This window comes from Larus michahellis, chromosome 5 (genome assembly GCF_964199755.1).
Source record: "Larus michahellis chromosome 5, bLarMic1.1, whole genome shotgun sequence".
Classification (NCBI taxonomy): domain Eukaryota; kingdom Metazoa; phylum Chordata; class Aves; order Charadriiformes; family Laridae; genus Larus; species Larus michahellis.
Window position 1 is genome coordinate 47,914,894 of NC_133900.1, and position 234,067 is coordinate 48,148,960.

The window sequence follows — 234,067 nt, forward strand, 5'->3', positions numbered from 1 at the left end:
AGTGGCACGTGGAGCCACCCATGCTGAGATGCCACCGCGTAACATGGGTGGGAATAACTGGGGGTGCCTGGAGCTGCACCATCCCACAGGGCACAGGAGGAGGGGAGATGGAGGAGGAGGAGGGAGGGTGGCGGTTCATGCCAGCCGGGGAGACTTCTGTTCATGCCACAAACATCTGTGAGTTATTTTTGGAAACTTAAAAAAAAAAAAAAAAAAAAAAAAAAAAAAGAAGAGACCACAGGAAAATTGACTAGAGGCAAATTGAATGTTTTCTTGCCAATTTTGGGTGGGAAAAAGTTTCTAGAAAACAAATGTATATAAAATTTATATAAAAATACCAAGTGACATTCAAGTCGGTTCCTAAACACGAAGTGAGTTCAAGGTCAAACCCAGAAATGTTGCACCTTTTCTTCCCGAAAATCGTGTTTGTCTTCATGCATGCACGAAGCAGCCGAGGATGCAGAGAGGGAGCAAAGCCTGAGGGTTAGGGCCAGGCTCAGGGCTCTCTTCAAAGCCATTTCCTTCCCCGCAACCTGCGGGCTGTTTTGGCACCTGGGCTTTTGCCGACACAAAGAAAAATTCCTGGGAAAGTTCCAGCTGGTTGAATGTGGAAGGGGCTGTGATAACGTTGCAGGTCTGATGTATTTTCCCTGCTTCTTGGCAGGCGGCCGCTCGACCAAGGTCAGCACCCGAAAAGCTGGTGGGGGACGGTCCAGGGCCAGGCGGTGATGGGGGATGCCAGCAGCTGCTGGGCTTCAGGGGGGGACCTGGTCTTGAAGGAGACCTCAGGACTCCCTGGTCACAGGGTCTGTCCTCGCTCCTGCGGGATACGCACTGGGGCAGCGTGTGCTGGTTTGATTGACACAGGGTGAGGGGCTGGTTAGGACATCCCTGCTCTGGGTCATAGCAACTGGCACCAGGCAAACCCGTAAATCACCCTACATTTAGGGTGACGAGATTTTGGAGCAGGAGCACCACTAATAGCTAGAGGGGATGCTTTGCCTGAGCCTCACTTCTGTCACACGCCTGGATGTGTTTTTCGGGGGCGCTGGCTGTGCCCACAACAAAACTGAGCCCCGCTCCCTCCTCCAGCCGGGGACGTCAGCCGGGGACGTCAGACAGGGACGAGTGCTGGAGCAAGAGCAGGTGAAGTGATTTTCCCCGATTCCCAGAGAAAAAGTCCTACACCCGTGTAGCCCCCAGGGCAGAGATGAGCCTGGGACATCTCTGCTGTGTTCATCTCTGGAGAGACCCGCAGACAGGACCCGATGGAGACCAACGATCCCCCACCACGCTGCGACTGCAGACGCAGCACAAGCGAAACCCTGCCGCTGATGTACAACCGCTGCGAGGGGACGTCTAAAGCAGAAACAACAATTTACCATCCGTTATCTCCACGCAAACGGTGCTAATGCGCTGACAGGGGTGGATGCATCTCGCTTCGGTTATTAAAATGTTGTCTCTTTCCGTGCTGAGTGCGGAGACGGCGGATGTTAGCCAAAGGGAAGCGCTGCAGAATTAGCTCTGACATGAAAAACGTTCAAAGCGCTTTTTTTTTTTTTTTTTCCTAAGGAGAAATGGAAACAATTTCTGGTGAGAGCAGGGATCCCAGGGAACGTGTCAAGGAAATACTGCCAGTCACGCTGTCGGAGGCACATTGTGGCTGCAGACTGGAAAGCAGAGCTGATAAACCAGTCAGCAAACTGCCGGTGGGATGGATGGAGAAACACGGACACCAGAGTTATCTCCGTGCTCTGCTCCAGTTCCCCATCACGATGATGCTTCGTGAGCAGCTGTCACAATCCAGACCTCCCCACTAAATCTCTGCTTCCACACTAAATTCAGGGATCAGTGTGAGGACCAGGAAAGATTAAATCCCACCCTCCTGCGGCATTGGTGGTCACCTCCGGTGGGGTGAGATCGGAAACAGCCCGTGTCCTGCAGGCTGTGTGCGTGCAGAGCTGGACCCCGGGCTTCTTGCCAGCGTCAGGGCAATAAAGGGGAGCAAACTGTTATCCTTGCTGTTAGAGTCAGAGTGGCCAGAGGCACTTTTGGCAGTGTTTTTTGGCTAAATTCCCTGCAGCTATGGCTTCTGGGAGATGCACAAGAAGGTCTGAGTGGGGACCTAGGAATACAGGGAAGCAGAGGGGGAAGGAAGGATCCCATCGAGCATCTCAAGGTGGTTTGAACTGTTTGTGGGCAGATCTTACTTTTTCTAAGACATCTCTAGTGCAGATCCCTAAACCCAAGTTTGTCACTGAGTCTCAAGTCGCCGGGGACAAAACAGCCCTCCAAGGACATCATGGACCTGACCTCAGTGTTGGTCACAGAGCGATGATCAGTGTCCCAGAATCGTGTGACTGGGCGTGTTGGGGCTACCTGCATTGCAGACAGTCTGGGGAGGTGTTCCTGTTCCCAGACACCCCTGCAATGGGGAATGCTGGGAGCTCAGCCCACCTTTAACTGATGGTGACACCTGGGTCCTGAAACACCACCACCAGCCCGTAAACTCATCAGCAGGTCCCATCAGTCATCATATTAAAAGATCCCCCGCCTACCTTACCTTATGCCTCTGAAAACGTGTCCCAGTTTTCATTTTGTCACTCAATCCCCTCCCTGCTTTGTTGCTACTTGATTAGTTCAGAAACCAAAGCCCTCAAGGAGAAACACAAAAACTTTGTGGTTTTTTGTGCTTTTTTTCCAAAATGGTAAGCTGTGCCGGCTGTGGAGCTCTGGCTCATTTGTACACCTCTTTCCCCCTGGCTCCCCACCCCTCCCTTCCCATTAATGGGGAAGAAGAGCAAGTGTTTGTGCTTCCACCATACCAGCAGATGATTTTCCTACCAACTAGTGATGTGTAACCCATCCGAGAGATGCCCCAAACCCCACCTTTTACATGGGTAAGGAGAAACAACACCCCATCCACCCCAAAGTCCAGACTTTCTGTGGGGTTGGTCGAGTTAAATTGGTTGCTTTGTAAAAAGACTTAGAATTGCTTCCCCTCTCCCTGTAGATGATTGATATTTAAGTCTTGTGGAAAGAACGCTTGCATGGCAAATACCTCTCTGGCTCCTTACCCAGCTGCATTCATTAATGACAGCAAAGAGCATCGTCCTGGACTTATTGCAGAGCCTTGGAGAGCATCCACGCTTTCTTCCATTCCTTCCCTGCAAGAACACAAGAAGAAAAATCAGAGCAGGGATGAAACGCGGCCCCATACCTCTACATTTTGTCCTGCTGTCCAAAGTGAGCTTAAACTAGCTTTAAAACCCCTACCCCCTGCCCACTTCATTTCAAGTCTGGACACACCATGCTGTGCTTTCAGACTGGCATGCTCCACTCAGCTCAGCAGCAATTTCTGAGAATTGGGCTTCTGCATCCAAGTTTAATGCCATGGGACGAAGCAGCACAACGGTCTTTGGAGATGGCGGTGACTGAAACCTTCATGGCTCATAAATGTCAGGTTCAACTCTGCTTCATCTCAGCAGTGCTTAATTTCAAAGCTGAAGAGCGACATAAAAATAAATGGAGAACAACGGATTGCGTCTCAGCAGGAATCTGTTTCTGGATGCCGGGTGTGCCGCACGTGGGCTTCCAAGGGGTGGGAGAGGAGAGGTCACCTCCGACTTTGCTCTCCCCGCATTTGTGTGCATCTGAAACACCAGCTGATGCCAACATTTGATAAGGTTACAAAATTATTAGCTAAACTCTTTGGATGATACAGTCTCCAGGGACGTCAGGTTTTCCACTTCTGATTCAAAGGAAGGAACGGTTTAGTGGAAAAATTAGCAGTAAGAAAGGGAAGAGGCTGAGATTTTCCATTTCTGTTGGGCTTATTTAAACCCCAAATGCAGAAGCCCTGGGCTTTGGGACAGTAGACCCGCTCTATCACGACCAGCAAGGACTCATGACCCTGGCGCCGAGGAGGTTGGAGCAAATAAATTCTCTCTTCAGCCTTGACCATCCCAGGTGATCTGCATGGAGGATGAGCCCCTTTTTCTCTACAGTGCAGACTGACGTCTCTTTAGGATGCTACTCCCTCCCACCACCCTTCAGTGACAGCCGTGGAGAAGATCAGGGACAAGAGCTTCCCTAAGGCGCCTTAGGGAAGGTATAAGGTGAGGGTGATGGTTTTGGGGGATGGCAAGGCAGTGTGCGGACGCAGCAGCCCACCCCCGTGCTTTGGAGGAGGACACGTCCCTCATTCCTCCTCCCAAATTCGGTATCTGGCACAGGGCGAACGCAGCCTGCTCAGGGAGACGTGAGCACCTTGAGATCCACCACCACCGTGGTAGAAACTCACCTTCACCCCAGTCAGGCGTTATTTCTTCTCCCTATTTTAAGAAAAGAGGGAAAAAAAGGAAGAAGAAAAAACGGGGGAAAGATTTTTTTAACCAGATCATCTACTTTTTATTTCAGAGGAAAGATTTGCATTATTTACTTTTATTTATATACATGTACTTCACATTTGTATTTAAAATGCACAGATCTCCCAATAATTTTCTCGTTCCTGCTTTAAATTAGCTGTTATTTTACAATACAAAAAATTATACCAAAAACTGCAGTCCTATGTATGTATAACACCCACAATCCCCAGCCATGAAATAGTTTACAATACTTGCTCGTATTTACATATGAATGCAATAAATGCTAAATTATACATATTAACAAACTAAGCTCAAGTCTGAACACAGATAAGAATCGTAAATAATTACAGAACAAAGAAAAAAAATCCAGAATACAATTAATTCAAGGATCCTAGTGTAAAGAACATTTATTGTGCACAAATTTCAGAGTAATATAAAACTCCTTTTTTTTTTTTTTTCTTTTTTTTTTTTTTAAAAAAAAAATGGACTGACGTATGTTACACTCCTCCACAACTATTTTTTTCTTCTGTATTCTGGTGAGGTTTGTGGAGTCAATGATAAACGTAGAAGAAATGTCTAAAGAACTATAGTACCTGGAAGACACACAAAAATAGTCCATGTGTAGTGTTAGAACAAAGTGATAAACTGAGCAAGAACTGCCCTGACGCAGAAGCAGAAAAAACCAGCATATACACATTACTGAAGTATTCCTAGCATGGGAAACTCATCTAATTTAAGCAGCCATCAACAGAAAAAGCATGAATTGGACTAAAATTGCCAACACATCTGAAAATGAGAAACGCACACCTACCCCTCCCTTCCCATCGCTCCCACGTCCCCAGACGCTCGGGCGCGCATCTTCCAGTCGCACCCTTCCGTTTAAAACACGCACAACTCACTCCCTCTCCCAACCCGCACTTGCAGCTTAGCTCAGGAGGCTCCGAAGACCCAAACTCCCTCCCCCCGCTTCCCCTGGAGTATTCACAAATGAAGATAAAAAGGAAACGGGACAAGAAGTGGCGCCCGCAGCTTACTGTGAGTTGGATGGATGGATGAATTTAGAAGTCGCTCCCGGCACGTAGGATCCGTTCTTTGCGTTCTCACAAGCTCAGGGCCAGCAAATCCCCGTTTGCAGGGAGAAGGGTTTTACGGGTTCAGAGATGCAGCTGATGCCCTGTCCCTAACTCGGGGTCTCACGGAAAAGGAAAGGCAGCTGCTAACATCGGGAGCAGTCAAGGATGGAGAATCAGCCTCATCTTTGTGGTGCTGCCCTTGCAGCGGGTTATGGGAAAAGCCTCAAGTTTTATTTCAGGCTCTTGAGCGAGGAGGGTTATTTCACCAAAAGTTCATTTCAGATAACTTAGGGCCAAACAAGCTGAGCTGCCATTTTAAAACTATACTATAAACCCAGTGACTATGTGGTATTTTAGTAAACTTTTACCGCAGAGAAAATGATGTTTCTGAGCAATATATAGTATAGAAACTACCCCTAAGGAAGCCTGTATCTGCCAACAGGGGCTGTCATGCTTTTAGGATACCATACCATTACATTTTGGTATGTTATATGCTATGACTTTATGCGAATCACAGGCATTACCCCCTCGTGTATAGCTTTTTGGCGATTTCAATACAGCGCATTTTAAGCCCAGGGAGAGTGGCAATAACTCAAAGTTGTATCCCATAAATCTTCTTGTATCCAACATATCGACCCATAGCATGGCAGGGTCTCCCTTCACTCATGCTACAACAGCAGCCCAGGGAAAATCCTGGGCTAAAAAGAATGGAAAATGGTGAACCAAAAAAAAAGTAGGTTATTTGGAGATCCAATGGCACTGGTGCTTTCTAGAATAAAAGGGCTACATTTCTGATTTTTGATTAAATTCTTTTAAAGGCTACTCTCAAAGAATAAAAAGGTTATGAGGGTTGAGATCTTGAATGCTGAATTTCAGCCAGTTATAAACGCTTGAAAATAGTGATTTTGAATGGAAATCACTGCCACAATCTTAATGGTAGAGGCTTAAACTGCTGACTTAATCCTCCAAGTAATGACTACTTTAAGTACATTTATTACCTGTCTTCAAGTGTTGGTTTTTTCCCTTTTCAAATGGAAGAGCCGTATTTTACTTCACTTACACGTTTAAGTGAAAAGCATTTGAATACATAAAAGTCAAGTTATGCCTCCCTGCTTTATATTGCAAGATATCACGAAGATAATTTGATGTTTCTTTAAAGCTCTGGAAAGTTATCTACTACTCATCATATGAAGAAGTTATTAAGACAAAACTCATACATCATTTAAAATGCATCAAAAATACATTCAATATTTTTTCTGGTTTATATACACTTTAAATCTTTCAATGTTCTGCACGCTACTGTATAGTTTATGTACAAGTGCAAAATCAGTGTGTTATTTTTCATTTATTTACAGATTCTCCCATGAAATAAGGTTGCTCTTTACACCCACCCCCCCACCTCCAAAAGAAATAAACCCACAAATCCTTCACTTTTGATATTGGCCTGGCGATAAACCACCAGCAACTCTTCGTCCCCCCATCCATTCCCACCTTTGTCTCTATTTTACCTTTAAGTCGGGATGAAACTGTTTGCAGCAGAAATATGTATGAGAGTTCTCTCTTTCCCTCATCAGTATGGAGATAAGATGCAGAGCAGAGCTACATCCTACAGGAGCTGTTTCATTTTATTTATATAAATAAGTCTTGTTCCTCTATTTACATTTTTTGGTTCTGCTAACCCTCAAAGTTTGATCATTTTTGCTCGTCTTTCCAATATCTGACACCTAACTTTGTGGCTATGCTTCCAGGCACGCTCCACCATAAACTTCTGAGATCAGACAACCAAGCTCTCCGGGGGCGGAGGGGAAAACAAAACATATTTATGTCTTTTTGTTAATGTAAAAATATATCACCCTCCAGGCCTATTGTTCTGAAAGCAGTTTCTGTTCAGGAAACCTAAGCAACGACTGTAAGCACCGGCTTAAGTGCTGTCCTGAATACGCAGCCTTAAGCACAAGAGCTTTCTCGATTTGGGTTGGCAGTTCTCCTCCCAAAGAAGTGTCGGAGAAGCAAGACGACGACATCTCTGAACATGAGGATGCGCATCATGACTGAAAAGACATGAAGTAATAACAGGGGAGGGATTTTAGTCCAGTATTATTTCTCTAGTTCAGGTTATCCCTATACACGTAGGAAGTTAGAAAGTATTTTCAGGAGATGAATCTGTCTGAGGTAATCTGTGCATCAGTTAAAACTTAAATTGCCTAAACCCCTTCATTCTAAAAGACAAAGCTCACCCCTTTCCCTCCCATAACTTCTTTTCCCCAGAAGGCATTTAAATTTCTAGTTTAGAAAAATATGCTTTTTTTATATATATACACACACACATATATATACATAAAAACGCATTTTTTCCAGAACATTTTTTCTGTAGTCCTGTTGTATTTGTTAAATGACACATTAAATCAGAATTATCATACACCACGGCCTTTAAACCAGCAGGCTGGCCCCCATCATTGCTGTCTGGACACGCACAGCAATTCACGTCTTTATTGCGATACTGCCGCACTCCAAAGAGCTTCTTCAAAATACATGGTTTAGAAAAAAAACAACCAATAAAACCCTCCAAAATGAGTGCTGATATGCGATGGATCACCAAAACGTGCACAAAAGAAGATGCAGTGACTTGGGTTTCATTTTAGAAAAGGGTACCATCTGGCCAGAAGATTCAAGAGCACTTTCTTTCACTCCCCTCAATTTGTTACTTCTCCGTTTCATACATACTAGGTGTCCTCATCAGAAACCAGCGACTCAGCAACCTGAATGAAACCACACTTACTGTGATGATTAAGCAACAATTACACGCCTCGTTTGGCACCTTCACGTAACGTCTTCCTACCAGCTTCAACATCGCAACTTTGCCTGGCCCCGGCACTGCGCCACATTCCAGAATCAAGGGAGACACTGGGCACCAGCATGCACAGACTGATGGGTTAAATCCAACCTTGAACCTCAAAACATAATCCCAACTAGTCGGAGTACTTCAGATGGTTTGATACATCCCCCACAAGCCAAGCCTTCTCGTTGCTGTTTGCAAGTCCCTTCCTTTCACCAACAAGCCACCTTCTTCCACATCTAAGAGAGTTCAACTCCAATAGAAAATATCAGTAACTGATCACGTAGAACTAAAACCTATGGCCAAACGAAGCTGCTCTGCTTGCTTTTTATTTAAAGTTCTTTTTTATTTCATCCTGAAATGATCTGGCACCTGGAGTGTTGCTTTTTACATCCTGTAAGGAGATGGAGCAAATCTTACTGCTGAGGAGTGATGTCTCTGAGCCCTGGCACAGCTCAGCTCTCGTCCAGAAGAATGGCAGGAGGGAAGGGGGAGGGAAAGAGGCCAAACGGGCAGCGAAAATCAGAACTGTAATGTATCTGACTTGGAACACAAACCGCTTCTACTAAAAGCGCTGGTGAAACCAGGAGTTTTCTTATAAGATACTGAAACTTTGCTTTCCCTCCAGATATTTCCATCTAGTTGAGTAGTTTGTTGGTCAGGAAAATGCCGTTTTCCCCTGACTGCACGTGATGTATTACAAAGAACACAGATTGCCTTGAGTGACTATATATATGTGCGTGTATACACATATTTAAAAGGAATATAATTATGCTAACAAGAAATGTGTGTAGCAGTCTCCTCACTCCCTAGATCTGTTCAAGTCTAGGCACTTGTGTGTGGTGTACTCCAAGCAGGTTAAGACTATGTAAACAGTGTGTCCTTCAAAAGCAACATTCAGATTCTCCAAGTATTGCATGTGGTTTGAGCAACACGCGACATCAGCCTTTAAACCATCCCAGCTTTTGCGTTCCTGGTGCTCTGGAACACGATGACCACAAAAACACTGTATCTGGAAGAGAGTTCCACTTAAATAACAAGGGAATAAACATATAATATTAAATGAAAACAAAGGATGAAGATGCTTTCAAGATTAATAGTAGTGTTTATGTGTTGAGAGCTGACACCTGTAAACACTGCATCTTTTTCTTTTTGTACAGTTTGATAAATACATGAACTACAAAGCACTTTCCATGTATAAACCTGAGTGTCATTCATATTGGACTACAGTTCTATTTACACTGACCATGAATGGTGGCGATTGGATGTTACTGGACCTGCAATAAAATTATTTTACTTTAAACTTGAAGAAAACAAAGGAGCAATCTGAAGTCACGTGTCAGTAAAACTTAAGTGGAGCAGTTGTCAAATAAAGCCAACTATCACGTAGATGAGAGAAAAAGTTGGGTTCAAGGAAGTTGTGTTTTTCTGAGTGCTTCTAGTCTCTTGTGACACAACTTGGAAATCCTTCTCCTCCTCCTCGGTATTACTTTTCCGTTTTGTTTAAAACCCTATACAGTTTCTGATGTCCATGCATCAAATACAGGTTCCTGGCTGTGCAGGGGGCTGCTGTTTCCGATTCCGTATTGCACCCGATTTCTCTTTGTAGGCAATTGGCATCTGTTGTGAAATGTCCACCAGTGCACTGGCCACTGCAAGACCTGAGGCAACGAAACAAAACAGTCATGGAACAAAACAGCCACAGAAAAAATCCTTCCACCACTGCTGAGAAAAACCCTTCGAGCCACAAAATGAATATCATTTTTTGAGTTCTTCTTAAAAAAGGCAAACTAGAAAAGCGTTTTGGCTTAAGAGATTAAACTCTAGCTGCTATTCTGAAATAAGCTTTTAAATACTGCATGTTTTATTGAAAGCAACTGCAGTAGAAAAAGCTGGCAATAAGAAGTGTGGGTATTAATGGATGTGAAACCCCTAATATTGAAGGGAGGTGTCTTTCCCTGCACCAGTAGACGTGCTAGAATAAATCCTCAAAGCACCCGCGCATGGATGTTTCACAGCACTTCTTGGACATCCATCATCTCTGCAACCTACTCCCGGCAAATCCACAGACAAAGCACTGTTGGCCACCTGGGATTTAGCTCAATACAGCTCACAACCAACCCACCCCATCTCACACCCACCTAATACTCTATTAAGATCCCCTGCTTCACCATGTTCACTAGGCACTGGAGAAATCCCAGTTAAATCACAAACCGACCAGCAGCTTATGCCTCAGTGCCCTGCACGCAGGTTTAAGTGAGAAGAGGCTGGGAACCTTAAGCCGGATGGAGAAAACTTCTCTGCGCAGAGCTGCTAAGAGGAGGGCATGCACTTGATGTCTCTCTTCAAACGAAGTTGGGAATGAAGGGGGGAACAGGCTGGGAGGCAAGTTAGTCTCACAAGTAACTACTGCAAACCTGTCTGTGCCAGATCCGCCTTTTTCTCCAGCCATAAATTAAAGTGTAAGCCAAATATCAAATGTTCATCCATCAACTGATCCAAGAAATTGAATCAAACCTCAGGTTGGAAGCTAGGAGGGACCTAGCTAAAAATAACCCAAGCACATCCTCAGCTGCGGTGTGGGTACAGCAATTACTGCGGGATCAAGTCTGAAACTGTAAGGTGAAACCGTAAGGTTGAGGAAGGAGCACAGAGTTAATCCCAAACCAGCAGAGACAATGATACTCCTCACCTGACTGGCCTGGTGGTGGTATACCCCCAAGTCCTCGAGGCAACCTCACAAATACAGAGAGAACGGCTGCTTTGTTCCCAAAACAGGGCTCCAGCGCTATTGGCTTTGGTACAGTCTGCAGCGAGGGAAGGAAGAGGAGAAAACAAATGTTATACAGTGTGTTACACCCGCTCTCTTCCCCCAGCGTCGTCTTTTTCAGATTGTACAAGCTTCAGGGCATGAACCATGTTTCTGTGCTTGGCAAATTTCCGGAACGTAGCTAGCAAAGCTAAAATCAATGTTAGTAACAATCAAAACCCTAGTCATTGCAAAAAAACCACAATTACTTAATAAAAATCTAGTTATTAAAAAGGAAAGCACTGCACAAGACAGGTATTCCTCCCCAAATTCAGTAACGAAGGAGCAGCTTACACTAAACAACAGGATTGAGGTTTTATTTCCTTTGAACCCATCAGCAGCGTATCACAAACATCGGCACGTCTGACCACTGCAATTTGGCGGTTCAACTTCTGTTTCCAGCGTTTAACTCCACGTAAGACCTTCACAGCGCTGTACGCATTAACACGGCAAAGAACATTTACTCCCGAACCACGCTCTATTTCACTGTTGTTTACTTTAAGCTGTGTTCCCCCAATTTTGTCTTTCGTTTCTGTTCTTTCCCAAGGGGTCATGTTCATTTTCCAGCAGTCTTCTAGACCACTCTGGACTATGTTCTTAGGTAGCCTGTTGCTCTGGGAGCTGAAAGTGCCTTAGAAAGTCTTCTGGATTGTACTGTCCTTTTTTAAACTGAAAAGCAAAGAATTCAGAGGAATGGTTTGTGATCCTGGCTCTGAATCTGGTTTCAGTGACCTGCCGTACCCTATGATGGACTACTCTTAACGTGCTTTACTCAAGCTTGTTTACTTTCAATACGAATATTTTACACTCACATTACAAACATGGACATGAAATGAAGTTTTCAGATAAAATGTGAATTGATAACTATGCAGATATAACGGTCAGCCAGCCTTCTCCCACCCTAGAGAAGCAGGGGACCGGATCCCTTGCTCACCCTCAGCATCTTTGAACATCACTCTCCCACTGTTCTCCTGTAAAGGTTTTATTTGAATGATCAACAGCCAATTTCAATATGTCACTAGGAAGACAAAATGCAACAGCACAGCCCAGAAACTAAAATACGTTCATACCTAAGCTGGGCCCTGATGCCACACACAATTACACACAATCAGTGTTACTGTGGGATGGCGCAACAGTAAGATGAGGACGCAAGTCTACAAGAGAATGCCTTCTTTTGTCCCACATAAGCAAAAAAAAGCTGAGAAACCCCATTTTACCTCAAACACTCAGTGCTTTCTGATTTCTGGTTTAGTATGGACGAATTCTACCCTGGTATTAATGAAATAATTATTGCTTTTTCCATTAGGCATAAAATTGTACTACTGTACTTAAATGTTCAACAGAAACTCAATACAATGCAAGACAATGAAAAAAACGAACAGGAGTCAAACAATGCTATTAAATTACTGCTGCTCAATAAAAAAGAAAAAAGAGACGACAGCAAGCAAAATGAAACTTAAAACTGTTTTCATATCTCATATTTACTGTAATGATTGCAACAACAATTTGTTAGTCTGTGCGAGGTAGATAAATACGTGTTCTACAGGCTTTAACGACGTAAGCTGCCGTCTGCCCGGTTTATGACTGCAGATTTCTTCATCTTCTCCCCACCCCCAACAAAGGGATCAAACTCAAAATAACGCTTTTCCCACAAAGCAACCAAGCATACCCTGGTGCTATACCCCATGGGCGACTCAATTACCAGAGGCAATGGAGAGCGCCCAGAGAGAAGGCAACTGCAGAAATACAGCCCACGGACTTCTGGCGTACGGGTGGAACATGCACTGAGCACAAAGTTCATTTTCTTTTGCAGAGAGCCAAGTACCCTACTTATTCCACTGTTAATAATACAGTCCTGCTGAATCCCAGAGGTTGGAGCACGGTGCCTGGGTGTTACAGAGAGCACTCACACTCAGCGCTGAGCAGAGTGAGCAGCAAAGACCAAGCAGAGAAGAAGTAGTGGGGAAAAGAGAACGATGAAGGAGTCAAGAAGAGACTATCTTTTCTAATACCTTTTTAATGTATTGGCTTTTAAATCCCACTGGATTAACGGCCACAAAAATTATCTGAGGGTTGGAACACCTCTGCTGAGGAAGAGGTGAGGGAAGGCTGAGAGAGTTGGGGTTGTTCAGCCTGGAGAAGAGAAGGCTCAGGGAGACCTTATTGTGGCCTTTCAGTACTTAAAAGGGGCTTATAAGAAAGATGGGCACAGACTTTTTAGCAGGGCCTGTAGTAATAGGACAAGGAGTAATGGCTTTAAAATAAAAGAGGGTGAAATTCAGACTAGATAAAAGGAAGAAATTTTTTTACAATGAGGGTGCTGAGATACCGGACCGGGTTGCCCAGAGTCTGTAGATGCCCCATCCCTGGGAAACATTCAAAGTCAGGTTGGACGGGGCTCTGAGCAACTTGATGTAGTTGAAGATGTCCCTGCCCATGGCAGGGGGGTTGGACTAGATGGCCTTTAAAGGTCCCTTTCCAACCCATGCTATGATTCTATGATTCTAATCAAAATGCTCTGCAACTCTGTTTTGTCCCCAACATAAATTGTTCAGTGCAACTCTACTCCAATATGCTTTGTAACGTCATGGAGATGTTCAGCAGCACGCTCATCATCCTCCAGCCAATATGCAGGAGGCTGGAAAATACTTCTCACGGTCACCGAATCCTGCCCTTCACTAATGCAGGTGACTGCACATAAAAGCCCAATGCTCTGCTTTAAAAGCAGCCACACTTTCAGCCTGTGCCATCAACTCTGTGAGACCTTTCCAGAGGCTCCCCGCTCCTGGATCCCACTGGTCTGACAGCAGAAACTTTCTTTTAACCTCAATTCTTTCCCACATAAATTTATTCATCCATCTGATGTTCTTCTGTGACTTGACTCACTCCCAGGCTTTACCCTAGTGTACATCTCAGCCTTCGTTTGGCTAATATGAACATCAACACTCTGAATTTCTTCTTTGAATGCAAAAACTCCCCTCTCCAGCACTCCCAACAGTCCCTTCTCCGCACTTCGTCTGCTGCTGTGGACCTTGGGTGACCTGAGAGGCATTTCAGGATTTGACAGGACCCCTGTTAATGCTATCAAAACCACCTTGATTCTCCCACACATCCTAAAAAGGTAAGGAAGAGAAAAAGTTCATTATAGAGCTCTCAGTGACAGAGCTGAAGGGACTTTGAGTGTAATTTAGCTCATCTCTCAGCCCCAAGCAGGACCCTTTCTCCTCCTCTGCCCTTTCCAACTAATGAACCCTGAGCGTGCAGCAGAAACTCTCATTATGAGTCCCTGTGGGCACAATCTTTCCCTTTCCATGGGATTTTTATTTCTTTCCTGAACATCACACATCTTCCTCCTCTCTGCTCTCCTGATCCCACTCTAAACCGTAAGAAGCCCCCACACGGGTGTCACTGGTGCTGAAAGAGCCCCAAACAGGAGCCAGCACTGTCCCCCGGCGAGTGACAGCAGACTCCAGGCATGCAGGTACCTAAAATTCAGTGTTATTTCACAGGCATGAGTCTGACCCTCATGCTGCAGTGAATTTTTTTAATCTATCTGATGTACCACAGATAGTTGAGGAGCAGAGGACATACCTCTGAGCCTCCTTCCTTCCCTTTTCAACCTGCTCAGAAAAGCTGAGCATTATTAAACAATTGTTAATATTTCACCACATGTGGAACTTTGTTTCTATTAACCATGCAAAGCAAGGAAGTATACTTTCTACAACGATGCATCCAAAATCTGTCAGGCAGTCGCAAGCTAATTTGGAAGGAACAAACCAAGCACAAGATCATCTTGCTGCAGCTAATCCCGATCTTACATCTAAAAGGGGAAAAAATGGTCTAGTGTCCATCAAAACCAGCCGTTTTCCTGACACAAGCTGCAGTTAATAACAGCAAAAAAACAGCACAAAGAACCAAGTCCTGCAAATTTATTTTTGACAGCACCAGTTCAGGCACCTGCTTTTTGAACTGTGACTCATACCACATCCCATCTCCAAGCGTGCACTCGCCAGACCAAGAGACAAAGCGCAGCCTGATGAAATGACTCACATGCCGAGTGACGGGAATGATGAATTTGATGCAAGCAAGAGGTCAGCCGGGAGTGAAGGGCATACTGTGCCCTCTGCGAGATATAGAGACAACCCAGCGGTGGAGCCCGGAGACCATATTCTGCAGACACGGAGGAAAAAACGTGGGTAATTCAACCAGCAACTTAACGGCTATCTTGACTGTGGATCTCACCCACAGTCGGTCTTGCCATGAGCCTGCTCAAGTTTTGACATGACCTGTGTAGGTGCTACCACGGCGCAAAGCAGCTAAGGAAAAGCCGGCTGGTTTCATCAAGTTGAATTTTTGTGGGGAGACCTAAGAAGAGTTCACTTCTCCTTTCCTTCCCCACCTCTGCAGCACATCTGCCTCCTGCGTGGTTTTTGAATGCTCTTGCTGCAGATCCAAGCCACTTTTCTGCAAGAAGGTTTGGAGTGGACTTGGGAACTAGAGACCAGGTCATTATAAATGCTTGTGCTTCAGTCTGACAGGTGGTTTTTAATGGCCCACTTAAAAAAAAATAAAAAATATGTAGATCTCCAAACTTCGTAACACCTTTCATCAGATGGTTAAAACCAGCCTCTGCCAAAGACTTTCATTTAGAGTGTTTTGATAAACCCACTGCTGAATTATAGAAGCAATTCTTTTTTATTGAAGGCTTAATAGCACAATAAAGTAGACATTATTCAAATCTATGCAAATAAGGTGCATCCCTCAGACACTTGGCACATGGTGACTGCTTTGTGCAGTGCCTGAACAGCAGAGTCCCACACCAGGAGGGGGGCACAGAGCGGGGAGCGGAGCCCAGCTGCTGGAGCGGGTGGGCAAAGACCACAATTAATAGAGTAAGAGGATCTGACCTTTGGTGGACTGGTTCAACCCCTACGAGCCAACCAGCGGCTCATTAAAAAGGAGCTGTGCCCCTGAGTCATGAAACACGGAGCACGCTTGCACCCAGCCAACACGCACAGCAGCAGTAAGAAAACCAGAAGACTATCTCCCTCTGGTTGCAACCAAGGGTGGAGGTCAGTGAAGGGGATGCTGTGCTGTATCTGTGCTACAAACAGACAACTGCAGCTGGTCTACCCGTCAGGCATCCTTCCCTAAAGCTACTCCGTGTCCTCAAAGAAACGTTGTGAGAGAGCCGGAGCGACAATTTCATGCAGCTGATAGCACAAGCCTTTCTTCTGCAATGGTCTTTGACTGCTCATCCACACCGGCAAAGCTACGACCAGTGGAAATGGTGGGGAAAAAAAACCCCACAATCAGGAATCAGAGTAGTGCAAACGTTAAGCAAAGACCAACAAACCAGCAAAGACCTCTCAGCCTGGCACACAGATTTAACACGCTTTACTGGGCAAGGTGCGCTGTCGGGAAAGTGCTATCATGCATTTTGTGTTAGGCAGTGCTTGGAAACAGAGATGGCCCTTTTTTGGATGAAAATATGATGTTAATGGCATTTTACTAAGTGGTGACGTGGCCCCATTGTTCCTAGAGGCAGAGAAATCTGTTCTCAGCTATTTTCCATAGATGGTTCTACTGGCAAAACCAGCACTAAAAAGCCAAGCAATTTCAGTTGTTTATGAGTTTTGATATGTACTTAATATGTGTAAAGCTTAAACAATTATAGTAGTTAAAAGCAGTAAGAGACCTATTAGGTCATCTAATTAGTCTGGCTTCCCCAGCAGGATTTTCTACACAAAACAGGGCATTTCCCGGGACTTCGGCTGGACTATTTCTAGGTGACCCAGGTGCAGAGCACACCACCAGTTCCCTTGGGAGGCAATTTCACAGCCAAATGCTTTCCACAATCCAGTTGCATGGCATGATGTTCAACATAAACATTTCTTTTTTATTTTGTCTCATTATTTCTATTTACGCTGCTTATATTCGACAAATTCTAAAGGTTAATAACGTGTCACATAAAACTAATGGCTAGAACAATAAATATTCTGTGTAATTTAAAAAAATACATCATCAATTTTATTTAGGTTCTGTAATACACTGCCAGCATACTGCTTTTCAAAATGTATAAAAAAATACTGTTGAGATTTTTTTTTTCCTTAACAAGAAAACTTATTTCTATGGTTTGATCAAATAACTCTTACATGGTTTTCAATTTCCAGTAAGGAAATTAAAATAAAGGAAAAATCTTATGGTGGGGGAAGAGCAGAGGAACATTACTGAAACAGTTCAACTTCATTATTTGATTCCACTTCTTCAGATGATTTCACTCTGTAGAAAAAGGGTCAAATTCCATTTGCAAGTTTTTAAATTGTGCCATTAAAAGCTGACTGAACGTTTGTAAAATAAGTTACAAGCAATTTTCTATAAAAAATAGAGTATTAAGTTTTAAAAATCATATTCTCAGGGTAATATGTATGTCCTCCAAGATAGAGATGAATGAAATTCCAGCAATAATTTGCAGTAAATGAGTCTAGATTAAAATTTTACATTTACCTTGTCCCTGATATCTACCTTGGAAGCGCCACAGGCACTGGGGAATGAATTGCTCGCAACTCAGCCCCAACACTGGGTTCCTGCATATGAGGAGCTAAATAAAAAACATATTCAAACCCTCAGAAGAATGCTAACAGTCTAAATTGAAAATACAGATCTGAGCACCCCGAGTTACCAATAACTGGGAGCAAACCAGCCTCGTGGGGCACCAAGTTCGCTCCCACTGCATTTAACAACTGCTTTCTATTTTAAAGCGCACATTGTCAATCCAGCAAAACACAGACACAAGCTCTCAGTGAAGGAAACGAAATCGCTAGGCAAGTTTGTATTTCAAAAGCAGTCACCCTGAAATGACAAAATCTCATGTCACAGCTTTGAGCGTTGCCACTCACGTAAGCCAACACTCACCCTTCTTTTTCAGTTCGCTGCTGACACCCCGGGGAGGGGACGGGATGGACAAGGCCGTGGGTAACAAATCTGGGCAAAATACATACGGCCAACGGTGGATATTTATTTCGATTTTGTACGGGCGAAGAGGCAGGATTTTTCTGGTTCTTTTTGACCACTTGGCTGGTTTTTGCATTTGAGAAAGTGTAAGTGAAAAACCCAACGAAATAGGACAGTTGGATGAAGAATGCAAACACAAGACACACAAAATAACTACTTGGCATAAAGGAATGCAAATAGGTCCCCAATAATGTTTTTGAGAAGCTGCTGGCGTTATTAGTACTTCAATCAGAAGAGACGCTCGTTTGCACTAAAGGGAAAAAAGAGCTTAGAAAAACCTCTCCTGTGGGAAGCTTCGTGCTCCTTCCTCTCCCTCCAGCAAATTCCTCTTTATCAGCTAAAATCAGGGTCCGTCCTGCTGAAAAATTTACAGTCTTCAAATCTCAAACTAGTTAAATCCCAATTATCAGCCAAGTTTTCCCTAAATACAAGGCAGACTTAACAGATGTCTCTGTTGATCTCATGATAGCTCTCTTCCAAATATTTATATTCCATATTGCACAATGGAAGTGGCAAAAGTTTCCCCCCAAGTCTCTTAATTTTGCAACAGAAATCAAAACAAGATACCCGGCACTAGTTAACTGGAAATAATTCATTAGGTGAAGGTTTTATCAGGTATTTTTGTTGTTGCTTTTGCAGTACAAATCACAGCCAGACTATACGCAATTCTAGTGCAGCTAATCCGTTTTACACACCTCAGCTGCCCAGATAACGCTCCCTTCTTACCACTGGCAACTCCATCTAGCACGGCACTCCTTCAAAGGGGATCATACACTTTTCCATGAATTAGAAAGTGGGCCAGCTTAAGCAGAATTAACAGCAAATATGAAGTATGAGCTGGGATGTTGCTTCTTGTTTCATGTCCCTCACTACCCTGATGCACCAGGAGGGCTCCTGCCATCTGCTCCCGCACACGGACCGAGTCTAATGGGTGGAAGAAGTGGTTTTGCTAAAGACAAGGAGACGGCTACACACTGACATGCTTTGAATGCCTTAGCATTAATGCAAGGAAAAGCTCCTAGAACCAGCAAATGCTAGAAACCCCAGAAATAATACATTAGAAATTAAATTGCATTTCAAAAGGCAAGCTAACAAGCCCGAGCAGCCTGCATTAGACAGGTCAGGCGAAATAAAACCAGCCTCTCCGGCCTCGAAGGCTGCGCAAGAACCATGTCGAGTAACTGCCACATCAGATTAAGATTATTCAGTTTATTATCCCCCCACAATTTCATCCCCTTCCTCCAACCTTCCTCTGTTCTTTTGAGAATAATGAATGACTCGTCCTTTCAGCTTATTTATACCACCTCTGAAAAACCTGCTTTGTCCCCCTCCAGTGCAGCTTGATAGCCTGGTCATTTCAACTTAAGACTACTTTTGTACATCACAGCTCATGCCTGCTGCCCTTCCAGATCTGCCTGCTTGCACGAGGACCCCCCGGTCTCAGCTTGGTGGCACGGCGAAGCGGGAGACTTTGTGCTCACCGTGCTTGTGCTAAACCCGGCTCATTTTAAGTGAAGTGGGTTGGGAGGGGATCACAGAAGCTGGTCCATCAGCAAATTTGACAGACAAATAATAGGTCAGCAAAATGAACTAAAGGGGCAATGAGTCACCAAGAGTGACAACCACAGCAGGATAACAGCTCTAAAAACAATCAGTTCCTTGGCCCTTAGCTATTCTTCACTGAACTTATTTCATTGCACGGAACAGCCCAGCACAGCAGGGCTCAGAGCTACATGTAAAAATTAAGATGTAGAAGTGCTGGAGCTTCATTTCAAATCATTTCTCACCGCAGTGGTATCCATGCAGCTTCTCCAAACCCATCGCTCTGGAGCACAGGACTTCCAACTTCTCACTTCTCTGCTCATTACTGGTGGTTGCAACTTCATCGCGGTGTAAAAGGAATTTCACAAGGGCACCACTCAGATGCGAAATACAAGTAGACTGAAAATATAAATCTATGGTATCCCTGACCCACTCCTAAATCAGCCCACCACTTCATCTCTGTACTTCTTGAACAGATGGAACCTTCTGGCAGCCTTTAAACCACTCAATGGCACTTTCTCCCATAGCAAAGCAAACTAATTACTAGAGTAAGATGCTATTTTTCCATCAGTTTTTCTGCTATTTTTAAGGAATCAGCCAGCTTGGTGAGCTGATCTCTGATTAAGGATTTGCAGTGCAGCTATTTTGCCCTCAGAAGCTTAACGCAGCACAATTAAATGCACGTCGGCATGAAGGTACAGAACATGCTAAATGAACTTCAGACGGATTTTGCTCACCAAATACTTCTCTCACTCCATTTAGGCAACTATAGATATGGACAGCCTGTTGATCACGGATGCAAAAATAATCACTTCTTAGCACTGGCTTTGCACATTGGATCCCTAAACAGAGCACAGCAAAGGCTGCTCTACAGACCAGCTCCACCAGGCAAATGCTCCAGTTTACAAGAGCGTTTTTCAAATCCTCTAAAAGCTTCCAAGACAATTTTTTTTCCAGCTGAAGGATAATTTTTTCTAATGCAACAATTTTCTTGTTGATGCTGTAAGTGTTCTGCTCAAGCTAAGCATTTGCTTGATATGCTGTGTATGTGTTTTTCCCAAGAATCAACAAGCCTTAGCTTCATGCCTTTACCAACTTCAAGATACTTGGAAATCAATGTCAAAATTCCAAATTCTTTCAGGAAAGCTTCTTATAAAAATCATTGCAGAGGACTACAAGACTTAGATTAATTAGGTAACAAGATCTAAAAAAGCCTCAGTTACAGTAATCCCAGTTCAGGCACTTGGACGAATCCTAGATATCCAGGGATGTTAAATACTCTTAGAAAAAAAACTGCGATAGGCAGCACCTCAGAACACACAAAAAGCCGCAGAGAAAAGCCAATGGATTTGTAATAACTAAGCAAATTTAGTGGTAGACTTGCGATCCACTGGGTATCTCTTGAGTGGGAAATAAACCAAAGCAGCTAGTTACGTGTTGCCTAGCTGCAGACTGTTATATGAATAGTTTCCCTGCAGGTAAATCACTTCCTATTACTTCTAAGTACCCCAGGAAAAATACTAATTGAAAACACGGCTCTAATACTGTCCAGCTGGAAAACATTAGCTTAGGATGGAACTAGCTTGACGCTGACTGCCAATTGGCTTTGCACAATGGAAAAGGAAATTAATCTCTTGCAGACAAGACGTCCCATTTTCCACTTCTCCTTTGTAACCTTCAAATAAACTCGTTATTAACCAAAGGCTTTGATTCACATGGGGAAAGAAAAACATCAATGCATTTATGATAACGCAAGTCTGGAATTCTTGCATTAAAACGAAGGCTCTCAAATTTTGACACAGTGAAAAGCAGTGCAACTGAAGAATGGCTCACAGTCCAACAATGTGTCAACATTTCTCTTCACTCTTTTCTTGGCTCATAATTAAAGAACAGACAAAACACAAAAGACAAATGCAGTTCTACAATCCTGTGTCATCCCAGCCTACATTCCTGCAGCTCCTTCCTGCTAAGAGCTTTTTCCCCATTGCAGGTGCAAAAGGGATGAGGAGAAAAACCAAAGTTGAGCCCATTGAGACTGCTTTTTCACTTCTATTTAAATTCATTTATATGCAGTATCCAACAGCCCAGACTATGTCAGAAGCGTCATTCCTCAGGTTTCTCACAACCCACAAGCTTCCTGAGCCTCCTCTCTGTATGATTTCAACTTTGCCGAAACATTCCAGACTTTTAGACATACTTTTGTCCCCCACTCTCAACTTCTCCAAGATGATAAAAAACTACACGAAATCCTCCAAAATTTAGTGACTCTCCTTGTCACGGACAAGCATCCTTGTTCTGCACCCAGATCTCTCAGCAGATGAAGTTACCTGCTGGCACAACAGCCCATGTCCATGTTCCCTACTTGGCTTGAGGTCACTGTAGAAGGTTTGTGCTGTTTGCCTGAATCAGACCATCTCATTTATGCTTGAAGTGGATTTAGAAACATTTGTGTGAGTTATCAGCATGGAGTGCAATTAGCAGTTGGTAACAATTTCTGGGTCCGAAAAAGGACATCTGTCCACAGTCTTACTTATCATGCTTAAAATCGGCTTCTCCATCCGTTCTTGACTAACCCAAGGAGGTCAGACAAGTGAGATATGGAAGGTGACGGCAGACATGGGAAAGCAAGGAGGCGTAGCTGCAAGTGAGACAAAGATGAAATCCTGTCTGCAGTGCTGTCCATGGAAGCACTTCCAAAGAGAACTCGAGTTCAACATTCCTATAATCCAAGAAGAAACTCAGAAGAGGACAAAAAAGCAGAAAGGTATGGAGGAGAAAGTGAACAACAAAGCCCAAATGAAAAATGTAAAAGCACTGCCAGCTGAACAAGAGGAGAAATAACACACTAATCAGAACATAAGAGATCCAAAATTTACTATCATCTTCTCCGTAGCTCTTGAGCGCAGACAAACTTGTCAGAGATCAAAAAGTTTGGGGCAGCTTTGTTCTAGCCTGATCCTAAAGGAGAGGTGCTTTTAGCTAGCTTATTTCCAGAAAACGGGAAGAGGGGAAGGGAATTGCCCCCAGACAGATGGGACAGATGCCCCCAAAACCATCAGCAGCCAGCCTACAGCCTCACAAATCGTGCTCAGCCCAATGGGAACATTCATACACATGCCACGGCTTCTTCGTTGAAGCAATGAAAAAAAGGCTCATTCTAATTTGTTGAGTGACAATCGGATTTTACAAGCATGTAATTCAGAGTCTTGGTGAGCTATTAGCTATTAATGACTTCCAATGCCTACCGTCCTCATAACACAAGTACAGAAATTGTAAAAACTCAGAAAAACTGAATGATCTGGAGTCAAATGAAAGTTAATGGGGAGCAGAACCACTCACAGCCTCCAAGGAGAGGTCCCAGAGACAGGTCAGCTTAGCTGCCCAGTCACTCAATTACCCCAAATTACTGAGTGCTTTTGCAAATTTTACTTTATTTTCACTACACTCCAAGGTTCATCTCTGCAAAACAGGGATGACAATCCCTGAATTCAGAGAAAGGTAACGATTAATTCATGAAGAACTCAAAGGTGGGGCAATCATAGAAATCATTCAAGCTTGGGACCAAATGCCTGGATGGAACACAGTAAATAACCCGAACAAATCATCAGACTAAGACAATACATTGAAAAGTTTCTTCTACACAGTGTCCACCCAGAACATGCCGCAAGACACCAATCAGTGGAAAACAGTGCTACCATTTGCCATAAAAGACTATATTCGCATGGAAATAAGGAAGAGCTAAAGCTATACAGGCAACCTTAATTGTGGCCAAGACCTAAATATTATTACTGACCAAACCAAAGTTCTTGGGTTAGATTGTTTTCAGGTGCTTTACAATAAATAAAATACACACATTTTTAATAGAAAAGCAGAACCTGCTTTCTTGTCACAGTAATAGAATGTGAGAAACTTTGTGCCTGGACTAATGAGGCAGATTTCCAAAAAACTGAAGTCTAAATAAAGTAAAACAGCCACCTTAGACAGGAAAGGAAAATACTCAATGTTCTTAGGTTCTTAATTTTTCTTTTTGTATACAGGTCTGCTAGTCAAAGCATCACATTAAAAAGATCTTGCAATTTATTAGTCTCCTTTAAAATATGATTTTCCTAAAAATACAATGTGTTGTGCCTAAGAACATGCTAGCTTGGTGCCAGCCTTTCTCCATGCTCCTATTTGAGCATCACAAGATGTATTTGAACATATATTTATAATCAGAAATATGTTAACACTATTACAGCACACAGACATTACTGTATTCCTGTTTGCTTTGAGATATCGCAGGAAAATGATTTCTATTTGCAGCACCTATAGCTATTTCTAGCCAAATGTTCTACTGTGTAAAGCTGCATTCTTCTCTATTACAAGGCATAAAAACTAACAAGGCAAACACAAAATCTCATACCCTCCAAATAGCATAAGTTTTATCTAAACCAGCCCAAAAGTTGTAAATGCATACCTGAAGGGATAAAAGCAAATAAAACCAGTATCTGTGCTGGACCTCCCAGACTGACAGTTTCTCGGAGGTATATAACAAATAGAGGATTTGGGATTATTGCATTAACCACAGCTTCAAACAAACATCCATGATTAATTATGGTGAGGACCATCCTAAAGCACCAGCTCTCACCTTTATGCTCCCCCCAATGAGATCTGGCGGCTCTTCATCTGTTTCTAAGGCAACGTTGATGGAGGCGAAGGGGCGACTTGCCATCTGTTGCATCTCACGGAGTAGTTGCTAATTTAATAAACAGAAAAATATTATTATCACATTGTTCCAATACAAAAATGAAGAAAACATGTATCTAGGAGGTTTTACCCAATATGAAGGGATATCAATGAATACAGAGAAATAACCTCCCGGTGTTTTAACGCGCTTAAGGGTACAGACAGATAATTGTAAGTATTCAGATTACTACAACTTAACAGGTTATTGCAAGTAAAGCTACGTGCACAGTCTCAGCCTGACTCGTTTGTGAGGGGAAACACATCTGCTTCAGTCTGCATAAAGCAGTTATTTAATTTTTAAGCTGTGATATCCTAGTTGTTTGTCATCACCTGTCTGGGACATGAGAGGACTCCATAGGATTTGTGGTAACCATTTTAAAATTAAACTAGCAGCAGTATGTAACTACTGTAAGAAAGAATTTGATATTTTTTACAACAGCACTAGCAAAATGCTGTCAGGCGTCTACTGAATAATCATCTTTTTTTATTGTTTGTTTCCTTTCTGAATGCAGCAAATGTATCAAACAGCAAGCATGTCCTTGTTGCAATATGTTTTATTAAAATAGAAAACCTTTTCCCAAGTAAATCTCTGCAAGCCTTCATGACACAAGACATCTTTTTATTGTACTCTTAAGCACTTATAAGCATTACAATGCAGCTCCCTTTTTTTAGCACAAAAAAAAGACATTTCCTATATGGCTGGGCTGGAAACAGCATTTCAATTTTAGCTGAGCTGTGGACATGCTTCTTTTTGGGTTCAGTGGCTAATCTCAAATACTAACAGCAAGCTAGACAACCTGTAAGTGGATGCAGAAGCCATAACCCTAATTCCCAGAAGCAATGGGTCTGATGTGACTTGCTGCCCCTATTTAATAAGGGAAGAGGCACACGCTTTGTATAGCACGTAAAAAAACAGCAGTCTTGCCTTTAAGCGCTGCAACTGCCTAAACCACTTGTACATGGCTTTATACATTCAGCATTATTACTTAGCTGCAGCAATAGTAGTTATACTCTACTTTTAAACTAGACTGAGGCACCACCAAATGCCCTCTATACTTCCCACCACCAACAACCTCCGCATTTCCCCATTAATTCCGGGCAATTTGACAAGCCCAAGCCCTAACTGATCATTCACAGCACTCAAAAAGCGCTAAAGGAAACACCACAAAACGCATCGTGCCTTGAAAAACCCCCATCCAGCACAGCAGTGGGGGACACAGCACACAGGCGAAAGGAAGATGCTGCTATCCAGCGTGCAGTTCGTTTGGACAAAACTAATTACATTACCATTTTCTTGAACTCATAAACTTTCTATGGGCTTCTCTTTGCCATGGTATCTTTTAGTTTTGGGTGGGGTTTTTTTGTGCAGAAAACTGGAAGGCTGTCTCTGTAAGATTGGGGCTCAGGCAAGGTGGCAGGAAGGCATCATGGGCGATGCAACTAAGCTTGGGGGGGTATATAAGCTTGTATGGTTCTCAGTCTCATTAAAAAAAAAAATACAAAATTTCACTGCCATAGAAGGCAAGTGGCAAAATTTTGCTTACCTCCTGAAAGAAAAAAAAAAAAAGGTTAAAAAAAAATAGGCATTTCGGAGCAGATTGTAGATACTGTCACAAAGCAAAAAAACCCAACAAATTCACACAAATGGAGCTGTACTAAGCATTTGCAAGCAAACTTGTGTGTAACTCACACTTGGGTAAAAGAACACGAGGAGTTTTCGAATATTTAAAGCACACCAGCAGATTGCAGACTAAAGCAAGTGTGAAACAGATTGCTGGGTTGTTGTTCCTGCAATTGTCCCCTTCAGCTATCATAAAGCGCTTTGTTTAATGGCTATAAAATCAAAGAACAAGCTGTCCTGATGAAGATGTCCAAGAGACTTACAAACTAAAAGCTATTAGCTCTTTGAAGGAAGTTTAGTTTACTCCAGAAAATGTGCAATTTGACAACACGACTCCTACTGAAGTCAATAGTAGCTTCAAGAAATAAACCCCTGAGCAGCGCTGTGAAGGCAGAGATGCCTCTTGAGTGCTACAACACGAGCAATGGGAAAAGCAATGCCGACAGCAGTATTACTGCCTTCATTTGCTGAACTGGCCAAGGAAAGCCATCGCTTCTGGGGTTGTCCCAAAGCCATCTGACTCTCCGCATAACTGTGGCCAAACCAGGTAAAACCAAAAGTCCAAGCTGCAACCAAAGCAGGAAAGGCCTTAGGCAGAACATCCTTTTCCTAACACCAGCTTCTGGTGTAGCACAAGTCACACTATAAAACCAATTCTCACCTCAAATTAAGAATACATTTGAGAAATAATTGCTCTGTAACCAGAACGTCACTCTTTCCCCCAAGGCATGCACTGCGCATGTTTAACCTGTGCACGTATATATCCTTCGATATTTGTTTGGTGTGTCAAAATTTTAATTAAAAGATTGTATTATGTTGTAAGGGTGAAATTGTGGCATTTCCCTAGCCAAGATGTTGAGCATGTAATTAGAAATCAACAGCAGTTAATATCAGGATACCCCAGAACTTGGCTTACCCTCACTCCCTGTGATTGGCTTTCTGAGATTTAAAATAATGAACCTCAGTACTCTTTCAAGTAAAGCTTTGGTTTCTAGATCACACAATTAATAGGACAACCTGGGAATATTTTAAATCACTTAGGTCTGAAGAGGATTTTAAAGGCAAAATGTTTGACAGGCTTACAATAAAAACACATCAAAAAGTGTGTGTTGGAACACACCATTGGCCTTTAATATTTAAGTAACTGCAAACTGTGAGAACCTGCACAACTTTCATTTGCATTGGTTTGGGGTTTCTTTCCACTACCAGTTGAAAAACTCCAAAACAAAAAAAAAAAAAAAAAAAAGTTAAAGCAATTGCAGAATGGGCAGGGTTGAAACAATGCCTGAAGGTTTTGGTGCAACGAGGCACTAAGAGAACCCGACAATAAACAAGCTCGACAGAAGGTCTGCGGTGGAGGAGAAAAACAGCAGGGAGGACGGGGGACCACCGAGGTTGCTCATCTCATAGTGCCCAGGACTAGAGGTGCAGATCCAGGAGCGAATGGTGCACAAATGTAGTGTTTTATACCAGTGATTCTTTAAAGTCAAACACGTTGAGTAATGGATAATCCAAAATGAAGAGTGTGTTACTGATGGGAGAAAAACTGCCAGAGGAACGGAGGAAAACCTTTTCATACAGTAGCACAGGCTCTCACACGGAAGAAAAACAGCTATTCGGGTTACCAGGTTAATTGACTAATATAACCTATGCTGTGTTTTCTGACAAGAAAAGCCTGAACATTTTATTCACGATAATAAAGCAGTCACCGGTCTCTGTATAACCATCCTGCTACCATCCATCTCAGCAATTGCCCCCTGCAGAGTCTCTTTTATGAGCACAGGGCTACAGTACCTTTTGGGACGGGACTCTGATATTTTCAGCCATGAAAGGATGTCAGTTTTGCCAGAAGAAAGCCACACGTTTTGGATCTTATTTGCTCCTTATAAAGAATGGCTTTAAAAAAAAAGCTAAGCAAAAAGAGCTATCTGGAACTTGTAATAAACTCAAGTTTTTACATGAGTATTTCATCGCCATTTTCAACAGAGACGAAAAGGAAAAAAGTAGAAACTCGAGGAAAAAAAACATGGCTATGCTAAGTGAACAACAGGCACGGATGAGCTTTCATTTTAAGGTAGAGTAAAAGAGAAGCAAGCAGGAAAGGGAGCAAAGTTATTTCCAGCAGACTGGACGTATTCAGGGAGGGTATCAGCAGGAATGTCTGGTACCATTACACCAGTCTACGGTTGAACAAGGTGAACTTTAAAAAGGGGAGCCAGAAAAGAGCAATAGTCTTATCAACAGTTGTTGTTTTTTTTTTCTAGGAAATCTGTAAACCTAATCCCTCAAAGTATTTCTGAAATTCAGATCCTTCTGGACCTATAGCTTGTTGTTTTATCCTCAGGAGATAACATTTTGGTTTTAGAGGAACTTTTACTGAAGATACTTCAACAGAACAAGCTACATGTTCCTTTACTTTGATGAGAAAAGTACAATTAAAGGTCATCCTTTGAGGATTCATATTACAACCTTTGAGTCTGCAATGACTTTGGGATGGTGCTCTAAAGCTGAGGCTACAATAAGGCTCCTGCTTCTGAACCGGGTCTCTACTGCCATGTTTCTGTACCACCACAAAAAAAATCAAGCTCCACTCTGTTACAAACAAGGAAAATCAGCAGCTGTGCTGTGTTCTCCATGCCGTCCACCAACTTTAAAAAACAAAATACACTGAAATCAGTTGTGTGTTTTGAACCACTACCCTGCCTGTATTGCAAAGATTAACTGGTCCGATGGGCCAAACCCCAGAGACCTCACAAACAGCAGCGAGTCTAAAGAAAGTAGTAGTTCCAGCGTCACAGAAAGAGAAGAAAGATAAAGAAGATAAGGGAACAAACTGATTCGTACTCTTCTTAAGACATTTAGGAAAAAAAAAAAAAAAGATTTGGGGACAGAATAGAATATTTGGAATTTTCCTGTATGGAGCTGAAGTTTGCAGTTCTACCACGCAGAGTGTAAAGATGCTATTCTCCAATGTGGATTCAGAAACCCCAGTCACCCCCTTCGGACCAAGGCTAAACAGAAGGTGATAAGGAAACAGAACAAAGTTGTCGTCTTCTGCCTGACCAGTCTTTTAAACAGCATCAGTTCTGCAAAGTTATTAAAGCGTGTCAGTCCTCTTACGTGTTCCCCCCAAGGCTCCGCACAACATATAAACCACACAATCTAATCAAATATCTAAAGGTCTTGCTGCAAAGGGTAAGAAAATTCCCCCAGCAAGTCTTATTAGCTCCAACTTGATCACTTGCTAACTGAAGTCACAGTGATTTTGTTGAGGTCAGAGGATGAAGAGCACTCCTGTCCTTCTAAAACATACTGGGTAGAGTGGCTGCACTGGTAGACAGGCATTTGGAGCTTATTCCTGCACATCTTGAATTGCTGTAAGAGCTTCACGTGAATTCAGAAGGCGGCTCGTCCCATTTGTGCACAGACACATATTTGCTTATGCACATAAACTATCAACCACCTATTTCCAGGCACCCCTGTACGACTAACTTAGAAAACCTTGTCTTGGGTACTCGTCCCAGAGCTCTCCCGTAATGACATCTGCCAAAACTGCAACTCGCAGGTTGCTGCCAGCCAGCATGGGAAGGGGACACCAACCTCCTGGGGTTCCCAAGGGCCTTTGGAAAAGGTGTCCTTCCCAGAGGTGGTGGCAACAGCAGCTAGATGGAGCTGCATGTCTACATGGCCAGCAATGACGCGTGCTCAGACAGCACTATGCGTTACTTTGACGTAACATATATATCTTGGTGTGGGAACCTTTGCTTTACCTTATAGTTACTTGTTGACCTTGGGGGAAAGGGGAGAAGTCAATGGAATTACCTACTCCAAAATAAAAAGGAGCATCAGCAAAGAAGCAAACATATAAGATATAAATATTCCACGAACATGAGCCACATTGTCTCAGAAATAAGTGATTTAAAGCATTTAGCTACAATTACATTAACTACCACGTAAGTCAACAAACAAACAATTTTCTCTGACACTTCCATCATCACTGAAAATTAAGTTTTTAAGCCCCTAGAGCAGTGCACATATTCATGTTAGCTAATTAGTTTTGTAACTGACTTTGCAGGCTATGTTGAAAGAGAGAGGAGGAGAGAATTAATGTTCAAATGCTTCTCAACAGGCATTTCCACACTTCAAAACTATAACAAACCAGAAAGCAAAGCTGCTGGGAAGTTGCCTCATGCTGAAATGACAGAAGATATTTAATTCAGGGCTGATTAAGATAAGTTATTCATCATAATCATGCCCCGTAGGAGGGCACAGAAAACCTGACCTTTAATAAGAAGAATAAGATATCATTTCTTTTTAAAAGACCAGAAGTATATAGTCCATGCAGACTAAAATATATACCAATACCAGATAATTACACAATAGCAGAGTGCACCTTTGATTGACTAGAGCTCTTCTAGCATAATTACACAATACTGCTTCTCTCCCTGATTTTTCCAAATAACTAAATTAGATACCTGTACCACTGATTCCTATCATCAGAGAGAGAGCCGGGAGTCTGAAATGACAACAGCTTCAATATACCTGCAGTTGTGGGTTTGTTTTTTTTAAACAAGACTGACTCGATAGTCTAGCTTCATCATTGCAAATACTGGCCAACATTTCTTTTTTGGGATATTCTAAAACCAATTAAATTCTCCAGTGGAAACACCACTAAAGACTACACGAGAAGAGCTCGGTTGGATACCAACACCTGGTATGATGGTGTCCTACATGGACATATTAAAGCTACAAATGGTCAGCTGTAACTGGCCATCTGCAAGTTCAACCAGCGACGAGCTCAATTAGGCACAGAAGTGACAGTAGCATGTTTAAACAAAAGCAGACCATCAGTTTCCCCCGATCTGGAATCTCTTGTCAACATTAATATTTTGGGATGTTTTTCCTCTTCAGGGCATCTCATTTCTGCTATAATTTCCTTCAGTTGGTGACCAAAGCCACATAGATCACTGCAGAGAGCACACAGCATTTGTATTTTGGAAAAAGCCTACAGGCACTATGAGGTGGTTCCCATTCATAGATTTTAAATTTAGGGGTAGCGGAAAAAGTTACAGTTATTTGATCTGACCTCCTGCATAGTACGAGCCACCGAACCGCACCATGTGATTTCCACAAGGATGTGACTCAGATTGACCTAGAAAAGATCCTTCCAAAAGCATTCAAATTCTGATCCGAGAGCCATATTTCTAAAAAAAAATAAATAAAATTTTTGGCATTGCTACTCTCACCATTAAAAAGAGGAGAAAAGCAAAACAGCTTTTGACTTTTTTTACCCCCAGATGCAGACACTGGGTGTTATGCCTTTGGCTGATTGTTTAGAAGACCCTCATCTCATCATGAATCTTCTATGATTCCTTTTCACAGACAGACTCACAGCATCAAATCTCAGTATGTTCTTCCTTGGATAAAATGAGTAATTTGTGATGCTTTAGTCTCTCGCTTATCTTCCAGATAACAAATTCATCTTGCAGCATTGCTCTGTGCCATCTGCAACACCCAAGACATTGCGGAGATCAGAGTGGACACAGTATTCCAATAACCGGTTAAACACAATACTAACACTATGCTCTTATTTCATCACTCCACTTATAAACATAGGAACTGGGAGTTCATGTACAGTTAATTCACCACGGCCACCAACATTTCAGTCTATTTTCCAGGGAACAGGCATTCTGGGAAGTAAACCTACCTAACTGTTTAAAAAAATACATACACAGGTTTACATTTCACCCTGACGAGACAACTGACCACGTTTTGGTTACGTGTTGACCACGTTATCTAGACCTCCGTAGAAGTTACCTGCTTGCCATGATTTCTCACTCCTTCAATTTGTGTTTCCTCTAAAAACTAAACCAACTACAAGTTAATATTTTCTTCTCAGCCGACAGAGACTGAATAGCACGGATGGTGCTATCAAACAAGAAGGTCCACATGCCAAACGACTGCTGGGAGCTTGGAGAATACAGCAGCAAAATTTCTTACAAGCCCTCCAAAGGACCCGTGACTGCCCAAATTTAGCAACATTTGCAGCCTGACCTTTTACTATTCTTGTATAAGGCCAATACCAGATCCTTCCAAGACACCACCGGAGACTCTACACAGCAATGAAGATTCTGATCTACAGTTACAGTTTGAAAACACTCCAGTCCTGAATCCCTTTCTTTGACAAAGGATACCCTAAATCACAGTCTAAGAGAGAAGATATAAGAGATAAATGAAATACTAACAGGCGAGAGCGGGAAGGGGAAGAAAATGAAGGCAGGGCAATAAATAACACACGGCACACATCCCTTGGACAGTCTTTGCTGTAAAAGTGAATACAGAAATCCACCTGCCTAAACGGTATTCAGTGCTCACGGATGTTACAGTGGAAGGTGCCAGTGAAAAAAGCAGCACTGCTACATTCTGAATACACTTGGGAGGGGAAAGAGGTTTCAGCAACGAGGTCAGGAAGGAAAAGGATAATCCCCGCAGTAAATCAACACACAAAACCCACCCTGAGTAAATTGGGCAGTGCACACAGAGTTCAGTCCTGGACAGTCTTGGCAAGAAAGGAGGTGAAATGTAGACAATTTTATGTATGTTAAGGGTTTAACTGGGCTCTAGACACGCAAATTTAGTTATCTCCGTATGTACTTGGTGCTGATGCTCCCAACACATCCCAACGGGGCATGGAGAGTGATCCAGCTGACCCTCACGCAGACAGTTATTCTGGGTCGGCCAAATCACTATCCACGCTCCATTTGCTGGAAATGTTAAGAGGAGCTATTTCTTGCTCAAAGTGGAGGAGAAGCAGCAGACTGAGGGTGAAGAGAATAGGATCTGGATGCTAAAATGAAACAATAGGACAGAAAATTCATGACAGCAGATGGGCATATTAAATTTCTAATGCCACTCTCGTATTTTGTGCATTATTCTCTATTACCAGCTTGATACATTTAACGTGTCATTTTCTAGAGACAAGATAGAAAGGTTTCCTATCCCTGTTTCCTAATGTCATTCACCTCATCCTAAGCCTCCTATAAAAGCCTCCTTTTTATTTCCATTTTCCCTCTTTAAGATGTCTGAAGATACTTAAACTTGCTGCTCACTGGAGAGGGAATAAACACACAATTTACAATCCCATCTCCTCCATGCCTGATATGACACAAATCGTTCCCATTTTTACTTCAGGTCAAGTTTTATACTCTGCAAGGCCTGAACTTTTGCTCAGTGCTCCAAACTCATTTTCCAACAACTATACATTTGATACGCCATGTTTGCACACCCAAAAGACCCTTTAGTCAGAAGGCTGAAGAACATGAGCACCGACATGTGCAAGCAGCTGCTCAAAGAGGATTAGCTGCAGAAAAGGGAAAAAAGAAGTCAGGAGAATCCTATATATTTTACAAGATCCTGATGTAGATTTTGGATTTGTGGTACACTGCTTTCTCAGTATGGAGTAATGCAAATTTAGTTTAGCAAATGATGCTTCTCTGTTCCATTAACCTGATACACCAAGCACAGCCGCGCAACTTCTCCCAGCACATTTTCCAAGCAATATTGTCTAAATAATTTTGACTACTAGACCTTTCAACACACTCCTTTTCCTGCCCTATACATATCTCAGATTAAGCTTCAGCTATCTGCTTTTCACTCTGCACTGTGATAAGTTAGGCACTTGCAATGCTTATATTGGAAGCAGAAGTGATTGATAGCTGGGAATTACCTGCAGATTGCATTATATTTTACTTACTTTTTGGTTAAGATTAGAGAACGAGCACAGAATTAACCACAGCACAACCCATGGGAGACAGGCGACTGTAACTTGACTACTTCTACGAACATAGCCCAAACCAGACAAATATATTCCTCCAGGGCTGCAGCATGTATTAACTTAAAGCTTACAATATGCTGTCTGAATTGGGTGTCCTGCCACTGCTGCTTAATCACCTCTCCTTTCAACTAGCCTCTAAATCGTAATATGGGGGAAGGAGGTAGAGGAGGTGGTCTCCATCAACTGTGTCAGCAGTTTATAGAGAGAAAAAAACTGGTAAAATGAAATCTGTTTTTCCCAGTCCAGCCTGCAAACTCTGTGATCCAAGACTCCTGTTAAGGGTAATGGAGAAAACCAAAGAGAATGGCCACCTCCAAAAGAAAGGAAGAATGGCAAATCTAAAAATCACACGCTTCAGAAACATCCTCAGAACAGAGGGGTAGGCTTGTGTACACTTAAAACTTCCAGTATAGCAAATTGCTATTAATCATTATTTTAACTACTAATGTTTAAAGAGAGCCTTGCTAGGATTTATTGAGAGTCCATATAAAAAAATCCTGGCAAGCTATAAAATCACCTTAGATAATACTAGAAAGTCAAGAGAATTTTTGGGCAGCCTTTTGTTTCTGGAGACAGTCTTTATTAATATATTAATAATAATATAAATATAATATATTTATAATATATTAATGTAATGCCATTTAATAACGGCACGGTGAAGATTTAAAAGAGTTTCCTCAAGTTCTACAAGTATTTCTAAGAAAAGAGGAATGGAATAGCAGAGATCTATGAACTGCAAGATAGAGTCACTAGATGTAAAGAAGGAGCAAGACAAATAACAGCAAAAGACAGGAATCTGCCACGAAACAAACACACTGATGAACTGCCCGTCAAATAGCCACATATGTAAACTGAATTTAAGACTAAAACACGCCAATACGTTGCTAGTAGTCCAGCTGTTTTCCTTAAAACATGCATCAGCCTGAAAAGTAATTTATAGAGACATTTTTCGTCTAGGCCACTGCTAAAATATTTTAACTGAGCTCCAAAGCGCAGTATTTACTTCTCAGTCTATATTCCTTATACATTCCTAGATAACATTTAACCTCAGGAGCCAACAGGGAATGTTATGCTGACTCCAGCTTACCTTCTTGCCAAGAAAGTGAGAAGGAAAAAACCAGCCACCCTAGTCAAAATTTACCTACCTTCGGAGAATACAGAAAAGCTCAAAGATTTAAATTATTTCAAAGATTAAGGGTTATCTGTTTGAAAACCACTGATTATATTATGCATTTGAGTTCACTAGTAAGAGCAAAAACATCTGAAGCAGAAAGAGGAAGAAGAGGAAAAGAGTTAACAGACATCATCCCGCTTTATTATAAGGAGACCCTCAGATTGAATAAATTTCTACTATTCCCACTACTGCACTGCAAAGTACAACTAGATACAGATTGCTTCGAAGACATGCAAGAAATGGGCACTAGCACAGAATTTCATCACTGTAAAAATTAATCCCCAGAATACTCTTGATCAACTACTCCGTATGAATAAAACACTTTTGAATAGAACAGTTACATGGCTGGGTGCCTACAGCTGCCAAGAGCTTCATACCAGCAGGACAGCTGAGAGGAAAATCTATAGGAACGGGCAGATTTAACCCTAAAATCCAAAAGCAGAAGAGAAACACACCTCACTCCTCTAGGAAAGGATATCTGGTCTGGGGTGACAATGTACAGACACCTACATACAGAAAGCACACAGGGACTCACTTGAATAAAGTCTGGCTTCTCTCATTTTGCACACAAGTAAACAGATTGCACAAGAAAAAGCTCCTACAAATAATCCCAGGCACAGCCTGGACTAACCTCTGACAGGGCTCTGCCTTCCACAGTTTTAGTGCTTACCACAGCAAGAAAACCCCAGGAACCTGCAGTCGTCTGCCCTGCAGCACACAGAACTTGCTCCTCTACACAGCTCTACTACACGCTTCTGCATTTATGCTTAAAAATTAGAAATAAGTACACATTCTTTATGCTATTGAGTGAGAACATGTTGGCGATCCTACCTCAGCTACCCTGCGTGCTTAGGGTGTAACGTGACATTATAGCTTCATTTGAGAAGCGGGAAAAAAGGGTGGTGGAAAAAAAAAGTAAACACAGGCATCAGGGATAAACAAGGAGGAATGGTATTTGGAGGGGTTTACAGCACAATTTTTTTATATGCTGCAAACAAGAATAAGTTGGGAAGCTAGTATGGTCCATGTCTAGGTGAAGAAGAGAAAGCTCTAGCACTAAAAGTTCCTTTTTTAAGTAGTACACTACAGCTTTCAAATAGTGGGTGGCTTCTCTCACCTTTCTCTTATGTTACTATGTTCCAGGAAAAAAAAAGCCAGAACAACCCCAAACCATTCAGATAAGCTTTTGTTTTGAAAATGGGGATTAGCCTTTTTTTTTAACAGATTAAAGTGGGAGGTAATGTGGTTCAGAGCTTCAGTGCAGAAACTTCCTCTTTCAAAACAGATGTAAAGAACATCCTAATTTGCGGGGTTTTTGTACCTATGCTGTCTAGAACCCGAGTTCTGGCAACATAGGACATTCACCCCTATTTTTTTGTGCTTCACGGAAACTGCAGCATCAGGATACTAAAATAGCACCATTTGTCACTGAAACTGTAGTCGAAAGTACACTATTATAAATCCCCAAACAGAAGCATTTATAGATTAGTGGAGCTTATCCTTAACTGAAGGTTAATGCTATGCATATGTGAATAAATACAAATGGGAACAACTATAAAAAAGTCATTTAAGAGATAGAATTCAATTTTGTCATTTTAACCTCTCTTCGTCGCGATGCCCAGCAACTTTGTTTAATCTTCCAAACCACAGCTGCCACCAGGAGCAAAGACAGGAAACAACTGTAAAGGAAAAAAAATAAAAGTATCTTATTGTCCTTGTTCATAACATAACGGCAGCTGAAAAACTCTAGCAAATCAAAAAAACTAGACTAAAAGTTCATATAATACTTAGGGGTACTTTGATGAAAGATAATACAGCAGTGCAAAGTATTTTGCACAGTTCAGTGCTCACGACACCTGGTGAGGAATGATGTACGTCTATTTTCAGAGAAAACTGTTGTTCCAAAGTTACCTATTTGACCTCCTTATACGACACGCACCAATTTTGACCGGGAAATCAGAACAGTAAGGCAAAAAGATTTAATCGAATTGGAAAGGCCAGTATTGACTACATTTGGAGATACTTAAAAGTGAGAGGATGAACCAAAAAAGAAAAGCCTTGAAAGAAGCAGAGAAAATGGATTATTTTTTCTTTTCCAAATTACAAAAAATAAGATAAAGTGTACAGTAGTTGGATTCTTTTTAACTGGCTATTGCAGAACTATAGGCATTTCTTGATTTCCCCAAATCTACATTGCTTTTCTTAAACCTAAAGAGGAGAAAAGGATGAACAGATTTATCAACTTCTAGGGAAAATGCAAAGAAGCAGATATAATAAAAAGCAGTTATAATAATAAAAGCCAACTTTATTGACAGTTATGATCTTATCACTCTGAATACTTAATGAGCAACTTCAAGGCACATAAGCTTTCTAACATTGAATTTTTTCCTTTTGTATAGCTGAACCCCAGTAAATGCCTCTCAAGTACTGCACTGATGGGTAAGAGAAAGTACCTTCAAACCTCCTTCCCCATGCTCTAGTGTGTGTTTAAAGTGTGCTTAAAGGAAAATTAGCCACAATAGATGAGTTATTTCCTAAAGCGCACTATTTATACCAACTGCTGTGCTCTGTGTGTTTGAGTGGGGATTTCTGCTGAATGGGGGAACTGGTGTGCCCATCTCCCTGCCTCTGGGCACGGCTCGGTTCTTGCCGTTCTGGGCCTCCCAGTGGAGACCCACAGCCATGCAGGAAAGGCTGTGGTGGCAGAAAGACCACCACTGCTCAATACTCCCTGCCTTTGAATATAAACTCAGCTCTGCTTTCAAAAATCAATCCTTTTTGCAGAACCCCAAACCTCCCATTTCCAGACAACGCTGTGGTTTGCACTGTGCTCTCCCCCCCTACTCATACAAATGTACGTGACCCCGATGATGATAATGATGACAGCTTCTACTTGGAGATGAAGTCATGGTTGCACTGCTGACCAAAAAAACGCAGCTTATGATGATGGATGGCATCTCATCGCACCCATTCCCTATTCTCCCCTCTCTTCATAAACGCCATGCTGTTTGCCTTATGTGAGCTGCAAGGGACCGCACGTTTTGTCCTTCAAGCCCCACTTCAGCAACTGGGAGTCCTGCTTTACAACAGCAAATTCTTTAGTAGAGAGTAATGCAAAGGCGTGGAAACATTTATCATTAAAAAAAGGATAGACAGCAGGAACTATTCTCTGAGACAGAAGGAGGAGGGCCTGTTCCTGATTACACATCACTATCCATAGCCTATGTATTATGAAAACTATGTATGATCAGGCACCAAACACTCAAGAAGCGGCCAGCAGCCAACGTGATTATATTTTTCAGGCTTAGATATGCACAGAAGTATGTTTTACTATCATATAGTATATGATATTAAAAAATTGGCACTTGTGTGACTTCAGCATTAAAATGTCTGTATGGCTTTTAACGACTCCTACAGTGCCTATTTCTTTATAAATTTAAGCAGGATTATGTAGAGATTTGTTTGGCCTTTTTCACTTTAAGAGGTATGTATTCCAAATTACTTCCCCCACATTTTCTCTAAATATTAAAATCTGACATTATTTCACTGTAAAAGCCTGCCCATTTTTCTGCGCACACACAGAGTTTAGACAAGCACTTTTAATGGCTATTTTATTTCCCTTTTTGAGAGGTACTGGATTATTACTGACTTTTGCAGTAAAAAACAATGTGCCCCCATTAACTAGTAAAACATATACATTAAATCTTTAATTGCTATTTTGGTAAAGAAGCTAACATGCATTATTGATGACTGAGGATTTCATACCTTCAGCTTTCCCTCTCTTTCCCGAAGCTCCCTGTCAGTATATTAAGTGCTATACCCAACTGTCCATACCACCTGGAAACAGTACTTCTCTCCTGAACACGGTCATGTTTGGACTACATGGATTTTCACTTTTGCCACACCTGAACAGGCACAAGTGAATGATGGACTAGCAACATTTTTGAGTGCCCACAGTTGTCTTGGGACTCCTGTTAGCTCCCCACGGCATGAACGCCATCACACTTTCTCAGTGGCTTGGGTATGCTTTTTTCTTCTTTCGAGCTCCCTTTTCCTCAAAGAAACCTAAAGTTTTCCTAAGGTGCAACATTTGCTTCATCTCCGAGGTCCAAAGAGGACAGTGCTCCCTGAAGAGCAAAAATCCAAAATGTATCCAGACAAAGCCAGCACAGCTGAGACCATGAGCTAAATCTTTGGTCTGCTTTGTTTTCAGTAACATTTTAACATCAATGTACAAATGGAGGGTGGAAATAAAACAAAATCTTCAAGGCAGCGGGGGAAAGTGTTCCTGGCTCCACACTTAATTTGACCATGAAAACAACAATATTCAAAACATCTGCAGGAGTCCTCAGGACAGGCTGCCAAAGCACAAACCCCTGCCAGATGATCCCATTCACGTCATGGCTCCAGTGAGAGGTTTCATCTCTGGATAAAGCATTTTAGATGCAGCTTATGGGCAACAGCCACTGCCATGGCTTATCTGAGTCTACCTCCTCAATATCCCTTTTTTTCTGGGGAAAGGAGGTGGAAGTTCTAAGGGCAGAAGAAAAAGGCCAGATGCTGCATCAATCTCTAGCACCTCTGCGTTATAAAGACCCATTTCAGAGAGATTTACCTTCAGGAGGAGTTTCTTGAGAGGTCAAGCATAAAGATGCTGCTGCTTTGTGCTGTGCACAACCAGCGAGGTGAATGAAATTTCCACCTTTCTGTAGGTGACCCTTAAAAGACACGTGCGCTCCATTCACAAGCATCATTCAGACAGCACCAGGAACGTTACACACCAAACTGAAGATACACATCAAAACATGCTGACCTATGAGGATGGCTACTTTTTAGGAAAAATGTGACCTCAGTGAGTTGCAAGTGTCAGGTATGGACTTCTTATTTTTGTTTGATTTGAACACGGCATCTCCTTACATATTCATTTACTCCCTTGGAGAAGAAAGCTAGAGAGGAGAACCCAGAGGATCACCTTTATCCTTATATTAAAATCCCCTTTCCAAAATGCAACATTGCACAAGATGGTTCATGCCAGAGTCTTTCACAGGTTTCTCTTTCCTGACTCACTTCTGGCACCACAGCCAAGACTTTCTGAAGAAAAGCACAGCGAGGAACTAACAATTAAAGACTAATAAAAACTCCTTCAGCACCACAGTAGCCTGTATTTCAGAGGAACAGCACCATACATCTTTGTACCGTCACAAGGAGGCAGCAAATACCCACAAAAGCTATACAGTCACTAAGGAAATATATTTTCCCCCTTGCACTACCCTCCCTCCCTTTGGCAGCACTGGGGGAGGAATAAAAGGCAGCGCCTGCTTGCTGGGCTGCAGTCCATCACCTGCTGGAAAACCCCGGGGGAAGAGAGCAGTCAAGATCTATCTGCTGGGTTTATTCAGCCTGAAGCATCCTGAAATAAGTTTAAAAGGCCTGTCTTCACGTCAGTAGCTTAAAAAAAATTTTTTTCCATACCTTCTCTTGGAAAGCAAGTGTGTAAATATGGAAGCAGCGGAAAGAAACAGCTGCGTGGAACAAGAGCCGTGTTGGAAAATGATTTGGAGTGAAAGTCTATGGTTGGCAGAGTCCTAGTCAAACACTGTGCTCTGCCCTGCTTTCTCCTGAACAGCCTCAGTGATCTCTCTGCCAGCTACAAATATCCACCCATTTCCAAATGGCTTTAAAAATAAACCTTTGCTGCAGTACTTGCTTTACCTTCTCCTTCTGTTTCTCTCTCCTCCAAAAATAATAGTCTACCAAGAGCCTCCTTCATCCCTGAAATCCAGCGTTCATTCAAGCCTTCTCTCTACACCTCCCATCTCAAACAACGCTCCTCACTCATCTCTCTGAAAAGAAGGTAAAGGGGACAGAAATGCTCTTGGGCTTGTAATGTCCCAGTGCGGTTTGTATGCGGTCCTGCAAATATCACGTACAGGTGACGCAGCACATCCAGTAGCTGTACCTGAACCAGCAGCTCTTAGATTTCCATTTTTCTAAGGCCAGTGATTAGTCCAGTTTGAGAACAGTTCAATTGTTCCAACAGAAAAAGAGGAAACCAGAAAACTCAGATGTGAAACCAGGTTGGAAGGAAAGAGAGCAATTTAGAAACATCTAATACCCCTGGAGACTTTTTCATCCCAGGGAAATCTGAACACGACTCCTCATTTGGGTCAGGTTCTACCAAATGCAGCTTTCATTAGCCCACACAAGTTACAAAAGCTTATGCTTATGCAGCACAAATATTGCAATACAGGGAGAAATTACATTTACATTTTATGGACAATATTCTATTTCATAAATAGCTTAATTAAGTAATTCTTAATTATTTATTAGATTATTTAAATACAATAAATGAGGAACATGGTTGTAAGTAATCTCCCCTCAGTTGGCCTCAACACATGCGTTAATCATTAGTTGATAAGCCTTCAGCGCTCTTTATACCACAGGGTATTCCCACCCTGACACACCAATCTGAACCCAAACACCCCGTCTGGTGGCACTTCTCTGTAGCCTAAACTCCTTTTCATAGCAGAGAGGGTATTCTCTCCACTCCAGGTATCCTTAAAGCTCTTCAAACAAGTACACTTTCATCTTTAAATGGCTGGAAAACTTCATCGGCACTTTGATACGATGCATTCTCACGACGAAAGAAGAAAATCCATCTGGCAGATTAGGGCTCAACTATTAAACCCTTCTACAACGTTTATCAGCATCAGAATTGCTAGTAAAAAACGGCAGTTCTAAATGCCAAAATATACAGCAGCTTCAATACTACTGCACTTTAATATATATAGGTCACTTAATTTCAGAAAACACTGCAATGATTACTAGAAACACACCCCAAATTATTTTGATGACTTGGAAGCTATTTAAGTGCTATTTACAAGTAAACTTTAATATGCTGGTGAGTTATAGGACACATTGTTAAGTCCTTGATACATTAAGCCTCAAAATAATCGGAACACATACGTAGCGCAGAAGGAGCGCACACGGTTTGCACAGTTGGCCTTTGCCAAACAGCTGTCTGCAGCCAACAGCAAACCAACAGATCTGGTCTACAGATTAATGACCTTATCTTTCTACTGAAGACGGCACCAAGGTTTAACAAGGTATAACCAACCTTATTTGTGGCAGGTGGTACTATTTTTCTTCTGTATCTGTTTTAAAAATCTACTTATTCACTAGCACAACCAATCTGATGCCCTATATAATTGGAGCAGCTTCCATAAACACAAGATTAGTCTAACTAGCAGTTTGAGATCTTTTGGGAAAGCAGGTATTAATATATTTGTCTGGTTGTTTATTTGGGGTTTTTTGTTTGGTTTTGGTTTGCTTTTTAGGGTTTAGATTTGCAAGTCCTTCTGTGCTATCACAAAGGGCATAGCATCAAATAAAGAGAAAAGTCACCTTGCAGGTCTAGAAGATGGAGCTTTAAGTAAATACATGAAAAATCACAGGGCACATGATGAAACTGGAATGGAAATCAGTGTTATTTTGACATGTGTTTTGAAGGCTTTTCCCTCATACTATTTTCTGGCATCCAACAAGCTACTCCGAAGGCAGGGATGTCTGAGCAGGCTGTAGCTACGAGTGGGACTGGGGACCTAGCACGGCATTAGCCCTGTAGATTCCTTCCATTCTCAGTTCTCCTCTTCCGTAGTCTCTGCACTAATTCGGTCATCTTGTCAACTCAACTCATGAGAAATACCCAAATGAATTACAGTCAGCTATCTGTGGGGAGCTCTGTGGCTCACCCTAAAGTGGACACCTATGTCTGGTAACTGAACTGCTCTCCGGTGTCCATAACCTGCACTGACTAGATGAGCTTTGACACAACACACAAAGAAACCTAAATTAAGGTGTCAAAGCTATAAACTAAATCCCCCTCAATAAAGGTTTAGAACCCCAAAGTGCTTATGTCACATGCAAAACCACTGTGTTGTCACAGGAGACTTTAGTGGCCTAAAGCATAAATGGGTACAGATAACAATGGGACTAAGAGACCAAATGGCCTCATTGCTCTGGTCCACATGTGACCATTGTGGAGGACAAAGTAAAGAGTGAAGAAGACAACGTGGAAGTCATAGGTGCTGAACTGTTATTTCTAACAAGATGAAGAAGATAGGTCTTCCTTTTCATAAAAAAAAAAAAAAAAAAAGTGATTCAGACTGTATTTTAGGCAATTATTTAGTAATGCCATTTCTGCTGCAGTAAGAAGTTATTTAATAAGCAAAAAGAGTAAATAAAATATCTGCATCACAACTCCACATTTGGTTTATTGCCAAGAGGCCATTCCCACTTCTTGAAAACACTGGGCAAATGTCTACAGACAGGAAAAACAATATACAGCACATTAAAACAACTGCCTGACTATTATACAGAGACAAATACTGCTCCCTCTGAAGTTTTTCTGAGGAACCAGGCGGGGTCCAAAGTGGCAACGCTCACGCCATTGCAACCAACTGGGGAACAAACCAGGCGAGCAACCAATGTTCTTTAGCTGCCTCCCGAGATGAGAACCAGAAGACCAACCATCTCAAGTGCAGGTATATCAATGCATGCAGCTTAGGGAACAAACAGAAGGAACAGAAGGGCAGAGTTTCATGCCCAGTCAGAAAGTTACGATATCAAAGGAATAACTGAAACATGGTGGGACAACTTACATGACCGGAGGATCACGATGGATGGCCATAGGCTGTTTCGTAAGACAGGCAGGGAAGAAGAGGAGCAGTCGTCACACTCTATGTTAAGGAGAATCTTGATTGTGTAGATTTCAACTTCAGCAATTGTGGAAGCCCTATCAAATGCCTCTGTGTCAAGATCAGAGGGCTCATCTTCAAGTAGCGTTTGCTACTGACCTCCAAACCAAGATAAAAAGGCCAATGAATCAATATTCGGGTGACTTAAGCAAGCTTCGGGTCAACAGACCCTGGTTCTTATGGGTGACTTCAGCTACCCATTTGTTGGAAGAACAATACAGCAGCTCACACATCATCCATCAAGTTCCTGAAATGCATAGAGGACTGCTTCCTCATACAAATGTTAGATGTGCCAACCAGTAACAAGGCACTGCTGGACTTACTACGTACAAGCCTAGAAAACCTGCTTTGCAACTTCTCAGTTAGCGACAGCCTTGGCTGCAGTAATCACAATATTGTGGAGTTTGGGATCCTGCTGAGCATGCCGAAGGTTAGTACTAGGACAAAGGTTTTAGATTTTAGAAGAGCAAACTTCAGCTCGCTCAGAGCTCAACTGGGAGAGATTCCATGGGAAGCTTCCATGGAGAATAAAGGAGCTAGCGAGTGCTGGGAGTTTTTCAAGAATGCTCTCCCAGAAGCACAAAAACAGTTCATCCCCTTTAATGATAAGGGAAGTAGGTGGTACAAGAGACCACCTTGGCTTAACTGCTAGCGTACCAGAGCTGGAAAAGCAGACAAATACCTGTTGAGAACTACAAGGGCATTACCAGGGCGTGCAAAGATGCAGTTGGAAAAGCAAAAGCTCCGCTCAAATTGAAATTGGCCAGCGATGCCAAAAAAATACAAGAAAGGGTTCTTCAGGTACATAAACAAGCAGAAACAGAAGGAAAATACTGACCTGCTGTTAAACAGGAGAGGTGAATTAGTCATCAACACCGCTGAAGAGGCAGAGGTTCTCAACACTTTCTTCACCTCTGTCTTTACCAGCACTGTTGGCCCCAGGCCTTGGGAACAACAATCCACATTGATGCAAACACAGACCCGCTGCCAGTGAGGGAAGAGTTCGTACGTGAACTGTTACAGGAGCTTGACCCCTACAAATCGATGGGCTCTGACAGTATACACCTGAGAGTGTTCAGAGAGCTGGCTGATTTCATTGCCAGCTCTCCATAATCTTTGAGAAGTTGTGGAGATTGGGGGATGTCCCAGAAGAGTGAAGAAGGCTAATGTCACTGCCATCCACAAGAAAGGCTTAAAGGAGGATCCAGGAAATTAGAGGCACATCAGTCCCTGGGAAAGTTATGGAATGAATCCTCCTGGGGGCTATCATAAGCCCAATGAAGGACATGATTGGGAAAAGCCAGCATGGATTCTCCAAGGGCAAATTGTGCTTGACAAACCTGATCACCTTCTATGACAAAGTAACCTACTCGGTTGATGTGGGGTAAGTGGTGGACACTGTCTACCTGGGTTTCTCCAAGGCTTTTGATAAAGTTCCCGCCAGGCTCCTCCTAGAGAAAATGATGCATTATGGTCTAGACAAGCGATCTGTGCGGTGGGTGGGAACTGGCTGACAGGTTGCACTTAGAGGGTGGTGGCAAATAGCTCCTTTTCCAACTGTCAACCTGTCACAAGTTGGGTCCCCCAAGGATAGATACTGGACCCAACACTGTTTAATATCTTCATAAGTGATTTGGATGATGGGATCAAGTGTACCCTGATGAAGTTTTCTGACAATACCAAACTGAGTGGAGAAGTGGACACTTGGGAATGGAGAGCCACCCTGCAGGAAGACCTGGACAGTCTGGAAGAGCAGGCTAACAAGAACCTTATGAAGTTCAACAAGGACAAGCATAAGGTCTTGCACCTGGGAAAACATAATTCAGGAGTGCTGCACAGGCTGTGATCTACCTGGCTGGGGAGCAGCTCTGTGGAAAGGGACCGGGGTGTCCTGGTGGACAAAAAACCTCAATGTGAGTAAGCAGTGTGCTGCTGTGGCAAGGAAGTCAACAGGATGGTGGGTTGCATCAATAAGGGCATCACCACCAGAGAGAATGAAGTCTTTATCCCACTCTACCTGTGGCTTTGTCAGGCCACACCTGGAATACTGTGTTCAGTTTTGGCCCCCGCTATATGAAAAAAAAAAATGTGGGCAGGCTGAAGAGGGTCCAGAGAAGGGCCACCAAGATGATCAAAGGACTGGAAAGCCTGCCCTGTGAGAAAAGGCTGAGAGGACTGTGTTTGTTCAGCCTTGAGAAAGGAAGGCTTAGGGGAGACCTTATCACCAGGTGCCAGTATTTAAAGGGTGGCTACAAAGAAGGTGGAGACCCCCTTTTTACAAGAAGTCTGTTGTGGTTTAGCCTCAGAAGGCAACAAGGAACCATGTGGCCACTCTCTCAACCCCCCATCCCCACAGACATGGAGGGAGAATCAGAAGAAAAAGGCAAAACTCGTGGGTTGACACAAAGGCAGTTTAACAGAACAGCAAAGGGAACAAGAAAATAACAATAGCATGGATGTACAAACACGATTGTGGGATGCCCCAGCCCACTCCCAAGCAACCACTTCCTGCTCCCCCTTCCTGCTTCCCCCGGCAGCTCCTGGCTACAGACTGGGCATGGCTCACATGGGATGGAATACCTGTGTCCCTGCCAGAGCCTGGGGAAAATTAACCCTATTGCCACCAGAACCAGGACATTATCCACACCTTATTCCATACCATCTACATCATGCCCAGATTTTACCATTTCCAATTAATTGCCACCATTTTCCCCTGTCTTATTTTTTTAATATATATAATATATATATTTATATGTGTGTATATATATGCCCGTTGAGTTCATCTGATCCATGACTTTTGGCTCCATCTGTTAGAACAGTCTCTCAGGGCAGGTGACATGCTGTGTGGTGCTGGACTGTTGCATGCTGTATTTTCGGAGCTTGCGGCTGATGTATCTGGTGTGGCTCATGCCCACAGACCAGGGGTTGAAGATGTCCATCTTGATGGAAGTTGCTGGGCACCAGCTGCTGAGGTCAGTTCTGATCCCATCACTGATGCACTTTACTTGGTTTTTCATCAAAGTCCATCTGTCACTAGTTTGTGTGATTCTTACTGTAGTGCAACCAATAGCAATTATAGTAACGAGGACATAGAGTGACAGGGTTACTTAGCAATTAACATCATACCATTTGATTCATTGGTTGTTCTCGCCCAAAATCACATCCCCGTGAGGTACACATCGGACCTCCCCATCCTTCCACATCAGCTGCCAAGTGCACCCAGGTCCTTGAGCAAAAGCAATCCCACGGATGGGTTTGCCTTTGCCTGAGGCAGGATTAACCCAGACTGTCTTCCCTAACATATTCTTCATGTGCGCCACAGGGACTTTATCCCCTTCTACAGTACATGGAAGTTTTGATTGGGCAGGGCCAGCTCAATTGTTACATCCCCTGGTATTAACTAACAAGGTGTCTTTTGCTAAATGTGTATCCCAATGTTGTAAAGTCCCACCACCCGTTGCTCTCAGTGTAGTTTTTAACAGTCCATTGGATCGTTGTATCTTCCCAGAGACTGGTGCACGATAGGAGATGTGATATACCCACTCAGTATCATGCCCTTTTGGCCCAGGTGTCTATGAGGCTGTTTCGGAAATGAGTCCTATTGTCCGACTCAGTTCTCACTGGGGTGCCATGTCACCATAAGACTTGCTTTTCAAGGCCCAGGATAGTGTTCCGGGCGGTGGCATGGGGCACAGGGCATATTTCCAGCCATCCAGTGGTTGCTTCCACCACTGTGAGCACACGGTGCTTGCTTTGGCAGGTTTGTGGGAGAGTGATATAATCAATCTGCCAGGCCTCCCCATATTTATATTTCAGCCATGGTCCTCCACACCAAGGAGGCTTTAACTACTCGGCTTGTTTGATTGCAGCACGTCTCACATTCACGGATAATCTGTGCAACAGCGTCCATGGTCAAATCCACCCCTCAGTCATGAGCCCATCGAGCTATGAATAATTCACCCTTATGTTGCCAGTCCAGATCTACCTGAGCCACTCCAATCTTAGCAGCCTGATCCACCTGCTGGTTGTTTCGATGTTCCTCAGTGGCCTGGCTCTTGGGCACATGGGCATCTACATGATGCACTTTCACAACCAGATTCTCTATCCGGGCAGCAGTATCTTCCCACAGTTCAGCAGCCCAGATGGGTTTGCCTCTGCGCTGCCAGTTGCCCTGCTTCCACTGCCGTAACCACCCCCAGAGAGCATTTGCCACCATCCATGAGTCAGTGTAGAGATAAAGTACTGGCCATTTTTCTCGCTCAGCAATGTCTAAAGCCAGCTGAATGGCTTTCACCTCTGCAAATGGGCTCGATTCACCTTGTCCTTCAGTGGCTTCTGCAACTTGTTCTGTAGGACTCCACATAGCAGCCTTCCACTTTCAATGCTTTCCCATAATCTGGCAGGATCCATCAGTGAACAGGGCATATTTCTTCTCATTTTCTGGTAGTTTATTATACAGTGGGGCCCCCTCCACACACGTTACCTCCTCCTCTGGTGACATTCTGAAATCCTTGCCTTCTGGCCAGTCCATGATCACGTCCAGAATTCCTGGGCGACTGGGGAATTCCTGGGTGACTGGGGTTTCCCATTCAAGCTCGCTGTGTGACCAGTGCAATCCACTTACTCCATGTAGCATCAGTTGCATGATGTGTAGCAAGGACCCTTTCTTTGAACAACCAGCCCAGCACCAGCAGTCTAAGGTGCTAAGAGGAGCTGTGCTTCTGTACGAACCACTTCCAAAGCAGCTCAAACCTCTTCATAAGCTGCCAATATCTCCTTTTCTGTTGGGGATTTCTCCTTTCTGTGGACTTCAGATCCTCTGTATCCCCAGACTCCAAAACCGGAGGGGTCGACCTTGAGTCTCCCCTCTTGCTTTCAGCCAGAGGCTCCAGGTAGGGCCATTCTCCCTGGCTGCAGTATAGAGCACATTTTTAACATCTTGTGCTGCCCGGACTGGCCCCAGGGCCACTGCATGGACTATTTCCTGTTTAATTTGTTCAAAGGCTTGTCATTGCTCAGGACCCCATTTAAAATTGTTGTTCTTCCAGGTCACTTGATACAGAGGGCTTACAATCAGACTGTGATATACATCCTCCAAAAACCCACAACGCCTAAGAAAACTTCTGTTACCTTTTTACTAGTTGGTGGAGACATAGCTGCTATTTTGTTGATCACATCCATTGGGATCTGACGGCGTCCATCTTGCCATTTTATTCCTAAAAACTGGATCTCCTGCGCAGGTCTCTTGACCTTACTTCATGTTATGGCAAAACCAGCTTTTAGAAGGATTCGAAATATTTTATTCCTTTTCTCAAAAACTTCTTCTGCTGTGTTGCCCCATACAATAATGTTGTCAATATATTACAGATGTTCCGGCGCTTCACCCTGTTCCAGTGCAGTCTGGATCAGTCCATGCCAAATGGTGGGGCTGTGCTTCCATGCCTGGGGCAGTCGATTCCAGGTGTATTGGATGCCCCTCCAAGTGGAAGCAAACTGTGACCTGCACTTTGCTGCTAAAGGGATTGAGAAGAATGCATTACCTCTATCAGTTGTGGCACACCACTTGGCTGCCTTGGACTCCAGTTCACATTGAAGTTCTAGCATGTCCAGCACTCAGGAGCAGCATGACTTCATTCAGGCCATAAGAGTCCACTGTTAGCCTCCACTCTGCATTAGATTTTCGCACCGGCCATATGAGACTGTTAAAGGGTGAACGAGTCCTGCTGATCCCTCCTTGAACCTCTAGTTGACGAACCAGCTTATGGATGGGAATCAGAGAGTCTCGGTTAGTGCGATATTGCTGCCGATGCACCATTGTAGTAGCAATCGGCACCTGCTGTTCTTCGACTCTCAACAACCCCACAACAGACGGACCCTCCAAGAGACCAGGCAAGGTAGACAACTGTTTAACTTCCTCCGTCTCCAAGGCAGCTACGCCAAAAGCCCACCAGTACCCTTTTTGGGTCCTTAAAATACCCCCTTCTGAGGTAATCTACACCAAGGATGCATGGAGCCTCTGTGCCAGCCACAATGGGATGTTTTTGTCACTCACTCCCAGCTAAGCTCATTTCAGCTTCCAGTACAGTCAACTGTTTGGATCCCCCTGTTACTCCAGAAACACAAATGGGTTCTGCTCCTCTATAGCTTGATGGTATTAGGGTGCACTGTGCACCCGTGTCCACTAGAGCCTTATACTCCTGTGGGTCTGATGTGCCAGGCCATCGAATCCACACCATCCAATAAACCCAGTTGTCCCTTTCCCCTACCTGGCTGGAGGCAGGGCCTCTCTAATCCTGGTCACAGTATCCATTACTCACTTCTTGCATAAATGACTTGGAAGTTCCTTCAAGAGGATCAGAAGTAAGATCAGGCCTTCTCCTCTGTCTAGGGAACAGCCCACTGGAAACCAGGGAGGCACTCTTCCTGGAGAGATCCCCTTTTGTGGTTCTTCTTCCTTGCAACTCATGTACCCGTAGGATCGAAGTAGGTTGTCCATCCCACTTCCTCATGTCCTCTCCGTGGTCACGCAGGTAGAACTACAGGGTGCCTTGTGGTGTATACCCTCTGTAGTCTCTCTCTTGAGTGGGGAAACGCCTGCTCCTAATAGCTGAAATTCTGGCCCATACGTGTGGGGAGTAGGACATATTCTCTTCAAGTTGCTGGACCTTCTGGGACAGTTTCTCCACACCTGAGATGAGGGGGTAAGAGAGACTTTCTTCATATCATTGGAGCCGGCCAGCCACCTCATCCACCATTGGTCCCTCTTCACCTTTCCATTCCATTACTGCCAGTGAGCTGGCATACGATGATGGTGCACTCCGTACAAACTTCTGCCACACGGGCCTTGTGCACTGCACCTCATCAGGGTCTGTGGGTAACTGTGCATTGTCTGGGTCAGAATAAATCATCTCCCGCACGGCTAATTCTCTCAGGTACTTGACACTTCTTTCCGTGGTGGTCCACCTGCTTGGGTGACATACAACATCTTCACTGAAGGGGTACCTTTCCCTCACACCTTACAGGAGTCGCCTTCAGCGGCTGAGGGCTTGGGTCTTTTTCCCAATTGCTTTGTCAATGCCGCCTTCCCTAGACAGGGATCCCAGCTGCCTGGCTTCCCTATGCTCTTAATTCCAGGCTACTGGCCTCATTATTCCAGCACCAGAGCAGCCAGGTGACAACATGCTTGCCTGGAAGTCGGCTGAAATCTTTTCACTTATCCCGCAACTCGCCCAGGGATAGGGATCAAGTGATTACCTCTGGTTCTGCCTCTTCCTGCTTTCTCGTGATGGCCGTGGTTCACCGTCATCCCTTTGTAAGCAAACTGATTTCTTCGTGTATTTCTCCTGTACAGGGGCAACTGATACTGGCATGGGTTGGATTTCTGGTTCACCTGCAATGCCTGTCACCGGGGTTGGAGTAGCCGCAGTGTCTGTCACAGGGGTTGGGGCAGCCGCAGTGTCTGTCAGCCTGGTTTCCCTCTCTTTCCCCTAAGGGTGCTGCATAATATCGAGCAGTGTTTGGTAGATGTTGGCCAGGGCCCAGCACAGCGATTTGTGCCTCTCTGGAATAGCCACAGCATTTTCCTTTCAAATATTCTATCACTTTACCAGGGTCCTGTAGTTGTTCATGGGTGAAGTCCCAGACCACTGGAGGTGAGAAGCTCTCTAGATACCTGCCCATATTCTCCCACATGCCATGCCACCCATGACCATCCAGCCTCACGGCAGACCTCTGGGTGGTAGTTTTAAATAGTTGCTTAACCCTGAACAAGAACTGAAACACATTCAGGAGACACAGCAATAGGACCATACTGGTTTGAATGTCCCAAGAGTATTCAAAATTCTCAAAAGCTGTCATACGTGTCACGAAGGAGGAAAGGGAGGTGAAAGAGCTAGGGAAAGTATCCCCCCATTTCCCCCATAGATTGGGTGTGTTATTAATAAATTTCGAGAGGTGGTGCCCAAGGTACGGCCAGGACAGCTGTAACATAAACATCCCAAAATAACCATCTGAACAGTGATGCTATCATATCATAAGTTGATATTACACAGGACGGCAAAATAATAATAATCCTGATCCCTCTCCCAGAGCTGATAAAAAGCATCGTAGTAAGTACATAAACCATATAGGAATCTACATAACACAGCCACGAGTACAAACAAAGCAACATGGTGACCAGTGACTATTTAACTAATATAATAAATGCACACAACAAATTCGTTTTAACAAGCTCTAGTCGGATTTGTCATTATCTCAACCCATCTAGCCCCAGGTTGGGCACCAAAAAGGACTGTTGTGGTTTAGCCTCAGACAAGGAACCATGTGGCCACTGTCGCAGATGCCACCCTATGGGGAAGAATCAGAAGAAAAAGGCAAAACTCGTGGGTTGAGACAAAGGCAGTTTAACAGAACAGCAAAAGGAACAAAAAAACCCAAATCCAACAATAACATGGATAGAGGAATGTACAAACACAATTATGGTACCACCTGGGATGCCCCAGCCCACTCCCAAGTGGTGCCCTTCCTGTCCCCTTCCCCAGCAGCTCCCAGCTACAGACTGGGCATGGCTCACATGGGATGGAATACCTGTGTCCCTGCCAGAGCCTGGGGAAAATTAACCCTATCCCCGCTGGAACCAGGACAGAGTCACATGGAAAAGATGAGGGGTAATGGGTAAAGTTACTCCTGGAGAGATTCCAGTTGGACACAAGAGGAAAATTTTTCACAATGAGAACAATCAATCATTGGAATAATCTCCACAGGGAAGTGGTGGATTCCCTATCATTGGACACTTCTAAGATTCAGCTGGACAGGGTGCTGGGTCGTCTTGTCTAGCCAGATAATCCTTGAGTTCCTTTCCAACCTGGTATTCTATGATTGAATTATTTACACCAAAATAAAACTACATTATTTGATATTCAGACCAGAGTAGAGGCACATGGGGTTTCCTGTGCAACCATGAGAACAGAAAACTTGAAACTTCTGTTCCATTCTTGAAATACACCCATTTCTCTAATAATCATTGTAAGACTGCTATGGGACTAGAGAAAGTCAGCACTGAACATCCCTAGAAGGACGTTTCAAGGGCAGATATGAAAGACGAGACATAGAGCAGCCAAGAAATGGGGTGAACTGTGCACGTGAGGACACAGAACAGAAGTGCAGTAGAAGACAAGAGGTCTGCAGTAAATCAATGTAACAAAGCTCAGGATGAGATAATAGAATACAATCATAGAATAGTTTCAGTTGGAAGTGACCTTTAAAGGTCATCTAGTTCAACCTCCCCTGCAATGAGCAGGGACATCTTAGACGACATCAGGTTGCTCAGAGCCCCATCCAACCTGACCTGGAATGTTTCCAGGGATGGGGCATCTACCACCTCTCCGGGGAACCTGTGCCAGTGTTTCACCACCCTCATCTTGAAAAAAAAAGTCTTCCTTATATCTAATCTGAATCTACTCTCTTTTAGTTTAAAACCATTAACCCTTGTCCTGTCGCAACAGGCCCTGCTAAAAAGTCTGTCCCTCTCTTTCTTATAAGCCTCCTTTAAGTATTGAAAAACTGCAGTAAGGTCTCCCTGGAGCCTTCTCCTCTCCAGGCTGAAGGTGATTATATTTAACAAAACCTTAGGTAAAAATTGACTATACCCATTAACATTCTCACAGCCACAAGTGCCAAATGTATTGGCCAGCTGGGCTGGCCAACATCACTTGTCTCCCACACAGAGGGCAAGGGATGCGGGCTGTCAGGTCCTCACCACTTCTCCTGGTTTCTTTCCTGGAGACAGCAAGCTGGTTTAATAGGGTTTATAGGTCTTTTATACCCAATACAGCTTAACAGCTTCTTTGGCAGGACACTTTGGCTTCAGCTTTGTTCACTTCACACTTCTGATCTTTTAGGCAAGTCTGTTGGTCAATACCTCCGTCTCCTCATTTTGAGTTGCTTAGGGCTGCTACACTAGGAAAAGGAATGGCAGCGGTGATGTGCTGTGACCTTGCTGCCACCCTCCTCGTTTTGGAGCAAGAGGTCTCCTCCTGACAAGTTGCAGGGTTATCAGCATGACCCTTGATTCCTTTACAGCCAACTGTATCACCAGTTAGAATACAAGCCATGCTTTCAACCCTTGTTCTGCTGTTTCTTCTTGCGCTTACATATCCTTATTTCCTTCAAACCATTCTTAATACTCCTCTTATAAATCTCTACAGAACTGGGCAGTAAAGCAGAGAAGCACAGAAGAAACACAGATACACCTTTAAAAAAAAATAAAGGAAGAAAAAGGATCATTGGTGATCAGTTTGAGTTTAGAAGGCCAAAGATTCAAAATAATAAATATTTTCACATCTTCTGTTTGCAAAAGTACACTGGTGAGAAACACATATTACAGATAAATGTGGTGGCATACACAGATTTTTTGGAAGATAAGGAAGCACAGATACTAATAAAAATGTTTACCAGACACTGTGAAAATAGCTCAAACTATCTGCTGAAAGACAACACAAGATTTGTAAATTAAAGAGCTATGTTATGAAAAGCAGAGGAAACAGAAAAAACACAGTTTGCTTGCAACACATGCAAGATTTGTAAATTAAAGAGCTATGTTATAAAAAGCAGAGGAAACAGAAAAAACAGTTTGCTTGCAACTCATTTAGCTTTGCAAAGGATAAAAGTTAGGCTATCATTTCTCCTGTGCCTCCAATTACAATACAATATTAAAGACCCCGTAACTTCACCGTCCTACCCAACCTTCATCCACTGATACTTTCTTAGCTTATAAAATGTTAACGTGTTGCAAAATAAAATAATGATAACATACAGCCACACAACTGACTTTGTGCTGAACATCGACTCCAGAAGGAGCTCCAAGAGTCTAACGGCACCCCTCAATGCGGGGCACACCCCGCCTCTCACCCACAGTAGCCCAGCTCTTACATGAAATGGATATCAAATCCAGCAGTCACCTTTTGTCCTGCTCCGCGCCGCCCGATGTTGTTTAAATGCATGGCCAGGTTCCTGGCTTCTCTGCAATTTTGTGTACCTCACAGAGCCAGTTCAGCCAGGGCCTGTGATACTCCATAAATTAAGCAGCACTGGAGTCTGGCAATGCAGCTTCCACTCCAGCGCCCGCTGGAGGGACTGACTAGACCTAAATCATCACAAATGTCAGCAATAAAACTGAGAATCTAACCCCCCCTCCCCCGTTTCCCTGTATGGTTCCCCACGCAGCTTGAGGTACAGCTGTTTCTTCCAGTAGCATGGCAGAAAAGCACGTTTAGGATGGGGTTACAACAAAGTGGAGAGGGTGGCTTCTAGAAGATGGCAATGTGCTACAACATCACCAGCATAGAAAAATTTCCAAAATTACCTACAGAATGGCAAAATGAAACAAGACCCTTGAACATGATAACAGAAAGTCATTCTAAACATCCATTTTCCAGAACAAAGTCTCTTTTTGTATCTGTCCTTGGAGAGAGAGGTGGGAGAGAGAATCTGTAGTTCATTTCAGTGGTCAGTCGGGCCCAAACCATGACAATTACACTCAAAGAATTAAGACATATCTCAGTTTTTGAGTTAGAGGTGGCTCGTATCTAAGGCGCTTTTATCAACTGTCTTCAGGCTTTGCAGACACGTATTTTCATTGCCTCTACTTAGCGTGCTAATTTTTAACGAACTCCATCTCATTAACATCACAGGGGGCTATCAGATATTACTTATTTATGGTCTAACTTGGATTCAACCGCAATTATGAAACGTGCCCTAGAACATTAAAAATGCAAGCGTTTCAATAGTTTCCCCTACAAACAGCAGAGATGAATCATGCTGTTCTAATACACTGGTTATTTAGCAAGTTATAGTGACTGTAAAATAAAATACTGGGAGAGCAACTTAGCAGTAGTTAAAGAATCGAAGAATTTTTAATGCATTATAAATGGTTGGTTGGAAAACACCAATAAACTGTCTTCTCCCAAATACACCCATTCTTATTCCTCTGCCACGTTAGGATGTTAAATAATATCACTTCTCCAGGAGATCCATGTGATAGCAGTGACAGAGGGAAGGAAAAATCAGTGTTGACTATCTTCAATCTACCTAACTTTTGGACATGTATTTTCAGCTGCATGTGCTCATTGAGATATGTAATGCACGTTATCTTCTGCTTCAAAGTGTGAGTCTCTTCCAGTAATGGAACTGGAGGAATCACTTATATTAAAGAGTTTCAGACTGTCATATGCAGGTGGATCTGGGCCCATAAAGAACGAATGGATAATTTTTAAAGTGTGGATCGATCTTATGCCATTAAAAAGGAACTAAGGAACCAACTGCTTCCCTCTTCATTCACCTTATAAGTAATTACCCTGCCACTAAGATTTTTAGGGAAGACCTTGACTGTGATGGATTCTGCAGAACAAATGCTTAAGTCTGATCCATGAGTAAACACTCCATGTCACTGGAAGCAAGGTGGTGGTTCAAGCCTGGTGTTTATCTGGGATTGTATTAAAGCACACTCCACTCTGTAAAAGCTACATACTAAAAAAAAATAAAAAAATAAATTGATATAAACCACTTGTCTGAAGGACCCACCTGGAGCTCCTTGCTTTAATTAAATTTAGCATGGAATCTAAAGCAAGATATTATTCCCACTGCTCCTTTTAAAATGGGCATAACATTGCCTACTTCAAAACAGGTTATAAGATCTGGAGTACTGTTTGCTCCATGTACATCCCTCCTGAGGGAGTTTTCCTTATTGATCAAGTATTGGTTTATATTTGTGGAGTATTAACAGTTTCTAAAATAGAGGCTAACCCATTAGGTTTTGAATCTTGTAAGGATGGCCTGCTATTTAACCTCTTTGTTAAGGCTTCACTTTTTTGGAGAATGGAAGGGGAAACAAGTATTGGAATCGCTCCTGTTGGTTCCAACTCCTAGGGACCATCAGCTTTCTTCCCACTAAGAAATGAACTGTACCAAGCAGTTCATGAATGACAGAAGGGCATTTGGCTTCAATTGTGTTGAAACATATGTTTCTACTTAACCTGACATATTTCCAGAGTTCAGTTTCAACTCAAAAGGTGCTACCTAAAGTTTTAAATTAGTCCACGCTTAACTCTTTGCAAAATCACTTCCTTAATTTATGAGTTGTGTCTGACGATGTGTGAATATCTGCAATGTCTTTAAGTCATACATTATTTGTATGATGTGGTAACTCAAAAGAAGTCTTCTACACCATTTTAAAAGTAACTTCTCCATTTCAAAAAGCCTTCCCCCACCGCAGCCTCCCTTTCCCTGCACACATGGGACAAAACGCATTTGCAAAGATGAGCAGACAATTTTCTTAACATATTTCCTAATTAAATACTTTAAACATAGTAGGGATTTCAACTTTCTAGACTGTGATGTAAGTAGGATGTTTAATTAAAAAACCCGAAAACATCAAAAAACCAAACACTATGCTGAAAAACAAAACCCAAACGTTTTTCCTAAACAAGAAACACTTAGCTGTCCTAAATCAAAAGTACCTGAAAAATGTCACAAAGAACTGCACCAGGTCCATAAAGTTGCTGTGTTGTGAGAATGCAATCTGCAAAAGAAAAGCAAATACTTTATATTACTTACTGAAAAGAAAATTCATATTTAAGATGCATTGTTGCTGGGATCAAAAAATTACAATGAAATTTATTTTAATACTTAAGTCAATTAACATTTTTGAACACTGTTTTGAAAAAGTACTGAAATATTTGGAGGTAAAAGAAAATAAAACTATAGCTTCACATTATTTTCAACTCATATAATCCAAAAAATTAATCTAAACAAGTAGCATCTCTCTCTCCCAACAATGTCCAAGGAATAGTCTTCAGTGCACATTTACCACCTTGGAGAAAACACTAGTTCAAAAAGCTAGAACACAGAAGTTTCATAGAGCTAAAAATAGAGCATTTTTAATTATTGTATACACAGCAACCCAAAGTACAACACTTAAAAGTTCAAAATGCATGCTCCTATTCCTACAATGTTCGTACATCAAAACCTCCTCGAACAAGTAACTTACACCAAGAGCAGCAAAAAGGCATGAAACACAGAAGATAATAGATACTGTAAAAACAGCTATGGCATTCATCTTAACTCACTTTCCTGCAATCCACTCAAACTGCAAAGAAAAGCGAAAAACAACGGAATATTTTGGACAAAAAACAGAGGGAAGAAGCGAACAGGAAATTGGGAGGTGGTTAGAGGCAAAAGGAAAGATTAGGGAGCCTGGTTAAAAATAACAAAGCAGAGGGGAGGCGAGCCAACAGAAAGGCAACTTCGGCAACTTTAGGAATCAGAGGTTCTTTCCAGGTACCTCCTATTTCCTCTGACTATCAATCTCAGCACCACAACAGGATATTAACCCTTTCACGAAGTTACTGAATTTATTTCAAAACTAAACTGAACTCTGCACTTACAAAAGCTTTCCATGGATATTAAATTCACTTAAGGCGTCCTTTGCTGTGCTTTTTTCCTTGATAAATCGCTTATTATGGTACCATTAGCATAAATACAAATCTCTCCTCCCAGCAATAGTCACATTCCAAAAATCATGAATATATGCAAAATGAGTTATTGCTTGGATTTCTGTTGCTCTAGAGCATCCTCTATTATCATATTTGCTTTAATTATCCATTGTAACTTGGTACGGAAGCTGACCAAAATAATTTTCTTATAAATACGTGCTCTTAAGTTGAAAGCTCCTTTAGAGTGCATAACTTCTGTTTCGATGGAAAGCTAACTCAAAACCTGCAGACCAGATGCTTGTGACCTCAATATTACTGCCTACAAAAGACAAGAAAACACATAGTTTCTTGCTGATTTTTTCCTTATAAAGTGCTTCCCAATAGCTTTCTGATTAGAAAAAGAGAGTGAGTATGATTTCACTTTTTATTTTAAAACTCAGTGCATGGTAACTGAGGTAGTTTTATATTCACACAACTATTCTGGCATTTCTTTAAGGCAAAGAATTTTCTTACTAAAACATCACATTCCAAAATACAAACGAGTAATATATCCAGTACATAGAAATATGGTCCGAGAATAACTATGATGCTGACTAACTATAAAAGATCCATTTCAAAACAAAGACCTTATTATATACCAACAGCTTATACTTCAAAATCCTTTTGTAGAAAAAGAAAATTAAAAGAACACAGAAATCATCAACAGGGCCATCCTCTGCCGATGATCAGTGGGACCAGTTTCTGTGATGGAAACTAAAGCTTGCTCCAATTAGAAGAAGAAACAAGTATCTGCTAATATTAAAAAAGGACCGATTCGATGAAGGATTGAAGAGGCTGCAAACTCATCTCTCAAAAACTGTTACCAGAGATGAGCTTCTCATTTTTCAGTAATACAAGTGTAGGAAAGAAATAAAACAGAGAAGGAAAATTTGACTTTGTTTCACACAGAAGTACTATAAATGCTTTACCATCAGTGGTTCTTTTGCCTACTTGTTGGTCTTCCCTTGCAAAGACCAACTGAGGATCTGTACCTTGTACACAGATTAAAAAAGAAAGCCTAGGTTGGTTTCTGCAATTTACTTCTCATAAACTGGAAACACTTTATACTATTAAACCTGACCAATCTGTGTCACAGGCAATTTAGAGTCGTAATTGTTAATGGTCTGCTTACTTAAAGCTTAATTTCCCCTAATATAATCTGTTCCTAGGACTTAATTAATTCAGTTACATAGAAAGTTTGGTTAGAAATATCTGTTAGAAGTAGACTGTTCGTTCTGGATATAGGAAAAATATGGCACAAATTTCTTTGTGGTATGGATTTTTAATTAAGTTTAAATGACAATAGAAGATTCATTTATCCATTCTCAGAGAAACCCTAATTTTGTGCTGAAGGAACAAACAGTGTAACTGCAGGAAAACACCGTGTGCTGGGATTGGGAGCGCCTCCTCCAGGTACTGAGCGGACAATCAGCTCAGCTGCAAAGTCAGATTGCCACTTTCGTTAACATAAGTGTCCTTTAAAGACATTTTATACTATGTTTTAAGAATAATGCAGTATCCTGAAGTAGTTAAGATCAAAACAGATCAGAAAACTAATTAAGTTCATTCCAGAGAATATTATAAAAGATGGTGTTTATCTGGTCTGAAAAGGTACCTGAGAAAGCACACCAGCCGATCACGTTTTTTCTAATGCCACATCATTTGAAGTATAAAAAAATAAAAATCTATCCGCTTTCCAGATGAACAAAAATAGCTGGCTATATGGACTAATAAAAACATATAATTAAGAGCTTTACTTTCTTTATCCTTTGATTAGCATAAAATATTAAGCCAAGGAGAAAACTGGCTACACCTCTAGCTACCCAACAACATCTAAAAAATGCACTAGTTTTGAAATCAGTACACATGCATTTCAAAGGACTTAACGGCAAAGTACTTGGCCACAAAATATTTTGTGTAAAGGAAAAGCTATTTGAAGCCAGCTGACATTTCAGTAACAGCTGGTATTTCAAACTCAAAATACTTGTGGAGTTGAACTACAGTCTGCGACTGATACAAATTTTGACAAACAAATTGGGGCAATTACATAACCAGGAATTGGTTTGCATTAGTACTCGAGTTTGCGCTTCAAGAGAAAAGAAACTTGAGAATGATTTCAAGAGAATAACTTTGTACAAAAATGGGTCCATATGACTCTTAGTCACTTCTTATTTTGAAACAAGTTCACCTTAAGCTGGCAAGTGCAACCACATCTAAAGTTATTTAAGCCCCCATTCTTGTGATTTACAAGTGCTTTGAACCCATTAAGAAGTACTTGAATTTCATGTACCACTAAGAAAAATTAGTATCACCAAACTAATGAGAAATTCTGTAGAAACTTTTTTTTTTTCCTTAAATATAGCAAGAAACAAACTTTAGCAACTCCTCTCCTTTACCTGTAATAAACAGATTTACAGATAAATCATCACGACATAACTCCTTCCACTTGCGATGGAAACTACTGTTATTTTAGAAAAACAGAAGCCAAACTATTAGCCACAATGGGGATGAGGCAAATCTCTCTCCAAACTCAAAAGATTTCTAATATTATACATAGCATTAGTACTCCTAATCTAAACTTGTTAACTGAAGAACTGCTAACATTTCATGTGTTCTTCACATGAACAACTTCAAATGTTCACTAAGAACATTTCAAGTGTGGCACTTTCATAACGTAATTCGGAGCATTTAGGGTTTCTAAATGCTTGAGAAAACATGAACAAACATAGAAAACTTTGTTTCTATGATTTTTCTTTCCCTGTTAACAATTCAGGATTATTTACATGCCATATTTTTGCCTTTTTCCACTATTGTATAAAGCGACTCAATTCACATCACTGCTGCCTTTCTTTTCAACCCTACTTCATCCTAGGGATGAGAAAAAGGGAAATTGAAAATGGTATTTTGAACAGGACACACTCCTAGAATAGAATTGTAAAGGAGAGAAAAATAAAGTCTAATTAACTTATGAAACCAGAGAAGTACAACAGAGAAGGCGCAACATGAAGCGGGCTACTGGAGTTTGGTACTTGCTGTGAATTCAGAAGATATCAAAAGGGTCCCTACTGCTAGTTCCATTAGCCTCACCTAGCAGGTGGGAGAACACTACAGCACGCGTGTTTTGAAAGTCTACGGGACCACACAGCACCAAAAACCATGGAAATTCAGAGATTTCAGGCTGCTTTGCTTTTTATTTAAATATAGCCCCAGTGCCAAAGTTAACGAACAAAAAAGCAGCACGTAAGACTGAAAGGCTGGGAGCTCCAAGGGCTTCCAAAGAGACAAAGCCAACAGCCAAACAAGCTGCAGATGACATTTATGTACATCTTCCTCTATTTCTTCCTCAGCAGCTCCACTGTCTCTTTTTTTTTTTTTTTATGGTTAGAGGCAAGGATTCGATCTGACCTTGGAGAATACAGACAATAGCAACAGGATGCCGTGGCCTGAATGCTGAGTGCCTGAGCTTCTGTCAAAGGACCTGCTGTAAAACAAATGGCTTTTAAGTATTCTTGAGCGATGCCAAAGTCATCAAAACATTCATTTTGCCCTCTGTGATAGCGACGGGGGGATAGACTGCTATTCTGCTCAAGAGAAACATCATTCCCTGTTTCAGTTCTCCTTTAAACACAAATACAACGGTGCCCTAGTGAAACAGATGGCAGAAAACAGATATTGTTCTTGGTGCTCTCCACTCAACAGAAGGAGTGAGCCAACTCCAACAGCCTCGGTGGTGAGGTTTCAGGAAAAACCGAGCCAATCTAGCAATCCAGCTCCACCACCTAAAAGGTGGTCCCACCTCTGACACAGGCTGCTACTGCTGTTTCACACGTTCTGTGACCATCTTTAATGATCCAAGGCAAGTTGTTAAGCCAGCAAAGAGCTAATTGTAGGAATGCAGGGCTTTTTGCTGGTATTTTTGAGGTGACCCAGCCCACTGAGGGATTAGGCAAACTCAGCAGCAACCTAAGGAAGGAGCTGGGCAAGATGACCCGTTTTGGGCAGGCGGCTCTCAAATAGTCTCGATGATGTTAGCTCCCAGGACAACTTTTCAGAAGGAAGCATCTGTTTACTTCTGCAGATGAGATTTATGGGATTCAGTCACAGATTAAGACATCGAAATACAAGAATAGAGAGGTATATGCCTATCGTTCCTTTATACTCAACAGAAACCTCATCTGTGATTCAGTTGCCAATGTAGGTGTCTGTTACAGGATTATCTGAACAGTTCCAGATCCAAGTCTCCATCTATAACAAGAAGTTAAACACCTATGGCACACGAAGACATCTATTTGTAGACCCCCTGTCTACAAACCATTTAGACTGTTTAAATTTCCACAATGCTTCCTTGCCCTGGGTGTCATGGATCGTGGAAGCTCCATTCACTGCCTAAGTAGGGGCAACCAATTGTCATTCACATCTGGCCCTAGGACATCTCACCTGGCCTCCAGCTGCTGCTCCAGAAGGGTGTGGGCCTCTGATAGGTCCTGTGTTCTGCCATCCTCTTGGCAGTATGTGCCCATGTTTAGGCACGGAATATCACACCACACCGCTGGACTGCAGGCAGCTGCATTTGTGGTAAGGCATACAGAAATCGGACCAGATGCTGAACAACAAAAAGGAAGCAGAGTAGCTGCTTTTAAAAAGCTTAAATGATTAGTTAAAAGCTTAGATGATTCAATGAAAATGATGGAAGAACTTCATTGAACAGAAGAACTCAAATCCGGGATTCAAGCTTACAAGAACCACTTTGCCTCCTTCTTGCAAAACTCTTTGATGTGGTGGTAAGCTTACAAGTAGACAATTTTTCTAAGTCTGATCCAGAGTGGCAAAGCATAAGAAAAGCTTGCATTATAAGCCTGATAAGCAGGTTGAATACCCTGCATCCCTGTTCTGCCCACCTCAAAACACAAATCCGCAAACTTGAGTAAGATGAATCTGATAAATTCAGGCTGTAGGAGTCTTGAAAGGCAACTAATTCCAGTCAGAGACCTGACCAACATGTCCCAACATCAGGATATAGGTACAGAGGGAAATAATTATTTCTACCTTTCAGATCAGGCCATGGAGTAAACCACAAAGTACAGAGGAGCAGGCTGTCAAGACTACACCTCCTCTGTGTTAACACTGTCTATCACATCAGGAAAGAATAAGCTCATTAATATCTGCTCTTTCTTTACTTCTTTGAATTATGGTAGATCTTGGGGACAACAAACACGGGCTAACACTTCACAAAATGTTAGAGAACTAAACTATTAAATGTACACGATTATATTTGTAATCTAGGTAAGAGAGGTAATAGGCAAATACAGCAGGATGACTGATTGCTATGAGAAACCATGATCTTCTTAAAAGAATCTAATGAACTCTTATCTAATTTTTGGTGCTCACAAAGGAGAATATATACCAGTTTGGTTTTGGGTAGGGGGGGAACCTTATGTTAAAAGACAATTTCTTTTTGGATGCCAGGGGATGAGTTGCCCTCAGTCCTCCTTCACCTGGAAAAGGGCTGATGAGCATTATGCCCTGTCTTAGTCAAGACCCAAACTATCTGCATTCAGATGTACGAAGTACAGTTTGGCAATTTAACAAATGGATAATGGAATACAAATTTCAGTGAGTGAAGATATTTGACAGTGAAATGTGGATACTGAATCTCCAAAAGGGAAGAGCATTACAACTCCTTGCTTCTTCACAGGGTTGCAGGGTTAATGTTCAGTTAAGTGCAGAACAAGACATCTACACTGAGAAAACAAAAGGTATTTGCATCTCCAAGGGAACGAAGCAAAGCTTGTTACAAGACCATGATTACACCATCATTTTAACCCTTCCATAAGTGCTGCCGATGCCCAAGTGTGCGTCCACACCCTTCCTTTAACCACTTGTTCCCATATTTCCCGTTACCCAGCAAGAGTGTACAGTGTATTTGCAGCTGTATGGTAAACCAGATCACACAACCCACTGCAGCTCAAAACTAATCTTTGCTGAACCAGCTTTCAGGTGGACTCATGCCCTGGTCACGGTCACTGCACCAATGGGATATGGTGCCACGTCACAGAGGCAGCAGGACATTCCCTTTCAGAGGCACCATGGATCTATTTTAAATGAACAGCTAAACTACACGTCAAATTTCGAAGTTAGGAAGTAAATTTAAGCTGATTTGACCCCTGCAAGTCTTCAAAAGCTGGAAGAACAACCTGTTCCCCAGGGAAAGATTTTCTAGACAGAAAAGTTACAGCAGACATTTGAGAGAAGGAAGGGTCTTACAGCAATTAATGGTAACTTGAAAAACTCTGACAAACAAGTTAAAATGGATCATGATTCAGAGGTGGCACATCCCAGAGAGTTTGGAATACACCTAACGGTGTAGGTGTGGGCATCAGAAGGAGGCGTTGTGATGCTCAACTGAGTAGGGGATAACCACCCATAGCTGCAACACCAGCTGATCTGACAGCTAAAGGTCCAGAGAGGTGGATCGCAGAAAGCAGGGAAGTCCCAGACTTAAGCCCAGATTGATCTGCTCCTGCTTGCATTAAAAGAATTACTCAATTGATCATCAGAAGCTCAAAAACCAATTTACATCCAAGCACACTCAGTAGACTGCGGCTTTATATTTTGTAGAAGAAAAGCTTCTGACCAAGTTGGTGCAGCTGAAGAGGTTCACGTACTCAGATTTACATTCTACAACAAGTAAAAATAAAATCTCCACTAAAATTTGATTTTCACACCTACTACTACAAGCCACATTGCTCCTGTGTGGAGGACCAATGAAAGAGATAAATGACTTCTTCCTCACTTGCTGCAATACTAACTAAGCCATTGAGCTTTACAGCACAAACACTTGATACTGTGCAAATATAAAAACTAGTTCACTTCTGAACTTATACTGAGATGGAAATCGATTTATATTCCGATACTGTACCACCTTACTGCAGTAGTCACAAATTGTCACTTTTCAGCTAATTGGCTGCAGTCAGCAGTTGGCTCAGAAATGCCAATTATATATGCTTTGTCTCCCCACGCGAGCTCTCAGATTGCTGTGCAGAGCAAACATGGGCATAGCTGTCTCTAAATTAAAAATAGTGCTTAAGATTTAGTCCCCCATTTCTCTGCATCAGAAAAATTACCACACAAATCTGACAAATGGGAAGTACTTGTTCAATAAACAGCCAGGTGTTGAATAGTGATGCTCATCTAAATTTAAAGTGCACTAGCAAACAATGTTCTGTAAAGTCCCATAATTGGAACAGCAATCTCAGATCAGACCCTGCACACCTACTCATTACAGAAATGCACTGCCAAGTGCTACAAGAAATCTGAGGCAGGGCCAGAAGAAAAAGCCTCAGCTCTTATGAATGTCAGGCAAATACCTTAAAACTAAAGATCATCCGTTCCCATAGACCTTTGTCACAAATTCTCCCTATCCTGTCCACACACTGAAGGTCGCAATGGTCATGCAAGAGAAGAGTGATAGGTAACCAGAGGCTATTGCAGCAATTTTGCAGGAGAGAAAAAAAAATAAATACAAAAATAGAAATAAAATACAAAACCACAAATAAAAATAAAAATAAATACAAACCAAAATAAAACAGCCTCAGCTCTGGCTTTCAGAGCTATGGCAGTAAAAGGGAGTAGCTGAAGTAACAGCAGAGGTAGGGCTGTGGTGGCAGTGAATCTCGGGGGTTATGCAGGCATTGGTGGTGGTGTCAGGCTGTAGGAAAATACATGGAAGAATTCACAGCCCTTAAACTCTCTTTTGACACTGGAGTTTGGGGTCAGTTGCTGGATGCTTCTCCCCGCGAGCTCCTGCTCTATGCCCGCTGTGAACAACAGCGGCACGCTGGTTGTTGGCATTAAAGGATTGTGAGAGATGACTTCCGATAAACTTTGCTGCAATGGGTTAAGAGGTACTGTCCCAACTCTTCTCTCAACCAGGAGTTAAGCAGCCTCCAAGGAGGGTCAGAGAAGGAATTCACACCAATAATTCTGCCCCAGAAATGCACATTGCAACCTCTCAGGCTGATTTACGAGATGGTGGCTTTCCACCAAAGTCCTGTGTTTTGCATTGCAGCAATGAGGCCATCCTTGCAGGTGACTCCATAGGCACAGCAGCCGAGGTGAAACTGAAAATTCAGGCAGCAACTTCTAAAACAACTTCAGCAAAAATCCCTGTTGGCTTTGTAAAGTTTGAGAGAACATTCAGTGAAGAGGCAGCAATCAGGAGGATGAGGAGCAGATCCAACAAGCTGAGATGGCCAAGTTATAATTCAAAACCCAGTAAAATGGATTATCTCCACACTTCAGGTACAATCCCTCCCAAAGCAGAGAGCACAACACGCAAATTATTCTGCCTCATTTGGGTTCTTGCAAACATCTGAGCTAGTTGTTCCGTTCTTTCAACTTGTTGTTGTTGAATTCTGGTGAATTTTTACCTAAAACCTCACTCTTAAGACTAAAGTTAAAAATAGCATATTTCATGATAACGGCAATTAAGTTCAGGCAAATTACAATCATCAACTGGAGACAAAAACTAAGAACATTAATCACTTCTATCACTAAACAGCACCGCAGACCAGTTATAGAAAAAGAACTCCTTTAAACTATATTAAGGGTTTGGAAACAGAATCAAGCGGTCAAGACTCTCCCAACCTCACAGACTGCTGGCAGACAAAAATCTTTACTTACCGTTAGCCTCTCAAAACCTATGTATTGGTAAGGCATCCAGCTGAATACCTTTGAATGCAAATTTTATGCTTTGAATTCAAAAGGAAAAGGGTTTAAAAAAAAAAAAAAAAAAACAAAGGAAAGAGGTATTGAAGAGATGTAGTCACATTGCTCCTGCCCCCAAAACAACTGACTTCCAAAGTGCTCCTTTTTGTCCAAGAAGGGATTTCTTCTTGTCCATGCTTAACCTTGCAGACTGACCTACAGGTTTGGTAGAAAAGACCTGAAACAGGATTCTTAAAGCAATCCTATATGTTGCCTTTTTTAATTCTACCACCTCTAAGCAACAGCACCTTCTCAAGCACTGCACAAAAGCTTCATGCCATTTCTACATTAAACGTTTAATTAGAGGGGGAAAAAAAAAACCCCACACTCTCTGCTAAAATGTTTTGCTTATTAATGCAATGCAGGTAAGGAATGCACTCCTTTAAGAGGAATTGAGCTGAGAAAAAACATGCAATAAAATCCCTCATTTAAAACAACAACAACAAAGAGATGCACATTTTCCACTGCTCGGTCTAAAAGCAACAAGTTCAAGAAGAGGAGGACTTCTTGAAAACCTGTACAAAATATCAACCCTTCCCACTGGACCTCGGATGTGTTTATGCTGCAAAGCTGTTTCGAGTTATTTTGAACTTGGCAGCAGGGATGCTGCTACACTCGAGCGCCAGCCGGAGCGCCCGACGGCTGGCAGGCGGCTCGCAGGGCAAGCGGCTGCTCTGCCGGCCGAGCCCCTGCACCCCGAGACAAGTCCCAGCAGCAAAGCTCTGCTGGCTCCCAGAGCGCTAAGCAGTTTGCTCGTGCCCCAGAGAGAAGAAAAGAGGGTACAAGCTGCAGCTGAGAATAACATTTTGGTTATGGAGTGAGTTTTCTTGCCACCAGATGAGTCTTTTAAAGAGAAATATGCTGATGTATTCCTTATTTTAAATGGATTTGGATTTATACGCGACTGCAACAATTATTCTGGAGACAAGGCAGTTTTGAGCTGCTTTGAAAAAAACTGTTAAAAATAAAACTAGACACGGAAAGCAAGCTGCTCGCATTGAAACACTCCACCCTACCCAGTTGCAAGTTCTCAAGTACCTCCCTCCAGTATCAGTCGCTGCTGTTTGGATGCATTTGTGAAGGATCCCGCTCCTTGGCTTCATGCCGTGCAGAGCTCTGACACCATCTGTGTGCAGAGTAAGTTACATTCATCAGCATACCAACTATTTACGGAGAGTTTCAGCATGGAAAAAAATAAAACTTTAGGGCACAACAGCTCAAACATCCTTTCAGACCCTGAAAGTCCAGCAAAAAGACGAACTTTACAGTCTACGACCACTTGTGTGCCAAAAGTTTAAAAGGAATAAAAGTTGTTTTCCTAAAGAGCTTGAAATGTGAGTACACAAGAGGGAATCAAGAATAGAAAGAAGAGTAAAGCAGCTAAATACACATTAGCAATTTTTTTATTTTTTTTTAGGCCGCAAAATAGCTAACAGATGGAAATCGGCAAAACCTTATGTCTTGCATCACTTCTGACCAGACAAAACACTGGAAATATATGCAAGACAGAGCTCGGTGTTGCAGTGGTATTAGTGGAAAAAAAGCTCTGTCTCCCTCTCCGAGGAAGCCATGATTTCTAAGGATCATCTGGGATGAAAGATTTAAAACGTTTATCAATCTGTATCACAAAAAGTTTGCGATATGCCAGCTGCAGAAGCCTCTACGGAAATTCTAAGGGTTTTACATCCTTAATAAAACAAAGTAGCAAATTAAGTATATATATTTATATATTATATATATTTTTAAACTATATATATAGTTCAAAGTCAATTAAGTATATATTTACATAGATAACCACATAAAAACACCTTTTAGTGACAACATTCCTCAACATTATTACACAATGCTGAAGCCACACGCTGTTTCAGACCTGGTGCCGTACTACTACATGAAGGGGCAGGAACAAAAAAACCCTCCAACTTCCTTCCCTATTTGCAGGGAGAAAAATGCAGTTCTCCCCACTGCATACTCATAAACTGTAGGACTGGCACCCTGATCTGTGTTTCCAACATAAAACGACAGAAAAAACATCAGGTACTTTGGAAGGAAACTTTATGCTGTGGAGCACAGGGGATGCGAGCTGATGTAAGGGCTGATCAGAGGGCTGCCTCCGTATGTAGTAACAGGAACAGTTCTGAAAGAGCTATGAAGTCAGAAATCAGGGGCTGGGCTGTTTTATTCATCAAGGTTTTCTTTGCTGAGAGCCTCAGCTATGATTTTGCGTTAAAGAAATCTTAACATGAAAAATAACAACACTGCTGTGTAGGGAAAAATGAACCACCTATATATATGAGCTCTTATATTAGCATTAAAAAAGGACAGGTAGTTAGTATCTATCACTAAAGGCTTTGTAGAACATGTGTTTCACCACTTTGTCATGAAGAACTTCTCAGTAAAAAACTGAACTGACAAATCAATCGATCATGATTTATTTCAATCCCCATACTCAAAACAGTCACATAATTTAAAGGCACTTTGGGTCCAGGTGTAGGAACCAGGACAGCGCTAGTCTTGCGTGCAAAGCAGATTGTTTTAAGAAATAGCTATATGTGACACCCAAAATTAAGGAAAAAAAGAAAAAAAATAAACCAATTTAGAAAAAAACCCCAACCAAACAACAAAAATACTCAGTTGTCCCAGAAATGTATTATTATACAGGGCTGGGATAGTATTACACCGCCCTGACCCCAACTCTCCACACTGCTTGCCAACACTGCTGTGAGCAAGATTTGCCAATATGGTAAAAAAAATCTTAATAATACGCAGTCAGGAAACTAAGTGAGAGAAAAAGAAGTTTTAGAGACATTCCAGGAATGGTTTGTTTTTAACAAAAGCAGACCCACAGAGCCATCTGAGAGCTGTTATTTGAGCGCTGGTGGCTCTGTCTTCATTCGGTTAGCTAAACAAGCCAGAGGCTTTCTGGTTTTGTCACCCTGTGTTAGTTTGGGATATATTTTTCCCCTGTGGTTCACCCAGGCTGTATCTACTGTTGCATTTAAGCACGTTGGCTTCTTATATTTTATTGGCAGTGCACTTTTCTCCTCTTCATTAACTCTGCTCACTATTCTTTGACTCTTTAAATAAGCTTTCGTGTAAGGAAATATATCTGGCTCTTTTGGTAGCTGTAAAAGCTTCCCAGCAACGGCCCACATCGCTCGTTTTCTGAAATATATTTGAACTTGAGGCTTACATTTACATTCAGTGGTGACACACTGTATTTTCAAGAAGAGCTATTCAGCAGAGAAGTACAGCAACTGCAAGCAACCAGCACATCACTACCCTGGGCCTCACCCAGGAGAAATTAATTGCCTAATGTGGACTTTTCCTGCATAGAAAATTAATTCTGCAATTTTTCTTATATTAGGCATATAATATTTTTATATTATGCATATAATATATATGCATATTATGTATATATATGCATAAAATAATGTTTTATGTTCTTTTATATTATGCTTTCCAGCCCTGCATCTTAAAAGGAAAAAAAAAAAAAATATCAGCTTCCTTAAAACTAAAACCATCCATACATATCTTACTCTCATAGCTGGAGAAAACCTCATCCTAAGAAATCCTCCTGGTATTATTAAATCTGAATCTCAGTCTATGTACCTCCGTTCTCCCGTAAGTTTTCTTATTTATGCAGCTAAAGTTTTGCAAAGCTACAGGAGCAGACTTCCAATGCTAGACGAAGATATTACAATAAACCTTACAAAGATACCTGAGTTGCTACAGTTCATCCCAAGTATAGCTCAAGTTGTCAATATAAAACCCCAATCCCATGCAACAGTATAGCACTTGGGGAAAGTTTAGCGTGAGCAATTTTCAAGGTTGCTAAAGCCACCACCTCAGTAAAAGTACTGAAGTTACAACACATCCTAGCAAGGGTTAACTGCCTTTGAAAGAAACCCTAGTTTTTAAGGATTTAAGAAGCTGCTAACAAAAATACTACTTAATATGAAAGGGAACAACTTCTAAAAGGAGAAAAATGTCATCGGTTGATGCCAAAAATAAGTAAGCAGGAACAGATAAAAAGGAAGCAGCTGTTTCATGTTTTAAAGTATCATTTAACTGTTCTGTTTTAAATCTTTCCGTCCCCAGCAAAAGATGTCAGTTTGCCTGTTCAGAAAAATCAGCGTGTAATTGCATGTCTCCAAAAGTAATTACATTCAACAGCAAATTTCATCAGATTAACAAATTGATTTACGTTTCATTGTTCGGTTTAAAGCAAACCTCTCACCACAGCAAGGGAGTTGCAGTGAAAGAGGCTCGAAAGCACCTGCAGTTATATCTAAATAAAGGCAAGGGACATCATTAGCAAACAACTTTGGCATTCCTGTGCTTTCAGAAGAAAAAGAAAAAGAACATTTTTGGAACAGAAGGGTCCCAGAGAGCTAAGGATGATTATATCTCTGCACCTACATCTATTCTTCATTAAAGGTGCATGAGGAACACTAAGGACCTGGCAGAAAAACTTACCAGGATCACCATCCTCGGTACGGTTTCAAGCCTATGTAATTATTTTATCAAAGGAATCGCTACCTATCTATATGTATTTTATTCTCTTTAGCCAACAACAAAGACATTTTTTCTTCCGCTTTACCCTTACCGAGAGCTTTCATTCGATTAAGCTTGTGGCTTTTGATTACAGAACAACATTAATTTAGAGAAAGGCTGGAAACCTCCACGGGCCATGTCCAGTCCTCAGGGATATTCATGCCCTGTATCAAATGCCTAATGTTTCCTCCAGAGATGAGTCAGGGTATTAGAGTCAGTCACAGACCCTGCTTTTTAACTGCGGTACGGTTTCTTCGCTCTATCTTATTATGTGCATTATCAAAGCCTTTTAGTTCAGCTGTAAACCTCAAAGAGGTAACCCTAGAGAGCATCACTGCTGGCAATATGCACGTCACCTTAAAGAGGTCGAAAGCCTAAAATAAAAGGAAGGTGGAAGTGTGGGATCTGACATTCCTCCGTTGCTGTTTTTAAGCCGAGGGGTGCTGTCTTCCTCACCTGACAGGAGCTAAGGGTACCCCCAAAGCTTTCCTTGGCTGTAGCAAAGTGCCATCCATCACTTAGTTCTGCAAGAAAACAAATGCTTCCTGAACCACATTAAACACCGAATGGCAAGTAAAATTAAAGCTTAATTGAAACTGGTATTAAGACTCATGCTAATGGAGACCACCTGCTTTATGGGTAACAATGCCAATAAAAATAGCAGGATGGGGAAAAAGTATCAGAAGAAGAAATTTAATCCAAAACTGCTTTAACGAAGGAGCTTTTCTTTGAAAAATGAGACCTTGGGAAGATTTCAGTATTTGCATGCTGCTGGACACAAGAACCGTGAAACATTAAAATAATGATGATAAAGATCAGAGTAAGAGCTTTGTCTGAGGATTGTGAAGATTTTTTAGGAATGTAATTCCTGGCACTTCATAAAATTTTGGTTACTATTTCCCACTTAAATAGCCACGTTCAGCATAAGAGAAAATGAGCCTGCTTTAATCAGCCAGAGTGCCATGCCTTAGAAGAATCTCAGTCTAGTTTATAATTCATCTCTACTCTGAAATCCAGCTGACACCAGCAGCATATGGTTCTACGTGAACTTTGTCTACACACTAACACAGGAAATATCTACTGGCTTAAGAAAGAGACACATTTACAACGTTATTGCCAGCTCCGCAAAGCCAAATAGATGTGAAGAGAATCTGCTCTCTCACATTCCTACATACATTTTCAGCATATCATTGTAAGCCAGTGGGAACTGCTTTACAGGTCAAAGGAGGCCATTAGTGAAAATAATACAATCCCAGAGCAAACCCTTCGGTTGCAATCAGAAGCAGAGCAGAAGTCTTTTGATGCATGGGAATAAACAGAGGTTAGGCTGTTCCCTTAGACTAACAACTAAGAAAAGGTCATAAAACTCTCAAAATTAGCAGTCGCGGGTCTAATACACAAAGCACTTGAATCCAAGTTAAGTGTCATTTCTGAAAGCTTTATTCAGAGCAGAATCGTACTCCCACATCTATTTGAAACCTTATTCAATCGCAGCAGTGCAGCTCTTAACTGGAGCACCGAAATGTGTATTTTGCTTCAAAACTTGGATGCATTCAACCTGGCAATACCCGCGCCAGCAGTAAGTTAACAAAAGCAACATTAGGCAGTGATGGGAGGGCCCCAAAGGAAGGCAGTTCATTAAACAGTACATAATCCAAGGGGTTTGCACGTAACAGTTTACATTTCACTCCTCGGGACAGCGCACACGGTGGTTTCTCCACCCACAGCAGCGGTTACGCGCGGCATAACCCGGGGATGCGCGAGTGGATACGCACAGGTTAGTGACAGTGTGACAGTCGCCCACTCCATCACCAAAAAAAAAAAAAAAAGGGGCTGCAAATGAAAGGCTGACTTAATTACAGCACGTTTGAGGCTGTCCTCAATTTTCAGGTCTCCCACTTGTTACAGTTTCTGCGCTTGAACTTTTGGCAGCTCCTCGGAAAGCAGTGATCAATTTAAGGGAGATGAATTGTTTCCACCTTTCAGTTCACCGTTCACAATTTCATCAGATGAACTAGACAGTAATTTAACATTTTGAGTGGGTTCACAAATATTTTCCGATTTCCAGCACCTTTTGGAATATCAAGAATAATTATGACAACACATTATGTGACTGAATTAAGCTATCCACACTGCATTAACTTTCTGTGTAGAAAGGAATAAAGCTTTAGAAAAGACTATATAGACCCACAGTCCTGAAATAAATCAACTGGAGGAACCCAGAAAAAAGCTTCAACAGCCCGTGCAGAAGTTTGCGAAACTAAAAAAAAAAAAACATAAGACAGCAGAAGCAACTTTAGCTATTTTTCCACTACAGCCTTTATGAAATCAGAGTGGATGGCGACAAATTTAAGTGACTTGAAAATTTCCCACTGGTTATCAAATACTTGCAGTCCTCAAAACACTGTAAGCGGTCTAATGCTGTTGCAGCGCTCCACCAAGCAGCACGTGCAGCAATGCCACGTAGTCGTGGAGGCACTTTTTTGAAACCCAACATGGTGAGGAATTGCCAGGCAACCAAGATGATTATGGGACTGGAGCACCTCCCTTATGAGGAAAGGCTGAAAGAGCTGGGACTCTCTAGCCTGGAGAAGAGAAGGCTGGGGGGAGACCTTATTATGGCATACGAGTATCTAAAGGGTGGGTTGAAGGAGGATGGTGCCAGACGCTTTTCAATGGTTCCCAGTGACAGGACGAGGGGCAATGGGCACAAGTTGGAACATAGGAAGTTCCGTTCAAATACACGGAAAAACTTCTTTACGGTGAGGATGACAGAGCACTGGAACAGGCTGCCCAGGGAGGTTGTGGAGTCCCCTTCTCTGGAGACTTTCAAGACCTGCCTGGATGCAGCCCTGAGGGATGTGCTCTAGGCAATCCTGCTCTAGCAGGGGAGTTGGACTAGATGATCTCTAGAGGTCCCTTCCAACTCTGAAGACTCCGTGATTCCGTAATATGCAGCAAATATTTAGTGAGATTTTGCAAACGGTATATCTTGTATGCAAAAGGCTGCAAAATCTGTTCGTCTTTTTGTTCCTTGAAGCATTTGGCTCATAATTAACGTTTAAGCGCATTCAAATTAAAATACTTCAACCAACGCGAGGGAAAGAGAGGAGGCAATTGCCAGTTAATGATACAATTACAAAGTGTGTTTTTTCCTTAATCAGCTCCTAAGCATCTTACATATACTCAGAAAGTAGAGATCAATGCAAAAGGCTTCATAGCGAGGGCTCTGAATCTGGGAGAAAACAAATCTAAAATCAAATGGGACAGAATGTTAATGAAAACAATTGTTTGGGTATGGAACAAGACAAGAACGCAAGTTTATATTTAGTGAGTGGTAGAAAACACCACGAATAGTAAGCTATAATGGAGCAGAAAGCTTACAGCCATTAAAAAGGGGTTGAAGTTAGCTATATTAGCAACTCTAATTTTCACTCCGTGAGCATTCAGGAGAGGGACTCACTGGAATCTGCTGCAGGTAAATACATGCTACTTTAAACGTCGTTAAAAACTGCTGACATTTACCCAAGTACCAAAGAGAGTTTCAAATTCTCACCATTAACTACTTGTCAGCTCCAGAACTGAAGTTTCACCTCTGACTGAGCTGACTTTTCTCTGGATGGAAACCCATGGAAAGAAGTCCTCTGAAAGTTTCTGCACTGAGTATCCTTGCTTCTTACTGCAATATTGTATAGCTGATTATTTGTATTCTATAGCTCCTTTCTAATCTGAGATATATCTTGAAAGACTAACAAAGCAAACTCACAACAGAGATTAAGAAAACAGAAAAAACAGTGGGGCAAAAGATCGTATTACGCTGACATGACTACAGAAAAAAATCAACCCTAACAACATCTACTAATGTCCTTTTCTAAAGGGTGCGCTCTCATTTCAGTGGAAAATAAGGAATATTTAGGGCAGTGCTTTCCAAGTGAAAGAGAGAAAGGTGAACAGCTGTAGTTTGCACCACACTTAAAAAGTCACCACGGCCGTGCCAAACAAAGTTCATTTCATTAGCAGAGAGAAGCCACAAAGCAGAGAGAATGGAAATATCAAGACATTTTTTGACAAGACCTTACCTGGGTTTTCAAGAAAGCTTGGCAAGCTGAGGTTTTAAGTGAACTCCGCAATGGAGCTTTCATACCCGGAAACCACTCAGGCAGGAGGCGTTAGGAAGCAGACTGCTGTATTTTGAAGGCTTTCTGCATTTTGCAGCTTTAGTTCTTTTACAAAATAATCAAGTCATTAAAGCAGGGAGGGAAAGACATCCTAAACCAATATACTTGACAAAAAAAAAAAAAAAACAACAAAACAAAACCCTGAACTGAAGTGGTTTTGAAGAGAGGTGGAGCAAGAAGGAAAAAAAAAGCCAGAATTCAGCATTGGCAAGGACACAGCTATCTCTAACACAAAAGAGCATTTATACTCTCCCAAGTCCAGATTTTAACAGGCAAGAAAAGTGGGAAAGAGAGACAGATTTCAATCAAGGAGTTCAGAATAAAGTTTTGAATATTTTTCAAAAAATAACGTGGATTGTAGATTAATTGCTCTGCAGTAAAGACTCCACATTTCTGAAGTTCTCTGTTGCAAGACTTAGTATATACATAAACACTTCTGTTTAGATAATCTACTGTATCTAAATTGAAAATAAGCCAGGATAAGACAGTGTACTTACAATGACTGCTTATTATGATATTCAAACAAACAAAAAAGTCCCAAAATACCAATTGGACATGCTGCACTGCACAGAACAGACCAAACACATGCATAAGCTGCAAGGTGACACACACAGACACAAGGAGAGAATATTTTCCAGCAGTCTGGCAGTAGCAGAGTTTCACTGACTTCATCATACTACTTATATTAAAAACACTCTTAATTTCAAAAGGGAAATTGAAACATGTTCTGTAGCTGCATAAAGTGTAATAGTGTAACTGCCAACGAACAGAACTGTAGGAGGCAGTCTCTGAGATAAGAAAAACAGTTTGCATCCTGGCCATACGGCAACATGTAGTTTTAATTAACGAGTCAGCTTGCCCTGAAGGACTAAACCCAACCGCACAGGAACTTTTATGCGGTGAAATAAGGGACAACGACTTAGAAAAAGAAATAAGGGAGGGAATGTGGGAAAGCCGTGAGTAAAAAAAAAATATTCCTGAAAAGAAAGGAGCATGGGGTGAGTGCTGAAGAAGCAGTCAGGAGAGCAGAGAAGTCAGGAAGTGATAAGTCACCCCTTGGCTCTATTTTAAATCTTGTAGTGAACCCCAGTCAAGGATCGACAGCTAGGAAGTCTTTGTCCCAAAAAATCCATACCTTGAGTTATCTTCTATTTTATCTTATTAAAGATAAACTTCTACAGAGAGCCAAGACTTTACAGGAAGAGGAAAAACAGGGAAAGTAAGTAGGAAAGACATACAGAAAGGACAGGTAGGAACACAGACTGCAATTAAGGGCAATTGAGGGCATCTCAATCCGCTATGGAAGATTGCACAAGACCTAGAAGGACACAGTGAGTCCTGGAGAAAAATCACACTTTTTTACTGACTTTCCTCTAGTTTTTCCTCTATGGAACCATTACTTTTCGTAATACCATCTCCTAGTCATCAACTGCTCTGAAGAAAATTATCAGGATGGTGAAGAGGGAAAAGAAATGTTAGAGTAAAGCAGTACCCCTGGGCAATGTGAGAAGCGTAGTGTCAAACTGTACAGCGTTTTAGTATCCAGTGTGGAAAAGCTTTCATGTGGCATCAAATCCGACAGCACAGTTACACCAGATGGAGAACGGACTGGAAGTAAAGGCAAAAGCAGCTCTATATGACTACAGGTTCTCTGTGAAAGAGACATGACAACCCTCACGAGAGCAGACCTACCAAATACAGGCTAAGATGAGGAGACAGTGAGGTGGACTGAAAACTGGCCTAATGGTTGGGCACAGGGGATGGCGACCAGTGGCATGAAGTCTAGTTGGAGACCAGGAGCTAGCAGTGTACCTCAGGGATCAGTATTGGGTCTGATCTTAATTATTGATCTGGATGGTGCAACAGAACGTACACCCAGCAAGTTTGTAGGCAACATCAAACTGGGAGGAGTGGCTGATACACCAGAGGGTCATGCTGCCGTCCAGAGGGACCTTGACAGGCTGAAGAAATGGGCCAACAGAGACCTCATGAAGTTCAACACGGAGAAGTGCAAAGGTCTGCCCCTGGGGAGGAACAACCCCAGGCACTGATATAGGCAGGGGGCCACAGAGCTGGAAAGCAGCTTGGTAGGAAAGGACCTGATTGTCCTGGTGGACATCAAATTGAACATGAGACAGCAAAGTGCCCTTGCCACAAAGGAGGCCAGTGGTATTTGCTTACCTTGCAACAGCTGTGTTAGACAAAGCATTGCCAGCAGGTTGAGGGAGATGATTCTTCCCCATCTACTCAGTGTTGGCGAGGCCACACCTGGAGTACGGGGTCCAGTTCTGGGCTTCCCAGTACAAGACATGGACATACAGGACAGTGTCCAACGGAGGGCCACAAAGATGAAGAAGGGACTGAAGCATCTCTCCTGTGAGGAAAGGCTGAGAGAGCTGGGACTGTTCAGCCTGGAGAAGAGAAGGCTCAAGGGAGGTCTCATCAATGTCTATAAATACCCGAAGGTAAGGTGCAAAGAGGATGGAGTCAGGCTCTTTCCAGTGATGCTCAGTGATGGGACCAGACGCAATGGGCACAAAATGAAACACAGGAAACACTTTTTGCCTGAAAGGGTGACCAAGCACTGGCACAGGACGCCCAGAGAGGTTGTGGAATCGTCATCCTTGGAGATATTGAAAAGCTGCCTGGACATGGTCCTGGGCTACTTGCTCTAGGTGGCCCTGTTTGAGCAGCAGGTTGGACCAGGTGACCTCCAGAGGTCCCTTCCAACCTCGACCCCACGAGGAGTCTGCGATGAACACCGTGCTGTTCATCAAATTTAGGAGTGCAAAATACAGACTCGAGTCTCCAACAGTTGTTAAAGGATGCAGAAGAAAACTGTTTTTATCTTACACTCAGATAACCAATATGTCTGGGTTGCTGCGAGAAAGGAAGGAGGAATGTTATATTGAGCTATGACGAGATCTCCAGTGAAAGGAGGTGCAGGTGGGCTTCCTGAAGAATGACAAAGCCATAGCAAAGTAACAAAGAACTGCTATTGCACACATGAGAAAGGACTGAGACATTCAACACCAATAGGTATTTGGAAAAAGACAGCAGAAAAACATCAATTGGGGGGGGGGGAGGGAATTCTTGGCTGTGAACTGAAGAACAAGCTAAGAGAAATCGTAAGGACCATATATTCCTGGACGCAATATCACTGCCAGACTTCTTCACAAAAGGTTCTTTCAACCCGTAAGAGCTGTTGCTATTTTAGACTTTGTTTTATAACAAAGTGTAAGTAAAAGGATGTGAAGAAGAGGCGGTGATATTATATTACCTTGGACTGAGTGCACACAAGCAAATTCATACTAAAATAAGGATAAAACGAGTTAAGTGTTGTAAGAGAATCAAAGTTCATTCTTTTTAAACATGAGAAATTAAATAAGACAGTAAAATCAAGTGGACTAAGGAGATAAGGAAGGGGAAAGCCATCTAAGTATTTCTCTCAGGTCAAAGATGCAAAACTATTTGAAAGCTGCATCCTCAGAACTAAACTCAAAAAGGACATTAGGAACAATTAAAAAGTCTACGCATTATGGAGAGGAAAGGATTCATTAGCAAGAAGCCAGAAAGTAGTACAGAGATAAAATACGAACTGCCAAACATCAAGCTGTGCTAGACCTCTGCAAACTATAAACAAAATAGCAAGAGATGCTTCAGCCATACAAGTAAAGGAGACCAGAAAGGCAAAGGGAAGAGGATATGCTGTAAGGATAGGCAAGAGATCAAAACCAGTCAGCTGCATCCCTAAAACTAAATTACAGTCCTCATTAAAGACAAGGACACTGAACATAGGTGCAAGGCAAAGTGTCTAAATGGAACGAAGTTATAAAAAGATACACAAGCAAGGTGGGGAAAAACCTCAAATATTTCAATGTGTTCAAAGGCAGTGAAAGCAGACAGCACGCATCCCAGCACTCCAAGAGAAATGGCAGATGAAATAATGCCTCTGGTAGCAAGCTATTAATCTACCAGCTGAGCATGGCACTACGAAAAATTTAAAACTTGTATTTAGAAGAGGAGGAAGAATCTAGATATTCACACTCCCAAGACCTCAATAGTCTGAAAAGTTTTAGGACAAGTTTTGAATAGAACTGAAGTAGTACATGAAAAACTAAATTCAACAAGCAACAGAGCTGACAACAGTAAACCACGATACACCAGCCCACTATCTTCTGTCTGTAAAAATAATTAATTGTATAGACCTAGGAAGTACAACTGAGTTAATCCAAATTTCATTATGGGTTTCAATACATCGGAAATTCCTGGGTGAAATAAAGATGGTGTGGATTATTTCAAGAGTCATAGCGGTCAAGGGGGGCAGAAGTTAGTTCAAGGATAGCACTTGGACAGACTTTGACTGATATCTTCATTAATGGCGCAGACCCAAAAAGCAAGTGTGCTAACTGCACAATCTGCTGACAAAGTCGAAGGAGATCATCAATAAAAATATGGAAAAGAACAACACAGAAGAACAACTAGATGATTTTCAGGACTGGCAATACTATGCAGTAACAGCAGCAGGATAACATTTTACGATGCTATTAGGGACTGAGAAGAATGTTCGCTATCAATACTGGGAGATCATCAGTTGGAAACCAAGGATGTGAAAGCATAGGGTATATTGGTCCATATTAAAAGGAATAAGGACTATTAATTGCTACAGCCATGAGAAGGAGCAAAGGAAAATACTGCCATAAATGGTCCTAGAAAGATCCATAAAGAACCTAGAGGTACTGCTGCATAAAGCAATGGTGAGACCTGATCTCCATGACTGACCAAAACTGTTCAAGCAAGATTAAGACAAGCAAGGGCAGAGGAAAAACAAATGAGGCAACTGAACCTGAACAACCTGTTTCACAGGACAAGATGATGAGGGTTTGTCTGGCTTAAGCCAACAAACACAGACTGAAGTCTGAGAGAGGATATGACCTGTCCAAATTCATCCCGGGGGAAAGAGGGAAACCCAGCTGCCAAACAAGATGATGGAGGGGCACTTAAGCTCAATGACAACACCGGCATAGGAAAAGCTAGCAGAAATTCACTCTAAGTACAGGTAGGGTGGAGACTGGAGTAAACACAGGAGAGCTTAAGGGATAGGAGACAGCGCTGTCTTAAACATTTACAAAGTCCTAACACAGTTCTGCATTAAGAAATAGCAAATAAATCTATCAGGGTAAGGTACAGTGCAGCCCTGATTATGGAAAGTAATCTATCAGTCAACATAACCTGTAAGTTAAATAAAATATGATTTTTTTCTGACTCCTGCGATTACCAATTTGATAAAAAAGCCTGAATATTTAAATAAATCATGACACAAGTGCCCACCTTCATCCACAGGATGTTACTTCCCCTACTGAAATCAGTACTTAAATAAAAACAACGAGGCTTAGTACTTGCTGTTTGCAGCTCTTGCAAATTCCTCCGTATCTAGAAATTAGGACTTGACAATGAACTAAGACTTTATCGAAGCGTAAAGTAAAAACTTTCCAGCTGGAAAATGATTACCAATATTGTAAGTCATATTAAAAAGAACCAAAATACAGTCCAAAGCCACTCTATCAAATCTACCGTCTGCAATCGACAAAGCTTCCTGAGTACGTAAACCCCACTGTTTTTACCAGAAGGTGATGCGTACCTTTCACAAGCATTCCAAATTTTTTTTTTTTTTAAAGTTCAGAAATACTTTGAAAAATATCACTATGGCTTAAGGACCTTTTTTCCAGGTGGACCTCACTTCCTTGCTCATTATTATCACGTGCATTATCTTTGTTGGAAGTGATCCGTATGGTGAGTTTGTGTGACTGATATGTCTGAAATATCAAGTAAATTAATGTGAAATCGTCAGCTTTGACATAATAATTGGCTGAATAAGGATGAAGATGGAAGAATTCGGGTTCCCACATTTGACCAAGGTTCTTAAAAAAACCCAGCAGAATTCAAATATACAGAGCCCCATTTGAGATCTCTGTTCCAAACCTAGAAGTCCTTTTGCCCTTCAAAGGACACCTGTATCACTCTGAGTACACTGCAGGTTGATACTTGACTTAGCCCAGAACAAGAAGGTGGCCAGCATTTCTCCAAATTATTAGTTGCCACAGCAGTTGCGGTTTCTGTGATTGCAGTCTATGATCTACGAGTGCCTTCGTGATCCACCAAGCTTCATCCACTGCTTCTTCAGCACTAGCATTATCATCACAGTCAGTCTGACACCTGAGGCAACACGTGTGTTAGCTGACTCCACTGATTTAAGCTTCACCTTCATCCTATTCTGCAGGTACCACCAGTCTTGGGCAGCACAAGGAGAAAGGGGGGTGCCTTTTGAGAACAAGACGTCAAACAGAGACACTAAGGACATTTCCTCTGTTTTCTCATTCCAGGCTTTGCGTTTTGACTATATGAGTCTTTGTTTTCTTCAACATCAGTACCTACACATTTAAAGTCAGACCTCATTAGAGCATAGCCCTGTTAATAAGCAAGCATCCCACTTCATTTCACAGCACATTTTCAGATCCACTGGGCTGAGGCAATACCAGAAGATGATGCACCTTTTTGCTCTTAAACAGGAACATCAAACCCTTTGTCCTCTGCAGGATTACACTGAGAACTGATTCAGCTTGGACCACACAAAGTACACCAAATTGCCACATCGCTTGAGAGAAAGAAAAAAGTACTTTTAAATAATTGTACACATTTTAAGAGCTCCTACCTGTATTTTTATCGGCCAGGTGAAATTGCTGACATAAACGAAGAAAGTGATGTTTGGGTTGTTGCGGAAATCAAATTTCTCATTGGAGAAACTGTCCTTGTATTCTTTTATATTCGTTCTTGAAACAACTGGAATTTCCTCCCCAGCCTGCGTGCCAGCTGTTTTGAAGAGTTAAAAAGTAGTAAGATGTTTCATGTACATTCTAAGTGGCAAACAAAAAGGGTGAAGCATCCTGAATTTCAATGTTACAAAATTAACTGTTCATTTGAACACTACTTATTTTAAGCTGCATTGCATTATCAAAACCACTGAATGCCAAAATATTGCTTTACTAAAAATCAAATTTGCACCTTTGATGTTTCCAAAATATACTACTGAGACAGAAAAATATAGTTCTTTTTAATATTTTACTTCTGCCCTCCAGGCCTAACATTTAAAACCATTACAGAACAAGTTCATAGTTAAAAAAAAAAGTTTCCCCAACAAAACTTGCATTTCTTGAAAACTGGTAACTGAAACAAGCTACCAAGAAACTTAGGTCATGCTCATTTTACCTGCAAAACTTGTGGACCAAGTAATGTTGAGGTTGAAGTTTTTGGATGCATTGATAAACATGTCTAGGTCTCTGTTTTGCTTGGGGGAGAAAAAGAAGAAAAGCCATTTTTAGGATAACAATTTTACTACACTGTTTCCTAGCAAACCTTCATTGAAAAAAAAACCCAAAACCCTGGAATTTGTTATTTACATGAAGCAAATACATCAAGCAAAGAACTATTTACATTTTCTGAAAGCAGTATTGTCCTCCCCAAGGAAAGCATAATAAAGAACAAAACAAGACACAGGCATAGAATAAATCAGGAAGAATAGAGACACAATGTATTGTGTGAACAACAAGCAAAACTAGAGTTGCTCAGCAGTTGTTCAAACAACTGTAAAGAATCAACTGTGGTTCCCTTACAAAATTTTACCATGAAGATTTGGGACGGCATGGCCTCGCCGAGCTCCAAAAGTTTTGATTGTTTCGTGGAGCTGGACACATGGGCCATGTTAAGAGACTACACCTGGAGACTCGCAGAACTGTAACTATTCATCACCTCCATGGCCAGGAGATGATAAACATATACCCAAAGGATTAAGTTTAAAGGGAAAGTAGAAAATTTACCTCTTCGGGCGTTGCTACAAAGTTGATTGCTGTGTAATAGCGATCATCCTCTTGAGAAAGGCTGAAGGTGAACTGATAGTCAATGAGAAGAGTATCTGTAAGGAACACATGGAGAAAGTTATCCCATGTCTTAGAATAAAACAAGCTTCTGCAAGGCAAGGCATGATGTCGCTGAAGTGTTTCTTGCACCGGGAGTGCAACTAGGAATCACCATGCTGTTACAAATGAGTCCAACCTATGTATGATCCCAGACCATAGGGACAAAAACCTATTTTGAAGTTGAGACTAGAGGGGAAAAAGATTCTGCTTACATTTTCCAGGCAATAGCCTCCAGCCTTAATCTAAATGACCATTCATACCTATACATTGTAAGAAACATGCCAAGACGCTTACTTTTTCCGTACTGCAATACCTCCACAGGGAACACTAGCAAAATAAAGTAAGAGTGTATAATCCCCAGTTGGGAGAAGACTGAGTTCCATGCAGGGTAAGTTTCTGTACATCAGTGGACCATATAGGGAGGATTTCTACAGAGCAGCTACTTGTTAATGGACACAGCTGCCATCCATCTCTTGGTCACATCATGTCCAGGCATGCCAGGACCACCTGTATGCCTACCTGTATGCCCTCCTGTGCTCATGTCTGCCTAGGGCTGGGGTTATCAGCGCTCTGTTAAACAGCGCACAGACAGTTTTGGGGATACCTAACACCAGTCTCAGCATCCTTTTATTAAAACACAGTATGACTTTTACATATTCCCAAACCCCTGCAGAGATATTCTAAGCAATAATAAATACGAAGCCATACACCAGTTGTTATTTTTCTTTTATCACTTCCTGGAGACCCCTTGCTGCATAGACACGAGCTAGACAACCTTCTGACGTCTACCCACAACTCCTATGAAGCAGGAAGACAGAAATTTTCAAGGAAGAAAACCAAATGAGACTTAATCTGCATAGCGTGAGGTTCTTCCTGTAAGAGTTGTAGAGTTCTGCCTTCTTCCTCTTTTTGCCCACTTTACCACCCCTGCCATTGGCAGAAACGAATTAGGTCATCCTTGCAAAGAGACTGTCGTGAGAAGGCATCAGTGCCCTTGTTCGGCTACGCAAGCAGAATTCAAATTTGGTAAACGCAGCATGTAGATAAATTTCTATGTTGCACAGAAATACTATTTGAGGCCTGCATCTTTATGTAATTTAAGATTACATTTATCCATGCCTGCCAGTATGCTGATTACTAATATTTGCAAATAGAAGCTGGAGAGTTTCCATTAAGTAATCTGAATCTTGGCAAAGTATCTTCTTGAATTGCACGGGAATCCAACTGTTCATTTCAGAGGAAATGTGGCAATTTTAAAACCTTACCCATTCTAACACGGAACAGAATGTTTAAAAAACCCAGTATTTTGCACTTACAAAAATTCTGAAGACATGCTTTGGTTTTGACTTATTAGGCATGTATTTTACAGTATTTTCCAGAAGACGAGATTTGATTTCAAAGTCATGAGAAAAATATTCAAAAGTTTGTTCTGAAAGATCCAATCATCACACAGACCTTATCAAGAAGAGTATTTTCATTCTCTTTAAACAATACTTTTGTGAAAACTGAAGTTTTTTAAAACGATTTTTTAGTCATTCCCTTAATCCTCTGTATTTTAAACAGATGCTGAGACAACTAAAACTAGTTTTAAATAAGATCTTTTAAACTTCAAACACATTTTTTTATCTCAAAACAAAATCCCAAGAGTACTCACAGTAACAAGTTCCTTTAAGTGGATTTCCCTGATATCTATTTTCAACTTCACACCTAAAAAGAATACATATTTTTTAATAAATGGATATTTTTTTTCAGTTCTATTTATTCCCACAGCCACTAAAAATCAGAAAACACCACCTGTGCCGATAACAGTATACAATTAAAAATGAAAGATGCATGTCTGAGCTATATTGGGCTGCTGAAGAAATTTCACAATCCCTGCATGTCAAACTAGCACACAGTAAAATTGAAATATAAAATTCTGGATATTAACTTTTGCATCCATTTGGAATGTACTTATTAGCTCTTCATAATGCAGGGAACTGGATTACCACAGTCAAAACCTAAAGTTTCCATTTACGTTTACAGCTATTCCAGGATGTAGTCCTATAAACGTTCGCTCATGTGAGCAACGCTTTAAAAATAAACCTGGCAATGAAATCATTTGGAATGAAATTATTTCCACTAACATTACACTAAAAGCCTTTCAGTTACGTTACAGAGAAACCTCCAGCAAATTTGTTGCTCTGAAACCGCTCCATTAAAATGCCAGAATGTCAAAGTCTTATTTCAGATATATTTACATTCCCTCAGAACAGCACCACAGTGCACAGACAGCAAAAATCTACCAATTAAAAAGAAACTATTGAGGGATAAAGTAAAGTGGTACATATAGTTTGGGGGGTGGGGGCATTATTTTTTCACCCCATCCCTTCTGCATGTCATTCTCAGTTGAAATGTTCCTAAAAATGGAAGTCTTCAGGAAATCATTTTGTTCGTGCTATCCCCCCAGGGGAAGCACGGCTGGCTGGACCCTCAATGAAGTTAGTCAACTGTCAGCAGGAAGAGATGAGCAGAGACACTGTAAATACAATCATTTAAAAATGCAGGGGTTCCATGCCGGTATGTGCATAGCCTTTTAATTTCAAATAACAAAGTGAAATGAACTCACAGTTGACACTCGTCTCCTTTTATTCCCTTGGTAGTGCAGAAACATTTCCCTGTATTTGTGTTGCAGACAGACGCGTGGCCGTTGCACTTGCAAGCTGTTGAGCAGAGGGGGGGGAAAAGATGCATGTTAAATGAAGAAAGAGAAACAGATTTGATAGCAATTAACTTCTTTAGTTGCCAAACTGAGATACATCAACAATTAAAGTACATATGAAAACCCATTTGGTACTCTCTGGTTTCTTTGTGCTACAGAAGGCAGCCAAAAATAGAACCATGCGTCAAAACAGAGTGAGTGTGGGCTCCAGGATTGATATTTTGTATGAAATCATGATCAGACTGTGCTTTTTAGCCTCAAAAATTTATTTAACTTCCTCTCGTGTTGTTCAATGGCACTAGGGATATCACAACTGGTAGGAAAAAAACAATATTTGGAATAGTTTTGGGCTTGCTAACACATTTCAGTCAAACTCAAAACTCTCGAGAGAAGAGTATTTTTGCAAATAAAGCAGAGCTCATGGTGCTTTTAGGGCTATTTCTAGAAATAGCTAGACCTTTGAGAAAATGATGTCATTATCAACAATGTCAGTGCATCTGCAGTGTAAAACGGCTGGTGCTAAGAACACAATGTCCGCACTGTAAGGGGTTTAGGGTGTGTGCCCCAGTGCAGTTTAGAATAGCTTTGGCCTGGTCCCGTGAGCTGAATGCCACTGAGTCGTGGTTGAAGCAAGTCAGGCGTGCCCCTAGACTAATTAAGATTTGTGGCATGCCCAAAATAGACCAGCTCATATACACTCAGCCTGCTCAGAGATGCGAACCAAGGTACGACAGTGGGGACGTGCAGGAGATTTGTTGCAAAAGAACGCTCCTGATTCAAATTAAATTGCTAAAGTTGACACACTTTGAGACTTATTCATAAAGAAGTAGAGGAGATATATGTGCAAAAAACACACCCCAAACCAAACCAATAAACAACAATACCAACACAAGCAGACCTCTTTGAGATAATGTTCACTATAACTAGAAGAATGGATATAGTAACTTTTCCCAGAAGGTAGGTGCCTCTTAGAAGTTGTTCTACCAATGAACTAGAAGGTGCACTCATCTAGAGCTGCGCGTGGGAAAGCGTACAATATAAGAAGGCAAAAGGTACACGAAGATCCCTCTTTTGCAGTCTCCGAGCTTCCTGGAAATAGTATGCTTTAAAGGCTGGTGCCTCCTTACTAAGACGACATATGCCTTCACATTAAGAAGGCATGTTCCACCCCATGTACCAGCAGATTCTTAGATACGAAGTCTCCATCTTGAATATCCTTGCCAACCTTGGACCTTATTTTATGAATCCTTTTGATGTCATCTTTATATTGGCATATAATGGAAGCTATATTGTATCAGGGACACTTAATTGCGCTTCTCAGATGTGGATGACTGGTTTCCTAGCAGCAACACGGAACAAAATACAAAGAAGCATAAAGGCCTATTGTGGGAACAAGTAGACTGAATGAAGATTTGACAAAATAATTGTATTCTGTGAAGCAAACACACTTCTCATTAATGGCACTTTAAAAAAAATAATTCTTAATACTACTGAGAATGCCTTGCACTGCCTTCCTTATGCTTTGCAAAAGGTAAGCAAAGTGAAAGTCAATCAATACTCAACACACAAAAATTAGGAGAAATTTCAAATTTCATGTTGTTTAGGTGCAGATCAGTGTATCTTGAGCACTAACATTAATGCTTCCTCACCCTGCTCTTCAGCTACGTGCTTATGAAGAAAACTGAACACTCAAACACCTTTATTTAAAACAACAGTCTTATTTATTTATCCATTTTTCTATGAGCCCCGTAATTGGAGATCATTCACTATAAGACTGGAACATGCACAAAGAAGAGAAGTTTTCTCATGGCTTTTCAGTCAACTATGAAGTTTGGAAACAAACTATTAACACAAAACATACTAGACACCCTTGCCAGAGTCTTAAGTTTCCCTCCAGAGTCTGATGCTAGAACAGAAAGCCAAAATTACTGGAAATGGCTTTTTGACTGTGAAGCACGGTAACAGTCTGATGATGAACCAGCTCACAGCAAGTCTCCTTCCACCTTCTTCACAAAGCATGGGTCACAGACTCATTCAGAGATGGTCATGGGCATCTCCACTCCTCTTCCTACATTTGTGACGGTCCAGCTTCCCAACAGCAACTGCGTCACCCACCTGCCCAACACCGTTTTTCCCTGCCAAGTGCTTTACCCATCCTCCAAGGCCCCACGCAGCCCTGGGAAGGGGGAGCAGGCAGGACCACGGTGCCAGCAGCTCATCATGGGCCACCAACAAACGCTCCACAGAGGCACTCAGAAGCGCACAGCAGCAATCTGATTTCAGGCATAATAGCGCCTTCCGTTCTCTTGCAAATAACTTTCTTATCTACCACTAGCATATTTTCATGTGAAACTTTAATCAGAAAATTCAAAAAATCCTGAATGCAGAGAAAGCACCTTGCAGCTATTTTTACATTTGATGTGCTGCATTTCCTGCCCTTCCCGATTAACACTTCCCTACGTTGGACACTTCCTAAAAGCAACCGCTGAGGAGTGATTTACCTACCATTTAGTTATTATCTGCCCCGCTCCGCAAACACCAATGCCTATGATGATATGCAAACAGTTCTTTCAGAGAAGTAACTGCAGTTCGTCAAAAATTTTTTTCAACACAAGCAATATAGCAGTGCGCACCTGCCCTGGTGGCACAGAGCAGCAAAAAAAGGCATCTTATTCCATTCACTCTTTTTATTCCTCCCTGGCTTTTGAACCCCATTGCTACCACGTACAGTTCTGCATAGCCGTACCTGTTTAAAAGGCAACCATGATGCTAATCGTGTCACTCAAACTCTCGATGGCTCAACAAAATGGGAAATACCACACACCAGCAATTTTTCCAGCACTGAATATTTGCCACTTTGAGGATATTTATGGTCCCCATGCTGCTGGGGCCACTGGGCTAACGCTGCAGACCTGCACATCAAAGTACAAGGACCCACACTAGGTACTAAGCATGAAAATGCAGACCCTTGTGCATCAGGACGGAGTGTACCAACAACCATCTCCAGCACGGATGTGACCGCAGGCTCTAAAAACAGAGCAGCACACAATATTGCACGTAAATGCACAAAAAGAGTGGAATCAGCACATCATTAATGGGAAAGGAAGGGGGGGACCATAGCTCAGAGGAGGGAAAAAGCAAGATTTGGCTCGGCTGCCCGTCAGCCAAACCTTATCTGAAGAATTCCCCTCTGGAAATGTTTTCACTGAGCAAAAATTACTAATGGCCAGCAGCCGCTCTGGCTGCATCAGGATGATTTCCTCTCACTTTCCCTCTTCCGATCCACCTCGGTCTTTCTGCCCAGCTTCCCGCTTTCCTCATTCTTTCGCCTTCACAGTAAATAGCGTTAAATCACAGCAAATTAAAAACCTGGGCCCAAAGCACTTGAGAGCAAAGCACTTTTGACATGAGCTACTAGTTTCATCAGATAACGAATGAATGCTGTTCCACAGTCTCTCAACACATTTTCTAATTTCTTTTTCAGGCATCTGGATTACTTTAGTCTATCATTCATTATCTCAACAACAAACTATTTCTGGACAATCCTCATGTGAAAGAGTCCAAAGTAACTTATTCTCAATTTCCACATAGATAAAAAAGCGACAAATATCAAAAGGGACGTCGTGATCCAATGATTAAACCTGAATGCTTAGAGTAGGATGATAAATTTTCTCGGGCAAACTCAGTCTCTATTTATTAATTCCTGCACTTCAAATTATCTTCACCCAAAATGAGTTTAAGAATATCAGCAGTATTTAATCTCACAGATAATCTTCTGAAATAAAGTGTCAGAGATGCACCTTATCCTTTGTACGCGTGCTGTTGTGCTGTCTCTCATAATTTCATATCCCAGCTTTTTTCTAAGTAAAGCAGCCGTGTCCCTGTCTGTGATCTTTTCACACCCTTCATTGAATCTGTCTGCTGGGGTGTTCTCCTTCATAGCTTCAGCCATCACCTACTACTTGCTTTAGGAAACAGGACATTCATGCTCCAGCTACTGACTCTCATCTTCATCCAAAAGGTCAATGCTACTTCCAGTAAACATAATAAACGAATTTCCAAGTATTTTCTACTGGATTGTCTCCATGCTTGGAAGGAGCAACCGAAAGTCTTCAATATCCCCTCATTAATCACCTTCACTTATTTCTTCTGGGATGCCTACAAACCAGCCACACTCATTTCATGGAAGAACTGATACTACTGTGACACCAAACAATGTCCTTTCTGTTCTACTTCATCTATCACTGTATCTAATGATATCACTCCACCTAAATATACTCCATCAAAAATTCTTCAGAGCAAGAAGCACCTTCCCTTACATCTGCACATCACCTAGAACAGATGGATTCTGGTTTACAACTGGTCTCCCCATGCTGCCCTACAAAATTTGCAATAATTCAGAGTAATATTGAGAGGTTCAAGGTCAAAACTTCAAATCTTACATGTTCGTTCCTCAGCATCACCAGTACTGGTCCTTCAAGAAAGATTTTTCCCCAGGTTATTAACTAGATCTTGCATAACCAAAAAACATTCTTTGTACCAAAGAGTCCCAAAGCACTTTACTAACTTCTACAATTTTAACAGGGATCACCTAATCCTCAACTGAAATCCAGCCAACTCCTCAGTGAAACATGGCAAGCCTTTTATGAAACAGACAATTGTAACAATAAACACACAATACATTAACAAAATGTAATGGAAGGTGGAATTTAGATAAGCAGAAATTCGTTCAAGACATTGGGATTATCACTGTTTCTTTTCAAAACAGGATCAAACACTAATTTTTCACTGTGGTCATTTAAAGTTTACAAAGGAGGGTAAAAAAAAAATCATCTTTATCTTGTGGAATGAAAGTCAAATAATTTCATCAAGCAGTTTCCATATTCCATTTGAAGAAACAAGGATTGTGCCTTGCTTGCAGGAAAGAAAGAAGTGTATTATCTGGATATAGTTTCAGTTAAGATAGCAGACAAATGACTAAAAACCAAAAAACATCAAAGACTTCAACGCGGGAAGAAGATTTAAGGCATCACTTACGCTGACATGTTCCTCCATTAGTGGGATCACCATAGTAGCCTGAGATACAAGTTTCACAGTGTTTCCCAGTTGTCAGATTTTCACACTTCTCACAGATGCTTTCATTTATACACTTACTGTGCCCGTTACACTGGCAGGCTGAAGAAAACAGAAAAGGATGAGTATTTGTGCTCAAATACAGTGCTATGCATAGAGCCCCAGAAGTCTGTGCTCTGCAGAGGCTGAATGCAACCATTTCATGCACTTTCCGAAGAGGTTCTTACAGTCTTGCTAACAATACAAGAATTCAAAGAGAGGTGTGTATTGAAAATGTGAAATTTAAAGCAACACAGGGAAAACTGAACTCCAAGACACTATGTGCATATTGGACACACAGGACTGGAAAAAGCTAGTGGGACAGATTTACAAGAAGGAACGGGGAAGAAAGGATTTAGCAGCAGTCCAAGTAATTTTATTCTGCATGTATGGATTCAAATCCATTATTTCAGAATCCCCCTGAGCATTACTAACAGTTACATCACCCTTCAAAGAAAGAGTTGCCTTTCTTGCTAACAACCCTAAAACAAACAAAGAACAAAGAGTTTAAAACTTCGTAAATGTTTGTAGGCAAAGGAAAAATTTCATGAGAGTAATGCATAAATAAGTTTTCATGTAGCAAATCTCCACAGCTCACCTACAGATACCTACACAACTCCTTCCATCTCAAATGTGTTATTTCTTGTTTGTCTTCCAACTTCTTTTTCTCCCTCCATTAAGAGGAGGGAACACAGACATCTCCACAGTCTTAAAAAGGTCTCTCCCCTCGCATTTAACTGTTGTTACCCTTGATATGTTTGAACAATTACGCGTTGCTCATTTACCTGGACACTGAATAAAGGACCAATTATAGTTGTTCTCCACAGGACACATGCTGACATTAAGGACGGGCTCCAAGCTGTGCTTCCCTGTTGCGGACGGGGTTGGCATCTTGACCGGGCCTCTGTAGGAGCCTTCGATGCACTTCCCCTTGCCAGTGTTGCTGGGATCGGTGCACCAGCCGCAGCCGGGCTGCTCCAAACAGTGAGCACACGTGCAGTAGCCTGAACAGTTTTCAGCTATAAAAAATCCAACCCAAACATCAAATCGTGGAATAAATCACCATCCCAAAACACAGGCAACAATGAATGTAGAAACCCTTGTATGTCTTTTGTGATCCTAAGCATTTATCCCGCCAAATCTGTAAATATTTATTTCTGATACTCACAGTAACACACATATATATATTCATTCCTATCAGTATATTTATTCTAGAATCTAAGATAGCTACTAACACAAAGGTTGAATTAATCAGTGAGTGAGTTATGAAACAATGCAATACACACGTAAAGTTTTTCTAAACATTAAACACCACCCACTAAAACCAGAGGTTAATGTTCCCAACTACAAAAGCCCTCCAATTGATTTACAACAGATCAGATTATAAAATGAGCCATCTGGAAGTAAAGGCTAAAAAAACCACAGTTTGTTTACTCGCATTGAGTTTCTTCTTACCACACATTTTAATATCACACACTACTATTTCAAGTATTTATCTGAGCCAAGAAGCACGGAATACCAATACAAAACAGAATTTGTCATCTTAGGAGGCTCAGAGCACCACGTGCAGATCCCCTGGGCCCAGGAATCAACCAAATCAGGGAAAAAACCATCACCACCCTTTAACTGTTCCTTTCTCAAACGGGATTGTATTTCAGGGGTGACAAACTCTTTATATCTAGGAAAGTTCTTCTATTCCTTTCCCAATACCGTCTTGAAAAAAAATTTGTAGATTGTTGATATTCTAAGATGAGCAGGCTTTCTATCTTAAAATCGGCAATATTTCCCTTCAAAAAAAAAAAAAAAGAAAAAGTAGTAGAAAAACATCATTTTCCATTATTTCAGCTTACTCATCTCCTGCCTGATGCTTCCTCCAATTTTTGACTTCTGGCAATACGGGAAGTTCACACTCTCATATTTGACAGTTACCCAAAACTAATTTTCTCCATCTCTTATTTTGCAAAGCTGAGTTACCCAGCTTATTCTCATCAGCTTCCAAAAGTTCCTGGAGCAACTGCACCAACTCGAACTGCCCAACCTCCCTCCTGGGGAACACAGGCACTCCTCTCCCTCTGCTACCCCAAGAGCCCTGGCTTTCCTGACTCCCCTGCTCGCACTCAGCTCCTAAAGAAGTCAACATAAGTAAAAATAATTTCTGAAACTGTTCAACCACTTTTTAAATTTCTAGACTATTTCCCCACATTTTGAAAACAGAAAGCAATATTCCAAAGCACCATAAATCTTTTGCAGTTTGCTCACATCTACCTAAAAGCGGAAAAAAATTAAATCATTTATTTAAAAAGTAAGTTAGAAATTCCTACTGTGGGCTATACACAGACAATACTCCAGAATAAAAAACAGTCCTGTAAACCCTAATTGGGATTTGATGCAGATAATCTAATATTAAATTACATGGCTCCATATATGAATAACAGAGATACAAAAAAAAAAGTTAATCACGTGAAATTATGTAACAATTAATTTGAAGGATAGGAATTCAAATAATGAAACAAGTACTTTTCCACTGGGGGGGGAAGAGTGGAGATTTCATCACCTCACTTGAAAGCCTTCACTATCCGCCATTTAGTTTGATAGTTCCCATAACTGGGGACCTAATTCTGTAATGCTTTACTTGATGCAGGACGGTGCTGCACACACTGAGCTCCTGGGGTGGGGCGCTTCTTATTTTTGAAAATCCCCTGGACAGGAGAGCTGATGTGCAGCATTTGACGACTTTTGCTAGCAAAGGTCTGCAAATGCAAGGGCTCCAGCCCACCCGTCAAGCCACAGAAGCCATTACTCACGCGGACAACTGCTCATGGTGTACCACTCCATGCACTGCCCGTAGGGGAAAGAGGCCACGTAAGCGTTGGAGTCCACGCACTGCTTCATGTTGCTGCACCACATGCACTCGGAGCTGCCGCTCGTGCACTCCCCGCAGACGGTGCGCAGGGCGCAGGGCGTGCGGCACTGCTTGGCGCTGTGGTTAGCTGCGGGCGGGAGGGACAAGAGGAGTCAGCTTTCCTCCCGAAAGATACAGGTAACGAGCCCCGAGACAGAAAGACAGAAGATAAAAAGCCCTGTCTGTTACTTGGGCTGAAAAAGGAGCTCGTTATCACAGGCTTGAAACTCTTCATTTGTGGTGTGGTGTTGCTGGATGGAGCTGGAGATACCACTTATACCACGGTGAGTATGAGAAATGCAGTAAGTACTGCAAAATCATTTCTCTTATTACGTATCCCCCATGAGCGTTAACGCTTTTTAAGGTAGACAGAAAACAATTTAAATGGTGTTACGAATGTGGTCTTTATCTCTCTGCAGGTCTGTCGGTGTGTTCCTTAGCTCTTCTCCCACCTGAAGTGCTGGGAAGAAACCCCATGTTGTATGTGAGCACTTTGGGATGTGTTTTATTTGATCAGTTGCACACATAAAATGAGTATTAAAAGCAGAACAGACTCAGGAGTTTCTGGTGTGAGCCAGTGCTTTATCATCTGTTTCAAGTAACTATTCTCGGACCATAAAAAACAAGATATAGCTTACACAAATTCAAAGTGCTGCAAGTTAAATACACAAAATTTTGAGTTCAGGTTCCACATTCATGATTTGCATCCTGCACTTCCACAAAGAATGACTTAGTGTAGCTTACTTACAGATTTCATGTAATCAGCCAACTTTCTTAAAACTTTAAGAGGCACTAATTGGTATTCAGAAATAATCAGCTATAACAGGGAGTTCACGGACCAAGCCATTTGAAAAGATACACAGTTTCAACAAAGCTGGAAGAGTTTTCCCAAAAGCAAATAGCTTCTTTTTCAAAGTTCTCATATCTCAAAAGTGTCTTGCCCAATTAATTTCAAACTTTGATAAAATCCTCCTCTGGCTACGGAGCAGAGGGGAGAAAAGGAAGTTCAATTGGAAAGTAGCTTTTATTTTTTTTTTTTTTTTTTTTTTTTTTTTTTTAAATGGGAGATTGCTCCATACCATAATTAACCTAAATGTCACATTCAGGTACACAATTTAGAGAAATATAATTAAACTATAATGTACTTCAAGCATTTCACAGTTAACAGTGTAAATGTAGAGCTATTTTTTAAAATCCCCAACTCCTGTATGAAATCACTACACACGACACTCTTTCAGGACCACTTTTCTTTGGCAAAGACACAATGCATCTAGTTTTAGACGGAATGAATGGGATTTTCTTTACTCTCTAGGAAATACAAATACTTATTAGTCAACCTGCTCTCCGTGAGACACAGAAGTTAGATGTTGTTACCTGGCCTTTCGCAGACACTGCCGTTGACTTCGTTGATACACGTTGCTGCCTTCAGTCCCTGATGGAAAGGCTCAGCTAAATAACCACAAAATCCAGCATCGCTTGGTTCATTGGGGAGCCACTTGAGCAGGGTGTTGGTGAAGGGAGACATGTCTTCCCAACACCAATACGACACGTTGATTTTCCTCAGTCCAACCCACGGAGTCAAAGTTTTAGGCTAGGAAGAAAGGAAAATGGTAGATTTAATACCCAGGTTTCTTTACCTTAGGTATTAAGAGAAAATACACATCACCATGTAATGCTCATAACAACTTTGCCAGGTTAGGTATTGCAAAAATGTAATAAGGAAAATTTGTTTCTCAGTGCTATTGGAATTAAGTGCCACAGAGAAATCTTTCAGGAAACACCTTTTTTTTTGTTGTTGTTGTTGTTTTTTTTTCAAATGACATTTCTAGCTATCTAAATCAGGAGGAGAACACGTCAAACACTCATGCTGGCTGACTATGAAATTAACCGCGAGTTGGTCTTCGTACATTTGTGACTCCTTTAAATAGCTAGACACAGGAAAAAAAAAATAATTCTGGAGCTACAGTTTGATATGAGGAAGGAAACTAGCAGTCCCCGACACAATTTAAATGATAGAAGCTACCTAACTCTGCAGTCTGGCTAGAAGACCTCTGCTGTTTCAGACTGCATATATATGGATATATGGAGGGGTGGAGAGACAGAGCAGGTCAAATCTAAATTAGTATCGCTGTAATAAAATTCTCAGTATGAAAAACCCATAATACAACTATTTCTGTTGGCAATTTAATTTTTGGCACACTTTTATTTACAGGAGATGCATTTTAACTGTATTGGTACAGTATCTTATTTTACTGTTAAAAATCTTTCTCCATCAGGGCGCTTTGGTGGCACAGCTGTTCTAGGAAAGCCTTAGATCATACATCTTCTGTTACTGCTATATATAACCATCACCTACCTCAAACCGATTTTATGCACTCGTAAACCTTAAAGCCTCAACTTCTAACAGCAACAGGGTTACACAGCACTATGTGCCAACACCAACACGTTTTCTTAATATTATGAAACATCCATACACAGCTTACTTTAAAAAGGAATAACTGCAAAGTACAGCCTCCCCCAGCCCAGCAGCAGCGTGCCACTGAATGGCAAAAGTTCAAGTACCAGACACAGGTTGGCTTTTTAGCAAAGGCATTTTCCCACATTAAAAACATTCAATACTAATATCCACTAAAAAGGGCTAATAGTCTCTTCAGATTTCTAAGGCTCACTTTTTAAAGGACAGTGTAGACGAAAAAAACCCCTGTAAATTAGCAATTTTTTTCCTCTCTCCAGTGTAAGGGTTCAAACATCATTAGGTTGCCATGTGTCTTTAGGAATTTGCACTACACAACTACTGGAATATCCAGGAACACCCGTAGCTATTAGAACCACATACTTTTAAAATATCCCAGGCTTGGCTTCCCCTCTTTACAAAAGATTTAACAAAAAATCTTGCTTGAATTGCATCTTACCTTTTCTTTGCTAAATTTAATCCCCCTCTAAAGCCCCGTAACTGTTGAAATGCTACTTTAAAATTACAAAGGGAATCAAAGCAGGGAATGTTCTCCTTTCAACAGGGGTATATTTCTCTTTAGCACTGAAGTACGTACCCCTCTGAAAGGCAGCAATCCTACCGCCTCCAGTCTCACTTTTCATATATATGAAACTCTTCCTGATTGCCAGCCCTGCCCACAGTGGCCTCTGGGACCCAAGAGGAGTTACTCTGATGTGCCGTCAAGCCACAGCAGCTCTACAACCTAAACCAGGATTTCAGCAAAGCCGCACAGCATCTTTCTTTGTTAGGGCTTTAGCACCACCTACACAACCTGCCCTGAATACCTCCACACTTCTGCCAGGGACTGGGGGGAAAAAAAAAAAAAAAAAAAAAATTATTTCATTGATGCATGAAGAGGGACAGATTCCAATTCACTTCTCACTGGCTCCAACAGAAAAGCACCTGCCACTAAATCAAACGTAAATAACTCCCAATAAGCCAAACAGCTCTGCGGAATAAGAAGCCGACATTTTAAACGGCCACTTTTCTGAGCAGAATAAATAACTTTAAATGCTTTACATTAAACACCTCCGGTGCCCCAAAGGGACCTTTATTTATAAAATATTGTGTACAAGTCACAAGAGGACTCCTGCTGCAGTCATGTATCCCACAAGAGAAACGTGCGTATGATTTCATTATAGAAAGCGATACCTTTGAGGCACTGTGTATGTTTGTATTTATCTTTCCCATTTACATTCCCTACAATTTCACTTCAAAAGCACCCATAGGGTATGTTGAATTTCAAAAGAAAAATCAGTCCTTTTCAGTTAAGAGGCATGTCTATTCTTTACAGAGCACACAATACCACAGCAAGGACTTTTCCACAGTCAAAGCTTAATTACTCAAGGGACATAAAAGAGAAGCACTCACCGAAGACTGCATCTTCTGCAGCTCTTTTAGAACAAATTCTACCTTTTTCTGGGTTGTGAGGGAAGCCAGCAAAGCACCGTTGGATCTGCAGGACAGTTTGGCATGATCATAGTTCTCCTTCGCATTTGTAATTTTCAAGCAGGAGTTGCCAACCAAATGCCAGTTTGTTCCACAGATATTTTCTAGTGGGGGGGGAAAAAAAAAAGAAAGTAAAACCAGAGATGCCAGTGACCTTCACAACGTTTGAAGTAGTGAAAGAGCTCTTCCACCAAAATAAAACCTTCAACCCCATCTCAAACCAGCATGACTTATCTGCATGCTCAGAAGTATCTATGTATAAAAATACCGAAGGAAAAGAAAAGCTGTTTAGGGGAGCTGAAGTGCAATGCTACCATTTAGTTATCTGCAGTAGGTAGTCAAAGAACTTATCGCAGCATCGAACAGTAAAATCACTGTAGAAGAAAGAGTAAAGGGAAGCAAATGAGTATCTTGCTGATGGCTTAAAGCCATTTATTCAACTGCAGTTGTTAGGATAGCTTTCGACAGAAGAGGGTTGTTGGGCTAATCCTGTCCACAGCACCAAACTTCCAGGATTAATCCCTGTTTCATCTTGAGCACGGCCGTGCCCAGTACGGAAAAACTCCCTGTAGGAATTATTTCCCCCACTCATAACTACCCTTACAAAAAAACCCAATGAACATTTTCAGTGTGAATTTCTGTAGAGCTGATGTCTAGCTCCAATGTCTTGGTTCAAATTTATCTAACAGACTGAAAAGCTCTCAAGTGTCAGTTTTTCAAATGGGCTTTTTACACATATGATCAAGTCGCGCTCTTTTCTACAACAAAGTAAACAGACCAAGCTCTTCATCTCATTAAAAGAAGTTTTTCTTGCTCTCATTGCTCTTCTCCAAAGTCTTTTCATTTTTTTCACTCTTCCAGACTAGCAAATGCCAGACCTGGACATGTCCAGGTATCAGAGTAATTAGGGGAAGGTTTTTCATGCCCATTTAAAGCTTCTGTCTGTGTTGGTTTTTTCCCCCCTTTCTCTGTATTTTATTAACTGCAAATGTCAGTCACCGAAGATGCTATATTGCTCTCCCAGTCACTTGGAAAAAAACGCACGTTACTACAGGGGGACTAATCATCAACTCCTATGAGCTCCCACTGGAAACATTCTAATAAGAGAATTTTCCTTACACACTTTATGTGTTATTTGCCTAATTCGTTCAGTGTGTGCCATCACGCTTTTGCACAATTCTAGTCCCTAAAATTAAATAGCATGCATTATTAAATCTAATATCTTCCAGAAGCCTATCATATCAACAGTACTGCTTTTATCAAATGCAAAGAGAGAGATGAAATACAGCCTAATAATTACACAAATGATCACACTACTCTTCAGACAATTGGGACTGAAAAATACTCCATCAGACTTTCTGAAATTACTAGAAATTAAGTTTCATACCAAAGCTGGTATGATTAAACAACATTATTTACTCCAGCTTAGTACTAAAAGATCGTAGACAATGGGGTTAAAAAAAAAAAAAAAAAGCAGCAACTTTTGGACCGGGTGAATTTGGGGTTTTTTTCTTAGAAATACAACCAATACCTACCTGGTAAAGCAATGCACTCCTGATTCCTGGGTTCCCACTGACAGTTTTGATCCATGGCACAGCTTTTACAACTTGTCTTTTTGTTACAGTAATAGGCAGGGTTATCCTTAGGACAATTGTCATATAGAGTAATAGGAACCTAAAATAAATAGCACAGACGAGGCTTTTTCCCATCCAACCAATGTCGGTTTACAACAGCCGTAATGACTACCTCACTAAACTTCACAGTTCAGACCTACAAAGCAACCTATATATTCAAACGCTGTGACACTGGACATAGACTCTACTGTGCATGCAAGATATTCCCCCAGGCCACCATCTGACACATTTTCCTTACCAGAGCTTTTACAAAAGGGTTAGGGTTTTTTTTCTAGGGAAGGCTCAAACCCAAATGGCTATGTGCCTTACTGAATAATCACACCCCCTCTTCCCCTGCCCTGAGCCATCCTCCTAACTTAAGTGGAGAGTCCCACGAAAAGCCCTTGGACCAACTTGAAAAAAAATTCAAGCATCTCAATGGCTCAGAGCTACACAAGCCCTGGAAATAACAAAACAACAGGGGTAGTAACACCGACAGATGAAGGCATCTGAACATTTGATATTTCAAAGGCTAAATTTAAACTACAGAAGTATGAGAGAGACTTTACCTGTTCCTCTGTGCAGTTGTTATGCATTGAGATACACTGGTCAGTGCACCATTGACAGTTGTTTGTATTTGCTGTACAGCTATAGCAGTCTGTAATCTGATCACATTTTTCATTGTCTACAACTATTAAAGAAAAAAACCTGCATGACCAAAAACAGGCATTTCCTGACAGAGCTCTAAGAACTTGATTATATATAGCAAAAGATATAACCAAACAGTAGGGCCTGTAGATTTTTCCGTTATCAACTACTTAGTAAATCAGATACTTTTATGCGATTGAACTGATAGAAAATTGCATTCATTTGCAGCACCAATCATTTTTAGTGCCCAAGGATCCGTAAAATACACCACCAGAAAACGCACCAGGACACGGAAGCGCATGAACTAAGACTAGGCATGCATGTTCAGGCAATGCCCATGCAAATGATGCCACAGGACATTTCACAAGGACAGTGAAAATCTCCCACCGCAGGCCCATTTTGCTGTAAGCCTGACCTTCAATTACATGGAGCATTTTCATGCAAAGCTTGAACTTTCCACTTCATCTTTCCAATTGCTTATCGCCTGTGTTTTGTGAAAATTTATTGTACATTGAGAGCCCATCAAAGCAATGTCCCTTTACATCAATTTCTTTTAAATAATTAAAGGCTGCCATCTATTACAGAATCAAGGTTCGTATAATTCAATTCAGAGCAACAAATGCATCAGGATAAAGCATTGAGAAGTTCTTTAAAAATTATCGTAGGGAAGAAAACAGGAATCAGACCTTAAAACAAGTGTTCTTTTTCTATGTCCCTATCCATGTAATACTGTAGAAGGAGAAATAAAGTAACTTTTCTTAAAACGCTCTTCCTGCTGTCTCTTGAAGAGCACAGGAATAACACCACAGGACCCAGATTCCCCTTCCCATGCCCCGTGGTGCTCATCAGATAATTGTTGGCTCTCACAAGGTCAGTTCTTGGAGCAAACATCTAGAGAGCAATAGTCCAGGCCTGATTCCTAACTGATGATGTCTGTTTGGGATAGGAAAGTAAGAACAAGCAAAACGGGCAGGAAGAAAAATTTCATGAGCAAGCAGCTTCAGGAGGAAGGAAAGGTGGAAACATCTCCAAGCCACTGCAGCCACTTGGTCAGAGGAAGGTCTCCCAAGGCACGTATGGAAGCAGAACTACAGCACCACATCTTAAACTTGATCTGATAATGGCATACAACGCAAGACAGAATTTGGAAAAGAAAGAGACCCTACACACCTTTTAGAAAAGGAAATGGAAAGAACGTGGCACATACCTGGCTTGGGTGGACAGTCTTCAAAGACCTTTTGCCGCTGCGCTACCGTTGCCATTTCCCAGGGGACGCAGTGAGGAAGGGTGGCAGCCCACACGCATCTGACACCAGGACCTGCTCGCACGCAGGCTGTTTCGTTGTCAAAAGCTTCACATCTCTGGGGTGTGTACTTCAGTATGTCACTCAGGAGGAGGCTGTTGAAGCCTCCAAATACGTACATGGTGCTAGACAAAATGTAAGTAAAGATATAAATATCTGTGCCTATGTTTATAGACCACGCAGTGCTGCAAGTCAAGGCGATTCAAGGCATGCAAGGTGTTTTATTATGTTCCAGCATGTATAAATCCAAATAAATAGCTCCTGGCTAAGGAAGGCACTAAAGAAAAGGTCTGTCAACTTCCACTGTTTCAGAGAAGCCAGAGAATCTCAACAGATGGGTGCTGAGACAGAGTCAAACCACTCCGAGGTCATGGGCCAACCCTCCCCCTCAGCCAAAATTCGGGTGACACCTGACCAACATGACTATACATAAAACGCTGCAGAAATGTGGGATCCTCCTGCAAAGAACAGTGGTGAGAGAAAGAGGAAGGATAAAAAAAGTCAGGGAGACAGTATCACACTATTAAACCAGCGTTCAGAAACTGTGACAAAACAATTCAGTGTTGTCACATCTTCCTACACCGCTGCGACAAAACCACAGTTATTTTCATGGCTTTTAGCAACCGAGCAAAGAGTTATTGTGTTAACTAAAAAAAAAAAAAAAAAAAAAAAACAAAAAACCCCAAACTAAATAATATTTTTTTGAAATGGTGCGGTGGGGTGTTTTTTTAAACCTTCCTTAGTATCACAACTGCTTCAGACAAAACACCAAATTTCATTAGGTACACAAAAATGTCACCCAAAACCCTCTGTGCCTCCATGTTTGTAAATGTACATTTAAAGAGACAATGAAGAGTCTATGGAACCAAATAAAAATTTTGGTTGAATAGCAAGTGTTTTAATATAATTTTCATCGTATTTTAGGAAAGAACTAAAGCATGGGCTTAATTGCCCTTCATGGGAGCAAATGCACAGCTGGTATTCAGTACACACTGAAACAAACACATAGTGAGCGAGATTTCAGAGACAAAAAAAGGTATCTAGAAGCACCACTTCCTTTTAGAGGCAGTGACAGCTATCCGCCTGGCTTAAACTGAGCTTTAAATAGTGTTACTGATTTACAGAAAGTATCCTCAAAGGATAAAGGAACCAGAATGAATGACTCCTAAGAAATACCATTTCTCAAACCCGGTTCTGCAGACTCAAATACAGTAACAGATGTTCACCTGAAAGCACGGATATTATTACAGTGATGTAATGCTTAACAGCAGAAATCTCACCTATGATTTCACCCAAATACTGTGCATCACGTGAACGTTAAATAAGGATAAGCCACACAGAATAAGCTATGGAAACTGAAACGTGGACAAATTTAGAAGCCATAAGGGAAAGTAGAATTGGCAGATAAGAGTTGTCAGTGCAGCTAAATAAGAAATAGAAATATGGAATAAATAAAAATACAAAATTATGAGATAAATAAGAAAAAATATACATAAATAAGAAAAAGGAATAGAAATATTGAGAACATGACATTTTTGAAAGAACTAAGTGAGATGAGACAGTTCAGTCCAGTGAAGAAGAAGGGCTGATAGGGACAGGTGGATGCTGAAGACATTACAAGAGTCTGAGAACTTTGAGAGGTTTGCAACAGAGCCTCAACTTTCTGGTCTCAGTGTTACTGATCTACACATAGATCAGATTTATTGAGGTATGAAAAACGCCAACACCCCCCAGCTTGTTTGTAACCTTACCTGTTGTACAGCACAGCAGAATGTCCAAACCTGTTCACATCATGATGGAGACCCGGGCGAGGAAGAACAGACCACCGATCGCAAGCTAGGATTAAGGAAAGCTCATTTCAGAAAAGTTCCTTAGTGCAATTAACAATTCAACTTAAGCAGCACATTTCTTCCTGAAAGATACCAAAGTACTTTAATAACGATAGAGAGACCGTTCCATCCACCATCAAAATGCAAATCTTGAGTGAAACAGGACAGTTTACGAAAGCGCTGAGTTATCTTCATTCGCGAGATTTAAGACTTAGTCTACACCCCACCTGCCATGGTACGACAAAAAAGGAGAAGAAGGATGTAATGGCTCTGCTCCACCACCTAAACTGTTCATGAAAAAGGAAAGTTGCAGAGCATTGTGTTGAAGGGGTTATTAGCTTTTTGGCAATGACGTGTAATTGAACAGCTTGAGTTGCTTTTTCTCCTTTACTAGTGGAATTATTCACTGCATAACAAGTTCAGTTTTTATCTGTTTATATGTGAGTTATTTGTGGTTTTGCCCCAAACCAGTATCACTGAGAACAGACTTTTTTTTTTTTTTTATTCCATTGCAATCATGTTCCTAGAGGGTAGATATCCATGTTTTTAAAAATATTTTTCACTCATCATAGCTTAAGGATTTGTGGTTGTTTTTCTCTATTTTTAATAAATGTGAGATTATGCCATCTTTTTCTATTAGCATAACATTTATAAGTTCTGCTTCGTTTTTTACTCGGTTTCTCAGGTAATTTCTTCCTTTAGGCAGCATGAAGAAAAATAACCTAAGAAACATATAACCCACTGAGCAATCAAAGGAACAAAAGCAGGAAAAGTCAGTCCAATTCATATCACTTAAACTTCGCAAAGTGAATGGGATCACCTTGGGGGCTAACAACCCAAAGGCAGTTGTATGCAATTTATGCAATTAAGACAGAAAAGGTAATCTGCTGTGAAGATCTGCAGAGCACTCAAATACTCGCAGATTCTTTAATACAAGATAAAACTGCTATGCCATGGACTGAACCTCTGAAAAACAAAAAAAAATAATAAAAAAAAGAAGTCCCAAACTAGTACGTAGATAAACTGACAGGGCAAAGAAAAACAACCTTATTAACTTTTTACCAAATTTAATTGGAGAATTGTTGGGTAAAACAACTGATCCAAACCTCTGCTCCAGCAGAAACTTTTGTTCAAGAGTGCTGACAAATAAAAAGATATAGGACCCAGTTGGTTGGATTTAATACTTCGATAAATTGTGATTTTAAAGTTTATTTTTGAACTTCATTTGCTCGATTTTCAAAGAATTTAACCTAGCCCAGCATCACTCCTGAGACAAGCATGCATGGTTCCCATTTTTAACACGAGACTTCAGCAAAATTGGACAGCAATTTGCAATTTTTTATCCATCAAGTTGTGAATTATGTGAGGCCAAGAAACATATTTTTCTAGATTAATAGAAGGCCTGGAATGTTTTGCTTTCTAAACTTCTTTCTCATATTTAATTGAAGATCAAATATCAGAAACACGAATAATTATGAAACTACAAAGAATCCTCTCCTTCCTGACATAAAAGTTAAGCCAAGCCTAAAGCTTACGATGCACGGGATTTATTAAATATACTATTTGAAAAGAACACATATACTATGAAAACATCCAGCCTTTTTCTATGTTTGTCATCAGAACTGAATTTTTGATGGGGTAAATAGAAGAGTTTTAATTTCTTTCCTGTGGGGAGAAAAGACCATTATACAAGTATAGCCTTTACATGAATATTTCATGCTGAGTTTAAAAAAAAAAAACACAACACAAACGTAAAGTTATAACTTATTTAGAAATTAAAAAGAATGGTTACTTAAACCCACAGTAACTGCATTTTGACACAATCTGCCTGTGAAGTTTCTATTCTTGTTTCAGACACTTCCCATACGCGAGAGACATGACCTTTTGGAAAGCGAAACCCTCCCCTCTGCACTCATGGGCAAGAACATGTAGCGATGGAAGGGCTGCAACTCACATGTGGCTCCTTTGCTGCAATGAATTGTTGAGAGAAGGAGGTAAAGGATTCAAGTGAGGCATTTGTCCACCCAGAGACTAAACTGCTGCAGAGTAGGAAACTCTTCTACAAAGGCCAGAGAGACCAATTTTGGGGATAGGAAGTGCTAACTAGTCATTGAAGTGTGCAGAATACAGGAAAAATCCTGTGAGACTGCTCTACCCAAGTGCTCACCCAACCTGAACGTCAACACAATCTGAAAGCTTGTCCTGAAAAGCAACAAGAAATGCACATGCACACAGACAGCTTGGCTGTTATCCTGAAACCTTCCAAAACTGGGCATTAGCTGGACAGTTTGGGCTGAATAAGCCCCACCTGGTCAAGTGGAGGATAAAAGGATAAGAAGCATTAATGCATTCTCAGATCTACCTAATCTGCTAAACCTCCAGGGAATCCCAGCACACATCGCAATGACATCTGTTTGCATCCTACACCAAAAAAAAAAAAAAAAAAAAAGAAGATAATATGTCCTCACAACATGGAATGCATGTGGTCTCATTACTTAGAAATTTGAGAAGAGAAAAAAGAAAAAATTGACTCTGCACTCTCCCCCTCTGCTCTGCACTGGTGAGGCCACAACTGGAACACTGTGTCCAGTTCTGGGCTCCCCAGTTCAAGAGGGACAGGGAACTGCTGGAGCGAGCCCAGCGAAGGGCAACTAAGATGACTGAGGGACTGGAGCATCTCCCTTATGAGGAAAGGCTGAAAGAGCTGGGACTGTCTAGCCTGGAGAAGAGAAGGCTGGGGGGAGACCTTATTAATATTTACAGGTATCTAAAGGGTGGGTTTAAGGAGGATGGAGCCAGACTCTTTTCAGTGGTTCCCAGTAACAGGACGAGGGGTAACGGGCACAAGCTGGAACATAGGAAGTTCCAATCAAGTATGAGAAAAAACTTCTTTACGGTGAGGGTGACAGAGCACTGGAACAGGCTGCCCAGGGAGGTTGTGGAGTCCCCTTCTCTGGAGTTTTTCAAGACCTGCCTGGATGCAGTCCTGAGTAATGTGCTCTAGGCAATCCTGCTTTAGCAGGGGAGTTGGACTAGATGATCTCTAGAGGTCCCTTCCAACTCTGAAATTCCGTGATTTTGATTTACTGCAGAAATAAGTTGTAATGGCAAAGGTTAAAGAGAAGGCTTCACTTTTCTCCAGTCTTCCAACCACCACTATTATCACTAAGATATCACCTTCATCAACAAGATGTTAAAAATGAGCAGATTAGCCATATACTCCCCACTTCTATAATACGCTAAGATCACCAATTACTAAGCCTTTCCTCTGAAGGCACTCAGTATTAATTGACCTTGCTGCCTGATTTTCTCCTGCGTAGCTTGAGCCGTGGGAGCATCAAGGGATAGATAACAAACACACAAGCATGTCTGTATTAAAGATGTGACTGCCATATCCATCTACGGTGGCATGGCCACAACGGTCTCTGATATTTACAGCGCTTCCCCACAGCACACAGGCTTGTTCCAGTGGAGACCAACATCAACACGATCAATATAATTACTGCAGAAATCATGCATGAAGAACCACCAAGTCGGTGTTTCTGCTGCGACACTAACAATCAGTATTCCTGGTACTGCCCCTGGTCCTATGGGATAAGGTAACTCATGCAAAGAAAGGTGCTCTGCAATGAAAAGAAAAGGAAAAATGGTCTTTATTTTCTGAAAACAAACTGTTCTTTCCAGCCTGAGAGTCTCTGCCCTAAGGAATGAGGGTACCCAAAAACACTAGAACACCTCCCCATCCCGGTCAAGTGAAGTGTAATCAATGCAAGCTCTAATTCTCAGTGTAAAACTGGTAAGGGCTGGGCAACTTCATGTAACAGGAACCTGCCTGTTAACTAAACTGAATCAAATTGCACATAATTATTGGCATATTTTTTTCAAATTAATGCAACTTGCATTTTACACCTAATAGTTTAACGGGTCAGGGAAGATAGCAAAACGTAGCAAGAAAAATCAATCACTATTGCTATAAAAGTTTTTAAAAATTACTCTGCCCATGACTGCTGAAATACCTCATTTCAATTCTTCAAGGAAAAACTCAGAATAAAGCTAGCTAGGAGCACACAAATTCCACAGGGATATGATTTGAAATCACAGGAAGCAGAAGGGAATGATCCCTGTAACAGACAGCAAAATGGCACAAGGATGCCAAACCCTGCTGTTGAATGTAATCCATTCGCTTGCATATTCCTTTCAAAACCAGGAGTGATATCTCAGTGGACAGTCACTCCAAGAAATCAGGTTTACATGATTATTTCAGGGAATCAATCACGAGAGCCTACGTTTAAGGAATTCTTAGAGCAGAAGGCAGAATGTGATATGAGTACAGAATGGTGTTTTTCTCCAGCATGAATTATCCGGATGTGCATGCACCTTCTTTTATATAATTTCATCTCTTCTTTTCTTCGAAAAATGCATTATCCCGGACTCCAGATTCACAAATAAATGCTGCCCTCTTCTGGCTATTCAAGCTCATCAAAACCCAATCCTTCCAAATAAAATCTAATCGTTTGGCTTTATTGCTAAACAGTGCTTATGGGGATGTTTATGCTTATAAAGCGTACATATAAATAAACTGATATTATAAACAGCACAGCCAAACAAGTCAGCCAGCCTGCAGTTAAAACAAGAGCGTGCAACGTACAAGTTGAGCTTCAGCAGTGTCCAGTGCTTGTAACAGCCTGCATTTTTGATAAATCATAGATTAACACACACTCAAAATAACAGGATAGCTTTATGGCTGAGATGGTAGAACAATATGCTTTCTGTTCAAGAAATAATTTTGAACGCCCAAGGTTGTGTACAAACTGTTGACCAAATAACTGTTGCTGTATTTGCCTAGAAATCACTGCACCAGCTCATTTTCTTGGTAATGTGTAGCAAGCTAAACAAGCCTCTCCTGATTACACATTCTTCTGCAGTATGCTTAGTGGCATTTGGTATAATATACCCAGCATGTAAATTAGTCTTCTTGAAGACAACTCATTTTGAATATCCAAGAATTTTTTTTATTATTATTTCTGGAAGAACTTACCAATATCGTATGCCATAAAATCTGAAGAAAAGCACTTCGCGCCGTGGCTCATGGAGGTGTCGTTGTGTGTGTTTCCTCCAAACACCAGCATGGTTCCACTCATTATCACAGCCGTGTGCAAATAGCGAAAAAATTTACTGTCTTTAAGAATAGTCCTTCAAGAAATAAAAATACACGTATTAACAAAACTGATTAGTAGTTGGCAAAGACAAAACAATACAGAAATAGAAGCTGAAGGAGGTTTCAGGGTGCAGGGAGGAGTGGGGGGGATAGTATTTAACTACTTTTACTAATGAGATGTTTAACAACTTTCTTTCCAGCCTGTTCACTTCCTCCTGTAATTTGATTTTCTCATCCTCCCATCTGCTTGTCAATTTCTAGGAGAAATATACCTATTAAAGCCTCTTTCCAAAGCTACGGGTCTTAAAATTGTCAATTCCTTCCCTAGGGATTATCAAGTTTTCACACCAACTGGGCTTCTGCGCATAAACTCACTGATACAGACACCGCCTGGAAGGACTCCAGTATTTTATAGTAACTCTAATTTTATAGTAACCTAAAGATTTCTGTCCAACTGGGCATCATCTCTTGCTCAAAACTAACAAACCTATTTTAAGGAAATCTATGCAGCTGCCAATAACAGAGCCCCGCAGCTTAATACCGGCAAAACTCAATGCTTCATCTATGACTAAATCATGGGATGCATTAATCATACTTGCCACTGACCTCACCTTTAATCAGCATGATTAACAGCACTGCACACAAAGGCTCACCCTTTGTAGAATTTCCCTACTGTTTTGAGAAGGTGGGCTTGCAGGAAAACCCTGATGTGGCCAAATCTGCGCCACCGTTTGCAGGCTGTCACAGCAGCAGTTCTGCAGAACAGCAGCATCCCGAATGCAGCTTCCACCGAAGCCCAGACTTTCACAACGAAATATCCAGCAAACGGTACATCAGTGACACGGACCAGGGGCCTGTTCCTAAGGCACGAGTAGCGGTATCGCAGCACACAGGGGCTTTCTGAGCATCACTCTGCCCCTGCTAGGGGCACAGCGTTCGACTGTGAAGCTGCCAGTCGGAACACCGGAGGGAACATGGGGAGAAACATACTTGCCGAGATAAAGATATGGGGAATGCTTTTTTGCCCTTTCAAGAAATCACAAGAGGGAGAGAGGGCCTAAATTATCAAAAATATAGAAAAAAGGGGTCAACGACACCAAAAAAAGTATCGATAAAGATGAGCAGACACTCCTACGCGCCTTGCTGCAAGGCGACTGCTCACCTGCTCTGACAGTCCTCCCGAGACTGACAAAATAAACGTGACGAAAGGAAGTCGGTGCTGCAGCAGGAAGAATATTGTCACATTTGTGACATTTGCTGCCTATTCAGCCAGATTTGCCCGCTCCACGGCTGAAGCGGAGGATCAAATGAACCAAGAAAGGAAGCGTGGTTATGACTGCATGTACAACGGAGCAGGAAGGAAGGTTTTTGGAAATTGGTCACAAGTTAGTTCATTCATCAGCATAGACTCATAAACAGTTGTTCCACAAACACAACCTATTTTAAATTCTCAAAAAAGGCGACATGGTGACTCAAATTTACATGTGTTAATTCAAAAGATAGCATCCTTTTTGTCAGGAGCCTTTAAAAACAATTTTAAGAAAACACAAAATTGAGGAAAATTTATTTCACCTCTACAGCTCAGAGTTGTGAAGTTTTGCTACAGCATTTAAATAAAATTCACCTTTGGGCAGAAACAATCACAGAAGATTTCAGCTTAAGAAATGAACATTTCAAGCAGTTACGGAGCCAGAAGAAAATGGGGTTATAATAGAAATTCTTTTGTGGTCTTAACTGCAGAATGAATTATTACTCACTTGACTGCAGTAACTGCACTCATATGCACAGTCTGTACTGCTGGCAAGAAAATCCCATCAAATATTTTTCTTTTCAGCTTCAATACAACAATAGATTAAAATGGATTTCTTGGCTCGTTCACAGTCTTGATTATATGTGATTATATGATTCTCTATTCAAAGGGACATAAAAGTAACAGATGCAAGAGGACGCTATCTATCCCGAATGCAGGTAAATGTGTACTAATGTACCCTTATCAAATATCCCATCCCCTTGTCCACTACAAATAAAAATGATGGGGTGGTATACAGAAAGAAGAACTACTTACCACATATGGGAATCAACTTCATACTTGTACAAGTCATCTGCTAGCCTGTATTTGTTGGCACTGAATGCTTTGTAACCTCCATGGATATAAATTGATCTCGTACTTGGATCATAAACGCTACTGTGACCATACCCTCCTTGAACCAAAGCTCCGCTCGTCTGTACAATGTTCCATGTATTTGCATCTGAGAAATGAAAAATGTGAGTGACAGAACATAGTTAATTTATCTCCATTAATAACTTATCAACAAATCTGGTGGTGAAACAAATTGAGTTTCCCTTGACCCAGGTCTAGACACTGTCTCTACCACTTCATATCCAAAAATATTCTCCTTGAAGGAGTTTGTTGTCAAGAAGTATTGTCAAGTATTTTTAATTAGATCAGAAACATCTCTTCTACAGTCATTTATTACATTTTGCAGACAAGCTAAGTAAATGAGCGATAAAAAGTACAGAAATAATACATTGCATTTCAATGACATGAAAATGCCAGCACCGTGGCTTGATTTGGAATGACACCCAAGAGCACTTTTATATATATATATATACAGACAGACATCACTGAAGCCAAGTATGACTGTGAAGAACACTGCAGTTAAAAACTAATATGTGATTAATGGTCCTATATCTCACTCACTAAGATAACATTGGTTTGAAGCACTCTAGACATAATATAATGGCAACTCAAACAAAAATGCTAAATTACACACCAAACATCTGTAGCAAGTACAGAATGAAACCCTACACAAGCTTCCTAACCCCAGGGCAGATCAGGAACACGAAAGGCAAAGGAACTGAACAGCCTGCAAGATCACACGTAGGAGAAACAGAACAGTAGAAGATCAAAACACTGCCCCACACATCCTGGTTTTCTCTAGCTTTCGCCTAGACGAAGAAAGCTCACTCATGTGGACGCCAGTGAACCAGAGTAGGCTCCAGTAGATCCTCTGGATCAGGATGACTGAAGGACAAGGATAACAGGTCAAAAAGTGCAGACAGGGCCACTACTTCTGACAATAAGCAGCACATTCACATTGAGAAGTTCCTGTGCTTAACTATGTTCTCTACCTGGTCAGCGGAGCAAGGGACATGCCTCCAGAGAACCATCTCAGAGCAGCTAAGCTAAACAGAGGTTCGGTTCATCTGGAGAGCCTCCTACACTTCTCCACTGATGATAGTGGGAATGTCTGGATCTTAAAGTCAGAGTTTGGACTATTCCCAGAGATATGGGGCAAATGGAAGTGCAGAAAGTCATTCCCTGTTCCCCTAAGCATTCACTAACCACCACTACTGGGAACAGGGCTATCAGGTTATGCAGATACTTGGTCTGAATTGTTACAGCTATCCTTGTATTCGCAGGATACAAAAAATAATTTCAAAAATGCTTGCTTTGTCAGAGGGAGAGAGGAAAATTAATTTAAATTGTCCCACAGTTATCCCTTTTTGTCCCTCAATTACAGCTTTTTTGTCTTTGGGACCTAATAAGCTGTATAAAGCTGGAGGCACGTGGCTGCCTGCTCGCTGTTTGTGCTATACAAACACTGGAAGTTAGACTGAATGTCACGTAAATACAAATAGAAGGAGAAGAACATATCTGTCATAGTTTTCCTGTGTGAATATGGATCATTTAAATCAATTTTCAAACCAACTCTTAAAACTGAAGCAAATGGTAGGTAGGGCCTCACTCACGCAGGTTGTATTCCTGGACATTGCTGATATACCCATAAAGAGGGCAGTGCCCAAAGATGACGAGCATGACCGTGCTGTTGTCTTTCAGGGTGACGATGTGTGCCGAGTGGCCAACAACTGCATACTGCTCCTTGGCTGTTGGCATTGCTTGAGACCAGGTCTGGGTGGGAATGCGGAACACCCACAGCTGGCTGGTCACGTTCCCCGTTGCATCTATTTTTCCACCATACATGTATATATCATCCTGAAAGAAGTTAGATTTAAAATGAGTCCAGCGGTTTTGGCACTTAGGAAACAGCTAATATTTAAGTAATGAAGTTATTGTGTTTTATCTTTTCTAAAGCTGAGTTTTTCCTCCTCTCTTAAGGAGAAACATATCTCCTTCACCAGTCACATTTGATATGAAAGCAACCATGACTGCCAGGGTTTGTACCCAAGTTCATAATACCTTCAACACACACGATTCACCCTACATCAGGGTACGGGTGTATGGGGCAGGACTGACCTTCAGACGACAGACATCAAAATTTAGGTGCCTTTACACTAGCTGAGTGTCTAAGCATCCACTATAAAAGATAGTGGAGCTTGGAGAACAATTCAACTGTTGAAAAGCAGGGAAGGTGAGCCTACTTTTGAGTGAGCTGACTTGCCTCTCCGGATTTCACTAGCTGTACTGACTAGGTCTGTTTTCACTATAAATGGAGCTCAGAGGCTCCCAAAGGCACACAAAATTAGGCACCTGAAGTCAGATGATTTAATAAGCAAGCTCAATCACTCCCATAGCTTGCAAATGCAAACAGCAGAAGATAGCTGGTAAGAAAGGCACTTACGATGGAAACTCCTCTGTGTCTGTACAATAAAACTTTGTTTTCCAATTTAAAGCACTGACACAAAACAAAAAGACGACCCTCTGCAAAGACAGGAGCCAGGGCAATTAAGAGAGGGTTTTATTAATCATGCTGTAAGAGCTAAATTCCAAAACTCTATCCAGTTTCCTCTGTGGGTTTCTCCAGGAATCTCAGAGTCAGTCATGGACCCAAAGTGCGTAGTGGAGCCGTTTCCCTACTGACAGGACGGTAACCTTGGAAAGGGAAATTCTCTACTGTAGCTGGTGCTTGGGAAATTCCTCAGAACCACTGCCCATCACTGATAGTAAACCCACTTATCATACCCTACTTTTTTTAAACAGTTATTTGCAGAATGTGCGTCAAGCCCTCACAGGTAGAAATTACCATCCTTCGCAGGTTCTTCAAGTGTTCTGTTTGTGAACGGCGCTGTGTGGAGTTTTTCAAGCATTTATAATTATGCTTTATATAGGCTTACACTGTGATGAGCTAATTAACATTCCAAAACCAAAGGTCAGTAAAGGATTAGCTCATTTCCTTTTCAAAGATTTTGCCATTCTGCTCTCACATGGCCTGCATCCACGGCAAGTCATGCAGGTGAGAAATGAGGTAAAAAGCAGTCAAATCCACTTGTCATTTCAGACGTTGGAAGAATAGATTCACAGGTCTACTGCAGAAGCAAAGCAGGTTCCAAAAAGTCCTCTGCTTTGGTGCTCTGGACAACAGAGCTCATGAAAATATTTATGTGGTTTACACAAAAGGCAACTGGGGAATCAGATGAAGTCCAGCAAACTCTAGCCATCAGGCATGTCTTGCGAGCACAGACAGGAGGAGGAAATAATGGACTCACTGACCTCAGACAGCCTTAAAATCTCTGAGAAAAGGGCAAAGGAGGAACACACAAGCAAAGGCATTACAGACTTCCCAGGATACCAGTCCAAGGACTCCCTGCAGTACAAGTACACAGACTGAGATATCTATGGAGGAGTCTTTGAAGGAGAAATGCTTCTCCCAAAGCAAGACTGATCTGTGGAAAGGGGTGGGCCTAGGGGGAGAAAAGGGGGAAATCAGCTGGGAGATGAGTCTGCTGCACTGAACTTACCTTATGTAATGCCAGTGAATGACCGTATCTCATCTCTACAGAGTTCACCGTGTTGTTCAGGGGAAGCCACTCTTCAGAAATAAGATCATACCTGTAAAATAAAGATCGAATTCATTATCTGAGAAGTAGATAATAAAATTGAGAAAAATATTGCTCGTCCTTTCCAAGATTTGTGGGAAATTATTTTATTTGACAAATGTCCTACCAAGATTTGAGCATGCACAAAGCACTCAAAGACTACTTACGGATTAAAAAAAAAAAAAAAATTCCAGTCAAGCCTGCTCTGTTACTTAACGTCCACACATTGATTTGCTTTACCCTGAGGTTTTTTTTCCCCAAGGAAAACCAAGATGTAACGCATCATCTATTAAGCTATGACAATTTACACCACAGGATCCACCCAAAAGAGCAAAAAAAGTTTACACTAAGCTCAGATAAGTTCCAACTACTTGATTTAAAAAAAAAAAAAACTGCCAATGTTTAAAAGGCACTTTTTAATTATGTCTTTGTCTTTCAAGCATATTTTTTCTGTGAACTGGAAGCAAGATAAACCCTCTGCCCTGAAAATGGCCTGTGGCTTTTTAGATAAAAGAATGAACCATACTCGCCAGGCTTACAGCCTTATAAGATAAAATCACCTCTGAGAAAGTGTTCAGTGAAGCTACAGGGCATCTGTTGAAAAAATCAGGCATGACTTTGAAAGAGTAAATTGTGGATGTAATCAGCAACTATTCTACAACTAAGTGTGCATTTTCAGCTCTTCTTTGACTTCCCCTAGAAGAATTATTACTCTGGATGTGAGTGCAGAACACACAGCTCTCACTTAGGCCCATGAAAGCAAAATACACAGAGGTATCCCTGGGAAAAAAAATCCAGCTTTTGCCTAGACCTGCCCAAATACTATCAAGCTCAAGAGGAAGCCTGAAGTTTTTTTTATGGGGGTTTTCCACAAGGTACACAATTACTATTTGGTATCTTAGTTATTGTTAAATCTCAACTAATTGCATAAATGTCATCATCCTAAATGCCATTCCCCGTTTGGTATCCCATCCACTGTGCATAAACATGCACAGTAATCAGTACGTATTAATTAAGGACTCAAACACTCTGAAGTCACACACATATAATATAAGGAAGGGCGAATAACACTGAAGCAAAACTACCCTCTTTGAATACGAGGCCAGATATAATTTAGAAGCTAGCTAAATATGCAGCAAATCATTAAATGCTGTCAGAAGCAGATGAATACAAAATTCACTGAACATCAGGAACCTTACGCTTGTACTTTTCCAAAATTAGCACCCCTTAGCAGCATTTTCCCAGATCTCAAACATGAGTCTAAGTTTTTATTACTGCTGTTTTCCCCTGGAGATGGAGTGTAAGCCAAAGCACAACACATGTCGGATGACATTTTTCTATAAAAAAAAAAAATCTCAAATCCAAGTTTCTCTACTTAGACTTTATTATCTAGGTTTATACTCACGCTAAAACCTTCTGAGAGTCAGAATGATTGAAGACATAGCCTCCAACAATCCACATTTTATTGTCATGGATTATGGTTTTGTGAGATGCTCTAGGAAGCTTTGGAAGAGAGTATTCCTCCCGGGTCCAAAACGACTGGTTTGCAGGAACAGGAACTGAACAGCCAGGACCTGGGAAAATAAGGTTTAAAAATTAGGCCGATTTTTTCCGAAGCTTGTATTTCAGCTAGGTCAATATCCTGCACCACAGGTGACAAAAATGGTGCATGGACAGGTAACAGGTGAAAGTTGCAATCCTCATTTCTTTGCCTACACCAGCAATCTGTGATGGACCTGGTGTGCAATCTTAACCATAACCTCATACTTCAAATTTAAAATTGTTTTCAGAACTAAAAAGCAGTTCCAGACTAGATGAATCCGCCATGCAGCAAAGCAGACACTTCGCTCTGTTCTCCCCTGCTGTGATAACAGACGGGCACGGGGCAGACTCCTTCCCACTACACACTAAATGCATGTCTTATAGCACTTATCTAGCTACCGTGTGCCCACAGAAGCTCCAGCACAACCTGCAAAAGCTTCAGGAGACCTTCTTAGCAGTATGCTATAAAAACCCAAGGGTCTACAGTTATCTTTCCCTCTCTTCATTCGTCTCCTTCTCAGCAATACATTTTTGTGAATTGTTCACTTCCCCCGCTTCCCCGCCCTGTATTTCTGCTTCTCTTAAGCCAACTTTTTCACTGCCAGGCTTCCCTCCACAGTTCCCCATGTCATGGGAGAAGAGGAGCAGCAAGAAGGAAGTGAAGTAAAAAGCTGCATGCATGCTCTCCCTTCTCGATGACAACCGCATGCACAGGGCTACTACAGACAACAGAATGTACAGAACCTGCTGAGACCTTGGAAAGGGCATAGGTTTATCAGGATAGCCTTTAGACAGTCATAGAAGTGAGTCACTGTGTACCGGAGTTATGGTCTTGACTACAAGAGACACCACCTGCTCGGTTCTTGCTGTGTTTGCAGTAATATTAGTAAAGCAGATCGGAATCTGGTTTATCACCCTTGAAAAATTCCTGGTTTCTGAGGTAGAGTGACCATTTCCAGATGTAAAAAAGTTTCAGAATAGGACAGGGGAGAGCAGCTTGGATCTCATTCTGCTACCGTTTGGTTTGGGGCTTTCCTTTGTTCTCCCCCCACCCCGCCTCCAGCGATAGATAGAATCGTAGAATCCTTATACACTAACCTGCTACAGAAATGAAAGAACGGGAAAAAGAAGGGCAGGCTAAAAATTGAGCAAACATAAGCCCACCTTTGCTGTCAGTGCACAACCAGACTCCAGAAAAGCATCAGGAGGCACCGCACTGCATAAGGAGATGTGGCATTCCAGGCAAGTACAAGCCCTGAAGTATATCACCTGTGGCTGGTTTTATATCTGAGAGGCAGGTGCACCCTGTACCAAGGTTAGCACATTCTCCTTAGGATGCTCCTTTTGCTAACCTGGATTCTTTCCACAGTGCCTGACACACTGTCCGTTTTTGCAGCGTAGCTGAGTGGTGGTAGCAGGTGCTGCCAGTGCTGTGGCTGGCTGCATTTCATATGAGACTAATACTTGCATGTCAGTATATCTATGCAAAGCAAAAACGTATGTTTGGTCCAAACCGTTGCTAAGACAGACATGGTTGACCAGCACAGCTGCACATAAGAATAAGGCATTTTGTAGGTTCAAACAAGTTAACTACTGCCACTTGGCTTAACTTCATTTTAGGTGCACGCTAACGAGACTTAAAAGTTTTTTATCCAATGATTGCACAGAATAGGCTGGTAATGCTTTGTGTGGTAGCATAGTTGCTTTAAAAATAATTTTTTTTACCAGTGACGTATGATCTTTTGATATGAAAAGGTAGATGGAAGCATCAGATGCTTTGTTCCTAGTCAAAATGCTAATATTTGTCAAGCAGAACATTCTCAAATACTCCCAATTAAACTGCAAGAGCCATACATAAAAAAGGCAACCTCTTAGAAGAGCTTCTCCATATTAATCAGGAGACTTACCTTGCCAGCCTGCAGCGCACAAACATGCCTTGGTATCATTAAAGTTGCAATGCCCTCTCTCGGGTGCCCCACAGTCATCTGTGCAGTAGGGAATATCACAAGCTTCTCCCTTCCAGTATTTGGCACATTCACATTCAAGAGTGTTGCTGCTGTTATTGAGCTTGCACTCGCCTCGGCCAGAGCAATTATTGGGACACATATTGAAACTGCGAACATCAGGGAAAGAAGGTTTGTCAGTAACGAAACAGATTCAAGCCGCACCTCTTATTAACAAATACGAGAGCGATGCTGATCAAGAGTTAATCCACCCGTTCGGCTGTTTGTTAACACACAAACCAACAAGAGCCGCTCATTCAGAACGTGACGTGATGGACCTGTGGAGATTTTTTTCTCTATCATCTACAGAGCTGCCTCACTTAATGAGTTAAACTTACAACTCCTCCGAAAAATTATCAATATGATTTTTAGCTATTTGTAATGCAAATGAATTGCCTTGAAACGCCCAACAGTAAGTAAAGAATTTAATCAGCGCTTAAGGCTTTTGTGGTGTCTGTGCAATTTATACTTAAACTAGTCACAATTACGTGCTATTCTGGGATCTGCTTACCAAAGGAACACACTTGAGATGAACCCCAAGCCAAAGATGCGCCTGTTTTGCATCATTTCTGATTTTATAATATCTGCAGTGTAGCTGAGGCAAAACCAGATACATCTTTGTTGAAGATCCAAATTCAGAAACCCTATTCTTTCCAAATTCCAGTTTTTACCAGTCTATCAACCAGTATAACTCACAGATGGGGATTACTACCCAATATTCTCAATGTCACGGGACAGGTGGAGTCACTGTCGCCAAGACCATAATTTCACAAGCATTTGTCGCATATGCAACCCTAGTAGTAACTGTACAGGCTATTAAACTGAAAATAAATAAATACATGCTTTTATCTACTCTCTGAAAAAACATTAGGAAGAATCCTAATGACCAGAAGATGTAGAAGAAACCAAACAGAAAAAAGTACTTGACAATTGTTTGAAATGGTCAAGAAAGTGAAACGTTAAAGAAATATTAAAATATCTTAAAGGAACTTGAAAAAGGCAGGTTATTCTTTGAGAATCTCTTTGTTCTATTGCAATGGTGCAATACCGACAGCTGGCGGTAGATGGTGGCATGGCTTATGGTATCAGCCAGACTTTCAAAATGCTGGTCCTTCAGCTGCTGTGTTTCACATAACTTTGCAAAGACTCCTCATCGCCTTCTGGAGCTTTCAAGGGGTGCTGAATGTTCTGCATTTTTCAAAGAATCCATTGTATATTTAAGTGCTGAATAAGGATGAAGGCACCAAGACTAATATTCATAGAATCTTCATAGAATCATAAAATCTTCATGGTTGGAAAGGACCTTTGAGATCACCGAGTCCAACCATACACACACAAACCCCCCCCCCTACAATCTCTGCCACTAGAGCATGCTCTGAAGCGCCACATCTAGATGTTTCTTAAACACCTCCAGGGATGGTGACTCAACCACCTCCCTGGGCAGGCTGTTCCAGTGCCTGACCACTCTTTCAGTAAAGTTATTCTTCCTAATCTCTAATCCAAACCTCCCCTGCCACAATTCCAGACCATTTCCTCTGGTCCTGTCATTATTCACTGGGGAGAAGAGGCCAACACCCACCTCTCTACCACCTCCTTTCAGGTAGTTGTAGAGGGCAATGAGGTCTCCCCTCAGCCTCCTCTTCTCCAAGCTAAACATGCCCAGCTCCCTCAGCCTCTCCTCACATGACCTGGTCTCCAGACCCCTCACCAGCCTGGTAGCTCTCCTCTGCACACGCTCCAGCACTTCAATGTCCCTCTTGTACAGAGGGGCCCAGAACTGAACACAGCACTCGAGGTGAGGCCTCACCAGTGCCGAGTACAGAGGCACAGTATCGCTTCCCTGCTCCTGCTGGCCACGCTATTCCTGATACAAGCCAGGATGCTGTTGGCCTTCTTGGCCACCTGGGCACACTGCTGGCTCATGTTAAACTGGCCGTCCACCAGCACCCCCAGGTCCTTTTCTGCTGGGCAGCTTTCTGGCCACTCTTCCCCAAGCCTGTAGCACTGCTTGGGGTTGTTGTGACCTAAATGCAGGACCCAGCACTTGGCCTTATTAAACCTCATACAATTCAAAAAACTAAGACCATCATTTTAAGGAAAACTTCCAGTTTTGCAAGAAGTCGGTTATGACCAAGGATTTTGCAGCTCATTTTTTTGAGAGAGGAGAGAACTTCTGCAAGTTACACCCAAATCAAAATCTCCCAGTGCAGCACAAACATAACTTCTATCTGTAGGAGCAAAAAATTCAAAATCCACGTTCCCCACCAGAAGCAAGAAGTTACAAGTCTGCTAGTATGTCCACATTTATTTCAAAACAAAACCTTTCTAAAAGCAGACAACGAATTAGGGAGTACCCTAGAATTATTTTTAAAAAGCTTATCAATGATGACTAAATATACATTAGCGAACAGAAAGCACCCATCTATAATATTTAAAATATGAACCAAATAACATAACAAAACCATTGCAGACTAAAAAGGAGACAGATTAAGCAATTCAATCCAAGGACTCAATAAGAAAGAGCATCCCAAAGAAAACTGCTTGAGAATCCTCAACAGTAGGTACAGTTCAGTGTTCCAGATGAAACGCGTGTGCTTATGCAAAAGCATCTTCCTGCAGAAGTATTTCTGCAGAATGCATAAGAGCACACACACGCACAAAATACATCAATTCTGGCTGACTGACCATGATCCAATAAATCTAATAACATAAAATAAATAATATGATGTCTTTCTGAGTAAACATTTGCGCACGCTTACAATTGACAACTGAAGTTAATGCTGAGCACATTACAGTTATTAGCCGTTGCAAGGGTATAATAAAGATAAAAATCTAAATTCCAAGTATCTGCTCATAATTACATGCTTCAACGGCAATTGCTTATTTCAAGACAAAACTGAGAAAAGAGGAGACCTCCTTTTCCTCAACTTGCAGCATCACTTTGGAGTAGTACTACTTACTTGTATGTGATGTTAAACCCTGTTAAATTATAGGCAGCATCACTGAAGAAATGCAGAAGAGCATATCCAGAAGTTGCTACAACTTCTGGTACCGTTTCATTGCTATCTTTCTCAGGAACAATAAGACCACTGGAAAAGAAAAAATCCCAAACAATGTTAGAAGTGGAATAAAAGGGAGCAAAGCAACAACAGTAAATGCATCAGTATTAATAAAACAATTGAAACAAGGTATTTACTTGCACCTATTGGAAGTATAATGAATTTGCATAAAGTAATCATTTTCATAGAGCAGTGTTATCAGGTTGTTTTTCTTCAACAACACTCCTTAAATAGTCAAAAGAAAACATCTCAACATTGTCAGTACGCACACGCAGCCAACCCTCAGAACAACCCCGTTCACAAAGGTGTAAGAACCCTCAAGACCCTCTCAGAAAGGTAAAACTACATTCTTCAGGGACCAATTTAGTAAGCCCCTTACTTGGCTTAATTATCTGCAATATGGTGACCATGTTACCAACCAAGGAGTGCAGACAAATTAGGATATCACGGCTATCGAGAGTAGCATTACTGCTGCCCTCAACATGCACGACTTTGGTCTACAACAGGAATGGATGCAGAAAGGAATGCAAACAGAAAACCCTGAAGTAATCAACTTGGCTCTTCTGCAAGATAAGTGTATATTAAAAGTGTTCAACCTGAGTAAACCTGAAGCTGTCTAGAATTCCAGTTATTCTTACCCAAAAAGTCTACTTTCCTTCCCTTATTATTCTGCCATGATTTAAACAGGACCCATTCCTAAAACAAGGTGACACACTTGAAAACAGAAATTACTGTGTTCCAAAAGCATAAAACCTGCTATACCAAGCCCATCTAAACATCTGTCGAGCCCAGTATCTCCTCCTGACTATGGACTACAGCAAATGGAAAGACTGTGGGAATGACTGTGACAAATAAAGCAAGTATGGGGCATTTTGGCGATGTGTTATCCAGTTTACAGAAACCCACAGATCAGGTGCTTTGACCTGGAGAATGCACCCAAGTCAGCCCATTTAAATAAACCATTCATCCGTGCTTCTATCTAATTCCTTTCTCAACCATTTTTACCCTTTTCATGTAGAAAATCTGCAGCAGGGACATTGACAATTTAACTCTGCAGTGGCAGAGAAAGGACTTCTTATATTCGCTTTACATCTGCTGCCTGATCATCCACCACTGTCTCTTGAGCTCCTCCTCTAGGAGAAGTAAGTACAACCACCTTTTACTCACCATCATCCTGCCATCCACTCTTTCATAAAGTTCCATCTGACTTATCGCATCCACATTTGTTGCCTTTTCTGTCCTAAAAGATTATCACGCTCACTATTCCCACCCCATTCATTGCTTCACACTTCTGGATGCCTCTGGCTGTTTCTCTACACCTTTCCAGGTTCTGCTAGTTCCTGCAGCCTTTTAGTTTTCCAGGGGTGGTGGAGAGAAGGGAGGATGAAGGGCAAGACTATTTACAGTATTCGAGACTGGACACAGTACAGATTTATGTAACAATGGTTTGCCAAAACATTTGGAGTAATCTGAAAATGAGACTAAATGTCTCTTGAAAAGATTAACTACTACCTCTTTATGTATTGCATAAAATAGTTTGTATCTGAAAGGAAACGTTTATTCTTCTTTTAACAGAAGCCTGACAACAACAAAACAAAGAAGTCAATTCCTCCCTCATACAAAAGACATAAGATCAGGCATAAATTTGAAGTCTATTCAATTTATTTTTTAAAAATCCTTTATCTAAGCAAAGCGCATTGTCTACCACCGCCCATTCACAGTCAGCTGCTGTGAATTCTTATAGAGAACCATCGTTCCCCCAGCCTCAGTCCTATTTTCAAAGGCTAAGTCAAAGCTTTCTGAAAAGCAGAGACTCCGAGCCCCAGAGCGGAGGGTGTCGGGCAGGGGACGGCAGGCAGCTCCGGGGCTGCAGGCAGCCAGCGCAGCGGCAGAGCCCCGCAGCTCTCCTGGGAAAGCAGCCGAGCCTGGTTTTGTGCCTGGTGAATTCTGAATATCCGAGGGCACCACCGACTAAAAAGCAACGATGAAAAGCATTTTTTCCCCCTGAAAAGAACTTACTTTTCCTCTCTTCAGATTTATTCAGAACAGAGAGCAAATGCATTTGAAGACAGATCCCCAGGACAGGGTAAATGAGTTTCTACACCGGAGGAAAACACTCACAGCTATCCACAGCAGCCCATTCACGTTGCCTGTAAAGCACTTTTTTGTGACCTGAATTTTTCTGTCCCTGCAATACAATACAATGGTGTGCTCCAAGAATAACACAGACACTCAGTGATCCTTTCCAAAAGCTTTTGCTATAGATGTTGGAACGCGTTACCTATGGGCTGGGTAAAACTGCTAACTGTACAACAGCCCTTCCCCCACAGCAAGTCTTATTGTGGACAAAAAGATAACTTTCATTTTACCAACATGCCATAAAAACACAGTAATCTGATCCCATGTTTTGGCTAAACAACTCCAGCACATTTGCTGATATGTAGCTCAATAAAGATTTCCTCATGAGAAAGCCAATTATTTTTTCCTCTTTCAGGTCTCAAGGATCTGGGATTAAAAGGCAAAATTCACTGCCTTTCTCTCCATGTGTAAGAAGTACCTGTTTCATTCTAAAATTTGAGGCTTCTGATACGAAGATGATCTCTCCCAAAAGACTGTCTCATGAAACATCAAAGACCAAAAGTCTAATAGATTTCTCCTTGCTATTTGGTTCATAGTTTTCCTTTGTAATGCAAACCATAGGATGGTACCTCTCCGCCACAGGAAAACAAGACATCTGAATGTAGTTCAGAGTAACACAAACTACAGCTCAGGGACAAGAGAAAATTCTTTTGCTCTGGTTTATTCTTCTTTGGTCTTATTCTTGCAGCACTGATCACTGATACTAAAGAGCAATCTAACTGGAAGGCCCTGGAGAGGGGAGAACAGCAGCAGCAAAGAATAAAAGTACAGAGCGAACAGTCATAGTGAGAGAAGACAAAAGTCTTCCCCAATAACCTTTCCTAATAAAAGGACTAGCACAGGACAATTATTTGTTTTCTTTTAAAAATCGTGATTTTGGGATTTGTTTGGGAAGAACGCAGGTACCTCCGTAGCGGATGCTCTCACCAAGTCTCCCACCCACGTGCTCCTCTCTTTCCATCTTCTTCTGATGACTCATACGTAAGTGTACTAAAGAGGATGTTATCCCTCCTATACAAGTTTAAAACAGCCTGATGAAACCTCATCGAGAGATTGTAATTTCATTCAAGAGAAAGCCATGAAAAGAACAAAACACAATGATAATGATCAGGTCTGTGAAAGGTTGAACCAGAAAACGGTGAATAAATTAGCGTGTGCACAGTATCATTTTGAATAAACCAGCACAAACAGAATTTAGATTATCTGCCATGAATAAAAAAAATCCAATAGGCAGAATCAGAATAATAAAGGATTATGCAAAATTTCCTTTAAACTACAATCCAGAATCTCCCAGAGACTCAACTCTGGCCAAGATTAGTCTATTTCAAAATGTACCGCTTCTATTTCTTTTTATAAGGTTTCAAAACATTTCGCAATCATCACTACTCCAAAGCAAATAAATACTCCTACTCATCAGCTCAGCTGTCCAATGACACTATTTCTTAGGCATTGAAAGGCAAACCCCTGGCTCTGCCCTGAAATAACTTCTATTTTCTGTGGGCTGGATTTGTAGAGCCAGTGGCAGAGTGAAAAAACACTATCCAGGAGACCTGACTTCTCTGTGGCCCTGCACACACCGCCTGCCTTCCTCTCTCCCCCACAGCACAGAAAACTAGGAATTATTTAAAACAAAGGGCATCTCCTCTATCGCTTTTCCTTGATTTGCTATGCAAGCGTCTCATCATTTTCTCCTGAGACACAACCTGCCAGCGTGGCAGAGATCAAAAACGTAAGCAGCTCTACCGGGCAGAAAACAGTCAAAAAGGAAGATGGGAGCCAGGAAAGGAGAAGGAGACAACACAGAGTACACATCACAGAGAACAGGAAGGATGAACGTGATACCAAAGCATTGGTACTACATTGGCTTCTCATTCTATTGAAATGCAATAAGAAACCATTCTCTTCTCTCAATTTTTAAATGCTTTGACCCATCTGGACACACATGAATGCAAAACAAACACCATTTCTTCCTTACTAAAAACCAGTCCGTGCAGATCGCTACATTCACGAGAAATAAAAAAAAAAATAAACAAGCCTAAAACAGAAATTACAAGAGACTAAAAATAAATCAATGCCAAAAAAAGGAGGGGGGTGAAAATAAGGAGACATCTCAAATTGATTTTCTTAAAGGAAAAGCTAAGATTCTTGTGCAGCAAGACGACTCCCAAACAGAGACTTTTAAGGAAGGAAAGCAATTACCATGACACTTATAAAAATAAAAAAAAAAAGACTCATTATTGAGAGCTGGCAGCACCCCAAAGTACAATTTTTCTTGAATCCCTCTTCTCCTGCCGCACTACAGACAGACGCAGCTGCTGCAGCAGCAGCAAAGGGCGAGCCTGGCCCAAGAGCCCCCCGGATTAAGGGGGGTTTGCCCCTAAAACCTCTCCAGTTCTTACATGACGCTCTTCCTTCCAGAGCCAGCAGAACAAGGACAAACCATAAGCATATCAAGATATGCCTCCGTAATTTTTAATGATTATGTCACATGGTGAACGTGACAAAAAGCTGTATTTCAGGAGAACTTGGACTGTAAAGCCTCAAAAGAAATAACATCTTTTTTGCCATTACAGTGAAGAAGTACTTTAAAAGTTAAAAAATTATTTTAGTATCTAGTCTTCAAGAGACAGAGCATGCTACCGGCCATGGTGCAAACGTCTTTTCATTTTTTAATACCTAAAGTCTGTTGCCTGCTACCTGTAAAGCTCAGTACACGACATTTGAATTAAAAAAAAAATAAATCAAAAAAAAAAATCAAAGCCTTATTCTTCAGTCCATCAGAGTTTAAGAGAAAAGAACTGAGAAAGTGAAGACCTGAAGAAACTTTCTGCTCTGAACTTCCTTTACAGGCCTCGATTTAACTATGAGGATTTATCCTTTCAAAACTCTAAAATAGAAACTGTCTGTGTCCATCTCGTCAAATTGATTTGATGTTTTTGGAGGGGATTACAGGTTTAGTGAACAAAAGCAATTTTGATACAATGTATTTACATTTCTCTAAGAAATCTGACTTTCCACCACAAAGACATTTTGATTAATCAATTCTCATGCCTTCAAAGGATCAGTTGGCTCACCAGTAAATGTAAACAAGGGAACATCATTCAGCAGGTACATTTCCAGCAAAATCCCAAATACATTTGCTCCTCACCTTACACTGATTTTTTATTTATTTATTTATTTTAAATCAGTGCTCTAAAAGTTATCGTGGATACAAAGAAAACAAATAGACCAAAATAATAAATACTTAGACAACAGCCTGGTAGAACAAAAAGTCAACTGGACTGCTCCATGAACTGAGTGTGTACATGATGACCGTATCACAACACAGTCCAGCACAGGGTCATAATATAATATATCCCCTAGCCCCTATCTCAGGACACAGAATAAGAACTGATTTGGGAAGTGATGACTGATTATGTGCTGAGTGCCAGCTCCATCAGAGGAAGGCGAGAACGTTGACAGGCAAAAACCTGATTATGCACATGAACAAAGGTCATACAACACATGCTTTGAAGCAAACAGAGCAATAAAACTGAAGCATTAAACAGTCCCTTTGTCTTCTCTCATAGAATCACAGAATCTGTTGGGTTGGAAGGGACCTTTAAAGGTCATCTAGTCCAACCCCCGTGCAATGGGCAGGGACATCTTCAACTAGACCAGGTTGCTCAGAGCCCCGTCCAACCTGACCTGGAACGTTTCCAGGAGTGGGACATCTACCACATCTATGGCCAATCTTTAGGCAGAGCACGTACATCCACCCTCAGTTCATTCTCTGCCTGTATGTGCCAGAGGCAAGGACCACTTCTTCCTATACGTCTATATAAGATCAGCTCTAAGTTGATTAGCTCCACTGGATACTCTCGAAACACAAATAGTACCAACTCAACATGCTTTGTGCCTTTCCCAGTGTAAGTAATCCTCGTTAGCAACCCCCCTGCTGTTACCAGCTGATCATTTGCTCTAAGCAATATCAGACAAGTCAATAGTGAGGGGTAAGCAGTGTTTGTGGGTTAGTTCAAGAAGGGCACGGAGGACAAAGCAGAAGAAAGAGAGAGCCTTTGCATGTGCCCATGGCAGCAATGTGGGGTTACAACTTCTGACAAAGAATTGAAGGAATAGAAGGAAAAAAACAGAAGAGGGACAGCCATATGACCTATGAGGAGAAGCAGAAAGAGCAAGGTTTGTTTAGCCTGGAGGACAGACAGCTGAAGATGGGGTGAAATCTAATTGCTGCCTTCGACTGCCTAAGGAGAGATTACAGAGGAGATAAGACCAGAGGTTTGCAGAAAAAGGACATGAGACAACAGACACAGGTTTCAGCAAAGGAAATTCTCATTAGATACTAGTATAATTTTTTTTTTTTTTTTTTTTTTTTTTTAACATGAGGTTGGCCAAGCGTTGGACCACTGGCCCAGAGGAACAATGAGATCTCCATCCTTAGGAGAAATTCACAACTTGGCTGGGCAAGGGCCTGACCCCACTCTGAAGCTGGCCTTGCTTTGAGTGAGGGATCAGACCAGGGTCCCTTCCAACCCAGCTCACCCCACATTCTGTGCCTAGACTCAAATTTGGGTGCATATCCACCTGCGAGTAACAAAAGGAAGGTGAGCTGCTCCTGTTTTCTGAGGGTGCAGGAGCTCACACGGAGGCACCACAGAGCGGCCAGCTCAGCAAGTGACCGTGGGGCAGCCACTGCCATCAGTCAGTGCTGCCACCACCACCATTCATCGGGTGCCTGACAGCAACCACGAGGCGCTTCTCAGTGGTCCCACCCCCCCAGCACCAAGTGCAGAGCCACAGCCAAAGGTCTTGCAAAAAAATTACCATTTTTGAAGAGGAAAATGCCACCTGCCGACCCGCGCAAAATGAAAATAAAGGTGCAAAAGCAGATCCAGTAAATGTTTAACATGGAGTAGAGGTAAAAACAGAACCAACAAAATTCACAGATGATGAGTGGAGTTTATCTGCTTCAGATTTCTTCACTGTGCAGATGAACATGCTGGATTTCTGTTTCCTCCATGTTTTTATTGCATTTTTGAAGCAACAGATTTAGAGTCTCATGTTGCCTGTGATCACACATATAAACCAGCAAAGATATTTTTAACCCTGCTTAATAGAAAACAAAAAAGCTTAATGTACAGGACTGGACAGCCCTGGGGACACTCGGATTACAATGAGTTTAGTAAACAGTTTATGCAGACACTTGCGCTGTGTAAATCTTTGCATTATGCAAATATTTATCACAGTTAAAAATTGATAAAACCAATTTAAAGTTTCTCCATAGTCCAGTACTGAGGATTTCCAAGATCACTTTATATTCAGTGTAAATACCATATTGTAAACACACATACGTGAGCAGCAGAAGGTCAAGAAAAAAACATGAGAGCAAGTGAAGAAGCGAGGGCTCAGGCAACTACTGTAAAAAGCCAGGGAGGTAACAAACCCCAAGTTTAGAGAAGGAGGAATTTACAGTGTTTATCAACAAACTCCAAAACTTTACAGTGTCCTGCTCTACAAAGCTCAATCTTGCAAATCCCCCGGAACGGTGCAAAAATGGTAAACAGTGAAATATGGTTATGGTTAATATTAAAATATAACATAATCCAAGAAGAGAGATAAAATATCAACACTGCTCTTGAAAAATTCTAGTGCATTTATTTTTGTATCAGAAAAAGGTATTTTTCAACAGATGCTTTTTTGCACTTCATCAAAATTAGAAGCATCTGCTATTTCCTGAACTTAGTTTACTGAACAACACAGCTCACTACTAATGAAGATGAAATTCAAATGTCATCTAAAGAAGCAATTTAAAAAAATAATTGAATTTTTTTTCCTACCTCAAAAATGTTATTGTATTAAGCTCACGCTTGCTTCTCCTCAGGCACAGACTTCCTAGTGATTTACAGATGATTTTAAAGTCTGAACCATAATTGTTAATGCTGTGAACTACTTATAACCTCAATTTGGAAAGCCTATTAATTTTTGGGAAACACACGAGAAACTGCAGGCACAAATCATGATCATTTCACCTTTTCAACAGCGTGTTAAAAATTAGCTCGATTAGAACAAAATGACTATGAGTCAAGATGACATTTTTTCCCCTCTTCCTGCATATCAATTCAGTGCAAAATACCAGGAGAGCATTTCCAGGTTTTTTTGGGGAGCAGTTTTGGAAGAGAGAAGGTTGCTTCTTCTTCAAATGGGGTAAGAATAAAATAACAATTCATTTGTGTGTCCTGTTTTGACCTCAGGTTAGCCTGAAGGTTTACACAAAGCATTCTTTCATTACAAAACCACTCTGCATTTTCAGTTGAAGACCCAAAATCACCACGTTGCTGTTTTAAATTTTATTTTAATCAACTTTTTGTTCCTATGCTGATCTTCTCTCATAGACATTACAAGGATTTTTTAGAACAAACATGAAGTATTTTTAGAACTTCATTTCACAAATGAAAGGAAGCACAGCAGAAGGTTAATTCTGGAAATAGTTAATCAGCCACTTGGAACAAGCAGAGTCCAAAGGGAACCATTAGTTTTTCCATACGCAACTTGGGATTATTTTTCTGATTTCAGCTAAAAGAACAGAAAACATAAGGTGGTGCTTGTCACTGCAAGACTAAAGTACATAAACGCACAAGTTATATTTAGGTCTCTTCGTGAAATGTCGATGGGTAACCAACATCCACAAATTGGTCTCTCACCACAGACAGATGAGCCAAATACCAGTCATTCATCAGAAGAACACATATTTTTACACGTTTATACAAGGTTGTCTGACCCATCGTTGTTGTTTCTGAACATGTTCCAAAGAGTTGAAGAATTTAAAGTTTAAGGTACATAAGGATATACATAGTTCTGTGAGACCTGTGTGTCTGCAATGTAGATTAATTTTCTGTCAGCATTGACATACTATGAGTCAAACTTAAGTCATGTTCAAAATTGATAAATGGGGCAGTTTTCAACTTTAGAAGGAGCCTGCATACTGAATCATCTCAAGCTCAACCAGATGACAATAATTTTTTGTCTCTCAAATAATCAGGATTTGGAAATGAAAACATAATACTTACACGCTATAGTGTAGTAACATGATTTGTTCATTGTAAAAGCAAAAACAACTCCTTAATTGTTTATGCTGATGATGACTGCACAAAAGGACACTTGCTGTATTTGCAGTATTATATATTTAGATTACTGGAACATATTTATACTGCTAGAAGCCACATTTGATTCAGCTTCCAAGTTAAAGAAATATCATTGCGTACAGTTAGATCCTTACCAAGGGGAACTTACCTAAAAGCTGCCAGTAAGGGAGCATAAATTGAATCTCCATCATACACATACAAGTGGTCCCAACTGCACTCTGTGGCAAAGTGATTGAATCGAAGCCTGAGGATTGTGTTTGGCCTGTAAAAAAAAGGATAATAAATAAGAGATTTGTAATTAGCCACTTGACAGACATGACAAAGTCCCTCCAACAAACTCCTCCGGTGTGAAGCTCTCCTCTAAACAAAACTAAAACTGAGTGACTCAGTGTAACTGCAGATGCACCAAACGTTCTGTGGCATTCTCTTTTGGTGTGCACACTCCCCTGGTATTAAACAACAGATTCTTTATGGTCAGAAAACTGTGTCCTTAAACCTTTGCCCACCACCAACGTCAGAAACTGAAGAGTAGGCGCTGCCAGCCCTCTGCTCTTTACCAGTACTGACTCCCCTGATGACAGGGCTTTGCCGGGGTAAGCATGGAAAATCTACATGGACAATACATTCATGTGTAGATGTGGCACTTAAAGACACAGTTTAGTGGTGGAATTGGCAGTGTTAGGTTTACAGTTGGACTCAATGATCTTAAAAGTCTTTTCCAACCTAAATGATTCTATGAAGAATCACAGCCACCATGAGGGAACTAACCAGAGCTCTTTTTCTTGTTTAAGGGATTTTCTGCAGATTGATATGATTACAATGGCCTGAGATTATTTATTTGCCCAGAAGCTGGCAGAAATCCTTCTTCTATTACTTTATTACTTCTGCAGTACTGCAAGATGGCCCTCCTGAGGGAACTCCCTCCAAACTGGAAATTGGAAATATGCCTCAGTGGATCCTAACTAAAGTCTTGCTCACCACTTCCTGTGAGCTGGAGAAAACACATCAAGAGAATGCAGAGGAGACCCGACTTCTACAGGATGGGAGGCCCTGCGGCTTTACCTTTTTCCAAAAGGCAGGCCTTTGATTATTATTGGACTGTCAAGATGCAGTAACCACTCACTGCCCCCCATTCCTTACAAACACTAACCAGGCTGCTTGACTTTCTTCTGAAGTTGCATCACAAAAAATACTGGGACCAGTTGACAATGAACAAGCTGGAATTCCCGGGAAAAGACTTGCTGCCTTCCACCTGAAGGCAGTGGGCCCAGCAGACCCCAATGTTAACACCACTGGCCAGGTCAAGAAGAGTCTAGGCTGTTGACGTACTAAGTTAAGAGTCTTGTCTGTTGACATACTAAGTTAAGAGAAGACCATCAAGGGGCCTGATCTTCTGAGATGTATCAGCAGGATAAAGGTTTTATTTAGTTGATGTGGGGATGGAAACAGTCGTTCAGACACCAAAACACATCAGCATTTCCTTCACTCCATACACAGAAGAGGCCCCCTAAGCCATAATCAAGTAACATATATTTAGATACCATTAGTTTCATGGCTAATATACAAAGACACATCTAAAGAGAATCACACAGAAGCCACAGCAGATATCTAATTTAGGGCTCAGCTCAAGGAGGGTGAAAACACCACTAATGTTGTGCTCTGACCCCAAGATAAAAAGGAATTGAATCTATAGCACAGAATGGTAGGGGAAGGGACCTCTAGAGATCATCTAGTCCAACCCCCCTGCCAGAGCAGGGTCACCTAGAGCAGGTTGCACAGGAACGCATCCAGGCAGGATTTGAATGTCTCCAGAGATGGAGACTCCACCACCTCTCTGGGCAGCCTGTTCCAGTGCTCTGCCTCCCTCCAAGTAAAGAAGTTCCTCCTCATGTTCAGATGGAACTTCCTATGCTCAAGTTTGTGCCCATTACCTCTTGTCCTGTCCCCGGGCACCACTGAAAAGAGCCTGGCCCCATCCTCCTGACACCCACCCTTTAAGTATTTATAAGTGTTGATAAGATCCCCCCTCAGCCGTCTTTTTTCCAGACTGAAGAGACCCAAATCCCTCAGCCTTTCTTCATAAGAGAGGTGTTCCAGTCCCCTCATCATCTTCGTAGCCCTTTGCTGCACCCTCTCCAGCAGTTCCCTGTCCCTCTTGAACCGGGGAGCCCAGAACTGGACACAGTACTCCAGGTGCGGCCTCACCAAGGCAGAGTAGAGGGGGAGGATGACCTCCCTCGACCTGCTGGCCACACTCTTCTTGATGCACCCCAGGATACCACTGGCCTTCTTGGCCACAAGGGCACATTGTTGGCTCATGGTCATCTTGTTGTCCACCAGGACTCCCAGGTCTCTTTCAGCTGAGCTGCTCTCCAGCAGGTCAGCCCCCAACCTGGACTGGTGCATGGGGTTATTCCTCCCCAGGTGCAGCACCCTACACTTGCCCTTGTTGAATTTCATAAGGTTCCTCTCCGTTTAACTCTCCAGCCTGTCTTGGTCTCTCTGCATGGCAGCACAGCCTTCCGGTGTGTCAGCCACCCCCCCCGCAGCTTTGTGTCATCGGCAAACTTGCTGAGGGTGCACTCTATCCCCTCATCCAGGTCATTGATGAATATATTGAAGAGGACTGGACCTAGTACTGACCCCTGGGGAACACCACTCGTCACTGACCTCCAACTAGATTCTGTGCCCCTAATCACGACCCTCTGAGCTCTGTCTTTCAACCAGTTTTCAGTCTACCCCGCTGTCTATCATCCAACCCACGCTTCCTAAGCTTCCCTATGAGGATGCTGTGGGAGACTGCATTGAACACCTTGCTGAAGTCAAGGTAGACAACATTCACCGCTCTCTCCTCATCTATCCATCCAGTCATGCCATCATAGAAGGCTATCGGATTAGTCAGACATGATTTCCCCTTGGTGAATCCATGTTGAGTACTTCTGATAGCTTTCTTTTCCTCCACGTGCCTTGAGATGACGCCCAGAACGAGCTGTTCCATCATCTTTCCAGGGATGGAGGCGAGGCTGACTGGCCTGTATTCACCAGGTCCTCCTTCTTGCCCTTTTTGAAGACTGGAGCGACACTGGCTTTCCTCCAGTCCTCAGGCATCTCGCCTGTTCTCCAGGACCTTTCAAAGATGATGGAGAGCGGACCAGCAATGACATCCACCAGCTCCCTCAGCACTCTCGGGTGCATCCCATCAGCCCCCACAGCATTCTCCTGGAGAAGCTGGCGAATCACGGCATAGACAAGTGTACTCTTCGCTGGGTTAAAAACTGGCTGGATGGCCACGCCCAGAGAGTTGTGATTAATGGGGTGAAATCCTCTTGGTGTCCGGTCGCCAGTCGTGTCCCTCAGGGCTCAGTTTTGGGGCCAGTTTTGTTTAATATCTTTATCAATGATCTGGATGAGGGGATTGAGTGCACCCTCAGTAAGTTTGCAGACGACACCAAACTAGGTGGGAGTGTTGATCTGCTTGAGGGTAGGAAGGCTCTACAGAGGGACCTGGACAGGCTGGATCGATGGGCCAAGGCCAATTGTATGAGGTTTAATAAGGCCAAGTGCTGGGTCCTGCATTTTGGTCACAACAACCCCAAGCAGTGCTACAGCTTGGGGAAGAGTGGCCGGAAAGCTGCCCAGCAGAAAAGGACCTGGGGGTGCTGGTGGACGGCCAGTTTAACGTGAGCCAGCAGTGTGCCCAGGTGGCCAAGAAGGCCAACAGCATCCTGGCTTGTATCAGGAATAGCGTGGCCAGCAGGAGCAGGGAAGCAATACTGTGCCTCTGTACTCGGCACTGGTGAGGCCTCACCTCGAGTGCTGTGTTCAGTTCTGGGCCCCTCTGTACAAGAGGGACATTGAAGTGCTGGAGCGTGTCCAGAGGAGAGCTACCAGGCTGGTGAGGGGTCTGGAGACCAGGTCATATGAGGAGAGGCTGAGGGAGCTGGGCATGTTTAGCTTGGAGAAGAGGAGGCTGAGGGGAGACCTCATTGCCCTCTACAACTACCTGAAAGGAGGTGGTAGAGAGGTGGGTGTTGTCCTCTTCTCCCAGGTGAATAATGACAGGACCAGAGGAAATGGTCTGAAGCTGCGGCAGGGGAGGTTTAGATTAGAGATTAGGAAGAATAACTTTACTGAAAGAGTGGTCAGGCACTGGAACAGCCTGCCCAGGGAGGTGGTTGAGTCACCATCCCTAGAGGTATTTAAGAAACGTCTAGATGTGGCACTTCAGGGCATGCTCTAGTGGCAGAGATTGTAGGTTGTTTGGTTGGACTCGACGATCTTAAGGGTCCTTTCCAACCATGAAGATTCTGTGATTCTGTGACTTGTGGATATATAGCAGCACTGCTTTTTCCTACCCACAGCTGTGGCTGTTGAAAGGATGGATGCAAGTGATTAGGATCTCTTCAACAGCAATGCCCTTGGGTTCAGATGAAACCCTTGTTCATCCTAATCAAATAAATTAGTAAAATGTCCGCTTGCCATAGAGTCCTTCTCTCCCACAGAAAGGGAATTCTTTAGGGAGTTATTCTGCAAAAGAGTATTTTTTGATAGGCACAATGATCTACTCCAGGCCTTTGAAAGAAGAGCAGCAGGTGTAACTCCAGGATAATGTCTTGCTTAAAGAAAAGGTACAAATAGTACTCAGCATTTCAAAACTGAGCAGCCTATGAAATCGTAGGGGGCTGTCTTCTATTTTAACTGTCTGACAGCTGTAGAGCAGAAAGAAATACTTAATCAATAAAAGCTTTACACTGAGAACAAAAAGAAAGATATTATCTTTTCTACAGCTAACAACTCATTAAAAGACAGCACTCATTTGCAGAATCACAAGGCACATGGCTACAGGTTCTGCCTCAGACTGTCTTTATCTCATCTGCCTTGCCTTGTGCTCCTGGGGAAAAATGAAAAGGACACCCTTGGGATGAGGACACAGGACAGACACCAGCCAAGAAGAGCCAGGAATAACGCAAAAAGGAGTACAGTAAGGAACACATGGCTTATTTTACATCTGAATTTATCTACTGTCTTCAGTTGCACATTTGGATTGTGCCTTTACTTGCTTCCCTCAAAAGCCCTGGAAATACCAGTACGCTAGCACTGAGGTGAGGGCACTCAGCAGAATTTAACAGCTTTGCAGAAGCTGTTTTCCAAGTCCAGATCTCTCTGGGAATTTCACATTTGGCAGAGAGCTCGGGCTATTTTCACAAGGGTGCATATTTCAGCTGTTTTAATCGGTGTGATTATCTCCTTTCTGTTTACCACCATCCTCTGACAGCAGGGTACAAACAATCAGAAGCAGGAAAAGGATGCCGACTTAAATACCTGGCTACGAAAGAAGGAGGAACATTTTTGTACACCTCTTTACAGCAAGTAAGGTCTCACTTCAAACCCCAGGAAGTGATAGTTCTCTAGGAAGCCTCTCAGTACTAGCAAACAAAGGCTGAAGGAGCAGTTATGGTGACATTATCGGGGACCCGTGAGCAACACTTCACATCTGATAAAAACATGAATCACTTTATCTTTTAGAAAAAGAAGTTGTGAGGGTTAAGCTGGCTGTACTGGAATTGCTGAGGCTGGTTTGTCTGTAATAACATTCTTGCAAAACATTATTTAATTATTTGTAATTCCAAACCGGCCACAGTTTTATTTTTACTACCTACAAAAATTAAGAGGTGTTGCCACTTACGGCATCTAACTTTGATCTTAACCACATTAAAGAACTGGTCTCCTTATGTAGTTAATAGTGAGTGGTAGGCTCCCAGTTTCAGTGTTCTAGGTGGCTCTCTGGAGCAGCTTAGCCCTTACCTTTGAATATTTTGGGAGCTTGGGTATTTAAGTTACTCATCCAAAATAAATGCCTGAAGTAGATGAAGCGAATACCAATTCCCCTCCACCCATCGGACCTCCCAGACACAGAGAGAAGACTAAAGAAAAAAGTGTACCCTGGGCTTTTAGTAATTTCTGATCCTCCAAGATGCCAAGAGACCTCAGCTTACAGGCGTTCCACGCAAGTGAAATCATTCATGCTCTCTCATGACTGGTTCCTATTCACCTACCTCTCTACTTACAGATTCAGGGAACAACACGGAATGTGACTTAACACTAGTTGTTAACACACAGCATCGTAACTGACCGTGCAAAGTTTCACAGACTATATAAATTGATTTTACAGTCCTGGCATCAGGCTGCTGCTATGAAAAACATATTTCAACAAGTCAGAGGCTCCGAACTGCAGCACCATTGATCAGATGACAGTCAGAGGATACGCGCTAAATAGGCTACTCCCAAAATCACTATAGGCAATATAAAGATCAAATACAGGAAGGGCAGAGAAGTGAGGGGAAGAGGTTTAAGAGACTTCTTGCACTTTAGAAGACCTTTGTAAAAATGGTCAATGGTCCCTCTGAACTCTTCATGGCCTAGTGGGTAAATAAACATCTGAAGTGCATCGTTACAGAAACTGATTCTTCAGGAATAAGGGCTTTAATAGAGTTTGCTCTATTTTTGTCATACTGCCCAAAAGCCCCATACACAGTGAATCTGAATGGCCCACTACAGTAACAGTTAAATAATTTTTAGTTCTTAATTTATTTACACAGATGCATTTATCCCATTTTCCACACACAGTTCCAATGTGAATGTTATTTTACACAGCAAACTTGTGATTCAGAAGTCAGTTTGGAGGGCTCAATTGCACATAACCCCAAAAACTTATTTACCAAGAAAAACTAAGTGCTGCCCTATCTAGTTTTTAGAATAACAAAAAAGAATCATAAGATCTAAAAATACTCAGTGAAGATAAACCTCACCTAAAAGTCACAATAAGCAACACAAAACCACATGATGCTTACTACACTCACCTTCCTTCAATGAGCCAGGTGCATTTTGTTTTGTATTTGTAATTTCCAGGCCCATCCGTTACATACCCTGAAGGTCCAGTGAGCCTGTAAATAAAAAATAAAGACAAGCATTAGTCTCTGATGGTAGTAAACATTCATAAAGGATTTCGGAAATTTAGAAGATCTATCATTAAATTATCATTTACTTAAGAGCCACTACAAACAAACCAACAACAATGCAACAACAACAACAAAAAACAATCAGGCAATTGGGATTCTCCTGTTAAAACTCTGTACATGCTTTCTGATAACTGTCCTTAAAGAATGAGTTGAGCTTGACAGTTTCTCTATCAGATTGATAGTATTGTTTCAAAGCAGCATCCTAAGAAAAAAAAAAAAAAACCACAACCTTCCTCCACAAACAAAGACTAATACACAGACCAATACCATGCAGCCAGCAAAAGGAATTCCCTAACAGAAAAGCTGAAGTTATTCCTAAACTATTTATACAAACCACACAATTCTTGGAAAAAGTTTAGATGCACTCCATGGCGCAACATCTTGCCCATTCTGTATCGGACTCTTCACAAAGTCCTTTACAGCCTTCTGAATGAAGGACTGATCCCCATAACCCTCTAGTGTCAAAGACGACCTTAATTCCTCATGTTATCTAGGGCTGCACAACTCCGGATAACATCAGACCGTGGATATTCCAGGCATCCCCCACCTTCGGTAGCATGTTCCTATTCCCATGTCATCCCACATTAAATGATCGAAGCCAAAGAGTTGAGTGGTCCCCACCGCCGGGATGGTGCTAGGACTACCCCATGAACATCCCTTCCCTTCTGCACCTATAACAGGAGGTGACAAATTGACAGTAGCAAAAGACTCTGGAAAAGGAGGTAAAAGCAGAAAGTACAGTTGGAATCATTCATCCCAGGTTACTCAATGAACACCAGCGCTTAAAACCATTAAAAATTCAAGATGCTACTGAAAGAGAGAAGGGAACAATGCCACAAAGGACTCATTTTTGTCAACATCTGCAAAACATTGTACAGTTAAAATTCTAGACAACTGTATTTGTCTTGACACTGCTTGTAGGGATGTCCAAACAGGTAGCAAACCCAGTCTGGAACTCGTAAGGGAGTTTTGATTAAAAGTTCACAACAGATTTCAGAATTATGCTTAACCCTTTGTTGTTGTATGAACGAAATTGATACTAATTTGTAATTACTAGTAACTTGTAATTACTTGTAATGAGCATAAATACAGGTACTGGAAAGAGTGAGCAAAGCCATGCCAAACTTGCTTTCACATTTCCATTACTCCTAGTCGAAACGTGACAACCAAACACACCCACACTGTAAGAGAAAACGAAGGTAACAATCTACTGGCTGCAGCTGTAACTTCTCCTTTCCATAGATTTTTACAAGGTATGTTTTCTTCAAAGACTACGGACAACAGAGAAGACAATCACGCTCCATCAAGGCTGAGGGAGACGGATCTAGCAGGAGTTCGGGGCAGCAGATCTGATACATCACTCGGGCTTCCAAAAAACAGTTACTGAGATTCTGCATCTTCTGCCTTAGCAGAGAGACTGGTAGGAGCACGCATGGGCTGAAGACAAAAGCAAGAACCACACTGTTGGGATACACTCTCCCATCTCATATGCATTAGTCCAAATATTCCAGATTGGTTTTAACAAACATCTGAAGTATAACAGAAACAGCTGAAAATAAAATTACCAGGGAAGGATGACATCAAATGGATGCAGTATCCAAAGATGCCCAAACACCACATTTTGGCAGAGCATGTACTGGCACCTGAAAGAGGATTCCTACCTAGGGAGGTTATTCCATCATCGGCACACGGCTGGACCAAATCACAGCCTTCTGGCAAAATTAAATTGTCCTACTTAAAACACAGTTTCATTAAAACAAAAACACTCTTTAAAATCAAATTTGGCAGAAAAGAGAAGGAAGTAAGATCAGAAGTTCCTAAAACCGGTATCTTGGAACCCTTTGCTGTGTCTTTTCCTAGTGATCTGTTAATGTTATTACCTAATCTTTTTAAAACATTTTGACTGAGTCAAAATGGTTTTCCAGAATCTTTCAAGGTTCATCTCTGATCCAAGTTAAAGAGGCAGAAAACACAGATTTTGAAAACTACCTTCTTCTTCCTCCATATTAATTTATTATAATACTTTTCAACCTCAGAAAATTAGCTTAAAATTTTTAAAAACCAGTTACTGAAGTTCTGCGTGAGATCTACATTTAAGCAAGCGAAGAAACAACAATTTTTAGGAGTTCCTTTTTTACAGGAAGCATCTGTACCTTCTATGCAGACACAGACAGATGTAGATAGAAATGTAGATAAATAAACATAATCACACATGCATATATATTTTAAGGCTTTGACATCTTTGAAAATTCAAATTACTTATCTACTGACCAGGAATTTGCAAAAACAGATGCAAATTCCAAGTTGTAGGTAATAACATCTAGACTTTTTGTTTAAAAATTCATCCTTTTGAAAATAATATCTGTGGAAAAGCTACGAATCAAACTATATCAGTGATACAACGCTGACGGCACTTTCCATGCAACCAAGAGTAAACAGACTCTGGAAACCTGAGCAAGTCTCACAAGCTAAAAACAACCATATGCAATCTGCCAAGCTCTCAAAGAGCCTCTGCTCAGAAAATGCTTTGAACATTTTTTTCTGGAAACAATTACTAAATCATTCACCACAGAAATGCTATCAAGAGTGATGGAAAAAAAATATTAATCCTGTTAGTAGTGTTGCCCCAGCCATGTCACATCTCGGGGCCGCGGTGGGGGGGGGGTGTTGGGGGGGAGGAGAGAAAGAGGAGCATTTCAACATCAACATAATCTAATCATATTTCAGCAATGCTAAATCAAAACACAGGATTTAGTTCTAAGAAAAATAAGCAAAGTCAAATTTCTCTGATACACCATTAGTTAAATACTTATCTGTAAGTTACTCAGATTCCTTACTAAGCTTCAGAAGCTGCTGCCATTACGAACAAATACAGGATATTAAAAAAAAAAAAAAAAATCAGTGTTGATGTCTCTGAAACCAAAAGAAATAGGAACCAAGTTCATATCCCATGTACTGCCTGGCACAGGCAGGGCATTAGCAGATCTGCGTTACTCTATAAACACTGGCAGGGACATGCTCTAAGACAGACAGAAATAAATACTAAGCACTAAAAGCAAACTGAAGATGGAATTTTATCTTTACATTCAATATAAAAAGTTAAAGTGATCTCCCAGCTCTAGTTAAAAAAAGCAAACAAAATCCCTTGTCCCTTCCAAGCCGGTCCCGTTTGCACTGTACGTGACGGTGCCTTGCTCAGTACTGTGAGCACTGATAAGTAGGACATGTCCTACACAATGTTTTGGCTTCGTCTGGGAGCAAAGGCTCAGGAAGGGAATACATGAGTAACTAGAGGAGGAAAAACAATCCAGGAATGAAATACTTCAATGCAGGGCATTTCCCTAACACACACGGGGCTACACGCTAGAACTACTCTCACCACGTACACTAGAAGACACCTACTCCTGGGTGACCCGCTACCAACGCCACCAGGCTCCGAGGTCTTTTGCCCTACTAAATGCTTTGTGCATATTTATAATTTTATCACTCAGACACAAAAATCAGACTCCGTAAAGTATGGAAAGGGACCGATTCCCATTTTCTTTGCTAACTTGGTAGTACATGATGCTACTGTACAAGAAGCACTTCTGTACTACTTGGGTGTTACAGCTCCGCAAGGAGCAGCTGCTACACCCTAAGAAAACAAAAAAGCAAGGCCTTTAAGTATTCTCTGTGATGCATAAACACACATACACCCAGGTGGAAAAACATACACAAAGCATAGGTAAAGCAGTTAGCACCTATAAAGCTACAATATTGACTTTAAAACCTCCAGGGTGGAAAAACAATTGCACCAATCTGTTTACAAAACTTAGATTTAAAAATATATACGTATACTCATGTGCATACAAACACCACTCAAAGCTTGTTTCAAACTTTACCAGGTGGCAACAGTGTTGTGTACAGCTGGGGTAAATTTTTCATGGATTTTCAAGTGGACTGCAGTATTTAAGAATCGAAGGGAAAAAAAGGAGTTAGGGAGCTGAATCTATGGCATGCGTATTCAAAGGGCTCCAACCTTGAGTGCTGCCTATTTCAGTTTTCTGTAAGACAAAGACAAAAGGGAAGCAATGAAAAGGATGAAGATCTCACAAAAGAGAGCCTGCTTCAAAAAGAAATACTTTATGTAAAAGAATTCTGTGTATTTAGCTACTCCCCTCTAGTTCTGGGAGCCCCTAAAAAGCACAACACCAACACAAGAAAATCAGCCAGCAAGCAATGGCATCCCCTGGGTAAAAAGCCAAATTTTCATACTGAAGCATACCAGATAAATCCATGTGTTTTTAATAATAACACAAGTAATACTATCAGTGTATATTTTTCAAATACAAATTAGTATACACTGACAGAGTTCCTATAGAGACACGAACTGCACAACCAGGCACGGAATCAAAAATGTTATCTAATTACCATCTAATAAATCTAAGACAATCCTCTTGCTAATAGCCGAGTACAAAATGTCAAAGTCAAGAGTAGCTTCTAACTTAGGACTAAATCATTTTGCAGCACTTACTTCCAAAGCATTTCAACATTAAAGGTACACTATATGATGGCAACAGAGTGTTGAATATACTTATTTTCAACAGAAGTAGTACAAAAGAGAAAATGCAGACTGCCTTTTCTTCATCGCTCACCAGAAAAGGTAAGCAGGCTGGTTTGGTTTATAAAATACATTAAACCTTAACATCTAAGAGGTTATCAGTGGATCTAAAAATCGGTTTGTATTGTTTTCAGTAAGACTGCCGTGACACTTATGACACAGAAGACTTATCAGTATATTGTTTGGAAAGTTTTAGCACAGCCCTTCCACTCAAAAAAAAAAACCACAACAAAAAAACAAACCCACAAAAAAGAGAAGACAAAAAAAAACACCAAACAAACCCGAAACCCAGTTGCTCATCCTAATTTTGAAGTTGCTAGATCTAGAGACTGATGCAAACAATGAGTTTTCCTCTTCTCTCCCCTTTCCTTTCCAAGTGCTGCTGTGCTGCCTCAAGCACACCACAATTACAAGCCATTGTTTCGGGTAAATTTGAAGTTGAAGCCAATAAAGAAAGGGCTGTTACAGCCTATTACCAGAACAACGGCGTGCTAGCCTAAATTGATTAACAATTTAGCTTTGTTCATTTTCTCAATAAATGCACTGAGGTTAAAAAATATATATCCTTCTAGGCTTTGTTATAAGCAAATGCCTTAATTTATAGGCATAGAAGAGTGACCAGCCACACAGGGGATGAGAGAAGCAGATAAACAAAATCTATGCATCTGTTTCATGGATTTCTAACGTGTAACAGCTAAATTTCCTCTTCTGCCAGCTAGGTGCCACACCACAGGTACAGCTGGGAAGAGATAATTATATGCCAGATCTCACACCGATGAAGGTAGTGACATTACTGCAAAATCGAGTTTGATAAGGATTTAACCTATGCAGCAATAGGCGCCTAACCAAAGACCATGAACTACTCTGGATATGTAGAGATGTAGAGAGACTCCCTCTCACATCCAAAGCCTCCACTGCAACTGAGATGAGAGTCCTCAAGATGAGTAAACTCATGCAAAAGTCACTGCTGCCACCACACTAGAAGTGTCATATCTCGGGGGTTGGAAGGGACCTCTGGAGATCATCTAGTCCAACCCCCCTGCCAGAGCAGGGTCACCTAGAGCAGGTTGCACAGGAACGCATCCAAGCAGGATTTGAATGTCTCCAGAGATGGAGACTCCACCACCTCTCTGGGCAGCCTGTTCCAGTGCTCTGCCACACTCAAAGTTCCTCCTCATGTTCAGATGGAACTTCCTATGCTCAAGTTTGTGCCCATTACCTCTTGTCCTGTCCCTGGGCACCACTGAAAAGAGCCTGGTCCCATCCTCCTGACACCCACCCTTTAAGTATTTATAAGCATCGATCACCTTAACTCTACAACTAAGGGTGCAAAGTCACTGCTTGTTCAACCTCATGCTTTTTCAGTTACTCCTTCATGGTGCTATTGCACTAGTGTCTGCATCAGCTTGAAGACAGCTCTACCCTGTGACTTCTATTACTTGGTAAGAGCTTTGGGATGGTGCATCTCCCCTTTTTCAAGAAGCCGCCCAGCTCCTGTCCTCCTCCTCGGGTGGTGGTGGGGACACAGGATCTGAAGAAAGGTCCCAGCCTCAACGGGGACACTCCTCAACGGTTCCAGCAAAGAGCACTCACACAATTCCCATCAAGCTAAAAGCTGCACAAAGTGCAGGTGAAGGTACCTCCCCTAGTTTGCTACAACCCCAGCTGATATAAACACTCAATTTGGAAAGCAGGAGTTCAAAATTCCCACAATAATGCCATTTACAGCCATACTCTGCCACAGAGGCGCACACAGACATGAAATCCCTACAAAATCTGATGGCTTTGGTTGAGGATGCTCTTTGCTTGCATTCTCACGGCAACATGCTGCTATTCCACTGCTTGCAAAGCCATCCTCTGCATTGCCTTCATCAGGGTTTTCCTCCAAAGAGAATAAGGTATTTCAAGGTCACTCTGCACTGCTATGACAATTTTGCCATGGCACAGAGGTCAGAGAGGAATGATGATCACCCTCTACATTTAATAGCTTCTGTTTTCATCCCACTTTCCACGGTTCGGATGAATTGATGCTGAAGAGCTGTCTTGCTTCAGAAAAAAAAACAATTTGAATGACTGACGCAGTTAATTTGATATGGGAAACACTGTTTCTTCAAAGGAGGAGATTAGCATTGCCCTTCTGTGTGAGATATGTAAAAATATGGAAAGTGATTTCCTGGCTGCTGATCAGAGATAAGGGCAGAGCCTAGTTTGAGGTCTGACAAAGGATGCTCAGTGAAATTGCAGCAGATAAAAACATATCACCGCAGCCTCTCCTGTCTGAGTCACAACCTGCAGCACTGATGCTCACAAACCTGCTAAATCCTTCTTTGCTCCTGAAAGATATGCCTTGATCTGACAACCTGCTGCACTCCAGAGAAGACTGAATGACCGTGGACAGCCAGAGAGAGATCAGAAGGCACAAATGCTGCTACAGTCTTAAAAAAAAAAAAAAATCATTAAGTCAACATGCTAGAAACCAAATATTTTCAAACATTGCCCCTCTCCAGCTGGCCACCAGTATCTCCATCAGGCTCCCAATCTTGACACACTGTCCCAGCTCCTGCTCTTCTGCTATCACCAAAAATCAATGCCACCGAAGTCATCTCTTTTGGGGCTGGCTGGTGCCTCTGCCATTACCCTGCTGGAGCTGCCAGCTGCTTTCAGCATCAGCGCCAATCTTGAAACGTGTCCCCTCCTTGGCTTATTTGCTGAGCCATGCCTGGAGCTCCTCCCAGTTTCTAGTCATGCCTTTAAAGTTCAGCTTGCCCAACCAGATCTCCTGCTGGGGAAGGAGAGGAATTTCAGAGACATTTAATCTAAAAACCCACTTCAGCTCCTCTTTATGGAAGAAGCTTGTTTTCTCTCTTACCCTACAAACCCAAAAGTTAAGTGAATTATATCCAGGGAGAAGTCATTTGACAAGACATCAAATTACCCAACCTCAGCACTCAGACAACAGAAACGATAAAGGAAAAGCTCATTACCCTCCTCCAACCCCATTTCCTCATGTCAGAAGCACTGAAGAAAAACAAAAAACAACCCGCCTCTGCTGGATCCCAAAAGACACCGGCATTTCACCAGTTTCACAAACACCGGTTAGAGACACTGCCATGTAATAACATCTGAGTTTGGACGCACCAAAAATGTGCTGTAGCTCCACCTGATGTTCTTGCCTCTAAGTTTCACCAGATATTAAATTCAAACTGAAAATATCCCAGGTGTAGATTCCGGTCTACGTTCCTGTATCTTCATTTCCAGCCCCATCTCAGAGACCACAAAACAGCATTGTTCACTGCATAACCTCAGCTTTATCTCTGTCGAACCAAACATCCAAGCTGCAGTGTAAATGTAAACATTATTGTGTACCTTGACTACTGCAAATTCTTCCCTCCATTTAAATTTACTGGTGAAAGCAAAGAATAAAAGATATTATTATTATTACACCGCAGGAGCGTCTCCTTCACACAAGCAGTATTTTGTAACTGCAGATTTCTGTGGCTTTGCTCTGCTACCCCTGTATTATCATTGATCTCTGCCTCCATACCACAAGAGTCTTTTTTTCTTCAAAACACTTTCCCCAGTGCCTGTATTATCTGCAGAAATGTTACCATGACGAAAGGCCACTTCATGACGTCCCCTTGAAGCCCACCTTTACCCAACGCCCGTACCTGAGACAACAGCCACACAGATGGTGTAACGCTACAACAGTTGTCTATTAAGCTGATGTAACAGTTGCACTATGCTTTCCCCATCTGTTCACAAATCCATTTATTGGATCTTGGCCTAGTTCTTTGAAATAAAGATAATCTAGCTGCAAGTGTTTGTAATGCCTAGAAAAACTCAACTCTCATCCTTCACTGGTGGCCCTGAAATGCTCCTGGGCTTCATACCAGTAAGCTGTCTGCTCCACGCTAGGCAGGAGGAGACGACAGTGCCGAGCAGAAGCAAATAAAGCTCGCACATCATAAACCACCTAACTTTGCAGCAGCACAAGGAATGTATCAACCCTTCTCTTTCCCTTGCACACAAGGAATCCTTACAACCTTTGGCCAAGAACCCTTGCAAACAGCCTTACCCCCCAGGAATTGCCTCAGCATCACCCAAAACTCAACACCCTGCAAGACAAAAGTAAGGAGAAAGCACATTATTGTGATCATCAAAGAGAATCATCAAAGGCTAATGATGAAAGATCTCCAGAGCCAGACAGGTCCCATCAAGGTCTACCACTGGAAGATCAAAAAAAAAAATTCATTGCATTAGATGATCCAGCCTGACTTCAGGTAATATATAAAACAAACACTATAACCTATGCTTAAATAAAATATATCATCCAGGAAAAAATAATGGTTCTAAATATACTCAGAAGGACTAAAAAAAAAAAAAAAAACCACCATGACTTTTTTTTTTTCTTAAACTATACCCAGATTTGCATTTACCAAACTTTAGGTCCAATCATCAAATTTTTGTTTAGTTTTCTAGAGGGGGGTGAATCCCTTATTATCTAAATTCATTATCCCACTCTGTAAAATTACAGAGTCTCTTTTTAAAAAAGTTAACATGCTGCACTGCTTAAATTCTGGTTAGATATTAAAAATATAACAAATCCCATGCAAGATTCTAGTTTAATAATTTCTGCTTGTACCACTTGTATTCATACGTGCAAAATTTCCAACTCATATTGGGGTAAAATGCAATCAGTGTAATTTTAACAGAAAAAGAGTCTACACATATTCAGTCTATGCAGACCCTTAAACAAACTTAATACGTATCTAGACGATTTTTTTCAAGACCTTGCAAGCTCAAAGGCTTAATAAAGCACAAAAAAATACCATTTTTTACAAATGAGCTATTTTAGACCATTTCAAGATGCAGCTCGCACATCTGATTCTTTCGTCATTCTGCCCTCTCTTCTGTTTCAAAAGTTAATTGTGATTCACACTCAGTTGCAAACAGCACGCGAGGTTTGTTGGATGATTTTTCAGCACTTTCCCAAAATTAGAAACATTCAATTAGTCAAAAATGTATCTTAAGTACTTGCACAAGCATTTAAATTGCAGTACACCACACCTGTGTACCCTGTAAATAAGGCATTGTAATCAAAATTTTTAAAGCACATGCTCAGAACTGACAGACACATCCATATTCTCCTCCAGGTGAAGAGCACTTCACTTTGATAAGCTTTCAAGTTACTAGTCCTACATTTAAACCCAGGCAAAAAGTGTTCATTGGTGGGACGTGTGTTGCATTATGAATGAATTGGGGTTGAGCTGCTGACTTAACCTTTCAGCCAGCAGGAACTGAAATAAATGGAGTTTAAGGCCATCCCCATGGAGTAGAGGACCAACATCCTGCTGCGCTTTGCTAAGACATATGCAAAAACCTAGGTCTTTACAACGAAAGTAAAATCAGCAGCAGCAATCCCTTTGCCTTTTCCAAACCACTGCCCAGTTCTTCCTAACCACTGCACCACAAAATACTCCATTTGAACCCTCAGGAAGCATGTTTAAAGTCTGTTTTAGCTGCAAACGTGTCCCCCTCCACTAACGCTGATTCCTAGGCCAAATGCTGAGCGCAGTACCTGCTAGCATCACTTACAGAAAAGCTCAAGCCAAAGATCAGTCAGTTTTTCAGAAAAAAAAAAAAAAAGGAAAATGAAAATATTGAGACATCCTATAAATAAATATCACAGTCTGACCCACTTTCCTAACAGGCATAGAAATAATTCCTTTTATTTCCTGCCTTCAAAAATTTCTGAGCCACTACATATTAGTGTTACCTGCTGTAAAAATTGTTCCCCCCCTAAAAAAAAAAAGTTAGAAAACAGCTTAGTGTGCAGGTTAACTTCCATTTGGTCCCCACACGAAAAAAGGATTTTGACGCACATCCTCAGGTGTAGAACATTAAAATAATAGAGTACGTCCCAAGATCCAGACAGGGTTTTGTGAACCTACAAAATTACAATCTCTAACATTTTAAAGCAGGTTTCTGGCTGAAGCGACATGGAGAAGGTCATGCAAAGAGCAGGGAATCAATATTCAAAAAGGAATCCAGGCAGGAACGTGTGTTTGGGGCAGCCTGTGTTTGTTTAAATCAATTCATTGCTGCAACAGTTTACTGAACATTCACAAGAGCTCCTGCACGTTTTTATTCTGCTTCTTGACACCAGTGACATCAGTGTAGCACTTTGACAACTAAACATTCAAAAACAAACTCGGAAGAAAATATTACATTTATTGATGAAACAGATTTTCAGGTAAGATAACAACTGAAATATACCTTGATAATCCAACATCCATAGGAGACCTCATAAGCACTGAACATTAAATTTAAACTTAAGAGAACAAGACAAGTGCGGTCCCCTATGTTCATACCATACAAGGATATACTGTCTGGCCCAAAAACGTTCTTCTCGCGTGTGTTACCACCTTAAAGGATGAAAGGCATGTAAATACTATTTGGCTTTAAGGAGGGGGCAGAAAATAAATTAATTGAGGGTAGACGGAGAAGCCTGCAGAGCATCAGTAATAAAAACAACCCCACCTTTTTGATTCAGTACAGTCTTCTAAGATCTGATAAAAATATTCCATTTTGAGTGAATTTTGCTCCCAGACGTATTCTCTCCAGCCACATGAGCTCTCTTTCCTAATAGCCCCTCCAGCACACACATCTGAAAGATTGTGAACAGTCATTCAAGCAGGGACTATGACCCTGGCTCACAGAGGTGAACCCAGCTCACCGCCGACTCCTGACCACAGAGTCGAGTTCCCCTCCCGCTGAACATCTTTCGGCACCAGCAGAAGCAACTGGAAATGAGCACCTACCTTCATAACATAAATAAGCAACGTTTAACTTCAGATTGCCAATATCCAGGAGAAAGACAGACAGGAACAAAAAGCTCTCCTAATGTCTTGTTTTACAGGGACTTCTCATTTCCACATACATATTGGTACAGAATTGTAATTGCCTTCCATAAACACTTAGTACCAGTCCTTCTCCCCTTCCATTTTCCAGTTCAAGCCAGCTGTTCCTCTGTCCCATGGACCATTGTGCTAAATTCTTAATCACAGTGAGAAAAAGTATGATTTGTAACCCCTTGAAGAAAAGCATGAGTGGTATTTTCCCCAAATGACTCATTTTTAATGAAACCGATTTCACACCAAGCAGGGAAAAAAAAAAAAAAAAAAGAGCTAAATATTGAATACTTCAAGTATTTAATCAAGGCAGATGAACACAGTTAGCTTCCTTGAGAAGTTCCCCTTTGTTAAGTAGAACAAAACTCAAAAATAAAGAAAAAAAACCCACAGATGATTCGAATTTAGGCAGGACTACATTTACATACTAAAAATGCAAATACCGAGCGCCCGTACAGCTACAGGTTCTCACTCCTCTTGCGCTCCTGCACAGCAGTGTGCTGGGCTCATCTACACCACACGCCCCCAAACTCAGTCACACTCCTGCCAAAATAGGTTACATACCAACCTGAAAAAAATCTGGCGTTAAGATGGTAAACAAGGGGGGGGGGGGGGAGGGGGGTGAAGTATAATAGATTTTAAGTCTCTTCAAGAATTAATTTGCTACCGAAGTGCAGCTCTAGCACCTCTATATATTAACACCAACCTGTATGTTTGACTCGGCAGCAGAAATGCTGACGTTTAAGAAGGTCGGCGCAATACAGCCACACGTGCGGCGAGCATAACCCCCCCCCCCCCCCATGCAAACCCTCCAGTGCGCGGACTTTTATTAGGAGAAGTTAAATGGCTGCTGAAATTCCTCGAAAGAGTCAACAAATTTGATCAACTCTATGAATGCGCTAGGAATCGCTCATTTAGTTGCCGTCATAAGGAAATGCAGCTTTTAATACAACGCGACGAGATTGGAAGACACCTGCTCTGGTTTACACCCAAATGCAGAGCCAATATCCCGGTTTAGAAAATGGAGAAAAGGCCAGACTTTACATAGATTTGGTTAAATCATCTTAATCCCGTAAATGAAAATTTTCTGCTGCTGGCCCAGATCGGTTTAACCACGCTCAGCTTCCTCCATTAGCTAGCCTAAGCTTTTCCACCAGCTTCTTGCAAGAATGAAGTAAGTCCACGCCACTCAAACCACAATGTTTATTTAAGAGCCTGAGAAAATAAACCAAATGTGAAAGACATCCAGTAACTCAACAGCTCCGCACTCAAGGAGGTGAAGAACTGGAGTGATTTTCAAAAACCGGAGCATGTTTGGCAGCCTCGCTGTGACCAGCAAGTATAAATCCCTTCGGAAAAGGAGTGTTTTTAGCCACTATAGACCGCTACGCTTTATTAAATGCATCTGCACCATAAATTTAACAATCTGTATATTTCCTAACGCACCAAGACAGATTCTTGGCTATTAAAACACCAAGCCTTGATTCCATACCGGGATGGAAGAAGCAGCAGCATGAAAACTCACTTTAAAAAACAAGAAATCCTTCCAAATAATAGACTTTTTACGTGCTTTTTAATCAAGCAAAGATTGAGAAACCATTTTATTTTTGGAATAAGTGTTGAAAATCTGGTAACAATGCACTCATTAGGACATAATACAAAATTTATGGTTTATGTCAGTGCAGCCTTAGCAACAGACTCGCTACAACGTCTTTATAATCCAAGATCTGTTAGCATTTCTTTATAGGATAAGTAGCTCTTGAGTGTTTGTCTATGAAATAGCTCAGCAGTGCAGGGAAGGTCACAACCACCAGCCTACTGATTTCTCAGTTGTGGAGGCAGATATGCATACATGTTTATTTTTTTTTCCCCTCTTTTCTTGTAGTAAGGCAGAGTCTAACTTACAGCTCTCTTGATAACCACTACAGAGCAAAGAAATTCTCCCTAAAAAAAACAAAACCAAAAAACCCACAAAACCCACTACAAAAAAAGAAATCCAACAGACAAACTATGTAACAGACACTGGGGTCAATCCAGAAGGTAAGGCAATTGTGTGCGTCCTTCCAGCACAGGTGCTCTGGTGGGACCCGTCTGCAGCACCTGCACCCATCAGGCAAGAGACAAACTCCCCCAGGGGAAGGCGTAGCTGCAAAATTCATTGCTTCCATCTCCACCTCTGCCATATGCACCTTTCCCATCGCCTCTGAAACGACTTAGAAAGGAGTTATTCTTGGACAGCAGTGGGAAAAAAATGAAATTCCATCTGCTCCCAACAGATTTGTAACAACAAAAACAAAGACGGTGGCTCAACGCTATTTATGCAAAGTTTTGAAATAACCCCTCAGTTCACTACTAAATCGCGCGTGATTTACAGGCCGCCTCTCAATTAACCATCTCTAAAAAAAAAAAAATGCCACCTCCTTGTTTAGGATTCAGTCATCACAAATTCTTTCCTCACTCCAGTAACATCCATAGGAAACGCATGTTTGCACTAACAAGGAATTTGGCACAAAATGTTGCTCTGTTCGCATTAGTTTGTTAAAAAAAACAGGAAAGGAAAAGATTTTGCCTCATTCCAGTTTCCCAGTTAGCTTCTTATATTTTGATTTAGTTGTCTCTATTCATAACCAAGATGGCTTAAAACATTACTTACAAGAGAAACACGGACCACCTACAGTAAGCACCCTTTAGTCCTGTAAGAAAAATTTCATTCCTGCCTTAAAACTGCTGCAACTAAGACATGAAAATTCAGATGTACCCTATCAGGAAGGATTAGGAGAACCACTTATGCAGAGTCCTCTGGAGCAGAAAGCAATAACCCACTTCACGTCGAGTGCTTCCGTCCGGCACGCTCAAACACTGCTGCATTGTCTGCCTCGCCACGCTCTGCGTTCGTGGCAAGGATTTCAAGGTGTTGATGCAACTTGTGCATCTATAAGGCTGTTTCTCTCTTGACTGTAGTATTATCCCTGGCCCAATGCAGCTCTCTGCCCTGCTGTCAGGCTGGATGAATGGTCACGGGCATAGCATTGAGGGCAATCTTGGTGTCTTAGTACTCATTTCTGGCACTTAACACAACAAATACCAAATTTCAGGTTATTAAAAGAAGGAAATTTCAAGCTGAATGCTTTCCAGACCTAACCACAGACTTATCCATGCATCATAAGGCCAGTAACTTCCTCTTATCTACTGTGCTTTAAATTAATCTGTCAGGGATAATTTATAGAGCAAGGAATAAGAAGTGAAGCAATTATGGTAATAAATTCCTCTTTGACACATGAAAAATACGAAGGTACCAGTCACTGGATGTAACAGTTTTCAGGAATCATTTTGTTCTTATGCTAAAATTATCTATGCAAAAATATAAATACACACTCATGCAGCTGGTGCCTTTTTAAGTTTAAAGGCAGCGGACATAATTAATAGATTTGGTACTTGCAGTCACTCCTGATGCAGCGGAGAAGTTCCATAGCGGACTGTCCAGACTTCTTTTAACTATGGTATTCAAAAGACTTGCATGCACCGGTTTCAAAATGCCCGGCAAAAATGTAACAACGACGGCTGCACAATCTTTCTCGGTAATCTTAAAACTCACGCGTCCCATTTCAGAGCCCCTCCGAGCATCCCAAGCACCAGGACAACTGGGGACTCGGCTGGGTGGGGTTCCTATAGCACTGGTCATGTCTGAGCCCTTTTATGCTTGAATACACAGAGCTGCAAACTCAAAAAGCAAACGTGATTCAGAGGAAAGCGGAGAGAAAGGTGGTGCCCAGCTCTCAGGAGCGTCACTGGCTGGGATGAGCTCTGGGATGAAGGGGAGCTACCATGGCAGACCAATGCAAGTCCAAGCAGGATGAGGATGGAGACCCAACCTGTTTTTCCCCTTCATCCCGCCTGCAGAAATAGATGCCTTCTTGCATGCCAAGAGCTCTGCGGTACTATTTTGAGCTTTTTGCATCTCATTATTTAATTTATTTATTAAAGCCTGATTTGGAGAAAGGGAGACAAAACTTGCTCAAAGCATTTGGATTTTATTTAGATTAAGCCAGGCTGTTCAAACTGGCTCACAGTCAAATTGTTCCACTAATTACAATCCCTATTTTAGAGAAAGTGGAAGCGTTCAGTTAGATTATCCACCTGCGTAACTCTTTACTTAGGGGTTTGTTTCTCATCTCAGCAAGCTTAACAGGCTGAGTTTGAAGCATCCGACAATTCTCGAACCACAGAATGGCATTCTCCAGGAAATAAGTCAATTTAAATTTTTGCTGTAAAATTAAAGCAGGTTAACTGCTCACCGGTAGTTAAATATTACAGGTGAGAAAGCAGCAGCTGCCCTAGGTACAGCATGCCCTCGCACTGCCACCCGTTTCAAATGAAGGTTAATGGGCAATAACACCACAAAAGCGGTAAGAATCAGTAGCATTTAAACGCTTGCCATCAACTACATAACAAATTACATAATGATTTTCTTTTTTCCCCCTTCTCCTAAATGACTGTCTGAAAGGGCAGGTATTTTAAAGACAGAAAAAGCCAGAACTGATAAATAGTGAATGCTCAGCGCTTTTAAGAGCTGGGCCGTTAATTTAAAAGCTTAACTTGAGCCACTATTTTCTGCTATGTGTGGTCAACAGTTTTAACACAGAATCCCAAAGTGTTTCATGAAGAGCAAACATTCAAAATCCTTGAAAGCAGACAGGGCTCTATGGCCAAAGACAATTATTAAACTAACCCATCCAACGCAGGACGGGACCTTTCACAACAGCCGCTTTTAACCTCAGAGAGCAAACAGGGCATTTTCAGAGTTTGTACAAAATCAGTGAATTAAATGGAGCATGGTTTGCTGTTGCTTCCGAACCCAGATGAATTTAGTTACTATTTGCATGGGGGGTTTACTGCCTCAGCAAGACAGAGGATTTCATACTGTTAGTGTTGGTTGGCATAATAATCAATAAGTAATTCACGCCTGGAGAACGAGTAGTAAAAGTCAGAGCTGATTCATTTATTACGGGTTCGGTTCAGAGCTGTCTTTTGCCTGTGATCCTCCATAGCGAACTGAAAAGCAGACGTTTTCCCATGGCTCTTCGTCCTCTTTTCTCTGGAGACAGAATTATTTCTACATGAGCAGTGCCGTGACTTGTCAACATGCATACATTGCTCTGCCAAACAAGCCTTGATATTCCAAAACCTCTTTCGGCCACTAATTTGCAGCAGAGCATTTAGTACCCTGCCTACCCTCATCACATTTCCACGTTTACCAAACATGGGTACATTGGGCAAGAGGAGTATTTTATGAACATCTGAGAGTAGTGAAGCATTATATCAAAGCGACATGTTAGCGCAAAACCACTACAAGGTTACTAACGTCATCATTTCAGAACTATATTAAAAACAATCATTTTTTTAACCCAAAGAGGAAGGTTGCAACAAACCAAAAATCATTTATGTAAATAAATCTAGGGAAAAAAGAGTATTTGCAAATATGCCTTACTGAAATTTTGCTTAAAAACTATAAGATACATAATTGGCCTTCCACAGGTTCCACCATTCCTCACCAACAATATCACTTCCAACACAAGATTTTGCTTGAATTTTCCAAACCATTACAAGCTAAAATGGTTGAAATTAACGTTACAATCCTACAAGTGCTTAAGAACATAAACTGTATCGTAAGAACAGTGACTACGTGTAATGCTGGGTCTGTCACATGCACAACCAGAACTGGGAGAAAACAATTTCCAGCAGAAAGCTGGAAACATAAAACCTTGCACTTCAAAAAAAAAAAAAAAAACCAACACAAAACAACAAAACCAAACCAAAACACAACCTGCCAACCCCAAACATTACAACACTGCAAGCAATGAAAAAACTGGACTTACTCCAAATTAATTTTACATACAGAAGAGGACCTGAGACCTCTTGTGAGGCCCCTGAAAGGCCAGGCTTCCTCAAACAGCGGTTCTGGGGTTAACTTCAGCTCCGATGGAAAGCACAGGCGGGTGCGAACACCCAGCCACTCTGCTGTCAGAAGTTCACCACGCCAAACAATGCTGAATGATAACATAAACACATTATTTTGCTTTAATTGTTTCCATCTGAGGGTGTTGTTCTATATTAAGCATGTTACAGGCCTTTATATTAAAAATTAACTATGAAAAGTTATATAAAAGTATTTTTTCCATTTGGGAAAATACTGACATAGTACTGATTAGGAAACAAAATATCTGTATCTGCTCCCAGCCTAAGCTGTTAGATGGAGAGCAACGCATTGAAAAAAAAAAAACCCACAAACCAAAAAACTTCTAACCCAATTTAATACATTTTAAAAGGGAATACTGCATGACAAAGTGTCGGCAATTACCGACTTCCAGTTTGTAACACATCTGAGTAGATGGCAGCATCACTAGGTTGTGCAGCGAGTGATGCACAGGATCACTGAATGACTGGTGCCAAAGTGAATCATCGAACTCTCCAGATTAAATGTCAGGACTTGTTTAGTTTTTTTTTAAAAAAAAAAACACAACATTATTTGTTCCATTTTTCCAAATCACCAGATGAGTTACATGCTTGGCCAAGTGCACCTTCAGTAATTGAAATAATAGCTTGTGTTTAGCACCTGTGAAGCATTGCTGAATGAATACTACCTGTTTCTTACGCTGATAAGAAATAGCTGCAGGCACAAGCATTTGCTAATCAATAGACATAAAGAATTTAGGCATAAATGACAATGAGACCCCCTAAAAACAAGAGCAGAAGAATCCTCTTTACTAACAGGTGATTAAAAGAGAAAGCATCTGATCAGAGGGTGATGATATTACCCAGGACATGCTCTTACCAGTGCTTTGAACCTTAATATCATTTTCCCTCCTCTCCTCACTGCCTTTTTGCTTTGTCTCACGAAATGCATCGTGCTGACAAATAACCACCATTCAAAGACCAATTACTGTTTCTGGGTCTTTTTTGTGTAACTTCATCTTAACAGGTTTTTTCTGTACACCACGGCGAGTGTAACACCGCACTGCACAATGCTGTTTCACCCCCATTCTGTCATTTTATTCACCCTGCTTTCCCAGGATGACAGTGCGATCTCTCTGTACCTAGGCTCCCCAATGATGTCATAAATGATGTAATCAGTGCACATCCATGGACTCTACCCAGGTCATGAATGAAAATATTAAATCCTATTCCAGCTCCAATTTCTTACCAAAAAAGTACTCCCCTTTTAAATTCGATACCTTCGATACCTATCATTTGAGAAGGAGCCTGATGAATTTTATGTGAAGAGGAGTGACAGATGGAAGATAAACTTGGTTGCCAGCTTAGTCCGGTTTTCCTGGCCACCACAGCAAAAATGAAAAGTTCTCCACACATCACGTAGCGTAGTCCAGCTTTTCTATTTCAACAGTACTTTGGGTGACATGGCATCAAACGGGCTTCCAAAGTCCAGGCAGCATTTACCTGCTACAGATGCCTTCATCCTAAATGATGCTTAAAAATACCTCATCCCCACACACATACCTTTGGCAAGAGTGATAATGATGTATTTTATTTAAAATAGCATCACTTACAAATGGCAAACCTATCTGGCAATTTCTGTCTGTCTCCAATCGTTCTTTCCTTTAACGTGCTCTAAAGTCCCGTTTGCTTTCAAGGTCAGATTAATGGGTCTGTAAATACACAGATCATCTTTCGCACAACTTATTTGTTTGTTTTAAATAGACACTGCGCATCACTATTCCACAGACCAAAGACTCAACTACTGTTACTTTCTATGACCAGCTCTTCACCCTCGCTATTTTTAAAACTGCTCTTAAAAGATTATAAGTACACCTGCCCAGGGGCAAAATTTGATTATAATTACATGGAGGAAAATTTTAGAAGTAGTGAAGGATATAGAGAAAATAACACAACTTCTGAAGATATAACCAAAGTATTAAGATTTAAAAAGTTGCAATGAAAAAGACAGAAAATTTTATTTGAACCAGTGAATGTGAATGCCATCGGTACAAATAATCAAGATGGCATAGGACACGGACTATTTTAGGGGGAACACAATCCAAATGTTATGACTAGGACTCCTACATACTCTCTCAGTACAAATAAGTAACACGATATGTATCCACATGTACCGTGTTCTCATTTCCAGGACTCAGGAGGAGCTCTGCAGTTTTAATAGTCAGCTTGGGAAAGGACTCCGCATTCTCCTAAACAGCGGTGTGGGAAACAGCTCTCTCAGACCAGTTTTAGATTGAGAGCTAAGACTCTGATTTGCATCAAAAGTCTGACAACACCCCAGCCTCAGTCTACAAGGGCTGTGAAGTACCTACTGGTACTGAATCAATTAGGCATCAAAGCAGTTAACCAGTTCATAAATCCATCCTCTAATTCTGTCCTGCATTAATTCGCTTGGAGAGGGAAGTGAGCTACACCCTTCTGAATTGAAACTTCATTGAAAACACAGGGAAGAAGTCAAGGTACAATGCACAGCTTTGTAAAAACAAAAAAAAAAAAACCCCAACAAACAAACAAAAAAAAGCCCCAACAAACAAACAAAAAAAAGCCCCAACAAACAAACAAAAAAAAGCCCCAACAAACAAACAAAAAAAAGCCCCAACAAACAAACAAAAAAAAAAAGCCCCAACAAACAAACAAAAAAAAAAAGCCCCAACAAACAAACAAAAAAAAAAAGCCCCAACAAACCACGTAATGGACAGAGATTTCCTTTCCTCATTTTCAATCCTGTTGCAATTTGCTGCCACAAGTTTGCTGTCGATGCCAGCAGGAAGCAAAAAGAGCAAAGCAGCATGCTATATTCTCTTTGGCTTCACCTGCACGTGCTAAGCTCCTGCAGACGTATTTCTGAAGATGACCTGGAATAAGGTTGAAGGTGGCATATTGACATCACCTAACTTGAGTCAGTTAAAATACTCAGTGCCTATGTTAGCGTGCTCACCTCCCATACAGTCCAAGGATAGCATTCCTCAAAACGCAACATTCTACTCACATTTTTAGAGCCTAAGCAGGGTTTAACTTCACAATACCACACATAAAAAGTTTATGTTTAATTTACACTACATGTAAGTGAATGTCTGAAACAATATCAGTGCCAGAGAATGTGTCTTTTAAGTATTTTATTATATAATCCATAAAGACCTTTCCTAACAAGATGAGACAATACATATACTGTGAAGTGTATTATGTATCAAAACTACTTTGGACAAACTATTTCTTTTTTCCTCCTTACCTCCATCACTTAAACAGGATATTATATACTAAGGAACACTGAGTGACTTGCACAATAATTATTTTAATTTCACACCTAGGTAATTGTACAGCTTTATCTACACTACAAGTGTTTTTACACATAAGAAGCACAAGACCATCTCAACAACAGCTGGGAAATTACCACCTCTTCTATTTTCACCCCATGCAGAGGTTAAAGCAACACAAGACTAATTAGGGACAAATTTTTCCAGAGTTTGTTTTTAAAGTCTTTGTCTATATACTCAAGAGCTAATAATGAACACATATGACCAAGGAGAAAAGCTTATAAAAAGACTCTTAGCTACAGAGTGATTTCCGCTCTAAGTCATTAGCAGAAAGGAGAACCTCTGTCAAAATGCCAGACAGTCACTGTAGAGAGAGAGATATACGTATATATGTATGTGTGTATATATAACTCCATTAGAATTATAGCTACCAGGGGTTTTTTATTTAATTGGAGATTAAAGGGAAAGCAACTTGTGCCAAGTCACAGTCCTGACCTGCTGTAAATCTTTAGCCCATCACAAGCCCAGACTCCCAAAGGGCTTCCGACACTCAGTCTGTTTGTTCGGCACGACACCTTGTACTACTCATATCACATGTGTAAATTAAGGGAGCTTAAGTTTCCACAATACTTTCTGACATCAAGATGATGTCAAAGATATTACAGAAATCATTCATAGGGGTTTATCTCCTCCAGAATCAATGGATAGTGGCCTTCATCCAGCTACAATTTTTCAGCGTGAATCTGTTGTCTCCGGCCACACCATTCACAAAACCTTTATGCTACCAGACACTACAGGAATCAGCAATTCCAGTTGTGTCTACAGCATCTTATAAGTCTTCCTGAACGGTAAGATTTCCTTCAGTGGATGACAGGAGATCACTTATTTACTGACCTTGCTACAGAAAAGGAAGACAGCCTTGATGCCCAAAGAGGACCTCGCAAAGCCTAGCCATGAAGTGCTCAGGCTTTTGCAAATTTGCTGATGTCTGTGACTCCATCATAGCTTTAAATCAATAGGAAATTTATGAAGAAATAAAGTGCAAACAGAAATCAATGGATACATACACAGTTGTCTCCTACAGAATTTCTTCTTAAATCCACAGGTAAAAGCAAGGAATCCCTTTATAAGCACTGCCTTCTCCTGTTCTCCAGCCTTAACAGAGGAAAAAATACATGTCTTTTTCAGGTAATGCTACAGAATCAGGGTCTACAGAGGAGAGGATTTCTATGCAGGTTTGGTGTTTGAATGTGAAAGGATAGGGATTCAGATTTCTGGCTCACTGCATACACCCATTTCCAAACTGCAGCGGGTCTGCAAAGCAACAGGGCAGAATGTCTTTCCTTCCTCCTCACACATGGTGTAAAGAGAAGCTCTCAAATCCTTCTTCAAGAGATCACAGAAACACAGCTGCTTCCTAGAAGGCTGTATAAAGCCTACACAGAGAAGGATCTAGGGACTGAGGAAGAACACAAAGGTTAGAAGACGGGAATAGCAGAAGTATTTGGACCACAACAATTGTGCATGCTCTGAGTCCTGTGGCACAGCCTAGGTTTTCAGCCCAGTAGCTATTTTTTTAGCTCAGAACAAGATACATGAAGTTACAAAAAAAGGAAAAACTCCCCCCACCTTCCCTGAGAGAACCTCCAGCCCAGCCATAGTGACTTGCTCTGGAGGATGCTCCTCCTTCTCCACCATAGCAGGTATGCCGGCCAGCATCACCAGCAGTCCACCTCCTGCAAGATCTCACCATCTTTGGTGAGCATCATGGTAAAATATGGCTCACTACAGTTCACTACTTGAGGATGCCCTGTATACAATTTTATAGGGCAAACCACCGTACTTTCATTTCGGCACTCACATTTCACCGTGTTTCTGTCCTAGCTGCCTTGAGATACTGAAAGATCAGTGGGTTTTAGGAGGCTGGGAGTACAGCAAAGGATGTCTTCTCCAGCACCGTGTTTCATCTCATACATACACATCTTGTACCGAAAACATGCAAACCTCAGGCACAAAAGATATTCTGATGCCTTGACCAGCTTTGATCAGATATAACAATTTTCACATAGTGATTTTTTTCTTTTAATTCCACATGACAAATTCCTGTCAGCACTGAATAGGGAATTTAAGATCACATTTAAACTTCATCCCTTTTAACACACAATATCCTTTTTCATAAGCCTCAGTGAAGATGATTTAGGCATATTTATAGTAACATTAACCGCATTCCTTCTATAGGACAGTATTATTCTCAGAATAGACGAGTTGGATACCAGTTGCCATGCAAAACTGCCATTAAAGTATGGCTTCTAAACCCCGAAATTCCTATGTAAGCATCTTTGAAACATATAAATTACTTGTCCTTGTTTCATAGGTAGGGAAACCGAACCAAGATTAGATGACGAACTGTATTTCTGTTTGATTCCTGAAGTTACACGGTCATTTATTTTCAAGGGAATCGCACCCTACGAATGCTATGGCTACACCCCAAATTTTCTCAAAGTAAAACACAGATAAACTGACATGGAGTTTTAACAGAACTGAAGAGGGGGAAACAAAAAAAGTTAACACTGGCTGTGACACCATCCTTTCCTTTCAGGAGACACTCCCACAACTTATAGCAATATACAACCTGACTGTCTTTGCTTAAAAAGGCATTACCAGGCAATGTGGACAAAGGAGAAAAACTGCTCTCTACCTCCAAGCTACCAGAACACATCGCACCTCTTTTCCAACCTAGCATCAAGCAAGAGGAACCCACATGTTCCTATCCATAAGCCTTGTTACAGCTCACAGCAACCGAGGTCCTGCAGAGATTTCAATCTGTGCAGCCGTCCACCATCCCTCAGCCCCCAGGGCTGGCACAGGGACACCGTCACTGCTCTCCTCCTCCCATTGAGCTCTGGTTCAAACCCCAAGTGCCGATACTGCCGTGCCGTGCCTGCCAGCCAAGGGATGCTCACAGACACACAGGATGGGGCCCAAAAGCAGAACTGCAGAACAGACACCAACCCGTTTCGGTCTCAACTTCAGACACATTTCAGAAGTGACTTGCACATTTTATACAACCAACCAGCGTGCCAGCCTTGGCTAGTTCTTCACTTATTCATTCCCTTCACCTTTTCAGGACTGAAGTCCCCTTGCACTCTTTTTATTCTTCCTTACCTGCTGTTAGAAAAGTTACAGGCTATAAAGTCACTACAGCTTTTGCAGCTGGATCTGCAGGAACATGTTCCTGTTTTCCACCAGAAATCTGAATCCCGATCCTTTCACATTCAAACACCAAAACTGCATAGAAATTGTTATTATGCAATTCACATTTGGGAATTATGCACGTATTGAGACAACATTTGCTTGCTGTCCCAGAAATCTCCAATAGTTCAGGTTACTAAGAATAGCTGCAAATGATCCAAGAACTCCTATTTTAACTTTATTATGTTTTACATAGCTCTGAGTTTTCTTTGGGCTCACAATATAAATTCAAATAAAACTACTTAATAAAATATCAGTGATATCCATGAGGAGGAAAAAAAAAAAAAAATATTTCCAGCAACATTAGAATGGATGTTTTAGAAAAAATGTGCATAGGCGGGAAGTCAAGTTCTGTTTTTGACTTTGAACCACTTCAACACCTCCTCAAAATGATTCATACGCCAAAAGTTGAAAGAGGGCATATTTAAACACCCATTACCATCCCCAAAATGAAAAACACTGACTTTAAAGACTCACTGCAACCTGGGCTTGTGAGAAACAGACACTGACTGACCCAAATTTAAAGATCTGCCTGTGACATGTTTGAATGCAATAAATCAATCAGTTAACAAAAGTGCACTAACATGCTGTCAAGCAAGCAGGCAGCACCTATAAATAAATGCATCTGGAAACAGAGTCTACCTTGTACAACAATAAATTTAGTTCCAAATTTTTCAACAAAAATAAAAGCAACTGACCCCTGGAGATCATCTAGTCCAACCCCCCTGCCAGAGCAGGGTCACCCAGAGCAGGTTGCACAGGAACGCATCCAGGCAGGATTTGAATGTCTCCAGAGACGGAGACTCCACCACCTCTCTGGGCAGCCTGTTCCAGTGCTCTGCCACCCTCAAAGGAAAGAAGTTCCTCCTCATGTTCAGATGGAACTTCCTATGCTCAAGTTTGTGCCCATTACCTCTTGTCCTGTCCCTGGGCACCACTGAAAAGAGCCTGGCCCCATCCTCCTGACACCCACCCTTTAAGTATTTATAAGTGTTGATAAGGTCCCCCCTCAGCCGTCTTTTTTACAGACTGAAGAGACCCAATTCCTTCATCCTTTCTTCATAAGAGAGGTGTTCCAGTCCCCTCATCATCTTCGTAGCCCTTTGCTGCACCCTCTCCAGCAGTTCCCTGTCCCTCTTGAACCGGGGAGCCCAGAACTGGACACAGTACTCCAGGTGTGGCCTCACCAAGGCAGAGTAGAGGGGGAGGATGACCTCCCTCGACCTGCTGGCCACACTCTTCTTGATGCACCCCAGGATGCCACTGGCCTTCTTGGCCACAAGGGCACATTGCTGGCTCATGGGCATCCTGTTGTCCACCAGGACTCCCAGGTCTCTTTCCACAGAGCTGCTCTCCAGCAGGTCAGCCCCCAACCTGGACTGGTGCATGGGGTTATTCCTCCCCAGGTGCAGCACCCTACCTATGCCTGTTCCTAGTCTCCATTTGAAAACAAATAAAAATCACAGAATCATCAGTGACCTCTAAAGTAATTATTTCCCAATATATTATTTGGAATTCAATACTTTTCTTCCAGTGGACCAGCAACTTCAATGTATGCTCACAATTCAGATACAGTAGAATATTTTTTTTCTAGCAGCACAGAAGTCCTTGATGGGAAATAGTACAGGACTTCTGCCTGAATTTTTTCTTGTAACATTGACCTGCAGAGTCAGCATTTCAGCCCCATAATACTTTGCGTCTCAGGTCTTGCAATGGCTAGAAATCTTTTTCTTGGCATCACCTTTGATGATTCCACCCAAGATCAAAGTATGTAACAAAGGCAGACACTGGAGATACTAAGCTCTGAAATCGCTATAAAATTCATGCAACGCTCTCCCCTCTGCATTAATAGGGTATCAGCCGTGTAAATTAATCATTAAACAGCAGGTGCAGAACTTTGGCAGGAAACATGCTGCACATTGCTACAAAAAACCTTCACAAAGCCATCTTGAAAAGTTTATTTTAGAAGAACTCAAACACATTCTCGATCCTAACAAGCAATGAAATCCAAAAATTGTGCACATGGTGAACCTCAATCATAGACTTTCTCCAGATACAGCAGTTACATTCAAAATATCTGGCAACAGTGCCACAATGCCAATACTTAGAGCATTACAAAAACTGAAAGGAAGGATATAATCACACAGGCACAAAGACATTGGGGAAAAAAAAAAAACAACCAAACAACAACCAACCAAAACCCACTCAATACACAGCTATACATTATACCAGCAGCAACTCGCCAAAGCTAAATCCACTGGAGGTGTAATTTTTTTTTTCATAGCAATACTAATAACTGAAAAACAGCAGGGATGAAAACCACCACAGCTTTAAAAGCAGAGTAATTGAAGACACAGTTATTCTTTCACTTCACAATGAAATAATATCAAATCCAACCTAAACTTTCTGAATGGAAAAGTAATTCTCACCTCTGTATTTCAGTTCATAAAAGGAGTTTACAAAAAATGCTAATTCATCTGTGCCAAGCTTCTTACACTTTGAGTAGACAAGCACCACCTTGGAGACGGATATTAAATTTTCATGCAATACAAACACTGACTAATAAGAGAGTCTTCAAAAGGGTGTTTTCCTAATGTAGCCTTCCTTATTTTGTGTCCTTTCAGATTACAGAAAGCAGCAAAGAAAAAAACGAGGTTTCTGAAAAACAGGAAAAAAAGAGAGAAGAAAAACCATAGAAAAACTGGTATTTTCCCAGCTGCGTTCGTACATCTTGCATTAGTCTCTACAGAAAGCCGAGTGGCACTGGCTACTAGTAAAAGACATTACAGATAATTTTCACCCGTAACAGGACATATAACACTCTGTACCTAGACAAAGCAACAACCCCTATTTTAATGTTTACAACATGCAAGAAGCATGTCTGAGATGAGCATTGTGTACAGGAACACTATTTCTTCTGCAGCTCTGAGCTCAGCAGGCACGGCAGGGGAAGAAAAGGTAGTTTACGCATTGGAAAACCCTTGGACCACCTCCGCTACCATGATCTCCCTTAAACCAGCTCAGTTCCACTTCTGCATTTTCAGAGAACTGAAAATTCTGAATCTGACAATACTGCAAGAAACCTGTTTTACCAAATTATGCCACAACCAGTACCAGGAACATTAACTAGATCCTGGGGCATCCTAGAAGCAGCTCATACAAGCTGATTTAGAGATCAGCTGCCCCTCTTTAGCAGGGATATTGCTCAGCCAATCAGTAAAACATTTAAATTCTTCTTTGTCACACAAGATGCACTAAGGCTATTATCAGCCTTAAAAATACTGAGTCCATTTTCTTGAAAACATTATTCTAAAAATCACCCACTTTCCTGATGTACCAAATTTAGCTTATCAGATTTTTCACATGAAGACTGTTCGTGTGCAATTAAGGTCTCTTACCATCCCTAATGATTTCATGACTACACAATCAGGATGGAGCGAGAATCCCAAGGATTTCAGGTTCTACAAAGCAAAACTGTGCCCAGAATTGTACGTGTGCAGCACATCCATCAAAAACCTCGCAGCAACCTGCATCTCTATTAGATAAATATTTATTTTAAGCAATGGGAGGGAAGGGCATTAGTGACAATCTCAAGTAGACTCTAAAGGAACACCATGTGTATCAGTCACAAACAAAGCAAGGGAACAAAAGCAGGAAACAAAAAGCAAACATCATTACTGGTTCGGTATTTCAGTGACTAAATGAGTATTTGATTCAAAGCCATGCACAAAAGCAAATTATCATCTCTGTTCTGTGCTGTAAAATTGATTATCAAATTTTCCAGCCCTGCTTTCAAGACACTGCAGTGGCTACACGGGCAGATGTTACCACATGGCTATACAAGAACAAAGTACTGTAATAAAATTGTTGCAGTCCTCCTTACGGTGAATTCCAGTTTGCAGCGGCTCACTCCTCCACCAAAACCGCTTTACCTACAAAAATCACGTAATCCTTAATCCCATCTTCTGCATTTTTTACAATAACTTTTCACTATGCTTTAGCAGATGCGATTTAAGAGCTCCTAAAGAACTACTTGCTGAGAACATTCTAAGTGCAGGAAAATAAAGCAAAGCTCTACCAGATCAAGAAGCTAATTCCAAGCACTGTGCTTGGAACTTCAAACTAGAAAAAATTCTTCAAGGAAACCGGCTGTTTGAGAAAAGAGCACCCAAGGGTATCACAAATTAATGCAATAATACAATAGTTTGGTCAGCAGCAGCATTATCTCAATATATAGAGGATTTTCAGCACAAATCTTCATAGACACTTATGTTAGGCACAGTAAGCTCATGGTTTTAGATTTGATTGCTCACAAAGGTTTCAGAGGAACACGCCAGGAAAGTGAAATCCATCATATGCATTCCAAGGGTTATTTAACTTTATCAGGATGCACAACAAAAGCATTGCTGGTCCTCGTTCTTTTGAAAGCTTAAAAAAAAAACCCCACCGTTTCTGTGAAAACAGTGCTAACCTCAGTCATTTGTTGATAATTCAATAGTACATTTATGTTAAATGTAAATTGACTAAGATGGTAACAAACACCCGGTTGGACATGAGCTTATTTTGGATCCATAATGAAAGAAGCAACCGAGACTCTGAAATAATGGAAAAATCCAGTGCCATGTCAGACAACTTCAGCCAAAGTGACTCAGGCAGCTATTCTCTGATATTCAAACAGACAGAGAGAAATGAGACAGAAATGTCTTTCCTGTTGACCACTGCAGAAAAGGAGGCATTTGCAATCAAGTCTGAGGCAGTGATACGTTCCTGGAACTGACAGGCAGAGGAACGTTACCCTCTACCTGCACCATTCCCAGAGGTCTCAACGCTCAGATGTGCTTAGCAGGACGACAGCAGCTGGACGCTACTTACTCCTTTCTCTCACGGGTTGAAACCATGAGCTGTTCAATAATTCTAATAACCAATGCTCCGGCAGTGAAGACGTTTGATGTGCATGAGGCAGAGATGACAGGGAGGCTCTAGCGTGCACTGCATTGTCTTACTGTTCTGAATTTTCCGCTATCAACTCCTTGCTATAAAGCAGACTGAAAAGTAACGATAAGAAATGAGCTTATTGCAACATTAACAAAACTTCACACAAGTCAAACATTTACGCTGGCTGTTCAGTGCAAGGCAAAAAGTGTAGAACATCTCAGATATTTCAAAAATACTGAATTATTTCATGGATGAATTTTTGTTCTTAAAACAGCCCTATTAAAACATCAGACTGGCCAATAAAACAGTGAGAGCAACAACAGAAGAGTGAGAATTCAGATGAAATATTAGCCATGAGTTTCTCTCTCAATGAACAGACTATTTAAAAACATGCATAGATAGACAGAAATATAGATATGCATACGTGGACAGATACACACACGCACCTCCTAGCAAAATTATAAATCCAGAGTTGGAAATAATGCCTCCAAGAACTAAATAAAAATGTATAAAGGTTCTTTTTTCCTCCAGTGTATTCTTTAAAATTGATAATGCTTAAAGATTTCCTACTTGAATAGCTTATTATTTTATTACCCGTGCACAACATTTGAGCAAGCCTTTCACACAGCAACATGGAAGAGAAAATCATTTTAAAGCACGATAATGCAGTAATGAAAAGAGAGAAACAGAATGGGGATCAGGCACAAATGCAGCACCCAAATCTAATTTAAGCACTTAAACTGATTTGATTCAAATTACCAATGTCCTTAGATATATTGAGTAGTTTCCTGACTTTCCTAAAGCTTTAAACTGTATCAGGTAGTTTTTTAAGACAATGGTTTTGTATACTAGCTTTTGACTAAAAGTTCCCATTTATTCAAGAAAGGAAACTATGATAGTTCTTTGCCAGTTAGCAGCTCTCTCAGGTTATGATTTACCCAAATCTCCTAGAGATAAAATTCCTCTTCACTGTAATATTCTTTGGCCAAGGACACTGTATTACCACCAACTCCTTAATAATGTTCAATCAGCAGCCCATTAACTGCCTCCATTAAATTAATAAAAAGGTAGTTTAAAAGATACACTCTAATTTTTTTTTTTCCTCCAACTGTCACGTTGCATTGCTAAGCACTGCTTAGCATTTTCAATCTCCCACCTCAAAAAAGCATTACCATGAAAGGAGAACCAGTGCCTTTACAGACAAAAAACAGTTTTCTGGAATCATTTGGTATTTCTGTTCATATTTTCAGCTACAATCATACATCAAATCACCCATCAGTGTGCCTATGTATACAATTTGCATACAATTACTGTTTCAGAAGCCAAGCACTATCTTGAATTTGTTAATCCAATCCTCTACAATCTCTGACCAATAAATCCATGCAAAATCGTGGTCACTTCTTCAACTGTGCTTTACTTCCCTCCGGAGTCCTTGTCTGCCTGCTCATCAGACAGACGGCTGAAACAATTCAATTCAAGCAGGACAAGAGGTTGTGGCACTGAGCTAGAGAAAGCGCTTTGAAGAGACTGTGGTCTCAAAGCTTGCTGCATCCTTTCGACTGTACAACACGGAATGCTGACAAGTTCACTCGCGAGTTTGGTGCTCCTGAGCTCCCACTGCTCAAGAACGTTATCTCCAGCGTGCTGCTGCAGCTCTGTGACTGGGAGATTTCTCATCCCTCCCAGCAGACAGCCTCACAGCAGCAGCCCTCTCCTGCCCGGACTACAGCAGCTTAAAGCCACCGGCCTACAGCAGACTCCAGCCAGCACAGAAGCCCACTGGAGGTTTGTACAGAAATAGAAAACACAAGCACATCAGGCACGTCCTGTATTTTCTATTTCAGCTTCCCATAAAACCAAGATCTTAGCCTTTACCTTTAAAGAACTCAAGTGGCTGGTTCCATATCTTAAAAAAAAAAATAAAAAAAAATAACTCAATCTTCTGCACCCCCGCAAAGAGCACCCCTGATCTGTGCAGAGGTCAGGGTTTCCTTAGAAGCCAGTCCTACAACCCAGAACAATGACTTACAAAACCAAATGCAGGTAACACTTCTGCTATTCCTCTTTCTTTTTAAGAAGTCACAGCACACCACACATCCTTAAAAAAACCCCACACATCAGCATTAGAACAGTAACACACTGCATATCATCCCCCGCCTTCGTGTTTTGGGTGAAACGAGAGAAAATGGTCCACCCCAGGTTTGTTACCTGTATTTCTTAGCGCAGTCTAAATAAACAGACTTTCCCCATGAAGGCGGCAGGTAGAATACTAGCAGACTGCAAGACGAAGCTACAACATTCCGTCTTTGCCGCTAACGCAGGAAAATGTGAGGCATTAGTAGGTCAGCAAAGCACAAGTTATATCATGACAACCCCAGTGTTCAACATAAACAAAAAAAGTCAAAGCCACAAATATAGTCATCATATACATCTAGATAAGGACAGGAAGATTAACATGCCAAATTTAATTACATCTCTCAGTCAAGCATATAAGCATGTGGAATATAGCACACTTAAAAAATAATTTTCACCTGCCCTTCTACTTGCCATTTGTACCTACAGCGCCTACTAACACACATCAAGACTTTTAAAACAAAGCTCTTGACAAGCATGCAACAAAAAAAAAAAACACAAAAACAAAAAAACCACCAAAACACCTTGCAATGCCATTTCTGACAGGAGACAGAGTAAACTCAAGGCATGTGAAAGTTGTGACTGCAAAGCTCTAAACATTGCTAAAAACACTTGTTTGCACTTTTCTCAGAGCTCAAAGTTTAAAAACATTCCTAGAAACTTCAACTCACTCATAAATAAACAACTAAATAGAACACCTCAAGAGAAAAACATGCATGATATTTTTAGTCAAAATTTTAGACAAAAAAGAAACAAGATTTATCAAAACAGACAAGAGGCAAAAAAAGCCATTAGTAGCGGATCTTAAAATGACCAACATCCTTAACCACCCAAGGAAAGTTACAGGTAAATGGCTATTCCACAACACTTTCTCTCAAGTAGAAGAAAATTCTTATCATGACAGTGGCAAAAAAACAATAAAAAGGAAGTTTTCAACTTCCAGGGCTTGCCTAGCCTGGCATCGTTTCCACACAAATCCCCTTTCAAATTAGCTGCATCACACACCCGTCTATAGACTGTCAAAAAATACAAATAAAAAAATAGAAATCTCAATTCCTAAAGCACACAAAGTGTTTTTTCTCCTCGGCTTATACAGACAGCGCCCCTTCCCCCAAATCTACAGCAAGCATCATCAAAGGGTGGTTGGTACTCTCCATAAGAAGCTCCCTGAGAAACCAATCGCTGCCTAGAATAATCATCCTTTTTTCATTTCCTTCTTTTCCAGGAACAGCTCTGCCCAGGGAATTCACCTAACACACGCAGACACACATGCTGGCGTTCTCGCTGCCACAGCTGCCAAAACCAAAGCAGGTAATCATCTTACAGGAAACCCTTCTGCTGAAAATATAAGTTTATATAGAGAAGCCAAGGTGCATTTCCAGCCTATTCCCATGAAGATTTCCAATTTCTCATCCTGTGGGATAGTCTTCAGACACACAACCCGTCTGAGAACCCATCACCACCAGAACTGGTCTCGGCACAGCAGGCAATGTGCTTTCCAGTATGGCACAGCCCAAAGATCACCTTCCTCCTGCACAGACACCCCTTGCTCCTGCACACACACATACTATATGCAAACGGCCTGGACAAGCGTAGGGCTGGGAGGTCGCCATCCCCCTGCCCAGAACCACCTTTTAATCTTTATTCTCAAAAAAAAAAAAAAAAAAAAAAAAAAGACCTGGCCCAGAGGCAGGACCCTCACACCACCCCCTGTCCTGTTCGATCCCCTCCAGCCACTCAACTCTGGAGCTTGAGGAGCAAACCATGGAGCTTCCTTCCACCAGGCTGCTATTCCCACTTGTCCGTTCTCAAGATCTAGCACAGCTCCTGCACGCACTCCTCTGCTCCAAGAGCTGAGCTTCCCCAGGTGCCAGCTACCCCCTTTAAGATGCCACTTCTGTCCCCAACACACACCCCTCCCAAATTCACCCTTAACCAAACCCAACAACTGCTTACACTGTGTGCCAAGATGAGCTTGCTTAAACACCCCCCCCAAACACCTCTATTGCCTCCACCCAGCCCTAACACCCACTTGCACGCCCTTCCTCTCCCACTCCAACCTGCTCCCAGCCAGGTCCAGTCAGTGTTTCTCCTCTACCTGCCCCCACCCAGGAACTGGCCCCACACCCACGCTGTCCTCCAGCGGCTGCTCACAGCTCTCATCTGTCTCTGACACCAGCCACCTCCACGCACATCCAAAACCAGTCTTAATTTAGGTTCATTCATCCATCAGACTTACACAGCCCCCAATTCCACCCCTGCTGCCCCTAATACGTCCCCCATCCAATCCCCCCCAGCTTGACTTTCCCTCCAGACCTACCACAACGTAAGCCCAGTCCCTCGCATTCACCCCCCATCATCTCCAAGGCTCAGCCCTACTCAGTCAATTGCGCCCAGACCCACACCTACCCAGTGTCCTACACCCACGTCCCAGCTCCTACACCGCCACAGCCCCCCGAGACTCACAGCTGACCCCCAGTCACCCCGTGCGACCCCAGCAGCCAACACCCAAAATAACATCCCCTCAAAGGCACCTCTTTAGGGTACAAACACCCTGCACTCACCCACCACCGCTCGGTGGGGCACTCGGAACCCACATCCCGTCACTCCCAGGCTTCCCCCAACCACTGACACCCCTAGACCTGGCCTTGTGCACTGCCAGCCCGTCACACCCTGTCACCCTCCGTCACCCTCCCTCACAGCCACATGCCCCCAGACCTCCCCGACTGCACCCAAATCCCTCTTGTCCCCCTCACCCGGCTCCCACCCAGCCCTCCACACCCTCACCCCCCTGCATCAGCCCCTCACACCCACATCCCTGCTGTCCCCAGGCTTGCCCCTGAGCAGACCCAACCGGGGACACCCAAGCCCCTTGTTGTCCCCTCAACAAACCCCTGACCCTCACCTGGATCTGCCCCTCGCACCCAGGGCCCCTGGGCTGCCTCAGCCCCGAAGCTTCCCACCCCTTTTGCCGCCCCGAACCCCACACCTTCTCACACCCCGAGCGTCCCCTAGGGCAACCTGAACCGGCCATACCAAGCCTCTGTTGTGCCCCGCGTCTCGCCCAGCCCCTCTCAACGCGCCCCCCGCTGCCCCCAGACCTGCTCCCCCCCGGCTCCCAGCGCCTCATCTCCGCACCCACGACCATGTTGTCCCGAAACGTCCCCGACCGGCGACACCCCCGCCCTCAGGGGACTCACCTGAAGCGCCCCCCGCAGTGCTGGCACTGGTCACCCACCCAGCCGGGCTGGCACTCGCACTGCCCGCTGGCCGGCTGGCACCGCCCGCCGTTGGCGCACGGCTTGTCGCATTCCTTCGCCGTCGCCTCCTCGGCAGCAGCAGCGGCGGGCCCCAACCCCGGCAGCGCCGGCATCAACAACAGCAGCAGCGCCAGCAGCAGCCGCCGCGGTGGCGGCCTCCCGCCCCTCCAGCCCGGGCCCCGCCGCACCGCGCGCTCCCGCGCCATCTGCTGCTCCCGCCGACGACGACGCCGCCGACTCCGGCAGGGGCGGGCGGGGGGCGGCGGCGGGACAACGCGGACCATCCGCCGCGGCGCCTCCCGGGACGGTGGCCGGCGAGGGGGCTTCCGCCGCTCCCGCTACGGTGGCCGGGAGGTGGGGAAAGGGAGGGGGGGGGGAGGCGGAGGGAGAAGGCGGCGGGCCGAGCGCGCAGCAGCCAGGCGGCGCCGCCGGGCCGCCGTCGATGACGTCACCCGCAGGTCGGCCAATGGCAGCGGGGTTCTGCCTTCCCTGGCCCCGCCCCCTCCTGCCAGCGAGTCGGGCGGCGGGGGACGGGCAGAGCGGCCCCGCGGCGGACACCTCTGCCGCCCGCGGAGCATAGAGCGGGGGGGGGGTGGGGGGGTGTCCCCGCAGCCACCTCCCCGGCCGCCTCCGGGAAAAGGACCCTCCGAGGCGGGGCAGACACCCCTCGTCCCGCCACGGGCCTGCTTCCCCGGCCACCCCCCCAAACTGACCCTAAAGCGAGAGCGGGGAGGCGCTGAGGCGTGTGGGAGGCCTCGAGGCTGAAGGGGAGGGAGAAGGAAGGAAAAAAGGCCGAGATTTTCGGGGTGGTTTTTTTTGTTTTGTTTGTTTGTTTGTTTGTTTGTTTTTTAATTTCGCTTTTGCTTCATTTGCTGCAATGGTTTTTAGCTAGAGCAGGGTAGCTTTAGGTGAGACATTAGGAGGAAGTTCTTTACACTGAGGGTGGTGAGGCACTGGAACAGGTTGCCCGGGGAGGTGGCGGAGGCCCCATCCCTGGAGACGTTCAGGGTGAGGGTCTGAGCAACCTGATCTGGTTAAAGATGTCCCTGCTTACTGCAGCGGGGTTGGACTAGGTGACCTTTAGAGGACCCTAACAACCCAGCACATTCTTTGATTCTACGATTCTAGGATCTTCCACCCGTGGCCGTGTGACTGCAGACACCAGCTCCTGAGTGAGGAGAGGTGTGTGCCACCCCTGTGCCATGGCCCTGCGGAGAGGGGGCTGCCAGTTGTACAGGATGGCGAGCCTTGGTTTGCCACAGAGGTCCAGGCAATGGGAAGGGATGCTGCGTTCCACGGCTGGAAGTGGAAGCAGTTAAAGCCGCAGTTGTTCGTGCTCAGGTTGTGCATTGGGGTTTTCCAAGGGTCAGCTTGCTTAGTGCTGAGATCCGCCATCATCGGGTCTGGCTTAAGCAAAATAAGCAGCCTGCTGTTCCTGCAAGAATTACAGTGGCACAAAAAAACCAAGCTCACCAGCGTGGGATGTTTGTCATGACTTGGTAGTAAAGGTTTCCTGTTTAAAATGGGGGAGATGCATCTGTCTCACTATTTAATTGTGGAAGCAGAAAAACAGGGATCTGCAAAAAGGGATACCTTCCTACCCTGGAAAACCAGTTAAGCTGATGCTCTCCAAGGATTTCTAGGCCTTAATTTGTAACAGCGAAGAACTGAGGGAGAAGAAGTAAAGCAGTCTCTTGTCCTCTCCTGAGTTCACGGGCAAAGCAGCCAACTCTTGTAAACACACTAGCAGGGATGCCATTTGCAGCAGGAAGGCTGGAACAGAAACACAGATGCTATTCGAAATTATCAGACCTTTCATTTTCAGTGGGATGAAGGAGTGAGAAAGCTGACAGTGTTCTTGGGTAAATGTTGCCTTTGGTCTGTCTCCATTAATCTCTTTGATTGTATCTAGAGTTACTCAATAGTTAATTTAACACCTTGTTTCAAATATAGACGGATGTCAACAGCTGAGAAAAAAATATTTTTTTAAATGAAAGGCAAAAAAAGATATTATTCACATTTTCCCCGTAAAAAAGGGTGATAGGGTTTAGGTACAGGAATGCAAAGGCAGACAACAGACTAGATGGAAGTAGCCAACTGACTATATTCGTTTAGTTTATTCGTATTTAGAAATCAAAATATTAGTTACCTATCTGAGCTGAAGGAGGTTCTTCAGTGGGAGCCTCAGTGATTTCTAAGTGAATTGCCAGGGATAATGAAGGGTGGTGAGCAGATAGGAAACTGGTCTAAAGACCAGTTTGTGTCGTCTTGTCAGTCAAGCATCTGTCTAACAGAACCATTGTGTTGCATTTTTTTTGCCTTTTCTGCTTGAGGCCCCAAGAAGGAAAATGAAATCTTGGGTTCAGTTTAAAAATGCTGTGCTGGGCTGACTGCTATCCAAAGGGCTCCCACCAGTGGAAACTTCTCTGGCACAGCTTCCGTACCACATGGCTTAGTTAGATATTACCAGCTCAGGCCTGGGGTTGGCATCTGCTGTCAGATACCGCCTCCGTCCTCTACGTTGTCTCTACCCACATCTGTTTGTATTCACTTGCAGTTATCAGAGATAACAATACTCATATTTTCACAACATCTGCTCTCTCCTTTCTTGCCAAATACTGCTAGTTGTTGCACAAGAGATTGAAAGCAAAAACATGGGTTAACATGGTAAGAACAAATTTGGAGAAATTGTTCCCATCCTGGATTTCGGTTGAACTTCTCTGCATCAGTGTCAGACTTGAGGAACTGCTTGTGTGCTCAACAATTTGTGTGGGTTTTTTTTCCAGTTAGATGGACAAACATGAGGTGCTATCTCTCCTTAGATCTCTCCCCACCCTTATTCTGTTTTTCCTTAAAATCAGCAAATCAAAAGATTTTCTACCAAATAACTAAAATAATCAGATCTGTGCAGTGATTGTTTTGTTGGTTTTTATCAAGCAAACTTTAACTCTCTTAAATGAAGAGTTAAGATTAAGATCATCCAGCAAATGAGAGTAGGGAGAGAGAGTTCTCCCATCATGACAAGCCAATAGTCCAGCTAATAGAGCGTTTGCCAGCTCCCAGCGGCCAATCTCGAATACTTGAGAGAAGACTAACATCCGTGAATGTTGCACAATAGAAGAAATCCTTTCGTGACCTTGTTAGTGATCACACTGTGCCCTGTTGCTGTCTGCATGAAACATTAACTGTGGGAGATCATTATTGTTAAATTAAGTTTAGTCTGTTCAGTTTTAACATGCGAAGAATGTACAAAAATGCTTCATTTTGTGGTTTTTTGGTTATTTTTTTTTTATTAGCAGGCAGCTTTCTGACATGAAAATACGGTTTGGAAGGGGAGGAGTTAGGTTAGCCCAGAGTGCAGGCTAAGCTATTTTTATTTTGGAAAACAGAAATATTTCATAATAGATGTACTAGGATGATTAAAACACCCTTTCCTGGCAACAGGCACAACAGGACAATGGTGTTTTTGCAAACCACACACAGTAAGGGTATTGCACTGAGGGATGGAATAATCCCGGGTATCACAGCTAAAAAAATTATAGTCATCAGAACAGCACTTAAATGACTCTCGCACGACTTCATGCAGCACGGGAAATCAACAACTAATTATTAAGCAAGCATTTCCTTGGACATTGATTTCAGATAAGACTCTACCATGAGCAGGAACCACCAGCACTGAATTGCATTTGGGGTGAGGAGCTACACTCGTCTCTTTTCAGTCTCGCTGCCAAACTTTTATGACCCTGTATGTTGTCGTTACACATGCAATTCAGTGCATATTTACTCAGCACATATTTGCTCAGTATATAAGTCAAGCTACTGTCCTCTTCATATGCCCAATGACAGGATAGCCGGAGATGCTAATTAATGAATTGGCCTCTGGGGTGAAATTATGTCCTTGTTAAGAAGACTCCCATTGATATTAATAAGGTCAGAACATCATTACTGATGGCTGAGTCACGGGCAGAGCTGGGTATCATGGATGTGTAAACAATGGAGCTGCCCTGGGAAGCTCGTTGCTTGGTCTGTTTATCTGCGCGACTCAAAATGGATCAAGTCATAGTGGTATCTGGGGTCAAAAATCACATGAAGCCATAATCATAATGCTGTATTATACATGCTTTTTTCCTTCTGTTGAGATGAGCTATTTCACAGGAGCCCTAAACTCCAGAAATAACCCTTCCCAAGGGCCCAGCTATTTCCAATTAGCTCATAACCCAGCATCGCCAGTTTTTCTGTTCCTCATCCAACCTGCTGTTTCCACCCATTGCGACCTCTGCCCATGTTCCCAAATCCTCAGCATCTCCCAGCCCCGTCCCTTCCATAGCAGGTCCTTCCAGCTGCCCTGCTTGTATCCAGATGACATGGGGCAGTCTGGCTCCAGCAGCGTGTCCTTGCTCCCCGTCCAAAACATCCTCCTTGCTCTCTAAACGGCACGAGGAAGGAAAAGGATGTCCTGCCATCCAGCACTGAGATCATCCCTTGCACCCCACGAGAAATTCCTCGCCTTCCCAGGCTGAAGAAAACAGCTAAAAAGAAATTCCTGCTATTATAAAAAAAAAAAAAAAAAAGCAGCGCACACATCACACTAAAGCCTTTCTCATTAAATGCAACTTCAGGCCAAGCAACTGAGATGACTCAAAACAAAAACCCATTTTCCCCAAAGCTCCTCTTCCGTCCGTCGGTGCTTCGCCTCTGCAGTGCCGGCGAACTCTGAATCTGAACAGGATCAGGCCCGGACCAAAATATCTTCACTTGAGGAGCTCGGTCGCTGTCTGGGGAGGTGTGTGAGCCAGCCCTACACTTAACAACAGCCATGTGATCTTCCGTGGGTCGTTTGAAGGGCTTGCTTCGTGGTTTTTTCCCTCTACAGAATTCAGACTTCTTCCTGCAAACAGCTCACCCTTGTTTTCATTTGGTTTCTGTGATCGTGTCCCAGACCTCACACTGGCACAAGTCCTCCTCCCTCTCATGCAAATAAGGAGCTTTTCCAGTGAAGGTCCCCAGCTGATACAAGTGTCAGAACAGCAGGAATGAGCGAAGAAACCCTCTGCTTTCCACCCACCCAGCTGGAAATCCTGCCGTGAGCATGTTTGACAACACACATCCAATTATTAAGCACATTCAGGCATAAACTGGGAGTTTGCTAGAGGTCCAGTTTGATCTCTCTTTTTCCTTCATTTAGACGTGGAAGTAATGACCAAAGGTCCTTCAAAAATATGCTTAATAAGGAATGAAATATAGTAACTAAAGTGCTGCCGGGAACAAAGGTCTGATAGATTTGCAAGCACGGTAGTGATGAACAGCTGAAAAATACCGGCATCTGCGCAGTTGCTTTAGGTCCTTCATTTTTAGGGTAGGGGGAAACTAATAATAAAACTTTATGAGTACTGCAGAAACTGAAAGAGAAAATGAAGAACCTTACACCCTTTCAAAGATAATTGTGGAAATGGTGGTTAGTGACATGGTGACAACCCCACGTAGACCTGCGTTATATCACCGGTCTCTGTGCAGAGCCCTGTAAGAGCTCTAGCGATTACAGATGTTAGGATCTTGGTTTTCTATCTAATTCAAAAGAAACAATATTTCATACTGTACAGTTCTACAGGCCGCAAAGGCTGCTGGATTGATCCAGGTTCAGCAAAAAGCATCGCAGTGGCCGAGTTACTCACAGTGTATCTGCTCTGCTTCTGTTTTTCTTGTAGATTTTCCCTTTTCAGGTCATGTCTTGAAAGAGCTTTATGGAAATATTTGACACGTATATTTCCATCTGATTTCAGTGGGAAGATACGCAGGCCCTGAAGACCGGCATCTGATTGCCTTAGGTTGGGTAGCTATGAAAACAGACTGTCTGTTTGGGAAAATGTCGATTTGTATAGACTAGGGACTAAAGTTAGGTCCAAACCTGGAAAGTGTGGCTCCCAGCCCAGAGCCATAATCTCTCTAAAGCCACTCCTCTGAAATCCTGGCATATTTTGAGATAACCTCCAGCTTCATAACGAAAATCGGGGTATTGTGTAAAGAGTAAGGAGGAAAAAGGAAATAGTTAGTAGAAAAAAAAGTCTAAAGAAAGTAACTTGTGCTCCTTGGGAACAGAAAAAACACTTCAGCATGCCATCTCTGACAGGTATTTTTTGAAAACGACCACAGAATGGTAAATTTGCTGCAGGGGCGGGGGGGGGGAAGCCAACTGCACTTTCAAACTCTGATATTTATAAAAAGAAAGGCTTTGTTTGTAAGCAACTCTTCTGCGTAGCCTAATCGTCCAATTCCAGCCTGCTCATGGGAAAGAGCATGTTGAATACATCAGCCCTTTTTTGCAAGAACAGAGCAAAGTCCCGAGTGTAGAAAGTAATTGAAAGATCATTGACCAACAATAGCAAGTTAGATGCAGTCTGGGGAGAGCCTAGATGCTATAAAAATAGCTCTGTCTTCCCTCCTTCCTTCCAAAACGGAGCCCAGCGAGAGGATAACGAAAGGCATTCAGAGCCGCTGCCGAAGCTCAGTATAATGTGACCCTCTGCACATTCAGCTGGAGGGAAGGGGCTGAAAAGAGAGGAGCTGCCATCATTGTGCAGAGTATTCTTGGGAGGAATAAAGGGAGGCAAGGCAGTTTTGTGTGTTCAGAACAAAAACCCAAACAAAACGGCAAAGACAGGCTGCATATTGTTAGGGGCCGCGCCAGACGCTCCACGTTTCTCGCGGAGAAGCATCTCTGCTATGTCTGACCTCGGCGACTCTCTCCTCTGACGTCGGGGTGGGGGGAGCAGCTGGTGCCCGCGGTGGCTCGGTGGAGCGAGAGCCTCGGCGGAGTGAGAGCCTTGGCAGCCCCGCGATGGGTGCCAGACTCTTAGCACCGTCCCGAGAGCGCATCGGCAGACAGGCAGGCAGATGGTGCTGGGTGCGTTTGAGGAGGTCTCGCCTCCCGTAAAGAGATCAGATAGGCGAGGAAGAGAAGGAAGGGAAGGAGATGCTATCGCATTGGCACCTCCCCGTCCTCTCCTCTTCCCCAGCTCATCGTAGAGGCTCTTGCGAGCGCATCGCTTCCTTGCCTTTGCCCTTTCTGGAGGGAGTGGAACGGTGCTGCCCAGCCCTCGTCGATGCTGCTACAAGGAAATGTGGTTGCTGCCCTTGACGTGCAGCCTGGCCCTGGCTGACTCACGTACCAGGGATGAAAACACCTTCCCTAATCAGCCCCTGGCACCGCCGTCCCCGTAGCGGCTTTCACCTCCTGGGAACCGGCATCACCCCGTCAAAGGGATGACGGGGAGGTCAGGCACCGCTCCAGGGATGCAGGTGCGTTTCTGGCTGCTGTACAGACAGACCCTGCGCAGTACCCAACCTCTGCTGGGTGCAGTTCCACCAACAGGCATTAATTAACTGAGGGACTGATGCATAAACTTACCCGTAGACACCAGTTAGCTTTATTTCTGTCTCTTAGCTCTGCTACCAGTTCTCCCTCCTTCTCCCTCTGGCTCACACATCGAGCTGGCTACCTCTTGGGAAAGACAGCTGTATGTTATTCACCGTCTGGGAGAAGACTAATCTCCATTTTCTCAGCTGCCTGAAGGCTTAACCACCTTCCCTGGCTATGACCAGGAAAGCAGCAGTGGCAGGAGACACCAGCCTTGGGCTTCAGGGCTGTTTTGGTGACCCCCTGTCAAAAATCACAGCTGGAGTGTACACCTCTGGCATGCTCAGTTCTCCTGACAGAGCTTCCCAGGGGATGGAGCAGGGCTGGTTATGGTTGTTGAGGCACCTGCCCCTTGGCGGAGGTTAATGATCTGGCATGTTTGTTAGTAGCTCTCAGGAGAGCCACTCCTGCTGAAGACCTGAGGTGGCTGTACAGGAAAACACCCCGCTTAAAAAGCCAGACGGTGCAAAGTCCTTTCCAGAGCTGACTCCTCGGGATTTCAGACAAAAACAGTCCAGGGGGTTCCACGTCTCTGGCTCCACTGTGCTCGGTCTGGTGACCTTCCCATGCCACACTGGGTTGCAGGTCCACAAGCTCTCCATTAGCTGTCATGCAGGGCTGGTAGTAGCTATTAGGAACTTGGCTTCATGCCAGAGAAAAGAGAGACCCTTAAAAAAATAAAGACTCTGAAGGCACAAATGCCCTCATCCTGACTTTTACGAAAAGAGAAACACATAAGTCCAGCTTTTGGGCTCTTCACCATCAGTAGCACCTTTCTTCTCGAAGCCTTTTTATCTTTAATACTAGCCCCTTAGTGGTAATGCCCCTGAAGTTTCTTGCACCTTGCTTACTCTGAGCCAGGTTTACACTGGAGGTGGCTGCAGCGGAAGTGTGCTCAATCTGTATGTTCATGGCTGAGGAATGGAGTTAAATTATGTGTTATAGTATATTGTCTTGGGTTTCACAGGTCTCATCCTTGAGATGTCTTGCAAATTGCACAGCACATTGGCACCAGGAAGGCTCCAGGCTTTGGAGCGTTGCCTGCCCAGCTTTGGGAGAGCCTGCCTGAAGGTAGCTCCTGTTTCACACCAGTCTAACACCATCAGCTATGGGAGAACTGCTTCTTTTTCGTAGTATAAGCAGAAACAGAGCTGGGGCTGCGGCATTCAGTGCTAAGTGTGACATGGGCTAGGCTGCCGGCTTCCCTGGGTGAAGTTATGCTGGTTTAAATCAACTTAAAAATGGGCTGGGGAGTGTGTTTGCAGAACAGATGTAAGCCCTGTTGTTCAACCACCTCAGGCTAATTTGGTTTCAGCAAACATAGGTCCTCTGGGATCTGGAGCCTAGCATTTATGCAAAGTTTATTAAACTACACTTTATCTAAACTTTTACACATGGGCTTGTAATTAAGAGGGTGAATGGTACATCCGATTTCCATGGGAGTGGCTGGACGTGTACTTAAACTTGTGCCTGCAGCTTAACGAGAGTGAAACTTTGCATGGGCTTTGCCCATGCGCTGTTGAAACAACACATAAGGAACTTGGATTTCTAGATCACATCAAGACGTTTTGCTTCCTCCTGTCATGACAGGCCAAACCAGTAAGGACTTACAGATTTTAAATTGAAACTAGTTTTCCAAATGCCTCTTGCAGGCCTGTGCAAAATAGTTGTGCAAAGTATAACTGGGATAATAAAGCCCAGGATAATAACAGCATTGGAGCAGGTATTTTGCTAGAGGTTGCATGAACAGCACTAGAGAGTAGGAAATGCCTAAAAGAGGAAGATGCACAATTACGTGCAGAGCACACACAAAATACAGGGATGAGTTGTCTTACGGATGGAGCAAGCAGAAATAGGGACTTGCAGAAAAATTCAGGTTGGGAGAAATCTCCTGGTGCAACCCTCCCCCCTTCCTCCAAGCAGCCCAAACCACCTCAGAGCAGCATCTGGGGCTTGAAAATAAAGGGCTAGCCAACACCTCTGACCGCTAAAGCAAGATTAATAGTTTCATGCTACTTAACTCCAGTGCAGCTGCAGATACCTACATATTATAGGGCTTAACAAAGGATTAAACCAATTTTAGGAGTGAAAGAAACTTGGAAGGAAGAATGCCTGCTCCTCACTTCTTTAAATCGGTATAACTCCGTCAAGAGGGCATGGTTTTTGGGAGGCACGGGGAGGAGGAATAAACTGCTGGGAGCAGACCTGCAACTGCCTTCGCTCCGCGAGGTGAGTCGTTGCAAAATGCAGGGTGGGAGGGTGGAGGGGTTGCGCGGGAAGGGAGAGGGAAGGCAAAAAGAGAAGGGAACGGATGGGACTGTAGGGCTCTGTTTTGTGTTGGATTTATGGGATACAGTTCATGAAGTCAAAGGCAAGGAGGGACCATTAGATCATTGAGGCTGGCTTCCTGCATCCATGGCTATTTGGCTTCATTCTGTTGCCCCTGCCCGGGGTGGAAATTGTACTCCCACCCCATCTGCAGTCCCAGAAGGTCTCACATCTCTGGGCTCTTAGGTGCTGCAGTAAAAGCTCAGCTCTGTGGCACAATTCGGGGTGATTGCCACTGTAATTTGAGCCCTGTGCAGCTGTTCAAGGAAGCGTAACGTTTGGCTCAAGAAGAATATTGCTATGTAATCCCTTGGGCTTCTTGGGAGGAAACAGTGTCTCATTATCATGCGAAAAGGTCTGGGGGGCTGGGTTGGGTTTTATTTTTTTCCCAGTTTAAATGAATATTATTAAAATGTACAATGCGTTCTGATTTGCAAAAGAAATATAAAATGGCTTTTCTGCTTTTCTTCCACTGCTTTGAGCTTTCCTTATGATCGTTATTGTGTGAGTGTCCAGTCGGAGGGAAAGCAGCAGAGGAGGAAGGGTTGGGGGGCAGAGGGATGGGGAAAAAAACAGCCCCCCATTCAGCACATTACTTGTTGCACATCCCTGCACAGGGACGCTGCAGGGATGCTCCGCTGGCAAAGGCAGCAGGCTCGGAGGTGGGAGGTGTCCCTGCCGATGGCAGGGGGGTTGCAACTGGAAGATCTTGAAGCATTCTATGATTCTGGGCACCACGTTCCCCTTAACGTGCAAGTGGAGGTTCAAGACTATGGGGAGGCGAAGAGACACCTGCCGAAGCAAGAAATGTTGGTTTGCAAAGAGTGGAACTGTCTTGTGCAGCAACTGTTTGCTGAAAGGATCTACTCTGCACACACGAAGGTAGCTGCTGCTGTGGCTGTGTTTGAGAATGCAGATGGAAAACAGCGGACTCTTCAGCAACAAGGCACTCCCAAGAGGTGTCTTTATAGCAATATTGTGTGTTTTAGAAACAACACTGGATAGAGGCACTATCTGGGGATCTGTGAGTCAGCTTATGTTTGGTATTGGAGATAAATATGCTATTTAAGCACATAGAATAACACCCACCTTGAAGGAGCAGCTTTGAGGCTCCGGCAATCGATACGACCAGCACGTTTGCTAACAGCGTGCAGAGATCAGTGTTAAGAAGTTGTTGCGGTTAAGCCCTGAACAGTCAGGGAGAGCCAAGAAAATGCATTCCTCGGCTGAACTGTGTTCCAGCAATGAGTAGGCGGGGATGGCCTTTGCGAAGCCATGAACACCGTCCCTGCTGCAGCCCAGAAGTGCTGCATCGGCTCCAGGTTATTTGATTCTGTTTTTTCAAGAGCACTGCCTCTGTCTCAGAGGGTGGGACTCGTCTCAGCTGGCCTGAGACATTGACAGCACAGATGTCTCCATCTGAGCTAGTCCCAGAGGTTTTCTCTGTAATCAATAGAGAACTGTAGACATTTCAGCGTGGGATTTTCTTTAACTGCTTTACATGGATGTCTACATTGCAGCCCTGTGGCATGTACTCTCTCCTGGGACTGTAAAGGGTGTCTAAACAGGACAGGTACCTGGATCCCACTCACAGCCATCTGCAGACCAAAGCATGGCAGAGTTTTGCTTTCATAAGGGAACACTCATTCCTATGTGAGGGCAACCTGTTACATCTGCCCCATGGCACAGCCTGAGCTTCAGAGCTCCTGATTCAGGTCTCAGCACTGCAATGCCTCGGGCTGCTGGTATCGAGTCCTCTTCACTGGAGGACCATGGTCCCTTCTCTGCCATCCTCAAAGCGGTTGCTGCAAACTCCGGCGGGTGTGCGCTCAGGTGCTTTAGCCACGCAATGTCCCACCACTGCAGTGGTGGGAACTCCTGCCTGTGGAACAGGGGACTCTGAGGGACACTTTCTCAAGCATGCTGTCTCTGATACAGGTTTCTGCCTATAAAGCATAATCACAATGCTGTAGATCTATATATGCTCCTAAGGAATTCCAAGATGCAATCTTAAAATTGCATGGCTGTAAGGGGCCTTGGAAGGTCTCTAGTCCATCCTCTGTCCCATGGCAAGGCTGGCACTGTTACAAACCTGGGACATATCAGTCTGCTGAGTTACTGGTCACTGAAAGCAAACATTGCCCGCTCTGTGAGCTGGAGATGAGGCCATACTGGTGATACAGAAGGCAGAGGTAGCTCATGATATCTTGCACATGGCTGTGTGGAGCTAGGGAAGGGGGCTCAACTGCTGCTCCTGAGCTAGGGAAGGGGGCTCAACTGCTGCTCCTGAGAAGAAGGTCTGGGAGACCCTAGAGCTGCCATGCCAGCATGCTGTGGTGGTGGTCTCTCAGGCCTGGAGCCTGTCATTGCACTTCAGCATGTTGCAGACTTACACACATGAATATTATAATCTACCACATGGTCCATATGCTTATGGCCAGTCCTGGTACTGGCCTGAAGCATCCACACAGGAAGGTGCCCTAGTGGGTTCCGCCAGCTTGATATAGCTTCAGATGGTCCTGTGTAACTTTCACTGACTAATGATCATGAATTTTCTGTAAAATAATATTGAATCATATCTCATAATGGGAATATGTACAGTGCATTAGTTTCAGAAGAGATCAACATGTTTCTAGTGAGAATGTATTGGTAAACAGAGTATTCAGTTTTTCCATTATTGAGCATGATTTATGTATACACCTGGTGGCCAAACTGCTCTGGTGCTCCATACAGCTATTTCAAAATTTTTCACTTCCATTTTGATTATAAATCTCAGTTATTTTCCTGTGTCAATTAAATAGTGTATGTGTGATCAGGACCTTGGGTGAGGATTAGAGGTTTAGTGTGTGGGATGTTAAGCAAAGCAAAGCATTTCTTCTGCAGAAAGTTCATAATTGAGCGGCAAGCAGGACTCAGCGAATGGAGGGGCCAGGCAAAGGAGGTGAGCAGGATGATGAGTGTAAAATTTAAAGGCTGTGACCTTCAGCCTGTGTTTTGCAGGCTTCAGCAAGAGGTGGCCTTCCAAGCATTGGAGGGGAGTTCCACAGGCAAGACTGGGGAGAGAGTTAAGGAAAAAGCAGACAAAAAATGTCAAACTCTAGGGATTGCAAAAGGGTGCAGCTACGCGAAGAAAGGAGTTAAAGTAGAAAACAAGGAGCCGTTGTTTGGTCCAGGCTCAGACTGTGAGGCAGTGGAAGGATGGAGTCACAAGGGCAACGTGTTTGAGGGATAAGCTGGGAAGACAATCCCAGCAGCGATGCTTTATGAAGGAGTCCCAACATGCTTGTGGAGAGGTGCCATAAATAACCCTACCCCTCAGGCCAGCGGTCATCCCTTCAGCTTCCACAGAAACCTCATGACTATATAAAGTGTCTCTTTTTCATAACGAGGCCCATGAATTATTTTTATTTTTATTATCTTTTTCACTCTCCCTTTGCTGAAAAATGAATGGATTACCTTTGGGGCAAAAATAGCAAAAAATAGATGATTCACCTGCACACAGATCTCAAGCTAAGGAGCGAGGAGCACGAGACGGAAATAACTCAGCTGGCGACATGGGGAGTTATGAGCGGGAATTGGGGGTTAAAATTGGGGATTTGTATGGTGGAGTAATTTTAGTGACACACAACAAGCACCCCGCTATAATTAAGTGCTGAAAAATAACAACCTACCATTAAGTGATCGCATTGTAGTCTCAACAGTGATCATATAGCAGTCTCGATAATGGTGTCAAACCAGGATATTCACTGGGGGATTAATGAGCAGTTAAAACACGAGAGCTCCTCGCCAGAAGGTTATCTCCAGGAAATGCCTGTGAGCTCGATTGTTATTACTGAAATAAACAGTGAATGGCATTGTTGAATATAAAAAAATTTGCATTGTCTTATAAGAATGTCAGAATAGAGGTGAAGAGGAAGTATTTTACAGCAAATATCCAGATGCAAACCTCTTTTCCGCATCTTTTGCCATGGCTTTAACACCCCAAACTCCTTAATATGCCCACGTGTACCATGCTGTGAACAATGCATGTCTGACATCATTTTAGGGAGTCCTCTGCCCTGGGGAGCGGTTACTTCTGCAGGAGCTGTTCTGTGAGGGATGTTAGTACATTGTTCCCATTCCTATAGTCTTTTTCTCCTGGTGTGAAAACACCTTCTCCTTCTTCTGCACAAGCCCACAGAGCAGGATGAACTCCTGGCTGATGGTTAGAAAAGTTTCAGAAGCTGCTGGGGAACACCTAATCCAAGAACTGAGACTGCTGATACTAATTTCCTCAGCCTGGTATCCCACATTAGAGGTGTAAGGATTAAAAGGGCTTAGGGGGGGGAGCTCGTCTTGTGTTTGGATGAGCATCGCTTTACAGACGGTGATTAAATGCTCTGCTGACTGTTTTTACAGGATTTGCCTTGTGTGAGATGATGCTGTAAAAGTCACCCGTCTACCCGGGAAGTGCTGATGGCTGATAAAGGGACAAGGTAAGAGGTTGGATGAGGGTGACTCAGGAGCCAGGTGCTCTCAGGGAAATGAACTCTCTTTGTAGACACTGAGATAATGAACTTATTTTAACCTCTGTCATCCAGGGCCTAGTTCTGTTGTGTGAGCCCAAACTCCACTTAGGAGACGGTGGTGGACAAGGTCCCTGGGGTGAGAAGCCATGGGATTTCACGGATCACTGGCCACCCCTTGTTCCCAGAGGGAAACTGTCCTCCATGCCCCAGTCAACAGGACAAATGCTGACTTAAATTGAAACAAATGAGATTCGAGTTAGTCAGTGGAGGAGTATTTCTTAGGGCATGGTCAGGATAATGAAGCTCTGATATCAGATGGGTGGAGAAGCCACCGAAGCAACATCACTGGAGATGACCAGATGCAGTGTTGACAAGAACTTGTTGGGAAGGCTCAAATTATGGACTGGAAAAGCTCTTCACAGCACCTGTGGTCTTCCTCACTACGTCTGCAAATCAGGGCTGGAGTGGAGGACCTGTTTCTAGTACATGAGTCTTGAGATCCTCATCCTGGGATGCCCTGACTTGTGTGTTTGCTACCTTAAGCCATTGAACACAGGCCACTGAGCTGGGACAGTTCAGCCCAGATGCAGTTCAGGTCACCATCACTTTGGCCTGTCCCCACTACAAGGTGATGAAAATGGGACCAAGAACATGCAGATGGCCAGAAATTGTCCTGTGAAGTTCGCTGCTTTCACTGCTGAGTTAAACCAAGCTACCTGTGAGCAGATACACAGAAAGCATCCCAGTGGCTCTGCCAGCACCCAGCATTTGCAAACACCCCCCTGGCATCTTCTGTGTCCCTCACATCTTCTTTAATTACCTAGAGGACTTGTTCATACCACCAGCATTGCTCTGTTTCTGGGTGCCTGGATCAATCCCACAAGTAGCTTTTCCAGGAATGCTGCAGATCACCTGCCCTTGGCACAGCACATCATGCGCCGCAGTCCTGTGGCTTTTCTTATAAATCTACTTCTGGTATCTGCTTTGAGAGAAAGAGGTCTTACAGAGACAGGGTAAAGCTCTGTGCTTTACCTTCTCCTCCTGATTACTCTCGATGCACCCCAGCTCCCTGATGCCAGTGGGAGCACGCTGAAGTCCACTCCAGCTTGAACCGGCTGCCTACAGCTCCAGTGACCACCTCTCCTTCCCAGCTTACTAAGGCAAGGGTACAGCATCTCAGGTAGCTAGAAATCCCCCATTTTGCACATAGGAGACTGTCTCTCTGTGCCTTACACTTAACATTCCTCAGATGACCCCAGCCGCAGACAAGTTCAAGCAGTTTCTCTTTGCATTGGCCGGAGGAAGGGATTTTCATGCAACATTTAAAGCAAGTGCATGAGTAACTGGGAACAAAGCCTTTTCCAGCAGGAAACGCCCTCGAGAAGGCATCGTCTCCCACCACCTTCTCAGCCTCCCAGCATCTGGCAGAGCCCTTGTCTGCCCCAAGGTGCAGTTCAGCTGCTTCTGAATGGGAGGTGCTACGAGGAGACCAGGTGGAAATTTGTCGTATGGGATTTGGTTCCTTTCTGGCATAGCCAGAAGGAAGAGGAAAAGAAGGGAATGAAAAGGAAGAGCTTATTGAAATTATAGTTTGCTCTCCAGAACACATTTTCTTAGTACCTCGTTTTTCTGCCCCACTGTCAAAGCATTCACCCAGCCTCAGGTTTAGTTGAATGTAGACATCTAACATGCAAGCACAGCCAGGACAACAAGCAAGAAACTTCAGGGCTTCAAATCGAGCTTTGAAGCTTTGTTATGTTTTTCAGTCCCAGTGCAGTATTTTTGGTGCAGTGACTCCTGTTCTGTGTGTCGCACTGAGCGCTGCTGATTGCCTGCTTCGGCAAACGGGCTGGCTATTGCAAGGCAGGAGCGCAATATATCTCCCCATAACAGCTGAATTGGCCTGAGCTTTACAAAGCTAATCAGCCATGAAAATGCCCCTCCTTGCCATCCTGGAGGAATTGACTTTAATGATGAGAGACATTCTCTTTTGAGCCTGATGAAAAGGGCAGGAGGCCTTTCGGGGAGATTTCAGCTCTTCCTTTGGAGCATCCCATGTAGTCAGAGAGTGAAGGCCTGGCCCAGAGCTTTCTCTTAACCCCCTCCTACCCTGGAGTCAGGAATTACCAAAGTTTAACTGCAGGATTGATACAAGACCTGTGATTTGTTTTTTTTAATTGCTTGTCTTGAAGATCATCTTTATGTGTTTCTCCCAGCCCTGAGTGTCTGCATGGGCTGGTGGCTCCATCCTCCTCCCCATCCCTGTCACCCACATCACCCTTGGCATCCTTGACCATTGGGGCTGAGTGTATTTCACATGCATTTGGGCAAAGAAAACTGGTGGGAATGTTGTGGGTTTCTGGGATATTTGTCCCAATGACAGCACAGGCAGAGAGTCTTCTCCACGGAGCAGCAGCAGTTACCATGGGATGTCCCACAATTGTTCTGGAGGTCTTGCAAGGCGTAATGTCAAGGTGTCCCTGTTGGGGGCCACCAGTGATGGCTGGGGCCTGAGATGCTCAAAGGTGATTCTGTGCAGTGGCCTGTGGTGGAGACCCACATAGTGATGTTGGCACTTACGGCTTGCTAAGCTGCCCAGAAGAAAGCATCCTTCCTGGAGTCTGGCAACAAATATTGATGGACCTTTCTAAGCACAAAAACCAGGTTTTTGGTTTGAAAGCAGATGGCGGTAGATGATACCATGGATTGTCCTGATGAGAGACCTCCTACAGCCTCTCACTGGAAATTTAGCCCAATGTCCTGGCACGGCTAAAAGGATACAGTTCCTGGCTTCTGCCCTTACACCCATGTCCCACATCCAGTCTCAGCATGCACAGGGCTGTTATCTGTGCCTACATTTAGATTGACAATGCTAGCAGGGCCCTGTGTTGCAGACACATCAGCCATATCGCTGTTTTCCCTCATTACTCTCTGTATCTCCCTGAGGCAGCAATTTTTCCTCGTGCTTCCTATCTCCAAGCGTTGTCTCCTAATAGCCCAGTCTCAGCCCTGGGGGCTCTGAAATGTAATAGAAACGATTGGGGTATTTATCCTGCCTCCCTGCTGAGCTGCACAAACTGTCAGGGCTCTAGCTGATAAGCCCCGATTTAGGACACAGCTGCAAAGAATAATGCAGGAGTCAGGGGCTGAGATTTTCAGGGGGCTGGTAAAGCCCCCCCTGCCAGCAAGGTGGCCAGAGGGGACTGTTGGCATGAAAGCAAATGGTTGTAATTTATCCTGGAGGAGGATACTTACCCTGGAAGAAGATATTTCTCTCTGTGAGGGCAGCTTAATCTCTCTTACTAGTTATTAGTAATATTAATAATAATAATATTAAATGGATCTGCAGCAGCATCTGAGGTTATGACCACAGAGGACAGGCTGGCTCTGCAGCTCTGAAGAGGGTAGTCCCTCCCAGCTGTCAGTCCCTCCCGGCTGTTGCACGGGGCTGATCGGGCAAGCTGCACATTTTGGGTCACTGTGGTCAGCCACAACCTCCCAGCCTGGGTCGGAGATGGATCAAAGTTTAGGAGAAGCACTTGCATTGTCCTGGTCTCTCTCCTGCTGACTGTCCATCAAAGGCCTATCATGAACCCTGTGCAAACTGTTCCTACCTGAAGGATAGGTAGGATGATGGAGAGCAGGGAGGAAAGGACTGGCATGCCTGCAGGCAGTGCTGGAGTATAAATCCTTGCACTGGTGCTCCTTTTCCCTCCACAGTCTTCAGGTACAGCAATTAACAAAGTAATGGAAGTAAAATGATGGATTCAGCACGGTCTGAAGAAAAACTTCCCAATTCCTCTTCAAGTTCTCCATGCCAGACCAGCTCGAGGTAGAGGGTTGTGAATTTATGGCACATCTGAGCTCCCAGGGCTTGCGTGGAGTGCCACGGGCTGCTGTGCCTCAGTGCTCTTCTCCATGCCCAAAACCAGTCACCCCTTGCTGTGGGTCAGGAAGGAATATTACCAATATAAATGAGTTGATACTATATATAGATGAGTCCCTGAAGGACCCACCAGCAGAAGAAGTCTCTGTCTGAGCAGTGCATCCCACACCTGGCCTTTCAGGGGTCTTTATTGGGACCAGTACTGTTCAATATCTTCATCAAGACGTAGTGGGATTGAGTGCACCCTCAGCAAGTTTTCAGACAACACCAAGCTGAGTGGTGTGGTTAGCACGCCCGAGGGATGGGATGCCATCCAGAGGGACCTGGAGAAGCTCGAGTAGTGGGCCTGTGTCAACCTCATGAGGTTCAACAAGGTCAAGTACAGGGTCCTGCACCTGGTTTGGGGCAACCCTTGGTATCAATACAGGCTGGGGGATGAGGGGATTGAGAGCAGCCCTGCTGAGAAGGGCTTGGGCATACTGATGGATGAAAAGCTGGACATGAGCTGACAATGTGCCCTCGTGACCCAGAAGGCCAACCATATCCTGGGCTGTATCAAAAGATGCGTGGCCAGCAGGTCAAGGGAGATGATTCTGCCCCTCTACTCCACTCTGGTGAGACCCCACCTGGAGTCCTGTGTCCAGCTCTGGGACCCTAAGCACAAGAAAGTCATGGACCTGTTGCAGCGGGTCCAGAGGAGGGACACAAAAATGATCAGAGGGATGGAGCACCTCTCCTATGAGGACAGGCTGAGAGAGTTGGGGTTGTTCAGCCTGGAGAAGAGAAGGCTCCGGGGAGACCTTATTGCAGTCTTTCAGTACTTAAAGGGGGCTTATAAGAAAGATGGAGACAAACTTTTTAGTAGGACCTATTGTGATAGGACAAAGAGTAATGGTTTTAAACTAAAAGAGAGTATATTCAGACTAGATAGAAGGAAGAATTTTTTTATGATGAGGGTGGTGAAACATTGGACCAGGTTGCCCAGAGAGGTGGTAGATGTCCCATCCCTGGAAACATTCAAGGCCAGGCTGGATGGGGCTCTGAGCAACCTGATATAGTTGAAGATGTCCCTGCTCACTGCAAGGGGGTTGGACTACAGGACCTTTAAAGTCCCTTCCAACCCAAACTACTCCATGATTCTATGATCCTATGACAGCTTCACTGAAGCAGCCTGTCCAATCTAGGGAGGCCACAAAATTCATTACGCAAAGGTAATGGTCACCTGGTGGGAATGATTCTCGGACACTGCCCAGCCATTGTGGATTCTGGTCCATTCTCAGCCCTCATGATTTCTTGCAGTGATTTATTTAAGCCCATATCAGGGTTGCTCAAGAGCTAGGTCTGCAAGCCAAGTCCATCACTCCTGGGCCTGATTTTTTATTGTAGGACAATCCATCCTGCCATGACAGTATCTGTTTATCATGGGACAATGTTGTTCAGAGCATGTCACCACCTTATTTTTCATTCATGGGTCATCTGGTTTTGTTTATTGTTCACTAAGAGGAAAGCATGTGTTCAGCCATTTAGGTTAATTAATAGATGATGTTGCTCTTCAGGGAGCGAGATGGTGAAAGCACATACGGGCTTGAGAAGTATTGGTCAGACGAGTGTGCAGCAACATGTGCTCATAAATTTTACATCCCTGGATCTCTCTGCCTGCAGAGTGGTGTTCTCAACTCTCCCAGGCTTTAGCAGTTCAACCAAGGAAACCAAAGCCTGAGTTTATCTCAAATCCACCACATCAGTCTGTGTGCTGGCAGAAAGTCGATGCTGCAGAGTAGCAGATAGCTGCACATGTTCCCGCTCCAAGCGGTACCTTTTCCATATCTGAGCAGCCCCGATACCCTTCCCTCAAAGCCCAAGGGTGAAACCCTTCCCTCTTCCCAGGAAACCCATCCCTGCTGCAGAGCTGGGATTTCAACAGCATCATCCATCTGTTGGGGTCAGGGGACTATCTGCCATCTCCATTCTTTCCCACACACCGGAAGTTGTGGCGCTGTCCTCTGAAACGGCCTCTGAGGGACCACAGGCAACACAGAGAAGAGACCCGGATGGGAAAGTCCTCTGCAACCAGGCAGGAAATTATGGCCTTATCTAGAGAAGTTGTGGGGAAACATTTAGTAAATTAACAAAAAGCGCTGCACTAGCTGTAGGTGGCTTCAAGAAGGCTGCAAAGAGACTGGTCAAGCTTTTATCTGCTGGTTTGATGATCAGACAGCTTGTAATATGGTCAGATTCAGGCCACCTGTGCAGTACAAATAACGACTAAAGACAAGTTATTGATTAGGGTGGGTCAAACCTTCAAGGCACCTACCTTGATGAGCGGTTTCACCTCGTTACGCAGAATCATAACATAACTGAGGCTGGAAGGTACCTCTACGGTCCAGTCCCTGCTCAAAGCAGAGCCAACTTCCAAGTCAGATCAGGTTGCTCAGCGTTAGGGTTTGGAGCATGAAGATGGTGCTTGCACCTTGCTGTGCTCCTGTTCCTATGTTTAGTCACCCTCATGGTGCATTTTTCCTTCCTTATATACAGTTGGATTTCTTTTTCCTGCAACTTGCATCTTGTCTTTTTGCTGTGCATCTCTAGGAAGTCTGTCTCAGTCTCTCCGTCTTCTCCGTCATTCTCCCCACTGCCAAAACAGTAGAAGGTTTTACAGGATCCCTTTAAAATTTATTTGTATACAGACAATTCTAGACATCTCTTAACTATCACTGTTATCCTAAGCCCATCTTCAATCTGGAGATCAGAAAATAAGGAATTGGTGCATTGGCCACGTAGGCATGACTGGGGAAAGAGCAGAGCTTAGCTGGCTCCTGGTGAGTAGCAAGTTTGTCCTGAGGAGCTCTCCCTCTGCGTAACCTTTGATGGGATTGGTTTTTTCTACAGCAACCATCTTGCAACTGATTTTATTTAAATTCATTTTATGTATCATTTTATGTTTCTCTGCTCTGTCACCTTCAGGCTAAGGGATTTATTTGGGATCCTGGAAATCTGGGAAGCCAGAGCATGCTGCGTGTGAATGAGCTGCCTGCGCTCTGCCTGGACTGCTCCATGCCCTTCTCCCTCCAGCCTGAGGATGCACAAGATGGGTTATATTCACCAGGCATTAGCATAGCATAGCATTAGCATAGCCTTGACACCATGTTGGAGCACACAAATAGTCCACATGTCCTTCAGCCCCTCAATGGATCCATATATCCCTCGTACTCCTGCGCCTGCCCCTACCCCAAACCACTCCAGCAAATTCTTCTCTGCCACCTCCTTGGTGGAGACATGTAGACCTTCACTTCAAAGGGACGCATGCTTGTGTGCTTTGAGCTTTGGCAAGAGCTATTGTTTCAGCTACCTGCTTTTGTGAAGGTGCTTAATAAATGCTAACAACCACCTTCAAAGCAGGGCAGTGATTAGGCACAGGAGTCTCTGTGCAGGCTGTGATTAGAGAGGAATCTGGATGTGTGCAGGCTTCGCCCTGGCTCTCTGTGCTCTTAAGGTGGCCTGCCGGTGATGGTGAGGGTTTTTAAGTCTAGTCCAATGCTAAGTCTCCTCCTGCCCCACCCCAAAAGTATCTTTGGGCTTTTTAAGATAATAATGGTGAGGTTTCAGAATCTGCTCCACACGTAACTGCTTGAGTTGGAGGGAAAAACGTGACTTTCATAAGACCCTTTTTCTGCTGGCCTCTGGGAGACAGAGCTCATGAAATCATAAAAGCATAGCATGGTTTGTGTTGGAAGGGACATTCGAAGATCATCTAGTCCAACCCCTCTGCTACAGGTTGGGACATCTTCCACTAGTTCAGGTTGCTCAAAGCCCCTTCCAACCTGACCTTGAACACTTCCAAGGATGAGTCATCCACAACCTCTCTGGGCAACCTGTTCTAGAGTCTCATCACACTGATAATGGAGAATTTCATAGTAAATCTTTTTTTTATTGAATATAATTAAAATTAATTTGCATAGTAAATCCTCTCCTTGCAAGGCCCTTCTGGCACCTCCCAGCACTGCCAGAAGCTTAGAGACCCCGTATCCTTTTGCTGGCATCCATTTGCTGCAGCTGAGCACCTTAATGATTTTAGGAGCTGCACCCAGCAGAAATGCAGTGTGCCACGTGCCTGTGCAGCCGTGGCCTCAACTGCGAGATTTATTCGAGCATCTCTCCTGGCACACAAGCAGCCTGGTCTGGTGGCATGCTTGGGGAGGACCGGCATCACAAGGAGTCCAGCAGGATTTCTGTTTAGCTTGCTGAATTGCTTGACAGAATTGCATTGCAAAGAACATTGCCAGGTGATGCCAGCTGCGCTTTGAGGCTCTTGGTCTCCACAAGCAATAAAAAAGCTTGCAACAAGAACTCAGCTGGCACGGGTGTTAGCAAAGGGAGAGAGCTCGCTTCCCCCGAGCAGCATCGTTGCTGCCATGCTGCTAGCAAAAAGGCCCTTGTGTGCTTCAGCAATCAGATGTGACTTGAAGACACAGAAGAAGGAGATCTGCTGGGAAAGAAGAAGCTATTTTCGTTTGGAGGTCACAAAAAAAGCATTTGTGACCGCAGCCGCCTTACAAACAGAGGCCCCTTATTGTTTGCAGAGACACCCTTGGCAACCTTTCTTAGCAGCCTGGATATGAACCAAGAAGGGCTTTGTGAAGCCTTATAAAAGGGCATTATGAGCGGGGGGCCCCACAGGCGGGCGGGATGTGCCGGGGCGGTCCTTCCTAGAGGGATCTGCAGGAAGCAGGAATCTCCAGGAGATGATTTATACTTGAGCTGGTCTGGACCAGGCTCCCTTGTGCTGGGGATGAGACCGTAGCTCCCACCTCCCTGCTCAGAACATCCTCCGTGTCAATAGAGAAGCTGTTTGTGAAGCTGAGGAATTGATCTGGGCAATCCAACTTGAACAGCTTCACTGAAACCCACCATAGTATAATCATGTAATGGCTGAAATAGGGGTGAAGGAGTTTGGGTCCTGGGCTGCTCTGGTGCAGAACATCTCAGCAGCACTGGTCAGATGTCCCAGACCAAGAAAATCCTGCTTTCCTATAAGAATGGTAAAAGACCACCTGGTGAAATCCAGTCCTCATAGCTTAATGGGATATTAGTGATTGTACCTCAACCCCAAATCAGGTCCTTAGGCTCTGGAAAGGATTTTCCTTATCTTTGGTCACTTGACAGCATGAGTAAGAGCTAATAGCCAAGAAGTACCAGCCTCTGGAGGAAAGCTTGAGTGTCTTATAGATTATAAAATAAAGATGGCTTTATCCCAGACTTATACACGTGTTGTCCCACTATTGTCTCCCACTATTGGCTCTCTGGCTGGAGGACCAGCTGCCTTGAGATGCTGGCACAGGGCAGCTGCATACCCAGCCGTGACAAGAGGCATCTACAGGTTTCCTCAGGGAGGATGGTCTAAAAGTCAGGGCTGTTTTTCCATCTCCATATCTTGAGGTGTCACATTGAGCCAGGAGGTAATGACGTAGAAGCTCCCAAATCCTGTCCATGTGCTTGTCACACCAGAAGGACACATCACCTTGCCAGTGGTGCATGCAAACAGGCCTTTCAGGAGGAGGAGGTTGGTTTACATGACAGCCACAGCCAGGACTGCTCCTTCTGCAGGCAGACTCAGAGCAGAGACAGAGATATTCCCTCTACTCAGCTACCAGAAAGAAAAATCAGGCCAGTGCCAACCCTGGGTGTATTTGATGGAGATGACAGCAGTGGGGAACCTTCCAGCTGGACCACAAACCCTGCAGGGTGAGGCCACAAACCCCATAGCAGCTCAGGGGAATGGTGCTCTTCCTCCTTCCCTTAGTTTCGTGACAAGGTCTACCCCAATGCCAGCCCTCTTGTCACAAGACGGGTGGGATGTGGCCCCACAATGGGGGACCCTCTGTTGTGACACGAGAGTTGCACATCTGTCCTTTTTACTTGGACGTGCAGGCTGAACCCATCCATGACCTGGCATGTGCCTGTGACACTGTGCAAGGGGGCTACATTTGGGTCATTTGATGCACGTGACGGCGAGGGGTGTTGGAACCATCAACAAGAAGAGGCCATTGGTGGCTCTTTGCTTGTACCTGGGGGAACCTTGAGGAGAAGGGGAGGTGGCATGAGCCATTCTGCAAGCCCTCTTATGTGAAAACGCCCAGATCGGCCTCTCACTAGAGCACCCCACACAATGCTGCTGGTCTCCATTCACCATGGTCTGGCAGGGGTGAGATCAGGCTCCATCCCTGGTGCCTTGTGTGTGGGCTCCATCTCCTGGCTGCTCTGCAAACCCCACTGCCCCCAGCCCTGCTGCTGTTGTCAGTCCAGCTTCCAGCAGGAGCAGCACCAGCCGGGCAGGCGCTGCCATCACCACCTTCTCTGCTCCCTCCCAGACACTTCTGCATGCAGCTGTGCTTTGCAGCTTCTCCTTTTCCTAAAGAGCTATCAAATCATATGCCAATTGCCAGGAGTTTCCCCAGGATGTGTTCCTGTTGCAAACCGAGTGCCTCCATCTCATCCCCTTCTGACCTTCCTTTTGGCAGTGGATATAATCACCCCACACTTCACCCATCGGGTTGGATCCGTAGCACCTTCCAGCTGAGCCAATCTTAAGCTCTCTGGGGGATTTGGCTGACAGCTCCAACCTCCCTGTGGTTGGAGGCCCTGCCCAAGCCACGGGCTCTCCTCCCATGCTGCTGGGAGGCAGCTTCGCAACCCACCATGACAGCATTTGGAGAAGCCCAGTGTCCACAAGCTGTCTTGTAGCCAGCAAGGATAAATTTGCCAAAATTAGGATCTCAGAATATTTACAAATTCAAGCCAAATTATTTTTGGCAGGTGAGACCCCTGTGGAATCTGGGCAGAGAGGTTGCTGGAGCGACTGGTGAAGCTCTGTTTCACTGGTAAAGTCAGCAGTGGCTGCACCAACGTGCCCCTGGGACTGACCCTGAGGGTCTACAGGATTTCTTCAACCCCACACTACAGTCTAAAGGATCAGTCTTAGGGTCCCTATGATCTGTGCAGCAGCACTCAAATGTAAACCACTTCTCCCTTGCCATAACAACAAGGCTGGCTGGTATCTTGACATGGATCAGGGCGCTCTCATGGTCTGTCCTGATCAAGCTGTTCAACCAAGTGTGCCACACTCAAGTATTTGCCAAGGCAATGCTGAGAACAGCTCTAGCTGATTCTGCAAGACATTCACCCAGAAAAGAGAAATTTAGAGCATCCTTCTCTTTTCTCTTTCATTATTCACCCAAAGTTGCCCAATATCAGCAGAGAGGTGGAGAAGAGCATCCCTCAACTCTGAACTCTGTCTGGGAGCTTGGGACCTCCCAGGGCAGTGCTCTAGAGCAGCCCCCTGGTCCATATCTCCCACTGGGAGGTACTGTATAAGCAGGGAGGCCACGAAGAACTGAGCTCTTCGCATGCTGTATAGGGGCCCATGTGGTTTTACATCAAGTGAAGCATTCCTGACAAGCATAGAAATAAATGAAGATTTTGATTTTTGGGGTTATGACGAGAAATGAAAAAACAGCATAATTTTCTATTTGGTGCTTGGGAAGTAGACAGGGATTGCCAACAAGAAATAAGTGATTCAGGGGTCGCACAGATGAGAGAGCCAGGAGTAATGTGATTAATATAAGCAGGAGCGGCAGGCTGGCGAGGAAGATGCGTTTTCTAACAGCCAGGAGCAGCTGTCCAAGAAAGGGATGAGAGTCCCAGCATGGGGAACTTGCAATTTCTGATAGGCACAATCTCAGAAAACATGCCGCCGAGGATGGTCCCATCCTGCAAACCCACACTGGTGGGCAGGGCAGCCGCCTGAGCTCATCCGCCGCTTGCTGTCTGCTATTTCTCCCATTTTCACACATTCTCCAGACTTGTAAGACTGGCTCTGAAAACGATGAGCGGTTGCAAGATTAATTGCTTTGAAAGCACAAAAGGAACAGAAAATGCCTGAAGGCACTGGGACAGATAATATGTTGTATTCATAAAGGTTTTAATAATTTATTACCAGCAGCTGTATAAAGTTATTCTGTCCCCTTCCACTGCTCCTCTTCAAGGACGACTCAAGGCAGCTCGGTTGCTGCTCAAGGAGCTCAAATCAAAGGATGCCTTGAATCCTTCTCAGTGGAGTCATATTTTTTTAACCAAAAAGAAACTTGTTTGCTGGTAAGAAATTAAAAGCGGTTTTACTGAGTTCAGGGCTCATGAAAAATTCCAGATGGATACCCTGGAAATCGAAGATGATGTTTGCCTCGGCTCTCGCTGGGGAAAGAAAACTTGCTTAGGGGAAGGAGTGAAGCACGTCTTTAAAATTAAGCAAGTACCTAAGTGATTTCTTGAAATAGAGCCCAAAATGCTGCTCGGTGCAGTGCTGCAGGACTCTCCTTTGCTACAGAGCCCCATGTCCTTTGGCACTGAGAAGATTGGGCATCTGTCTAGGGTTACCCCTTTGGATGTCAGTGCCTCACAGGCAATTCCTGCAACAGGGCATTTGGTTTCTTCAGTATGATCCCATTCACTTACAGCCATAAACCTGGTGATCAGCCATAAAAAACAAGAAAAGCTTTCCTAGAAGAATGGAGGAGTGGAAGGGGAAGATACTGGGTTGAAAAAGTGGTGAGAAAAACACAAATCTCCCATGAGCAAGCCTAGAGCACCTTCCATTTGCATTTTGTGGTTTATTACGTTTGGAGGCATTTCCTTCAAAAATATTATCCTGGTTGTAAAGTGGAGAGCAGGATATTGCTGTGAAGAAATGAACTCGGCCCAAATGTGCGTGGAGTAAGCAGTCATCCTGACTTAGCTGGTGATGCTGCAACAGTGCTTGTCATACAGGGGATCTGCAGGTGGGGTTTTCGGGGGGCACCGGTTGTTTAGTGAAGTCCCATTTGACACCTGTGATTGCCCCCAGGAGTGGTGGGCACAGAGCAGGGCCAGCTAGGGAAAGGGGATCTGTTGTCCTTTTCTTTTTAGGAGAAAATTGATAAAATTAATGAGAAACAGGAAAGGGTGTGAGGGCGAAAGGCTCGGGCAGGGGTGGTGAATGCACTGGGGGAAGTCGAAGCTGAGCACCACTACTGGAGATGGAAGCAGTTTCCATACTGACTCTCGGGTCCCACCACCACATTTTGTCCAGTTTGATCAAAGTTGAGGGATAAGGAGAGACCTGAAGGGACAGCCTGCAGGCAGAGGGGGATGGCAGCTGGAACACACAAGGTGCACCAGGGACCCCTCTTGCCACGACAGGGTGTAAGTTAGGGAACGCATGGACATACTGGTGACTATTCAGGAAGGCAGAAAAGCAGGACCAGCCACAGGGCGAGGAGGCCAGATCAGCTCTCAGGCAGGATGGACCCCTCTGCTCCAGGGTTGGGGCTGTGGGTGTGTTCACAAATAGGTCCAGGTTGGCAGTTGAGAGGAAGGACATGTCTCCTCTGACCACCAGCTGTACCTTAACGTAGGTGTGATGACTTCCCCATGATCAAAGTGAAGACTGGCATTTTCTTCCTAAAGACTGTGCTCCTGAGAAGAGGCACATGGAGGAGATGAACGGCCATCCACGCTGTTGTGGTGCAACAGTTTGGGGACATCAAGTGAGATTATAAATTGGCTGGTTCAAAACCAGCACCGAGGAGGGTTAACCAGTGCAACTGGTTTCTGTAGGTTGATGCGGAAGCCAACACTTTCCATGGGTTCGGAAAGCAATCGGCCAACTCTGTTAAATGCAGGGCCGTCCAGTTTGTCCCTGGCATCCGCTGAGCCATGGAGAGCTGCGGCCTGGGAGGGTGTCCAGGGAAGGACTGCTCTGCGCTTGCTGTAATACTCTGCTATTAGCCAGTGGCAGCCAGGATCTGGGGCTAAGGAAGGCTTTAGATTGATCCACTATGGCCTTTTGTAGGATCTTCCATTCTGAAACCTCCACGTTTGAAATGCAAATTAATTCAGCCAAATCCCATGGCTTGAATTATTCTGGGGGTCCAATTACACAAACACAATCATCCCTTTCAGCCTCAAAATCTGTGAATAAAGCCAACAAGAACCATTCTTTTATCTGTCGAAGATCTGGCCCACAGAGAATAATAACTGCTTTAAATTGAGCCTGCTTCAGCTCAGAGAAGCCAGAAATTATATGAATAATTTATGAAACTAGGCAGGACACAGAGGGAAAAAAAAAGACGATTCTTTTTCCCCAATCCCACTTGACAGTGGAAGAGGCAAAGAGCAAGGCTTCTCTTAATGAAGGGAGGTTGAAGTCTCTGGGAGGAGGGGTTTTAAAGCTGGGCTTGGGTTGGCATGACTTGCCGTGACTGCCTTTGCTGTGTTACAAGTGACTCAGGAGCTCAGCTGACTGAGGGGAAAACCAGACAGATTAGATCAATGGAAAAAAATTTAATAGCATTCCTTTCATGGGCAGAAACCCATAGGAAAAGCAATCTTTAGACTTTGCACCTACATATCAACCTATTTAGGTGTAGCCTTGTCCGAGCTGATGCTCTTAGAGCTGGAGGGCAGAGCGAGACTGAGAGGGAATCCCTTCCTTGGCTGGTCTACCTTCAGAGCTGGGAAAAAAATTCTTTCTTGGAGCCTTGTGCTGTCACATAGAGGGATTTTGGGGAAAAAAAAAAGTGGCCAAATTGCCATTGAACATCAACTGGTGCCATTGAGCTGATTGTGGAGGTGTCTTCCCCATGTCCCCCAGGGACGGACAGGCTCCCCAGGTCTCAGTGCATCCTTCCTCCCAGCCAGGGCAAATCCTTGCTAGTAAAGTCAGGCTATGAAACTGCTCATTATTCCAGTGGGATGCCTCATTTCCATGGAAATAACATGTTCATTGCAAATGTTTTGCTATTGGTGCTTCTGGGCTCCTCCTGAGATGCTTCCCTGACATCTCCGGGCCTTTTCTTTCTTTTTCTGTAATTAATATTCCCATTCACATCCTCATGGTCTTGGCAAGTCAGAGGGTGGCATAAAGACCTTGGCATTAAATATTTCATTACCAGGCAGTGCAAGATATTAACAGGAACAGTTAATAGTAAATGTCCTCTTTGTGAAGGAAAATGAACTTATTTATGACACATTGCCTTGCTTGTTTCCACAAGGGAAGGGGAAAATCGGCCTATATTCAAATGGCCATTAAAAACAAAAGCTTAAAGAAATGTTTGCCCAAAGAGTTTGTGTATTATAGATATTTCTGGATAAATAAAGATAGGCTATACGACAACAAGGATTTCTGGTTGGGTCTGAGCTGGTTGCATTTGAAACCTGGCTGGCTGAACCAAGGCATGGGAAACTAAATTCAGCATTTTTCTAGCAAAAGGACACACAATTTCCAGTCTCTCACCTCTTCCTGTTCCCTTAGCTGAGCCACGCTACTAATCTATCTTGCAGTCATTTAATTAATTTGATTAATTAGTCCAATTCTGCAGCATCTCTGAAGACTTTTCATTAAAACAGAGGCGATTCCTGCTCAGTCTTTCTTTAAACCTCCCTCTTTTTGTCCAAGTTTGCAAACTCCCTTAGCATTATCTGTGCTGGTATAGGAGGGGTAAAAATACCATTGCTTGCTTATGTTCATGGTTTTCCTCATTCTTCTCTCTTGAAAACCCCAGATGCAGGCTGCAAGCTGAATCCCTCATCCAGCAAGGGTATGAAAAGGATGCTGGAGCATCTTGGGGCCACTGGCCATGGATGAAGAGCCCTGGCCCAAGAAGTGAAGGGATGGAGTGGGAACCGGGTGACAGAACGAGGTCCCCATGGCCTCCCTGCTCCTCTGGCCCCAACTCCTCTGGCCCCAACCTCGGCAGCAGGGATGCACCATTGGCTGTGGCTCTGGATGCGGCTGAGAAGCTGCGTGACACCAACAGTGCGTGGGGTGGCTTTTCCTCCGCGTAGCAGCTGTATTGGCTTTTAAGCGATACAAACAATGAGTCAGTGACAGATACTGCCGTTAGCATCCCACCCAAGCTGCCGGATTCTCCCAAAGAGGGGAAAGGAGGGAGATTGATCTGTGCTGCCTTTATACAGCCAGGCTGGTGCGTGCCTGCATTAGGGATGAGCATCTTGGATGGACCAGAGACCCTGGGGTAAGCCTTACCCCCACGCCAAAGCAAGCATGCCACCTGCCGACATCAAGGGCTGCAAGAAAGCAGTGGGTTTTTCTCGCCTGGTACAACTTCCCGTATTCATTCGAAACAAAAAAAACCCCCGCAGAACATGCACAGGGATCTTGCAAAAAGACTGATTCCACCTGGTAATGTCCTTGTTTAATGTCCAGGCAGGATGCATAAGGGCATGATGCCAAAGATGGTTTCGTTTACGTCTGCTTGACTGCTTGACTTCGCAGCCCAAGTCAGTTTCCTTGAGATCATTAGATCTTCATTAGATCTTCATTAAATCTGCTGTATGGGCTACTGGCTCCAACCTTGGGCCCAGCTGCTGGAGCAGCGCCCAAACTGTCATAGCATTGACACCTCTTAGTGTAGCATCTGTGATACTGATTTAACCATGGCCCTACCGTGACAGTCCAGTGGGGAAAAGAGGAAGCTACCACGGGTATGAGACATCTTTGGATAAAATGCAAGCAAACCTGGGATGTTCTCATTTAACCATCTGGGATAAAAAAATACCCCAGTCCCAAGCATCGAAGAGGAACAAAAACCAGCTGGACGACAACAAGTGTGTGTCTTGAATTTCTCTCTTCTGATCTGCTCACCCTCTGCATTGGAGAGGTGTGGAGGATAAAGCTGAAATCACAGAAACCTTTATTCTATGTTAATGGCGAGCCATCACCTAGTTAAATCGAAGACGTGAATCTCTTTTTTTTTCCTTCGTATTTTTTTTATGTCCCAGACCAATTTTACTGTCTCCAAGATTGGTGAAGTGATAATTGCTCCAGCTGCACCATGCGGTCTACTCTGGAGAAAGCTCCTTGTCTTTAGCTCAGGCTGTGATCAGGTGCATCTATATGTTAATGTATTCACAGCCCTTTCTTGCACAGGAGACAAAATAGCTGGTAGAGGACAGAAGGAGAAAGAGGAATTTCATTTTCATCGATTTAGGAGAGCAAAATATTTAGCACAGTAAGACAAAGGAGGTGGTTGTTGCTTTTTGGTGTTTTTTTTCTTTTTGAACTAACAGGACTGAAAACAGGAGATAAAATATGCAATTACTTGGTTCAAATTCCATTTCAATCCCTTTTTTCTCACCTAGAGAGTGTCTGATGCCTGACATACAGACAGGGATGGTTGCTGTGGTTTTCACCCAGATATGTCACCCACCTCGTCAGCTTTTTGCTTCTTTGTTTATCACTTTTGATATTTCTTCCTCATCTTTCAGGACTGAATCTTTCAGGACTCCTTTTTTACTGCCTGTTACTCTTCAGATCATTCTTCCTCCAGTCTCAGTGGATGTGAATATTGTTTGTGACATCCAAGGGCTCTCCTCCATGTTAAAGCTAATCCAAACCGAGTCATGTCTGTGGCTGAAAGCCTCCTGGTAGCACTGATGAAGAGGCGACGAGGCTCAAAACCTCTTGTGTCTTATTACAGTCCCTGCTGAACAACGTGCCAAGCAGCACACGAGCAGCATCAACAACGGAAAGCAGATGAAATTTAATTCGTATTGGCTGTAATCACCTCTGTAAGCAGGGTAAATTCGACAGGCAGATTTCAACCCAGCCATTCTCTCTTGGGTGATCGAGATGAGGAGGTTGTAAAAATGCTCACTTACTCTCATTTAGCCCCAAAAACAGACCTCTTGCTTTTTCCTTCCCTGCACCCTTGCTGTTCCCAACCCCCAGGTTTGTGACCCCTTTGTGGCACCTCGCATCATGTCCCCTGGTGAACAGGAGACACAAAGCTGAAGCACAAGTGACGAGCATGCCTGCTGACATCCCTAGGTGTAGGTCCCTGCAAGTATGAACTGTAATCTTTCGTTATCAAGGACGGCAACGAGGTTCTCTTTTATCCAAAGGCCCTTTGACATTCCTGTTTTCTTCCCCCCTTGCCGCTTCTCCTCTTTCCTGTAACAACTACACAGAGATGCCAACCACATTTAAAGTTGCTTTTCTTCCCGTGACCTTTGTATACTTTTACATTCTCTGATCAAATGTTTGAGAAGGGGGGGAGGGTGACAGGCAAAGGCGTTTTGTGGGTTGATTTATGTCTTATTGATGTGATTCTCTCCAGTGCTTTTGATACACCGACTCAAGCACATCGATCTCTCAGGCTGTATTTTTACCCCCCCTCCGAGCCTCCCTTCCTACCAGCAGTGACTCAGGCTGTCTGCATGGTGGGTTTGTTTTCATGTGCGTGATTCTGACTCGGTGTGTGTGTGAGCATCCACAAGATTAATTTGCAGAACTGCAATGCAGGTAGCATTGAGATTGTTCCAAAAAAAAAAAAAAAAATATGTCGGGGCTGTAGAATTGCTTTTCTTCCCAGCGCAGTCTTACAGGAAGAAAATACATAGGGACCGTCTTGAGGCTGCCAACAGCCCTAGAAGCACGTCTATGGAAAGAAGAGGGGAGGAAACTGGTTCCTCCAAGTGAGTCCCCATTAACCCAGTCTGGGATACTAGATTTTTTCCACCGTGTCCCCTGAGCTCGTACGGGTCCATCACTTCACCGTTGTGTTAGGGCAGGGCACATTGTGAGATGCACTACTTCTGGATGAAGCTGTGGACTCAGCGGCTTGGCAGCTCTGGCAGATCTCCGCATTGCTTCCGAAAGCTGGAGATGAGAAGCCCAATTTTCCAGCCCACTTCCCAGCCCGTCATTGTCGCGATTAGATAAAATATTCTTTGTTTCCTGCCCTAAGTGACTGGATGGTGTTCCTCCACTGTGTTTCACTCAAGCCCAGGATGTAAATCATCTCTAATCATGGTGGGTTACGGGGAGGGCACAACTTCAGCATGAAAAAATGCCACACTTCCAAATCAGGTTACTCTGAGTCAGAGAAAACATTGCAACCTCTCCTGGAAAGTACCACTGAAAATCCCCCAAACCTTCTGGTCAATCAAAATGTTCTGTTTCTATTTTGACTGTTTTCTTTTTCAGTACGTAAGACACTGAAATAAAAAGCCCTTCTGAAATGAAAAATGAAAAGGCTTCACTTTGAATGTTAAAATGTTCTGGTTTGATACCTTTAAAATACTTGTGAGATTTTTAGATCTTTTTTCAAGCTATGTTTTAATTAAATCTTCAGTCTCGGGGAAACTCACCTGTTTGATTTGCCTTGGCAAATATTTGAACCTGGTCTGCTAAGAACTACCTGCTGTAGAAAATACGGATCTGAAGGATTTGCCTTGTATCCTGCAGATACGGGTGGCTCCTTTATTCCTCCAAATTGAGGGCAAGGCCACTGCAGTCTGCACAGACCCGTCCCTCCTCCAAAGCCAACAGGACCAGAGAGAGATGAGATGCTCTCATTTTGCTGGAGCTTGCAAGTCCCGGTGCCTGCAGATCAGAGCTTGTTGCCTTCAAATATAAGGGGACGAGCAGAGCTGTATGCGAACAGCCACGGAGGAAGAGCAGCTCTCAGTATTAGTCGACTGGGAGCTGAAGCCTGTGGTCCACTGGGCTATTTGATGTCTGCTTGTGGGAGATGCCGGAATCATGAAATCTAAGCCGCAGCCGCGCTTTGGGTTCATCCTTTCTGGGTGCAAACCCATCAGGGAGGAGAAGCACGGCCAGCTCTCCGGCTAAATTGCGTGTTTGCTTGCGAGTTATTTCAGAGTGCCCAGTTTGCCCTTTCAGAGTGAAATATCTCCTGGGTGACTTAAATGTAAGGTAAACGGTTCAGAGGCTCTGTGAAACAGATTTTTGGGCAGGGAAGGATTTCATACCATGCTGGTAGATGCTAAAGGTCACTTTCTGATAATATTTACACAGAGTAAATGAAGCAATTAAAATAACCAATCTGCTGCTGTTATCTCTCACAGGAGGCTGTCCCAGCAGCGGAAATAACTTATTCAGTGGGAAAAACTCCTTGGAAGTGTCTGTTTAATTGGCCAGCTGAGGCTCTGCCTAATTGGAGCCTCTGTTTGCCCTGAAATTTGTGATGCAGTGGGAGCAAAACACTCTTTTGAACCCCAGCTCTCCAGGGTTGCTCCGTTCCCTGTGCAAGCTCAGAAGGTTTGGGCATTCCCATGAAACGCTAGAAGCAAGAAGCTGCCTGCAGCCTTCATTGCGTAGCAGATTTGGGAGAAATGGAAGACCCCTTCCTGTCTCAAGCTATTTCTAACCCTCATTCCCATCATGCATCCTCACAGCTGTGGCGTGGTCATCTATGAACCAGGCAAGTTGACCATCAGCCGATGCCGCGATTGCAGACATCAGTACTCAGGCTGGATGGTTGAAGAGGGGAAAACAAGATCGCAAGGGTGCTCCCAGCCCATTCACATGGGAGATGAGACACATGAGGTGAATCTCGGATGGGCTGGAAATCATCGGCGAAACCCACTGACTGCAAGGGGGTTAAATCTCGCTTCTTGGGGGAGCTGAGCAATTGCACAGAGAGCATTCCATTTAGCTGGATCAGAAATCTGCAGGAAGAAAACAGATTGGAAGTTGGCTGCCACAGTGAATTTGCCTTATGTTGCACTTATCACACTGTTGACACTATATAAATAATAACATTTTATGATTTATTTATGAACAAGCCTGGAGGTGACCTCCAGCTGTAGACTCACGAAGCTGCAATAATCACACAGACATTTGGATATTGATCTCTTGGAGAAAACGAAATCTGTGGAGCTGGCACCAAAGGAAATTAAAAAGATAGGTTGATTTTTTTGGAGGCATGATCGCATGAGGAAGAAGGCTGGGGATCTTTCGTCATGATGGTCATGGGAAAATCAGTTGTGGGGAGGCACCTCAGAAATGGGGCTGGGGAGATGGTCAGGGATCTTTAGTATCTTGAAGGTCAAAGAAAGGAATTGAAGAAGATGTTGTTCCACATGGACAAAAGAAACCCCATGCAGTAAGGAATAAATACATTACAGACAATGTAATAAAGACTGGAATTTTTCAGCTAAATGGTGCCGACAGGCCAATATCTACAGGCATTGCAGCTGAACAAGCGCTCACGTCTCGTGTGTGCCTTTCTGCCTGCCTCCCTGGAGCTCCTTGGAGGGCCCAGCTAAGGCCTCACCACTAGGCTCTGCTGGGACTAGCACCCTCGGGGAAACAAATGTCCAATGTGGTAGAGCTCCACCATACAAAGAAATCAGAGACTCAGCCTAAACGTAGACACCTGAAGAAAAACCCACCCCATTTCACTTGGATTAACTGAAGATCCCAGATACGAATTTGGAAGTCCAGAGACTCCTGATTTGTTTCATTTTTCCTGTGGTTCCCCATCAATGTGGTTGCAAGTCACCTATGTTGTGAAGTTGTCAACACTTGTTTTCCATAACAGCCACCAGACTGTCCACATATGGCACCTTGTGATTTGCTCAGGAGGGGGAAGAGGAGACACAGGAGCTGTAGACGTCACCCCCCCCCACCTCCTGTCCATGCCCTACTCGCCCAAATCCACCTTGCATCCAAATCTGCCCTGAATGATGGCCAGGGATGGCATGGGCTGGACCACAAGCCAATGTCTCCACCAGTCAGACCAGTCTCCCTGGTTCTTTAGTTCGATTAATGCTGACAGCACAGATCTCCTCTCTGCAGCTCCTGCGGAGGTGGGGAAGCAGGGCTTCCTGCAGATTATTTATAGGGTACATCATTATTTATGTTCCACTTATCTTGCTACTGTCATCATCTGAACTGCATTTCAACATCGCAAGTTGATGATGGTGGCTCTGTGATGGATCCTCATTTACACGTTCTTAACCAGACACAATTTTTTTTTGGCCTGTGCAAATATAAATCAAAAAAATAAAACTGACTTTCATTTCACAGTTCCTTCACTGGATTCCTGTGCTGTTTTCTTTTTACAATTGCAACCAGCATTTATTCTCTGCAATTTGGAAGGGGGTTTGCTGTTGAAGGCACCAGCACTCCTGGATCTAAGTGACTCGGGGAGAAACCAGGCAGTGTGGGCTCAGAAGATGACATGAAACCCCCTCATTTCTCCAAAGCTGGTGGGACAACCCCAGAAAGCATCCAAGCAAAGTGAGGAGAATAGCCCTTGGGTCTCATGTGTAGAGGGAGGAGTACGGGAGTGTGACATCTCCAGCTCTCCCTGCTTTCAGTGAATTATTATCAAGCCAATTAATCTGTCACTTGAAAATCTCAGTACACGTAAATCGACCCAGATTCCACGCTGGCATCAATCCCTCTGTACCCAGCTGGTAGTGGAGTTATTTTTCCTTTATGTTTTATGCTCTGTTATTAATGGGAGAATAAAAAAATGCACTTTTGCTTTTGCAGATGCCAGCTAGTGAAGAGGTATAAAAAATAGAAGATGAAAGATTAAGTATGTTTATTTATGTAACATTATTTTGTGTCTATGGGTTATTTACCAAAACAGTAACTCTCTAAAACTATCACCCTAAAAGGTACACAGCAGTTTATTTAATCACTAACTTAAACTTCCAGATGTTTTGCTGATGTGTCCTTAAAATATCCACAAGTAAACCATGTATTGTTGTACTTCTTATAACCAAAGATGACAGGATTTCTAGTCATTAGTAGCATCAGCAGGGTTATTATTTAGGGCAATTCATTATTTAATGCTTCTTTAAGATTCCTGCAAAGATACACAGAATGACATATTCCAAAATGCAACATAAAAGGCCACAAATAAACCTGACTGAAGGGTGGATTTGTCTGCATTTCATAAGAGCCAGGAGAATGATAAATAGATGGTCCTTACTAATTCTGCCCAGGAACTGCACACTCACTCAAACCTCCTTGGACCACGGTGAACAAGATGCTGCAAATCCAGCAAAATTGCACAGGGGCTTTGAGGGATGGGAAGGAGCAACGGGGAAAAAAAAGCTGTTGAGGAGGAGTTCTTATTTTAAAATGGTAAGAAATAACCCTGCAGGAGACTAGGTGTCGTATGCAAGACCATTGCAAGCATCCTTTGGGAAAGCAGTGTGCTGCCCCCCTCCATTTACTTGCTGTGCCTGGAAAAGCCATTTTTCCTTTTCATTTCCCTCTCTCATTCCCTGTTAGGACTGTGCCTATTTCAAATTATTTTTACTCTGAAGCATAGGTGCTGGCTGCTCAGCTGCTGCCCCAGTTTATCAGTGCTTTTAGCCTCACGGGAACAACCTGTCTCCAAAGTTACCAGAGCATCTCGCAAAGCCGTAGGCACTGGCGATACGAAGTGCGTGGTGGTTCAGGGCAGTGTGCTCAGATCCCAGATGGTCCTGGCATGAGTGAAACCAAAAAATAGGTGGTTTTTCCCCTCTCCAAACAATAAGTTTCAAAAATTTCTCCAGCCTCGCAGGGGAATTTTATTCACTTTATTTCTTCTAGGGTGCTTTTGGCAAAGAGGCAGGTTCTCCGAAAATCCCTCCCTCATGTGTTCTTCTCCTCCATCCCCTGCTAGATGTTCTTAGCAGCAGTGATGAAGTGCAGCCCATCACAGTTTGCTCCCTTTATGCCTAAAGAAGTAAGTTAGCTGTGGGATGCCAAAACCTGGGCTGTGAGTAATATCAGAGGGATCTGAAGGCATCCCATCACCTGAAACTTTGGGGATTACTGATATTTTTAATAGCTGGCCACCTCCAAGGGTTCTGGACCACATGTTGTCCTTTCTCTGCTTGGGATGTATAGATTGTGCATGCACCCACTCCTGCTTCATCCACAAACTCTGCTAATTGTCTTCTCCTTAAAAATTGCTCATTTACGCTGTTTTTTCCTCTCATGCAATTCTTGTCTTATAAAACCACCCATCCACTTGACTGTGCTGTCAACATTTGCAGCGAAGCATTTGCAGTGAGTGTTGCATCGTCCACCTGGGAAGCAGTTTGTGTATCACCATCCATCCTCCTCCTCTCACCCCTAGCAACACAGCCCTTGTGATTAGCACTGTCCGCGCTGCAATAATTCAGTCTGGCTGAGGTTGGCGAGAAATATCAGATGTCAGCCTGGAAAACCACAGGGACTCCGATTTGCTGATTTAAGATGTTAAATTTAGACTTCTGATACTGAAAACCTTTGATATAAATTGCATTTATGGCTTCATTTGAACACAGTACTCTTCACTGTGACCATGAATGACTGTGTAACATTTTTTTGGCTGGTTATCAAATTCTGCCTTTCCCAGGAGGAGGTTGCATTTTCACGATTTAGCGAGGCAGTTTTGAAGACAGTGGTGATGGAGCAGATTCCTACACACTAGTCATTTCTACAGTGCTTTGGAATTCCCTTCTGGTGAAATGCCATGAGGGACATTGCTAAAATCCCTCAAGACAAGAAGGGATTGTGAGCTTTAATAGTGAGCTTTCCATAGGCTCAGCTTGTCATCACCACGGGTCTGTCCTCCAGGATTTTGTTGCCCTGCTGATGATGGACAATGATTAAGGGCTCCACAAAGCTGAGCAAGAAGGAACATGATGTAAAAACTCTTGGCTTACCACCAAACAAACCGTCTGGCAGAAGCACCTTCTCCCTTCTTATGAAGCATCTGACACAGGTACTGACAGCAACAGCCGTGGACCTGGGCTGGTGCAGCAGCTTCTCTATTCCTTGATTGCTTCTGGTCATAGGTAGATGTCCTGTTGCAGCTGGGAACATCTGAGCTCATTGTGATCATAAATGTTGAGCCTTCGTTGCCCTCTTAAGGACTGGCATCCAGATCAAGAGTTTCTTCAGATTGGCAGTAGAAAACGAAAAGTGCAATGAAGTGATTGAGTCACCATCCCTGGAGGTATTTGAAAGACGTGCAGATGTGGCACTTAGGGACATTGTTTAGTGGTGGACTTCAGCGTCAGGTTTACAGTTTGACTTGGTGGTCTTAAAGGTGTTTTCCAACCTAAATGATTCTATGATTTTAACTCCTCCACACAGGATTTTCAAATGGGGCAGAACAGAGCAGGTGAGCTGTGCAGGAGATGGTGCACTCTCTGGACAAGCTTGGTGCTATGGCAGGAGTTTCCCCCCAGGAGTTATGGGGTGTGATGAGCTTGGCTAGATGTTTCCCTGCTTTTAAAGCTGTGTGCAGCCATTGCTTATCTCATTTTCTCACCACTGAGCTCTGAAGTGGCAAAACGGAGCTGAAAGCCCCATTGTCTCTTCTCTTGAGTCCCTTCTTACTGTCACAGTAGAACACTCAGCAATATCTGTTGCAAGAGATCGCTGCTGTGTGATGCCACTATCTTGTCATGTGTGGTAACTCTTTACACAGCAGGTTAAATTAAGAATAACATCCTTATTGCTGCCTCTGCTCTGCCTTCTCACCTGACAGGCAAACATCCATCCATTAATCCGTTTTTTCAATACTTAATCAGAAAATCAATATATTGTCCATGGCATTTCAGGAATTTCTGCTTGTTCTCCAGGACTCTAAATATATTTACAGGGTTCAACAGCCTCCCCCAACAAGCAGACCCAAGAGCTGTGCATGGCTAGAGGACAGCCTCTGTGAGGGCAGGACCTGGTGCGGGATGTGCCCGTCCCCGGAGGGAGCAGCCCAGCCTTTCCCAGCCCAGCCCTACAGATGGGGAGCAGTGTAAGATGCCTGCTGGCTTTGCAAAGCTTTTCTGAAGCAAAACATCTTCTCGGGCCATTGTCTGCACTGTTCCTGCACTGCTGCACTGAGCCACGCTGCTGGGGTTGCGGAGTGTGTTTTACAAAGGATTTGGCTTGAGAAGGCCGAAAGCTGGACCTGGGGATTGACCCACACACTTGTAGAGGATTTTGGCTTTCATTGTAGAGTTGACATGTAAATATATAGCCATATATGTCAATATAAAAGCTGCTGAGCAATGGTTAGAGGGCATGGGGCAGAGCTGTCTCCACCAGCTAACAGCTTACACTGCTGCCAGATGGGCATGGCAGGGAGAGACCGGTTGGGAAGAGAGACAGATGGCAAGACGGGACCAACTGGGTTACAGCTCAGATGTGCAGGGATACAGCGCTGTCTCATGAGGCTGCAGATCCTAAAATATAAGCAGAAAAAAATGAAAGCCTGAAGAGGGAAGGGAGCGCAGAAGCAAGGCGGGTCCTGATACTCTGGATGAGGTTCCTGCTGCTCTCAGGTGCTCTACAAATCTTTAGCTTGGTTTCACATCCTCAGTAAAGATCAGACCATCAGTGACTGTTGCTAGGAGGCACTGGAAAGGGTTAAACTCCATCTGGGGCCCTTATGGATCTTCCTTCTCCAAAATTATTAGCCCCCTATAGAGCAGATCTGTAGAATACTCCATGTTTTTTATTGCTGGCCCTGGCCAGACTTTTCCAAAGACTTGTGTGTATGTCCGTGTGTGTATGTGTGCATGCTTCCATGACCAACTGATTTCATTATCTCTCTAGCTAATTAAAAGGCTGCTTGTGCCAGTTTGCATTCAGTCACAGCAAATTCACTGCTACCTTTATGGATCGATTTTTCCCTCCTTGTTTATGTGGTTGGCGAACACAGCACAGCTTTGAACCGATCAAATTCATGCTCCATGTACCAAGAGAACCTAATGAAATTACACTGCAGGATGCAACCTGCCCAACATTAAATGTAGGGAATTGCAGGTCTTCCTGGTAGAGTGTTGAACAAACAAGAAAGTAAAGATATTAAACAGACAGCACATTTCTGGTTACCATATATCCTATGAAGCCTGGCCCAAGGATAACCCCACAGATGAGTATAACCAGGAGCACGCCTGCACCAGCGGCGCCTGCTGAGTGTTTGTGCAAATAAATCAAGTCCCACTGCATGTTCCCTTCTCCGCCAGAACATCAGCATCTCTGGTTGTCTCTGTCCTCCTGGGTTGTGTCTGGTGCCGATCCCGTGCCTTCAGATGGGCGATGTTCACAGATGTGTTTGGTGCCTTATGGAAAACGATGCCATGTTTATTTGCTGAGCAGATGAGAGCATGACTGAAGTTAGCTTAATCTGGTGGTATTCCTAGTGAACCAAGTAATTTTTTATCTGACAGACAAGGGGGCCACGTGTTGGTGACTTGCTGCATGTCAAGCGTGCTGAGACTCTTGGGTGGCTGATACCAGCATGGAAGCTATTATAGTTTATGGCTCTGTGTAGTTACTGGGCCCCAGAAATGTGGATAAACTACTTTTCTTTTCCATGGCTGACCCCTTTCACCTGCACTCTGACTGCTAATCCGTCTCCACCAGGATTGCTTGTTATATTGCAAAACTCTGAGCAGCTTCCAAGTGGAGCCATTATAAGATATTAAATCTGGCAATGCAACTCTCTTTCTTCCTCCTCTAGAGAGAAACATCTAGATCAGGTGAGAGCAGAATCCCTAAAAGACCAGGATTTATTTTGTTCAGTGCTGGACTCCTCTGAGACAAGGACTTTGCAGAGCCCAGTAATTTGAAATTTGCTGTGGACAGAAATGCTGGCTTTATTCCCGTGGGAGCCCAGCAACCCCAGCAGTCCCGGGCATTACTTTGTGTAGCACATGCAGCCTCTGACCCTAATCGAGGTCATGATTTATAGGATCATGCAAACCCCCTGATTTACGGAGCAGCTGTCTGGGAGCTTGTTACGGACCTTGCAGTTCAGGGCTGGCTTTCCTACCATTGCCTTTACACAGGATTTCCTAGGCTGGGGTGAGCTGTCCTTAATAAAGAGAGAGAGACAGGGTCTTGAAATCACATTCAAACATAATTTATAACTGGATGGGTGGGTGGATGGATGGATGGATGGATGGATGGATGGATGGATGGATGGATGGATGGATGAAGAGCATTAAGCACATGTGCATCTGGAATAAATAGGTGTAATTATGCCTTGCTGGAGTAAAGTGTATAATTCACTCACGGCCTCCCTTGGATTTTGTGGTTATCCCAAACTCATGCCTTTAAGAGAAATGCTCATAAAATGTCAAATGGTGTCTGCATGTGGATATAATTAAGATCCAAGCATGAACACACAATTATTTGAAACTTGTTTCTTCCAGTTTCCAAGCCCTATGAGGGCAGGCTGCAGAGCGCCTAGTGAGATCTGAGTTTAAATGCTGATTCACTGTATCATGAGTTCCTGGCAGGTTATTATTAATTTTAATGACTTTTGTTTTCCTAGAGGAAGCCTGCTTTGGTTTTGGCAGTTATGAACACTGCTTACAGCAGCCTGGGTGTAATTGGTGTACAGATCCTGGCAGCAGAGGAGAAGGGAAATGCATGGATAGATGACAAAAGCCAAGCAGAAAACCTGTCTGAGCCTGCAGGAGGAAAAGGTTATGGTGAAACCCTCCTCTGCAGGTCCAGAGGACACCAAACATTTCTTCAGGATCCAGTTATCGCCAGCAGAAGCTGAAGATATGGCTGAAATTTCTGCACAAACCCAGCATCAAACTTCAAAGAGCACATGAGGATTTGTCAAGCACCCAGGTGGTGAGATAGGAATCAGAGATGCCTGAGGAATATGCAAGAGGCAACCTAGCCAGGAGGGTTGTCTTCATTAACCAACATGACAAGGCTAAAAAGACTTGCAGGCTGGGACATGGACCTGGCTTGCAGTGGTGCAAGATGGGATCGGCAGACGTCACATTGCACTGAGGGTGTTTTTGGTTTCTACCTTCAGGTATCTGCGATCAAACTGAAGATCCCAGCTGAGCATTTTGCCATGTGGCGGTGGATCGTTTGCTGCTTGTGTGCTCGCGCTTCCTGACAAAGTCTTGGTTAGTGCAATTATCAGAGACAGGAGCAGATCCAAACCTCAGAAGCTCAGGTCTGAGCTTGGCCGCTCAAGGCAGAGCTGCTCCACATTATCCCAACCTTTGGAATCAGCGCAGGGCTCTCTGCAGGACCATCGTTGTAGGGAAGTAGTTGTCAGCTTTGAGGTAGACTCACTATGGATGTCGGATGGAAAGCTGAACAAAACATTCAGGTGAACCAGTGTTTTTCAAAAGCAAGCCCATGGTATTTCCAACCAGCCCAGCCACTAACTGGTTGGATCGCCCAAACTGACTCCCCTGGGTCATGTCTCTTCTGGCCCAGCCCATGGTGTTCACAGTGGCTGTTGGGCAGGATGAGTCATTACTGCTCTGCTTTGCTCCTGCAGCTGAAAATCTACCCCGCAAAACTGAAGTCTGTGTCCAGTCTTACAGCATGGGCTATTCTGTCCTGGGGAAAATGCATTCCCACCTCCTCTGCACCCCGCAAGCATGTTGGTGCCACTGCTTGTTGTTCAAGCATGGGGAAAAGCTTCTCTAATCCAGAGGAAATTGTAGGAGATCCATGCCAAAAGTGAGTTTCTGAGTCTTTTTGACATGCTGTGCTCTGTGGCCTGTCAGACACATACCTGATTACCTTACCTTGTTCGCTTTGTTCATCCTGTCACGCCAGTAGAGATGCTGATGGTGTGTTGATCTTGTTTCTTTTTCTTTTCTTTTCTTTTCTTTTTTTTTTTACCTTGAATTTTGCAAGCATTAAAGGCTTCACAGTGGTTGAATAACTTAAAATTGGATTTTCAATCCCTGCAAAGCTCCTGCAGAGGTATGGCTCCAGCACAGATGATTTTAGCCTTCAGCTAGTCTAGCAATGAAAACTCAGTTCCCAACCAGCTGCAGCAGGTCACTCAGCACTAATCCATTAAAACATTTGGGTACGAAACTTCTAAGGGAATCCATGAGAGATTGGAGCTTAAATAAATTTGGTATTTGTTTTAATAACTATTGAGCCAGCTCTGTAATGTGGGGATGACAGCATGTCTACCACACCTGTGTTGGGAAGACAAATCTAGTGCATTGCAAGGACCTCGCAATACTAGAAAGTTAGTCATGGATGAGAGTTGCTCTTTACTGTAACTTTAGTTTTCAGTTCTGCCTCTTGCAGTGATTTATTCCAGTGGGGTGTTGCGCTTTGGAAATAGGGCTGAATACTCAAAAGAAAAAAGTAATGGGCCTACAAGCTTAGGTGCATATTACCTTTTTTTTCTAGATGCAATATCCAGCATCAATATTAGGGCAGTCCTCTTCAAGCAGCGTGTTATGGTAAGTGTCTCCACTTTCCTCCTCCCTAGCTGCACTACGGATGTCATTCAGCACACTAAAATGAATAAGTTATAGGTGTATTTATTCAGCACAGCATCTGTTTAGTCTGCAGATGATCTAAGACATTCATCAAGTTAGTGAAACTTGTATTATCCTGTGCCGACAAGCTGAATTACACAGCAGGAGAATTCAGGCAGAATCCTAAAGAGTTTGTGCCTTTTGGTCCCACTTAACTCTGGCCACGGACTCAGCCGTACTGATGGGATCCCCAGAGCCATGCTCAGCTCTTTGCTTGGAAGGATAATAATTTTCATGGGAAGGAGAGAGGATATAAATTAGGAAAAAAAAAATGGGATTGGGTCCTCAGGGCTTTTGCACATGCTGCAAGGAGCTCAGGGGAGCGAGCAAACATTATTTCAGTCCTGCTGTTTGCAGCTGGCATCGCTCAAGGTCCACAGTGAGCCCAAACAGTAGATAGAGGAATAACCAATATGTCACAGTTCTGCTGTTTAGTTCATTTTGTGCTTTACTGAGTCAATAGCTGTTAAGGTACCTCCCTAGAGAGAGAGATGGAGAAAGAGCTCGATCCTCTGCTCACAGCAAACCTCCCAGAGCGATGAACTGAAAATGCCCAGAGATCTCAGGTCTGTATTTGCTGTACACGTTTCAGAGAGGGGCCCCAGGACCTGACCTAGGGCCTCCTTCAGGAAAAAGAAAATTCCAGGCCAATGCCCTCTGGACAAGCAGTGATTGATTTACACCTGCCTCTGGTACTGAGAGCCGTGTGAAGGAGCAGTCCCAGGGAGCGCAATGGAGCAATGGTTTCTTCTCTCTAGAAAACTGTAGTTAAAGCTTCTCCTCCAGGTTTGTAACTCTCCATTTTGGTCAGAAATGCTATTTCTCCCGTAGTTTCCATGCAGCTGAATAACCCTGTCAGAAATGTCATGATTGCGCCGAGGGATCCCAGCCCAATACCTGGACCTGGAACACGAGAGTTGGCGTTGCAGGCTTGAGGCATTCCTGTAGGGCTTCTGCTGCATGGTCAGCCCTTCCAGAAGAGAAAGCCTCCTTAAATATGCACCTCAAAATAAATACAGGAACCAAACTCAGTGTAGCCACCTCCTTTTTGTAAGTCGTAGATTTCACAGGTGGTTCAGACCAATCTTGAAAGTCAAGCTGAACTTACTTACAGTGATGTCTGCCTAAAAAATTAGGGTGGTCAACCACTTGGCGTTCACATTTGTTTCTTTTCCTTAGCAATGACAAGCTGTTTCCTACCCAGAAATATGGCAAGCATCAGATCATATCCACCCAGTACCATGTTTCTAAACATCTAGCTGGCATGTGTATGTCTGCATTCATCTGGATGGTCTGCTCACTGATAATCAAGTCACTGTGACCGTTTCTGGAGAGGATGCTCACCAGGTCACGATGCTGAATTTTGCTGTGCAAGTGGAATGGCTTAGTTATATCTATTCCAGTATCAAATTTTAGGACTTAGTCTAACTGTGTGTCAGAGGAGTGTCCTAGAGAATCTGTCTCTACCTTGCCAGCCCCGACATCTTGGAATTCTGTCCAAAAGGGTACAACAAAATACAGGGACACCAGAGAAGCAATAAAAACATAGATAAGATAATTTATTGTGAGCTTTGAAGGGGCATAGGTGCTTTGCTGCATTGCTTTCAAATCCAGCCAAGTCACAAAATATCCACAGTGGGCTTTCTTCGACAACAGGGAAGAGGCTGCAAGGCTGGAAGCACAGTGCACACCTCGGTGACCTTCTGCACCAGACCTGGAGGTGGGAGCCCTCCACCAAGTGCAGTGACTTATGCTGGAATCAGAGCACGTATGGTTGGAGGCATCTCAATGAACAGAACCGGTGCTGCAATATCCCCACCCACCCCTCAGCAACCTGTTCAGATATTGAATCTCCTTTTACATTTAAAAATACGTTAGAAGCCCTTTTTATTTCCCATACAAATACTGCTTCATTCACTTCCGACTATCGGGTGTTGGTTATATTTTTCTCTGGCATATGGAAGAGATATGTAATATCAAAGATCTTGTGTGCTGGTAATTCATACATCTAATCCAGTGCAGCATTTCTGCAGTGGATTATGTCTGCTGTACCAAAATTTATATTCCTTCCAAGGAAGTTTTGAAGAAAATAATCTGGTAGTGTGAGTGAATTCATTCTGCTGTAGATGGGCATGCTCTTCTCCATGGCAATCTCTCGAGAATCCTGTTTTGTCATTTGGGGTTAGACTCACCCTTTTGGCTTTTCACTATAAGGGTGATTCTTTGGCGTGGGGAGGAGGAAGAAAAAGTGCTTTTTGCATGTAGCGGAGCGTATTAATCACTGAGCGCTCACACTCTGCTGCGAGGCCCTGGTGTCACCGTCCTGCAGAAATGTCCATGTGTTGCTTTGAGGATGCAGCCATCATAGAAGGGTGATTTTGCTCCAGGGACCTGTCCTGCTGCACCTGTCTTCTGCTGGCCAGGGTGACTCCTTTGCACAGATCCCTTATCCCTCAACTTAATTTGGGAACTTCTTATCTGTGACTGCCCCCTCCAGTATTTTTGAGGATGGCACTCGTATTTGTCTGCTCAGTCCAAAAAACGCTCTTCAGCCAGCTTCTGAGCGCTTGCTTGCCGGGGGCTTTGGAGAAAGGACACTTGGTGTGTGCCTGTTGCAGAGACAGGCACTGGCTAATGGGATCACCACCGGTCCAGTGCAGCCATTTGTGCATTCCTAGGAGTAAATCACAGACTGCACATTACCTCAAATTACCAAATTTTAAGGCACTGAGGTCTCACAACAGCCACTGTATTTTCTACCCCTAGAAGCGAGCTCCGTGTCCACGCAGAAGCCAGGAGGACGATTACTTTCCTGCAGAGTTTCCAGCCCTGACATCATGGCATGAGGCGCCTTTCAGGATCCAGCTGCATCTCACGCTGCTTGTGAAAGCAAAGGTCAGGTTTTGCCTGGAGGTAAAGGAAAGGGACGGCGTGAGCCAGCAAAACTCTGCAAGCCCAGAAGGAAGAAGCTGCTGCAATTAAAACCAGGAACATGGTGGTACTTTTTGCTATTTCCCTGCTATGCAACAGTGATAGAAGGCAAAGCAACCGACAAGATATTATTTTCTCTTTGGCTTTGTACTTTTATTGTGTATTTGCTGCCTCCTGGTGCCTGCAAAGCAAGGAGCCGGAGCAGCACTTCTCTGTGCAGGCAGTTCTGGCACCACCACAGCAAAGGTGAGAGGCATGAGGCTCCTGGAGATACGGAAACATCAACTCATGACCCGATGCACGTCCAGCCTCAAATATTTTATGCTATTTGATAGCAAATTTGGGCCAGCCTCTGCTGTTGATGTTCTCAGAAGCCGGGAGGATACCCACCTATGCACATAAAAATTCATAGAATCATAGCGGGAGGCAAAACCTTCCCAGTGCAGAGAATTTCCTATATGAGCAAAGTTTTCTCAGGTGTGTAAATATTTCTGAGGTGTTATTTAAGTTAATAAGAATGTTAATTCCAGAAGGCTTTTGTAGCCAATCTAGGGAGAAAAAATACTCAGCTCAAGTGTGGGTATTGTACATCCAATGGGCACTCAAGTCTCATCCTGCTGACTCGTTTTCTGCCCTTTCCTGTGCTTTGGTTGAATCTTCTTCAGATCATAAACATGGTCCAGAAATGACCAGTCACCAACATCAAAACTCATGATATTTTAAAGGCGCATCCCCCAGCTGTGTGTTTTTCTGCTTGACATTTATGCCCATGCTGGAGCAGAGCGGTGCATGGCTCTGCAGACAGGCACTGGCTTGTAGGGTCATGTTGCAGCAGCGTTAAAAGAGAAACTTAATGCACCACAGAAGAAAAAATATAAATTCAGAGAGACAAGAAATCCTGCTTTCTATTAAATGGAGCAACAGCCAGCCAGGTGTAATCTGCTCTGAAAGCCTCCCCGTGTCCTCTGCGTACACTCTCTCACGCCCTACTGTGCCACCAGGTTGTCCTCACCACTCACTGCCCATGGCCAGGAGATTGTCCCAAGGTTTTCTCTTGGGACTCCTTCCTAAGAAAATCCTTACAAGTGTTACATATTTTTCCTCTTTTTTTTTTTTTTTTTTTTTTTTAAATCCAATGAGTTTTCTAACTGCTTTTGAATACCAGGAGGAACTAGGGGATGCTCTTTGTGGCTGTTTGATTGTGGGAAGGTTTACGATGCATTTGCAATGCTAGCAATGTGCCCTTGGATAGCTTTAACTCATCTGCATCGAGAGCTTTACAAGGGCTGACGTGTCTTCTTTGCATTTTATGATGGGATAAGCAAGGTGTGGCCATTTCTTGACTTTTTCCATGAAATGAGATGTTAGGAGTGAAATCCCATCCCCTCAGCCCTGCTCCTTTGCCTGAGCTCAGCAACAGCAGTGATATCTTCCAATACGAAACTAGAAATACTAAATATAAGGAAGAAATCTTTTACAATGAGGATGGTGAAACATTGGACCAGGTTGCCCAGAGAGGTGTTAGATGCGCCATCCCAGGAAACATTCAAGGTCAGGTTGGACGGGGCTCTGAGCAACCTGATGTAGTTGAAGATGTTCCTGCTCACTGCAGGGGGGCTGGACTAGATGGCCTTTAAAGGTCCCTTCCAACCCAACCATTTGATGATTCTATAATTCTATGATTCTATGAAACCATTCATTTTATATTTCTGGTTCATCTCTTAAACCCATGACAGCAATGTTATCTTGACCAACTCTTCCAGAATGGCACAGCAAAGGCAAAGATCTGGGCTTTAAAAGACTCAGTCAGTGGATGCTTTTACACCAAGTGACCTCACTTGCTCTAATTAGCTCATCCTAAAGCTCTCACGGAGGCATGGACACTGTGCCTTCTTCATGGAAAAGGTCAGTTGCAATGACATGGTTGAAGTAAAGCCTGCTTGGCTCTAGTTGTCACAAAAAGACTTGGGATGACACATAGCTCACTTCTACTGCCCATGGAGATGCTGCAAAGGTAAGCGTAATGTATGTGTTATAAATGAAATGAGTTTCATGTAATGTCATCTTTCCCAAGCTATTATCTGAAGGTACATTTTGCAGGCTTTTGGTTTCATAGCAAGTGCCAAGCTGTTGGGATTTTGTAGTGAGTTTGAATTTCAACACAGATTTTCAAGATGTTGTGAGAGTTTTAGTGGAAGGGAAAAAAGTGCTGTGATTTTGACTGAAAGTAGACATAAAGTCCCGATGGAGACAGAGCAGAGGCAGGTACCTCTGCACCGAATACCAGCGTGATGTGAATGTTGCCCTTCCTCACCCACGGGGCTATACACAGCTCTGTGACGGCAAAAGCTATCTCTAATGAGCCATCTGATTGTAAAAACACCTCTTTTGACAAAAAAAAAAAAAAAAGATATTTGGCCTTTGCAAGATTTTGTATCATTTGCCTTCAGAGTGGCTCAAAGCCGGCAGCTGGCGGCAGCCAAAGGGCTGTGCCTTGTGAACGTGTTTGCTAATGAGATCAGTGGTTCGTTTTCATTTAATGGGCTGCAAGAGAGCACTTTGCTGAAGGGCTGTGCTTGAAATTAGTGTTGCCAGGAGGCCGGTTGTGTAAAAGCCCAACTCCTTTGTTTTGGATGTGGGCAACAGCTATAAATTGGCATTTAACTTGACAGCTTGGTTCCTATTGTTCCCTTTTTAAAGATCAAGCAAGGTAAAGCACTAGATGAAAAGCTCAGGATAACACAAGGGAGAAGGCAGACAAGGTCAAAGTCAAGGTCAAAGACAGGAGATTCCTCACGTCCTTCTCTTGACAATAGGACAATCTTATTTTTGTGCTGGTAGTGGAGAATGCTGTTTTATATCCTAATTTTAGCTTCCTTTTAGCTAGTAAACAGTGGATATTATTGTGCTGGCTAAATAGGAATCGTACTCACAGAAACCCCACTTGCATATTACAGATACCTCCTATTTGATACACAATCCTATTTCTTCATGTTATTTTACAGTTAGGAAAGCGAACAGCAATGAAATCTCATTTTGTATCACCGGACCTCAGACCTTGTTTTATTATATTGCCAGCACAGCACAGAGGAGCATCGTGGAGCGTGGAAAAAAGTACAGAGCATCAACACGAAGGGCTTTGCGGATGTTTCCGCAGATGCTATCGCAGCGATTATCCCGGGCAGCTTCCCCCCTCCTCCCTTTTTAGCTCTCATCTTCCTTTTATGCAGTCCCCTCCTCTGCATAAAGCGCTTCTCCACTCAAAATCTCTCCCAGCTGGTCGGGGAATAGTTTCTGATCATTGTCCCCAGTTCTGCCATGCAAACGCAGCATTCCTGCTGTGCCAGGCGAGCAGCATGCTCTTCCTTCCCCTTGCCCAGCGCTCTCTAGAAAGCAGAGAATATTTTGAAGGTATTTTGAAGACAGTATTTTGACCATTTTCCTGACTCTGAGGCAAGAATGGATCATTTCTAATTATCTGTGATTGCATCTTAAGTGTCCTGTTTTGCGCAGGAAGACATCAGATTTCCTTCGTTTTTTCTATTTGGGGAAAAAGCTTTTCCTTTGTCTCCCATCGAACAAAGAGATGTGAACACGCTATTTAAACAGTGAGGGCTAAGCCCATCCCCAGGGTAAAGGCGCTGCCTTAATGGGGTTACATGCAGAAGAAATTTGGCTCAGAGTATGTAATCACTGCCTGAATTAATGAAAAAAGGGTTTCTTTGGAACAGATTGAATAGCCCAGCTGCAGCGATTATCTCGTCACTCATCAGAATGACGACAAAATTAGTTCCAGATATAAAACCAGACAACGGAGGCAAGACACCTAGCGTGTATTTATTTTCCCAGTTAATGACACTTGAGGTTGCCTTTCTGTCCCCATATGTTTGGCGCAGCCTGTGCCGCACGCTTGTGGCTCACAGCAAAGCGCTGGTGGTTCACGCAAGGCGAGACGGGGACCTGGACACCGGCTCCTTTTTCAGGAATCTGCTGCAGCTCCATCTCAGCTCTCCAGGCCGGTCCCCAGCTCATGACCTCTGCAGGCAGCTCCTGCCTTAAAAATGGAGATCCCAGCCTGGCTGAGCTCCATCGCTGTGCTCATTGCTGGGGACACGGGGAGCAGCATTGTCACACCGACCGCGATGTGCACAGATATTTATCCATCTGTTGGGGACCCACATCTCTCATGTGGCTTCTAGGTGCCCCCACGGTGCCAGTAACAGCCAAGATGGGCAATTGGTTTCTTGGGGAGGCCAAACATGGGACTTTTCCCCTGTTCCTCTTTGTGGACTCGGGGGCTGAGGGCTGAGCCTGCTGCTTTGGTTAATGTCTCTTCCTAAAACGCTGGGACTCGGCCGGTTTGCATGGCTGTGATTTGTGTCGCATGGTGACTGTCGAAGCAAAGAAGTCCAGTTTCTAGTGAAGAGGGAACAGGGACATCGTTTCCTAATAGCTCTGTGCATCGGCTTATGGCTGCTGCCCAACGTGCCCGTGGGTCTTGGAGCCAACAGCCATTCGCAGAGGGCTCATACTCTACCCGTTGTGAGCAAAGAAGGAGAAAAACTACTGTATAGTTAGGCTAAGAAATTTCATTACGTATTTAACAGATTACGGACTACAGACCCCTTCTGCAGTGCCTGCTGATGGCTATCAGCAGTAAGCTTTGTCACTGGGGGAACTGGTAGCAGAACTGCCCCTGGGAAGATGGGAGCTGCAAAAAGCTGATTTTAACTCAAGGAAGCAAACCATACAGGGAAATGTTGCGTATGGGGCACTGTTTTCCACCTAAAATCTGTTACTAGTCCCTCTGCTTGAGCATCCAGAGCCTTTTGCACAAGAGAATTGGGACACTCACATCCCTGCTTTGTTCTCATGACCCTCTGATGATGGATTTTGCTTCCTGATCCACCTGATGGTGTATTCGTGATCTAGCACACAGGCATCCTCCTCCTTTCTATCCTCCTAGCCCAACTTTAGTGTGTCCATGTAATCTTGGCTGGGTTTTGCCCCCGGGTTGGTGCAGGGTGACCTCAGTAGGTGCGTTGACACCAGAAATCTCCCTTACGTGTTCAGTACTGGTATAGGCCACTCCAAGCCTAAAATAGCTAATAAAGGCTGTATTCTGTGTTTTGGGGGACTTTTAGCTGGTGGACCCATGCTGGCACGTTGCATCTCAGATGCAGCTGCATTGGATAGTGGGGGAAAAAAGATTGGTAAATTAATTTTGTGTTTTAGTTTAAAATATTCACAGGAATGAAAGCTTTCGTACAAGGAAAGATTGTAATAGCTGCAGTTGATTCACTGCATTCTCCCATTGAAGGGGGCTCATAAGACACTGAGTAGAAAAGCATGTGATTTTTGTAAAGAGTTTTGGTTTGTTTTTTTTTTTTTTTTTTTTTTCTCTCCTGGCATTCAGAGGCATGCAGAGCTTTTGCTTAAATGAGAGCTGCAATTTCAGTTTTGCCTGTGTGCCCTGCATCCCTGCGTGAGTACCTACTAGAGACCATTTTGTGTATTGTATTTCCAGCCGGCGAGCAGAGCTACATAAATAACCCAGCTGCTGCTACCGGGTGTCACGCATGACTTCCAGGAAAGGGCTGACAATACCCCTTGCCGAAGGAAAGCTGTCAAGTGTGAACCGAAGCAGTGAGAAATCCGCTTGGGAAGAGGCTGCCCAGCTGGCTCGGCGCTGCGTTTCTCGGGGAACGGGAAAACCAGCCGCCTCCTTTCCACGCTGCCCGTCAAACCGACTGACCTCAGGTGACAGCGACGAGCATATGTGCTCTGGGGGATTTAACCGCCCTTCTCGCATCGCATGTGGGCGATGAGAAGGATGCCGTCTTTGGGGTGAAACACAAAAACACATCACCGCGTGGGCAAAGAACTGGTGGCACCACTTCCCAGCAAGCCCGTTAGTGATAACTAATCACTACTAATGATAATCAATAAATTAAGGCCTATGGGATTCCCCATTGAGATATCGCTCCATTGCGCCTAGCACTTCACAAACACTGGCTGAGAACACTGTTCCTGCTCAAATGCCTGTTGCGCTGGCTGGGGCAGCCCTCAGGGTAGATGGAAGGTTGTAAATCATGATCTTGTAGAGCCTCCTGCAGGTTTAACGAAAGGGATGAAGAGTCCCTAAAGGCTTTTGTCCTTGGGCTGGATTGACACAATTCCTGCCCATGCCCAGGGATGAGAAATCAGGACTGCTGTCCCTATTGAATTGGGATTTTTGTCTTGTGAAAGATGTGGGTTTGATCTTTGAACTTGGCCCATGGCATGTATGACAAGACAGTGATGTTGGCAAAGATGAGATAACCTGTATTAATCCTCCAGCCAAGTGCTTCATGCTTGTCCTGCAGCATCTCCCTGCAGTAATTTGGGAAGAAAGCCGAAGGGAGCTGCTGAATGAGGCTGGGGTGATGCAAGAACTGAAGGTTTTTGAGTCATGAAGAGGTCAGCTCCAGCAAAGCCCAAGCCCTCCAGCCCTCGGCGTTCAGTTCTGCAGTGCACACCAGCCAAAAACCAGATTTTGGGCTATTATTTCCTAAGACGTGGGGCCAAAGCACATCTTACGGGGAGCCTCGGCAGCTGGCTGTGTGTAACATCAATGCTGTGTCTTCCTCGTAAGCTCAGTCTTACGTCTAGATGCTTTCCCTTAAGTCTCTTAAGAGTCTTTAACTCATGAAACACAATAAAGGCTGCTTGCTGGCATTGGAATAGAGTTTCTCTGAAGCCTGCCTGCCAGCTCTGGTTTTCAGTGGAGATTTCCCCAGCATGTTAAGCAACAGGCTGTAGCATTTCACTTTCCAGCTGCAACTGTCCTAGAGGTAGGGAGAGAAGAGTTTATTAGTAAACCAAGATTTATGGCTGATTACGCCTGTGTGCTTTCCCAAGCTGCGTATTTCACAAGAATAATTGGGAACAGGGAAGCTCTCAGCAGCTTTCCTTCCCAAGGCTGAGTTTTAGACTCTGATTGTTGTTTTGTAAATGAATGGTTTTGTTTTTCTCACTTGCAGATGCAAAAATGCTGCACGTTGAAGGGCAGTGAATTGACCAAATGCAACATTTCTCCCTGTGCATCCCCTTCCAAATCTCCGTAATCATGCATTTGATTTGCAAAGGATCCTTTTGCTAGTGGCTTCAAAGCTGGCCTGGTTAGAGCAGGCCATAAAATGAAACCGTGTTCCTCTAATTTGTCTTGGTAACAGAGGGACACGGCAGCTCGCGAGCCCTGAATGTTGCCATGAAGGGAAGCTTGCTGAGCACATCCCAGCCTGCCTACAGCGCGCACCCGCTAGATCACCAGGCTCCATGCTGAACGTCAGATTCATGAATAAATGGCTCGGGAAGACAATGGGTTCATCCCCATCCGTCACTGAACAAAACCTGGGAGCTGAGCCCGGAGCGGTGCTTTGGCTGCTGGCTTTGTCCCACTTGTGGGTCCCCGCCGGCTCCCACGGCCCCTCTGCCAAACGGGGATAAAACCTGTGAGCTCAACCTTCCTCTGGATCAAGACAGGATGGAAGAGGAGGATGGAGTGCTGCTGGTTTTAACTATCACCTTCGTTTTCACAGATGAGCAAAAATGAGCTTAATATATTATCACAGAGGGTGAGGGTGATCGCTGCTCGGTGTTTGCTGATCAGACTCCTGCCTTTCCGCTGGGCAAGCCAAATCAGAAAAAAATAGCTTTCCAAATGATCTCATTGCTGTTTCCTTCCCCTGGATCCAACAAGCAGAGCGCACGGCAAAGTGGTCAGCAAGGTACTGCTTTGCCGGAGAGCTGGGAAACTCTGCAGGAGGTCCTGGTCAGGAACTGCATTTTGCCAGAAAAGAGGTTCAAAAGGAGATGGAAAGGCAGCAGTGACTCAGTGGAATGGAAATTAGTGATGGAGTCTGAGGACATAAATGTCCTTCTTTGGAGAAAAAGGAGAGAAAGGGGTTAAAAGGAGTTAGGTCCCAATTCCCACTGCACCGTGTGTGGTTCCTTCTTCTTGCGAAGAAGGTGGACAGCACTGGCCTGAGCATGGAAGGTGGGTGGGAAGCCATTGAAGACGTTGGCATCGGCAGCATGAATATCTCACTTAAATGAAATGTTGGCAAAAGGAGATGATAAGCTGAGGTGGATTTTCCCTTCCTGACATCCTTGGCTTTGTCATCTCACAACCTTTCTGAGCCAGAAACCATCGCAATCTGGAAACAGGGAGTCCATGAGTGCAAAACTCCAGATAAGGAGAAATTCTGGCTGTTTTCTGGGAAAAGTGGTGGGTGAAAGATGGGGGGAAATGGTCTCAGAGAGAGAGAATCAGCTTCTGGGAGTCTATCCAGGAGAGGAAAACTGAGAGGTGAGGTGCACCAGCACAGCATGGTTCATTCGTATGCTCATAGAGCCCCTAAAAATTTTCCAGTGTGATGCAGTGGAGTTAAAGTGAATATAAGCATGCCGACAACTTTGCTTTCTTAGTCACCTTTTGTGGGCCCCTTAAAAGAAGCCCAGAGCTCTCCAGGATCACCAGCTGAGGAGTCATGCCAAACGTGGAGAGCCTCAGAGATGCTCTTCGCCTACACATCCAGCCTTTGAAGATGTTGCATTGCCTGAAGTTGCAGCCTCTCCCCAGCCTGATGTTCGAGGCTGACAGGTAGCGACTTGAGAGCGATCTGGAGAGATGCAGAATCAGATGCTGTTTGCTTAAATCATGTTTTAAGAAGTGTATCCCCAGGGAGTGTTGAGAGGAGACTCCTGGAAGGGCAATGCACAGTGAAGGGAGGGATTAGAGCCCCGGAGGAAGTGAGATGGGAGAGGTAGGAAGCTGTTCCTGGAGATAACGAGATGCAGGGGAGGCCACACAGCAAGTGCTGTGGGTCCTGGCTTCCTCTGTGCATCTGAGGCTGAAATTACTATATCAAAGGGAGGGAAAAAGATGGGTGTAGGGCTGGTTGCCTCCAAGAGCTGGTGGCCAGCCAATGGGAGGACAGCTGTAGTGCTGAGGGTGGGTAGGTTGTGGCTGTGGGAAAGCAGCTGGAGAGGAGAAGGTCCCAGGGAAATCTTTGAGGTTTCAGGTACGGGGCTTAGGGAGGTTGCACTGTCTCCATCCTTGGAGGACCCTGAGCAACCTGGTGTGACCTCATGGCTGACCCTGCTTTGAGCAGGAGGTTGGAGTAGAGACCTCCTGAGGTCCCTTCCAACCTGAATTTCCCTATGGTCCTAAGACATATCCAGACTGTTCTCCGTTTGCAGAGCCTTTCCAGAGCATACAGGGGGTTAGAGAAGTCAGCAATTACTCCAGACAGTAATTTCCTGTCTTTCATTGGACAAAATCCCACACTAGTAAATTCTGACACTGACAAACAGCTTTAGAAAATGCTGCTTTTACCTCCAGGGTCACATGGTGAGTGGGTAGATGAGATCTGAGTTTTATTCCATGGGGCCAGACAGAGCAACACCATGGAAATGATGCTGGGCAGAAATTTAGAAAATAATAATATTTCTTTTTTCATCAAGAAGTGTCATAGTGTAGCACCTGGAGGTGTCATGTCCCAGGCTATGTTGGGATTAAGAAGCCATGACACTAAATTATCCTCAGGGATGACGGTTCCCCCATCTGGCAGCAAACACTTCCCTGCTCCGACCACCATTGAAGAAGTCAAAGGCAACTTCATTGATGACCACCAACAGCCCCAAATTCAGATTTCCCTACCTGTGTGGGGTTAGCTATAGCAAATAGAACATCTAATAAACCTCTTCAAGTTCATAGTCACCCTCAGCTTCACCTGCCTCTTAGCCAAACTCTTCATTTACAGAGGGCAGTGGCTATAAGAAAAAAAGTCTGGGTAACTCTGGGTCAGCACGGCTATTTTTGCAATGTGTTTCCTGTGCTTGCACGATCTTGTTGTGTCGTGTCTCCATCATCTCCTGCATCTCCACCCTGTGTTTCATGGGCTCATGGTGCCAGATTCATGGTGCTGTAAACATGCAGACCTCAGCTTGCTGGAGAAATAACTCACCTTTTTATTTTCTTTGACTTGGGGGCTGCCTTTTGCAATGAGAAAAAACCCGTAATTTAAGGGTAGAGGAAATCTTAATCTCTCTCCTCCCAAAATAGCACTTGAGAAGAACTGAGATCTTTTAGCCTGAAGAACTTGGATAAATCGAGTAGGAGTTTTTTTATCGCCACCATAATTTATTATTTAATTTTCCCTCCTGAGGTAAAAAGTGTGAAACTTTTGTTACAGTCTTGTTTTATCCCGGTCTGATGCTATTTATAAATTTTTCATGAAGATCTCTGTAGGCAGCAAGTTTGTTCTCAGTACAAACATCCGCTGCTCTCAGGACACTGCCTGGAGGGTGGACTCTGCTGAAACATTTATGGGATCCCATAAACAGAACAGGATCCCATAAATCTGAACAGAAGGGAGGAAAAACAATCCTTATGAAACACAGCAGGTAACTGCCTTGTTTTTTTACCACGCAAGTGTGGCACACTCTGTTTTTTCTCTCTAAGGAGTCTGAATTATTTCCTTAAAAGTGCTGTTATGGTGGGAAAATGGCTTGTATTCTTAACGCTACATAGGGATAAGAAGAGAAACACTGAAAGCCCCAAAAGATGGATCCTTGGCTCATGGGAAGCTGGAAGCTAACAGTGAGATTTCTGTAAACGATAAAGCTTTTCTGTTTGTTTTTATTTGTAGCCTCTCTGCTGTCACTGCTACCATAGTGAGAGCCAGAACTGGAGCTGTGGCCTCTGGTTTTATTTCTGGGGTTGCCTCTGTCCAGTCAAACACAAGGGATGGAGACAGGTCTTCCTTCTGGGAAACTGGGGTTCCACTATCCTGGAAAGTTCTCCAGGATGGCTCGTGGATGGGTCCTCGCCATGCACCAGGACATCAAAGCCTTCCTGCAGCCGACAAACCCAGCAGCCCAAGCCTTTTCGGGGAAGAGTTGTGCACGTGCCAGTAGTGTGGGATGTATATGGTAATTTTTTAGTAAAATGCAGCCTCAAGCCTCCTAAGCAGCCACCAGCCCAGGGTGAGAAGTTTAAGCGTCCCTCATGGGTGGGGGAACAGCGGACCTCTCCAGGTGCATGTCATAGAGCGAACCACATCTATTTTTGGCCTCTGTGTATCCAACATTGGTGCAGCAGGTGCAGCAGGGATTTACTAAAAATAAAAAGGTATTAATGGGAGAGGGTGAAAAGGCAGCTGTTTGCATAGGCAGATGCCAATGTTGAGGTACCCAAGCTGAAAGCACAGCGAGAGAGAGCCCTATCAGGTCAAGCGAACAGAGACGTAACCCAGATTTGGTGGTTTACTGTTGGACAAGATCTAGGTCAGGAGGACCCACCAAGGAACATCAGCAGTAGCTTTCCCCTTTTTCCAAAGCACTCTGCTTTCCTCTTCCTTTCTTTGGCAATTGCTATGGAATTCATTCAGCTTTTGCAGGCTTCAAAACATGGAACAATAGTGGGACAGCGAAGCTCAGGAAGCCTGGAAGCAGGAACAACAGTTGACGTTTTGTCCTTCCTCAGCTGTGCTGCCAGACACCCCTTCTCCTTCCCTCCTTCTCCAGGAAGTCTGACCTCTCTTGTTTTTTTTCCAGGCTGTTGATCTGCTTTTACATCACCCTGCACCCAAGGGAAATGCCAGGCTGCAGTAACAGCCTGGTGCAATCACGGAATCACGGAATCTTCAGAGTTGGAAGGGACCTCTAGAGATCATCTAGTCCAACTCCCCTGCTAGAGCAGGATTGCCTAGAGCACATCCCTCAGGGCTGCATCCAGGCAGGTCTTGAAAGTCTCCAGAGAAGGGGACTCCACAACCTCCCTGGGCAGCCTGTTCCAGTGCTCTGTCACCCTCACCGTAAAGAAGTTTTTCCGTGTATTTGAACAGAACTTCCTATGTTCCAGCTTGTGCCCATTGCCCCTTGTCCTGTCACTGGGAACCATTGAAAAGCGCCTGGCTCCATCCTCCTTAAACCCACCCTTTAGATACTTGTAAACATTAATCAGGTCTCCCCCCAGCCTTCTCTTCTCCAGGCTAAAGAGTCCCAGCTCTTTCAGCCTTTCCTCATAAGGGAGGTGCTCCAGTCCCATAATCATCTTGGTTGCCCTACGCTGGACTCGCTCCAGTAGTTCCCTGTCCCTCTTGAACTGGGGAGCCCAAAACTGGACACAATACTCCAGTTGTGGCCTCACCAGTGCAGAGTAGAGGGGGAGAATGACCTCCCTCGACCTACTGGCCACAGTCTTCCCTATGCAGCCCAGGATGCCATTGGCCTTCTTGGCGACAAGGGCACACTGCTGGCTCATGGATAATTTACTGTCTACCAGGACCCCCAGGTCCTTCTCCTCAGAGCTGCTTCCCAGCATGTCCGCCCCTAACATATACTGGTGTTTGGCATTCTTCCTTCCCAGGTGCAGGACCCTACACTTGCTTTTGTTGAACCTCATTAGGTTCTTCTCTGCCCAGCTCTCCAGCCTGTCCAGGTCACGCTGGATGGCAGCACGGCCCTCTGGAGTGTCGGCCACCCCTCCCAGCTTGGTATCATCAGCAAACTTGCTGAGGATACACTCTGTCCCCTCATCTAGGTCATTAATGAATATATTGAACAAAATTGGTCCAAGTATTGACCCCTGAGGGACACCACTCGTTACAGGCCTCCAACTGGACTCTGTGCTGCTGATCACAACCCTCTGGGTTCTGTCACTCAGCCAGCTCTCGATCCACCTCACTGTCACCTCGTCTAGCCCATACTTCCTCAGCTTCCTAATGAGGATGTTATGGGAGACAGTGTCAAAAGCCTTGCTAAGGTCAAGGTAGATGACATCTACGGCTCTCCCCTCATCCAGCCAACCCGTTATAACATCATAGAAAGCTATCAGATTGGTCAGGCATGATTTGCCCTTGGTAAATCCATGCTGACCACTTCCAATAACTTCCTGTTCCTCTATGGGTTTGGAGACGACATCCAGAATGAGTCGCTCCATTACCTTCCCAGGGACAGAGGTGAGACTAACCGGCCTGTAGTTCCCTGGGTCCTCCTTCTTGCCTTTTTTGAAGATTGGAGTGATGTCAGCCTTCCTCCAGTCCTCAGGCACCTCTCCTGTTCCCCATGACCTTGCAAAGACAATGGAGAGTGGTCTAGCGATAACATCTGCCAGCTCTCTCAGCACTCGCGGGTGCATCCCGTCAGGGCCCATGGATTTATGAATGTCCAGCTTGGCCAAGTGGTCTCTGACCCGGTCCTCCTCAACTAAGGGAAAATCTTCCTCTCTCGATCAATGCACCAGTGGTGTAAAATGTCTTCCCTTGTTGGCTGAAAGAAGAGCCTTGGGGGCAAAATTGCACTTACATCTGTCCTAAGAAGATCCCTTTCCCCTCTCCTTTCCTCTCTCACCATGGGTCATGGCCACCAGGCTCTTGGTTGCATGCCAAGGAGAAGATGGAAGGAGCCAACACACCACCCAAATGTTAAGGACCGTGCTTGTTGCAGGGAAAGGACAGCTGGGACAAGCTCTTAGAACACGTCCCCTTCCCTACGTGAGCAACGGATGTGGAGGGAGCCCAGGAAAGCCTTTCAGAGGCTGATGGTCCACGGACTAGGACAGGGTCAACCGTCAGGAGTCTGCAGGAGATTGCCCCATTCAGCATAGAGCAAGAGAGGCAGGAGGGACGCATTTTCGGGGCTTTCTGGAGAGAATCCAAGGGTTTTTAGCAATACTGAGAAACACCAAAGGTGCCTGCTTTTCATTTTGGTGCTTCACTTCCCACTGCTGATGTTGCCTAAGCAAATTCATTTCAAAGGACGTCCAGGGTGCTCAAAAAATAGGGAGAGCTTGGGATCGACATGGTGCCGACTTCCCATCAGCACATGGGATGGGGCTGGGTGGTGTAACCTGCGGCTTAGGGACATCTGTACATCGAACCCATCTGAGCTTTATTGGTGAGGCCAGCGAAAATGCTTCCTGGTTGCCCTGGGGCAGCTGGGTCATGGCCCAGCATATTTATCTTGTCTTCTTTGCTCCGCAGCCGTGAGCAAAGTCCAATTTGGTTTTGGAGGAAAAAAAGAAATTACATTTTGGAACATGTTCTCACCTGAACTGAGTGAAGAGCAAGGTGTGGGAGGTGCGCAGAGCCCTCCATCGCTCCCCATGTATCCCCGTTTGCATTGAGGTCCATTGCAAAGCAAAAAGGTGTTTGCTTTTAGCAGCCCGTGTCTCCATCACACCCAAAGGCTGCAGATTTAGGGCTTTTTGCTGCTCTTGGCAAATACTAGCGTAATTAAAATAAGATGCAGACAAGCAGTCTTATCTCATTCTCCACCAGGGATGAGGAGCCAGGGTGATTAACGGGGATGGCAACGGGTGCCGAGAGCTCAGCCATCACAGATTAATGTTGGGCTTTCTGGGGGGAAAGCACCGCGTGGGGGGATGAGAGTGGGGACAGCAATTTTGGGTTTCCTTAATGCTTACTCAACCGCTCGTCATGCCGTGGGGCAGTTTTCCTGTCCTCCTGGGCTATGCTGACGAGGCAGGAGGATGCAGGAGGAGAAGGATGTGTTCTCCGCAGCCGGGGGATGCGTGGTTTCAAGCCATGTGCCCCTGCACGGTTCATTAAACCCCGGCTCCAGATCCTTCCCTGCATCGTGTTGACCTCAGTCCTTTAATTATAGATACTTGGAGGTGTTTGTGTGGGGGACCTAAAATCCCTGCTCCTGCATCACGGTACTGGAAGCCAGGTGTGCTGGCTTGTTTTATTTTTTGTAATAATGCAACACGGCAGGCCCATGGGGATGGCGGAAAGACGCAGTAACACTGGAGTGGGAAAGACTGGGGGAGGTGGGAGGTGGAAGTCCAGAGCCTGTGGCG

The 234,067-nt window shown here is 43.3% G+C and overlaps 1 protein-coding gene across 2 annotated transcripts; it reads right to left on the reverse strand.

Moving 5' to 3' along the window:
* Nucleotides 1-7,275: 7,275 nt before the first annotated feature.
* Nucleotides 7,276-172,402, reverse strand: ATRN (attractin). Of its 2 annotated transcripts, XM_074587197.1 has the most exons (29): nt 171,939-172,401; nt 137,483-137,566; nt 130,771-130,884; nt 121,243-121,371; nt 118,187-118,392; nt 116,143-116,311; nt 114,660-114,750; nt 112,713-112,956; nt 111,025-111,208; nt 108,840-108,994; nt 103,724-103,808; nt 101,877-102,097; nt 100,591-100,712; nt 99,944-100,082; nt 98,331-98,512; nt 95,840-96,056; nt 94,368-94,553; nt 92,349-92,582; nt 91,489-91,626; nt 86,359-86,452; nt 85,405-85,457; nt 83,652-83,746; nt 83,044-83,122; nt 82,490-82,647; nt 57,266-57,327; nt 36,596-36,674; nt 24,269-24,376; nt 10,969-11,083; nt 7,276-9,937 (listed from the first exon to the last, which is right to left on the reverse strand). In XM_074587197.1, the coding sequence occupies exons 1-29, from the start codon at nt 172,280-172,282 to the stop codon at nt 9,813-9,815; spliced, it is 4,212 nt and encodes a 1,403-aa protein (XP_074443298.1). In that variant the 5' UTR covers nt 172,283-172,401; the 3' UTR covers nt 7,276-9,812. The 2 variants fall into 2 exon arrangements, with proteins under 2 accessions (XP_074443298.1, XP_074443299.1); XM_074587198.1 differs by lacking the exons at nt 7,276-9,937; nt 10,969-11,083; nt 24,269-24,376; nt 36,596-36,674 and adding an exon at nt 51,945-52,097 and having other exon boundaries at nt 171,939-172,402.
* Between the last annotated feature and the right edge of the window lie 61,665 nt (nt 172,403-234,067).

Bases quoted from the DNA above. Each gene is read 5' to 3' on its own strand.
- ATRN (XM_074587197.1), bottom strand. From the start codon at position 172,282: ATGGTCCGCGTTGTCCCGCCGCCGCCCCCCGCCCGCCCCTGCCGGAGT. The intron at 137,567-171,938 runs GTGAGTCCCCTG...TTTTATTTACAG, and splicing joins CACTGCGGGGGGCGCTTCAG to GCTCACTGGACCTTCAGGGT. The intron at 92,583-94,367 runs GTGAGTAATGGC...GATTTTTTATAG, and splicing joins CACCATGAGCAGTTGTCCGC to CTGAAAACTGTTCAGGCTAC.